The following is a 245,360-nucleotide window of genomic DNA, read 5'->3' as shown; positions in this document are numbered from 1 at the left end:
TGCATGCATGATGGCAATAAAAAGGTTAAAAATGAAGGAATGACTTTGAATAAACTAATAAAAAAGCACATTCTTGGTCATACTGGACCCTTACCTTCTCAAACAATCTTTTTTTTTTTTCTGATACAAGACTTTTATTTTGAAAGACGTGCAAGAACGCTGTTGACTCTTCTGTCAGACGCAGTTTAAGAAAAGTCCATATATATAAATTTTTTCATGTCATGGTGGGTCTTAAATCTTATGACTGAGTGGGAAAAAAAGTTTTAAATATTATGGAACCTAAAAAATTCCCTTCATATGTATCCGTGGAACTATGGATTTTAAACATGATCTTGGCTCTGTAGTGTCTGTGTTGCCGATCACAGACTTGGTGACGATCTAAATCGACCAATTACATCCATTCATCCCTTGTTCATCGTTCTGTTTGTCTGTCGAATGTTTGCTGACGGATCAGAGCCATGGATCCATTCCAGCGCTTTTCCACATGATTAGATGGAACTAATTATTCTCACATCTCACGCTCAGTCTGGAATAAACTAATTACCCATCTCTTAATGAAGGGAGAAAGGATTCCTGCAAGAACTCCTGCAAACGCCTTTCTGTGCCACTCTCATTTACAAATATGTAGTTGGAAGTTAATTGGATGTCCAGAAGATTGAAAAAAAAAACCTGCAATAACAGAAAACAAAGCAAAAGCATGTATGTTAAAAAATGTGGTGTGTAACATTTGTTTTACCGTAGGGAGCAGCACATTGCTTTTAATTGCTCGCTTGATTAATAGATCTGATTAAACGAGAGCAGTGATTAACGTATGTGACCAGAGGAGAGGAAGCTGATGTAATTATAACACAAATCATTAATGTAAATATGAAAACAGGATTATGTCGGTTATCTAATGGGCAGGGATTGACCTGCCCACAACAAATAGTATGTGTATAACAATCTAGGACCCTTAATCAGTTTCTCACTTTCATTCAGAAATAGCCATTTTTACATTTGCAAAGGCAACAAAAATGCAAATAAATGCATTAAAATATATTTAACAACAATAATAATGCATATTCAACATTTAAAATTATTAAACATTTAAAAAAAAAAATGTAACACACACACACACATTGTGTTTTCATGTTTTATGGGGACTTTCCATAGACATTTTTGACATAGACATTTTGTCCCCATTATGTGGGTTTACCAGACCATACACATTTTTTATTAAAATAAATATTTTTATTTGACATTTAAAATATAATCAATATAATATCATAAATCAGACTTTAGTTGACAAACCCTGTACTCCCTGTGGCCAGTCCATTAGGGAGCAAATAAGCCCTGTCTAGTCTTTAGATAAGCCATCAAAGATCTGGGGATGTTCTTTCGGGCTGACAAGGGCATGCTGGTGATTAGGTCACAGGTCGTAGGGGCCAAATATATAGCTACTTTTGCCTGGACATATGTGTCATCCTTTACTCACCACAAATACATAACCATGAGCCACAGTCCAGGTTTTCCTCTCATTACCGTGATGCATTTGTTTCCTGAAGCATTTGAAACCACCTTTAGCAAATACAAACAGACGTTTTCCATGAGAGGTATCCGGGGACAATCGTTTTCCTCTTTCCATGTATTTTTTTTATTTATTTTTTTAACAGTTGCGTTCAGGGCACAATGGGGAGATGAAAGAGAGGATGCAGTGCAGAAGTTCACAGACAGGACTAATACAGAGCAAGAGAGACAGAAACTCGAGGGAAGTGTTCAGAAAACAATAACATGCAAAGTACGCAGGACTACAAAGGGCACACAGCGAATTTTAATCAAAACAAAAACGCTCTGATAATTGCTGCCGAGTGAATTGTGCGGCTCTGTGTGAATGCGCCTGTTGTCTTCGCAAGGATGGTTTTGCTCTCTGCCGCTGCTCGACATTGTTAATGAAATGCAAAGATGTGAATGCTCAAATGTGTCAATCCTTTGCTAGTCAATAAACCTTTGAGCTGAACAACAACCCGGGGGAATGGTGATTAAGCAAGAAATTCTCTAAAACATCTTTTTCCTTGAAGAAATGAAAATTCTGTCACCATTCACTCACCCTCATGAAGTTCTAAACCTGAATGACGTCATTCCTTCTTCTGTGGAACACAGACGTATTATATTCATGAATTAAATATTAACATTGGTATTCAAGCTAAACAGTGTCCTTGCTTATACTGTATACTTTTCTAAATGCAGCAACAGACTAAGCTAACAACTAAAAAATGGTGGCATTTTGCTATTATGCATTGGCAGTATCCCAGAAAATCCCATAATTAATCTCTTACCAGTTCGGCGGAAACTCCGCCCCGCAGCCGATTCTAAAGGTTTCATTGGTCGTAAATCACAGGGCTGATGGCCTACACCAAACACTAATTTCTAACCCTACCCTTCAGCCTAACCTTAACCAATGAAATTAGCTGTAGGGCGGGATTTCCGCTGAACTGGTTTGGGGGGCAAAAAAAAAAAAAAAAAAAAAAATCACGCGTTAGTGGTATTTACACGACACCGTTTTCAACTTTATGTGACAACAGCGTTTTAGAAAACTATACCATTATCATCTATTTACATCTCTGTGTAAACTACAAAAATGTGAATTTGTGAAAACGGTGATGTCATGCGTATGCGTATTACGAGTTCAGTCTATAGTCGCGCTTCTTTACAAAGTGACATCGCCATCTACTGGCCTGGCAGAGTGTTTTGACAACGTTATCTTCTGTACGCAAAAAACGCGAAGTAAAAACTTTTCTGTTTTTAGTACATCGTTGTGTAAACGTACCATCAAACGGCCAGAGGACAGTTCCTCAAGGCTATGACATCAACGAGGGAAATTAACATATGTGAAGCCGGAAAACAAGCATCAAGAAAGGGCTTCAAAATACAGGCCAAAAAACCATGTCCAAATATAATGACATTACATTTTACCATTAGATTTATTTTTCTCTCTTCTTACACACTCGTTTATTCCCCAAATTTGCTATTTGAACATTGTTGTTGAGTACTGAATGAAAAATTGCTTGTTTTTCATAATATGTAAGCCGCTTTGAATAAAGCATAGGCCTATGCTAAATTATTAAATACAAATGAGATGAAATGCTAATTTTTTGCCTAGTGATAAATTGTTGGTAAACACTGATACATGTATAATAAACATATTGCTAAATTAAATATCAAAATTGGAAAAAACACACAAAAAAAGCACATAAATCTCTTTTTGACATCATTTCTAACAGATGTTCCTTCTCTCCTCTTAAATATTTCAATTAAATTCATTAAAAACAGTCAAGCACAAGTGAAAGGAGTAGAGCTTTGCCCGCATGTATTTGTCTCTGAGCACAGCACTGGAAAACAGCACTGCTGTGCTCACGGATGAACACAATGAGGCAGCCAGTGAAATGTATTCACACTGCAACATGCACTACGTCCAGCTGCTTTAGATCAACTAATAACATTTCGTGTGCCTTTTCTCTACCCTTACAAAAAAGAAGTTTATTCAAGTGTTCTATTAGTATACTTCTTTTAATCTAAAAATAAGAAAGTATACTCTGTCTACATTTTATATACTTCTCAAAAATATACTTTATTTACTTCTCAGAAATATACTTAAAATTACACTTAAGTGTACTTGACTTATACTGAGAGAAAAGTCCAAGTATATGTGGCCTGTTCTTTAACTCAATCTTTTGATCGAGATATACTAATTAAGTAATTAATTATTCAAAGTATACTTGGCTTGTAGTTGTGTTAACTCTTTTGATCAAGTAGCCTATTAATTTTTTTACATAGTTTTTCATATACAGTCTTATGAAACTTACAGTGTTTGAAAATATTGATTAGAATATTGATATAAAACAGATATGTTTCTAATTCTGCGTATCTGAATTTTTGTGTAGGCTAGTCCACTGGTAGTGTATAGGAATTTACTCTTAATTCTACTTTTCCCCGCCGTTGACTGAATTTTCCAGCAATCCATGTTTTCAATGTTATACGGTAGGGGGCGCTATATGACACATCTTCTAGTACAGAATCTCCTTGATCAAAACACAGGAGAAAAAGAAGCTGAAACAAATGATAGATTGCTCACTCAAATGTAAAATAACGTGATCATCAAACATTAAACAGCGTGTAAAACAAAACTGCCTAATATTACCAAATGAAATGAAGCGCAACCCATGAAGAGAAAACGACTGTGAAGCTTTGAGGGTGTTGGACTCGATCGACTCCATCTGTGTTTTGATCATCGTTTTGAATCTGATCAAGGTGTAGTCTTTGACAAAAATGTGATTTTCTCAACTTTTTTGTTTAAAATGTTGCCTTTCTTTCTGAAATTTACCGACATTCAAGTGTTGATTAAAAAAGGATGCATGAAGCAAATAAAATGTTTTTAAAATTAAAGTACAGTTAAAGGTATTTTTCAAGTATAAAAAATAACATCTACATTTTAACATAGTAGTATACTGCAAGTGCAAAATAATATATAAATAGTAAACTGTAAGTATAATATTATGTTCACTTAAAGAAAACTCGCAAGTATACTTGCAGTAAAACTACTAAACTAGTAGTTTACTGAGAGTACACTTCAGTGTGTACTTTCATAAACTAAAAAATTTACTACTTGTATTAAAATAGTAAACTAAGTAGTTTACTACTCTTACACTTATAGTACACTTAAACATATACTTTTATATACTAAAAGTGGGCCAATTTAGTCCCAAGCAGTATTGAAATAGTACACTTACAAGTTTACTACAAGTACACATTGATATTAGTATACTTACTACATAAAGTATACTTTACAAGAACATTACTTAAGTATACTTCATAAAATTAACTTGAAGTATACTTCTTTTTCGTAAGGGTATTCACTCATTTCTAATTCTGTCTAATAACTCAAAACAACAGGTGGAGCCTTTCACACACTAAATACTGAATCAATCATCCACACACAGCAGGCTAATGTTGTTTTGATAAGCACTAATACACACCCAAATATGTTTTTCCAAAGATTAAAGCTGAAGTATGTCATTTAAAATACAGTGTTGCAGTCATCAATATATTTTACATGTCATTTTAACACAAGACACCTTTGTGAAAGAAAAGTAAGGAGACAACAGAGAAAAGACAATGATAGTTTATTTGTAACCTTATCTTGTGTATGAACTACAAACTCTGATTTCTATAATCGAACTCCATCTTTTTTTTTTTTTTTAAAGGTCATGAAATAATGTTTACATGAAAATCAATCCAGTCGTCTTTTACAGCATATCTCGCTCTCTTTTTTCTTTTTTTTTTTGTTAAATCTTTTAGAACAGGTTGGCACATGTAAAATTAAAATTTAAAAAGTTTTTGTTTTGTTTTTTTTGTTTTTATTTTCAAAATGTATTTTTATAGAAATCTACCACTAGAACAGCATTCCCTCTCAGAGACGAAAAGAAAGAAGTTACGTGGAACGGAGAGAAAAGCATCTCGTTCCCTCCTTAACCGAAACCCAAACCACAGATGTTTCACATGATGGGACATAACAAACATACGAAAAAAAAGGTTTCCCAAAAATTGGCAATTTAAGACAATGATCCAAATCCTCAAAACAATCAAATAAAATGCAACTGAAAGCAAGACTCAACTCAATGACTTGGTTTACTTTTGTGCTAAACTCCATAGACAATAAGGTTCTTCTTTCGCTGTAATGAACTTATGTTCGGATTGACGTCAATTTCAGTGACAACACAAAATAAAATCAGAAAGACAAGGAAGTGAATTAAGATTCGAAAGAGCAGCATATTCAGATGAAGAACAGTCTTTTTTTTTTTTTGCACGCTTGGATATCTTGATTAGCAAATGTACCAGATGGCCTTTGCTTCTAATGGGCAGGAGGTACTCTCAAAAACTTTTTTTGTAATGAACTGAAATAGCAAAGCTGACAAGCATAATTGCATTAGATATATTAAAATCAGAGTGCATCTGGTATGTGAACAAAATATGATACTAAAATGTTCACCAAATGCCACATGGTATCAGTCGGCATCTACATTAAGAACAGAAAAGCAAGAGAAAAATCGTCCTGTCAGTCCCCTGTGCGTTTTGCATTAATTATGAATGGCCGAAATGAAACACTACGAATCTGAATAAAATGTCACAGGTTTATTGGTTTACTTCAAATTACCTATAGCCCTCTAGATTGCTTTATAGATTAAATGATGCACTTGAAATGAGTCCACTTTGGCTCTTTCACCCTGCCTCGCTCTCCAATTTGACTCTGAATGCATTTACAGTGTCAAACCAATGTCTGTCGGCTACTCACCGCCCCCACCCACCCTGATCAAGGTCATTGGTTTCTATAGTGACCATCTCAGGCCATTCTGATTTCATAAATTAATTCATAATCTCAAGTCATCCACCCCTGCAGCCAAAGGCTACAGCATGTCTAAAGCCAAAGATAAATGTATCATTCTCGATCTGTGCCGAAAAATAAATAAAAGTGATTGAATATGACTAAGAAGTTTAAAAATAATTGCATAACTGCCTATAAAAAGATTGACAGTGATAGATAGAATATGAAAAAAAAAAAAAAAAAAAAAACTAGGAAAAAATAACACAGTCGGTTTACAGAATCTATAAAGACGAACCTGTGGCATCTTTGGAAGCCTTAGATCTGAGCGGCACTGACTTTGCCCTCTTATTTCGGGTTCTATGTCTGGCTTTTAGACCATCCCAGAATTAATTAATTCAACTGTATCCATGGACAGCACCAAGAAAAAAAATGGATTGAAATGGAAATGGTGCTACGTCAGTAGCATTTCCATGCTTTCGCCACATTTCCACTCTGTCAACCTTTGAATAAAGGCCTACAGTCTTCGGCCTCCTGCCCATATAGCATTTGGCATAGAATGAGTGTGCTGCATCTGTGTATGAGTATTGGGAAACTTTAGTAGGGTATCAAGGGTGAACTGCCACAGGAACTCACAATTGCTATGATAAAGAAGATGAAGAAAATAGTTTAATAACATGAAGCTTATTTTAAGCTGGAGATACCTTAAAATGCATTTAAGAGCAAGTGGGCAGACCCCCAAATGCTAACTTAATCCATAAATCTTCTGGTCCGAGCACAGAAACAATTTGAAATTAATTGCCCTGCATGCATTAAATAGACATGTGTTCCTGACATTTGGCCCGGTTTTAAATGGGGACATGTTTCCAGGGCTCTTTGTTCTAAATTTTAGGCTAGAGAAGCCAGGTATACATCTGCATATAATTTGTAGCAGCCATCCTTGCTGAAAAATTAGCTGGTTTAAGCTCGTCTCCCAGACTGTCCAATTTAATAAGTGCCCAAACCCTTTCTAAAACCAGCCAACAGATGAGCCTGACCAGGCTGAGAGACCAACTATGACCAGCAAACCTGCTTAATCTGGTTTAAAAAGCCTATTTTTCAGCAAGAGTAACTGAATAATGTGATATTTTCAAATATCATTAATTAAGGGGAGTCAAAAAATGAACCATTTAGAATTAACGTGATCAATTTAAACAATTATAGGGTGGAACATTTTCTAATATGACAATCTATAACCTAATATTTTAAAAGTATTGACACTAAATGTGAATCTTAAAGTTTCAGACAGATGGAAAGGTTTCAGATTCAGCTGCAAATGACTTTGAATTGGGTCCTCACATACAGAACAGACTTAAACAGAGTTTAAAAGCAAATTAGTAAACCAACAACTCTTAAAATAACATTCAAAAACATGGAGAAATAATTGCTGGAAAAATAATTGCTGATTACATCTTTTCTTGATTAAACCACAATAGTTATTTTCCTTAAATAAATAACTTCTGTTATGTAAAGACACTTTTGAAACGGTTGACGTACACTCAACTCCCAATGTCCTTTTCTACCTGTCAACATCTTATTCTTATACGTCTTGCATCGGTCTACTGTCTTTGTTTCGACAATCTTCAAAATCGATATGTCACATACTGTTCCTTAATAGTTTTAGAGGTCTTTTTTTTTTCTTCGTTTAATCCCCATTATGAAAAGCAGTTCAGATCTGGGTTTCTTGTACATTGTCTTTTGAGCTGGCCCGAATTAGCAAAGGTTCGTGGGCAGAGCTGTGTATAGAATTGATGGTGGAGGTGTGATTGTACACAGTCTTGTAAGCAGTGTAATGATTCAGGTGCTCATGCTCCAGTGGGGGAAGGGCGAGGTGGCCCTCCATGTTAGGTCCACCCGTCACGCAATCCTCGTCTACGTTGATAATCTCAATGGTTCGTGTCGGCGCGTGGTGGTTTTGCTGGTGATGCTGTTTGCGCATTTTATAAAAGATGATCAGCATGACGGCTGCCATCAGCGTGATGGCCACAAAGCAACCGATGATGATCTTCGTGGTCTTCATGACCTCATCCAAGGTGTTGAGGGAGCCGTCGATCAGGGCCGTGACAGGGATGGTGTAGGTCTTATCGGTGGCCTTGGTGGACAGTGGCGTCCGTGCTGTGGTGGTGGTGGTAGTAGTGAAGGAAGGTGGTAAAGTCTCCCAAATTCCAGAAGAAGGAGTTGGGGCGCCTTTCTGCTGTACTGTTGGGTGGCCCTCATCATGTGACGATTCTGTGGTCTCGACGGTAACTGTAGTGAAATAACTGAAGCTGCTGTTCTCTGTCGAAGACACATTAAGAGTAGCGGAGGCTGTTGTGTTGCCTGCGGAGTTGCTCACCATACAAGTGTATGTTCCAGTGTCCTGCATCGTGACATTGGTAAAGTTTAACGTCCCATCGTTGAGCACGGAAATGCGTATCTTGTATGCCCCGTGTGTCATGATGGACCCATTGGGCGTGATCCAGCTGACTGAGGTCAAAGAATTCGCTCGACATTTCAGTTCTGCTGCCATTCCCTCAGTCACATTCAGGTCCGCTGGAGGCTCCACGATCACCGGTGCATAACAATGGAAATAGTTCTGGTCGAGTTCGCCAATGTAGCGCCCTTTGTGGCTGGTAGGTGACGCACAGCGGGCACAGCAACTGGTATTGGCTGGCACCATTTCCTTTAGCCACCAACTGAGCCAGAGGATGTCACAGTTGCAGTTCCAGGGGTTGTGGTGCAAATGTACCCTCTCCACGTGGTGTAGTGGGGTGAAGAGGTCATGAGGCAGGAGGGTAAGGTTATTGTGGGCCAAATTGAGCTCCACAAGGGACTGAAGATCATCAAAGGCATTTCTCTCAATAGTCTGGATCTGTGCATGCATCATCCACAGTTTCTGTAAGTGGACAAGGCCTTTGAAAGACCCTGGTCTAATAATAGAGAGCTGGTTTCCTGACATCTCCAACTCATCCAAACGAACAAGAGGAATAAGGTTGGGGATCTCCTTCAAGTTGCACATGCCCAGGTTCAGGTATCGCAGGTTGCTGAGGCCTTCAAAGGCACCTTCTGAAATATAAGTGAGCCTTTTCAGCTCGCCCAAGTCCAGCCTTCGCAGTGATGGTACACGGTTGAAGGCATAAGAGGGTATACTCTCAATAGGATTATTCCTCAACCAAAGCTCCTTAAGTTTGGACAGGTACTCGAAAGCCCCATTGGGGATTGTGGTTAAACGATTATCGAAGAGCTCCAGAGTGTTGAGGTTGGCCAGCCCGTTAAAAGCTCCGATTTCAATGGTGCGGATATGGTTTTTGCTGAGCTGCAGGATCTCCAGGTGCCTCAGATGCTTGAAGCTGTCAACCCTAATCACCTGGATGAGGTTCTCCTGAAGGTTCAGGTACCTTGTGTTGGTGGAAATACCATCAGGTACATCTCGAAGGGAACGTCGTGTACAGATGACCTTGCTGAACTGGTTGCTACAAGAGCAGACGGAGGGGCAGGTCTGTGCTCGCACCAGGCCAGCCACCACCAGAAGCTGCAGGGCCAGTGACAGCACGAACAATGGGTCGGACAGGGCCCGGTTCCACCTAGGACCTCTCATCGTCTGCTGCATCAGGGAGGAGGTCATCTTGTTTATCATTCATAATTCGCTGACAGGTTCTCCACTCTTTGGGAAGTGTTATATTAGGCCAAACTGCAAAAAAAAAAAGAGAGAGAGACAGAGAAAAAATCATGTAAGGTTTGGAATAATAACTGACTGACACAAATCAATGCTAATACAGATATATACAACAGATAAAACATACTAAAATGTCATAATTTTATTGGGTTTCGGTTGCTTATTTGCACATACTTTTTAGTGCCTGATTCACAAAATTAGCCAAAAACACTGCCATAAAAGCTGTGCTGCAATCAATTTACATGGCGCAAATCTCCACTATAAGGGCTTAACTCTCTAATAAATAAGTAAATTGGAAAAACTAGGGAAAAAATAAATAGCACTGCAATCTTGAGAACATTCTTTGCCACATTAACACACAAGCACAGACAAACGTACAGAGGAATAGCCAGTCACTGTACTCTAGCAATGAAAACAACATCTCTTGTATAGCCACACAAGCCCATTTTGCCCAGTGGAAGTGAATAACAGACATTTTTCACACACACATGCATCGCAGGTGACCTTCAAGAGTGTTTCATATCTATTTCTTTCTTTCTTTTTTTTTGTTCTATTTTTTTTTTTTGTGCGTGTGGTGTCTGAGTTCATGTCTTTGCACGCACACCACTTTCAATCTAAGTCACATAAAGCTGCACCACAATATTGGGTCTGCTTTCTCTGTTTCCCCCTCTCCTCAGTCAGGGAGATATGAGCTGCCTTGTCTGTCTGTGTCACTTTATTTATTCTTGCAGAGGAGGCATAAATAAAAGCATGGCTTCCCACCTACCGATCCTTCAGTCAACCCTACGTATCTAAAGCGAACACGCACTTAAAGACATGCGTGTGACCGGACTGAGAATGAAAAGTGTGTGGACAGACGCATGTTGCACCCTCTTGTTCCCTCAGCTGAGTATGTGACTCACTTTAGTGTCTATTCTGAAAGGAATTGGTCAGGTCAGCTAGTTTATTAGTCATCAACCAGCTGACTAGAGTCTAGTTTTTTTCCTCACATTTGTTTTAGCTTTAGAATTTTATATTTATATTTGTATTTATGCATTTAGATGCACTCAAGATATTACAGGGATATATAATCTTACAGTTCATACACTCCCTGATAACCAAAGCCATGGCATTAGCATTGCTAGTGGCATGCTAGTTTAAAAACACAATTTCTCTAACGTTAGCATGTGTTTGTTTTGAAAACCTGTATTGAAACCCTGGAACTTTTTTTACTATGTTTATTAGCAGCAACATTTCATAATCAATTAGCCAGTGGGTTGTCTTGAAGAAGCATTATATAATTAGTTGGATTTAGGGTCATGTGTAACTAGGCGAGACTTTTGTAGGGGTGTTTAGATTAGACTCATTCTTGTATTATGTCTGTAGACACTTTGAGCACTAGAAAATCTGCTCACAGTCGGTTTTGTAGGACCTTAAGAAGAACCGTTGAACATGGATGTTCTTCCCTCTGGGCATTACAACACGATGCAGAAAGCATTGCAAAACTGTTTGTACCACTTTTCACTCTCTTGCTCGTCTTTCCTCTTCCTCTCGGCAGGGTGCTGGTCTTAACCTAATAATGACTGCCATAACAATCAATTCTTTCATCGCAAATCTACTTGTACTGCTGCCCTGAAGTCTTAGACTGCTGGTGATGATTACACATGAAACTCAACCATGTTATCACTAAACGTTTTGAAGGAGAATGACTTTCAGTAACAATATGCCCATTTTTACTCCATTTAATCGAATTTCATGCACAGATAATTGTAATATATATCTTGTATGTAAATGCTCAATTACAACAAAAGATAAAGCTTTAACATCACAAATCTTAAAAAAAAAAGAAAAAAGAAAAAGAAAAGAAGCCCTGCTGGATTCAAGTGCGGGGTCCGGTTTATCTTCCCTGATTTGATTTTACACTAATAAAATTGCATAACACAATCTAGGTTGCTCCAAGTCGAGAGAGAGAGAGAGAGAGAGAGAGAAAGAGAGGGGGGCAAACAAAAAAGCACTCCACAAAAATCCTGCTGCTTCTCAAACAATGAGCCTGGCAAAATTGGATTTCGTGTGGGAAGGGAATTAGATGAAAAAATGATAAACAAAAAATAAGATTATGAAATGAATACATTTTTAAACTTCTGGCCCAGTAAGAGATGATGAAGCAGGCGGCAAACGCTTCAGCGGGGAGGGAGGTAAAGAAGAGGATCAAGCGGCGGAAGCCTTGAAAGGTGTGAGGTGTAACGAAGTGAATTAATTTTTTTCAAATAACATGAAAGTGAATGCCATTGCTGCTGACAACAATGCGGCTGTGTGCTTCTTTACACAGCGCGGGTTAGAAAAGCTTCTGTACTTTCCTTCACACGGCAGGGTGAGCAGGTTGAGGTGAGAACAATTATGGCAATCATACAGTTCCGCACAAAATAATCAAATGTCAAGAGCCGTTTTGGATTAATATGGTGTTCATCTTCGAGAGGAGGAGAGAGGTAAGGGAAAGATAAGGGTGGAAGAAGAGAAGAGGAGGTGGTGGTGGAAGGAGAAGAGTGGGGGAAGAAGGAATGAAAGAGTAAGAGATGGAAGAAGAAATATGATGAGGAAGGTGAAATGAAGATGAAAGAGTAGGGAAAAGGGGAAGGTGAAATAAAAAGGAAGTAGAAAGGAAGAGGTGGAAGAAGAAGGATAGACGAAAAGGAATTAGATCGGCATGAGGAAGTGAAGTAGAAGGAGAGGGAAGGGGAGAAGAAAATAAAAGGTAAATGAAGATGAAGTAGTAGTAGAATGGAAAGGGGAAGAAAACTATGAAAAGTGAAAGCCAGGAAGAAGAAAAAGGAAAGAGGAAATAAAAGTGAAGAGGAATGTGAGGAAATTGAAGAAGGACAGAAAAGAAAAAGGAGGAAGAGGGAGTAAAGTGGGAGAAAGATGGAAGGAGAGAAGAAAAGGAAGTAGAAGAGAGAGAATGGAAGAGGAAATAAGTGCACAGGAAGGTTGGGGCAAGGAGAAGAGAAAAGGAGGAGGAGGAAGAAGAGGAAGATAAAGTCAAAGGGAAGATGAAAAAGTAAGTAGGAGGGAAAAAGAAGGAAAAGAAATATAGGATAAGAGTAAGCAGACAGGAAGAGGAAGAATGGAAGAGATGAATAGGAGGGATAGGGCAAAAAAGAAAAGAGAAGAGAACAGGAGGAAGCAGAGAGGAAGATGAAGTAAAAGGGAAGAGGAAACTGAGAAAAGGAGTAAGGAGAGAATAAGAGGAAGTAGAACGGAAGAGGGAGAATGCAGGGGGAAATTGAAGCGTAGAGGAAGGTGAGGGCAAGAAAAGAGGAAAGAAGACAATGAGGGAGACAAAGTAAAAGGGAAGAGGAAAAGGATGAATGGAAGTTGGAAAGATAAGGAAGGAAAATAGAACAAGAAGAGAAGACGAGAAAGGAAAGAGGAAGAAAATGTACATGAGAACAGAAAAGAAAGGGAAAATTAGGAGGAAGACCAAGGAGAGGGGAAAAGGAAGTACAAAAAGAATAGAAGAGGAGGATCTTTTTGACAAAACAAAGAAAGAAAACATCCACATGTGCATTGCATCGTCATTTGGCAACACACCCAAGCCACAGATGAGGGTAAAGCTGAGCTACGAGTAATGCTGTCGTATAACAAACATGTCATATCAAAACTGCTCGATTCAAAACCCCAAGGTATTGAGAAAATTAAAGATTTCCTTTAGATTTTTCAATCGCAGTCAGAGAGAGGCCCTGAGCCAGGTTTCATTTATCTGCAGGCCTGCTAGAGCACAATTCATAGGTATGCTGGATAGCATCAATAAACTGTGATAGTTCAGCCATTGCTTTACAAGACTGGGAATTGCATCATATAAATGAAAGCTGGAGTGGAAGTTCTCCATAGGGTCATCCATCTACAGACGGATGAACAGCTGATGGACTGTAGAATCACCAGTTACCTGAAGCAGCAGTGGTAACCTTCAGATGTTATGATAAGGCGCGTACAACAGCACACAGCAACAATATTGAAGTAACACCAAACAAGCAAGAATGCTGTCATCAATATCGGGTTACATTTTAGACAAGTCACTGTGTCTATTTTAACTTTGCCAATGAAAATATTTCTAAATATACAGAGTAGAATTGGATGTTTACATGACATCTAAATTTAATTTTTAAATGAATCTCTTATAAATAGTAATATTAATTTCTCGCCGATTCAATGTTTTGAAGGAATCGATTGAGAATGATTCAATGACTCACTCAGATGGTCACTTGTTTCATTCCTGAATGAATCAGTGTTCTGTAAGAATTGGATGAGTGAATGCTTCAGTGACTCACTCATAAGTAGTAATTAACTTAATTCCGGAATTAAACAATGCTTTGAAATAACTTGTTGAATAATTATATGCATAACTCAGAGATCACTAGTTTATTCCTGAATGAATCTGTGCTTTTGAATGAATCAGTTGTGAATGTTTCAGTGACTCACTCATAAGGATGGTTGTTTAATTCCTAAATGAATCCATGTTTTTAACAAATTGGACGAATTAATGCTTTGGCCACTCACTCATAATGAGCAATTAGGTGTGTTTGGCTTGAAGTGGCACTACGCAGATTGATCGGTGTATGACATAAAAAAAAAAAAAAAGTGAAAGCATGCGTAGCCGTCTTTTATGAATTGGATTAATGTTTTGAAGTAATTGATTGAGAAAGATTCAATGACTCACTCAAAGACAGCCACTTTCTTATTCCGGAATATATCAGTGTTTTGAACAAATTAGATGATTGAATGCTTCTATTCACTCATAAAGAGTAATTTGCTTCATTCCTGAGAGAATCAGTGCTTTGACTGAATAATTTTTGTGAATAATTCTCTTGAAACGCTTGCAAAAACAGGCACTTTATTGCCACCTACTGGCATAATGATGCAATTTCAAACACAAGCAGAGTGACGTAAACAGTGTAGTCCACTGCTGTCGGACTGTTATGTGCTCTTGAAAAAGATTCATGGACCAGACTGACTGCTGTATAATTTAAAACACATTCCAGTTAATGTAAACAATAAGCATTTGGTAGAAGATAATTTCAAGCTCCCCATAAGGCCATGCACCATGCAAAGAGAGTTTCTCCCTCTCAGTAATCCTGTGAATTCTGCAGCAAGGAGGATCTTGGTTCCACAAAAAAAAAAAAAAAAAAAAAAGAGGGATGAAAAGGATGAGTCATGACAAATCAGTAAAGAGCAACAGTGTTTCATTTATAGGGCATTGCGGAACTGCAGCTCCTTCAAGAACGGGGGAGAAAGACAAAAAAGCGGGAGGGGGGATAACGGCACCCATCACTGTACGCTCATACTCAGGAATGGTACGGAACAAAGTATGTGGGCTCCGTCAGACAGTCGCAACTGGAGGTTACAGCAAGGAAATGGGTTTTGGCAACCGTGGAAACAAAAGCAGACTATCTGTTAGCACCGCGCAAGTCCAGACCCCCGTGGCGGTGGCAGGTGGAAACGCACTGGCAGGGAGAGTGGTGGAAAGGCCCCTACAGAGAAAGACGAGGCAAGCGCTGGCAGGAAAAACTCGCCTGATGAGAAGAAATGGAAAGAGGTGTCTGGATGTACACAATGACAAGATGGCAATACATGAAGGCTGATAGATAAGGGTTATATAAATACTGGTGCTCTTTGAAGAGTTCTACAGACCGACGATCTAATGACATGCGGGATACAAGCAGGTCAGCTGCATTTTGTACAGCAGGGAAATTAAGGGGAGATCAGGGTGCAATAAAATGGTGGAGATTCCAATAAGGCAAATTCTCTCTCTCTCTCTCTCTCTCTCTCTCTCTCTCTCTCTCTCTCTCTCTCTCTCTCTCTCTCTCTCTCTCTCTCTCTCTCTCTCTCTCTCTCTCTCTCATATCATTCCCAACCAGAGGACATTCAGTGCCGCAGCTGGATAAAGCGCATCACATGAAACTGAATGGATTCTTCTAGATGTTATGAATGTGTATTCATTCAATAACAGCCATGTCTAAGACCAGATGATGAATGATTTCATCTAGAGCTTTTTCCACTATGAAGAATCACTTTTATTCTGTATTGTGAAAAGTGGTCAATTAACTTAAAGTGAGGAAACCCGTTGCCTTAAAATTAAGTAATAAACTTCATGCGTAATTGAAAAAAATAAGTTATGTGGAATTGTCAAGTTCACATAACTTAATTTTTTCAATTCCACATGAAGTTTATTACTTGAGTTTAAGGCAATGGGTTTCCTTACTTTTTTACGTCAATTGATCACTTTTCACAGTGCAGAATAAAAATGATTCTTTATTATGGAAAAAGCTCTGGATGTAATCATTCATCATCTGGTCTTAGACGTGGCGGTTATTGAATGAATACACATTCATAACATCTAGAAATCCATTTAGTTTCATGTGATGCAATTTATCCAGCTGCGGCACTGAATGTCCTGTGTAAAGCAGGAGTGTCGTGCATGAAAGCATCATAAATAAATATTTGGACTGACCAAATTTATGCATGCACAATTGTGCAGCTTAATAATGAATCCCAACACGGTCAATTAGGAAACGTTCAGTCATGGGCAGTCCTGGCCTAATGGTTAAAAAGTCGGACTTGTAACCCGAAGGTTGCGGGATAGATTCTCAATACCAGCAGGAAATTACTGAGGTGCCTTGAGCAAGGCACATAACCCCGGGCGCCACAGCAAAAATGACTGCCCACTGCTCCGGGTGTGTGTGCCCACGGTTTGCAGTGTGTGTTCACTACTGCACTAAACTTGGATGGGTTAAATGCAGAGGGCAAATTCCGAGAATGATTTGCCATAGGCTACTTGGCCTTCACGTCATGTCAGTTCAATTATGTCAATTCTGACTTTCTTGGATCAACATTTCATTGGTCCTGGAACCACATTATAATCAAGCAATCAGATTTTGAGTAAAGTTTAGGGTTTGGCCAAATGTTGTTGCAGGACCAAGAAATGATATCGACCCATAATAATGTCATATTTGGGTAAATCATGTTGCAGAACCTGCATATAAAAGAGTCGGCACCCATACTCAATTGACCTTACTTAGTCAACATAACACATCTGACTATTTTTGCCTCAATGGCTCCAGCTACAAAACCCACTAATTTAATTAAGAACCCATTTTCTATTTTGGATGAGTTAGATTGAAGCATCGTAATTCTGCAACAGAATAGGCACTTCCAAAGTAACAAGTGGCCATCTGGCGTATTCTGTATTCCAGAACTCTTTTCAGAGACAGCACTGTTTATGCAAATGAGTTGTCTTCTCATTAGCATCTCTGCAAATATATCACTTCCCTCGACACACCCCAGTTCAACTTGCCCTGCCACCCTCCCGGACCCCAGATATCCCTCCAGGACCTCAGATATCCCTCCCACCTTGTTGTCAATGGGCGCAGCAAAGTTTCTGCTCGATGTCTCCTTGGCGACCACTTTTCCAGCTGACACTGATTTACTTCCTGTCCTTGGTTGCCATGCCAACCCCCCTGCAAGGAGGCATGATGGAGACAAATTGTGAACAGAATCGTCCCAATCAACACCAAAGCCTTCTTTTTCAACTACTTATCTTTCGTAAAGAAGTGTCAAAGGACATGTGTGCTTCACCAACATCATGTTGTTGACATGAAACAGTGACTCTACACGAATCTCATATATAATTTAATGCAGAAATAAAGACATTGAGCTTAACACATGTCAGCTACGTCAGATCTATGAATAGAAACTCTTCACTGATTTTTCTTGCTACTCAGACGGAAATACACTTCCCTACATTTTTGGATAATTTTCCTATCCAAACTTATTCTATTCCTGACAAGGAACGAAACCATTCACGCCACTAGAGTGTTGCATTGTTAATGCCTTCACAATAAGACTCTCTCCACTAGACTTGATTAAAATGTCAATAAGAGAACCAATCTTCTCTCTGCCAATCCAACAAACAGACAAAGCTCAGCGTCTTGTGGCAATTTATCCATTTCTATTCATATTCAAAAACCCTAGTGGATTCCCAAGTTTGGTGAAATGTATGTTATCTAGTGGAATGAACCAATGCCTGGTGATTGAAATACATTAAATAAACAGATAAAGTGCAAATCCCGCATGACCTTTCCTGTTAGTGGCTGTGTTTTTTTTTTTTTTTTTTTAAAGACATTACTGTCAGTCTTTTTTGAAACTGAAATGGCTGAAGGATATTTGGGGGATGATTTTCTGTGCTTGTTGGAGCAATAAAGAGAGAGAGAGAGAGAGAGAGAGAGAGAGAGAGAGAGAGCGAGAGAGAGAGAGCGAGAGAGCGAGAGAGAGAGAGAGAGAGAGAGAGAGAGAGAGAGAGAGAGAGAGAGAGAGAGAGAGATGGCACACACACACAGTGAGATTGTGTGATGTAAGCTGTTCTTATGTAAAATGCTCCCTAAAAGTCCATTCATGTAAATTGGCTGGTGGAGAGCGGCACATCAGGCTTGATTTGCACAGACGTTCATCCATTTGCAGGAATTATCGTGATTATACAAAGGGCAGGTCTGAGGGGAGACATTGCTCAGGGACTAAATCTAAAGTAACTCCAACGGACCCATTTATTAGACCAGTTAACTTGCCATCTGAATAATTGTGGCCTAGGCGTTTACATCTAATCAAGTCATGCTTTGCAGTAAAACTATTTTTTTAAACATACTTAAAACAAGATACATTTACTCTAGAGGTGAAGTAAGATATCAAGCCTTGCTTTCAGAGAAAATATCTTAATAATACATTTGACAAAGTAATTTCAACAATTTAATGAGGTTCAAGCTTTGGAAAAAAAATGAAAATGGTGTGAGAAATATTATAGCTAATTATAAACGATAAAAATAAATGATAAAAAATGTAACGCAATATAAAAAATATATTTTCTGAAAACAAAAATGTAGTAATATTTCACAACATTTCACTAGATAAAGTACATTTATCTTGTTTTAAGTATTACATATTTTTACAGCAAAATAAATTTTTCATGTTATTCATTATTAATTATACAAATTATATAAAAATACAAATGTTTGCATATTTAACAAAAGGAAATTATAACATAACATAATCATAACAGTATATATATATATATCGTACTGTATATACAGCATTTACTGTACAGCATTATTATTATGGTGCTATATTTTGCAATAGGTCACATCTGTACATGATACGCTGTGAATCACCCCTGACCCTTTGACCAAAACATGAAAACTGGTCTGGGAGTAGATGTGTGCATTAATCATGAGTGACTGACCAATACATCCACAGGGCACCGCATTCACCAAACAATTGAGTCTAAATCATTTCCACGGGCCGGTCGGAGGATGGAGAGGGGTGTGAGGCCTGGCCTAAGGCAACACATTTTACAGACAAATGAGCCGTGCAAATTCCAACCCCACTGTCGCATTGGGAACGTGCTTTGGACCAATGGTCTGAAGCTGCAAGCTCGCACGTGGAGTTACATATGATTTGGGGACAAAATAGGGCTATTTTACGTTTTGATTCAATTGTGTATAGTTGTGTAATCCAATTAAACAATAAGTCATGAAGAGATGTTAAAATCAACATGAAATAACCCATTTCACAACCCTCACTCTTGAAGAGAATCAAATTAAGTACAGGACTTCAAATGACTTTTACTAAAAAAAGCTGCTTTTTTATTTTCTTAAATTACTTCCTAGAAAGTCTGCAATACATTACTAGCCTTAAATAATTCATTTAATATAGATATTGTTATTATTATTATTATTATGTTTAATTATAATTATACACATATACTCTATATACATATACATATATATATATACATATATATATATATATATATATATATGTATATATGTATATATATATATATATATATATATATATATATATATATATATATGTTTGTATATATTTATATATATATATATATATATATACACACACACACATATATACATATACATACATACATACATACATTCATGTACATGCAGATATGTTTGTGTGTGTGTTTTTGTGTTTAGTGATTATATAAATTTTAATTACATATTTAATGATTATCTTTTCATGATATATGAAGATAACATATTTTCCTGGAACGTGTATAACATACAACAGGATGTGCAAATGTGTTTGTGCAAAAACAGTGTCAATTTTGACTTTAACAACCACATCTGACATCGCATCCAGCAGTCACACTGGAAGTGGTAAATGAAGACGAGCACATTGCATCATGGGATACGGTCTCCCCCGCTGACGTCCTCCTCTCTCTCTATCTAAAACAATTACACATTCGGATCCACATATACACCATCAAAAACACAGAAAACATGACAGGAAATCATTACCGCAGATAATCTCCTCACGCATACATACAGACGTGACGTTATCTCCTACATCGCTGCCACCTGGTTTGATGTATTAGTGTAATTAGGCAGAATTGTGTCTGACACACAGATGCCGTATCGATCGGATCTGCCCGCGGGGGGATCGGACCCCGCTGAGGAGATCAGCTCTTACAATCAACGTCTAGACACTATTATATGTGTTCGGATGCTTCTTTTGCGAGAAAGTTTGTCGTCATGTAATCCAATCAAACAATACGTCACGAAGAGATGTTACATATAAACACAACACATTTCACTTCCATAACATGTTATATTACGTTATGGATTGATTCTCCAAATAGTATCTGTAGCCTTGGGAAGAAGGTTGTCTTATTGAGGAAGTATTGATGTATGATGAAGTTTCACTTCTGGTGAAGGCATCTGTGCGTTCACAACCGATGTTCCTTTCACAGCTGCGTCTGTTCGGCACCAAGGACGGCGGCCCGCTGCCAACACATGGCTTGGAGGTACGGGCACGCCTGGTGGCGTATCGCGAAGCACAGCTGGAGACCGTCAGAGCTCATCAGGAAGAAAGTTGCCTGCACGGCACTTAAGGGAATTCACAAAAGGCGAATGCTGTTGGCTCCCGCCGTCATTTCAAAGACACCTAAAACAAGACCACGGCTGCGTCCGAAAACTGATAAATGCTGCCTTCGGAGGAACGCATTCAAAGGTCGGAAGGCATCAAGGCACGTCCGAATGCAATGTTAGTTTCACTTCCTGTCTCCCGAGATACCTTCATCTGATGGATTTTTAAAAGCAACATAGATGTATCCTTCGCTGCTTTTGATATCCCACAATCCTGTGCTTTCCTATCTGTGACAGTTGAGCTAAAAACCAAAGATGGCGTCTGAAAGTTGCGTCTGGTCGTCAGTTTGTATGTAAATGTACATTTTTGATCAATGTTTTCCACTTATGTCATTTCTAGCAAGAAATTACTATTGTAGTCATTAAATATTCACTTAGTTTTCACCCAAGCTCTCTCTGTTTTGCTGTAGATTATTAAACGGTTACGCTGCCTCAGAAGTCTGTCTGAAATCAGTTTTGTGAGGCACCTTCGTGAGCAAAGTCATTGGGCCCTATTTTAACGATCTAAGCGCATGGTCTAAAGCGCACGACGCAAGTGCACTTAGTGCGTGTCCGAATCCCTTTTTGCTATTTTAACGACGGGAAAAATGGTCGGCGCACCCGGCGCATGGTCTAAAAGGATTGTCCCTATTCTCTTAATGAGTAATGGGTGTGTTTTGGGTGTAACGTGCAATAAACCAATCAGATTGTCATTTCCAATTCCCTTTAAAAGCCTGTTGCGCTCGCGCCATGGTGGATTCATTTATATGGCAGAATTTGCAAGCGGAAAGACTGACGGCTTCTCTAGCGAGGAAACGGATCTGCTCGTGCGCGATGTTAAAACGTGCGAGCAGACCATTTACGGGACAAGGCGGATTTATGTACAATAATAATATTTTACATTGTAATCCTTTTATTTTTAATATTTGGCATGATTGTGTGCCCTGTGTGTGTAATAAGCACAGTGTACACGCATTGTGCACCCGCATACTACTAATGCGCCCTTTAAATAACAAAATAAATATTGCGCCATTGACTTATGACCAGGTTTCAGTTGGTCAATGGCGCAGTCTATTTCAGTTGACCGTGTCAACAATGCGCCTGAACACACCTCGTTTTCAGACCAGCACGCCCATAGGCGAATAGATGGATGCATTTGCTATTTAAACAACGTGGCGCAGGATGTGAAAATGATAACTGCGTTGGGCTGAAACTAGCAAAAAACACTTGCGCCAGTCCACGCCGCGTGTATGTATGATAAGGTCGCGTGTATGATAAGAGACAACAAGTTACGTTTTCGGACGCAGCCCACGTCACCCGAAGAGTTTTACGTCATTCCGACAACGTGTTTTGCACCTTCAATAATAATAATCGCCTGTTTTTCACTAACCATACTACGTTTGTCTTTGTCCCTTGTCGTGCTCCAAGGTTGTCAAGGGGGCGTGGAAGGACTGATACCTCTTTCAGGATCATAAAGTCAAGTGGCAATTCTGAGCCTCTCAAGTCAGTCATCTCCAATACACTCGCGTCTGAGAACAAATCCATCCGTATTATGTGGACACCTCAGCGTCTATACTGACATTCAGTCTTCTAATTAAAAACCCCCCAAAAAAGTCCCTGTTTGGATTTAAATTAAATCCAAACTAATAGTAAAAATTTCTAGAATGTCATAAGATCAACACATTGCTGTTTGCATATGAAAATTTGTCAGCTACAACAGAGTGAGACTTCTCCTGTCTGAATAAGCGTCTTAGTACAACGCGCGACAACAATAAGAAGTGAAAAGAATCATAAAAATTAAGGTTGGTTGCATTATACATCTTAAAGTATCTCTTTTCTACTGCATCAAAAGAAGGAACTCTAATTCTTGCACTAAAAACCTCAGGTAGGAGGAGATCGCAGGCGAAATCCCTGCAGGAGTGCAGCGACAAGACATTCTCATGTTACACTACATTTGTTGAATTAATAACAGATAATTTAGCTGCAGGTGCAGGAACACACTGTGCTCCGTGCGTTAAACTCAGCATCCAGGGTTGCTTTCTTCTCTGATCTGAAATCAGTCTTTGAACGGCTCAGGTTTGCAGAACAAACTCCTGGTTCAGAATAATAACGCCGCTTCTACACAATCTGTTACCGCTGAGCATCACGACTGAAAACAGCACATCAGTTTGTCCTCGACAGGCATCTGTACTTCGAGTCCCTGTAAACGAGTAGGTCTTATTTACTGACAGCTTTGTACTTTGCCCTACATAGTGCCCCTATGACAATATATAATATATAATATATATATATATATATTTTTTTTTTTTACATCTTTACTAAAGGGATAGTGACCCAAAAATCAAAACACTTTCTTTTTGCAGTCGAACACTGAAGATGATGTTTTGCGGAATGTCCCAGTTGCCTTTCCATACAATGAAAGTGAATGGGGATGAAGGCTGCAGGTGTTATTTTAGTTTTTATTAATAGTTTGCATTTATTTTTAATATTTTTAGTTTTCATGTTAATTTTAGTTTAATAATTAATTATATTAGTTTAATAAATGATGAATCATTTTAGTATTTTTTTTATTGGTTTTTGTCAGTTTAATATATATATATATATATATATATATATATATATATATATATATATATATATATATATATATATATATATATATATATATTTTTTTTTTTTTATATTGCTATTTATGTTTCATTTATTTTTTATTTCAGTTTTAGTTTGTTTTAATTTATTTCCAATTAATCATTTTAAACTTATTTTAGTTTATTTCCAAGGAAACATTTCTAAAAAAAAAAAAATATATATATATATATATATATATATATATATATATATATATATATATATATATATATATATATATATATATAATTTTTAAATAATTTTGATATATCGTGCAGCCGTACTGTTGTATTCAAACCCCTTTGTACTTTGGACCAGCTTTTATCATTCATACAATCCGTCAAAACGAACCTAATGTATGTTATGTAAGCATCTGTCACACGTACAAACGAGCAGACTCAACCATTCAAATTTGTCCTGATCAAATGTCAATATGCATGAGTCAGGACAGACTTTCTGAAGGAGGCAGCGTTGTGTTTGATGCTTCGGATGTTGTGGGCCCTAATCACTGTGGTGTTTAATTTAACAAAGCCACAGAAAAGGCTGAGACAACTAAGGCGAGGGAGCAGTTGCTTTCCAATGTCACCATCTGTTATTTATACAGTTACCGCCTCCTGCGGGAGACGGCAAAAGGCCACATATTGCAGAAAAAAACATAAATCTATCACTTCAACTCATTATCTTTTTAATCAGCTGACCCAGGCTCCCCTCTCAGGGGAACAGCACAGCCGGGGTACATTTAGGACAGACCCATAACTCACCCACAGCTCCCCCATCCAAAGAAAAAATAATATTACAGAAGGGTGAACATGAGTGTGCATAGATGTGTGAGGTTTGACTACACATACTGTGCGTCCATCTACGTCCAAAAGGTTTTTAGATCTATTTATTCTGTTATTTACTTTGAAATAAATTTTTCACTTTAAATTATGTTTTTGATGGTAAAATGTTAAGTTAGTAAATCCTATATAAAAAAAAAAAAAAAAAATGTTAAAACACTAATGTTACTGAGACACTGGACTCTGCAGGGGTGCAAAAGTACACACACACACACACACACACGCACGCATGCACGCACGCACGCACACACACACACACACACACGCACGCACACACTACTGGGGTCGGTAAGATTTTGTTATGTTTTGTTTATGACTTATGTTCAATGGCTGCATTTATATGAGCAAACAATACCGTGCAAACAGTAAAATTGTGAAATATTCTTACAATTTACAATATATGATTTCTATATTAATATATTTTAAAATGTACTTTATTCCTGTGATGCAAAGCTGAATTTTCAGCATCATTACTCCAGTCTTCAGTGTCACATGATCCTTCAGAAATCATTCGAATATGATGATTTGCTGCTCAAGAAACACTTCTTCTTTATCAATTTTGAAAACAGTTGTGCGACATAATATTTTTGTGGAAACCGTGCAACGTTTCTTTTTCCAGGATTCTTTGATGAATAGAAAGTCCACAAGAACAGCACTCATTTGAAATAGAAATGATATAGAAAGCATTCACTTTTCCTCAGTTTAATGCATCCTTTCTGAATAAAAGTTTTTTAAATTAAAAAAAATAATAATAATAAAAAAATCATACTGACCCCAAACTGTTGACCAGTAGGGTATTGTCATAATTTTTTTTTTTTTTTAAAGAAAATATAATATTTATTTCAAATAGAAAATATTTGATATTAATGCAGAATTGCATGCATATAATTACTAAAGGAAATCTCAAATGTTTTGTTGACAGTGTTTTCAAAAATATCTCTCACCAAACCTTTTTTTTTTTTTTTTTTTTCATGTGTTGTTGATTTGCTCTGTTCTGCAAGCCCTTACAATCTATTGCATAGGAAAATCTGCTTAAATATTCCACAAAAACAATTCCACCGGATACGAGCAATTTCACTGCTGATTACGTTCTGAAACGATGCTGGTGAAAACGGCGTAGCTTCGCAATCTACAGTGGTCTAATTTGGTGATTTCAGCACACGATTGGTAAAACAAAAAATCAGACTGCGTTGAGTACTAAAAAAAGTTTGTCAAATCAAAATGTGCTGTAGCAAATGTTTACAAAATGAATAAATGTAAATGTGTGAAAGGCCTGTTAAACTACAACATATTGGCCTGGTTTCACAAACCGGGTTTAGATTAAGCCAGGATTAGGCCTTAGTTCAATTAGGGCATTTAAGTAGCTTTTATAATTGTGACTTTATAAAAACAGTACTAGTGTGCATCTTGAGACAAAACAATGGCACTGACATATTTTAAGAAATGTCGGTGCAAGTTGCTTTCAGTTAAAACAGCTCAAATATGTATTTTAGTCTGGGACTAGGCTTAAAGGTACAGTTCACTTAAAAATGACAATTCTGTCATCATTTGTTCACCCTCAAGTTGTTTCAAACCTGTATGAATTTCTTTCTTCTGCTGAACACAAAAGAAGATATTTTGAAGAATGTCGGTAACCAAACAGTTGATGGACCCCATTGACTTCCATAGTATGTTTGTTTTTTTTCCTACCATGGAAGTCAATGGGGTCCATCAACTGTTTGGTTACCGACATTCTTAAAAATATCTTCCTTTATGTTCAACAGAAGAAAGAAATTCATACAGGTTTGAAACACCTTGAGGGTGAGTAAATGATGACAGAATTTCCATTTTTAAGTGAACTATTCCTTTAAGCCTCGTCTGTGAAACTGGGGCTTTACGATTAGCTGGAGGATTCATTAAAAATATTCTGTTTGTCTGGGAGAATTAAAAAAATAAACGACAGACACATGAACTAACTGTAAAACAGTCTTGTTTGTTCTCTTCCATCTTCCTCTCCAACGAGACAGTGCTCGCAGTTCCTCCATCAGCTTGTGTATGTCACACAAGATCCCATCTTCAGACAAGGCTCAGTGCCTGATCTCAAATCAGCCAAAGTGTGTTCCTCACAACCTGTTCCTGTACACTCACCTGCCAAGTCTTCCACAGTGCCAGCAGTTTCTGGACATCTTCACACTCGGTTTCGCTAGCTGGCTTCGCCCTGCGCACACAAAAGAGAAGAACAGCCACGTTACAATTACAAACCACTTGGATGCTGTCGGTTTCTCAGGCTCCAAATGTTCGAAAAGGGAACTGCGGGAAGACAAAGCCTTAGTTTAAAAACATATGAAACAGGAGGCTCTTCAAAATAAAGTGCTTTACTGGCATTGATGGATCCATGAAGAACCTTTTTGAATCCATGGAACCTTTCCAACACACAAAAGGTTCTTTATAATATTCTTTAGATTATTAAAATGGCCTTTTTTGAAGAAGAAGAAGAAGAAGAAGAACCAAAAACCCTTTTGGACCGCTTATTTTTACGAGTGTACCTGTTTTCTTCGGACTTAATTCACACGGTTCAGAATACTAGATGTGCTTTTTATGAATACTGACATCAGATATTCTCACTTGGTTTCGTTCACAATGACCAGCTAAAATGTTTTCACAGTTTCCTGAACAGAGGAGATGACTCAGACGCCACAGTTGCTAAACAAGCAGAAGCATTTTTGTTTGATCCTCAAGTTTCTCATGTCTAAGTGGTTATGGTAAGTGGATAGTGTGTGTACTTTTTTATTTTCCTGTATAGTTTGCAGAGTTATTTTGCTGACCTGATGTTTAGCTCTCATTTACAATGTGGGAAACCCACTGAAAAGCGCATTTGCTACCGCAAATTAAAGGGACGGTTCATCTAAAAATGATCATTCTGTTAAATGGAGTGTGCAGGGATGATGTCAAGACCTGGAAGACTAATTCACCACTGGTTCCCTTGAGATTTTCCCATGGGTTTTTATGGTGAGGTTTTTCAATTTATGAGCAAACAAAAGTTGGGGAATACCTACATTGCATATAAATATGAAATGGTATGAAATTGTACATTTACAAAGACAAAAGCCTTCCAAAGACAGTGATACGTGGTTAAATGTAGTGTTGGGTGTAATTAATTACATTGTTATTATTGATGTAATTGCATTAAATACTGTATAGACTATACAACATTTCTATGTAAAACAATAGTGGATTTGATCTGTGCTGCAAACCCTGCAAATGACTGCATTGGATATAAATGCACAAAAATATTTATTTTACAGTCCATGAAAAGCAGCATAAAAGTATAATAAAAGCACCATAAAAGTACAATAAAAGCACCATAACAGTACAATTTGTTTGCTTAACCATTTGTGTTGTTAGTTTCTGAATTCTGAAACATTTGGCGCATTATGTCAGTTTACATAGTTTACATCACTTTAAAATGTCCAGAAACTATCATTTTAATAAAATGTAACCGCTCCAAATAAATGATTGTAGTTAAACCCAGCAGCAGTGCATATTCAAGCAAACTCAAATTGACTGCACATCAGTATGATCAATATGATAATTATATTTAAAATCCTTCGATCAATATGAATTACAGGCAATTGAGCGTCTGGCCTCAAACACACACACAAACGACTACTATGATTATTAATATGCTAACAAACGTAAATGAAAATAAATATAATGCATGATGCTCTCCTGCATACTCTTCTCCAAATATATGCAGGCTTTTTTGTCTGTGCAATACAATACAAAACAATACAATACAATATGTACTCATCTGCACTAATGTTCGTTTCCTTCTGTCCCAGAAAATGAGGGGGCGTGACATGAGCTATACAACATGCTTTTCAGGAAGTCTTATATAATACAGAGAGACTTTGACTAATAATATGGAGAAAAGAGACGCATGATACAAAATTGCACACATAAGAACTGCGAGGCTGAATCTCCCATGAGAACTGCATCTATCTGCAGTCTTCAGAGAGCAGTTCCTCGTATTAATAAACACAAAAGATTGTTGAATTGGTTTAACTATAAGCCTCAGATGTTCAGAGACAATCTACAATCCAACCATTGACAATCTAATGCATATAAATAATAAATACAGAATCCACTTTCTCAAACTTGCAAGCTCTAATTTGATTGGATGGAATAATGCCATTTCCAGGAGTCAGAGTGAATTGGTTTTTACCAGTCTGCCTGAAAATAAAGTTCCTGAAAATGAGATATTTCAAATTTAAACTTTAAACGTGGCAGTCAAACAATCTCTCCCTGGCCAAACAGATTTTAGTCAGAGATTTCAATTTCATTTCAACTGTCCAGATCCTCCAAGCCAACTGATACCATAAGCATGCATGTAAACAAAGCAGCTCGAGTCTGTTATATATTTTGTGAGCATGTCTGTTGCGTTTGTTTGATCGACTCCAGACTTCACATGTTTTGCAGCCTTTGATGCTAAAAAAGTGACTCCATATTAAAGCTCCTGTTAATGCTTAGACTCTTAATCGCCATCATCAGCGCCACAGTCCAATCACCAATCTCTGTCTCCCCTGACAGTGCTCTAGATCATCTTTTTAGTTTTTTTCCACCTCGTGTGAGGTAGCCACATGTCTTCCTGGCAGGAGGAAAATATATGCTAGCTATAATTAGTATAGCTGGCATACATATTTAAATATGCATACATTAGACAAGGATGTTGCGGGGGAAAAATGAAAACCCAAACAGCCTTGTGATCATTTAAAAGCCAAGAAAAGCTTGGGCTAAGTATTTCAAGAACTCAACTTTTTGTTTTTTAAACATTTGTGTTCACTTATTAGGATGGATGGATGGATGGATAGATATATAGATAGATAGACACAGGTTGATGGATGGATGGATGGATGGATGGATGGATGGATGGATGGATGGATGGATGGATGGATGGACGGACAGACACAGGCCGATAGATAGATAGACACAGGTAGATAGATAGATAGATAGATAGATAGATAGATAGATAGATAGATAGATAGATAGATAGACACATGGATGGATGGATGGATGGATGGATGGATGGATGGATGGATGGACGGACGGACGGACGGACGGACAGACAGACACAGGCCGATAGATAGACACAGGTTGATGGATGGATGGATGGATGGATGGATGGATGGATGGATGGATGGATGGATGGATGGATGGATGGATGGACGGACGGACAGACAGACACAGGCCGATAGATAGACACAGGTTGATGGATGGATGGATGGATGGATGGACGGTTGGACAGACACAGGTTGATGGATGGATGGATGAATGGATGGATGGATGGATGGATGGATGGATGGATGGACGGACGGACGGACGGACGGACAGACACAGGCCGATACATAGATAGATAGACAGACAATATACATAGATAGATAGACAGACAATATACATATATGCACATTCTGAACTTTAAATGAGTTTTATGTTCTTAAAGCTACAGTAGCCTATTATTCATAGCACAATGAACTCTTTAATCTAAGAAGATCAGACCCTTTAACACCAACTCTGAATAAAAGATAAACATATGCTCCATGTTGAAGGAATCAAAACAAATATGCAGGAGTTGTGAAGCACAGATTGCCAGTCTGTATCCCACAATCCACCTTCCCTGCCCACACATCCTTTGCCTGCTACCGGCAGCATCAACCCTGACCAAACATTCTATAAATATGTTTCCCATCATGCTCCTGAGGCTGGTTTTGATGCACTCCACTTTGGAGCCCTTTTATCTTTAAACTGCTGCTGTGAGTAGATCAAAACACAACAGTGTTTTGTGAGAGTGCAAATTCAGCAGCGTATTTGCGTTGCTTCCAGCGTAGCGCTACGGTCAACTTGTTTGATCACCTCTGTTGTCTTGTTTTCCTTCTCTTTCTTTCGCGCTTTGTTGTTCAGTGCAAGCAAGGTCCATCCTTTAGTCCCTGGGGTGCATCTCTGCTTTGATTTGAACCCGTAGGGTCAGGATGCATCACCCTCGATAAAAAAAGAAAAAAAAAGAAGCATAAATGCAAATGGCCTAAATCAATGGCCCAGCGGACACACTGGAAACAAATGCAGAGAGAAGCTGAAACCAGCAAGGTTGTCTGGTCCATTTGTCTTCTTTGAATGGTAAATCTATCCATGTCTGAGCAGAAGGTCCCACAACGAGGAAAAATAACGATGACCCTACGGGAGACATAATGAGGCATCATGTAAAGGTAGAGGAGAGAGAGTGTGAGATTGAGAGGGAAGAAGGAAGTAAGGCCAACCATTAATCATATTTCAGCTCAGTGGGCACCTTGACTTCCATTTTAAGATGCTGTATGATGTCTATTTTTGTATAATAAAGCTTGAAAACAACTTTACTTTCTTAATCTGATGCATTTCTGAGTGAAACTGGATATTTGATGAGGGGAAAAAAGTAGGGCGGGACTATTTCATCCATCACTGTATAATAAAAAGTGGGTGTTACTTTCCAGAACGGAGACAGATGGTTGAAGGGGCGGGGCTGAAAAGTAAGAGGGATCGGTGATGTCACCAAAAAAGAAAAGTCGTTTCAGAGGCAGAACAAATTGTTATATTTTGATGAAAGATTGAAAAGACAACCTCTCTGGGCCCTATTTTAACGATCTAAGCAAGTGCACTTATCCACTTTTGCAAGTTTTTGATTAGCTTGTCCGGGGGTTTTATTAGGGAAAGTGGACCTCGAGGGGGAGAGTTGAGAACCCCTGGTCTAGACCATGACCATGAATTACATTTTGGAATGGTTTTCCACCCTGTCTTTCTTTTATCCTGAGCTAAATTGATATCATTAGATTTTGGCACACATTCGGCTGTTAATGTACTGATAGAACACGCTGATCATTAAAGAATATTAAAAAAGAATTACAAGAAAGCACCCCAGACGTTTTCAATTTGGTCCAATCACATTCACGCAGTGAGGGTTTGAGACTGTAATTAATCTACATTCAGATTTATTTTATTAAGGGTGCAGTAACTGTAATTAATAGAATATCACGCATGCTGTCCTAAATGCTAACTAGAAGTGCTCTAAATTGCTAATTACATGGCAGTTTGTAGATTTGCAAGTGTGTGTGCCAAAAGACCAGTGTGGGCTGTTGTAAAATGAGGAACGTTAAGAAATATATACAACTATGAAGAACTTTGAAAAGTTTTAATGCTTTCATTCAGTGAGGACACATTAAATTGATCAAGCGTGACAGTAAAAACGTTTATATGGTTACAAAAAATTCTAATTCATATTTCTACTGCCCTTGTTTTGAGTAAATCGTGCATACAATACAATCATTTTGTCCCCACGTTTTCCTAAATCGTATTGTGCGCACAATAAAATAATTTGTTCCCTCCTTTTTACTAAATCGTGCGCACAACATCATTTGTTCACTAGCTTTACTAAATAGTGTGCACAATATAATTCGCACCCTCGTTTTACTAAACCGCGCGCACAATTTAATAATTCGCTCCCTCGTTTTCGAAATAGTGTGCACAATATATTATTTATACTGATATACAATCTGTTATTAATAAAACAACTTCCTTCAGCACCTCCACATAAGAAATCACAAAAGTTTCCAAATCAGCATGAAAAAAAGGGGCTTTTTCCAAAGACATATCATCACGTTAATGGCCGTGACAGATGGTGTGTGAATACACTGATCAATACCATTCCAGACCTCTTAACCTTCAGTAGTGCAAAGCAAGACCTGGAGAAAATGAGGCTATTGATCAGGGCAGTAGAGCGGAGTGAACGATGCGCACGGCATGCTAGCAACAGGCTAACTGCTGTATGTGTGCTTACACACTACATATTAGCCTGCAGTCACAACCAGTGTTTATCACTGCAAATTTTGCATAGTTTTGTAAATTACTTACTGCAAAATTAGAGCTGCATGATATATCACAATAAAATCGATATCATGATATGGCTTATATGTGCTATAGGTTTCAGAGCTTGTAGTTCACTTCCACACGTGAAGTGTCTCAGAACAGCTTGGCTCATTTACTGTGAAACCATCAACGCAAATGTTTATTAGCTGGCAACCCTTCAAAATAAAAGCTTGATGGGTTACCATTTGAAAATCAATTAATTAAGATGTAAATATTGGTATTGTAATTTTAAAGTAAAATAAAATAATTTTACTCACAATTATTTTACAATACAATAGTGTTATTACAATATTTCTCATTTTGTTTAATATTTTTTATTTAATAAAAATCACAATAAAATCACAATTATTATTTTAAAATCGTTTTGTTACTACAAATACAGGTAAAAACCACCTGTAAAAAATAAATACGGAAAATTCCGTTGAATTAATACAGTACATTGTGCCCTGTTTTTACTGATCTTTTATTTTTTAGAGTATGCTGGTGCTTTTGATTGATTTTAAACAGAAAAACTGCCCTTAAAGGGGGGGGTACAATGGTGTTTCATGTATTCAGAGTTGTTTACACTGTTAAAGAGATGGATTCTCATGCTAAACATGGGCAAAGTTTAAAAAAAATATTTTTGACGAATAACGGAGAATTTCTGTGCCGAAAATCTTACTTCCGGGTTGGTGCAAGTTTCGGCTGGTTTTTTTTCGATCGTGGATCTAATGACGTAGATCAGAGTGGAACTCCTTATATGAGCATTTCTCTCGGAAAAGCTCGCCCGCGCGCACGTCGACTAGAGGAGAGCGAGACCGCGCACATCAACGCGCTTCAACAGGAAATCATCGGCGCCAGCGCTGCATAGGATTTGTTCAAGAATGTCTCCAAAAAAGTGTGTATTTGGATGTGAGGGAAAGCTTACCGTGTTCAGCTTTCCAAAGAACCCAGTGTTACAGGAACAGTGGATGCAGTTTGTTTTTCCGGGGCAGCAACGGAGTGTAGGAAGTGCGGTTATGTGTTCTGGTCATTTGAGTGACGAATGTTTTATTAACAAGGCCTCGACGCTGGATTTGCAAATCGTTTGCTATTAAAACGTGGAGCGGTCCCAGTGATAAAAGACCCCAGTCATGTAAGTACAACTGGATCAGATTTCTGTCTTTTGCTGGAAATCAGCGCTACCGCTTGACTCTATAGCTCCGCCTCCAGGACTTCGGCTTTTCCCGGAGAGAATTGGAAAGCTGTTTTTTCTTTTCAAATTATAATAAAACTAAACACTTTTTGGAGATATTAAGGATGCACTACTACTCTATAGGTACTCAAGATTAACATGAGATTAGGTGAAACTGTGCATGTTATGTACCCTTTAACTGATGGTTTAGGATCAGATTTCTCCAAAATAATAGCGTATATGCGAAAATTATGACGAAACGGCAAGTAACACATTGAATTAATTATGAAATTGAGTAAAAAGACTTGAGCAGTATTTTCTTGTAAAACGTACTCTTGTAAATATTTCAACCAATTTCAATATTTCAACCAATATTTGTATTACAGTGAAGCTTTTCCTAAATGGCTCAGCCCTGAAATCAATATGCCATTGTAAAACATATTTTTCAACATTTTTTTATAATTATTATTTTTATTTTCTAATCGCATACACTCCCCCAACAAAATCACCCCACTCACTCTAGAATGATTCATTCTTTCCAAATATATACAGTAGCAATTCAAGTCATCAAGTACAAATTCCTGTATTTCACAATATATTGCAGAAAAAAATAAATATAGCGATTTCATTTTTTTCTTTTTTTTTTTCAATATTGTGCAGCCCTATGCAAAAGAACAACTAGTGCTATTTAGAGATATTTCATTAGCGCCTTTTCAGCAGTGTCTTTGTGCTTGACCCCCAAAAAAGTGTTAAACTGCAACTATCTTTGTGTTTACTCTACCCTTAAGACCTGTCCTTGATCTACTAGCAAAAAGTGTCTGGATCTCGACTTCCCGCTGCTTTGAGAGCCGATCAGTGCCGTAGCCGGAGAGATTAACAGCTCCTAGAGCATGTAAGCTTCTGTAACCGTACAACTGATGCAGAAGAGCAAACACTGGAGTGAGTTCCTCCACAGGCTCGATCAAGGTATTGCACAAAGTCAGAAAGTTGGCACCTCCGATGAAGAGAGCATTCTGTGTACGCGCGAAACTGACGCTGCAACTCATTTTCTTAAGAGGATTTGGGATATCAGCTAAAAGCAGAGCGCTCATACAGGTATCTGTAGAGTTGATGGCTGAGTTAAGTCGAGGCGTGCTGATGTTGTGCCAAGTAGCAAAATCTACACACTACAATGTTACACAAGTAAAGCTGTTTGGCTGAATCAAATGTGTTAAGTGTCAGATAAATGTTTGCGCTTGCAAATCTCACAAATGCAATGCTAGCTTGATGATAGATCATAGCAAGCGTTTTATTTGGTGTTGCTCTTATATTCAGATTTGAAACGAGTTTAGCTGCTTTATATATTGGAAAGTGAGATGAGATAGTATGAGATCAGAATGAGAATGAGAATCAGAATTTAAAGCAATATTTCACTTTCATTTTAAAATTCTGTCATCGTTTACTCATCCTCATGTCGTTGTCATGTCATGTCAACATTTAGGACTTTCTGTTTTCTGTGGAAAAATGGAAAAAAAAACACAATACAAATAACCTAAAATGATCCATCTGACTTAATTAAAATGAAATATTACAAATAATTGTTTGTTAATTGAAATAAAGCTGAAATAGAAATTAGAAGGGAAACTTAAACTTTAAAAATTTGAAGTACTTAAATGACTAAACCTAAAACTGAAATAAAGCTAAATTGAAATATGAAAAAACACTAATAAACGCACGTAACAAAATTACCAAAACTATATTTTTTATTTCTTGTATATCTTGTATTTCTTTGAGAGAGTGATAAAGTTTAAGTTAAGCTGATCATCACAGAAATTTGCATATATGCAAATAAGGTGCGTAAAAAAACATGCCACAGATCTGATGCAAATTACGCCGAAATCACATTGGTTCTCATATGTCATCATAACCAATTCCAATGCACCAAATTATAATTATTATTCATATGCATGTTATTATGCGCATATTCAGATCCCCTAAAATAAGAGTTGAGCACTATGGAAAAGGAGATGATTTTCAGTGAATGTCGACCTGAATGAATAGAGGGAAAATGCATGATGACAGAATTTTCATTTCTGGGTGAACTATCCCTTTAAGCAAATTTAGGAATCAGCAAGAAACAACAACATTTATCCAAAGAACAGTCGGAGGGAGAGGGCGATGTGCACTGCGCTAGTGAGGGTAGCATTTCACATCGGCAAAGCTGAACAATTGCTCATTCGCATTAAATTAACTTGTCAGTTCCTCTACATCATGACTGATACCAGTAACTCACACCATCCGGCTAATTTGTAACACAGATGAAGATAATCATCATCTCTTGTGGTAATGCTGATGAAAATGACAATAATTACGCCGAGAGGAGGTGGGGGGGGGGGGGGGGGGTATTACCATCAGCAGAACGAAAAAAGGTAAATACACCCCAAAAAATGTGATGACACATCAGAGTGCTCTATAAATCACACACTTCCCTTCTTTATTCTGTTTCCTCTAGAAGGAAAGAGGGGGAAAGTGCCAGGCGATGAGGGGGTGAACACGGCACGCTTCAGTGGCCATGACTGCACTCCCTGGGAAGAAAAGCAGTCTGTCAGGACCATTATTCACGATAAAATGCCTTTTCTGATCTAGGACCAGCTGAACCTATTCTTAAAGGAACAGCCCCAGCTGACATTAAGTGCTATCGTAAGCTAAAACCAAAAAGTAGAACACAACTAGAAAATTTATAATAATAATAATTATTATTTAACTGGGAATAACCTATATTAATATATATTTTCATGACTCCAAAGTAAAAAATGAAATGAAAATATCAGCAAATTCCTTTTAGCTTTGCATACATGATATAATCAAAATTAATGAATAAATAAAACTGTACAACCCTAATGCATTAAACATGGAAATCCTAGATATCAAAAATATTAAGAGTGTTAAAAATAAATAAATCATCAAAACTAGAACACAGTAAAAATAAATAAATAAAAATAGGAATGGAAACTGCAAATATAAAATAAATTAAACAAACAAAACAAAGAAACAATAAATAAAAAGTAAATAAAAAAAATGTAATTAATGGAATGGAATCTAAAACTAGAACTAGAATATATAATAGGAATGGAAATCAAATCTAAAGCTAGAAAAATAAATAGTATAAGAAAATCTCATGGAATGGAAACTAAATCTAAAACTAGAAAGCTGTAAAAATAAATAAATTAAACAAAAAAAAACTTAAATACAAAGAAAGAAACAAAGAAACCAACAAACAAATAGGAATAGATTGAAAAGTAATGAAAACAAAAACTAAATTGAAAATAAAATATAAATAAAAAATAAAACAATTAAAAATATAAAATCCCTGCCAGTTCTCCCATTATTCCTGTATAACCATCACAGCATGGGCTGTAAAGTCATCATCAATTTTTAAATATAAAGTAATTTGACTTAAATGTATTATTTATACTGGTTCTCTTTAACAATGTCTATAAACTAGATAAACTGACGTTATGCCACTTTCCTATGGAAGACTTCAGAGCCAGCCTAGCCTGAATTACCCTGTCCGCTAGCTCCCAGCATTCTCCCAGAGCGTCCAATCACAAACCCATCAGAGCAGTAAAGCTTCATGACAACGCAGACACCATCCCCTCCGCCTGTAAACAGTCCAAGTTCACTATCATCTGCACGCGTTCACACACAAGCCGCGGGGCGCACTCCGGGTGATAAAAGAGCAGCAAGAAGATGCTGCGGAATTCTGAGATGGTTCCTGATGGAGACAAAATGAGAGGGTCAGTCTATTCAAGTTAAATTCACTGGGTCCTTCAGCGTTTGCCGGGGAGTTAATCTGATATATGGACATAGGCTGAATCTATTTGCGTAAGAGCCTCTGCCCTTGGCTCATAGATCAGTCAAGCGGCCCTCGCTTGCTCTGTACCTTCTGTAATGGATGACTGCAGAAAGGAGCACTGCAGGTGCACCTTAAGAAACCCTAAACTGGGGAACAAGCCACAGCAGAGAAGTTAGGCCGTGAGGCAGGTTATAAATATTGGCCGAGGCCGTTCTTCTTCCAGTATCAAAGAGCATCTCCAGCAGGGATGAGGAGAAACGGGATACATGTAACTGTAAAATATGAAATAGCCGGTAACACTTTATTTTACAGTGTCCTTGCTACATGTACTAACTATAACAGTAAATTACGCATTATTCCATGCAACTAACCCTAAACCGATCCCTTAACCTAACTCTATAGTAAGTACTATGTTAATCATATTGCTCAGTACTTAAAAGATAAGCAATTTCAGAGAGGCTAGCAATAGCGAGCTAGCTTTGAAAGCGTGATATCCACCTTCCCGTCAAAGCGTCTCCAAAGCCAAACCTTCAAAACACATGAGCACGTACAGCAGAGTCTGCAAAGCATCACGAGAGACGGGGTTAAATTACCTTAGGCCTCAAAGCACATAACATTACAATTATAATGAACCAATCAGTGCATTCGGTCCGAATGCATTGATTGGACAAACTTTTTTTTTTTTGGTCCTGAGACTTCCACAGAAAATGTAAGTCATTTTTTTTATTTTATTTTTTTTATTTTATTAAATCTTCTATTATTGATTGCTTTCAGGATGTGAAGAGTGTTTCAACCAGAATAATATATATATTTATATATATATATATATATATCGTGAGCTTAGAATTATAAGGTTCTATCTCCGTTTAGGGTAGTTCCGAGATATTGAGCATCAAAGTTTTTACATCCCAGCTGGCACAACTGAGATGGAACCTTTTTATTTTATTAATAACTACTAACAAAATATTTTTTTACAAAAATAACACCACACAGGCATTAATAAACACCTAATGGATCAGATTATGTCAAAAACTCAATTTCGACCAAAAGTGGAGATAGAACCTTATAATTCTAAGCTCACGATATATATATATATATTATTCTGGTTGAAACACTCTTCACATCCTGAAAGCAATCAATTTTAATTTAATTAAGACTTAAATTAAATGTGATATTATAAAAAAAAAAAATATATATATATATATATATATATATATATATATTTTTTTTTTTTTATAATATCACATTTAATTTAAGTCTTAATTAAATTAAAATTGGCAAAGTAAATCAACATGACATAATGAAATATTGATAAAAATTTAATGGATTTTTTTTATTTAAAATTTAAAAATTTACAGCAACTGAATTGCTGTCTGCTTCAAAAGATTCCATTTTTATTCAAAAGTTCAATCAAATAAGAAGTTAATATGGAGAAACTTACACTACAAATGATTTTTTAAAAATGTTTTTTTAAAGAAGTTTCCTAAAAATACAGTTAAAACAGTAATATTGTGAAATTTGTTTACAATTTAAAATAGCTGTTTTCTCTTTTAACATGTTTTTAAATATAATGTATTCCTGTGATGGTAAAGCTGAATTTTCAGCATCATTACAACAATCTTCAGTGTCACATGATTCTTCAGAAATCATTCTAATATGCTGATTTGCTGCATATTGTAATATTGTCAATGTTGAAAATATGTGTGCTACTTAATATTTTTGTGGGGGAAATATTGATCCATTTATTACAGGATTCTTAGAGCAGCATTTCCTTGAAATAGAAATATTTTTTGACATTAGAAAGGTCATTACTGTCAATTTAAAGGATGGTAGTCCAAACTTTTGAATGGTAGTCTACATTAAACTAAATTTGGCCAGTTGGTTCATATATTTCCTCTCCACCACTGAAAATAGTTCTAAGAGAAGCCAAAGAATCAACCTTGTGTGGTCGCCAATCAGCTCTTGACTCCGGATCACTCACATAATCTGGTCTGAAATGTCCCAAACACAGTGATACAAACATTGCTGAATTTTACATCCTGTACTGGAATACATTTCAAAACCAGCCCTCCCAATCCTGACCAGGATGTGTCTGAGAAAGAAAGATGGGTTGCGTGTGAGCGACTCTGGGTGAGAGTGAGCGAGCAGGGATGAAACAGATAGAGAGTGATAGTGGTGTTCAGGAAAGAAGGGTGGCGGAGACCTACTGAAAGAGAGCAGGACTTTTTCTGAGCTGGCTTTCTATGCGAGAGGTTCTGTCTGAAGAGGTTTATTTATTTTTCATCTAGAAATGGAAAGTGAAGAGTGATCTGGAGAGCCCCGGCGGAATTACACTGGAAACTGTTGAGTCGACGGAGTCTCCCGGGATTATTCGTTCCCACTCTCGGTCGTCTTGATCTCAAGGAGGGAACTGTTGCTCGATGTCTCTCATCCTAAATAGTTGCGCTTTCTTAAAGCCTCCTCAATAGGTGTCCTCCTTCTCATCTCAAACTCAATTATCGCACCAAGTGAAAGCCCTGGTTCTCCATAATCAATCCACAGTCCCATCAGGCCTCAGGAACATGCGCTCCATGGGACGGCTCATTATGGGCCCCCTAGTACACTTCGCCTTATTATGGAAAAACCTAGATCTTGTTGCCTCCCGCATGGCTCAAAATCTAGTACTTTTCCTGGTTAGTGGCATTAGCTACTGCTAATTCTGTTAGCATGCAGCCGAATTACTGTGCATTCTTTCAGCTATGGGGACTTTTATGTCCCACAGGCTGATTCTTCTTACAGATTGAGTTCTTTATACTTTATAGGCAACTCTTTATTTCGATGGTCCACTTTAAGCAGCACAACTGTTTTTAACATTGATAATAATATTAAATGTTTCAAATCAGCATATTAGAATGATTTCTGAAAGATCATGTGACAATGAAGACTGGAGTAATGATGCTTTGCCATCACAGGAATACATTACATTTTAACATATTTAAAATTGTAATAATATTACATGATATAATTTTTAAACATACATGCAGCCTTGGTGAACACAATATACTAGATTTTACTGAACCCAAGCTTTTAGTGTAAACTTTTGGACAAACTCAAACTAGTCAGAGTGTTAAAAGCGGTTTTGAATGACTTGATGTTCTACAACTGGCCAGAGTTGAAGAAGATACTCCCAAAAAACAAATGGAAAGTCCATTGAGCGACACCAAGGGGCTTAACTAACTTGGCGTCTTTACTCGCTGCCACTTTTAATGAGCAAAAATGTCAAATTCTTTCACAGGAAAGATCTCATCTGGGAGGTTCTGGAGAGTAGCGGAAAAAGTAATATGCTAAAAATAAGTGGCGCAGTCCAACCCAGCACAGAGGAACTTTCCCTGTAGTAATCAAGCAAGTTCTGAGCTTACGTTTACCGAGGGAGAATAATTAAGGTGACACCGGTGCTGCTTTGGCACATCCTCTTGCAAACTCTCACCTGATGATGGTGTTGGGTCCTTTGCTTTCTGACGGCGCTCGTGGCGACTACGTGTCGACACTCAGGTCCCCTTGCACGTAGCCGCCGGAGCCGAGGGGACTGGGATATGTAACATGGCCTCATTTTGCTGGTTCGGCAGTGGATGCGTGGTGCTACACCATGAGGAGCACAGAGCAGGCGGCCTTGATTATTTCCTCAAATAGAAACACGTCCACTGGCTGCTAATCTGCTCGCCAGTGCCAGATAGGGTGCAGGCATTCAGCGCGCAACAATGGAAGTGGGCAAAATCAAAATGTTCACACCTCAATCCCTCCTTTCAAGTTCCTCTTCGAGGAATATTCTGGGGGTAAGTACAAGTTAAGCTTAATAGACAACACTTATTTATTATATACACATAAATAAATGATAAATATACATAAATATATAAATATATAAATAAATACATAAATGACAACTCTGGGTGAAAGTGAAGCGCTTGCAATGCGCCAATTTGTTATTTTAGTATTATTTATATTGTACTATTAACATTTTGAAATAGCTACTAGTTTTATATTTTCAGTTTCTTTTTAATTTAAGTTTTAGTCATTTTGTAGTGTGCTTTAGTCATTTTTATTAATATTATTACTTTTAAATATATTTTATTTATCTTTTTTTTTTCAAGTTTAATTCTTAAACTTCCATATCAGTTAGTGACCAAGGCAACATTTCTAATTTCTAAGGTTTTTTTTTTATCTTATATGTTTTTTTTTTTTTGTATAATATATTTACCTATATTTCATTTAGCTTTATTTCAATTTATTAAAACACATTTAAATAGTTTTAGTTAACAATACCAACACTGTTTCAAACGTTAAAATTAGTGTTGTCAAATCAATTAATCGCATATAACAAAAGTCTGTATATATATATATATATATATATATATATATATATATATACATATATATATATATATATATATATATATATATACATATATATATATATATATATATATATATATATATATATATACACATATATATATATATATACACATATATATATATATATATATATATATATATATATATATATATACACATATATATATATATATATATATATATATATATATATATACACATATATATGTGTGAAAAAATATTGAAACGGTGAGTATCTAGGTATGTAAAATCGATTAATCGCAATTAATCGATTTGACATACCTAGATACTCACCGTTCAACACAGTCTCACCCCCAAACGTCACATACTGACGCGTCTTGACCAAACGGCAATATACGACGAAAAGGGTACCCCTAAAACGTCCGTATGTGACTATTCGGGTTATGGGTAGGTTTAGGTATGCGTTAGGGTACCGCTAAGAGGCGCTGCTGGTGCGCTTATGTCTGCGTCTCATATTGACGTTTTAGGGGTACCCTTTTCGTCGTATATTGCCGTTTGGTCAAGACGCGTCAGTATGTGACGTTTTGGGGTGAGACCGGGCTGCACCGTTTCAATATTTTTTTCACAAGACATAAAAATATGCATGTTGACACAATTTTAGTGTGATACAATCGCTTACTAGCCTTTTCTGTGTATTGTTTTATGCAATGCTTTTGCATAATGCTTTAAATATTTTATATTTGTATATGTAATATTATTTGAAATAGTATAATGTATTAGTTTAATATTCCTTTAATTATTTCGAATATTCCCTCCACCTGCCGCCACCCTTCTCCATCCACTCGGCAGAGGGGAACTGCTGAAGAAGCAGTCCATGGCAATTAGGCCTTAGAGTGCACTTTATTTTGGTCCTCACTGCCAAATTAGGTTATATAATAAATGAGAAAGAAAGGCCGAGAGAGAGAAACAGGAAAAACGGCATATACAGAACAGATGAAGTCTAAATTTAAACCCCACTCAACTTGAGTCACTGCCCCCATTGCTTCGGGCTAGCCGGGGTCTCGCTGTAGTCTTAAAGTTGTTGCAGTGAATGCGCTCTCGTAGACATACACCATAAGTCACACGATGCGCCATCTCACCCTAGACCACCTCTAAGAAAGGATGGGAATTCAGAATGGCCAATAGCTAGCTTCAATGTCATCTTTTTCCAGCCGACAGACACACTATGAGCTCACACAACACATCTCAAAAGGTGCAGAAAAGCCTAGAGTAATTAACAGCAGCATTAACTGAAACCTTCAAAGGTGTGAGCTAAATGCCACAAGCGCAACAATAGAGTGTAATACAAGTAAGAAAGGCTTGACTATATAAACAAAGCTACGAGAAGTATGGTGCAAAAATTGAATGAATGTATTGAAATAAATAATGAAAATAATATACTGTGCAATAAACAAGAAGTTAATATTAGTGACATTTCGCCAATGTAAATAGTTAGAAACAAGCCACAGCACTGTTTTGCGTCTCTGAGCGACACACAGCGGTGTTTCGTTACCGAATGAATAAACTTTTTGAAGGAATCGATTGAATGAATGATTCAATAAGACTAATTAATGCTTCATTCCTGAATGAACTAGCCATTTGAATGAATCAGTTGAATCTCAATGACTCACTTATTAAAACTGCCACCTATCAATATTCAACGTTTTATGTTTAAAACAATAAAACATTATTTATGCAGTTGTAACTGCAGGTTAAATGCATTCATGAGCGGCATTAAACAGTCAGTGTAAATACATCTAAATTTCACTTCAGATGCAGCTTCTGTGTTTCCTCTGCATTGCAAATATGAATTTTGTTTATACTGATTTCATTTGAGCCATATTGTGTTTTATTATTCTGAATTTAATTTATTGATTAAATGTTAGAATTTTGACACAAAAGCATACATTTAATTAGGTTAGAAAAGAATGGCTTTATAAAGGTAAAATGTCCATAAAAGGTAAACATTTTTAACGTATTGGAAAAGATAATTTCTGCCACAGCTGAGAACTGCACAGAATATGAAGAATATCAAAAACTTCAGGAGTCAGCTGTCCACGGCAGTCCAAGATACCAGCACAAAAACACACTCTGCAAAATATTGTCTAATTATCAGCATCAATAAAACATTGAGATATAATTTTGCGTCAATATCGCACACCCCTACCCAAGATAATCATGTTAAAGCATGCTGTAGTCTGCCTGCAGCTGTTTATGTGTAAAACGCAAAAGCATAAAGACAGGATTCAGCTTTGAGAAAATACTTCCGAAGCATAGAGATGCTGGCCATTGTATCACTTGTGTGGTCAGCAACTCAGCAGAGCCAATCTCGAATTGGATTTGAATAGATTTTGTGTCCGCTTCCCAGAACGGGAGCATTTTCGGTCTCTCTCGCATTTCCCTTCCACCTCTCTATCTCCGTCTCGCAAAGGTATGGCCTCTCCACCATGGTTTGGATATTTTATATAAGTCAATAACTGTTACCCCAACACACCTCACCCTAGAAAGCACTCGCTTTTACATAACTGTTTTAATAATGGAGCAAACGCTCTTGTGCTTTGCCTCTCCAATCGCCCTGTCAGTCCTGCGTGTGACATCGAAACAATAATAAGCAGGTTTGCAGGGTTATTTTTAGAAATCGGGGGAAGTGGGAGACGAGATAAAAACGCAAATGAGTCAGAGACACACACTGCCTCTCCACATGCTTGCATTCAAGAATGGCATGGCCTAAATCCCAGTCATAGTCTTATCGGAAGTTCGCGTTTGAATCTCGTACAGACTAATGAAATGGAAAGGCAGATCTAACTGAGTGTTCTGATCTCCACTAACGAATACACCATCTGAAACAGAATATCACTCTTCAAATTTTGCTCTTGAAACGCAAGTAATCCTCAGCATCAGAGAAGCTAATCCGAGTACTTTTTGTCAGCTAATTAGACAGGAAGAAATAGGCATTGCACTTCAGGGCAAAGAACTCTCACATGTTAGGAAGAATAAAAGAGCTAGACATGTTGTACATGTTTGGAATCTGTTAGTCTCTATCCTGGTCAACAGCCGAGAAGCCTTGGCAGAAACATACGATACACAAGCAAGCAAGTTCATGTGTGTATCCCAATACGTTGAATCACAATGGATATGTTTGCATGCACACCTTTTGTCCTTCTGATTGATTAATCCAAAAGTATAGTGTTTACATGAACAATAAATAAAGTGATTGGGTTGATGTGAACATTTATATGTAAATATATGGATTTTTTTACAAATATACAGAAATTTCTGCTGTTTGTGCATACTATTATTCTCATAAACTGCTTCTTTGTTTTAAAGAGGAGATTTCCCAGCGAGCAATAGCCGCCATTTCACCGTCTAGGTTAACTATAGACCTGACATAATCCGGCTACGAGTAACCCACTTCTAGCCAAAATAACTTGCGAGATGTATGATATTCAATCTTGTAAGCAAAGTCAACAGTCATTCCAAGGTGTTTGGTTTCATTTCTTTGACATGTTCTATTCGTAGCCTGTGCGTCTATTCTTGGGCTATGGTTAGACGTCTATTACATTTTCACTGACAGCCCACATTTTGCCTTGTTTTAGCTTAGACGTCAGGGCTGTGTTTAGACGGCTATTAGATGTCTTTTAAACGCAAAATTGATTGCGTTGATTGGTTGATATTGATCTATTTCGGGTGCTGATCAGGAGACGACGAGCTCATGAACCGTTGTGCCGTGCTGCTTCTATTTATCAAACCAAATAGTGTCTGTGGATGAGAGTATGAAGTGAGGACTGACGGGACGTTGTTCTGTTCCACTTGACAGACGATGAGTGGTAGGAGAATTTTAGAGTCATTTATGAAATTTTATTTAACCACCGTAGCTCGTTCCGCGCGTCATAAGTCATTACGCCATTGCTACGTGATTGCACATGTGCAGTCCTTTCCAGTTTCGGTTTTCAATCTGATCAAGCGTTTACATGTTCTCTCGATTGGATTAGAAAAGGAATAAACCATCACTTTCAATCCGATCGAAATTTCATTCGGATCGAGCTCAATCCGATCGATTAAAGTGTTTACATGAAGGCTTTTCAGTTCAATTGAGGGGTCAATCCGATTACTAATGGATTATTTAGTTGCATGTGAACATAGCCAATGTTATCCATAATGCATTATGCGTCATAACAAATCTGCTGTGTTGAAACCCAACGATGGTTGGCAGTTCTGATTGGAAAACAATACTAATTGTCACTAATAAAATGCAGCTAAGCATATAATTATGTCTAGTTAGGATAGCGAAATAAATAGGCTTATCAAAATGTAAACGCTTTCCATATCTTTGGTTGTTAATGTCAAAAACAAGCACAGGTGAAATCACCTTTACCACTGTTTGACGTATTTTCACACCAATTTTAATTGATTTAGGCTATATATATATATATATATATATATATATATATATATATATATATATATATATATATAAATTAATATTTTTTTACAACAAAAATTAAACATCACTGAACTGGACTATGACGCTATTTTCTTCTAAATCTGCTGTGCAGCAGAAACAAACTTATATTCCTGTTATCACTGTAAATCTGCTTTGAAACAATCTATATTGTAAAAAGCGCTATATAAATAAAGATGACTGACTAATATGAATACATTTCATTCCACTTGATTTCCAATGGAAAATATGAGACTTGAAGCAAAACCAGTTGTGAACCACTGACTGATCTATACAAATACACACAAATATAACAAAAATCATGACAGTTTTGCAGACTTAAGGTCGATTCACACTGAACTGACAGACGCAGACTGTCCTTAAAGGCCCATTTACACCAAGAACGATAACTATAACGACAACTAAATTAGCATCCACGCAGAGGATGATATCGTTCAGTTTATTTAAGCTTTTGAGCTAAGTTGCTTTGAATGCTCAAACTCTTTAAAGCAGGACAGATTCTGATTGGCTGTTAATGCTTCCATTGTTCAACAGCTGAAAAAAAAAAAAAAATCTGAAAGTGATTCCAAAGATAACCTTCCTCTGCTTCGTAATCGTTATAGCTGTGGTGTGGACTCTGCTATTCTTTTACATTTGGAACGATTTTTAGAACTATATCATTATCATTATAGTCATCGTCCTTGGTGTGAACAGGCCTTTACGGTGTACCTGTAATACTAGCTTTTCAAAAATAAAAATCTATATACAAGCAAGGAGAAAAAACGTCAACATGTTCTATTTCTGGCCTGAGAGAGTGCACTGATCCATGACGTCTCTCCTCCATCAGGCAGTCTGTTTGAAAACTAAAAGCACAGCGCCTCCATTTTCCCAAATAAAACCTTTCTCAAATGTTCTCAAACACTGCTACCCACCTCCCATGCTTGTTTTTATTGTCTTATAAGCATCCGTTTGCTGGTTTTCTCCGTCTGTTGAAGCTGTGGTCCTCTGAGGCAAACGCCACCTCAACACAAGAGTCGCCCGCAGGAGCTGCGACCAGCGAGCGAGGCATCCATCAACGCCGGGCCAATTCCCCATATGCATGCGTATAAATTACAGTATACACGCTGCCTCCCTGCTTGGCCTGCAGCTCTGCGGGAGGCATGAGGACGGAGGAGAGAGACAGACAGAGAGAGAGAGAGAGAGAGAGAGAGAGAGAGAGAGAGAGTGCTTATCTTAATGAAAATGGTGGAACACTGCCCTGATTATAGTTGCACCGAGTGGCCTGAGAAAGACAGAGGGAAGGAGACAGGATCATTGCACAGGAGGCTCTTGGTCATCTTGTCAGTGGTTTTGTGAAAGGGGTGCTTTGATCATATTCGAATATTTTATCTTTTGAATTAAACTGTTGAAGCCATTCAAAAGGGTCTGAATCATGTGTCCATGGATCGGACTGTATCTGTCCGAGCGACAACAACAAGGATGGCACGTCGGTTCAGAGAGAGTTTTGAGATGGCTAACGGAACAATTAATGGAACAAGTAATCTTCAACATGCAGTCAATTTTTTTTATGGCTTGCAAATGTAAACGTTATATTGTTTTAATGAGAAATCAGCATCTGCGACAACAATGTTATCGAGCTGGCTAACATAGATGACATTTTGTCAAAACTGCAAGAATTATGTTATAAATAATACAAATACACTACTGTTGGACAAATACACTACCTTCTACAAGTAAGCATTAAATTGATCAAAAGTGACTGTAAAAACATTTATAATGTTAAAGAGATTTTCATTTAAATAAATGCTGTTCTATTGAACTCTATTCATCAAAGAATGTGGAACAAAAAAGTATTGCGGTTTTCACAAAAATATTTAGCACCACAACATAGTAATATAATAAGAAGAAATATTAAGTAATGGCTGCTGAAAATTCAGCTTTGCCATCACAGGAATAAAAAAAAAAAAAAAATTAGGGATGCACCGATATGAAAATTTTGGCCGATACCGATAATTCTTTATATTTGAAAGCCGATAACCGATATATTGGCCAATAACTATAAATCCGAATTTTTTTATCATTTTAAAGAGCCTAATTACAAAAACACAAGTCTCACCATTAAAAGACATGTCCCAAGCACACAATTTTATGTAGCCTAAATGCACTTGCATTGCACTTAACTATATTTTCTTTTTTAAGTTATTCCAATCATATTTCAAACCATTCAAAACCATCATGGTGAGCAGTGCACGTCTGAAGTGTGTCAGCTGAAGGAAATAATCCATTAATTATCGGCTTTAATATATCGGCCAGATTTTCTTATCGGGCTGATAACGATATGTTGGCCGATATATAATTGTAAGTACTATTTTTGCCATTTTTTGGATCAAATTAAAGCAGCCTTGACGAGCATAATATACTTCTTCCTAAAATAATATACTTCTTCCATAATATACTTCTTCCTATATATATGAGTGAGAGAGAGAGAGAGAGAGAGAGAGTGAGAGTAACTTTATTACATTTTATTGCATTTGGAATAAACTGACGATCTAACTGTTTATAGGCCACAAATATTGTTTGTCTGTAGAAGTCGTTGTGACTATGTTTATGATAATTCTATGGTTCTTTTGCATCATATTTAAAGTACTAATTATCATTAATTATAAAGAGCAACCAGCACAGTCTTCAAAATGTTCTATTTTATGTTCTATGGAAGAAAGTAAGTTAAGCAAAGTTTAGAAAGTAATGAAGTTGAGTAATATTAACAGAATTTTCATTTTTAGCAAATTTTTAAAAGCTTGCCATTTTGATTCCTACAATGCAATTTGTAGTATATATATATATATATATATATATATAATTTTTTTCCCAAAAAAATTAAAACATTTTTTTTTCATAATATGGCAACACCCTACAATCCAGGGTTAAAAAGACGGCATTCTGTTGTGCCCTGACAGCGCACAGCTGCGAGGAGATTCTTCGTTGTTGGGCTGGAGTCCTAGAGGACTGATTAGCCCAAAAGATCTTTATATAGACAGAGAAGGAGGGCGGTACATGGAGAACGAGTGAGAGAGAGAGAGAGAGAGAGATGGAAGAGGCAGGGAGGGGTCTTCATTTCAGTCCACAGAGACACTTTACCTCACCGCATCCGAGGAGCGAGCGAGCATTTAGCAATCTGTCTCATAATTAATCATGCGCCCTAATCAGTCATGGCTGCCGGATCTGCGCGTGATAGATTTTCCACCCGAGTCCCTCGTCACTGCCTCTGAAAAAAACTGCCATCCTCGTTCAACCGGCCTCTTCTTTTCCATGTTATTATGTCTAACAGTTGGGAACCTGATCCTGGATACCATCTTTGGGGACGCTGGTCTAATCCGATTAAAAGTAGGGAGATTAAAACCTGCAATATGTTTGCCGCTGCTTTAAAGATGTCCATGATGATTCAGAGTAAAAATGTATTACACAGAAATACAGCGGGAAAGAGATGACGAGAATGAGATCCATTCCCTGGAGTCAGTATTGAGAATCTGCTGTGATTTGGTCCTATAAGGTACTTATCAGGTCCAAAGTAAAGTATGAAGTGCACTACTGTACGAATCCGATTAGCTATCTGGAATGGGGATGAGAATGAGGACCCTATACTTGAAAGAAACAGCATGTGAACACAATAATTGCATTACTTAAAGTCATCATGAAACGGAAGTTGTGATAGTCTTCTTCCCTATTGTGACATATCTGAGTAAATTGGCTTCTCGAATGAGAAAAAAAAAAATGTAGGGCTGGATTTGACTTTATCCATTGGGAATTGATTGGATGGTTGGATGATTGTGGTTTGCTATTGGCCAATCTCATGTGAGTGAAAGGTTGTCTCGCACCGGTAAACATCATCAGAGAAGAGAAGTCGCTGCAAGAGGGAGGGGAAGTTATTTTGATAAAAGAATATGAGGGCATAAGAATTTTCCAGAAAAAGGTTATACTTTATTATTTTAAGGTGACGTATTTACATTGTACTAAAATAAGTACGGGGTAATATTAATTAAATACATGAACTTACTATAGAGTTACACAAAAACAAATTAATATGAGGCTTCTTTGTATGACACAATCACTTTTTATGATGAACAGATCAAACTTTATATTTACTATCAAATCAGAAAAGTTGTGACGTTTGAGGTTTTGGGCCAGATTTACTAACCGCTTGCGACAAAAACTACTATCAGAATTGACTAAAGACACACACAGTGAAGAATCAGCACTGAACAGGCATGGACACAGTACGGCTGACCTTATTGCATATACATTTAAGAGTTTTCCTTTCAAACACAACATTTATGGTAGGAGAGTATTTGAAAACACTTTAGTTTAAGGTCCAATTCTCACTATTAACTAGTTGCTTATTGGCATGCACATTTCAAGGATACTGGATGTTTATTAGTACTTATAAAGCACATATTAATGCTTTATTCTGCATGACCTTATTCTACACTCCTAATCCCAATACCTAAACTTAACAACTGCCTTACTAACTATTAATAAGCAGTAATTAGGAGTTTATTGAGGTAAAAGTCACTGTTAATAGTTAGTTAAAGGGTTAGTTCACCCAAAAATGAAAATTCTGTCAGTAATTACTCACCCTCATGTTGTTCCAACCCCGTAAGACCTTCGTTCATCTTCGGAACACAAATTAAGATATGTTTGATTAAATCTGAGAGCTGTCTCACTCCTCCATAGGCTTCTAAGACATTATAACTTGCTGGCCCAGAAAATGCATTAAAGACATCGTTAATATAGTCCAAGTGACTACAGTGGCTCAATCTTAAGTTTATAAAGCGACGAGAATACTTTCTGTGCGCAAAAAAAACAAAAATAACGACTTTATTCCACTTTTCATTTCCTTCTCTCTGGGCCTCGAGTGCTTTTCACGTAGTAAAACTGCGCAGCGCATCTGTGTTGTACGTCACACGTAGGCTCACTATTGGCCGACGCTGGTCATGTGTGTGATGCGTGTGACGTAAAACACAGAAGCGATGCACAGTTTTACTACGTGAAAAAGCTCGAGGCCCAGAGAGAAGGAAATGAATAGTGGAATAAAGTCGTAATTTTTTTATTTTTTTGCGCACAGAAAGTATTCTCGTCGCTTTATAAACTTAAGATTGAGCCACTGGAGTCACTTGGACTATATTAACGATGTCTTTAATACATTTTCAGGGCCAGCAAGTTATAATGTCTTAGAAGGCTATGGAGGAGTGAGACAGCTCTCAGATTTAATCAAAAATATCTTAATTTATGTTCCGAAGTTGAACGAAGGTCTTACGGGGTTGGAACAACATGAGGGTGAGTGATTACTGACAGAATTTTCATTTTTGGGTGAACTAACCCTTTAATATTGTGAACTGGATATTCCCATCAAATGTGCACTTCAGAATCTCGGAGGAAGTAGAAGGTAAACCCGGGACTTTTCGCTTTTGTTTTTCGAGTGCTATGTATTGGGACTTACTACTCTTTTGGGGTGCTTGTTTTTTGCATACTATATAGTAGGGAAACAACATCACTTCTGAGTCAAAAACAGAGATGAACAGAAGCACTTAACGTTTATTTTTCACTGGGAAGATCAAAGATCTTCAGATAATTCAAATGATAATTCAAGATGAACCATCTGAATGAACAAATTCACTAAAATAAATCAGACATCCCAACACTAAACATATGAGGAAAAAGAGGATAGAAGAGCATGTAAAACAACAACAGAGTTGTTCACATTACTCAGCCTCTTGTAAAATGTAGCTTGTTACTGGAAAAGCTACACTTTTATGATACTAACGAGTTACTGTCACACTACTAAAATAATGTAGGTATCTTCACTACATTTAGTAACTAACTCTTGAAACATTTGAGCGTATATCTGTCTCTCTGTATACATGTCTTTGTTTTTGCATATTAATGTGTGTCAGTCAATATGCAGCTTTCCTCTCATGTCACTGTGCCTGAGGGACAGTGTGGAATAAACTGAGCGGAATGTGACTTTAATTGAACAGGAACTGTGCTGAGCAAAAGGACCGCCTCAGTGGGGGCAGAATGATGTGAGAGAAAAACAGCCAATTACATGACATCCAGCACAAGACATACAGATTAGACACAATAATACAGCACTGAAAGGGGTGAAAACAGAATAAAAATAGACAATGTGATCTGGAAAATGTTATAAGAGAGAAAAACAGACAGAAAGAAAGAAAGAGAGACATGAACCACAAAAGGAACTAGAATGGCATACATACATTCATATATATCTATAAAATGCATAATAAAATTATTTGTAATGCATAAATTATGCATTGTAATGCACCTCATTGTATGCTCTGATGAAAAAGTGTTACCGAAACAAGTATGCAAATTTCAGGTATGCATGGAATACCAAGATGACAACATAGATACTAGATAACACTGGCTGTGTTCCAAATCACTCATTCACTATTCCCCACATTTGACCACTAAAATATTCCACTTGAAGAAAACGAAAGTGTGCCGGAAAGGCTGCCACTTCTGCATAGTCTGTGCTTGCTGTTTAATAATCTTTCGAAACTTAGCAAAATGGCAGCTTCAGTAGTAATGAAAATATGTATATTTAACATTTTGAAATATATTTTTTCCTTACCCCTCTAATTTTTCTCCACCACCATGTCCCTTTATGGGCTCTGTAATATCCCACAATGCAATGCACATGACTTATTACACATGTGACATATGAACCATGACATGTGAACCGGAGGCAAACTCATCAGGTTATCATTGCCCTGGCATATTAACGACATGTAGTAAGTATACTGTATGTGAGAACACTGTAGCACACTACTATCTGAATAATAAACTGTAACTGTGTACAGCATACGGTTTCACATGTAATACAACTCACATATAATACATGGTGCTGTAAGCAGTATGCTACTATTCCATTCCATACCCAGAGAGAAAGTGAGGGTGGAAAGCAATAGAAGGAGAGAAAATTCTGAAGTCTGGAGTCGAGGAAAGAACAGAGATCCTTTTCTTGGCCTGGTCTGAGGCGGCCCAGCATGAAGACGTGTGTTTGCCTGAGTCTAGCAGAGACCCTGAGGTGAGCGTTCCCCCGCTCGTCCTCTCAGACCCGCAGTCGTCCCCCACAGGGAGGTCTTTGAATAGAAAACCTGCCGTTTCCCTCAGTACAAGGGGCTCTTTGATAATGGCACTACGGAAGCCTATAGTGGCCCAAAGGACAAATAGAAACACATGCCAATTATGCTCGTTCATTGACTACAAATGAGACCGGTCAGACTACACTCTGTACTCGTGTATTCAGATTCGCGAAAAAGAGAAGACTCCCCAAAGGTGGAAAGCCACGCATGAGAGAAGCTAAACATGCTGCTTTTGCAATAGCGTTTCCTGAAAAACTTCATGTGCCTTTTGAAAACGAATGATGAAAACAGCAACAAAGAGCCTTAGGGACGTGCAATGTTGTAGCGTTATTGATGCGGAGAAAAACCGGGAGGCTTAGCATCAGATAAAGGACACTGCTGTGTACAGTACTGAGCAAGGTTCACTGTGTGGTCTTATTATGCGCGTATAAGTGTTTATGTGTATGTGTGTGTGTGTGTGTCAGAGAGACCCAGCACAGGTCTGTCGACTCAGCGTCTCTGAGGGCAAAGGGCTGTATGGTTCTGGCTTTAACCTCAACCTCCAGGAAAACAACACAACTTTCCAGCTGACGCATCAGGATGTGGCCCTGCTGTTATGCCACTGTAAATCGATATTCGATAGAGCTGCATGATTTCTATGCATCACAATTTGAATGATGAATATTTAAGAGATTTTAATGAGCAAGGTTCACCCACCTCACCCTTCACCATCAATAAGTTAAGTTGTGCATTTGTTTTCCAACTGGTCCTAGTTTTATCATTTTAGCAAATTAATTTGCTTTTTGTCAAATGGCTATACCTAGGTGAGATACACATTATTAAAAAGATTAAAACGAGGAGTTAACCTTGACTACAAAACATGTTTAACAAAGACAACAAAGAAAATTTTGCATCATGATAATGAAAGTCTTCATTAAAATAGATGACAACAATAACACTGCATAATAACAATCCACTGACAAAAAATTCAGAAGAAAAATATGGCAATATTACAACTTGCAACTGCACAAAATAACTTGAAGCGACCTTGAATTAAGTTACTTATAGCCAGAGTGTGTAAATGAACTTTTTTTTATAAAATGCGTCTAAAAACATGGATAATTAATATCTAAAAAGCAAAAAAAAAAAAAAAAAAAAAAGAATATAATGAATATAAAATGTTTGAATATGTCTTTCATTTTGCACACTTTTTTCATAAACTAAATATTATTTTTGCAGAATAGAATTGGATGCAATTTTAGTTGAAATTCATATTCAATACATTTAAATGACTTTTTTGATAAAAGCTATGACTAAAACAAAAAAGGTTAAAAAAGTTGAAACATTTAAGTGAAACAAGCAGAAATGAATATAATCTAATATATGTGAAATGTTTGAATATTGGGTTCAATTTTGCAAATAAATCTACACTGTAATGCAAACATAAATGTAAACTAAATGTTATTTTAGAATGTGAAAAAATAAGAAATTAATAAATGAGATGCCATTTTAGTCCAAATGAAAAAGTAACGAGTATGATAAAATATTGAGTAAAACAAAAAATGAAGGCTGAAAATGTTAAAGTTTTAACGTTTAATCGGCCACACACTCGCAATCGGCTGTGACTACGACCAAATTCAGTGTGACAGCACTCTTGCTCATTTGAGTCCTTAATTGTTGAAACGTTCACCCTTTTTATAGGTAGAAATCGGCATTCTGTAAGCCATATTCTTAGCTTGCTAAGTGAAACCAACACCTCCAGCTGAATGTCTGTGCACTGTGGGGGCTGCTGGGAAGATTTTCGGCTCAGAATAAATGACAGTTGCCTCTGGAAGGTTCGGTCACCAGCACACAAGGAGGAAAAAAGAGCAAGAGTGACTTTAGGGGAGAAAACACTTGTCCCTACGGCAATCAATTAGGGTCAATTTGCATTTCCAACACTTATAGGTAACGCTTCACACTATTAGAGTAATTTATACAACTTATACGGCTCATTGGCAGATTGATAGCTGCCATTCCTTCACCGTGCATAATGAACGTCTCATCAAAGGGGCTAAAGTCACTGCGCTGGATCTGATGGCGAAGTACCGGCCCACTTTCCGTCTTCATCAAGACTTAATTTGCACTCGCCAAGTCACAGCCCCCAGATAGCTTCTCCTGCCTGATTAAATGCATCATTTGCTTCTCTTGGAGATAAAACAGTTTGGGTTAGTCACCAAACTGGGAAAAGCGGAAGCAACTGAGCAAACCGGGATTACAGAACAGCAGGGGCGAAGTGAGTTGGCTTGTGTTAAAAACAGCTCTGGGATCAGTGAGCCAGATGTTAGCGCTCTATTTGAATATGTTTTGTTTAATGGTTTACAGAGGACCATTTTGCAGCCTAGCTTCAGACAGGTGCTAAGGCCTTTTTTCCTTTTCAAGATGTGATTATGCATAATTGATCAGCAGGTCCCATGGCATGAACATTTCACTTTATGAGGTTTTTTAACATTAATATGAGTTCCCCAAGCCTGCCTATGGTCCCCCAGTGGCTAGAAATTGTGATAGCTGTAAACCAAGCCCTGGGTATCCTGCTTCGCCTTTGAGAAAATTAAAGCTCAGATGGGCGAATCTGGAATCTTCCCCTTATGTCGTCATAAGGGGAAAGGTTACCTCCCCTTTCCCTGCTTTGCCCGCAAAGAGAATTTGGCCGCCCATGAGAAAATGAGCTACGCGAGCACGATATTGTTTTTTCCTTGAGAGACATCATGGCTTGCAAACGAGCGAAGCATGGCAGTTGCTCAGTGTTTGGATGTACAAATGAACACAAAAGTATTTTTTTTAGTTCCTTCATCCGAGCCTCTGAAGAAACAGTGGGTTACGTGAATTTCTGATGTGTAATTGTTCAAGTTCAGACAGATAATCTTTCTTTCAAAATCTTTCAATACTATTTATGCATCAGTAAATCAAGCCAGTGACTAAACGATCAACTTCACATCGTTTCTCTTAGTAGGATGAAAACAATCTTAGTTAAACTGTGATTAAAATATATACAGAAAGCGATCAAAGAACAATCCCTTTCCAATCGCCCAAGCTGTCAATCACACAGTGCGAGTTTATCTGGACACTTGCCAAAACTCGTTATGAAATCAATGACGCTGTTACACTGCACAACGAAGCTCTTACTGTATTTACATCGTGTTTGCATTGGTGAAAGCATTAGTGAGAGTGCAGAAACTGCGTTGCAATGATAAGATCTTTTTTCACGCGATCAACAGACTGTCATCAATGCTCATCACTGCAACCTTTTATGTGATGGGAATAGATCTAAATACTTAAAAAACTTCTCACGATTCGTTAATCTCTATAGCTGTAATAGTAAAAACGTGCAATAGCTGTAATTGTAAAAGTTTTCGAGAGAGTTCCACATGTAATGCCAGATATTTCATATGCAAGCATGTTAGCCAATCACAGCAGTGGGCGTTTACACTAAAGTCTCACAGCAGACACGCCCCTTCAAACAGAGCGTTCAAATCAGGGGCTAAAATCAGGCTAGGAAAAAATGACGACAATTTTTTATCTAAAAAACATACTAACATTATAAGGGCACCCCAGGAAACATTGTAAAAGAATAAAATAATCCATGCCATGGGACCTTTAAATAATTTTGCTTCAAGACCCAGATTTTACTTTGGGCATCAAGTGTCTTTATAAATGGGGAGGTTCATCCAAAAATGAAAATTCTGTCATCATTTACTCACCCTAATGTTTTTTTTCCTTCTGCGTAACACACAATAATACATTTTGCAGATTGTTTTCAAACTGTTTTTGCCCATATAATGAAAGTCAATGGGGTCCAAAACAACAATGATTGGACCCCATTGACTTCTACTGAATGGATTAAAAATACAATAAAAATTAAATAAAAAACTACTCACACTAAAAAAAACTACTAGCCCACAGAAGAAACAATATAAGTCATACAGGTCTGGAATGACATGAGGGTGAACTTTTCTTTTAAAAATCAAACCAAATAATTGTATTATTTGCACTGTATTACTATAACCCTTTTTTTCTGTAATAGATTTATTTTATGTGCATTATTACTTTTCAAATTAAGTAGTCATTCTAAGAATGCCTTGTTAGTTCTGTCTCTCCTGACCCAGGAAAAATCCAGCCATAAATAGATTTCTCTATTCTTATTAATATTTCATCTCAAAATAACTGTCACTCATAACTCATTATAGTCTATGGGTATGGCCTACATTCAGGACGAGTATGAGATCTGGCACTGATCATAGACTGCGCTCACATCAAAATCAAATTGGGGTCATTTGCCTATAAAGGACATGAATCTAGGAATTGCTCTTTATGCACAAATGGCTCCTTAGCCTCTGTCTTCCCACTTGCACATTTGTTTTCTCACACTGTACAAATCCCAGAGACTGATACACTCAAAATCAACGAGGCATTAAGCTCAGCACACACTGCAAGTCGCTCTTTCCTCTTTTAATTCTGTGAAACAAAAAAGAAAAAAACAGACACAGTGGAAGAACTGACACTCTTTTAGCGCAGATGCTATGACACATTTCAAACTTGTTTAAAATCTGGCTAACCAGTTTTCAGGTTTGCATCGTTTCCGACAAGCAAAAGACCAATTAAATTGTGAAAGGAAAGAGATCAAATGGAGGGCCAGGTAGTGGAACCAAAAAAACTAAACAAAAAAACACCAAAATGCTAGCTAGCTACAAGCACACGTCCCTCCAACCACCATCTCACTCATATTTTATAGCTCTTTTTCCCGCTGTACTGTCAAAGAGAACCATAGTTAGGTGAGGTTGACTAGTTTGAGATATTTCTATTTTTAATTCTGATACTTTTAGCAATGTAGCTTTTGTTAGCATGCTAATCGTTTGCAGTGGTTTGCACAATAAAATCCTCTCAGAAAAGTTGCATTGGCATCTTTTAGCTTCCTTACGATAAGTCGACTAGTTGTTCCAGTAATCCACTGACTATAGTCATTGTGTACGTTGTGCATCATGACGTTAACAACATGACAGAAAACAGAAAACTGTTAGTCAATAAATACACCAGACTGAGCATGTTTCTTGTAGTGTGCACTCCAAAGTCTCTCTCCCTCTCTCTCTCTCTCTCTCTCTCTCTCTCTCTCTCTCTCTCTCTCTCTCTCTCTCTCTCTCTCTCTGGTAAAGATTTGGGTACAATTAACTGTTTTATCATCTTATACATGTATTTTGTAGACAATTCATGTGTAACTGTAACTATATACTGTTATTAACTCATTTTAATGATGAATTATGTATTAACATTGAAGTGCAAGCTATTCTAATACAATGTAGTCACACTATAGCAATGCTCTCCCACATATTTTGCTATTCTAACTGTGCTTATTTCCGTCGTTGTTATAAGAAGCAGTGGGTGGTACAGTAATAGACAAGTGATGTACAGTTTTACAGTTTCTTTAGTCATTTGGCAATCTTGCAGCCTGAACCACTGTAGTGAAACCACCCATACAAACAACACATTTGTATGTTTAAATTCTGTGATGTTGGTTAATGGGCACATGACTTTAAAGTAAACAAATAAAATTAGATTTTCTTAGTAAGTATTGTATTTTGATTTTAAAATGATTCATTTACAGTATAAGTTACGGTCCACAACACATTCACAATGATGCTTTTAATCAATTTAATTATATAATAATAATTAGACTAATACGAATTTTATTTTACACTACAAGTTCCAATACTAATATTAATGAAATGACATAACAACAACAGTATCATAAATTTAAATTTGCTGAAATGATGCTAAAATGTCCAGCTAATGAGCACTTATAATGTTTCTAATATAATTTTTATATGTAGGATTTGTGATATCATGCCAAACAATGGTGTCCCCCTGTGGAGAAAGGTCTGGCACACAACACGGGGCACCAACATATGCTTCCGCCCCGGCATCATCCACCCCCTTCACACTCCTTCGTTCATTCAGCAAAGATAGGAGGTATGATGGTGGACAGTGGTAGAAAATGAAACAGAGTCATTGTGGGACAGAAAGAGATATGTGCCAACAAGGAATCGCAGGACAGTCGAAAACAAAAGGATGCAGAGTAGCGATGAAGAGGGAAACATGATGAGCGATGACAGGCCAAACCAGGCGAAAGGGAGGAGAGGAAGTGTGAAACAGGAAAGGAGAGAGAGTGTCAAGGTGAGAAGGAAAGAGAATTGGACACAGTGGAGGGTGTCCACAGTTGTAACGCATCATATCTCACTCTACATCTCAACAGCTTCCTAAGGCCCAAGGGTACTAAGCCAAAGAGGTATGGTGGTTTTCGGTAAAGAGAGAGAGCGAGCAAGAAAGATACGGGACGTCGTACCATGGAGCGGTCAACAGTTAGCATAGCAAGAAGAGATATCACTGATTATTTTCAACCTAATACCTAGTAATATCAAGTCCAATTGCACAGAATTGCAAAATTAGTACATACTGTTATCAAACAGGTTTCTTGTACATCATCCTGCCTGCCATTGGTCAAACAAACAAATAGCCCCACCCCAAACTCACGCTATTGGTTGAGTCAGTGCTGCTACTGTATGTTTGAATGCTTGGGATTTGCTCTAACAGTAGCAATAAAATATATAGCTTATTTTCTTTTGAATATAATACCAAGTAAAATAAAGTTCAATTTCACGGATATTGATAACTCCAAAATTGAAAATTGAAATAAAGTTGGTAATAGATATTTTATTCATCCAAGAATTCATCCAAGCTGTCAAGAAGTTTAAGCTTACCTAAAAAAAAAATAAAAAAAAAGCTTTCTGCGAAATTAGCATCATCATACGAATTGCTAGATTGTTTTCAAACTCCAGCTGCCAGTCATTGGTTACACAAACAGATAGCCCCACCCCAAACTCATGCTATTGGTTGAGCCAGTGCAGCTATGTTGGACTACACAAACTAATATTAGTAATAAGAGATACCACTTACCTTATTTTCAAACTTATACCAATTAATAGTGCTAACTCTAAAAATGGAACATATCATTTCTAAAATAAAGTGGGTTATTATAGATATTTTACTAATTATATCTCATTACATTATATGAAAGCCATAATTTTAACATTTACAGGTAAAAAAATTATGAATAACAATTCCAAAATCAGGCATCAAACAACTTTTAATGTAAATATACAACATCACACATACCCATTATAATAATTGTATATTATTATTATTCACATTTACCTTGAGTGATTGCAGTCTTTCAGCATTTGTTTTACTTTAAACCTTATTTTTATCCTAATATATATGACATCTGAGATGGAATTGTGCAAAACGACAGTATGTTTCTATTCAAGACTCTGACTTTCCGAGTCTATGATGGCATTTAGAAATAAACTAGACCATGTGACAGAATATGAATAATGTCCGGTCTAATCTTCACATGCATACATGCACACACTCACACTTCACCGCAAAACCCTTCTCTCTCTGCACGACCACCAGGAGAACAAGACTCTAGAGAAGCAGAAATTAAATTAGATTAAATTAGACGGCTATCTATTAAACTGGCACAAATAGATCTCCTCAATGCTATTATAAAAGCCCTGACTTATGTATGCTAGCCCGCTAGCGCAATCATTACATCATAATCCTGCATACACAGTACACACATCTGACTGGGTCTTTTTAGATCAATTTTATGCTTTGCTTACGAGTTTATCTGATGCATATTAATCAGTCAGGAGAGCAGATTTTGGCAACAGACTCTGTTTTCCCTTTCAAATTTCTACTTGGAAACTTTTGCCTATTAGCATTCACATGTGAGCATCTAATTCAGCCTGGAGCAGATGATGTATGCTAGGCTAATGTTAACGTCTGAATATCCAAACGCGCTTCGCTGTGCTGGAGTGATGGAGCACTGTGGCTAAGGGGCTCGCTGTTTTTCCAACTCTATAAAATGCGAAGGGAATCGTCCTTTCCGGGTCTAAATGACACCAGCTGTGCTTTAATGGACCTGAATGGACACATCTCAGGTGCGGTGGGATGCTGTTATTGCCTGGAGCTCTGTTTCTGGCTGGATGGATGCCTTTATCTTTAAGCCCATATAAAAACATCGGGGGTAGATGGTAATCGTATTGCAGCATCAGGAGGATAGCCTGAAAGTTTAAGTCAATGTAATTCAATCAAAATGTCATGAACCTTCCGTACTGTATATCTCAAAAGAGGTGAGGAAATGCAATAAACCCTTTCACAAAGGACTAGCGGTCGACCGATATGTTTTTTTTCAATGGCGATACGAGTATATGGAGACCCAGGAGGCTTATTCTATTGTTTACATTTTTCTAATTTAGTAAAAATTGTAGCCTAACACTGAATGTGAAAAGTTAAGGTGAACAATTAAACTTGTACAATTTACAAAAGAGTTTTTGGATGGGAAACTTGTTTATTAATTATCCGAGTGGAAACGGTTATTGGCTGAAGTGATCATTTCACAAATCACGGTCAGTACTCCAAAAAGTCTCCTGTGTAGGCCTACATTTACAAATACACACATCTGCAAACTTTAAAACCGAAGTCTCAGGGCAAGCGGGGATTTGTCGAGACCTGATGTGAACTCGCTTGACTCACCCAGTTGATAGAGAATAACTGTTGTCATCATGGCCTGAGTTGCCTTCTCGCTGCTTTCATCTCTGTTTACTACACAAACTATTCTCTGAACTCAACCAAACAAATTGTGGGCAGAAACATACAGCAGCTTTTCTGAGTCTTGAAGTCTTCAGGAATAACACTGGCTGCTCTGAATAATTCCCTGCTCATATTGCCAGCGATTTTAGGTTGCTCGGTCAGTGAACTTTTAGTTACTAGTCGGCGTTCTTGCTGCTGAGAGTCCTGACATTACTGTTGGGCTGCGTAACTGGATTTAGCTGAAATATTACATGTAATTCTATCTATCCATCTGCCAAATCTTCTTTCTATCCATCTTTTAATGTCTATTTGTTTTGTGTATCTATTTACGTCTATCTACCCATCAATGTGTCTATCTCTCCATCCATCCATCCATCCATCCGTCCATCTATCCTTCATCTGTTTGTCTGTATATCCATCTATGTATCATTCAATTCTTACATCTAATCATATGTCTCTCTACCCATCTATCTGTCTATCCATCAATCCATCCATCCATGATTTCTGCCTGTAAAGTCTATAAACCTTCTCAGAACTTTCAAATAAGGCTTTGTCAAGCAAACATGCAAAGTTTTCTAATTAAAAGTACAGTCATATGAAATTAACTTCCTAACATCCCAATTCACAATTCTGCTTCATGTTTAGTAAGCCAACTCAGATTCAGGAATCGAATTGGAAATCAAAAGCCATTCTCAGTTCAATTCTGTTTCAGGTCAACCTGTCGCTACAAATATCTTTGAATGTCCTTTAACTTTTGGTACTGGTTCGGGAAGAGCCTGACGCTTACACCACTCTATTAAGAATCCTCAGTCGATCAGTTTCACAGCCACACCTTAAAGAGCTACGACAACCGTTTACGGCTCTCATGCGGAATGATGTACTCACGTTTAAAGTGTATCAAAACCAAGACAGGCTTGGCGGTGTCCGTAAGAGCCTCTCTATATGTAAATAACCAAAGCCGGCGTCGGTGCACGGCAGAAAAAAAAAACTTGTCTTATTCAGCGGCAGAGGGCTGCACAAGCTGATCCAGTCATTATTTGAGGCAGAGAGCTTTTCTGCACAAGCCCTTTGTGAGAGGAAATTGCATTAATGAACTCTGATAAGAACAATCAACTCCAGCGGCTCTTATTTTATTCTGCTCGCTCAAATAACCTATTAAATGTAGATTCTCCCAGGCTTCATTCATTAACAATCCCCTCTCTCCCTCTTTCTCTCCTATGACGGGAGGACAACTGAACCTCACCTCAGTTAAACAGGTGCTTTAGTAGCAGAGGAACCAGGTGAGCAGCAATCCGTCACCTCTGCTGCTGGCTTTAACCTTTCAATTTAGCAGCAGAATTAATATGGCCAGTTCCGCACCGCCTTGAACAGATGCCTCACAGGTGCAACCCAGAAAGGGAGACTGTCCCAGGCACAGTTTGAGCACTCACATTCATGGACACACACCTGTAGTGCACGCCGTTGGCCACAGGTACGGCTCGTCTCTGCCCAGCTGCAGGGCTCCACAGAGGTCGCCGACGTCAGCACGGACGTGACTCAAGTTACAGGCTGATTCAGGTCATTTTCTTTTAGCTGAGCTTAGATTTGGGTTGGGTGGGGGAGTTCACCACTCATTATTGAGTCATGAGGCCTGCTTTAGCTATGTTTTTTAAGGACATGGTGCCTTTGCCACAGTTCTGAGGACGGCTGACTGGAGCAGGGGTTTTGGATGCCATGAACTCCCAAACAAGATGATTTTATCTATGAAGGAGTCTCCAATTTTCTGAAATAATAAGGCAGCTATATATTTTCATGTGTAAAGACTAGTGCTGTCAAATTGATCAATCGTGATTAATCGATTACAAAATAAAAGTTTGTGTTTATAAAGGCCTAATGTGTGTGTGTATGTTATATATATATATTAATATATATATATTTATTAATTCATAGCCTAATGCAACAATTACATAAGTAAACTCTCAAAACATTATAATTATGATATTACATATTTTAATTTTCATGTAACAGAGAAAAGCCAAATAAACAGCCGTTCTTGCCTTTCATTTCAGACGCAATGTCCGCTTTTAGAGAGTTGTATTTGTGGCCAATTATTTTTCAAAGTGTAGCATTTAAGTGTAACTGGGTTGAAAATTCCCCTGAATTCCTCTCCTGAAACTGCAGAGAGCGGTCTTATATCCTTCACTATAAAATCCACAAGTAAACCTGTTATTACCTGTCTTCTCCTTTCTGTAATCGGGCTTTTACAGAATTCATCAATGTTTGTTTGATTCGTGGTGTGCATCTGACTAACATTTGCCTTTGTTGTTGGATGTTTCAATTGTAGGTGGTTGTGCATAGCTGTCGTACTGCTGTTGTATTTTAAAGTAGTCTTACAGAGGTGGCAAATTACAATATTTTTGTCATCCTTGATGAAATACTTCCACACATCTGACGTGTGGTATCTGTTGGTGACGTTCGCCATTTTGAATTAATTTATGGTTATTGCACACTCGAGTAGTTGATTGTTTCCGACAGCGCCGTGGTTGAAGTAGTCGATCTCTCGACTAGTCTATGCAAGTCCTAATATATATATATATATATTAGGACTTGCATAGACTAGTCGAGTACTCAAGAGATCGACTACTTCAACCACGGCAATATATATATATATATATATATATATATATATATATATATATATATATATATATATATATATATATATATATATATACACACACACATTTATATATATATATATATATATATATATATATATACACACATATGTACACATATATTATATTAACACAAACTTTTATTAAAAGCGATTAATCGCGATTAATTGATTTGACAGCACTAGTAAAGTTTACATTTTACATTGTAAAAAATGAAAATAGGTTTAAATATATGTCAATTATTTATTATAAAATTAGATGTACCTTAATAACTCTAATAACTATATGTTAGTTGTCAAATATAAATATATATATATATATATTTTTTTTTTCATTAGAATAATTTTACATAGAATATAAAAATTGTAGTATGTATATATATATATATATATATATATATATATATATATATATATATATATACTTTTTTTGAACCCATCCACATTACCCAGGCTGTGTGTGGGGGGGTAACGGTGTCTATCCAACACGTCAACATGGCTGTTTTATGATGTCGGGCAGATTATTCCAGAAGACTGATGGGGCGAGGCAGATTGCTGATTGATTAGGGCATGGACTGGGGGAATGTGCTGCGCTCATCCCGTAGGAGGGGCTGTGGATGAGACACCACTCGAGAAAAACACACACGCTCACACTTCAAGACACTCAGGTCAAAGAGAAGGAGATTAATGGAAGGTCAATGTAACTGTGCGAAAGGGGCTGGGGTGAAACGTACATGCAGCAAAAATGTACAGAACACATCTGCTAAAGGGCTCACCCAAAAATGAAAAGTCTGTCATCATTTACTCACCTCATGTCGTCCCAATCTTTCCAATTACTTATTTCCTTCCGTGGAACACAAAGGGAGATATTTTAAATCCTGATTTTCATGCAATTACTTTCAGTTTCAAACTTCAAAAGGGGCACAAGAGCATTATTAAAGTTGTCTAAATGACTCACTCTTATGAAGCCCTACGATTGCTAAGTGTGGTACAGTAAACAGACTGAACATCTTGAGATCCGCTTCGCTTTCCGTGCTCTGTTTCTGAGGAAAGTAGTGCTGTCTAATTGGTGAACTAATCATTCTTTTGAGTCAGATCTTTTCAATGAATCAGTTGATCCATTTGAATGATTCATTCACAAATCACACCGATCTGGACTTAAAGTGATAGTTCACTCAAAAAATGTAATTTTGTCAACACTTACTCACCCTTAAGTTGTTCCAAAACTGTATGAGTTTCTTCTGTTGAACACAAAAGAAGATATTTTGAAGAATGTTGGTAACCGGACAGTTGACAGTAGCCATTAACTTCCTAAGGAACACAACGGGGACTGGTTGTCAACATTCTTCAAAATATCTTCTTCTTGTTCAACAGAACAAAGAAACTCATACAGGTTTGGAACAACATGACAGTGAGTAAATGATGGCAGAATTGTTATTTTGCTGTGAACCATCCCTTTAAGGATAACCTCTAAAATGCAGCTGAACTCAAAATCCTGAAGCGAGAGTTTTAGAAGACTTGAAATGATTGTTTAAAAGCTCTTAGATGTGTTATTGTGTTATATATGGTCATATCCTCTCTCTGAAGCAAGGTCGACCGGCCCATTTGCTTGCACCAGTGCAGTGAATACAAAATACACAACATTTGCTGACGGCTGAATTCCGACATAGAAAACCCACTTGCTTTAAGACAGGAAAAAAAAAAAAAACAGACAAAAACATCAATTCAATGTCATCCTCGCCACAACTCCAGCCCATCAATCAATACACACTACCTACATAACCTCCCGTACGTGGCCTTGGAGTTTGACTCCCGGGAAAGAAATCTCTATGCTGTGACATGGAAGATTTAGACAATGGAGAGCAAGGTAGCGCATCAAGCAGGGTTCTCTCGTCATTTAATCTGCCTTTCACACTAAACCAAATCCCCCTGGGAGAAATTGTACCTCAGGATGCAAAAAAAGAATTTGATAGATGGGTTGGATTATTGATAGCAGTCTCCAGCAGTTTAAGAAATGAATACTAATTCACGCCCAAGCTGGGTTTTACACTAATCTCTCTGATTTCAAAGTGTATCGCAAACGGTGCGAATCGCAGAACTGACGGATAAAGCTTGGGAATCACGGGGTGTTAGGGAAATGCTGTACACATTTGGGGTTGGGCAAAATTCACAATCGAAGAACTGGCTCCCTTGCAGTTCACGAGTTTGAATTTGAACTGAATTTGCCACATTTCAGAGGAAGTTGATTTGGAATTTGAATTGGAATGACAGGAAGAAACATTTACTGAACTATAACTCAAAGAAACATATATATTATATATAATATATATAGAGAGAAAATTAAAATTTCCTGATAATTTATTCACCCCCATGTCATCCAAGATGTTCATGTCTTTCTCTCTTCAGTCGAAAAATAAATTAAGGTTTTTGAAGAAAACATTCAATGATTTTTCTCCATATAGTGAACTTCAACGGGAACCAACAGGTCGAAGGTCCAAATTGCAGTTTCAATGCAGCTTCAAAGGGCTCTACACGATCCGAGGCCGAGGAATAAGGGTCTTATCTAGCGAAAAAATTGGTCATTTTCAGTGTTTTTTTTAACCACAAATGCTCGTCTTGCACTGTCTCTGCGATACGCGTCCACGACTTAATGGATTACGTAATCATGCTGGAAAGGTCACGTGGAAAACGTAGGCAGAAAAGGTAGGGTAAGGCGAAAAACCCGTCCAATTGCGAAATTGTACGACATCATTGTTTTAACTTTTTTTTTGTAAAGGGCGTTTGACTTAGTCTTTGCACGTTTGCTTTGTAAACACTGACATTTCCAACGTGATTACGTAATGAGTGAAGTTGTGGAAATGCATCGCAGAGTTAGTGCAAAAAGAGCATTTGTGGTTAAAAAGTTAAAATATGTGGTTAAAAAAAGTTTTAAAAATGTTTATTTTATTTATTTTTTTTTTATTTTTTTTTATGACCGATCGCTTGGCCAGATCAGACCCTTATTCCTCGGCTGGGATCGCCTTTGAAGCTCCATTGAAACTGCAATTTGGACCTTCAACCCGTTGTTCCCCTTTGAAGTCCTGGAATGTTTTCCTCAAAAAACATAATTTCTTTTCGACTGAAGAAAGAAAGACATGAGCATCTTGGATGACATGGGGGCGAGTAAATAATCATGAAATTTTAAATCTGGAGTGAACTAATCCTTTAAATTGATCAAAAGTTTCTATCCCTCACTTTTTGTGCTTTTCTAGTTGAAAATTAGTTATATGAACCTCTTTGAATTTAAAATCCTTTCAAAATTCCATTCAGATTCTTATTACCATTCAACTGCATTCGAATTCTATTTAGATTCAGAAATACAAAAAGCATTTTCAATTCAGTTTTGAATTACACCCAATCCTGGAACACATAATGTATGTTACATCTCTAGAGCTTTACTTATTTATTTATTTTTATTCTGAAGTTTTGTTCATTAAATCTTCCTACAAAGGTGATTCTCAATGGAAAAGGACAAAGAGAGAGACTAGATTTACATCTCAAGGAAGTGGCTTTATTTTAACCACGATTAATCCCTGTTCATGCATCACTTTGTAGAAGCCACCCAAGAGACTCATGGGATATTACGACTGTCACACTCGAACAGTAAAATAAACAAGCCCTGAGTTGCACGCGTCTCCAGAAATCCATCAGCGCACCCCATAAATACTACGGATATGAAACCCAGATTTCTTTTGGGGCTTGAAAAACAATGTCATTCATCAATTACGTGACAACATAACCGGTTAAATAAATCTCAAAAATCTCTGCCGAGGCAATTCCACAAATCATTTACAATGCGAAGCTCGATCTTAATGCTGGACAATAAATGTATTGACATCTGCATTTTATGACTGACCTAAAATAATAATGATAAAAACTCGATAAACGGATGTTCTACCTTTCTCGGCGGTTCCCATGCCGGGATGAGCGAGTAGAAAAGTTTGGAAGATGTACAGAGTGAGGAATGGAGCGTCTCCGCAGAAACATGAATCACGATGCATCATTCACCAACAAACAAATGTCATCTCTCCACCCAACCCGGCAGCTTCATCATGCTAAAGCTCCTGACAGCAAAGGAACATAAAATGAGCGGCCCAATTCGTCTCCCCAAGGCAACATCACTCCATCATTCCTCTACTACTTTTTTTTTTTCTCCCTCCATCAAGTGCCTGGAAGAGAGCGAAGAAAAAGACAAAAAAAAAATCCTTTGTTCACCTCAGGGAATAGGGGCAGGTACCTGAAGGTGCGAATGCGACGAAGGCTTTGTTTATATTCGGTTGTTAACAAGACAAACATTGGCGTTGTTTACGGCAACTTACTATTCTTACTTCCTGTGTCATTATTTGGTTTGACACTCTGGATCTGGAATAATCTAAATATAGTTCTGCACGTTCATTTTCAACACCATTTCTCCTACTCATGATCCGATTCACACGTACATGAAAATCCTGTCAAAATGTACTCTCCTTCATGTTATTCCAAACCTGTATGACTTACTTATGTGGAATTTAAGAAAATAAAATATTTTTTAATAAGATATATTGAAGAATACTGCAACTGTTTATTTTACAGCAGCGCTCCCAATGTACATACTATGTACTTATTATAGTAATTGCAATAACTAGGTAATAACTAGGTACTAACCCTGAACCTACTAACCTTAACCCATATAGTTACCTTATATTACCCAGTGTTTTCTTATAATACACTGTAAGTGCACGTACTGTAAAATAAAGTGCAATCCTGTTGTCTATACAATGAAAGTCAATGGGGTCCAAACAGCGTATGGACCAAAAAAAAAAAAAAAAAAGTTTGAAGTTTAGTACAATTTTTTTATGCATTTGAAAGAAGTCTCTTATGACAACCAAGGCTGCATTTTTTTTTTTTTTTTTTTTGATAAAAAACAGTAATAATGTGAAATATTATTACTATTTAAAAGAGCTGATTTCTATTTAAATTTATGTTAAATTTAAATGTATTTCTGTAATTGCAATTTGGTGATTTGGTGCTCAAGAAACATTTCTTATTATTATTAATATTATGTTGAAAACAGTTGTGCTGCTTAATATTTTTGTGGAAACCATGTTTTTTTTTTCTCTCTCCTCAGGATTCTTTGATGAACAGAAAGTTCAAAGGAACAAAATTTATTTAAAATAGAAATATTTTGGTACAAAGTAAAAGTCTTTACTGTCACTGTTTTGATCAATTTAAGGCATCCTTACTAAATTAGTTTCCTTAAAAAAATACAAAAATGGTCTTTTCATAGAAACATAACATCATACAGGTTTGGAATGACATAAAGGTGAGTAAATGATGATATTTTGTACAAGTCTACAACCTCCTGTATACATAACATTTATGTATATAACAGCTCAGCTAAAGGGTCTTGTGTTAACGCAGGCCTCTAAGCTTCGGATTGGGCGTCCGGCCAACAGGAAGCTCTCCCAAAGGGTGACGGTGAGTGGGCGGCCATGCACTGCTTGCTTCGAAGGGACAAAATGGAGTTCGTCAGACAGATGGATATAATTCAGTCATTACATGCACGGCCTCCAATTCATTCCACTTGGCTTTCAGAAAAACGTTGAACTTCACCTCGTGACCTACAACATCAAGCAGAGCTAGAGCTTCACATTCTTGATCTTAAAAAGGGAAAGGAAAGATGAAAGTCTAGTCTGTATACATCGAGCTTGAGAGGAGATTTGGTTCATGAGAAGAAACATAAGAAGAAGACTGCAGTTTGAAGATGCTCTATGCACTATATGAGCTAGTGTCTTCAGAACAAGTAAGCACAGATTGCCAGACTTCTGCTTTCAAGGTCAACCTGGTCAGCTCCTTCAGATCATATATTCACAAAGCATATGTTGGCTGTAGCCTCATTTATCACTTCCTTTTCAACCCAATACACATCATCTGGGAAGCAAAACATCCTGAACTGATCTGAATTAAGACATTGCTCTGGCTATTCATTACAAATTAAAAAGTAGATCTTCTCTGCCAAGATTTTATTGACTTGTTACACATGATAATGAAGTCAAAAAGAAAACCGCCGGTACCTGTGGTACAAGGCACAGATAATCGTTTTCCTCGGGTAGAGAGGACAGTTAATTATGAATGACAGCTATGACCTCAGAATATGCCGCATGGCTAATCTAGGCACGTTTGTTCAAGTCTATCCGCTTAAAATGGATCTCCTCGATATTATCCTGATGTAGATGCTTTCCTTTCCAGCAAATATGTAATCCACACATCAATACGGTTGGCTTGTATGGTTGATTATATATATATATATATATATATATATATATATATATATATATATATATAGTGATTGTGATTTTTTCGCAAGGCAGAGCAACATAAGGCAGTAGGAAGCAGAGAAACACAAACAGTAGAGCGGTTATGCGGTTTTCTGGCAGAGATTTCAGCACCACGGACAGCTCCCAGAGAAAGGCCAAACTCTTCAGCCCTGAATCATATCATGTCTATTCTATGGCCTGTTCATAAAGCACTGTAGATGCACATATACAAGCTATACGAGTGAATGGCATTTATAGACATTTAATTTGTTTTAATCTATACTAAACAATGTTACCATTAGCATAACTTGTCAATTATATATATATATATATATATATATATATACATATATAAGGCTACAGTAAAACTTGCTCAGACTATATACAATAGAATATTACAAAAAGGGTTTTTCATAAGTAAAAAGTATGAATTTAATCCCTGTAATTTAAAGAGAAAATCTGCTAGACAATGTGTATACTTTTACAGTCCAATATTAAAATACAATAAAAAAAATATAACAACAAAAAACTCATAAAAGTATTTTTTTTTGTTGTTATATTGTTTTTATTGTATTTAAACTGTTACAGGTGACGTAGTTACATTGTACTTACTCATAAGTACCGAGTAATATTAATTAACTAGTACTGTACTTACCACAGAGTTGCGGTTAGGGTTTGGTTTAGGGTAGGTTACTTGCAATTATGCATAATTTACTGTTATTAGCCTACTATAGTAAGTACACGTAGTAGTAACGTCTAACTACGTCACCTTAAAATAAAGTGTTACCTTATATATAAAATATATATATGCACAAACGAGTCGGACCAATCAGCAAGCAAAGCAGCAACAGCCCGCATTTCTGCCTCCAGTGCCCGACAGTGCTTTCTGCACTATAACCCTCATTCTGACCGAGTCTAAGCTGATAACCATCTGAATAACTGCTCATTTTGATTCGTAGCCTACATCAATAATTGTAAATAATAAAATGAACCAAATCATTCCTAAAAACGGATGTGGCATCACATTCAGACTGAATGAATGGAAGAATTAATGAATGAAAGAAAGATTCGACCGCAAAGGTGGAACACTGTGCAGTTGTCAATAGCGCACACATTTATCACACACTCACGCACGAGCGCGCGCGCGCGCACACACACACACACACACACATACACACACGAGAGATATCAAGAGAGTGTGGGGGGGACCTCACAGCCGGTGAGAGAACGCTTCTGTGGATACATGTATGAATATATACTGAAATACTGTTCAAATTACCTTTTTTAATCACCACACTGTCCGTTGTATGTTAAGTGCCCTTAAATGTTAAGCCTACTGTAGGCTACATAAGGACGCTATTGTTTTAAAAACACGTTTATGGCAACCAGAAACATTTGGTGTCAGAAAGACGTCAAAGTGTCCAGTGATGCAAATATCAAAACATGAATGACTTACTTTCTCAATCGGTGAGGTTCAAATCACCGTTCCGTTCGCGTCCAAAGCACGAAAATCAATCCGCAATTCTCAAGGAACGTAGCGCGGTGCGAATGAAATGTTCTTCAGCGTGTACTTTGGACTATCCAAGCTATCCAAGAGCAGTTTTACAAGCTTCTATGAGAAGAAATTCGCTCCAGTATATCCATTCGGTCTTCCTGTCAATGCCATCATATGGTCGAGTGCCTCTAGAGCAAATATCTCGATGCTTTCTTGCCCTGCATCATCAAAATCCGGTGTACCAAGTCTTTTCCTGCTGATAAATCAGTTAATTCGTCGTCTCCCTGGTTCTGCGTGTCATTCTTGGCGTTCAGCACCACAGATTTGGGGTTTCACATTCAGCCAATACGCATAGATGGGTTTTATCCCTGAGATGGACCATTCCCTGCATCTTCTTCATCTCAATCTTCAGCAGCCCATAAACGCAGACAGCTGATGTTCTTATTCCACAGTCATGGTTTTAAAACGGAACTTTTCTTCCCCTTTTACGCACCCGATCTGATTAGATTTCTACTCACAGCCCAGTGCGGATTTCAAGATGCTTATTTCCTTGAAATGTGATTATGTCTTGCGAGAGAAAGCCTCGTGCTATATTCGTGCATCACATCATATCCAAGAAACTCAGGATCATCTGGAAAGGAAAAAAAAAGGACACAATCTTCCGAGTTTCTTTTTCTCTTCAGAAAAGTGGATGAAAATGCGCCAAATGTGAGTCAAATCATCCCTTTCTTAGTTAGTTGATCGGTTAATATAGCCTGCAGTCGTAGTTCCTTTTCAGATGCGCATAAACTTGTCAGAGACGAGGTATTCATCAAAAGCTACATCCCACCAGATACTCAATACAGTTCAACTCCGACGAAAAGCAATCCACTGACGCGACGAAAATCCACGCGAATGGTGCTGCGCTCCGCGCCGAGCCGTATTACGATCGGAGAACAGCTACAAGTGAGTCACTCCGCGAGCAGGAACATCTAAAGAGGTGAGACTCGTCGAATACGTCGAGATCTCTTCGGTGAATGAAGTTCTAGTGTGAAGTACTAGTGTGCTACCCAGACGTGTCCAATGACGCGCGGCTCTCGGTGGGCATCGGCTCAGCGCACTCCGCTGGTGACACCAAGAATCTTTCTAACGCGTATTGATGTAGCCCTCAGCACAAAGTCTCACTCTTCTGACTGTCCTCACTGGCGTCTTCTTGGATGCGTAAAAGTCAATGGTCCTATAATCTTTTTCCATCTTACGAATGATTGGTCGAGTGCAATAACCCTGAACGCTATAGATTATATGATAAGGGGGTGTGCGCGCGTTCGGACAGGTCTGTATAGAGCCTGTTTGACGCACACATGTGCGTGTGTGATTGTGTATAGCCTGGGTACTAAGTGTGAGTGTTTGATGCGCTGCTTCTTCCTGTCTAGTGCAGAAGGGACACGACTGCCATCTACCGACTCTCCGTCCCCTGTCTAGACGCTGCACTCTGCCTTACGACCACTTGAGCATAAAGAAAAAAAAAAAAAAGAAAAAAGGAAACCTGGTGCGTGAAAGCAAGCATGTAATTTTCAAACCGCAGATCATAGGCGCGTTCTAGTGACCAGCACACGCCTCCGACGGTTATGAAGTCAGTAATATATGCGGTATACGCATGGCAAACCATATAGAAGGATTTCCAATCTCAAAAATAGCTAAAGAAGAAGAACATTAATTTGGACATAGGTGGGAGTGCATTGTAAGAAAGAAAGAAAGAAATGTAATATTTTATTTTTTTTAGTAACATCAAAGTGCATCCAAAGTGACAGCCAGCGCTTTTCGACCCCTTTGAATTCATTTATTTTTGGAGAAAAAGAAGTATAGCTCTCAAAACTCATTAAACAGGGTAGAAATGACAGAAACAATGGTCTCAAGTTAAATGGATGGGAAATAAGATGTTATAATGGCAAAAGATAATATATATATATATATATATATATATATGAAGGGAAATATATATGAAGGGAATATATATATATATGAAGGGAAATTATTGAAATTAAATATATGGCACTTAGAGGCTTTTGCATCTGAACTCTTCATTTATATATATATATATATATATATATATATATATATATATATATATATATATATATATATATATACATACATACATACATACATACATCTTCCGCTTATTCGGATATTTTTTTTCCATAAAAAACAAACAAACAAACAAATATATATATATACACATACATACATCTTCCGCTATATACATATATTTGTTTGTTTTTTTTTGAAAAAAAAAATATTTATGAATTTATTTATTTTATTTTTTTCTCTTTTTTTTTTCATTATAACAAAATAGCAATTTTTAAGACCCTAAAGGATCTTAAAAGATAAAAATAACAAAAGAAAATGAGTTAAGAAAGGGGGGGTGAAATGCTCATTTTCACTCAATCTCATGTTAATCTTGAGTACCTATAGAGTAGTATTGCATCCTTCATATCTCCAAAAAGTCTTTAGTTTTATTATATTTATAAAAGAAAGATAGGCTGTACCGAGTCTTTCCGGAAAAAACCGAGCGGCTGGAGGCGGGCCGTGTGGGCGAAGCTTAGCTGTGCTTACGCGCCAAGCTAACAACACACAGAGACATTTGAAGTAGTTTTACTCACCGCCCGGATCCAACGCACGACCGCAAACCTTTATCATTGTGACTGCTCGATCCTTAAGCATTAGACGATCTGCAAATCCGTCGATCTGGGCTTTGTTTATAAAACAATCATCGTCGAAATGCAGGGAACAAACAGTCTTGCACAACTCCATTGATGCTCAGAAAAAACAAACTCCATCCACTGGTCCCTTAACGCTGGGTTCTTTGGGAATCTGTGCAGGGTTGTCTTGCCCTGGCAACCAAAAACCCACTTCTTTGGTGACATTGACTTCCCAAAAGCCGAGCAGAGCGCTTTGATGAGGTACTGCTTTCGCTCTCCTCTCTCTCTGGTCTACGAGTGCGCGCGCGCCCGCGACGCCCTTAGGACCCATATAAGGAAATTCCACCACATCTGACGTCACACATGCCCATACTCGAAAAAAACTTTCCAAAACTTGTGACAAACCGGAAGGAGTATTTTTGGAACAAAAATACTCCTTCAAACGTACAACTTAATTTTGGAAACTTTGTCCATGTTTAGCATGGGAATCCAACTCTTTAACAATGTAAAAAACTCAGTATGCATGAAATAGCATTTCACCCCCCCTTTAATAATTCGAATCTAAAATCATTGTAACGGTCACCAGCTGGAGTGCCCTTGAGAGCCACCGGAGGGCACTCCACATCAGACTATTGTAATTCCCTCACAAACTACATTTCGTAACTCACTGCCCAGACTCTTCATCCATTATATTCACCTGTTTCTCATTATCTTGTTTAGCTCACCCCATATAAGCCTGGTTTTCTCATTCATTATCTGCGAAGTCTTGCTTAGTGTGCAATTCCAAACATTCTCCTGGTTTTCGATGGTCTGTCTGGTTTTCTTGGTTTCCTCTGTTTTTGCCTGTGCCCCTTTGACCCTGTTATTGTTTGGACTGATTACCCGGTGTTTATGACCTTTGCCTGTTTTCGACTGCGATTGTGGATTACCCTTTCAATAAAACTGCATTTGGATCCTCAACCTTCGTGTCTCGGAGCAGTTCGTGACAATCATATTGAGATATATTTAAAACATCTTGAATCAGAAGCACGCAAACTTTGGAAAAATAATAATTTTGGCACGTAGGTATATTCTATGCAATTGTTTTGATGAAGGGAAAGGTTTATTTGTTCTTCAGACTTCCTCTTTAAAAGAAAAAAATATCAGCTGTGTGCAAAGTGACTGACATTTGTTTTTTGACCTCAGAAAATATGTACAAATTACTCATGGAGCCACAATGAGATCCCATATCTTTGGAATTGAATCGTCTTAAAAATAATGACGGACAAAAGGAAAGTTTGTTAAGAACCAGAATATAAAAGGATAGATAATACTCTTGAGTTACAGTCATGCAAACTTGGGGGATTTTTTTTTTTTTTTTTTTTGAAAAGTTTAATAAAATAATACAAAATCAATCTTTTTTTCTCTTTTGTTTAAGATCAAAAACTGCAATGTAGTGATTCGTCTTAAAAATGGCTGTGCTAGTGAAAGGCTTAGTTCTCATTAGTAATGGTTTTCTTTAAATCCCTATGAAGAAAAATAATGGGGAAAATGCTTCCATTAAAAATGTCCGTTGTGCTCTTTTGCTAGTTGGCATCATACTACTGTAAAATACATTTTATAGGACACACCAAAATTTGAATACACCCCAATGAATATTTTGGTCTGTTCCCCCAGAAGAGAAAGAAAGTCAATTTTAAATGCATATATCTGCTTTTAGGACGTCAAAGCGAATAATCTAAAACTTATATTTGTAAGTTATTTTCAAATATATATCAGCCTCAGACCATAGGCTGAACGTCTAAGCATCAGGCACACAAAATGGGAAACACTTCAGGAGAGGTGTGTGTCGCGTTTTTAACGGTCCGCCTGGAAACAAAGCCATAATGAAGCCAAACCCCCTCATGGAAAAATAAACTGTTAGACAATGAGCGCTTATCAGGATCAATATGAAGTTCACAGGACCATTGTTGCAGAAAAATTGCACAACACTCAAATGAATTGCACGTCGGTCTGATATTGTGGGGACATCGACTTTCAATTTTCACACCCCTAAACTGTGACTGGTTGCTTCCGTCGGTCTGAAGGTCTGGCTACGCAAGACTAGAGTACATCATGATTTGCATGTAAATAAAAAAAGACTTCCTTCCAAACTTTTTGTGAGTGAAATTTTAAGATCTGTTTTCTCATTCCTTAAGCGGAACATGCTTGTCAGCATCCCGTCACATCCTCACGCTTCACGGACATCTCGCCTGTCCACCTGTCCGTCAAACGCAGCCAAATCAGCTAAATATGGGTGAAGATCAGCTCCTCCTCTCCTGCTGTCTGATTGAGTCATTCTAATTGTTTGACATTAAAGGGCGGGTGCGTTCCTTTGACTGACAGTCCGGTTTCCATCGCTAGCCACACAAGCAAACGCATATGAGGCCCACTTAACAATGGCTTTAACATCATCTAACATTTCTCAATGCATCTCTGAAACATAAATACATTATCTGACAGTTCCTGGTTGAATTATATGCCCACAGCAACATGATGGCAAGGTAGCCTTGTTATGACAGCCTTATCTAATGGTCCAGATTTAAAGCTTTCATTTTACAGCCCTCCGATGATTCTCCTGCGACCACTACGTTTCACTTAGGATGTTATTTGCTCTGTGGGAACCATCTGAATGACCATAACATCTATCTTAATGCAACCATTCATTTTTCCACAGGGACACCAGAGGAAGAGGTGATTGACGGAACATTTCTATAGCAAAGTGCTTTCAATTTACTCAGGTTGAGCTTAGAGAAGAAGCTGAATTAAATTAAAGCATGCCGTTACTTCTCACTGGATGTAATGGTAAAGAAGACGGGATGTCAATGCTCGTCCTTTATGCATGTTAACACACAACAAGACCTTAGGTATGTTGCATCCACTATCACATAAAACATAGATTTTCTGGAGGAAAAAAATAAATAGTGGTTCTGTTTGCTAGCACATTGCTACACAGTTTCTGGAGTTTTTAAGGTGGTTGATGGTTGCAGTAAAACTATTCTGCATAGAATATTTTACAAAAAGGTGTTCAATTCCAGTGCCAATATCACTGGGAATGCAATCTAATAATTAAAATAAAATAAAAATGTGGTAAGGTATTAAATCCATTCATTTAACATTCACAATAATACTACAACATTTACAATGTGTATTTTTAGCTAGCCTACACATTGTCAGATGGACAATTAGTCCACAAAAGTACTTGAATCACTAAAAAGAATTGGTTCATAAGAGTCATTAATTTGGGAAACAATCAGACTACACTGGTCGCACTGTTTGTCGGTAGAATCGGCACCTAAGAGTCATTTGTTTGGGAATCGAACTAAACACTCTGTACTTTGTTTTGCACTTTAGATTCACTTGCTGTGTTGCTGAATATTAGTAGTTTTAGTGCTGTTTTGATCATGCACTAACAAGTAATGTAACCGAATATCATGGATCTTTTTCAGAGAGAATGATGCTGCATTTTCTCAATCATTAAAGTGTGGTCAGTGTCACATTTACCTTTGCTCGGTGGAATCTTGTGGGTGAAATTCGGTCATTTCAATAGGAATTGACAAGATTGGGAGTTTCGCAAAAAAGCTCCCCATGTAGACTCCGCTCCTTGTTCAAGTTAGTCACACAAATTTGATGAACAGAAAGCGATGCTACATACAACTGATGATTTTTTATTCCCTGTGAAATTTTGCTGAAATTTTAATGTGAACATGACCGCACCTTTAAGCAGCATCTTTTATTATCATTATTAAGGTAACACTTTACAATAAGGTTTCATTTGTTAACAATATTAACTACTAGTTTGCATGGGCTAAGAATGAACAATACTTTTACAGCATTTATTAATCTTGGATAATGTTAATTTCAACATTTATATAACATATTTGTTAACATTAGTTAATGCACTGTGAACATGTACAAACAGTAGTATTTTTAACTAATGTTATCAAGGATTAATAAATGAGTTCAGATGCAAAAGCCTCTAAATGCCATCTGAAATTTTCTTCTAAAATGATCATTTTTATCAAGCTCGTATATTTAAGTTCTATAATTTCACTTAAATGGCAATGCAAATTACCTATTAATTGTCATTTAAGTGAAATTACTGAACTTAAATATACATGCTTTATAAAAATTATCATTCTAGAAGGAAATTTCAGATGGCACTTTGCATCTGAACTCTTCAAATACTTTAACAAATGTATTGCTCATGGTTAAAATAATGTTAGTTAATACATTAACTAATGTTAACAAATGAGACCTTATTGTAAAGTTTCACCTTCTTTTTTATGTATATGTAAATCTCTAGACTTTTTGTTATATTACCCTGTCAAAAACGACCGCTGCAATATTTGCTACAGTCCTCCATGTACCTCTTAAGAAGTTAGAAGTTAGAACTTACCATGTTATTCTACATTTTAAATGAACCTGTTCTCAGTTCAAATCCCTAAGTCGGAGCAACTCACAAAAAAACAACAAAATGATTGCAAAAACAACTCATCGTGAGTTTAATGCGAAGAGAAAACCTCCAAATAAAACACACCCTGAGACTTCCAGCAACGCAGCCTGCTAAAAAAACACAACAAACTTTCTATTTGTCCTGGCTGATGTTGCTGCGTCCTTCAGGAAAAGACCAAAGAGTACAGTTGACTCTGGACGTGAGAGAATAAATCTTTGTCGCCCTTCAGTCCTTGCGTCCTCTCCATCTTATGGGACTTTACAACTAAAGGAGGGTCAAACATCACGGCAAAACAATCACTATGCAGCATAACACATCGAGCACAGGGTAGGGGGTCAATATCACAGACCCTGCAGGACACCTCATTGTTAGGACCTTGTCATTGCCTGACCGTTGAAACATCTGGTTGCGTTTTACATGCAGCAGACTAATCTTTTGTACTTACACCACAAACAGAAAACACAGATACGATCTAACAGAGTTTGAAGAGGAGAGCAGCTGTGTTTTTTTCTGTCCTGGGGTGAAAACGCGGCTAGCAGCTGAATTAAACATGTGAGGGAAGTGGGATAATGCAATATCCATGTTGCATGCGTCAAAACGGATACATTTCCTTTATATTGCAAGCACCACTGATACGAGGCTACTGTCATCATTCTCGAAGGTTGTAAGAACACATCATCATGAGACTTGCCAAAGCAGACAGCTTAATTCGGCATAAAAGCATCACCATATTAGCCTGGTTAAAACCAGACCATTCTCAGTAGTAACTGAGTTATGGTCTGGCAAAGCTCCATAGACAAATCATTTCCAAAGGGGCGTCACCAACGGACGTCGCTCAAATGCCTCTGGGCGCAGTTGGATAGACCTAAAATTCCTAAAACCAATCAGAGCGATCGTCATCGTGTAAAGCCATATGCTGCGTCCCAATTCGCCTAAGTTACACTACGCCATAAAAGTATGTACTCTTTTTGTGAAGAAAAGGTATTTACTTTTGAATGTGTAGCAAAAAAGTAGGCAAGCTTTGGGACATACTACTTCGTCATCTTTATCGGACGGATCTGTCGCGTGCGTCACTTAAACCGCCCTGTCAATCATCGTGTCACAGTTAAAATCCTCTATTAAATCTAATTTAATTTCCTACCGTTTCGGAGAGAAATGTAGTAGCACGTTCATCTGCCAGTGGGTCTTTCATGGAGACTGTCCTCATGTGCTTGCAATTTGAATATAATAATGCATTTAAAAGTTGGTGCGCTTCACCAACGGACGTCACTAAAATGCCTCTGGGCGCAATTGGATAGACCTAAAACCAATCAGAGCGATCGTTATCGTGTAAAGCCCGCCTCAACGTTTCTGATTGGTGCCACGATTTCTAGGCCATGGAAATGGGCTTGAATGAGCTCTTTGCCAGACTACTTCTCGAGCAAATCTGAATTTGCCGGAAGTTGTCTGGGTTTTCCCAGGCTATAACCATATAGAATCTGCTACAGAATTCCATAGAATTCCAATGCACATCATTCCACATGCTATTCCACACATCCTTGTGTGTTTATATTATATTTCGAAATATTCTATTCTTTTCAAACTTCATCCAATGCACAACATCAGCAGTTACTTAAAGGATAATTCCGGTATTTAGCACTTTGAGTCTCTTTTCTGGTTTGTTTTGGATGAACTAGAGTGGTGGACACAGAAATTTTGACGATGGGTCCTGTCTGGACTTTTTGACTCGTTTAGAATCGCCTTTGACCGCTTCAGAGTGGCTGGCTACGGGCATGCACGAACATGTCCTTAAAACAACCCTTAACGTTCGTTTTCAAAACTGTGCAACTCACCGAGTGGTTAGTGGTGTTCGTTGATGATTAAAAACAAATATATCGGCGCAATGTATGATTTCAATCCGTGTTATTTGCTATAGTGGAACTATTTTTTCAGATACCTCACAACCGCGTATAAACTTCCGCTCGGTATTTGAGTCTGAAGCGCACTAATATCAACGAGCAATGAGTCCTCCAACAGAAATCAATGGGATTTTACAAAATGCCAAATAAAACACGACAGAAACTGTATTTCGCTACGCTACTTGTTTTGGAACATCAACGAACACCACTAACCACTCTTGAGGTGAGTTGCACAGTTTTGAAAATGAACGTTAAGGGTTGTTTTAAGGACATGTTCGTGCATGCCCGTAGCCTGCCATTCTGAAGCGGTCAAAGGCGATTCTAAACGAGTCAAAAAGTCCAGACAGGACCCATCGTCAAAATGTCTGTGTCCACCACTCTAGTTCATCCAAAACAAACCAGAAAAGAGACTCAAAGTGCTAAATACCGGAATTATCCTTTAAAACAATTACCTGCTCTTTCAAGGGTGCATGAATATGCAATATGAGAGAAAAGCATCTTAGACTTTACAAAAAGTATTTTATTTGATTCAACAGAATTTATTACACAAACTTTTAGCCTTTTATTTACTGAAGCTGCATCTGAATTGGTATTTAGATATATTTACAGACCGTTTATTGCAGTTCAGAGGTGGCATGAATGCATTTACACTGATTACCATTAAATAATGACACGATTTTAACGGGTTTAAATGGGTATTAAAGGGATAGTTCCCCCAAAAATGAAAATTCTGTCATCATTTACTCGCCCTCATTTCGTTTCAAACTTGTATGAATTTCTTTCTTCTGTGAAACATAAAAGAAGATAATTTGAGAAATGTCTCAGTATTTTTTTGTTCATACACCAAATACTGTTCATACAGTAAATGGTAACCAAAACAGTTTGGTTACCAACATTCTTCAAAATAACTTTTTTTTTATGTTCCACAAAAGAAAGAAAGTCATACAAGTTTGAAACAACGTGAGGTTGAGTAAATGATGACAAAATTTCCACTTTTGGGTGAACTAACCCTTTAATGGTTTTATATTTTAATGTCTCGGTTAATGCCTTGTTTCCTTTCTGTCAGTCGTGTTCAAAGTATGACCCCTAATGCCATCACTCAACATAACGTCGAACTTGACTGACAGAAAGGGAACATCTCGGTTACTTATGTAACCCTCTTTCTCTGATGGAGGGAACGGAGACGCTATGTTGAGTGACGACATTAGGGGTCAAACTTGGGAGCCCCAATGTCGACATAACGTTAGTCGTGACTGACAAAAAGGGAACGAAATGATACTCTACAATACATCTAAAAAACTTAAATTGCCAGTAGGTGGTGTTAAATGTCTAAATAGGTAAGTCATTGAGTCATTCATTCATTTATTCGATCAAATGGCTGATTCATTCAGGAATTAAGTAAATGGCTCTCTTTATGAATAGGCCATTGAATCATTGGTTCACCCATTTTGTTGAAAACGAAATTATGCTATTAATAATGCTATTAGGGACAAAACAGCACTTGTGGGATTCTGCACTAATTACTCGTGTGATATTAGTTAATCACATGATAGAAATATGAGACAAAAACTCATACAGGGTCATTTTTGCCACTGACCGCATTCTATAGACTCCATCATGCAGTGAGTTGTTCATGTTCGTCAACAATTGACTATATGAAATGTAAGATGACCTATAGGTCTGTGCTGGGGCGGGTGCTTTAAATGCGTTAAATCATTTAACACAATACTTTTTAATTTGACATCCCTAACACACACACACTCACTGATATAAACTGCACTGAAAATGTATAAATAGTCAGTGGATTCTGTTTGGGCCTGTTCATTACCAGCAAGGCTTTTTTTGATCAAAGTATTGAAGATGCACTGCCATCACAGCTGTGAAACGACACATTACTAATCACAGTTATTAATCACTCCAAAAAGCGTGACTCACGAAAGCATGTGTCACAAATAATAATTCACCAATTTCCCTAATTAAGATGAGTCTTCTTGCACCTCTCACCTCTTCTGCGTGATTTTGGGTTTGGCACAGTCAATAGATTTCCTGGAAAATAATGGAATGATATGAACACCTCAGCGGCATCCATGATATTTGCACCAATTCAGCAAATTTCACAGACTTGCTAATTAGAAGCATCGATGTGTTTGCTGCCCTGTTTAATCTCCACTTTGATCCAGTCTAATCTCTCATCGTACTCATTATCCAAGGGTTCTTCTGGCCCGGAGGGTCTGCAATCGAAGAGCGCACTCCTGATTTTCAACACAGACTGGATGTGGACTTTATTTCTTTATTACAGCCCTTCATCAGGGTACATCTGAATAATTAGCAGGCTCCGCCTCTTATCGGTGTCTCTGTACTAGACTGGGGCCACTAGGGTGAAGAGATTGATAAGGACATTACTGAGAGCTTTCACCCAAAAATAGTTAATCCCAAAATTAAAATTCTTCCATATAAGACACACATAGTTTGGACCACTTTTAAGTTTTTTTTTTTTTTTTGGTGTTTCAATAGGGGCTTTCGCACCAGAGGAACCTTTTCATAGTTCCTAGAACTATTGGCGGAAGTACCCGTTTTTTGGAGTGTTCGCACCGCAGGAACTCCTTTTGGAGGAACTAATTTAGCTCCTACTTCAGAGTAGGTTCTAAACCAGCACTATAGAAGCTACCAGTGGCGTTAGTGTACACTGATTGGCTGAACACACGCAAAACACCAGTACCTGCCATTTAAAAAAAAAAAAAAAGATGTGTAAACACACAGATTATAGCCTATATATTTAATCCAGAAACTAACTCCACGAACATGGAAAACAGTGATAGATGGGCGTCTTACGCTAAGGAAGATATCCAACGCAACTTTAAGGGGACCAAGAAAATACATGATTATGTATTTCTGCTCAGCTAGCATCACGCTAACACCTTTTCATATACAGTCTACTTTCTATGTATAACAGCTCTATCTAATAACGTATTAGACAGGACTGTTAGACAGATCGTAAACGAATGAACACAGAGAATGCGAGCACTGTGTACTCAGGTTCTGGCTGGCATTCTCAGTGCCGTCAAAATAAAAGTCTGCCACGCCATCAAAATAAAAGTCACAACAATCAGCGTGGCTTACGTCACTTCAGAGTTCCTAATGGCGGTGCAAATGCAACCAGGAAAATGTTCCTAGGGGAACCATTAGTTCTCGGGGAACCACCCTGGTGGCTAGTTCCTAGAATTACCCGATGCGAAAGATCCTTTTAACACCATCAACAGAAGTTGTAGCATAATGAAGAAAACAAAAAGTCTGGTCTGGCTATGCGAGACTAGAGTTCGTTTGGAAGCTGACCGGGACTCAACTTTTCAGGGGTCTTGGTCCACTTGTTTGGTGCGCACCATGGTTCAAATGGCGTTCACACTTATTCAAATGAATCGCACTAACAGAGCAATCACACCTGAGTTTATTTAAATCGAAACCAAATCTGCCTAGTGTGAACACATCCTAAGATTTTTTTTTTTAAACAAACAACTAAGGTCCATTTCAGACTGAAATATCCCTTTAAAACAGCACATCAATGTACAGATCTGGCAAGGGAAGACTCTGCATTAGCGTTAAAGGTTCTCTCCTGCTGGGCCGATGACATTCTAAGTTGCATCTTAATTAGTGTTATGAACCTGCACAGTAGTACGCACAGCAGATAAATGAAAAGGTAACACAACATGCCTCTTTGAATCTTGTCACTGCAAAGGATCTCGACGATGAAGGAGGGCTTTTTTCTACTTAAGTTTGGAGTAGGGGCGTCGTTTTCTGACATAAAAAAACATATAATGGACTAAAAGAGCTTCCAGGCGTATTTTAAACTACCTAATGGTTGCATATCACTGTTTACTACCGCCTGATTATGGAATAAATAACCACAAATACAGGCGCACTCTGCATTTCAAAGGCTGGTGAATGGAAACATGGAAAGAAAAATACCAATGTTTCCCACTCTTAAACGTTCAAAAGTGTCTCTTTAAAATGACGAAGATGAATACAAATTAAACATTCAGTTTTTTAATGGTGTGAATCTCAATGGCTTTAGATTATACCAATAAAAAAAAAAAAATAGATAGTAAATAGATGCAATAATTGTAGGATCAAAAGTATCATGCACTTGCAATGAACACTAGTTCTTTCTCACAAAACAAAACGCCTTGTTGATGCCAGAGGTCAGAGGAGAATGGCCAGACTGGTTGGAGCCAAGAGAAAGGTAACAGTAACTCAAATAAGCACTCATTACAACCGAGGTCTGCAGAAGAGCATTTCTGAACGCACAACACATCAAATCTTGAAGCAGATGAGCTACAGCAGCAGAAGACACACCGGATGACACTCCTGTCAGCTAAGAACAGGAAACTAAGGCTACAATTCACACGGGATCACCAAATTGGACAACAGATTGGAAAAACATTGCTTGGTCTGCTGAGTCTCGATTTCTGCTGAGACGTTCAGATGGTAGGGTCAGAATTTGGCGTGAACAGCATGAAAGCATGGATCCATCTGGCCTTGTATCAGTGGTTCAGGCTGCTGGTGGTGTAATGGTGTGGGGGGAATTTTCTTGGCACACTTTGGGTCCCTTAGTACCAATTGAGCATTGTTTAAACATCTGAGTATTGTTGCGGACCATTGTTGTTGTCCATCCCTTTATGACCACAGTGCATCATCTTCTGAGCAGGATAACACACCATGTCACAAAGCTCAAATCATCAAAAAACTGGTTTCTTGAAAATGACAATGAGTTCACTATACTCAAATATCCTCCATTGTCACCAGATCTCAATCCATTAGAGCAGCTTTGGGATGTGGTGAAATTAAGGATTCGATGTGCAGCCGACAAACCTGTAGCAACTGTGTGATACTATCATGTCAATATGGACCAAAATCTGGAATGCGGAATGAGGAATGTTTCAAGCACCTCGCTGAATCTATGCCATGAAGAATTAAGGCAGTTCTGAAGGCATAAGTGGGGTCCAACATGGAACAAGCAAGGTGTACCTAATAAAGTGGCCAGTGAGTATATATATATATATGTATCATCCTTGTTTTCCAAATAGAGTAAACTTGACATTATTGATCAGCACAACACATTTTACAGAAATAAAAGACTACAAGGTGTAATTACTGTCCGCAGATGAAGAGCCATTATGACTAACCCCAGACAACATCAGCATTAGACAGGAGCTTGTTTTTATCCATCATCAAAGTGTTTAAATAACCCTTAGATGTAATTCGCTGAGGAATGAATCTACCAAGCCTGCAATTATTGTTCATCTTATTCTGTTTTATTTAAAAAAAAGCACCATCCGTACTGCACATTCACAATTTTGTTTCATAAATTTGACTTAATATCTCATAATTACACACTGCCTTAAAAGACCATGTAATGCAGATTTAATTGACTACAGTGAGGCAGAGAACATTTCAATCCGAGATGAAAAAAAAAAAAAAAAAAGGATAAGATGTGATTGTGCTCTTCCGAGAGTGACCTATACTCTTGCCAAAAAGCACAACCTTGGTAACCCAAATGCAGACTTTAAATGGTATAATAGACTTTATGGTATTTAAGATCATGGGGGAGGTCAGGGGTCGTGCACTATGATTCGTGAGTGTCTTTCCAAATAAAATGTGATGGAAGAACCATAATAAATGTTTAATCATACATCAAGACTTTTGACCCCTTCATAATGTTCTCTCACCAACACCACCCCCCCACCACCAACACCACCACCACCCACCCACACCCTGCTGTTTCTTGTAACATCTTTATTTGCCTCTGCAGGTGCCTTAAACATAAAAAAAATAATAAATGTTCGACCTCCCTCAAGAAACAGCTTGCACGTGGAGATAACAAATTGCTAGCTGGATCAGTTGCAGTTCACACAAAGCAGACAGATATCAATTCGGTACATCAAAATCAGCTCCCAGATACAAATATGGATTCAAGTTTGAGTTGATAGTTAAATTCAGTGAGATTTAAATGCTTTACATTTTAAATAAATGCGCTTTTTTCGGAGTCAACACTTGGAGATAATTTCAAATGGAAGCACAATTTAAATGCACAAGTATCAGCTTGATTCTTCAAAATATGATTTTAAATGCTTTTTTTTCTCCTTTAACACATAATTGTCGAGGTTTAATTGAGAGGTCGTATCAAATTTGGCACTCGTTTTTTTCGTCACCTCTGAGGTAATGTGCTGAAAATAAGATTTAAATTACGAACAGCACTGGCAGATTCTCTTGAAGACATCATATTGCCACCAAGCAGCAAACAAGACAGGTTTTATGTGAAAGATGACTGTTGTCATGGTAAACTAAATAAGGCAACACAAAGGTCAGGAAAGAGTATAGTCGTTGGTTACTCACTGTCTTTAGTCACGTATCTACCATAAGTTAAACAAGCAATAGAAACATTTAAGACTGTAAAATACTTGGGTTCCCAAAAACTATAGTGTAAAAAATAAATACATAGTCGGCAAGTAGCTGTATTATTGTAAATTATTATTAGTATTTATTGGTATCAAATCAAATATCAAGAAACAAAAGAACAAACTAACTCAACTGTCATAAATGTGTTCCATATGTTCAATACGTTCAATATCCCAGGTGTTTTGAAATCATTCAATAAATTCACACCATTTAAATAAGCCTAAGTCAGTTCACTCTGCGGCCATTTATTTTCACTTATTTAGAATTCTCCAAATTTGTTAAAGTGCCCCTCTTATGCTTTTTCGAATATTTTCTTTCATTCAGTGTGTAATATGGCTGTTTGTGAAACGTCTGCAAAGTTTTAAAGATCAAAGTGCACGATAAATCAAGTTATCGTCTCCTAAAAAAAAAAAAAGAATCGATTCTGAACTGCCGAAACGAGTCGTCAGCAATTCTAGTCTCACTTCCTATTACACACCTATGTAACAAATTTGCATAACGCCAGCCAACAGTCTTCATTGGCTGCCTGTAAACGATGTCTATTGTCCCGCCCTCAAACACTGTAGTTGTAGCTGAGGCCTGGAGTTTGGTTCGTGTTATCAACATGTCGAGAAGACTCTGTTTACAGTGCTGTAAATCCACTTTTCATGCACTCCCAAAGGATGAGGACTCGAGCTTGTATTGATAGGGAAAAATCACACCATTGTTCGTATCACTGTGTATCAAGCGCTGAGGAAGCATCTAAAGCTGAAATTCCAAAGCTGAAATGGTAATAGGTGCTTCATTTCCGACACGCGCTAAAAGTGGTAGACCAATCACGACTGGGCTGTCTGACCAATCAGAGCAGAGGAAGCTCTCAGAAAGGAGGGGTTTAGAGAGACTGAATCTTCGAACGACTCTTTAAATTGAGGTGATGTGCAATGTATATTATGAGAAAATTAACTCTTTCCCCGCCAGCGTTTTTGGAAAAAGTTGCCAGCCATCGCCGGCATTTGCGCCAGCAAAGTTTCATGTTTCAAGTTTTCATGTTTCATGTTTCACATAACAGTGAAAACACGGAAAGCTGGAAATTTCCGCCAATGAGGGGGAAAGAGTTAAAGTGTTTTTTTGACTTTGGATGCATGTAAACCTATTGTAGGAGACCTCCAAAACAAAATTAGGAAGCTTTAAAAAAGACTAACAGAGGCACTTTAACATTAGAACAAGGTTAGGAACAAGTTCATGTGCTATTAGTAAATTATGCTGAAATTTTTCACGAGAAGTTCTCCAGTGCATCCAAATATGAAATAATTGTTCACTGTTTGAAATACAGCATTATTATATGGTAAATTATTTATAAATTATTTGCGGTGTGGATTTAAGCAAGCATCAGACCACTGCAATTAACTCTATGTAACAAGCAATAACCTGGTGAGTATAAAGGCCTCAAGGTAATAGCCTAAGCAATCCATCTAGTGAGCAAATCCAAGCCACAGCCTCTATCCACATAATGAGCGAATAATGCCGCCATCGTTTTGACAACACCGGAAAGCAAATTGAAGAAGGCAAAGGAGGGCATTTTGGCATACAGAAAAAAAGGCCAGGCGGGTGGCTAGATGAATTGCTTGTTAAATAAGAAATTCCACAGAGTGACATCGGTTTAAAAGGCTCATAACAGCCTCGCAGTATTATCCGCCAGAAGCTTGTGAAAAACAATCTTCGCAGGACACACTCCAATTGTGATGGCTCTCTGTATGGCATCGTTTCTTGAGCCAAGGTTTCTTAAATCATAAAAGAATTGTTTTACTCTTCGCTTTCCCATCAAGGACTCTCCTCTCCCTGTATCCTTTTGCAATTAAATTGCGAGTGGGACTTTTATCGATCCAGTCCCATGGCAGGGCCATATATTGTTGTGTAAAGACTGAAGTTGTGCCGGAACAGAAAGACATGACAGCCGTGGAGGGACGCTCGAATTTTTGGCAAGTGAAAAACATGCATATATTACAATGCACAAACCGAGCCATCGCAAGGGAAACCAGCCGAATTCTTCACGTTAACATCAGCTAGTGTGGCAGAATGCAACAGTATCTATACAAACACATGAAATCCTGTTTGAAAAATACAGTAGAGCAACAATTACACAAGGGACTGGCATTCATGTGCAGAGAGGAAGGGTTGGAAACGCAGAAATAGCTGGAAGGCATATTCTCTATTTGAGTCAGCGTAAGAGGTTCCTTCTCTGCACTATGAGAATATAAATAACAGCAGAGAGGAAATACACAAAGAAACCTGCTGGCAAAAAGGCACTTGATCTCTGCCAGTGCATATAAATACAAAAACGCAAAAAAATAAATAAAAAATGTAGCTATAAGAATCTGATTTTCAGTGCTCAAAGGCCGTTTTGCTCAATGGAAGAGGAGATGTGGTCAGACCGACTGAGAAAAAAAAAAAAAAAACCCTGTGAAAATGCATTTCGTGGAAGAACAGAGTGAAAAATCGAGCTGGTGGGGAGGAGAGAAGGTGAAACGACCCTGTTGACCATCAAGCAGTTTTAGCCGCATTTGCGGTCCGGTGTGATTTAAAGCAACGGTTGCGCCAGCTGCTGCCGTTGGTCTCTTAAAAACACCAGCGTGCCATTCATGCCAGCGTTGAGTGGAGACAAATGAGTAAATGATGATGCAGTTAACCTTGATTTGGGTGTAAACATACCAGATTTGGAATACAGGACATTCCCAGAAACACTTGCCTTGTGTGGTTGAAATCAACAATCTATTATGGATTTGCTCCTGAAAAGACAAATGCTGAGGGGTTGACTGTGAGTTTTACAATCAGGGATTCATTTTTGGTTACACTTTATTTCGATAGTCCACTTTAAGCAGCATTTCCACAGCAGGAACGGTCCCCAGGAACTAGGAACTTTGGGGTAGTACTCTGTGTGTTTCGACCACAAATTTGTTTTTTTGTTTTTTTTATTTCCCCCTCAAGTTCAGGAACCTTCGGTGGGTGGTACTTGGGCGCTGAACACTGATTGGTTGAGTTCACACAGCATTTCGATTGGTTGACTCCACATGGCATTTTATTTCAACCACCATTTTTAAAAGTCTGCTGCGGTGCATGCAGTAAGAGTTGTCATCAACAATGGAAAAATCCAACCAACGATGAGGTTCAGGCTTTATTAAGCTTAAATTTAAGAGGATAAAATCCAGCGGGAACTGGAAAGTAGCGCACAGTCCTACGTCAACGGACTCATTTGCCTAATCTTCACGGTAATTTACTGTAAGTGAACATCCCGAGGCTGCCCACACTGCTGGTGAAATGGTGAAATTACACACTTTTCCTTTGGTTCTTTCCCGCACATAGTCTACAAGCTTATAATAAAGTATATAGCATACATATAGCAGTACATGACTAATGTCTACTGCTGAGATACTGAAGTAATTGAAATTCTGCACTTCCAACTAAAATTTTCCAGTCAATCACACTGTACATCACTGAAAAAAAAAATTTAATTAGATAATACGGCAGCAGGTTGCAGTTACTTCCTAACAGCTGCCATTGAGATGAATGGGAAGCAAAATAGCGTTCTCCAGAAATGAGACCTTTTTGGATGAAACTTTAATTCAGAGTCAAACAAGAAGACACCATTTTAAGATGTTTGTGCGATACTGACTAGAAAAGTCACTAGGTTCATCATCGTTATGTCATGTAGCAAAGTCTGCTAAATTAGCTGAAATGTCCCTAAAAGCTATAAAATTTGATAGACTCCTTCTTTAGACACATGTAGTGATTTATGTGCTCTTAATGTACTGATGCAGAAAAGGTGCTCACTGGCATTTTTAGAATGGCAGGAAAGATTAATCTGCGAGCCGAGCACCTCCTCAGGATGTGCGCGCATTAATTCGCAAACAGACTCTGTAAAATGAGTCAGAAATCCATGTTATTTTGGTGGGGACATTGTTTAGCTAATTGATCTACGTCTTTATTCCTTTCTTTAACTGCACTAGAAGAAGGTCAAGCGGCATAATAAGGCTAAAACAACCCTGGTGCCTTTTGTTCCGCAGTACAATGTGGCTCATTGCGAATGTTGGTTTCTTGGGAGTGATTCTATCAGAGTGAAACTGAATGAGACTTGGAGGCGTTCTATCTCAGCAGAATGAGATCAAGAATGTGGAGACAGGAAGGGTGTCCGCGGCAGAGTGTGGGAATCTGAACATTTGCTGTCGTGTTCCAGACATTTCATTGTGACATCTAGTTGGACACATTGTAGAATAACATTACAAAAGTTTTACATTTAAAATACACTTATGTCGCATTGTTGCTCTGGCTTCCACTGTCCTCTGGACAAAGTAATGTAACACACGGCTACAAAACTGTCACACAAGAAACCTAATTAATGGGTCATTCTATGAAATGGATGTCTATTCTGGCTAGGAAATACAAAACTAGAATCAATCAATCAATCAATCAATAATGTCCTTAATTTGTTCTTAGCGAGTTTAGTTCATGTAAGGATAATCATGCCACTGTGAAATAATAATACACACACACACATACATACATATATACATTATATATATATATATATATATATATATATATATATATATATATATATATATACATTAATTCTGCAATCATATGGTGCACATTACAGAAAAAATAAGATAATATGATTATATAACTATATTATGATTATGATACATAAACAAAGCAAAAACAGTTAACTTTTTCTGAAAGGATAATGATGGCAATATGACAAAGTCAGTTTTTATAATAAATGATATTGTCAATACAGTTTTATATACACAGTTATATATTAGTGAGACTGAAATAGAATATGACCAGATGTGTGTTGATTGTCAGGAAATACATCTAGGATATATTAACCAACATGAATGGGACAGGGAGATGATTTATTTGGTGCTGACACATTTAGTTCACAATAGCTATATTTCCATCCACCTATTTTTATGCAAATTTTGGGATAGCACATGGAAAAAACACTGGATGGAAACACCAAGGTGCGCATCAATTCTAAAAATGCACATTAAAAACGAATGTGTTCATTTGAGATGGATCATTTTTCATCCGGTAAGAAGACATGCACATACATTACGATAAAAACACATTTACCGAATAAATCCCGTGACTTTATAAAAGCACGTGACTTTGCCTCAACAGAGGATGTGATTGGATAACTGGACAGACCAGTGGACCAATTTCATCGCACAGCATCTCAAATGTTGATTTGGTCAATCTGAAATGCCTGAGCCATGAAAATAATCTGTTATAATTACCTTCCAGAACTGTCTTTGGATGGCAACATAGCTTGTGTTTATTGCATTTTTGCTATAAACAGTAAGATTTTTCACCTCACATAAGCCCACAAGCAAATGGCATGAAGTAACTGCATCAGACAGAGAGCTGACGTCTTACATCAGAACGTCCGAATCTTACTCAAACTGTCAATGCTCACACATCAGATCAATACAGAAGTTCTCCAGCAATGTTGCAACTCTTTAATCTCATCTGATTTGCCACCATTTCTTTTCACACATGATTCACACCTAAAACAAGGTTGTTTGTGCAAGTGTGCCTATTGCGGCACATACTGTAGCTTCCAGGAACCCATACAACTTTACAGACTTCATAAATTCCATGCAAACTTCAGCAAGCAGTTGGCTTAAATATAAAACCTAATTAACCTGCTTAAGCCTCGTCTACAGCACCTGATGTTGAAGCTCTAGCTCTTGGTTTTTGATAATCCTCCCTGGTTCCCTCAGAGTCCGGAGTGGCATGCTGAGCCGTATCCGTTTTACCCAGCAGGAATCATCACACTTTATCCACTTTACTCTCAATGTGGACCCAGTAGGAAACCAACTTACATCAACCTCTTGCAGATGAACGGCTTAAGACATCAAGCTTCCATCTGTTTCTCGTAATGTGCTGAAAACAGGCAAAATATATCAGTTCGCTCAGTATGCTGTACCTCTAGAAACTAAAGAACTTTCTGACAAACTTTCCAGCCTATATGCAGAGAAAAATGATTTCACATAGAGCGCAGAAACTTTTGATTTATAGCCTTTTGTTGAATTGCAATTGAATCTTTCGTTTATTGTACTTTCCCTTCTTGCATTTCTCTCAAATTGACACTGGGGTCTGGAAATTGCAAGATATGTCTACGTTGTCTGCTTGCCACAAAGAGCAAAGTACACAGATAAAAACAAAGTTCATGGGAAGCTCTTAGATTTTCTAGCACTCAGGAGAACAACTTGGAGATTTTTCACCTCTTTTAACTGAATTCCAAATTGCGGATTTACCTGCGGTTGCCGGCTTCGTGTTATATTCTTTCAAGGTTTGCTTCGAAACAGTCTCCTTTGTTTTTTTTCCAGCTCTGTTTCTCTTTAAGTAAAAGTCTGTAGCGGGATCTCAGAGTGATGTGATCATTCTCTAGCCCTAGAGGCCTAGCGTACCACCAGCAGGGTCAACGTTTTTGCTCTAAAAAAGGTTTTGACTGGTTGTCGTAGCAAGTCAATCCTGATGTGTGTTTTTTTTGTTCTTTGCTCTGGTTTTGATAGGATAGAGAGATAAATAAACCATGAAATTAATCACCCGTGTCTGCTACCCCTACAGCAAGATCCCACACGTCCGCCTACTCATTCTGAGGGCTTATGAGTACTGAATACCACCTACAATTATATATATATATATATATATATATATATATATATATATATATATATATATATATATATATAAGGGGGGAAAAGGGATACTGCCTCCGCTATCTCATCCTGTTAAAATCACCCACTTTACTACATGGTTCATCACTCTTGGAGAAAGTTGCTGATCTGTGATGATGAGCAGTGAACGTTCACACAGTGTTTTTGGGTTGGAATAAATGGACAAATTTTGTAAAGTGTTGCACGTTGTATTTTATCTGAAGAAATCACTGCATAATATAGGCTACAACAAAAATGTTGAATGCTAATAATTGCAATCAAAAGCAAAACAGCAAATTCTCACTATGAACAGATATATCATAAATAGTAGGCACTAGCACACGAACAAGTGTTGTCAGGCAAGTCACAGGTAAACACAGCTGTGCTGTCACAATTGTTTAATATTTTATAAAAAAAAATGTTTTAATTAATTAATCATTTTTTTTTTTTAAACGTACATTATAGATTCATTCCTGATTATTATTGCATTCTCTGCCGATGAAAATTGTCTCCAAGCTTTGTTTTGTACAAATCGGTTGAAATTCACTCATGAATCCATTTATCGCCACCTACTGGCATCTGAAAAATGTAAACATTTTGCGTACTTATCATACCATTTATTTAAGATGTATGCCGTATAACGAATGTCCATATGTGTTTTTAAAAATATGTTGGAAAAAGTCACTCGTCATTGTCATAGTTTCAGTCAGAGTGAACTAAAGCAAGCGATTCACTAATAGCCAGCTATCAATTTTTGGTTCCCAGAACGTTCTTTTATTAGGTTTGTTTTTGATTAGCCATGTTTTCTTAACAGAAATAATGATTTTTTTGTTTTTTAGAACGTTATTATAACTTTACTTTACTTTCCCCTAACGTTATTCTAACATTATTTTAACGTTGCTCAAGCATTATTTTAACGTTGCTGTAACGTTATTCTAACGTTCCCAGAACGTTTCAACCACTTTACTCTGATATCATTGTCCTGCTGTTAAGCGGTATGGAAGATGGATGTATGGACAGTTTGGACACCTATAATCATTATTAGTATTAAAACCATATCTTGTGTTTATTTATTGTTTAATTAATACAAAATAACGCACATCAGCCATCATAATTATGGAAGACAGCGCATGCTAGAGAAGCATGTGCAGATCAGAGGTGATTTCTGTGCTTTTCACTTAACCCTGGCTTAATATTTTAGCTATAAAGTTGTATTTATCTGATCATTATAACGCGTTTTGATTGATCTAATTTCAACATAAATGCTGTATTAAACTAATTACAGAGTTATATGGGTCATTACATAAACACATCTGCACAATTTTTTATTTTTTTATTAAATAATAACCTAAAGATAACATTTAAAGAATGTAATGAAGTATTAAAGAACGTTTCCAAATGGTTATTTTTTGGTTATTTAAAAATAACCATCCTGCAAAGTTCTGGGAACGTTATTTTATGGTTAATAAATAACCAAAAAATAACCATTAGGATACGTTCTTTATCAGTTATTTTTAGGTTATTTAAAAATAACTTGCAACATTCTGGGAACGTTATTTTATGGTTGCAAAAAAATAAAACCTAAAAATAACATTCTTAGAACGTTATTATTTGGTTCTCAAAACGGGAACCAAATACTAATGTTAGGGGAACATTCTGTGTTTGCTGGGTAAAATCTCTCACAGTGAGTTTCAGACGTGAACAAAGTTTAAACTTCTCTCGGTTTGTCATTTAAAACTCCGCTATTTAGCACACTAAACACAAACCACAAATGTGTTTCGTGTCATTTTGGTTTATGGCATAGCTATAACCTGCTGTTTTGTAGTCTTTGGAGACGCAACAAAAGCACCATAATTGATTTTCATAAACCTCTCAAACACTAACCTCAAAACGAACAGATTTCAGAGAACAGATTATCTCAAACAATAAACTATGCGAAATAGGTGAACTCAATCCTCAACGTAAAGTGCAGAAAACCGTTTTACTGTTTATGCCACATTAATCAGGGCAAGTATTATTCGAGAATTTAATGATTATCCACATTGTTGTTGTTCTTTTTTTAACAGACCTTTAATTGCCATAATAAACACCCCCACATGTACAGTAGTCCTCTGGGTTAAATGTTTTACCCAAAGGCCTGCTGTGGGCAATAGAAATGCAGGGCCAGGACAGATATAACTTTTAAGTTAACATCACAGGTGGCCTGCTGGGCTTTGAACCCACAACCCTGCAGATGCCAACTAGGAGGCATTGCCAAAGGCAACATGACAGTTTTATTTGAGACAGGGTCTGATTAAAAGTACTTAAATTAGTATAATGATTTAATGGTTTGATGATAGTAAGCACATTTTCAAATTAAAATTTTAAAGAAATATTACACCAAAAAATAAAATTCTGCCATCGTTTACTGACCCTTATGTCCTTCCAAGACTGTTTTGATAGGACTAAATCTATCATAAAAGTGGTTCTGTACTGACAACTCCCTGAGTGTTTGGCATGGTTATGCATATGACAATGTTGATGTTTTTGGTCTTGGCAATAGATCTGCTATGCTTCTGCTATTATTGCTGCTGCTTTTATTGCTGCTGCTGTACAATATAGCATACATGAATTACCCGTAGCAGATCTATGCAGGTGGAGCTGGGGAAGGTGGAGGGTTTCTAAAAGCGCGCTGCACTGCTAAGGCAAATGCTAACCAAGTATTTGAAGGTTGAGCATGCGAGCTCATTGGCTACTGATACAGCAGGAACCAATCAGCTGTGCCCTATAGAGAATGATCTGATTGAGTTAAGGACCTATTAGCCTGTGCCATCTAGAATTGAATTACAGAACTTTGCATTTAAGCTTAAACAAATGTTGCTGGTGAACTATGGCTATATATTAGCCTGGAAATCCAGACCCAAATCCGAAAGATTAAGGGTCTGGCATTGAGTAATGAAAATCGCCCAACTCGAAGGGCGGCACCAAGCATGCATTTGAAAATCTCACTGCACACAATTGTATAACATTACGACCAATCACAACAAGCCCCATACGCTTAGCTAGCAGCGGAGCTAACTGGTAGATTAGACTCTTGCCGTTTCCGGTCGGCAAAACAGCAAAACCGTCCTTCTTGCAAAGGAACGATTCGTGCGCCGTCTTCTGTTCCTCTTTTAGATAAAAAGCCACGTCTATCATCGTTCATTGTAGCGGCCAAAGCTGTTACAAACAACTGGTGTTCATCCAGAGCCATCTTGCAATGTTTACTAATGACTCTGACGTCGCAGCGCTGTCGTCATCTGTTTAGCTCGCCTCTGGCCCACCTATTTCAGATACACCGATGTGATTGGAGCAGCTCGGCTACAAGGGCATCATTACTCAACGCCAGAGCAACTCGCTGAGCAAATTCAAATTGTGCTTTCACGAGAACTCTGGATTTCCAGGGTTGTTCTGCTAGCCAAACCAGGACTAAACAACAACCATCCGTGAAAATGCATGCTGGTCTAAGCTGGTAGAGAGTTAAAGCTATTTGAGAGAAACAAGAGATCTTATAATAGCACCTGGAAAGCTGTCTGAGAAATCAAAGGAGTGAATGGATAGCAGCGCTGAGCTTGATTAAAATGCCCAGGGTGAACCGTGGCAACCATTGCTCAGAATCTGTCACGATTTAGAAGGTGTGAAGGAAGTGTGAGGTGCACTCTGAGGAGTCATCGCTGGCCTGTATGACACTCTGATAACCTAGCGGAGAGGGATCGGTCATGGGCCATGGGTCCTTATCAAACGTAGCATAAATATCAGGCTTGAGAATCCTAAAAACCTCTTTGAGATGAAAGGAGCTCAAGGTCACACATCTTTTCCCTCTGCACTGCAGTAGCCATTCAACCAGGCATCCCAAGATACAACCCGACAGATACCCCATTGAGTGAGTAACAGTTCTGATACTGATATTACCTTGATTCTTGACTCTGGTTTTTACATGTTAATCTATTCAATAATAATAATAATAAATCGAACATATATATATATATATATATATGTAAGGGATAATGTTGGATAATATATATATATATATATATATATATATATATATATGTAAGGGATAATATATATGTAAGGGATAATGTAGAGCGAGGCGGCTGTTATAGCGATTCTAATATGCTATTTGGAGCTATTGTAAAAGATTACATGATGTTATGATTAAATTAAAACCTAAAATTTTACAAATGAATTATCCATAATTATGCATAAGCCTTTCAAATTAAACTAAAGCATATAGTACTAAAAAAGGTATTTGACTTGGACATAATGGCAAAAGGCTAAGAGTTGAGACTTCACTTGGGCTCTGCATCAGAGATTTATAAACATGTCTTGGTGAAAGGTACCCATTCTCCATCATAGCCTTGGGAGCCGAATAATGAAAAGAACTGAAATAACATGTAGGATTCCTATCTGCCCATTTCTGCATACTAAAATCCTTTGTGAAATTTAAGGAGAAACAGAAATTGGTCTGAAAACCTCCGTACCGGTCTTATACTGTATCATTATTTTAGACCCTTCCTTCCCTTTAGAGTATATTAACTAATCAAATATGTTGTTGTGATGGCACATTTGATTCACACGGTCTAAACATCCACCTACACACATGTGAATATGGGGTTTTGTGTTTTTTTTTTCAATTTATTTCGCTTCTCGTAGTTTCCTGTTTACGCTGAGGGGAAAGGGGAATGATGATTCCAACAGATAATGACTTAATGGCCTGAGGCATTCTCACAAAACTGGCGCAAAGTGTGTGGATGTGTATGCACGTGCATGTTTGTGTGTGTCAAGTCTGGCCACACAAATCAATACCGTCAAATGGCACCCTGCAGATCTCTGATAATTACAGAGCAGGATGTGGGAAAGGAGAGCTTAAGGGGATAGTTCAGCCAAAAAATGAAAATTCTGCTTTACAAACCTATGGAAACTTGTTTCCGTCAAGGAATAGAAAATAAAAAATGGTAATTGCGACATTTATTTTACAATTCATACTCTTTTTCTCACAGTTGCAAGGTTATATCACACAATTCTGAGGGAGGGGGGGAGGGGGGAGGGGGGGGGGGGGGTCGGACTTGCAACTGTGAGAAATAAAGTCCGAATTATGTAATAAAAAGTCACAATTACCTTTTTATTTTTATTCTGGATTGGCAGAAACAAGCTTCCATGCAAACATGTACAATTTTTCTTCTGCCTTGAAGCTCAAAAAGGGAATTTATGAAGAAAAATGACAACATTAAAATAATAAAAAATGTGCAAATTTCCAAATCATCTGAAGTCATATGATTTCTTTGTGCGATTATAGTATAAAATAAGTTTATATTGACTATTTGTCAGCACAGCATGAAAATAATATTGACTTATAATATGGATAGACAGATTTGACTGAAATTGATCAATATCAATATTGAAGTCAATATCAATTTTTTTTATCATGTTGTGCTGATAAATAGTCAATATTAAACTTACTTAATGCTATTTTGTCTAAATAAATAAAAAATAATAATAATAAACAACACTAAAAAATAAAATCAATGATTTACAAGTGATCTACAAGTGAATTTCGGTATCACAAAATGAACAGCATGAAAAATGGATATTCATTTTGAGATTTTCTAAAGATTAAATTTAATAGTCATTGAATTATTAGTGTAATTAAAGATTAACTTTAAGTGAGCATTGACAACAAAGGTAATCTAAATGTAGAGTAAATGAGCATGAATAAATAAATAATGGCAATACTTATACATTTACAAACATCTTTAATATGGTATATGGTAATATGGTACCGATATATTTCGCTATTCATTATTTACTGAAGATTGTGACATCAGCCCTGCATAGCCTGCAATGTCCAATTCATGAACGAATCACTCTTTTGAATAAAATCGTATCAAATAAATCAATTCCACAAAGTCAGTCTGAATGATTTGTTCACTAAACAGACTTATCTGATAATTGAGTTCAAGGACTCACTGACTCAATCGCACTATAGTTAACAGCTCACCTAAGTAATTCTTATTTCTTTTATTTTATTTTTTTTCAATCTGGCATTGATTTCGGTGCTTGACAGCCAACTCTCATTCACTTTTATTATACTAAAAAAAATGTTAGATATATATGAGACACTCTTTAAAAATGTATCTTTTGTGTTCCATTGAAGAAAGAAAGTCATACAGGTTTGGAACGACATGAGGGTGAGTACTGAGTAAATGACAGAATTTTCATTGTTTGAGTGAACCATCCCTTTAAAGGTACAGCGCTACTGTATGTTTCTCTTCAGCACACTTCTGTTGTTGCCAGAATCCATCATCTACTCCTCGCCCTTTTAAAACTGACATATCCAGTTCACGTCAATGCTGTGGTGGGTGAGAAACACTTCTTTACTGGATTCTTCTTTACTGTAATACCTGCAAACAGCTACTCCCTCCTCGACTCCATGGAGTGAATTTCTTTCCAGTGAGTGAACACACTCATCTTTGAAATACTAAAGTTTATCTGGGGTGAGACACAACAACACGTTCGTACTTGTTTCTTTCCCGCCCTTCCCCTGTGTTTGCTGCGCTGTCTGCGCTCGACTCCATTTCAACTGTTACTTTCTCCCAAGTTTTGAAGGAGTAAGCCTGAATTATAAATAATTACAGACACAAAAGTGGATACAATGAAATGCAGTTTTGCGCACAAAAGCACCTCAGGAATCGATTGAATCAATCGTGTCTTTAGTCTGAACACTCACAGATCATACAGATCAGTAATGCTCGATACTGTGGCGCCGAACGGCGGGTTTTTCTTAAAATATCTAGTCAGAAGTACGATTCAAACGTCAATAAACGTGGAAATGCTGTGACTAGTCTTTCAACTATAGGAAATAAAGCAAAGGGATTATTTTTGCTAGCTTCGATTGGGGGAAAAAAAACTGAACGAGAGAAAGAAATAGAGAAAAAGCGAGAGGGAGATGAAAGCGTATCTTGCATTTGTAACACTTTCATCTATTCTCACAATAATGCCCTTTAGAGTAAATGAGCTCCATGTTTCAAATGTGACAAGCCTCTCTTGAACTGATGAACAGTTAGATTATACTTTCATTCTGCCAGCAGTGACTGCAAATGTATGAACACACACACATTTGATGTAGAGCCAATATATGTTTATCGTAGTCTATATATACACGCATGACTGTCCAAAAGCACAAATAAAAAGTTAAAAAGTGAGAGACAGAGGTGGGATGGCTTTGGAATACGACAAGCGACATTCAAACCAGCACACAATTGCACATACTGTACTTGCCATGAGCAAATTGTGCCACAGCTGTGACAAAATTGCCCTATTTTTATTCATTCTCTGTCTTGCAGGTCCAGAATCTGTACAATGGCTCAGGTCTGGTCATTGTTAGGTCTATACATGTGTGTTTGCGACTGTTAATAGGATATTTTCTGATCTATGCCAAAAACAGCTCTCCCTAGAGCACAGAAATCAACTCTTATCCAATATAATGTGCACAGCTTATATAAAATAGGACTGTGCGGTGTGTGCACTGCACCTGATTTCCCAGGTTACTCAGACCCTCAAAAAAAGTTTTAATGAAGGAAATGTTAATAACAATGAGAAAGTAGAATATATCAGCGTTTGTAGTCTTTTTTGGAAGTGGAAGAATAGAGCAAGAGAGAGAGAGAGAGAGAGAGCCATTAGAGCTGGCCTGCGAGATCTCATTAATGCGGCCGTTTATAAAGGTCCTCGGCCAGTCCTAACCCGGCTGTGGTTCTGCAGTAATGCTCCCCACAGGACAGAGATACTCTTATTACTGCATCAGACTGGTAATGAGTCCTCTTCTTTTACTGCACACACTGTCTCTTTAATCACAGACACTTGTCATGACACACACACACACACTGAGGTCAGCAAGAAGACAATCACATGCTCAGATTCAGGAGATCTGGATGTGGGACTCTTGAACATGACTGTGAACTGGCCTCTATCTGTCTATCTATTCAACTGTCCATCTTTCAATTTCTTGTCTATCAAACCATCTATCTATCTATCCATCTGTCAATTTGTCTATCTATCCATTCATGTTTGTCCATCCAATTTATTTAAAGTCTATTCAACTTTCTATCCATATTAAAAATGTTCCATCCATCCATCCATCCATCCATCCATCCGTCCGTCCGTCCGTCCATCTATGCAATTTGTACATTTATCCATTCGTCTATCTACCTTTCAATTTGTCCATCTATCCATTTGCCTTCCTTCCATCCATCCATCCATCCATCCATCCATCCATCCATCCATCCATCCATCCATCCATCCATCTCTCAGATTCTCCATCTATCCATTCAGATGTTAGTCTATGTATTCATCTGTCAATTAACCTTTCTGTTCATCTTTTAATTCGTCTGTCCATTTTGTATATCTATCCATGTCCATCCTTCTGTCTACCCATCTGTCTGTGCATCTATCTATTCATCAATCCATCAGTCGCAGATACAGCATTACATGTTCACATTTTATTTTCACATTGTGTGAGTGTGTGTGTGTGTGTTCCGTTCACTCACTGGCTTCAAATCAACCCAATAAGGTCATGTTGACCATTTACGCGTGATAAATGTGACTGCGATATAAGCCAGAACTGTGCTAAAAACAACCAAAGGCAACAGGTTACAACAAACTAGACAGCTCTCGGTTTCTGATTCAGTCATTAAATCATTCTTCGGAGGCTGGTAGAACTCATGGGATGTGTCCCAGACATTCACAGGCCTGGTGGGACACTTTTTTAGAGTTGTTTGTGTCTGTTTTCACCATGGCTTTGACAAGCAATTAAGGTAATCTTTCTAAAGATTATATAAAACATATTACTCAACTCTACCCTCTGTCATGGTTACTTTAAAAAAAAACAAAAAAAAACAGAACATTTAATGCAGTCATTGTCATAGACGAGATTTATCGATTGCAAAAACAGTGTCTTGTCTTACTGCAATATAGCCACTTTGGCAGGTAAGAGTATTAAAATTCATGGCTGTCAAAAACCGCTCTAACTTTCTCTCAGCGACTTTTCATCTCTGGCTCTGCAGTCGCTGTCCAGCTGCGTGATAAACTCTTAATCAATGTAAAACGTCCTCGCCGTGTTTAGTGATTGGCTTACGAGAACGAGCCTGTCCGCTGTCACTTCTCATTCCTGGATTGGAATCCTCTCGAGTTGTCTGACGAAAGGCGGATTTGATTCGTGCAACGACCAGTCAGCGGCTGTCACTTTCCACGAGGAATGAACAACGCCAGTGTGAATAAGTGTCCTCAGTGGTTTCTGATTTCTGATTATCAGGGCAATACAGGAAGCCACTATTTTTTGTATTTGATTTGTACATTTCGTTGTTGTGCAATTATCAAGAATTTTTATATTAAACAATGATTAAGCCAACATACTGTACATTCACAGTCAATTTTACTGCTGGAATTTAACATATTTCTGATTGAAACAGGATATTCAGTAAAAAAATGGATTCGTGAAGTTAACATTTCAATAGCAGACAGAATTAAAGTAAAAAGGTGCCTTGAATAGTTAATCTTATTGAGTTCAGTTTCTCACAAGCGACTTTGTTTGATATTCTTTAAGTGGCAGGATTTTGTGTTCTGCAAACGTCGCTTTTGCACTTTTTTTGTAGCCCTACATGTCAGACTGACGAGCAAATCGAGGTCTCCTTCAGCCCCTGATGGTAATTGGTGTGACATCTCCAGGGGTTTCTTCCTGCAAGTCTCTCGGCTTGTAAAGACACCTTATATCATCACGGCCCTTGATCAGCTCTCCCCATTAGAAGCTTAAGAATTATAAAAGATGAAAGGCTATGAATTATGGCTATGTAATGACTTTGATCAAAGCAATATGTGTAATGCAAACCACTAATGATTTACGCCCCCTAAACGCAATTCCACTTACACAGAGACACATTATGAGTTTATTTGTATGTATTAATGTGCCAAACAATCCATAACCTATATGTATATTAATAAAGGCAGTGGTAAACGTGTCGTGCAGCCTTGAGTAACTTATTGACTATATAAACCAGTGGCAACAGCAATATGACAAAGTCCAAACAATATTCAATTAAATTGTTAACATAATAATCACAATAAACGATGTTTCCTCAAAGCAATATAGTTTTATTACTATTACTGTCATTTCTAAGAGAACAAATCCTAAAGGGACCCCATACAATGAATGGTATTCTAAAGAATTGCAACAATTTAGGGAGGGTTCTCTTCTCTTCCAGCATGACAATGTCTCTGCACACAAAGTGAGATACATATAGAAATGATTTACTGAGTCTGGTGTAGAAGAGCTACTTCTTTGTGCACAGCAGTATTGTCATTTTGGAACAGAAAAGACGCATCCCAAACTGTTGATATAAAGTTGGAAGCACAGAACTTTCTAGAATGTCATTGTATGGTATAGAACTAAGATTTGTTTGACCTTTTATTGGCCTTATAGAGCATATTTCCTCGTTCCATAACATCTTTGGATGTTGCAGTCAGAAATATTTAAAGCAGGGGACATCAGGAATGACTGTAACATGGGACTTTATTTAGTTATTAAGTTCTAAGTAGCCTATCAAGTGCATTTTTTTTAATTCATAACACCTACTATAGCAAAAAGCAACAGAATAAATACATATTTATCTTAGATAAATATATAAATTTATAGATAAATACATACAGACAAACATATTGGATGGATGGATGGATGGATGGATGGATGGATGGATGGATGGATGGATGGATGGATGGATGGATGGATGGATGGATGGATGGATGGATGGATGGATGGATGGATGGATGGATGGATGGATGGATGGATGGATGGATGGATGGATGGATGGATGGATGGACGGACGGACGGACGGACGGACGGACGGACGGATGGATGGATGGACGGACAGAGAGAGACAGACAGACAGACAGACAGACAGACAGACAGACAGACAGACAGACAGACAGATAGATAGATAGATAGATAGATAGATAGATAGATAGATAGATAGATAGATAGATAGATAGATAGATTGATAGATTGATAGATTGATAGATAGATAGACAGATAGATCCCATCACAATTATCTATCTATCTATCAACATCTTGACAGGTTTGACATTTTGCCTATTAAATTATTTTCCTGTTTGTTTCTTTAATCTGGATGGTAAGAGAAGCATAGAGGAGCAGATGGCATCTCAAAGAAACACAGTCTCATCAGGAGGTTTTAAAATCCACAGGAAAAAACGGGGGAAAGGGGAAAAAACCCACGAGTTTTGGCAGAGGGACACGCACTGACCTTCTGTCCTGTCTGCCTGCCCGCAGAGAAGCACGAGCACCAGCCGTGGAGGAAGATAACAAGACGCGAGACTTCCCAGATCTCCCCGGCCTATTACTGCACTATTATCCTCCGTTATTACGTTTCTCAGGCCTGTTTGACTGATGGCTGAATGAAACGGGGGTCAATTTATTAGGGGAGTCTGTTCTAAGGAAGAGAAGAATCAAGGACAATGGTCAATTTCTCATCTTTTATATGCCACCACTGGTGCATTCAAGAAGTCGCTGCCATTTAAATTGGGGGCAAAACAGCACGATCACTATGGCAGCCTCAATGAAGTCAATCCAATAAACCATCAAGGAACATGATCAGCTCAGTGTTTAATTGCACTACATTTCGATTTGGAGAGTTGAAAAAAAAAGAAATAAATTACCAACAAATACGACATAAAATAAAAAACATCTACAAAATGTTTCATCAAAATGAAAAAAACCTTGCGTCGACTCCGAAACAGCAATTCACTCTGAAGTAAATCACGAAAATTTGTTGCGAAATTTCTGCCTAGGTGAGTACAGTAAGAAGCATATCTGCCGGCATAGTAGCAGAAACCTCTTTTCTTTCTTTACGAAGAAGATGCATTAATGCAAAGACGAATGTATGGAAGTAAAATAATGACAAACGTTTTTGAAAAAAAAAAGCTTGTTGAATTGCACTACTTGAAAAAAATATGCATTGCATTAACCCTGCTTGCATTTTAATGGGCTGAAATGCAACATGGTTGTATATTTAAGCTGTGTTCACACACGTTTTCATTAATAAATATTCAATAATCTATATTCACCTTTCAGATTTCACTTCGAAAATATTCATTCTGTTTAAAAATACAACCTATAATTTTCGGTCCATTTTAATTCGCTTTACTAATTCGCTTCCACAAATTCAGTGGTTCAAATGTGACAGAAAATTCAAGATTTGACATCCGGGAACGGCAGGAATATCAGTAGATTGCCGATTGATAATCTCTATAGCTGTTAGTCGACCTGACCAGCAGGGGGTGCAAGCGGCTGTTGACGAAGAAAACTATAGAGCAACGGGTGAGAGAGTCATTCATTCATAAAAACGGATTTACAAGATGATGATCAGGGCCAGAACATGGAAAAGCTGATAAAGACACAAAAGCTGTGTTTACATTTAAGTCTTCACAGTTAGTTTTGCACATGTAAGCAGCTTTCTCTACCGTGAATGAGATTATAATGTTATTCCCCGATGCTGATGTAGGCCTATAGATAAAACATTAAATCTGAGGTAGTAGACATATATTTCTCTCGGTTGTTTAGTTTTCTTTATATTGCAGTGATGTGCTGCAGTACTTGTGTTTCCCTCAATATGTCATTCTCCATGATTCCCCTGCGGTCAGGACACTTAACGCTTAATGGACTAATACAGTAATAAAAAAGACCAAACTCGCACCTTATTGGGGATGTAGGCTATAGCAGATATAGGAACAGGCAAGCAGACTCCGAATATGAACGTATCGCACCAAGCTGAGCGATTCCCAGTCAAATACTGGCATAAAGTTGGCTTGACACTGGATATTCAACATTCACATATTTAGGGACAGTCTCTAAAGTTACATATGACATTGCTACACATGTCTCTAACTTCAATAGCATTAGAAGAGAATGACTTACAGTACAGTCATAAACCAACTGTAAATTGTTCATGTAGGTGCATGCCAGGCATGATGCAATGTTTGATATTTAATAAAATAAACTATCAAAATCATGTGTAAATATTGCTATTTTTTCAGTAGGCCTACCGCATGACCTCATATTTATTTTAAAATCAACTAGGCCTATCTAAAAAGTATGCATCATGCCTGACACCTACATGCATAATTTACAGTTGGTTTAACTGTAAGTCATTCTCTTCAAATGCTAGATGTTAGAAACCTGTGTACCAATGTCGTATATCTAACTTTAGAGACGGTCCCTAAATGTGCGAATGTCGAATATCCAGTGTCAAGCCAACTTTATGCCAGTATTTGACTGGGAATCGCTTAGCGTGAAACTTTGAGCGTTACGTTCATATTCTGAGTCCGCTTGCCTGTTCCAGTATCTACAGTACATCCGCAATAAGGTGCGAGTTTGGTCTTTTTTATTACTGTATTTGACAAAATAGGGTTTAGTAAATCAAGCCATTGGTTTACTGTATAATTTAACTGTATGTGTAAAAAAAATGGTATGTTCTTAATCTGATCATGTATATTAAGGCAAAACACATTGCTTTTCACAATCAAACATAACCGCTTGCGTTCCTCGCTGTAACATTTGCACATTTCTGCCCCACATTTTTGGATAATTTCTATCAAACCGTGTACCTCAAGCCCCCTTTCTCTTTTCACACGGTCTCTCTTTCTCTCTCTCACACAGACGAACACACCGGGGCTGCAGCAACAGATGGGGATCATTAACAGGCCCCCCAGACGATTGTGTGTGATTGGCTTGCCCTGACAGCTCACACCTTTGACTGTCCGCTCGCTCGCCTCTTCACTGTCCCACTTTGAACTCCTCAGCGGTGAGAGAAGCAACTACTAAGAAGACTCATTTGGATATGAAAGAAATCCTGATGGTTTCACCGGGATGAGAATAACCGAGATTAAAGGACAAACGACAGCGGTGGCGAGGCGATTAATCATATGCACAGAAATGTTACACAATGAAAGTGAATGAGGACTGGGGCAATCAAGCTGTAAAATGACACACACAAAAAAGTATCATCAAATTGGTTCTTACGGATTTTGCACTATTTCATATATTCCAAAGGGATTGTGTCGGAAGACTCGGAACAGAATAATAAATATTTTTGAAAGTTGCTAAAAAGCTACTTTTGGAAGTAAAATATACAAATGAACATGAAATTACCACCAGTACAAATCACAACAAAAGTATTGATTATCAATGAAAATGACAATGATAACAAAAGTTTTTGATTGTCAATGATAATGAAGATAAAAAAAAAATAAAAAAAATATCGAAAAAAAAAAATCCAATCATAATCAATAATGTCTGGGAGTGCCCCACTTTATATTAAAATTTAATATTAATATACCAAAAAAAAAAAAAAAAAAAAAAAAAAACTATTTTATTAATGAATATTATATAAAAAAATATTGTTATAATGACAACAATATTTTTTTGAACTAAAATTAACATTAATAATAAATATATGCAATATTTCTTTAAAGAAGAAAAATTGAGAAAAAAGAATTCAATCATAGGCAAACAATATCTGGATTGCCTCCCTTTATTATTTATATATGAAAAATTATCCAGATATCAATTATATTAATGAATATTAATATAAAAGTATTGTTAGTCTCATGAATATTGACATTAACATCAATATAAATGATTAAATAAATGAATATATATATATATATATATATATAATTTATTTATTTATAATGATATAATGATATTTATAACATTATTCATTTTAAAAATAATATATCCAAATTAATCCATATAATAGTGCATTTAATTAATAAGGTTTTATTTTTCACTGTAAATGTAAAATGTAAATGTAAAATAAACTAAAAATAATATGACAAAGTGTATAGTTAGTTGATTAAACAACTTGAATTAAAAAAGATTGTTGCCAAAACCCTTTTTGATAAAAATGCAGACTAGATGATGCATTACTATCAACAATAACACACAAGACAAACTCTAACCATCAGTGTAGTCCTATACAGCAAACCGACCTGGTCTTCATTTCCTCATCATGTAGTCAGTACTGCGGGACCCTTTGGGCCTCCTGTCTCCTGCCAAAGGGAGGTTTGACTGAAGAGGGTTCAGGCCCCAGGGCTAGCCAAAGGCGACCGAGATATGGAGTCCCACTGCCCTCAGATAAACTTATCAGCAGCCTTGAAGGGACGCCTATGTTAAAGCTCAGGTGCCGTCAGCCCGGGCTGGGGAAACAAGTTTAGTGGGCCTGAAAGAAAACCAGAAGCCCCTGAAAAACCCTAAGCGGTAGCCTGCGGACAGGGGTCTGCTAAAAGACAGAAAACATATGTTCATCCACAGGTTGAGGTAAAATCTGGTGCCGGTGCACTTTTAAGGTGCTGGATTTACCATCGATGACTTTAATTGTAAATAATTCAAGGTAAATAAGATTTTGTGACTATAATTAATGCTCTAAGTAATTAAATTGTAATTAATTATTCTTGAAAGTGGTCGAGGGAAAGGATGCGGCTGCATCTGCTTCATAGAGCCAGACACTAATTGCATTAGCCCATTGATTCATTCGCATGCACAAAATCTATTAATTCATCCTGTACCCTTACGTGAGACCATCTTACAGGCCCGCTGAGTACATGTATAGACTGCTACGCAGCATGTATTGAATACTGATGCCGGTCCTAATAGCACTGCCGATGGAAGCAATTGCGCACTGCTTTTATGGTGCTACTGCAACACGCAGCATGCATTTGTATATTTATTAGAGCACATAAGCAGAAAGGAAGAGATAGACGAGGCCAGGTTCAGGGTAATGACATTCACGGATTTACATTTTGCTCCATTTAGATGTGAACCGATTAGAATGAGATTTCAAAAAGGCAAAACTTAAGTATCACATGTTGTAGTTAGTCACAGTATAGAATGATACAATTATCACATGATACATTTTATAAAAAACTTTTCCATGTTTTACTTTTGGCATATTGCATTACGTATAATGTGCTGACATGGCAAAAATATATTCACAACGCAACATTATACATTCTTACTAGCATGTAGCTTAGTTTTAGATGCATCTTCTTTGTACATTGTTAATGTCTTGCAGTCTTTTTTGAGTAATTTCCGTAATCTTTTAATAAAAACAAATCCAGCAAGGGCACAATTGATCAAAAACAACCGTAAAGTAAACAGTAAAGACTAAGGGTGAAATGATACCCTCATGTCACAATTCGATACATATCACTATACTGAACTCACAATATGATATTATTGAGATACTCCAAGACATACTGTAAGGTAAAAGGCTAACAAAAAATGAACTGTTTTTTAAAATGCTAAATTTGGTGTTACACTGGGTCTGTAAATAGGCTTGGACTTGGTGCAGGTAACCTAATGCACAGGACAATGGTGCACTGAAAAAAAAAAAAAAAAATTCATAATTCTGATGATCTCAGAAAATTAGAAGATTGAAAATTGAACTGCTTCAATGACCATGGTATCACTGTGTAATTACTGTGTGATTTCATGTAATATTCTAATTTTCTGAGATTTTGATTTTGTGGTTTTCATAAGCTGTAAGCCATAATCATCAAAATTATAACAAATAAAGGCTTGAGATATCTCACTTTGCATGTAATGAGTCTATATAATATACAAGTTTCACTTTTTTAACGGAATTACTGAAATAAATCAACTTTTTGATGATATTCTAATTTTATGACCAGCACCTGTATATATATATGAAAAAAAATCTGTAAAAACTAACATAAAAACTACTTCAGAACTCAAAAAATGACACATAAACGTTGAAAGAGGCGAAGGAAATGACAGAAGATCTGAGCTGCATTTCTCAACGCACTGCCTTATGGCGACTAAAGCACCTGCACATATGCTAACACCAGGTAGCCTCGGGAACCATGATCCATAGCAGGTAATACCGAAGTTAATGAAAGCTGAGGATGAAAACACACTGGCTGCCTGCCACCTTCACGCAGCTTTGAGTCTCAGCGTATCCATGGGAGACGACCTAACCCATCACATTGTTCTTCTCTCTCCAGCTGAGCCTATATAACCCTCATCTCTGACTCTCTTTCTTCTCATCCTTCCCTCTCTTGTTGTCGTATGGCCCACGCTGAGTGCTAGTTAGCTTCCTTCACAGTTCCCCTCCAGCATACACTCCATTTCCCTATTTAGAATGAGATTACGCCATCCTAGTTACATTTATTGTCCTTGTGAATGGGCCTTATAAGTTTAACTACAGTATGAAAAATAATTGTTGAAGGTCTTAAAGGTAGGGTAGGCAATTTTCGGAGAGGCTAGCAATAGCGAGCTAGCTTTGAAAGCATAAGATCCCACCCTCCCTTCAAAGCATCTCCAAAGCCAAACCTTCAAAACACATGAACATGTACAGCAGATTCTGCAAAGCATCACAAGAGACGGCATTATTTACCTCATGTCTCAAAGCACATAACATTACAATAATAATGAACATAAACAACTTAAATTCATTTCGGCATTGATAGTGTTGCTATTGAAATGCATTTTTGAGTCACAAACCGCTAGTACAACGTAACGGATTTGCATCTCTTCCAATTTACACGGTTTATAATGTTATAATAGATTTCCATTTCAAATAAATGTTGTTCTTTTGAACTTTCTATTCATCAAAGAACCTTGGGTGATTTTTATAATATATGCAAATTCATATGTACACTAATGTCTTTTGAAATATGGTTAAAGTGTACTGCCGAATGTACTGACAAGCATTTATGGTATCCACAAGGGTACTCCTTATTTAAAGTAGTAAAACTTTAGTCAAGGTTACTAACAAAATGTAGCTGCTATTAAAGCACAAGTGTGATGATAAAACAACAATATAGCACTTTGCTAACACACACAAAAGCTAACTGTTAGTAAAAAAGTAGTTTGTTCCTGGAAAAACTACACTAATTTGAAGACGCTACTGAAAAATGTGATAAATTAGCATACTAGTTTGTTTTCTTTCATTCCCCAAAACTAGTAACTTTTGGTTTTGCTAACTGCACTAAAAAAAAAACCATATTTTTAGCTGAATATTTTGCTAGCTTCCGCTTCGCATGGCTGCTGTGAACAAAATCAGTCTCTGAAGTGTCATTGTGTCATTCCATGATGTGACAGAAAAACAAAATGATTCTGTCGAATACAAAATATTAATTCCATGTTTCGCTATGAGGGAAAAAAAGTTGCTGTGAACATGGCACAGAACACGATTGTTCTTTAACTTTGTCATACATTATACCTCAAATGGTTCTAGCAAAAGCAACTTTCTCATGCATAATATCTAAAATGGGTTTGAAATGCAACTTTCTCATGCATAATACCTCAAGAGGGACACTTTCAGTGTTTTTTTCGAGTAGCTTTATTGTACAGATGCACATCACCCACCGAGTATAACACATATCTGTGCGGATAAAAAGATTTGCCCCCTCATAGAGAATCATCTATTACTGTATGCTACGTCTTATGATGTGTCTCCACGTCAGTAAGAAATTATCTTGAACTGGGGCCCTTTATGCTTGCGTGATCAGGAGGAAAACAGGGTTGCTTTACTCACATTGGTGATTCAATCAGAGCTTCCCGTGACAGTTGGAGTTTGACAACCATAGGGATGATGTATGAATTATACAGGCATCATTTCAACTCAATAAAACAGCACAGCCGAAGTGGGGACTGTCCCCTCCCTGCATGAGCTGTAAATGTGCTTTCATCGCTAAAATAAGTAAAAATGCATCACATCCGGAAACTGTTGAGGGGGCACATGTTCCTCGCAAACGCCTGATGTGAATGATCTGACAGTGAGCAGTTAAATGTGAACAGCAGAGTTAGCATGAACATATTATTAATAATACAACTGGTTAAAAATAAACACTCACGCATATTGGATCTATGGTTAGCATATGTGATTAAACATTGAGCAATGCAAGTTTGAATCTGTCAGATTATTTCAAATCATGAACGTTTGGGGTCAGAAAGATTATTTTTTGTTGTTGTTGTTGAAATAGGTTAATCTTTTAATCAGCAAGGACGCCTTAAATTGATCAAAAGTGACAATAAATACATTTGTAATGTTATTTGTAAAAGCTTTCTATTTCAAATAAAAACTTTCTCATCAAAGAATTTATATATATATATATATATATATATATATATATTAGGGGTGTAACGATACGCGTATTCGTATCGAACCGTTCGGTACGAGGCTTTCGGTTCGGTATTCGGTACGCATTTTGGCTTTCGGTTCGGTTTTCGGTACGCATTTTCAAACCGAACGGTTCGTTGGACCATTTTTCCTGCCGACCAAAATTTGCTTATTTCAAATGTAGGCGCGCATGGCAAGCGCGCTCATAATGTAAGAGACGCCGGCGCGACCACAACATTGTCCAACATCAAATGGCAAACGTAATGTAAAAGGAACGAAACTGCTCATTATTGCGTGGTTGAAGGACCGTTTATCAGTTTGGACCAGTGCAGCGCGAGCATACTGTCTATGAGCGCGAGCCGATCATGATCAAGCGACACTGTTACTTACTACACACCGCTAATAAGAGATCCGGTAAAGAAAGCATTTTAATTCTCCACAGAAGTAATAACATTGCTGCATGATCAAGTAAACATTTACATTTCTCCATTATTAACGGATCAAACAGCGCTGACGTGGAAACCAGGAAGAAACATTGTGCCTTGAATGAACTTGTTCACAGATCAGCAACATTCACCATGGATGGATATCTGAACTAAAATAAAGCTTTGTTTATAACTACTACAATATTACATTTCATTTTTTCCACGGAGCTGTTTGTTTTATATGCTCCTAAGAAGAGTCAATCATAGCTCCAGAATTGCTCAAAGTAATAATAAAAAAAACATACTTTATGATGTTAGTTTTAATAAAAAAAAATAAAAAAATTAAATCAAGGAAATTTCTCTGGCATTTCTTTCTTTTTGCTGTATCAAAAACGTACCGAACCGAACCGTGACACAAGTGTATCGTATCGAACCGAACCGTGAATTTTGTGAACCGTTACACCCCTAATATATATATATATATATATATATATATATATATATATATATATATATATATATATATATATATATATATATATATATGAAGAGTTCAGATGCAAAAGCCTCTAAGTGCCATCTGAAATTTTCTTCTAGAATGATAATTTTTATCAAGCTTGTATATTTAAGTTCAGTAATTTCACTTAATTGGCAATGACAATTACCTATTAATAGTCATTTAAGTGAAATTACTAAACTTAAATATATGAGCTTGATAAAAATGATCATTCTAGAAGAAAATTTCAGATAGAAACTTCAGAACGAACACTTCATGTGTCATGTGACACTTTTGCCATTACAGCATTACTTTTTTTTCCCCTTCAAAATATTAAAATATAATACATTTATTTTAAATTGTAATATTATTTCACAATATTACCATTTTTACTGTATTTTGATCAAATAAATGCAGGCTTGGAGAACATGCATAACTTCTTTCAAACACACACACACACACACACACACACACACACACACACACACACACACACACACACACACACACACACACACACACACACACACACACACAAAAACTAATTTGATGATTACACAGAACAAAAAAAAAAAGAGATATAATACAGAGGATTAAATGATGAAAAAATAGCCAATATCCCTTTAATTTTATATTCCTTTAATGAGAACCATTTAGTTTTATATAAAGGCTGTCAATACTGCAGTTGTGAGCATAATTGCAGCTTGGGAACTTAAAAGGCCTGCATGGCAATTAGAATTAAGTTGTGGGTCACTCAGAGGAGGAGAAAGTGAGAGAGGAAAAGGAAAATGAACAGCTGTCCAGCTTCAGCTCTCTCTCTCTCTCTCTCTCTCTCTCTCTCTCTCTCTGTACGCTGAGCATCAACGTCTGTCTGTCTGTCTGTCTGTCAGAGAAGTGCATTTCCAATAATAGCAGTGCCGACATACGGACAACATACCCATAAACATCTGTTGTGTTCTTCCTCTGTCACAAAACACCCCATTAGATCTGAGCCCACGCTTCCGGAGGGTAAAAACAGGTAAAAATATGCGCACTTAGAGTCTAATCCAAGACCTAAAACCCGGTTGTGCGTGGTAATAACTTTCCGGGGGCAGGATGGAGAGCGCTTTTGCTGACCGCATTCAACTTCTTTTATTATATATTTAGTTGCATGTCAAGCCATTGCCAGCCTGTCGTTACAGCTTGACAGCGGCAGCATTTGGAGCGTGACAAGTCAAATTTAAATAGATGCGGGGAGGGACGTAAAAAGCAGGGCAATTTCCATGTCTGCACAGATGTAATCGAATGGTGTCAGCTGCATAAACAAATGTGTTACAGTGGCATTTTTTTTTTTTTTTTTTAGATATGATAAAGTGTGTGTGTGCATTCAGGCCCTAGCACACTTGTCACTCAGCGTTTTCAAATGAGACAGCGGGGCCATTTTGCGATTATGGAGAACATTTGGCCACATGGGACTCGTTTATGTTTGGTTTGTCTGAGCCTGCTTGCCTGAAGTATAGGTTTAGTATTGAAAATAAAACAGCATTCCCAAAGGATTACTGCTGAGTGCGGTTTGACAACCCGACCTATAGAAAAAATAGCTTTTATAAACTAATTTAAAACATGGTATGGCCTAGGATTAGATCAACTCTAATGGACAATGTCCATTATAAACCAGTATACTTTATGGAAAATGCTAAAAAACGCTAAATTCCCTGCAGCTTTGAGCCATGAATGGCAATTCTTAAGTACCGTGGCCTGACTGGATGTGCACTTTGTTAAACTATAACCTCAGGCTTGCTATATAAAGTGGTGCATGCTTTTTCAGTATAGCATTCCACATCAGTGTACTATGCTAAAGCGTAATGATGAGCAGAACTAAGCAACTGGACTGATTTTTGAGTGTCTGCCAGGGAACTTCATCACGGCTATATGTTGACTGAGGATTGACAAGTCAAGAGTACTAGCAAACAAGTGCAAATGGCTCAATCTGATTGGCCTCTGCTGATCCTGCAGCCAATGAGAATGCTTGCTCAACGATTAAATAGTCTGGTTCATTGTTTGCTGTAAGCTGGTCCTGGAGCATGCCATCAGATTTACTCTGAACCCCTCCACCTCCCCCAGCTCCACATGTCTAGATCTGCTACTTGATTTATGCATGTCTATTTATACAGCATCAGTTTATCTTGCATGCTCACAGCAGCGAGTCATTGGGCAACAAATGAATCGGTTAAATAAATGATTCAATGACTTGCTTATAAAGAGTGAATTTGCACATCTCACATGACATATGTACTGTACGTCCAAATTACACTCATACTACACCCATTCATACTATATAGAATATACCTTTTAATGGTTGCATAGTAAATACTTATTCAAAACAAGTGCCCAATCATAAAATAGGAGATTTTGGATGCAGTAGTCACTCATTTAGTTCCTGAATTCATTTTTCTTTTCTTTTTTATGAGGTTTGACCGACAGCTTGAAGATTTACTAGGAGTTCCTAGGTTTAGTCACAAGCTATTATTAATACTTTTCATTGGGTAAATATTTTCTAAATCCACAGACAAACATAAAGGGTGGCCAATAGTAATCATTTATGAAAAAAATAAAATGAGGGCGATACAAGGTTTCTGCTTGGCAATGATGATATTTTACATTTTATTAATTTATAAAGTAACTGTCTTACAGATTTTTAGCATTAGAGTGAAATAATTATAATCATTTAAAAATATATATATATTATTTCTCCTCATTGTAATCTAGAAAGTCACTTATCATGCTGAATGTAGCAGTTCACTGAAAATCCTCACCAGTATGCACATTTTGTGCAATACAGAAAAGTGGAATGATACAAAAGATGAAAAGTCAAAGCACATTCGGATTGCCTTGGAACACTGCTATTTGAATTAGATAGCTTTTTACTTTATATTTCAAATATCATGGCAAAACTAGAAACTGCTGTATTGCCCTTAAACGACAAAAAAGACGACTCTGACCACTAAACTTCTTTCAAATAAGATCTCTGCATAGGGTTGCACAGCTACCCGGCATTAATCATGTAATGCACATCAGGGGAATAATTTATTTTTGAAACAAATCCAGGACAAGCAGCATCCAGCAATGATTCCTGCATAATTGCTCCCTATGTGAGAGCAGCAAGTGCTCAGTAAAGAGAATTTACGGTTTATATAATCAGATGTGATGTTGCTCTCAGCAAACTGCAGTTGACAAATAGCGAGTGAATTTCACAAATAGCAAGCGCTGTGTCGATAGCATACTGTACATCAAAGATGCAAACCCAGAATTGAATGCTTATCAGTTTTAGAAATCAATACAAACACATAATCACTCAAAATCAATTGTATTTTTGCAGTTTACACAATTTACTTAATTCAAATTAGCTAATGCAACACTTTTATTTATTTTTTTGTTTTTTTTCATTGCTTGCAATCAATTTAAATTTGTAAAACTGAAGTTTACTTAGGCTAATCCATTTCTGCTTGGACGACATCTCCATCTGGACAGGGTACTTGCAGTTCCCAGCATGCTTTGCATGGGATTGGATGGGGAGAAAGAGTAAATCTGAATTCAGAATAGCATGCTAACATAATACTCTTACTATTTTTGCCATATAAAGATGATAAGTAATGATATTCATGCTATCGACACTGTGCAGATAGCAGATATACACTGCTATCGACACTGTGGGGTGGTGATGGCGCAGTGGATAAGACACAAGCCTTTGGTGTGAGAGACCCGGGTTCGAATCCACTGTGAGACACCAATGTGTCCCTGAGCAAGACACTTAACCCCTAGTTGCTCCAGAGGCGTGCGACCTCTGACATGTATAGCAATTGTAAGTCGCTTTGGATAAAAGCGTCAGCTAAATGAATAAATGTAAATGTAAATGTAAATTCATGCATGAATTAATCATTCTTTTGATTCAGATCTTTTAAATGAATTGGTTCATCCAGTTCACAAATTATTCAATAAAAAATCTGACTGATCTGACTCTCAAATTCAACTCACAGTTCACAAGATTAACTGTAAATAATGACTTTTTTTATTATAATGTAATATGAAATAATATAATAAATATAATATAATATAAGATAAAAAAACTGCTTTTCACAAACAAAACACACTGAACTCAATTTTTTTAAGCGAATTGTAATGAAATTGTTTTTGAATTATTCAAAAACTAACCAAACAGCTCATGTGAACAAGCAACTGGACTGATTTTGAGTGTCTGCCAGGGAACTTGATGGCTATTTGTAGATTGAGGACTGACTAGTCAAGTGTACAAACAAGTGCACTACGATATAACAGTGCATTGAGGTGATGCATACTAATGGATTCACATCAAAAAAGGTGTAAAAATATTTATATTTTTAAATATTTATATATACACACGCACGCACACACACACACACAATAAATAACTAAAACACAAACAGCTTTTCTGAAAAAAAGATATAGGGATGGACTAAAATTGGTCAAAAGTCTCATAAGCAGCTACAGAAAATGTTTGGTGGAGGTTTTTCTGCTGAAGGAGGATCTTTAAATTACTAAATTCAATGTTTCACTTACTTTCCCCACTCTGCAATGTGAATCATTACTCAATGTATTTAATAAAATGTGGAAAGTTTAAGTTTATTGTTAAAAAAACAATTATTTGTGTGTAATTAGTTTAGTCAGATTGTAAAGAGAAGGGTGTTTTTTACATTTTCAGTGCAGAAATCCAGATATTTTCAAAGGGTTCACTAATGTAAACTTGCCACTGTGTGTGTGAGTGTGTGTGTGTGCACGCCCTACTCTGAGGACAAAATGACATTTTTTTGGTCCCCATGAGGAAAACAACTTATAAATCATTCTAAGATAAAAATATAAAAATGCAGGAAGTTTTCTGTGATAGGTTGGTTTAGGAGTAGGGTTAGTGTAAAGGGATAGAATATACAGTTTGTACGGTATAAAAATCATTATGTCTATGGAAAAGTCCCCATAAAACATGAAAACACAACATGTGTGTAAAGTAACTGGTAAATATACAAAATTTTTGTCGTTTGCGAGAGAAACAGTGTTCACACAAATGTTTCCTGCTGTTTTTACAAGCCTCATAGGAATTCAGGTCTGAAGTGGGGGGCCTGTCTCCGTGATTAAACGGAGCCGCGAGCCAATCTGCCAGGCCGCGGCGCGAGACCGGTTTTGGGCTCGCGTTCAATAACGTACAATGCAGCTGACAAACATTCATGGTTGCGCTGTCAGTGACACGCATGACCAAACGTTACTGCAAGCGGTGCTTCTGTTCGGGAAAAGAGCCTCTCACAGTGCAGCCTGACAGAGCTGAGAGGCAATCATCCGCCATGGAGTTTAAGCACATCAGTGTATACATATTCATTACACCATCAAGCCCTGTCATGGAATACAATAGGAACCAGGAACAGAGATGGAGAGAGAGGAAGAGCTTCAGATGCAAACGGCCCACCAGGGACTACTTTATTTACGCCCACTAGGGACTACTTTATTTACGCCCACCAGGGACTACTTTTTTTAATTTAATAGCTTTATTTAATGTATTGTTTTATTTCCCTTTCCTATAATTACAGTTGAGTTGATATATAAAATATTGAGTTGAGTATAAAAATGCATACAATTAACTAATTTTACTTCCATAGTGTGACCTAATTACTATAGTGAAACACAAATAAAACGACATATCAACGTATTTTGCATCCCTTAAGTTAGCATTTTTCAGTAATCCATGCGGCTTATGTGACATCAGCGGATCAGGAAATTTCTGCTAAGGTCGGAAATTCAATTCAATCTAAACCAAATAGAGAAAACTGGTATCAGGATGACTGCAAAGCTTTTCATCACATCTACACGTCATATCAAACAAGTACTGAACGCATGTATGGTTTACTTATCAAATCAACCCTCTTTTCAAAGTTACCGTCACTGTTGACCAATCAGAACTGACTTTAAAGCGTGTACAAATCTGCCTCGAAGTCACTGTCTCTTTCTTTTTCAGTCAAAGACTCTTGACTTCGCATTTCGAGAGTTTCAGGTGTCTGCGGGCGAAGGTAGTAAACGCATCACACACTCCAAAAGTGGTGTGATGGGCAGGGATCACAAAGCAGTTTATTGTCTCAACCCTGCAGGATTTGCCCATTCAAGACCTCCAGAAACATTTAATGAGACACATCCTGTGATTTTTTTCCTCTCGCGACTTGACAGGCCTCACTTTTCCGTTGACATTTTTAGCGTCAGTCTCTTCCAATTACCCCGAACTCAACCGGAGACAAGAGTCAACACCAGAATGAAATGTGACAGGGTGACAACATCAAAACTAGGCTCTTTTCCCTTACTTTTTTCCTCGCTTTATCCATTGCTTCCACCTTCCCAGGGTGCTCCGTTCTCTTGCGTTTTTTATACTCGAGATGAAACCGCAAAACGGGGATTGAAACCTGTAATCAAACACAGATGTGGTGTTCTCCATACAGATGAATGCCACCATGAGCGACACTTCACTGAGGTAATTCCAGCAAACAGGCAATTTGAGCACCCGCAACAGCAACTTAACAGTGTGAGTCCACATTCATCTCTGAAGAGACACTCAGGCGAACCAAGTTTATAGGCTCTAATTATCCCTCGATAACGGCGGAGGACTGTGAAAACACGTTAACTCGATTTTAGCTCTCGATGCGTGCCAGAGCACTGGCAAACCTGACTTTTAGAGATGAGGGGAATGAAAGTCCTATCTTGTTACCAAGCGACACTTTACCTTGCCTGTTTATAAGAGGAAGAAAGTCCTCTGATCATGACGCTCGCTTAGATTCCTCAACTCCCGCTGGTCTCCGTATGGCGAGGAAATAAGGAAGAAAGGCCACGGCCTGCTGATTTGAGCACACACCCAAACCAGAAGTCCGCTTTTGGCCAGCCGTCCAACTGTGCCAAGTGTGTATCCTTGTCTATTTCTGTAAAAGCAACTTGCTGGAACATTTTCCACCATGCATACTCTTAAATAATTGACCAGCGCTTTGATACTCGTTCTCTTCAGTAAAAATTTCTTGTTTCTTTGATAAGGGAATCGTCTGATGTCAATCCCGATGCCTGTGTGAGATCTAGGCTCTTTAGGAGTCTCTTTTATGTCCAAGAATGATGTTCTTATGGCCCCTGCAAATTACATTGTGGGGGAATTCACTGAATGAATTGCGCTAGATGTGATAGGATTGTTTATTTCCATGCACGGCATTGTTTTTGTTTCTTATTCACTGCAAAGGTTTATGCAAATCCAACCCAATCTCACGGGAAAACGTAACTATTTTACAAAGTGTCGATTTCGTATGAATTCGTATGGTGTGAATTGTTCGAAAATGTAAATTTTTTTGAAAAAAGTAAGCACAAATTTTTACGCATTGTTTTGGCATCTTATTCACTTCAAGGATTTATGCAAATCTAACCCAATCTCACAGGAAAACGTAACTATTTTACGAAGTGGTGATATTGTATGAATTCGTATGGTGTGAATTGTACGAAAAATGTTACGATTTTTAGAAAAAAAGCAAACACTAATTTTTACGGATTGTTTTGGCATCTTATTCACTTCAAGGATTTATGCAAATCTAACCAAATCTCACAGGAAAACGTAACTATTTTACGAAGTGGTGATATTGTATGAATTCGTATGGTGTGAATTGTTTAAAAAATTAAGATTTTTAGGGGAAAAAAAGCTAAAACATTTACGCATTGTTTTTGTATCTTATTCACTTCAAGGATTTATGCAAATCCAACCCAATCTCACAGGAAAACTTAACTATTTTATGAAGTGGCGATATTGTATGAATTCGTATGGTGTGAATTGTACGAAAAATGTTACGATTTTTAGAAAAAAAGCAAGCACTAATTTTTACGCATTGTTTTGACATCTTATTCACTTCAAGGATTTATGCAAATCTAACCAAATCTCACAGGAAAACGTAACTATTTTACGAAGTGGTGATATTGTATGAATTAGTATGGTGTGAATTGTTTAAAAAATTAAGATTTTTAGGGGAAAAAAAGCTAAAACATTTATGCATTGTTTTTGTATCTTATTCACTTCAAGGATTTATGCAAATCCAACCCAATCTCACAAGAAAACGTAACTATTTTATGAAGTGGCGATATTGTATGAATTCGTATGGTGTGAATTGTACGAAAAATGTTACGATTTTTAGAAAAAAAGCAAGCACTAATTTTTACGCATTGTTTTGGCATCTTATTCACTTCAAGGATTTATGCAAATCTAACCCAATCTCACAGGAAAACGTAACTATTTTACGAAGTGGTGATATTGTATGAATTCGTATGGTGTGAATTGAACGAAAATGTTACAATTTTTAGAAAAAAGCAAGCACAAATTTGTTTTTATATCTTATTCAGTGCAATGATTTGTGCAAATCCAACCCAATTTCATGGAAAAACATAACTTTTTTACGAGGTGGCGATTTAATATGAAAACAAATTAAAAATAAAACAATACAATAATAGTTTTAAATGCTACAAGTGAATTTAGGCATCACAGCATGGAAAATGTCCAGTATGAAAATTTGTTAATAAATTGGTATATTAGTGCATTGTGTATGCTGCAAGTGTTTCACAAAAACTTCCACCACAAAGCCCATCAATTGTGAGACACCTGACATAAAACTTCTGTATTGAAACGCTCCGCCTGCCGTACTGTATTTCATTTGCAAACCTGAAAAGCTTGTACTATAAGGTTGAGATATGAGCGGATTTAAAACAATTTTTCAACCATTGGGCAATACTGAGAAAAATTAAGCTGGGTAATAAATGTATGATTTTTTTAATCCTCGTCTGCAGAGTAAATTGAATCCCAGACTGAGAGTTCCAGCAGAGGAGAAGCAGAAGAAGTGGTAATAGATTTTCTTTGAAGAATGCAGTACAGCAGGGGCAGCGGCTGCTCCCTTTAATGAGTCCATATCTCCACAAAAACAACCCCTCTCCTTCTTTGAAGAAACAACCAGCGGTGGCCTGCTAAATTGTACGGAATGTGAATAAGCCTTTTGTTAATACTAAGACTGAAAATCTTTGATAATCATTCAATTATTAGCAGAGCAGTTTCTTAAATATTCCGGTTTTAGCCTAAACTGTCACAACGGCAAATGAGGTAATTGCAGATGCATATTCTAGTATGCACTCCTTTCCAAGTGTGTAATGTATTTACTACTTCACTTTAAAGACTTAATGACCAGATGCAACAAACACTCAGGATTTTGGTTTGCCTGGAAATTTGCGTGACTTATTCATTCTCTTTTGCCATGCGAAATAGCATACAGCATACTTGTACTAATTCTGCAGTGCTGTTTATAGTAGGCATATTGGTTAGCATAATACAATTAGCCCCTGCTATTTTGTAACTGCATGATTATTTGAATATAATAATGCAATACTTTTTGAGCAAGATGCATTTTAGTAACAAGCTTGTATTGTATTCCGATCATAGCTTTCTTTCATTCATTCATTGTATTCTGCGATTGTTGGGTTTCTCGGCTCTATTGCTTTCCTGCCGTGACTCTCAAACACCTGGACCCATGTGAGAACCCTGCCGGCTTTGATCCAGGCCCAAGAGATCCCGTTTCCCACCCCTGAATTATGCCTCAGCACAAACATGAAGAGCAACTATAAATCAAATGAGGAATACATTGTGACTGGCAGTAGAAATGAAGCGGAGAAGAAGAAAAAAGGACAAAAGTGCAGGGTGATGATGTGAGAAACGTGAGAGCCTGAGAATCTCAGTGTCACTTAGCATGGTGCTAAGTAATCACAATCTTAATGGGCAAATGTTACCCAGAAACAATTCCTTGAGCGTTTTCAACTGCTGCTTCACTTTATGATCCAAACAAACAGAAACAGAGCTAAATGTGTCTTTGCTGTTAAATCTGTATTTCAATTAGGAAAATGAATGTGTTAAGGACTTCTGCTTCTTGGGATCTGTGATTGACCAAACCGGCGACTGCACACCTGAAATAAAGCTCAACATTTCATTAGGACGTGATGCAATGAGCATGCACCAAATCTGGAGGAGCAAAGACATCAACCTCTCAACCAAATTCAGGCTAGTCCAGGCAACTGTGTTTCAACATACGGATGTAAAAGCTGGACTATGAAAAAAACGATGGAAGGATTGATGCCTTTGAGTTGTGGTGTTGGAGAAGGCTCTTAAGGATACCATGGACAGCGACGGTTACCAACAGAGAGGTCTTGGGAGAAATGAGAATTGACCAAATGGTGCCTCATCTACTTCGGTCATGTGATGCAAACAGCTTCATTGGAAAATCCAATGATGCTTGGCCAAGTTAGCAGAGGAAGGAAAAGTGGCCGCCCAAAAACGCGGTGACTCGACACCATCAATGACACAGGTGAAAGCTGAAAAAGAAACCAGAAGACCGGAAAGCATGGTGAGAGACGACTCGTAGGATCGGACACTGCTAATCATCATTATCATCATTTCAATTGATGATGTTTAAACATTTAAGTTTAACTTAGTTAATAACAATGATTGAATTTGAAAAACTGGACGAGCAATTTATTGATTTACAGATCAATTAAAGGAAATTCAACCATTTTTGGTTTAACATTTTTATTTAAACAAGTTAAAATACATAAAAAATTTGATACAATATACAAATTATTTTTTTTGTTCCGAGGTTGTAAATAAAACAAAGATTATTTGAGTACGTTTTACAAGGAAATGCAATTTCAGTCTTTCTGATTTAAAGTTTTGTGTTTAATTCAATGTGTTACTTTGTTATTTGTGAAATTTGCAAGCAGATTTTGTGAAAATTGCTTGAGAGTAAATCTTACACCATTTTTGTCATATTAAGGATGTAAAATTAATTATTGAATATGAATTATTGAAAATGATGGGGTTGCGGGGTTTCTGTATGAAATATGATAATAAAAAATATATTATAAATGTATTATTAAAACTGGAATTTCATTCCATTTTAACTACATATATGAACTACAATTCTATAAGACAAAATATGATTGGGGTTTGAGATGTTGTATGAAATTTGATAAATAAAATGTATTATTAAAAACTGGAATTTAATTCAATTTTACATATGATTACATGTGATCCCATGTATATATGTATATATGTATGTATGTGATGGGATCATATATCATATGTAAAATTGAATTAAATTCCAGTTTTTAACAATACATTTTATTTATCAAATTTCAAATTTATAAAATGTAAATAAAATTGCATTGCAACTATTTTTATACATAACAAATAGGACATGTGCTCAGTCCAGAAGTTCTTTCTCACTGAAACCGAATAGGACGAGCACAGAATGAACTGAGTGCATGTTTGTTTTCATGCTAATGTGTGAATCTGAAGGGAATGTGTGCCTGAGATCCAGTCCAGGCTTTTTTCACCTCATATGACTCCAGGGACAAGTGGTCCTCTTCTCTCTTGTCAATGTGTGGATGGTTGAAACTCCCCCAGGTCATCCAGACCTCCCCCTCACTAGCAATCCTTCAATCTACTCACCCCTCTCTCTCTCTCTCTCTCTCTCCCTCTCTCTCTCTCTCTCTCTGCTCTCCACTAATGGAAGTTGAAGGACTGTCACTCTGGCCTGCATTACAACTTCAAGGGCTTGAACTCCTTTTCCTTCTGTTCTCCAGCAGAACTCCGGGTGGACTCCTGTGGATTCTCTGGGAGTGAGTCTGTCCGCCTGTAGAAAGACATTCCTGCCTGAGCTTTTAAGGATACTGATGGGCTGTGTTGGGGATCCAGCTTTGTAACTTGAAAAGCTACAGTTTCAAAGCTACTGTACAAGTGGCTCTTTTGAAAACACAAGCCTCACTACAATCTAATAAACAAAAAATAAAGATAACTGCCTGCCTTGCAATTAATGAGTTGTAATTTGAATCAAGTTGGCCACATGCGCAGTGTGTCTATATATCAGTGTTAAGGAAAGTTACTTTTAAAAGTAATGTGTTTGCATTACTCCTTAAAAAAAAGTAAATAATTGCGTTACTTTGTTTTTTGTGTGAAAAGTAACCAGTTATGCTTTAACTTACGAGTTAACTTGCGCTACTGTGTATATGTATATATAGATAGATAGATCGATAGATAGATAGATAGATGATAGATAGATGGATAGATAGATAGATAGATAGATAGATAGATAGATAGATAGATAGATAGATAGATAGATAGATAGATAGATAGATAGATAGATAGATAGATAGATAGATAGATAGATAGATAGATAGATATAGATTTTTACATCTATTTGGCTTTCAGTTATTCATCTATTTAACTTCACTTTTTAAAAAAAGCTTTATTAAAATTTAATAATATAATATATATTTAAAGGAGCTGTATGTAAGATTGTGGCCAAAACTGGTACTGCAATCACTTTCAAATTACTTTAGAGCGGTGTATCCCCTCCCCTTCCCCCCTGACTCGAGGTTGCCAGATAGGCTGCAGGATCCAGCACAAACGTTTATAGCTTGGTAACTAGAGCTGAGCTGGCAACCCGGATGCCGAAACACAACTGACTTCGTGATTGGTAGATAGGTGGAGGGTGGGGCATCAGGCCAAAACACAACATGACAACATCAACATCAGTTGAGGGCTGCAACTTCACTTTTAAATGACAATATCCTGGCCGTACTACTGTTGTCAGTGATATAAGTATTTGAAATGAACATGATTTCTTAACGTCTAGTGACATATCAGGGCCATTTTATGATTAATTGAAATACATTTCTTACATACAGCTCCTTTAATATATATATATATATTTAAATATAAATGTAGGTGGCATTTTAAACATGAATTATTAATATTAATTATGTAACAAGAACTTGAATAAGTGAAAATGAATAAATATCTTGTGATTGACAAGTTTATGTATGAAATATGATAAAAAATAATATAAATATACATAATATATAAAATGTATTATTAAAACTGGAATTTCATTCCATTTTATTTGCAGATATGAAAAAAAATTCTACATATGAACTACAATTTTGCACCCTTATTTTTATGAATAGCAACATTTAATTTATATTTCTTAAAAACAATCATATGCAAGAACACAAATCAGTAAACAAACCAATTTACAAGAATTAATCAGAATTTCCAGCACAAAAATGTCACAAGACATTAAAATGTAACATCTTATTGCATTACTGTTACGCTACTGAAAAATGTAGTCAGTAAAGTCACTGCTTTTAGTTTCTACTATATACTGTTGGCCAATAACATAATCACAGTAGACCAATTTCTTTTAGCAAAGCACTTAATCCCAGGTTGCTTCAGGGGATTGTCAATGTAATAACTGTATTAAGTCGCTTTGGATAAAATTATCTGCTAAAAGGCTTCTTACATCTATGTCCTGTAGGAAAGCCGTATAAGATCTTAGACAAGGATACCGCAGGGATTATAGTATGTGAGGTGAGTTTCAAAGAAAAGCCACTTAAACGTATAAGATAGAGAGAGAATGAGACATCACACATCCAGGTCATGCAGGGCACTAAGTGAAGCATGACACCTTTGCTAGCATCAGTGGTTTTGTGCTTGCTGCCGCCATCTACAACATGCATTGCTGCACAGCAGGCATGCAGTGTGTTTGTGGCCCTGAGAGGAACTGACTTCATACATCCACTGAAAATCACCATGATGCCAGCTGGTAAAAAAGTAACTGAGGAAATAGTACAGAAAAGTTAGTTCTGCACAGTGTAATCCGTTATGATTATGAATATAAATGCATAAATAGGTGGAGAAAACATGACTGAATATCAGCTCTAGCTAGACAGATAGACAGATAGATAGATAGATAGATAGATAGATAGATAGATAGATAGATAGATAGATAGATAGATAGATAGATAGATAGATAGATAGATAGATAGATAGATAGATAGATAGATAGATAGATAGATAGATAGATAGAGCCATGAGGCAGGTATGCATGCTAAAGAAATTTTTAATTAAAACATAGTTAGTTTCATATAAATAAATGTCAATAAATAAATTCAGGAATGTACAACTATTTGCCAAACACCTATCCGAAGTGACTTATATCGCACTAAAGTATGAATTTTATCAGTTCTTGCATTCACTGCATCGAACCGATGTTACTGCAATGTGAACTCATTGTGACCTCAATGGCATCCTCAATTAAATTCTGAATGCTGCACAACCCTGCATAAGTAAGGGATAATGTACATCCAGCCTTGTACATTGTACATAATGTACATTCGCTTCACGTCGGGGTCCTCATCACCCTGTCGGGGTTTATTCTGAGATAACAACCGGCCGGATGTACATTATCCTGCTTATTACACGGCTACTTGCCACATAAGTAAATAATTAGACACGAATTATTGATCTGAGTTGAAATATTTTATTAGGTCTTTAAAGAGAGAGCAGTTGCTAGCGCGGCAAGTTCATACTACACGGACATTTAAGAGATATGGTATACAGTCATACCACTTATTACACAGCATTTCGCAACATAAATAATTATGGAGATAAGATATATTGATTGCAGATTAAACCGTTTTAAAATCATACCTGTTTGTATCTTATAATCCAACAGTGTACTAAACAATAGTCACAAAATGGCAGCAGCTGCGTTTGCATGCAAGTCCACGATACCGGATGGCATAATTAAATAACTGTACACAAAATATTGATTTGCCTGAGTTTTAATATTTCATTAGCTCACCAAATGCAAAACTTTCACAAAGAAAAAACGTTCCTAGCAAGTGTATAGCGCTGCTGACTTCAGTAGCCTGGATGAGCCTGTGTTATCTGTTTTCAGCAGTTGTTATCTGGGAAGAACCGCTGGATGGCACGATTGACCCATCAGAATCAAGTATTCCACAGAGCCGTGTGATAAAACAAATTAACACACCTTGTTTGACCCAAGAACATCCCTCCCACCCTCAACCGCCATCAGTAGGGTCTCACAGTTATGAAAAAGCTCTTGTCTCCAAAAGCCAAAACAACAGAGCCCCAAATCCCACAGGAAAACAGGGCAAGTGTCTTCCCGAACCCAGTGAACATCAACTGAAAAGGTCTTTTCACTTCAGGGAGTTCATTCAACCAAACACCTCCATACTCTATGGTGAGCATGCTAAATGTCACCAGCAAATAAATAAAAAAAATAAGAAAAGCATATATGTTTCATATCTACACAACTTTCCTTGATCATAATGAAATGTGAGCATAAAATAAAGTGTTTTAAAGTGCACGTTATACCATTTTAAACGCTCCTATTTTTATTTTTGGAGGTCTCCTACAATCAGTTTACATGCATCCAATGTTTCTCAAAATATACTTTACATTGCAGAATCACCTCTTTTCTCACAGTGCCTGAAATGGTTCGATTGAGTATTCGTTCTCTCTAAATCCCTCCTTTGCTCTGATTGGTCAGAAGGCCCAGTATGTTGTGATTGGTCGACCTCTTACAGCACTTGTTGGAAATAAAACGACTATCACCATATTTGAATTTCAGCTCAGGAGGCTTTCTTAGCACTTGTATACACGGCGATATGAACAGTAATAATGGCAGTTTTTTTCGTTTTACCATATCAATTCGAGTCCTCATTCTTTAGAAGTGCATGCAATGTGGATTTGCTTTCGCAGTGCAGAAAACAGCGTCTTCTTGAAATGTTAACAATATGAACCAAACTCTTCAGGCCTCACCTACAATTGCAGTGTTTGAGGGCTGATCAAAGTAGGCGTTGTTCGCGAGCAGCCGATCATAGGCGGGCATTATGCAAATCCGTCTGTGCAGGAGGTAACGCTGGAATTGCTGACTTTTTTTCAAGCAGAATCTGTTCTTTCTTTTGGGAAACATTAACATTTATCTTGCACTTTGATCTTTGAAACTTTGCAGACCTTTTACATTCACAAACAACTGTATTACACACTACATGAAAGGCGATATCCGTAAAAGCATAATAGGGGCACTTTAATGGGCATATGACCTAAGAAAAAAACAGCGTTTTGCCAAGATGAAGCAATCTGGCAGTCCTCCGCTTTGTCTCTTACATCCCGTTTAAAGAAAAGAGAGGTGAAAGTTTAAAGCTTAAAAGGCGCCATAAGTCTTAATGTGGGAAGAAAGAAAGAAGTTTGGAGAGAAAAAGTGCAAGACATTGTACAATTTTAATAAGGTTGTCCCCTCACTTTCTCATTTCCCCCTTTAATGAATATTAAATGCCCAACCCCCGTTTAAAAATATATGTGTATGTGTAAAACCCCAAGCTGAGAATAAAGGCCTATCACGTCTACAGCGCTCAATGGGAGCCATCAAAAAGGCAGGAAAGGGGCCTTGGAGAGAGAGAGAGAGAGAGAGAGAGAGAGAGAGGGGGGGGGGGGGGGGGGAGAGGGAGAGAGGGAGAGAGGGAGGGGGGGGGGGGGGGGGTTTGCAACCCGGCATGCCTCTCACGTACTGCCCTAATTTCAGTTGGGTATGAGGAGGAGAATTGTGGGGCAGACCGCATCAAACACCCTCCTTGAGATTTGAGCCATCAATGCCAGTTAAATCGTACCGCCGTGCACTGTCAAATAAATACAACCATAGCCAACTGGGTGGTACTGAGAGTCAAGAGTGTTTTAACAGACATTTGCTAGGTGCAAAGCAATGACTTTCACAGGTTTATCATACTAAAAACACTACTGAGTTTGTGCAGTGCTGATTTATTTGATGCAATGTACTGCACTTTTAACATTATACTGTGGAAAAATGGAATCTTTTGATTCATACTGTAAAACAAATTACTCTTATAAGCATGTTCTTTTTAGTGACTCAAAAACATACAGTGCAACAAATGTAGTCCAATTCTCAAACAAATGACCATTTTGAGCCAATTATTTTATTTTTAGTGACTCAGAAAAATTCAGCACACAAACAAACAAATATTGAGCCAGTTATTTTAAGCAAATCAAAAGCGTACAGTATAACCAATGTAGAATGATTCACAAAAATATTATTGTTATTAGCCAATTCTACACATCCATTGTAGTCTGATTCATGAACGGATTCTTTTAAATTAATCAAAAACATACAGTGCAGCCAATGTAGTTGAATTCTCAAACAAATGACTCTTTTGAGCAGATTCTTTTCTATTCTTTTTAGTTACTCACAAACATTCAGTTCTTTTTAGAGAATAAAAACAAAAAAAAACAAAAAACAAAAAAACAATGCACCCAGTGCAGACTGATTCACAAACAGAAGGCCTGTTCACATTAAGAATAACTATAATGATAAACTAAAAAACTACAACACAGTAACAACACAGAGAAAATAAACAAATGACTGTATTTTTAATGAATGAATCATAAAGTTTAATTAATCAAAAGCATATGATGCAAAGGGTGTAGTGCAGTTCAGAAACAATTACACTAATGAGTTTTATTTTTTATTTTTTATGAATTATTCGAAAAGATTCACAAACTCATAGGACCGAATCAATGCTACTGCATGACTTTAGAAGAAATGGAATATAACACAAAATGATTATAGATTAAGTTTAATGGTTATTTTAGGGTGTGGATACACGCGTTTCACTGAAAAAAAAAAAAGAAAATGACATGAGGGTGAATGCCAAATTGTTATTTTTCAGTGCGCTTTCCCTTTTAAATAGTTGTTTATTCATTCAAATAGCAGATCAAACAATATATGTGCTCTTTTGAGCTTGGCTGACATACTAAAGCTGCTTATTCAGAGACGCTTATGAACGGTTAAACAAACATAGCTGAAAGAGACGAACGCAAAAAGAATTCAGCTGTCAAATAACCTTTTGAAGGGCACTTCTATCAGACTCACGTCAGGCTTGAACACATGCCACTACAAAACAGTGTAATCAAAGGCAACAACTTCACTTAATAGCTAAAGATGTTCTGTGTGGGACTATCATAGCAATATCCAATCAAATCCAATTAACTTCTTGGAGCCTCCCCTCCAGAAAAGTGCATTACAGCAGGATTAAGCCGCTATCTGTACTGGACTTGATTAATGACCATGTTAATTAATGCTGAAGGGGCTCGTTGGAGCGGTTCCTCACATACAGTCGCTGAGTGATCCAGCAGCGATGTGGGGACCGGGAAAATAGAACCATCACGAGAACAGACAGCCTTGTCCCACAAACACTTGTATACTTCAAAAGAGTCTTAGCTGAGGAAGAGCTAAAGTTTGGCCGCCAAAGTACTTCTAAACTCCAACGTATGCTTTCAGGGCCTGCTGGGACATAATGTTTAAGGGGGACTTGCTGAATACTCTATAGCCCCTTTCACACAGAGATTCGGGAAAATACACGGATAAAGTGACCCGGGATTTGACCCGGGTTCATTTGATTTTGGTTCATTCACACTGCCAGTGATTTTCCGGAATCAGAGAGTGCGTTCACACACAACCCGTAAAAATCCCGTAAAGACATGTGACATTGATGTGACTTGTAATGTCTCAGCAGCGTCTTAAGTTTGCTTATGAGCTGCGATTTCTCTCTTGAGAAACCACGCTTGTGCATTTTTTTCTCTGATTCGATCATAAACTTGCGCATTGCGTACCGTTTCACAGCTGGCGAACGATGGCTTCAGTGTCATCACTACGACACGGCATTCTTAAGGCTTTTGTTCACACAGCGCGCGTTCCGGGACTGAACACGGCAATGTTACTAGGTCCCCATCCCGGCATCGATGCCGGCATCAATCCCGGGTCGTGTTTGCGTTCACACAGAAGGCGTTCTGGCAATTTCCCGGCAATTTGCCGGGATCATCGCGCTGTGTGAATGGGGCTTATATGAGGTTATTGAGCCCCATGCCGACTTTTTGGGACTTTAGCTTATTTACCATATCCCCCAGAGTTAGATAAGTCCATACATACCCTTTTTATCTCCGTGCGTGCCGTAACTCTGTCTGACGCACCCACCGCTAGCCTAGCTTAGCACAAAGACTGGAGGTAAACAGCTCCAGCTAGCATACTGCTCCCAATAAGTGACAAAATAACGCCAGCATTTTCCTATTTGCATGTTGTGATTTCTATAGTCACAGCGTGAACAAATAATAAGGTCACATGAGACACAGCCATCTTCTAACCGTATACATACTGGGAACTATATTCTCAGGAGGCGAAGCACTGCTACTTCTGCGGAGTGATTTACTCCAACTCTGAGCGAACTCTCTGCTCCTCACCACGGGGCTTCTCAAGTGCTGCGAGCAAATCACTCCGCCCAAGTAGCAGTGCTTCACCTCCTGAGAATATAGTTCTCAGGGGATGAAAAGGGTATGTATGGACTTATCTAACTCTGGGGGATACGGTGAATAAGCTAAAGTCCCAAAAAGTCAGCGTGTTCCTTTAATGTCAAGTAGCCTATAGGCCTTATGTAGCCCCACCCATTTTCAGTTCGGTCTTCCGGTTTGTGTTTCCACAGCATGAAAGTAAGATCTTACGGATTTATGAATTAACCGCTCTTTTTAAAATCTTTCCGTTCTACTGACATTTGTTATGACATCTGCTTCAAACATTACAATGTTCATGATAAGTTTCGTTAACTCAATATTAAGTAAATCCACTTCACCAACTAATTACTCATCGACGGTGATGCCATAGAAATATACAGAGCTACCGCAAAAACGGAAGTTCAAACACAAAATTCTAAAGATGGCTGTGCGCTTGTTTCTCTGCCGCATTGGGTCTATATAGTAACAGTATATATGCAAAATAGTTATTTTAGCAGGACATTAAATGAAGAAGAAAAAACTTTATATTGTGAAAACCATGGGATACAACATTTGGAATGAATGATGTGAACTAAATACACAGACTGAATTAAATAATTCTCAAGCTCCTGATGTGCGATAAAACTAAAACTAATACAAATCGTTCTCATTATTTAATATAAAGCTCATTTAATAAAAAATAATGTGAAGTGTTGTCTTTTCAACTAAATGAAATAAAATAAGTTTAGGTTGAAGTACTAAAATTACTAAAACTGAAATAAAAAATTAATTAAAGTCTATTTTTTTTTTTTTAATTGACAAAAGCACATAACAAAATTACTAAAACTTAAACTATAATTAAAATGAAAACCGAAAATATAAAAATAAAATACAAATATGAATAAATACTAAAATAGCAGAAAAACAACAACAACAAGAACACATACACAAACTAAAAGATCATTCATAAATTCTAGCTTATTAATCAATTTAAACGCTACAAGTAAATTTGGGCATCACAACACTATAATTTTCAGTATAAAATATAAATCCATAAATAGGGGGAGCAAACATGACTGGATGGATGGATGGATGGATGGGATAGGATGGAATGACTGCAAACAAATAAACTCAAATAAGCATTAAACCCTTTATAAACAAGTCTTTCTTGTCTTGACTCATTTGGTACACATCCTGTTCTGTATTTTCTTTATCACTCTTACATGTAAATAGCATAATGTATTATGTCCTGCCCAGAAATTTCAATGCAAATATATCAAACAGTTTAGCAAAATCACTACCTGTGAAGCCCAATATCTCAAAAGCTATTACAGACTCTACAGAGAGATTGAAATACAGCCTCAGTGTTTTCTAGATTAGAATCAAACATGAACATTCAAAATATTCAAATCGCCAAACACCACCCTTTGTTCACAGCAGTGCCTGTCAACATAGACTCAAGGTAAAGCGGTTCCAACTCATCGAAAAACCATGCGAACAAATTTAACCGAATGCAATCTTGAGACAATAGTTCATCATGTTGTTTAATCAAGCTCTAAAGAGACTCACAGACCATCCAAGATTGTGTAATCTCCATTACCTAACAGAATATGAAAACGATCCCTCAGATGAAACGACTTTTGTCATTAATTAATATGAAAAGCTCGTCCGGGATAGGCCCACTGAAGCCGTTTGGTGCTAGAAACAGCTGTTAGCTCCACAGGTACGGTAGTGCCTATCTGCAATAGCCGCTGATGGATGTAATTACAGTTATCCAACACGTTCTCATTTGTCTTGTTAAGAAAATTGCAGATAGGGTTGCGAGACACACTCTGCTGGAAACCTAAGGGTTGGGAAGGTGATCTGATCATTTGCAGTCCTATTGAATCAAAATGACACAATAGAATCCACCTGTGAAATACGTTATATAGTGCTGGAAAATCCATTTTAAGATGTTAGAGTGTTTTGAAACACAGCTAACATGCTAACTGGTTTCTTACCTGGTGCAAACTGGGTTCCCAGACTTTCTGTTACTTTTCCAGTCAGTTTCGTTGCTTTTTAACATTTTGTAGAGATCAAACTCACAAGGAGTAATGAAATGTTTAGCATAAACTGAAAAATGAATGTTCACTATAAAAATTTACTTGATTTGTTTTCAACATTTTACTGTTGATGGCTAAGCTTAAGTTGAATTTTCCAACTGGATGGTCAATGGCAATATACACAACATTTTGCCGTAATAAAAAAGTAAGAAACCTTTGTACTTACCTGTACAACGACAGTTCAAACAAGTCTCGATTAAAATCCAAATAAATCTCCAACCTCCGTATTAGAAATCCACACCCATCCAGCTCATACCTGGAGCAAAAATACAGATTTAGAATTCAGGGAGAAGATAAATGAGATTACATTTCTGATATTATCAAGCTTCCTTCATATCTCTATATGAATGTCATTTATTGCTTTGAGATAAACTTTTAGATTGAAGCTCTCTCAGATCCCAGATTTCAATGCTTAAAAGAATTCAAAGTTGAAAAACGGTGTTTGGGAAGCTTCATTGAAACTGTAGTTTCCTAATCTACAAGTTACACATTTACATGAATGCACAAAGTCCACAAAAACGATTATCTTAATTAAGGTGACAGCATTAAAGTTAACAGATAATTTCAAACTTAATACAACTAATAAAACTTCCAATTTCGATATGTTGAAAACACAGAAAGCAGCATTCAATAAAAAGAGGAGGATTCAAATGAACTAGTGAATTGTTCTTTGTTTTTCATTTAAATCAAGCACCTGAACAAACTGATTCACTAAAATGAATCATGCGTCTCAACAATCTTGCTCACTAAAATGAATCGTGCTTCCCAACAATCTTGTTCACTAAAATGAATCGTGCTTCCCAACAATATGATTCACTTAAATGAATCATGTTTCTCAAACATCTGGTTCGCTAAAATGATAAATTAATCATCCTTCCCAACAATCTGGTTCACTAAAATTAATTATGTTTCCCAGCAATCTGGTTCACTAAAATTAATCAGCTTCCTAACAATCTGGTACACTGAAATGAATCATGCTTCCCAACAGTTTGGTTCACTAAAATGAATCGTGCTTCCCAACAATCTGGATCACTAAAATGAATCATGCTTCCCGACAGTCTGGTTCACAAAAATGAATCGTGCTTCCCAATAATATGGTTCACTTAAATGAATCATGTTTCCCAACAATCCGGTTCACTAAATTGAATTATTTCTCCTACTTACTCAACACTAATACAGAAAGACTCTAAACTAAACAAGACAGATGCGGTGTCATTTACATGCTGTTCTCAGACATTAAAAATTACTATGTATTTAGGAGAAAAAAATTCAGATCCATCCCAGTTCATAAATAATAGAAGATCCTTAGTCTTTCAATATTTATTGATCCTTTTTTGTTCCCAAGGAAGAAATATCTGTCTTTTCTTAGAATCTGTCTTGCTTGTTCAGGCTCAAAATTACTTAATACCGCCTTTGGAAATTCATCAGTGTCATCAGGAATGGCATATTTCTTGAATATTGAAATTTATTTGATAAAGACTGCAAATTCTGATTAACGTCAAACATAAGAGCCATGCCTCATGTTCAAAATGTTCAGCCAGTCAGAAGAAAAAAGATGGAATGGGTAATTTACAGGCCATTACAAATTTGACTAAGATGACATTCAAAACTCAACTAATAAGAGAAGTCTATTATTTTCCATGTTATGTCCCAAGATAATGATTTCCATTTCTTACTTTCCACTTTTCATTTGCCTTTTTCATTCTTAGCACAGATAATTCCCATAACCAATTTCAGTGCACAGCCAGTTCTGAAAGGCCAGGATTATTTTATATCATTCTTTGAATTCACACACTTTTTTAAACCATTAATATGGTCAAACTACTCATCAATAAAAATATAAATTTAGTCAGCATGCATAAATAATAATAATAAAAAAAAACAAAAATAGAAAAAAAAAACATGTACAGTAAATTATGTCAAATGAATATGACATTTTTATTTTTAAATGTATATAACATTTAATCCACTATTTCTAGGTTACTAATCAAATAAAATAGAGTGACATTAAAAATATATATATATACAATCTGAGATTTCCAATTCAAAATGATGTCAATGATTTACAGGAACTAGTTTCTAATGGTCTCGAACTTTAGGACCCACTGTAGATTTTTTGCACGCTAATAAATAAAGCAGCATTGATTCATTTGTAACATCTAAAGGGCTCACTTGAGACCCTGTAATATCTTGAGCTTTCTACATACTCTGTACTGTGAAGTATAGCAGCTCACACAAGCCCACGCCTGTTCAACACCACTGCTCTTTGTCTTTGAATCCCAGTTCCTTTTAATTGAAATTCCATTGATAGACCAACGCTACTTTTGCGTCATCGAAGGGCAACGCCCCTTTTTGGGGGAAAACAAACGGATTCCCCTGTGAACAGAACTCGCTCTAGATCTGCAAAGTTTGAAGTTTCTTGATAGCAAAAACATACACACAAAAACATGGCACAAACATACACACACTCTTTGCCGACCGAGGACCGCGAGCGGTATTTAAAGAAGCTACTGGATACGGGGTTAAAGATGTGTCCCTTTGAAATGGTCGAAAACTGGATTAATGACCCCACGCAGTGGCCAAATGTGGACTACTCAGACGTCTACCACTATCTCGTGGAATCACCAAGTAAGTAGCCTATTTTTCTGTCATTAACACACTCACAGTATGACAAACTAGACGATGAGGCCATGTCAAGAGGAGTCGGTGGTTTACTTGGATCATATTTCACTTGATTTAAGCTATTGACATAGTTAGCTGCTAGCAGATAAGTTACGTGATTAGCTCTCACTATGCTTGGCTGTTAACTGATTTTACTGTTGAAATAGTGGCAGGCTAGGACTAAAGTGGACTTAGCTGGTTTCTGCTTGTGTCTAGAAAGTGCTAAGACTTTGAAAGTTGTAAAAAGGTTTACCTAGTACGGTAAAATATATATGGGACCAATGTATGTTATGTATGTATAGGGCTGTCAAATTGGATTTTGTGACATTACGCTAGCTAGACTATCTAGCCTAGAAGGCTTGATCTACTGCCGTTCGTGTTGTTACATATAACGTTAGCCCAGAGCAGTGGTCGTCGAAAAGTCATATAGGCCTAGTGCTAATCTTGATAGAGCAGACACCACTATAGTCAGAAATGATAAACAATGTAGGCTATGTAACTGTTTGTGTCTGACAGGCCTGTACACATCGGAAACAATGAAAAACAAAAGGTCCCTGGAGGCCCATAAGTTTTTCGTCAGTGGTTGGGTCCAGGCTGTTTTACACATAAAAACAGACAAGTGCTTTGTTTTCAAAAGCAGTGTTAAACCTTCTTGGAGGGTGACTAACAAGCCCCACAACACCTGGGTAGCTGTGGAAAATAGTGGCAAAGTTAGAGCAGCTCACTGCGACTGCATGGCAGGGTAAGAGATCCATACCCTACAAAGCAAAAAGGCAGTAACTACGCAGAGTGCAGAACTGAGAAAAATTACTTTAAAGTTATCCTGTCATCCAGCTTAAGTAGTTGTAGGTAGATTATTGGACATGTGGCTGTTTTGTTACTTTATATTAGCTTATTCTTTGTATATATCAATCCTCATATTTAATTTGATATTTTACCCCTATTTTGCAGTTACTGTATTCTTGCTTTGTATTACTTACCAAAAACGTGGCACCATACCAAGGAAAAAGGCAGTAACTACAGATTCTCCTAAAACTATTACCATTTTCTCCAAAACGACACACATTTGAGATAAGATGTTTTGTCACATAACAAAGGATGCCTTGAATGTCATGAAAATGATAATTCATTTTTGACCAAAAATACAGTTACTGCCTTTTTGTTTTGTAGGGTAGGAAAAAAAAAGTGGTTGACTTGTGCTCATGTTTTCGTGGAATTGACACTGTCTTTTTTGTTTTTTACCCAAGACTAGGGGAAAGCTGTTCCCATGTGGGTGCAGTTCTGTATAAATTGGAAGCTTCAGTCCGCCTGGGCATCACCACCACTGTAAGTACCAGTATAGCCTGTCAATGGAACGCTGTTTCTACAAAAAAGGTTGAGCCATCAGAAATCCGCTCAATAGATTTTGGAGGCAGTGGCAGGAGAGTCATAGGCAAGGTCAAAAGACCCATCCCCAAAGCCTCAGCAAGCCAACAGGCACAATTTTTACAAATGCTAGACGAGACAGGTGAATGTCCTGTGGTGCTGAGTACTTTCAGTAAATATGCAGGCTCCACACCACACCACTCCTCGTGGTTTGAAACACTAACCTTTACCAAGGAAGAGGCAGACAGAGTGGAGGCAGAGACTGTAATGCAGGCAGCCTGTAAGGCCTGGCGCAGGCACCGAGTAGGAAGAATCACCAGCTCATTTGCTCACACTGTTCTTCACACTAACCAAGAGAAACCCTCAAACACTGTAATCAGAACAATCATGTCAGAGGCTAAAAACATAAATAGTCCTTACCTTAAGTGGGGAAGAGACAATGAAAAACATGCCCTAGAGACCTACAAATATGCACTGGGCATTGGCCCAGCCACTGACCAATTATCTACCAACATATTGACAACTGAAGATGTATGCAAAGTGCATGAAGGATTAAGAGTGGACAGATCAGGCTTTAGAATCAGCCATGAAAGACCATACTTTGGTGTATCATGTGACGCCTATGTGTCATGTGATTGTTGCGGCAAGGGAGTGGTGGAGGCAAAGTGTCCGTATAAGTGGGCAGGTCAGCAGTCAGTTAGCTGGACAGATGATGAGAAAGGGCACCTTTCCACATTGTTTTCTTTGAAGCCCAACCATGCTTACTACACTCAGGTACAGTTTACTCTGCAAAGGCAAAGCTATACACAAAGAAATCAGTAGCTGTCAACAGAATTGTGACATTCTTTAACAAATACTGTAGGCACATTTTAATAATACTTCCTTTCCCTCTTCCTCCTTGCAAAAGGTTCAGCTGCAAATGTTTGTGTGTGCAGCACAGTATGCAGACTTTGTTACTTGGACCCCACAGCAGACCACCATCTTTAGAATCTTAAAAGATGATGAATTCATTCACGGAATGGTGGACGTGATCAGCAGATTTTGGGCAAAACACATCCACCCACGATTGATGACAACAGTGCTACAAAGTGAGGTGAGAAAAATAATAATCTTTTTTAAATAATCTATAAAAAAATAGAGACACTATTGAACATATTTTAGTATTTATTGAATAATACTTTGTGACATGTTTACAAGTGCTGCACAATCTCTGTACGAATAATAGTATTTGTTCTTGAAATAAAAATATATATATACAAAAGAAGTGTGATAAACCAATTTTACCCTCACAAGGGTTTGAAAACCAGACATAACAAAAATGTACAAATAACAATAAATACTACTTTAAAGGGATTGTTCACTCAAAAATGAAAATTCTGTCATCGTTTACCCACCCTAAAGTTGTTCCAAACTTGTATGAGTTTCTTTGTTCTGCTGAACACAAAGGAAGATATTTGGAAGAATGTTTGTAACCAAACAGATCTTGGTTCCCATTGACTTCCATAGTAGGAAAAAATGTATACTATGGTAGTCAATGGGGACCGAGATCTGTTTGGTTACAAACATTCTTCCAAATATCTTCCTTTGTGTTCAGCAGAACAAAGAAACTCATACAAGTTTGGAACAACTTGAGGGTGAATAAACGATGACAGAATTTTCATTTTTGGGTGAACTATCCCTTTAAGTATATATATATATATATATATATATATATATATATATATAAAAACACAAGTGCTGCACAAACATTTACACGTTTGTTAACTGTTGCTTGCCCTTGGTTTTTGTCCCGTGCAGACTGAACCAGAACATATTTTAGTATTTATTTAATAATACTTTGTGCCATGTTTACAAGTGCTGCACAAACATTTACAAGTTTGTCAACTGTTGCTTGCCCTTGGTTTTTGTCCCGTGCAGACTGAACCAGACAGCGAGGGAGTGGACCGTCAAGGATGTGAAAGCGACCTTTCAGCACACCAATCACCCGCTCTGTAAGGACGACAACAACAAAAAAAGGAGCGCTTTTGTAAATTGACTTTTCAAATAAAACGGCATTACAATAATAAAATAATAATTTACTTACCAATATGAATCCGGATGTTTGACTTCCTACGAGACATTTCCACCTCTCTCCCAGGTAACTGCTTCCTCCCTTTTGTGAATGATGGTGTTATCAGCTCGACACCGAGTAGGGCAAAGTCATCCTGGAGTGTAAACCCCCTGTCTGCCAATATCTAGAGATAAAAAAAAATCCACCATAATATTGCATTGTATTTACTTTGTTCTGCTTTCTCACCAGAGGGTGGTGACATGACACCCTAATCAAATGACATGCATGTGGTTAGTTGAGATACACGTAATTCCAAGTTTACCTGATCACCTGGAGAATGGTACACTGAGGACAGGAATCCTGACTGTCGAACAATATGCACATCAGAGGCCCTTCCTCCCCATCCATTTGACAAAAATGTAATGCTGCCAGATGGACTGCATGCTATTAAATATTTCACTGTTGTCCATTTCTTGTAGTTAGAGTATGATTTTGCTCTAAGAAAGGATACATAATAGCAATGACATAGCCTTTTATTTCAATATGGGATGTGAGAGTGTGTAAAGACATTTCTTGTGACACTCACCTAGCTTTAAGGTTGCTGGGGTACTCTGTCCTGATTTCAAAACAATCTATGATTGCTGTGAGTCGTGGGAACTGGGCCTTCATTTCTGGAGGTATCATTGAAAAACATTCCCTATCAGGCCAGTGAACTAAAAAGGAAATTTTCCCATACATCAGGTCAAGCCATCGGATAAAAATTTGCCTGACAGTTGTTTGAGGCATTTTCAGAACGTGACTTAAGAAAAAAAAGGATGGGTTTTGACGTAGTTTTATCAGTGTAATAAACAGCTGGTCCCGTGGTGGAAGGGAGATGGAGCCTCGTCTCTTCACGAACTGATTAAGAAATGTAAATAGGCTCAAAAACATCGTCCAGCTGAGTCCAGTCATCTGTCGGCACTTTCCATCATTTCCCTCCACAGAATAAGATGACAGGCAGTTCCTTGACTCACGCATCTCATCAGGGACATCGTCAGCATCATCATAATCGTTGTCAGCTGGGCAATGGCCTTCATCGAGAACTAATGAGAAGAAGTTGCTTTAGCCCGCACATCTAACCCCAATCCAGCTTTAGCCTGACCATCTTAATAAAATCTCAACGAGTGCATGTCATTAAACTTACTTGTAGGTAGATCTGGGCTCACAGCAGTCGTTTTTGCCACCTTGCGTTTGAGAAGGGGTGACGTCTGCTCACGTTTCCTGGCGTGTTTATACCTATTTAATTTCTGGTTTGGGTCTGCCACAGTACGGTGAGGAAATATTGTGGGCACAAAATCCGGGTGCAGGGATTCTTTAACATGGCTTCCTGGAATTGGTTCAACATTGTAAAATACCGTTTCAATACATTCAATACACAGCATGCATATGAAAACTAGGCGGTATCCTAGCTGCCTAGCCATAACTAGATGCTATCTAGCACTAACTGGCTTAGCAGCTAGTTGATATGGAAACGAAATTAAAGCCAGTAACGTTAACTAGCAAGTAAGTTACACTACTTCATGTTAGTTTTGAGGGGATGAATTAAATAATCGGCTTACCTGTTATGAAATGTTTCCCACATACATATGTGTAAGGGGACTTTGGGTCCCATAACCCTCCATCTGGTGCTTCCCTCTTTATCGCCTGAAGCCATAACATTCTTCTTTCCGCTTGTTTTATTCGGCATGGTAAAGGTGTAAATTTTAAACCAGGGTTTTTACAAACATTTGAGGTGCAGCTCACCACGCAACAACTTTTGGGCATGTTATTTTTGTTCTTCAGTTACCGGAGTAAACAGATTTCAAATGTCTGTTGAGCGAGTTCTGTTCTCAGGGGAATCCGTTAATCCGTTTGTTTTCCCCCAAAAAGGGGCGTTGCCCTTCGATGACGCAAAAGTAGCGTTGGTCTATATGTACTCCACTGTGGGCAGTTTAAACCTTGAAGTAATCCAAGTGATAATAGTTCTGCCAGAAAGACTCGGGAGGCAAAATAACGTAACAAGCATACATTTATTAACAGCCCAGCAAGCAAGTATTGTGATTTAAAGTTCTTTGGCGTAGGCCCCGTCCGTAGCTCGCAATCCGAGGGTAACGGAATCTGCATTTCCTAAAGACGAAGGCAGGGGCGCAGTCGACCCCCCGGGAGGTGTGGGAAGGGGAAGGGTGGCATCAGCATCTGCAAACTCAAACATGTGTAAGTACCGAGCTTTTATACTACAAGTATTAGAACACGACTGGTTAGATGAGAAGGTAATAAGCGACATAACTATTGAGTCTTCCCAGCAGAGCTTACGCTAAAGCTTTCATTTTCATTGTTACTGTGGTTGGAAATGGGCTGTAATGGGGAATTCTGAAGCCAAGCCGTTGTTATTATTGACAGCTGGGCCTCTGGGGCGAATCAATTGATATTTCCCCCCCCCCAGACTCTGATTTCTAGGCCTGCCAGGTACCCGGCTGTCATAATTAAGGCCTTCCAGACAGATATTTGAACACAGTTGGAATATTAATGACGTTAGTCACACACACAAACACACATGCATAGGCATTCAGAGCACTTCTAATCCACAATCTGAAAGACGCAGCAATTATGATTTCATTTTTATGTTAGCGAGTGTGAGGACCTGGCATAAATATTACACGATATATTCAAAGCAATTCTCTGTACCATAACATTAATAGCACTCAATTTGAGTCAAGTCTTTGGAGGTGATAAGGGGAAATTGAGACAACAGGGTAAACATGGGGTGAGAGGAATTCTTGGATTGGTTATGAATACTAAGCAGCTACTTTATGGAGTTGATAGATATGGCTTACATGATGGTTCTATATGCTTCATTAAAGGGATAGTTCACCCAAAAAAAAAAAAAAAAAGTGTCATCATTTACTCACCCTCATGTTGTTCCAAACCTGTTTCTTTCTTCTGCTGAATACAAAAGATATTTTGAAGGATGTTTGTAACTAAACCATTGTGGGGAACCATTGACTTTCATAATATGGAAAAACACTACTATGGAAGTCAATGGGATCCTGAAACTGTCTGGTTACCAACATTCTTCAAAATATGTGTTTTGCAGAAGAAAGAAATTCATACAGCTTTGGACCAACTTGAGGGTGAGTAAATGATGACAGAATTTTCATTTGTGGGTGAAGTGTCCCTTTAAAGTCTGTGTTTTCTTAAAGGGAAAGTGCTTTGTGAAAGTGCTTAAAGGGCAAAGACTAAAAATATAAAAATACAAGCGAACTCAAAATTTTAATAAACACTATTAAAGTATTTAAATTATAGTAAAACAACAATAGGAACAACACATTGGTGAATAAATAATGCAGAGCTTTAATTTTTGGTTGGACCATTCCTTTAAGATGATAAATATAAACATTCTTATGCTTTGCATGCTGACATCATAAATTATACATTTGTCTCTCCATTAGTATGCGGCTTACATTTACGGTGTCTTCAAAAACAAAATTTAGATTTCAGATATTTAAATCTTCTTAGTGATGGACATGACATCATTGAAATGCACTTTGGTTGCCATGGGAGACCTCCTCATGCAAAATTATGGAGCGTGAATCAAAGAGCGGGAGATAGTGTGAAATTCCTTTACTTCAAAGGCTAGTCTAGTCCTTCTTGTTCTTTAATGTTGGCATCTCTTTTTCTTGGCCTATAACTGCAGTGTCAGAGCCTTTGGCTTCAAAGTGAGGCGATCTGTCGTCTGGCACAGCTCCTCTGTGACAGACGTGGCAAGTGTCTTGCGCTCAGGGGTCCTTCCTATAAGAGGGGCGCCCATGTACAAGCTGAAAGAGTGAATTTGGGGCCTCCAGGGCCACCTGGGGACTTCAGTTGACCTATGGCTCCTACCAGATAGCAACCAGAATAAGGGCTATTTCACACAGAACGCGTTTTTGCTTTGAAAAACGTGAGGCGTGGGCAGCTGAACGGGGAAAAACCGCAAGGTCTCGAGGCGTTAATTTTAACTTGAGAGCTGTGTTTTTAGAATGGCGTATCACGCAGCAGACGCTGCAAAAGGTGCAAGACATGAGCACAACAGCCAAGCATGTCCGTCTAGCGCGTTTACATAGAAAAATAATGGAAAAGTAGTGCAGTGGAATGGAAAAACGTGTTGTGTGTGAACGGAATGGAGCTCTCGCTAGTTCACCTAGTCCCCCTGTGGTGAAAATCAAGCTTTTAAGTTGTTTATATGTCTATGTGGTGTTTTTAATATGCTTAATATAAGACAAACCATGTAGAAATGCATAAATCAACACCATTGCTGAGTATTTTCTTCTTAAAACTTCAGTGAACCAAAGACAGTCTCAAAAACCCCTGGTGTTTCTGACATCACAAACTACCTTGTAACCAACCACGTCAACACAGTTTTAATGAGAAAATACTCAGCAATGGTGTTGACTTATGAATTTGCACATGGTTTTTGGTACCATTTTGGTACCAGACAGTTTCTGGTACCATTGACTTCCATAGTAGGAAAAAAAATATACTATGGAAGTCAATGGTACCAGAAACTGTCTGGTTACTGACATTCTTCTAAATATCTTCCTTTCTGTTCAGCAGAAGAAAGAAATTCATACAGGTTTGAAACAACATGAGGGTGAGTATATGATGACAGAATTTTCATTTTAAAGTGGAGTATCCCTTTAAAACAACATTAAAAAGCTTGATTTTCACCACAGGGACTTAACATAGATCTGTTTGACCTTTCCCCACATTGGGGTTGTATACATTACTGCTTCTGTGAGTGAGTCAGAAAAAGAAATATATAGAAAAAAAGAAATCCCTCAGTATGGCAGCAAGGTATGTGAGCTATATTGCATCACATCCATGAAAAATAGTGTCTTAGATTATTCTGCGTGCTTTTATTTTCAGGGCTCGATTGTGCATCGACGCAAGCGTGTTTGAATAATGCATTGAGGTTCAGTCCCCACTTCAATAGATTTGTGCAATCCACTTTTATCAAATTAATGTCGGCTCTGCAAAATATGGCTGTTTTTATCCCCTGCCTGCATGAAGTACTAGGAAGTAACAGATTTGCATGATAATCAAGATGGCAGAGACAAACTTGAATACATGAACGTATGTGACTCCAATTGAGCATCTGCCTCTAACATGGATTCGAGCACGCAGAGAATAGAGCGTGAATAATAGTCCGAGAGAGAGAGAGACAGAGGGAGGGAAATGGAGATAAATAACGGTATCACTTGTTTCACTATCACAATAGCAGCACTGATTAATATCGCAAGATTTAAATGCCTCTCTAACCGACAGGACGGTACGACTGGCGTCATTTAAACTGGCCGCGCCACCTCCAGCCTGTTCTTTAGTTGGCATCTGACACCTGGCAGCTCTTAAACCCACTGATCTGAGGCCAGCTGGATAGACTCAACAGCCTGTCCGTCCCACTCACGCTCAGATCCTAATACAGACTGACCCAAATGAGATTCACACCGCCTGCCATTGCCACGCTCATGCTAAGAAACTGAGGATTGTCCAGCATGCTGAAAGTAAAGCTTTTTGTTAGTTTTAACAAATCATAAAATGTGTTTTGGTTCATAATGTTAGATACTGTACATTGGTAATCAAAAGTTTGGAATAAAATATTTTTTTACCGCATATGTAATGTAATATAATACAATATGATTGACAGGTACCCCAATGTAACATCCTACAAGCAAAAAAAATCGCCCCTATATCCTCATATCAATATCAAATTTATTTCTAGAACACAGTTCCAGTAGTGGGATTGCGGATTTTCACGACCCATCTTCAATGCTCTTACTGAGGGAAGGAGGTTGTTGGCCAAGATCTCACAATACATGGCCCCATCCATCCTCCCCTCAATACGGTGCAGTCGTCCTGTCCCCTTTGCAAAAAAGCATCCCCAAAGAATGATGTTTCCACCTCCATGCTTCACGGTTGGGATGGTGTTCTTGGGGTTGTACTCATCCTTCTTTCTCCAAACACAGTGAGTGGAGTTTAGACCAAAAAGGTTTTTTTTGTCTCATCAGACCACATGACCGTCTCCCATTCCTCCTCTGGATCATCCAGATGGTCATTGGCAAACTTCAGACGGGCCTGGACATGCGCTGGCTTGAGCAAGGGGACCTTGTGTGCGCTGCAGGATTTTAATCCATGATGGCGTAGTGTGTTACTAATGGTTTTCTTTGAGACTGTGGTCCCAGCTCTCTTCAGGTCATTGACCAGGTCCTGCCGTGTAGTTCTGAGCTGATCCCTCACCTTCCTCATGATCATTGATGCCCCACGTAGTGAGATCTTACATGGTGCCCCAGACCGAGGGAGATTGACCGTCATCTTGAACTTCATCCATTTTCTAATAATTGCGCCAACAGTTGTTGCCTTCTGCTGCTTGCCTAGCTGCTTGCCTATTGTCTATTGTCCTTGTGGAGAGGTTGGAGTCTGTTTGATTGAGCGTGTGGACAGGTGTCTTTTATACAGGTAACAAGTTCAAACAGGTGCAGTTAATACAGGTAATGAGTGGAGAACAGGAGGGCTTCTTAAAGAAAAACTAACAGGTCTGTGAGAGCCGGAATTCTTACTGGTTGGTAGGCGATCAAATACTTATGTCATGTAATAAAATGCTAATTAATTATTTAAAAATCATACAATGTGATTTTCTGGATTTTTGTTTTAGATTCCGTCTCTCACAGTTGAAGAGTACCTATGATAAAAATTACAGACCTCTACATGCTTTGTAAGAAGGAAAACCTGCAAAATCGGCAGTGTATCAAATACTTGTTATATATCATAATTAAAACTAGAAATCAATTCATAGGATTAATAGGATATTCAAGTGTTGTGTATATATATATATATATATATATATATATATATATATATATATATATATATATATATATATATATATATATACACACACACACACAACACTTGAATATCCTATGAATCCTATAAATTGGTTTCTAGTTTTAATTATGATATAGACATGTATTTCTTGCTGTTTACAGGTTGTCTTTTTTGGTAAAAATTACCATTGTTACATTCATTTGTCATGCAACAGATTAATTTTCTATTCTCATCATCATCTCGAACACTAATTACTAATTAGCAAATAAATGAACTCATTGCCTTGGAAACAGATGGGAAAGCTGGGAAAATAATCAAGATGGAGAGAATTTAACACCAAACAAACACACGCAAATAACACCCAGGTAAACACACGAATGCTCTCCTGGCTCCAGGACAGAGTGCATTAACCTGAAACCCCTTCAAATGAAAGCGCCTCTGATATTCCAAACACACACGATGGCTTCACTGGCACTGCCGAGCACCTTAAAACAGCAGCGGATGAAAATAGGACAGACACTCGGTGAAGTAAATTGCAGCGGATCAATTGAAAATGTCACCTTCACGGACAGATTGATTAAACGCAAAGTGCTGAACGCTCCTTATCCCCCACAACCGCGGCCATAAGTCTGGGATGCAAAGCAGTCTGGGAATGCAGCGATGGCTGATGAGGTGTAACTTGAAAATTACAGCACGCAGCCTATTCTGTTCCTGTAACCACTGAAATGCACGCACAGACATTCATATTTGTGTCTTTTTGTGTGTGTGTGTGTGTGTAATACCAGCGTTAGAAGGTGCTTAGATGAATTTGCGCATTCCCTGTCATTTCTCATCACGGTACATTGTGTCGCCAAAGAAACCGAGGCACTTGAATATCCTATGAATTGGTTTCTAGTGAATGTTCATCGAGAAGGTTATTTGGCCTCAGTCACTTCAAATGATTTATCCTCAGAAAATGAGTGCCGTTTCTCATATGACCTTTTACATACTTACAAGGGCTCCAGGAAGTACTTCTAGACTTTTATTATAATAAACTTGTTTGCTTCTCGGAGTCATAACTTAGCAGCTTACACAGATGCTACAAAAAGGAAACATGCATTGCTCAGTTGCTTTGTCAAGAAAGACACCTATACTTACAAAAAAAACCAAAAAAAACAGCAGTTGACTAACACCATGTTTTTCACAGAAATTACACAGTTCATCTTTAAAGTTGGCATGAAGTTTAAATAGTCTTTTCTACCATATTATGACATATATCTGAGTGAAACGGCTTCTCAAACAAGAAAAAAATGTAGGACAGGACTTGATTTTGTCCAATGGGAATTGAATGGATGGTTGTGGTTTGCTATTGGTGGATCTCATGTGAGTGACAGGTTGCCCAGCCCTCGTGCCAGTAAACATCATCAGAGAAGAGATGAGCTGTAAGAGGGCGGGGGAAGTTATTTTGAATCAAGATTACGAGGCACGTGAATTAAAAAATAAATAATTTATATTCACCCAAAAAATTGAATAATCATCATTTTAGAAAAAGGAGATTTTGAAACAAGACATTTTGAAGACAAACAACAACAGTAGAGCATATTGACATCCATTGTATGGGCCAAAAAAACAAACAAAACATTTTTTAAAATATAATTTCTGTCATGACATCTCTTGGAGTGTTTAGCATGGTTATGCATATGGCAATGTTGATATGTTTGGACTTGGCGGAACAGATCTGCTATGCTGCTGCTATTGGTTATTGTTGCTGTGCGGGACTTGCTACTGCCAATACATACACAACACACTGTAGCTTATAGAGCATACAACTACCAGTAGCAGATCTATACAGGTGGAGCTGGGGATGGTGGAGGGTTTCTGAAAGCGCTACAACTGCAACAGAAAATGCTGACCAATATTTTATTTGGGCAGCGAGCTCATTGGCTACTGATACAGCAGGAACCAATCAACTGTGCCCTATAGAGAATGATGTGATTGCAAGCAGATTGAGTTAAGGACCTATTAGCCAGCGCCATCTAGAGTTTCATGACAGAACTATGTATTTTATCACAGAAGAAAGTAAGCCATTTAGTTTTGAAGGGACATGAGGGTGAGTAAATGACCGGATTTTCATATTAAGTCAATAATTCACAGTAAATAGATTTCTTTGTTGGCCTTTCTGACACTTTCATTTATAGAACGGGTGATATTTGAAAAAGAGTGGGAGAGAGATTTTGCAGTGTTTGCCTGGATGTTGAAATCCCTAACAACGGGGGCGACTCGATCCCTCACAATTTTTACATGATTCCTCAGATCATCGGGCATATGTTTCTCCTGAATACAGCACTTTCCAAGCAGGTAGTACACACTCTCTCTCTCTCTCTCTCTCTGCCACTCCCTTTCCCTCTCTCCGTCTCCAGCAGTCTTGAAGTCCTTGCCATCTTTCTCTGAAGGACAGGGCCATTTATAACGGCCACCGGATTTTGGCTGCTGTATTTGTCGGCCTCCAAACAGCTGCCAAGACCTGAACTGATACACTCCCGGCTCGCCCTGCCTTCGCAGTGGGTGCTGCAGTTTATGAGTCCCTGTAATGATTAGCGCATTATTAAAAATGATCATCGGGTTCACAGATCAGCTGGAAATGGCTCATAAAAAACTATTTTTAAAAGCTGGGATCCTATTTTGAGATTTGAAAGATGTCGGCATGCTACGAATCATTAATCTACGAGTGAGTGATGGAAGAGGAGCTGCGGAAAAACATTTGAAGGTTCCAAGGTCTTTCATTTCAGAAGTACAAGCACATTCTTTCTTAGGACTTAAACTGTGCAGAGTTGCATCTTACATGCGTGTCATTTTCAGTTGCATCTCGCATAAGACAGAAATAAGATCCCTGATCATTTTTTTTTTGAAGGGGATACAGAATCTGAAGAGTTTACAGATAGTAATGAGCCTAAGAAAACCACCAAAAAATTGATACCGAGAACCCAAACGATGAGGAAGGCGCTATCATAAATCAAGTCCTGAGCAGGTACATTGGAGGTAAACAAGACCATTCAAAACTACACAATGCAACATGTTTAGTGAGTAAAGAGTCATTTATCTGTGAGATAAGAGCCTCAACCAGACCTCAGTGTGTATGAGAAGATTAATCTTCTTTACTCTGCATGGTTTGCCCTGTTGCAACAAATTAAACAGATACTAACAGGTAGGCCCACTTGCGACCTGCGCTATATAAAAGAACTGGAGCTGAGAGATACGGAGAGAAGAGAGAGAGACATACATTAGGACTGGGTGGTATGATGGTAAAAATAGATTTTAGATCTGCTTTATGGAAGAAACGTACGTGAAAATACAAAGCGGAATGTGTCCAAATCAGACTATGAGGGAGAACTTGTTGTCAATGGATGCGCAAAATTAAGCAGTTTAGTTGTCCGTGGTTGCCTAGATGGAATTCAATAGTGTGCACCTGTGCAAATTTTTCAGTGGCCTTGGTTATGAAAGTAATTTCACAAAAGGTCTTCGTTAAAAAAAAAAATCTAAAAAATTACAAGCTATGATTCAAACCAACCAGCCACAAGATGAATTACAACTATCACAACACTGCAAAATAAAAAGTATTTGAAATTTGGATAAAAAGATAAAGGTACAAGACTGTGTACTTAAATGGATAGGTCACTCAAAAAAAAAAAAAAAAAAAAAAAAAAAACTAAATTCTGTCATCATTTACTCACCCTCAAGTTGATCCAAACGTTTATGAATTTATTTTATTCTGCTGAAAACAAAAGAACATATTTGAAAGAATGTCGGTAACCAAACAGTTGATGAACTCCATTGACTTCCATAGTATTTTTTCCCCATAATAGTTTTGCTTCTGTAAATATCTTGTTTCAATCAATTTTAGATATTTTAACTGGGGAAAACATTAAGTGATAACACTTTACAATAAGGTTCGTAAGTTAACATTAGTTAATAGTTAACATGAACTAATAATGAACTGCACGTATACAGCATTTATTCATCTTTGTTAATGTTAATTTCAACATTTACTAGTACTTTATAAAAATTTTGTTAACATTAGTTAATGTTAACAAGTGAACTAACATGAACTAACAACGAACAGCTGCATTTTTATTAACTAATGTTAACAAAGATTAACAAATATAGTAACAAATGGATGGCTCATGGTTAGTTCATGTTAGTTAATACATTAACTAATGTTAACTAATGAACCTTGTTGTAAAGTGTTACCAATTAAGCTATTTTAATTTGGTAAGCCAACATGTAATAAGATGAACAAGTCAGTCTGTGTATTATACCGCATAATAAATTGAATAATGATTCAATTTTCGGTGATAATGACTGTTTGACTAAACATTGTACCATACATATAAAGTTACCGTGATCTAAAATGACCTTTACCATGATATAATTGTTTGGTCATACAGCCCAACCCATGTGTGCAAATTTTGAAAAGTAAGCTGAAGGCGGCGGCAAGCAGGAAGAAAGAGCGATGTCAAAGCAACAAAAGGATAATAAATATAGAGGACAAGAGTTCACCGGGGACAGAGGGAGAGGACACACAGGGAGAACAGAGAACAGAAGCTTTGTGAGAGTGAATTAATATCAGCGTGTCTTGCGCAGAATATTTTTAGAGGCAGAGCGCAAGCGAGCATCCATCAGTTGGACCCAGTGGCCGTACAGACGCCGAATCAGAGCTCGGCGGGGAGGGCGGGACGGGGGCGAAGAGGGGAGTGGTTTGAACCATTACCGGAGCCATGTGCTCGTGCCAAGGCGAATCTAATCTCATCTCCAGGCGTAAATCTAGTCAGCTTTGTTTTCCCCACTGGCGGGAAAAGCCAGGCCTGAGAGACAGGGCAGATAAATCAGATCGGAGTCAGGCTTTCCGGGCCGGAGAGGAAGGTGGGACGGGAGTGGAATTGCTACATGGACCCCTGCCTTTAATGACATACACTGGGACTGCAGAGAAGTGTAAATCTGGTCCCTCTCTCCTCCTCCTCCTTCCTGGTGCAAAGTCACCTCTCGCTCTGAAAGCAAACTGAACGTCAACGTCGAGTAATGTGGAATCACAGTCAGCTGTGATAATAATTGCAGTTCTAAGTGTTCTCATTGTTCTAATTCTAGAACTCCAGATGGAGTTGAGCTTCGCTTCTTCTCAACCCAATTTATGTCAGTGGTTCCTTGGAAGAGACGAAACCCACAGGAAAGACAAATCACAAATTACATTTCTTTAATATCTCCACTGCTTCTCCTAGATAGGTCTTATCATGAGGAATCAAATCGTCCTTGATCTTTTGAGATTAAAAAAAAAACTTCATCTGAATATGAAAATGTGCTTTCATAAGAATTTAAAACACTGAACATTGAAATGGTGCTACACGAAATGACTCATTTTGAACTCTCCTCTCTTTGAAATCAGACTTTAGGTTTAAATATCGAGTGATCAGCACCCAATCATAGGCTGCATCTAAAATCACATACTTCACTACTATATAGTAGGCAAAAAAAAGTGTGTAAAATGAGTATTTCAAAATCAGAGTACTCATAAAACACTAACAGTGGATGAAAAGTACCCGGATGACCTACTACTGTACTTCCGGCGAGATTCTGAAGTGCACATTTACTTTCCCATGAGGCCACGTGAAAGGATTTGGGATTGGCAGTGAAGCGGCATAACTGACACTGGTAGCTCATGACAACGACAGCATGGCGAATGAAGCAGGTCAGGATTACATTCATACTACTCACATAGAACATTCTTTTTAGTGGTGGCAAAGTAATTACTTATTCAAAAGAATTACCAACACTTCTTTAAAAGTTTAGTGGCATGTTACAGTTCATGTTACAGGCTATGCAAATAAGGCGATATTTTTGGATTGTGAAATTGTAAGGGTCGAAGAGATTGTGGAAAATGTAATTATGTGTTTTAGGCACTAAAACTTTACTAATATTGTAAGTGGACCTCTGGGAAAAATGAAATCATAATAATAATACAATGTATGATGTGATCCCTTTAAGTCTCCTGCTTCTCAGATTTTTCCCATTAATATCACATATGCCATCGCTGACATTTTAGGAAAGATCTCATTGAGCATTAATTAACTCAGATTTGGCAAGACGGTAAAATCTGCAATAACAAGTCAGAGGTCTCAATATGAACTCAAACTTCTTATCAAATTCTTCCAAAATTTAAGAGCAATGCTTTCCAATTTAATTTAATTTTATTGTCTTATTTCTTAAGACTATTAGTTCAAAATGAACAGACCCCACGAAGTCTCTTGAGCTATAGAAGAGTAAACTTGCAGCAATATTATTCCTTAAACTAAAAAAGTTAGATCGTAAACACATTGTGAGTTCAAAGAGTCTGAGAACAGTGGTGAAAAATATTTTGCATTCTTTTAGAATTTCATATAAGAGAAATGATCCTTTTGTACAAAATTGTCATGGTCAGTGTCACAAACTTGCTTGCATGTCAACCTTATTTTGCCAACAGCATAAAAACTTTTCCACTATATACTTTTTTCAGGTCTACAAATGTTCAAAATGTTATCAGTCCCCACTGTTTATAATGTCAAATTGGCAGAAAAAAAAAAGAAAAAAGAAACAGTCTTAAGGCCAAACATTACAAAAGACACAACTCCACGGTCAAGATTTAATCAAAGCTCTCGGGTCACATGTGTATGTCAATAATTCAATCTCACAAGGAAGACTGCAGCAAATCTTTTTAATTGAAAAGACCTGGCTGCATTGATCTGTCAGAACATGCCCAGAGAGGGTGATGTGTGGTTCAAACACAGATCAGGGGAGCTCTAGTGGTGTTTGGCTCCTGGGTATACTTGATTGCTCCATTGAAACCTCAGGCGGAAAAACATTTCTGGCAATAAACTTAAACAACATGACTCTGGTGCCATACCGAGAGCTACATTCAGACACTAACCAAAGGGTTTGAGACACATTTTAGCCCCCAAAAACGTTCCAGGCTCTTTAGTAGAAGATAATTTGCCTGTAAACATCAAAACTGGATACCAAACTGAAAGATTGTGTACACATTTTTTTGAGCTAGGTTTTATTCCGAAAGCAACAATTTTTGGTGCATCTTGAATTTTGGTGTAAGTCCATGATATAATTCCTGCATTGCATCACCAGAACGCTTCTGTAGGATGAAATATTAATGCATGCACAGATACACAGTTGACCTGAATGCCTAGGGATGTTCCACCTCTAGATGGAATGAGAGACATGGGAATCTAATGGCAAAGCTATGTTCAAGCTCTGGAGAAGGGATGTTTGGCTGATGTCAGGATGATACACTTTGCGCTTTCATCCAGCACAGAGGGAAGATTCAGAGAGCGATCACTCCATACAAAGGACAGTCTGAGAGCCGACTGGGATTGAATGGGCGGAACTGGTGTGTGTGAGAATTGCGCCTCTCATATGGAGTGAGTGAAGTTTATCAACTTTTGAATGCTTTTTTTGTGCCTTATAGTTGAAGAAGGTGAGGAAATATTGATATGGCAGAGAAAGAAAATGATCTGAAATGGGAAAGATGAAGGGGAAATTTAGAAGGGTACAAGTGGAAAACAGCATAAATGAATGGGGCATGAAATGACAGGCAGAACATACTGAGGTAGATTCTAAAGAGTTTGAGATTGTAAAAATATTGTTTATTCTTTCACAACATTACAACATTTGAGTCGAAGTAAAATTAGTACTTGAAAAGACTTTTATGATGCAATGTTCGCAAAATATTCAAACATACACCAATATACGAGCACTTTGATATCACGTCATGCCTCAGAGCTCATAAGTCTATATAGGTTTTACAAATATTTCTTGCATTCCTGCAACAAAATATTGTTTTAAATGAGAAATGTTGCTTAAAACAAGAAGAAAACCAATATTTGCTAATGGGTAAAAAATATATTTTTTAAAAAGAAACCAGGATATTTTCTATGAAAATAAGTATTTTTCTCTTTATATATTTTTTATTCTGCAAAATGTTTTATTCAGAAAAAAATACTGATTAAAAAAAATAGTGAACATAAGGCCTAGAAATGGAATTGTGCCATGACAGCAGGCATCTCCAGACACACAACACCTGCTATTACTACCTGCGAGGAAGGCTATTTCTAACACCGTTATATGTTGTTGATGTGACATCAGTCACATCAGAGAGCCTAATGTAACAAACCCTCTCATTAAAATTCTTTTTAGAGTGTATTCAATGATAATAAAACAGCTGCCAATGCACCCTGATCACTGATACAAGGCCATACAATTTCAGTCTAAAGCAACATGATTTCGGTTTTGATGAATTGGAGCCATTAATTTTAGTGGCAGAGGATTTTTTTCAAATGGGAATACCACAAGGGTCTCTTATAGGTCCATTTGATTTATGCTTCCTCTTGGACTTTTGATTATTGGAGTGCCAGAAATGTTGCGTGAACCATTTATTTCACACACTTTCACACAGATGAATTATGCCCATTCAAACTGGCAAATGCCCTCTCAGAGTCAAGCTGATCTTAAATAAATAAATGAATGAATGAATGAATGATTAATTAATATACAGTACTAAGTGAGTCAGGCCTACCACTAGTTCCTCAAAGGCAGTCGTGGCGTAATGGTTTGAGAGACGGACTTGTAATCTGAAGGTAATGGGTTCGATTCTCAATACCGGCAGGAAACGACTGAGGTGTCCTCGAGCAAGGGGACCTAACCCCCAATTGCTCCCCGGGCGCCACAATGAATGGCTACCCACTGCTCCGAGGGTGTGTGTGTCCACAGTTTGCAGTGTGTGTGTTCACTACTCACTGGCCCCAATGTGTGTGCACTAACTTAGATGGGTTAAATGCAGAGGACAAATTCAAAATTGCCATACTTGGCCTTCACGTCAAGTCACTTCACTTCATAAATAAATAAATACATACTGTGTATAAATTTTAAGTGAGTCAGGACTGCCACTAGTTCCTCCTTATAAATAAAGCACACAAAATATAGAAAGTTTTTTGTCATGTCCAGTTGAGAACCAGTTATATTGGGAGTGAGATTCTCCAGAGTGGCTGTTGACCTCAGTAACACTGTTGAAAATGAACGAGCTGTGCTATTTGACAGTGTGGCAAGTGTGATATTGAGTGTTTTCATTGCTCACTTTCTAAACAACATCAGCACACAAAATAAACTTGAAAACAGACATGCCTTTTACCTTCTCGTATACAAAAACCACTGGTGCGCAATTGACATTAGTTGATAGGGCCAAGGATGACATCAGGTGGTTCACACTGTTAGCAGCATTGATTTGGTATTGCTGTGAGTCGCTGGCGTCTTGTTGATAAAAAAGTTGCTTTAATAACCTTCTTTCTCAATTACACTCATGAACTCTGATGTCTGCACAACATTTTAACACTGACTTGAAATTTGCTGTATTTTATAAAACATTTAGACAGGTTTTGGGTGATATAGGCTAAACTTAGCCACGGGAAGGTCCCTAATACTCCCTATACTTGGTCAACCTTATATCTATATGAAAAAGAAATGCATGGAAAATAGAAATTTACATCTGCATTTCCAATTATGGCTAATGCAAACGAATAATGCACTCTACATTATAAGGAATTTGCCTTACAATCCACTTTAGCCACCGCGTGCCTTGCCATGTTGACACAGGAGCAAAACCAGAACACGTCGTCCAGAGAAAAGGCCTGTATCAGCAAGCTTTTAATCATCCCAGTATTTTCCTCCAGCAAACATGGATCAATATGTAGTCTAAGAGAGATTTCATTACTGCCCAGCCAACAAGCTCTTTTAATTACTGTTGAAGTGCTGTTCAACTTTTCTAAACTAATTTCATGGCATGACGCCCTGCATGCAGTCCGGCAGTATATTTCTGAAAGTCTCTCTCATATATTTACACCGTTCTCAAATTCCAATAGATCAATGAAAAAATGTTAACTGCGCCAAACAGAGGGTGCATAAAAAACTAAAAACGCCTTACAGACCGTATAAAACTGTAATTAATCTGTTCATCTGGAATATGTCCCTTTTTTCGTCAAATTTCCCCAACACTAGTGATGTAGATAATATTGTATCAATGTGGATGCATATACACATTTATGTTTAAGCTGCAGTTACATAGCTCTCCTGACAAATGTGATATTTTTGTCCCTCACTGGTGCGTTCAACTATCGCTGTAGCAAACAGCTGGTGTATGCAGAGATATATGAAAGGCGGTTATTTTGGCTAGGCGAGATAGCATTGCTCACTTGCTGAGCTGTTTGACTGTCACACTGCCCTAGGCAGACACCGAACTGAACAGCCATAGAGAAACAGGCATAAACAGTATAAACTTGCTGAAACATTCTAAAAGGCAAAACACTGCAAGCATTTCACAGCCCATCCAAGTGAGAGCTTGTTTTAAATATCTTTAAAAGAAACAAATGACTACTTAAAGTAGCTTTGAAATTCCAAATGGAGTTTTTTTAAAGCATTTTCGCCCCTTAATAAGTCCAGAAATAATCAATTACAGACAGCCTCAGATCTTGATGAGCCTCAGACTTCCTCCGAGCCGAGTCAACATCAACCAATCAATAAGTCGACAGCCTCGACTCTCACTTCAGGCCTGAACGTGGGTGTCACTACATAGCTGAGCTTCTACTAAAAAGTTCCCTATTAATTTTTCAGTCTTTATACAATATTGAGGGAACCGTAAGGTGGGGGGAAGACATGTGGAAGCGTTACCGTGAGATTTCAACCTGAGAAGTATAGCTACAGGATTACTAGCTTAAGCACTTGAGGCAGAAAAATTGTGTGTGTTATGGGTGGAAAAGATGGATGAATACAGAGACAGAGAGCAAGGCCGACAGGCAGCTGTACATGGACACACGCTTACATATGTTTTGCTTTATAAAAACCAGTCTTCTCGACCCCGTCTCTGCACGGTTCAAGTACTGAGGAGAGAGATGCGAGCGAGGCAAATGAAGGGGGTCGTGCTGACACGTGCTAGTCGAGGACCGGCTCTGGGCGATTGCTCATCTCCGACTGCTGATACGTTACGCTACTGTCACACCCCATTAAAATAATTACACAAAAACTAAGCTGACAGGCCGGAAATGAAAGGAGAGACACGCAGCTCTCATCAGTTATATCCACATCAGCATTTCTGGGCGGCACAGGAAATATAGAAGGGCGAAAGAGAGAAAGCGAGGGCAGAGAGGAGTTAGAAAATGTGGTTATGATTTGCTCACCCTCCAAACATGAACGACTGTTTGTGAAACACAACAGGTGCATTTCTATGGAAGCTTGTTTCCACCACAGAATAAAAAAAGTAAAAAAAGGTAATAGCGACTTTTTTTCTCACTTTGCGAGTTTAGATCTCGCAATGCATACTTTTTTAGCTCACAATTGCGTGATATAAAATTGCAATTGCGAGAAATAAACTCGCATTTCGCACTTTTTCTTTATAACACGCAATTGCGAGAAAAAAGTCAGAATTGCGAGTTTATTGACTTTATAACATGCAATTGTGACTTTATATCTCGCGATTGTGACATCTAATTCTGAGGCGTAAACTCGCAATTGTGAGATAAAAAGTCGCAATTATCTTTTAAAATGTTTTATTCTATGGAGGAAAGAAGCTTCCATACATTTTTGATAAATGCCCTGGCCACTATTTTTATATATAATGATGATGAATGGAGACTGAGGCTGTCCATAAAATGCTGCTCCAAAATAATAATAATAATAATAATAATAAAAACACCATATAAGTCTCATGCACTGTGATCTAACGGTTTTGAAGTAACATGAAAAGTAAACTAAAAAAAAAAAAAAAAAAGTTATTTATGAAAATATCATTATTACTAATAATAAATGTATTTCAATAGATCAGTATAATAATATAAAGCAATGAACATGCAAAGTCTCACAATTAAAGCAGGAGCTGATATTGTGCAGCAGACAAGGAAAAATATCAAAATAATATCCAAAATATTAAAACAATTGCAACAAAAAAAGAGATATTAATTAACTTAATGAGTTAATAATATAATATAATGATGACAGAAGGGTAACACTTTATTTCGATAGTCCACTTTAGACATTCTACTAACTATAAGTAACTTTGCAACTACATGCCAACCATCAGTCATTAGAGTATTATCAGACTGTTTGCTTAATATCTGCTAACACTTTATTATGCTGGTCCCCCAACAGACATTCTACTGACTATAAGTAACTACAAGTCAACTTATTCTCCCAACCCTACCCTAACCTAACAGTCTGCTAATACTCTAATGAGAGTTAGTTGACATGTAGTTGAAAAGTTACTTATAGTTAGAATGTCTAAAGTGGACTATCGAAATAAAGTGTAACCGACAGGGTATCCCTTTAAAAGTGTTATTGTATACTTGAACACATATCCTGTCTAAATGTTTCACACCACCGCATTGCAGACAACTGATGAACCAAGCTAATTATCATGGGAATTTTGTTACTGCATACGGTTATTTTGCATGATTTGTGTGTGTGTGTGTGTGTGAGTTTAGTCCCATGCAGCATTAAAAAGTGTTTAAAGTTCGCTACTTTTAAAAGGCATGATTCCACCAGGGGTTATACGCTTGATATCCTTCATGTACTTATTAGCTGTTAATTAGAGATTGGGTGCAATTATATTAGCATATAATTAGAGCACTAATCGACATGTATTACATTAACAAAGAGATGCAAAGAACAGATAATGACAATAAGCAAAACACGTCTGTCTATAAATAAAATTCACTGGTTTATGCAGTGAGGTTCAGCACAATACACACCACAGGCATAAATAGGACGCTCAGAAACTGTTTGTGAGGCAAAGCTCTTATACAGAAGTAGGTTAAGTCCCATCTGGATGAGATGGTCCTCTGCCCTTTATTGTGACACTAAAACCTGAATTTCTCCAGGGGCTGACTGGCCTCAGCGTGCAAACCATAATGTGCCTGGGCCACTAAACACAAGTGTGGCCAGTATTTTAAAATGCCAGGTTTCTATATGGAATCTTTAAACGGAACTGAACAACTTATGATGCTTTACCTAATGTTTTCTGCAATATAGTCATGTAACGTAAGCAATGACGTACATCCGATGGAATGAGACGGAGTTAAAAGGTTAGTTCGCCCAAAAATGAAACATTTTTCACCCTCAAGCCATAGGTGTATATGACTTTGTTCTTCCAGCCAAACACAATCCTGGCTCTTCCAAGCTTTATAATGGGAGTGAATAGTAACTGAGATTTTGAAGCCCAAAAAAGCGCATCCATCCATCATAAAAGTAATTAATACGACCCCAGGGGGTTAATAAAGGCCTTCTAAAGTGAAGCAATGCGTTTTTGCAAGAAAAATATCCATAATTATAACTTTATAAACTGTAATCACGGTGACGTCCGTCCACGCGTTCAGGAGAAAATCGAGTTCCGACGCATGATGTAGGATGTATGAGTAGCGTAAGCTTAGTTGAGAGTAGACGCCTCTCGCTGTTCAAACAAATAGGGCAACAAACTCAAGCTCATCCAACACTTATCTTTAAAAATTCTCGTTTAAGACTTCTAATTCATAACCGGTGTTTTGTTTTGCTCTATCCTCTGCGCTTCCAAGTTTGTCAACACATCATGCGTCGGGTCAGAGGTCACTCTTCCGCCGGAACTCCATTACTGGAAGCCAGTGATTATAGTTTATAAAGTTATAAATATGGATATTTTTCTTACAAAAATGCATCTCTTCGCTTCAGAAAGCCTTTATTAACCCCCTGGAGCTGTATGGATTCCTTTTATGATGGATGGATTCGCTTTTTTATGCTTCAAAATCTCAGTTACTATTCCACTCCCATTATAAAGCTTGGAAGAGCCAGGATATTTTTAATATAACTCTGACTGTGTTTGGCTGAAAAAAGAAAGTCATATACACCTAGGATTGCTTGAGGGTGAGTATATTATGGGATAATTTATTTTTGGGTGAACTAGCCCTTTAAACGCAGCCATCGTTTACACATATTCTCTCAAACGAATAAAACATTGTGTTATTCATGCCAGGCCAGTAGATGGCGATGTCACTTTGTAAAGAAACTCCGCACCTATAGACCTTATGTAGCCCCGCCCCTTTTCAGCGCTGTGCTCGTTGTCTTTTGACTTCCGGTCTGTATTTTCACAGCGATCTTGCGTATTTATGAATGAACGGCTCGTTTTAAAATCTTCCCGGTCTACTGACATTTGTTAAAACATCTGCTTTAAACATTACAGTCCTCATGATAACTTTCATTAACTTTACATGAATTAAATCCACTTCAAAAGCTAATTACTCCTGGACAGCAATGCCATAGAAATATACAGAGCGACTGCAAAAACGAAGATGGCGGCGCCCTCGTTTCTCTGGCGCATAAGATCTATAAACTGAACACATGATATGCATGCGCATGACGTCACCGTTTTCACAAATTCACGTTTTTGTAGTTTACACGGAAATGATAACAGCATCATTTTCAAAAACTTTTATGTTGTATGGTTTTAAAGTTTATGTTTTCAGGTCCCCAAAACTTCTTTGTTCTGTAAATGTACGGCCAAAACGCATACAAAGTTCTCAGGTTTTTTGTAAACAGACCCTAAGTCGCTTAAAGGTGTCTGATACATCTAATTTTGAATGCTGTCAATAAACAAAGATGCTTTTCAGAAGAAATTAAGAGAATGTCCAGTCATTATCAGAAAAAGCAGGACTTTCAACATGAAGCTAATAGGTCTGGAATAACCCGAAAATAGTTTATTTTGTAATAATAGCACAGTACAGTAATAATTACAGCACATTTTACAGCCACCTGCTATATGAATAATTAAACTGACATGAAATATACAGTTTATTCATTATGCAACATTATTTGACTGCAGAATGAAACACGAAAATTAGAATCACGTATAATAATCAACAATAGTTTACTTCCCATCATTCAGATGCACTCTGAAACACTTTACCTCATATTTCAGAGGTCGCAAATGACATTTAACACTGTTTTAAAAACCATTTAAGGGCTTTATGACAGTACTGACGTGCTCCGGATGTTTCCCAGATGAAGAGCTGAGAATCCATCACAGCAGAGCAAAGACTGGGGCATAATATACTCTCTGTGAGCAGGGGCAATTTTACACCAGCTCTGACCCTAATGGAAAGTTCAGTGAACTGAGCCTTCTTCGAGGTAGCATTCCACATTCTGCAGTCCATCGGAACGCCGAGCCACTGTCAGCTTTACTTATTCTCAGGGTGGCTGCACAATACACTGAGAGATATGTGGTAAAATACAGTCGTATAATATAAATCTCACAAAACTAGATTCTGGTGAGGCTGAACCGCAGTAGTGCATGGGACTCGCTGACAAATGCAGTTTGATTTTTTTCTCACTCACTCCTGAGAAACAGAAATATATCAAAGCCGAAATAGACAAAACTTGTTTGTGTTATGGTCATAAGGAAGGCCACTTTAGGTCTCCCTGGGGCGAATGCACTCCTCAAGGCTTAGCTTATTAATATTAATTAGTGTGCATGTAGGTTAAACAACATCATAACTAACGAATAAGTGAACTTATAAGTGGATTTTTTATTTTGTATTATTACATTTTTCCATGACAATAAACCACATTTTGTCTCCCTGTTGTCTGATTTATTAACATTCCTCGATTATTATAATTGTTTTTTTTACGGGTCCAGTCTGAATTGGATTTTTCCACACAAACAATGTTTTTTTTTTTTTTATATTATTATTATTAATTATTATTAATTATTATTATTGCAGCAGTAATTTGAATTTAGGATGGAAATGTAAAAATGCAAAATGACTTCTGGTTTTATTTTTATTTTAACCTTACTAACTAATATTTGCACACACACACAGTTAAGACTGTTTTCATTAGCCCATTATTTCCATGACAATAAGACACCATTTGTCCTCCAATTGTCAGAATACCATTCATGCAGAAATTTTTTAATTATTAAACATTCTTTTTTTTTTTCTTCTTCTTTTTTTTTTTTTTTGTGGCTGTACAAAATGGGATTTTTTTTGGAAATGTGCTCAAATGCAAAAAAAAAAAAAAAAAAAAAAAAAGATGGCTAAAATTTAATTATTACGCTTAAATTTTAGTTTTCATGAAACATATGATTTTTGCTTTTAGTTTGTGGTGAAATATGACTAAGGTCACATGACCATACAATCCATGTAGGTTCTGGAACATCATGACAAACTAATAAGTGCTTTAACAACATTTTGTCCCTAAATTGTCAGAATATAATAATATAATGCTGGTTTATAGGCTATATTTTCAATAACATATATATATACTATTATATATATATGTTAAAAAAATAAAAAAAATAAAACATTATTATATATATATATAATTTTTTTTTTTTTTTTTTTTTATGTGTCTGGACAAAATTAGTTTTTTGGGGGGGATGGAAATGTGCTCAATGTCCCAAGGCAAAAAAAAAAAAAAAAAAAAAAACATATATATATAGATAGATAAGATAGATAGATAGATATAGATGCAAAATATGATTTCTGGTTTTGTTTTGGGTGAAATATGACCTAGATATTTCTTTGTGAGATTCAACCTATTTCCTAGACCTCGGTGTAAAAACTGAGTTTATGTGGGAGTTTTCACCGCACGGCGCTCGAAATGTCCCAGCTCCTCATGGGACTGTCTTAACGATATAGCGTCGTGAGAGAAGCACTATTCTGTGCTTTAGGGGACATAAAACACATTTGGTCATCAAATACACATTTGAAAATATTTCCTAATGCTGATATTTATTTAAAAAATGTTCTTCAAACAAAGTAATTTCCAGTACACTAATTGTAGGGATAATCCCACTGGAGAAACCTGCCAGTGTCTTGCTCAAGGGCAGGATTGTAGTTTTAGTAATTCCCAACTCCACAGGGATGCCTGTACTCAGGACTAACCAGCGGCCTTTGTGTTGAACAACCAAGATACTTAATCATTAGACTGGAAGAACCCTTCCGACACCCTTATAGCATCCATCTCACTTTATTAAAAGCAAAACCGCTTGAGTTAATGAAGTTTGAGTTAACAAAGTGGAATGCATTTGGGTAAAATGGATATTGGAATCAAGACATTAGCATCCATTTTCTAGGTCTTTCATTCTAATTTAGCTTGAACTCAACAACAATTCACAAGTGTGATTTCCCAAACCGTTTTGGAGGCTTTTGAAATAAGGGGGAATTTATCCTCTACTTGGCGGCTCGTAAACTCGATACACTTTCAGACTGATGTAGTAGATTTTCCCATTTCCTAAGGGGTGTGTGTAGCTAGCCATAGCACTCTGCCTTAGCCCTTTCCATCCAAACAGCTGTTATCTCTCCATTCCCTCCAAGGGAAAAGCTCCAACATAGTCTGAGAAGCTCCATTTGTTATTTCTGTCATCCACTGGCCAGTGGCTGTTAAAAGTGGGGGGTGGAAATCTGCATCTTTGCTCCATCTATAATATAATTGGAGCGTAACAGACTACATTAAGGTCCAAATGGTTATGCGGGAATTATGCAAGCGCCGTTCGCAAGACCCCGAGCACGCCGGCTCAGTGTGGTCAAAACGTTTGCGAACTCTGTGTGAATGCGGTGGCACAAGCTCTGCAAGCCGAGCAGTGGCCGATTCATCTGAAATGAAGTGACAGATTGGGAGGACAATATCACAGGACAGACGCTCAGAGTGGATGCGCCGCAGGCCGTGACAGGCTGAAAAGCATCAGCATGCGATGCTGAGAGATATAGACGGAAGATTGGTGATTCAGACATAAAACGAGCCCCAGGAGTCAAAGTTTAAGTTGTACCAATGCAGGGAAAAAAAGTTGTGGCATAAACAAGACTTCACAGAGAAGCATAGCCCACTTAAGTACATAGATGATTTGTTCTTCTACAGTAAACAAACACAGAGCGAAGAACTCAAACATTGTTTTACAACATCCCAGTGTGCAAATCCCAGAGGCCTTTTTTTAATGCAAGCATATTGTAAAATACTATGTGCTACAGACAGAAATTTCAATGAGGAAAGCTGTGCCAATTTTTTCCTAAACATTTAGACTTTGGTTAGTGAACGCTAAAATGTCAACAACAAAAAAACTTTACATTGAATAGAGTCGACTTTTGACTATAGTAACACTCTAACAACCGCATAGTAAGGCTGTGTGTCCACCAAAGTGTTTTTTTCCCCGAGGCTAACGTATTTTTTACCAACTGTTTTCAATGGGAGTGTCAAAACAGCAGCAGCGTTATGAGGTGCTAAGCGTCTATTTCACTATGAGCGCTCTGCATTTTTTAACTGGTCCCCAAGAGTTGAAGAATGTTCAACTTTGGGTAAAACGCAGCGCTCATCAGGGTCAGCCGTCCAATCACAGTGGAGGAGGGGCGGGACAAATACATCACAGACTAACCGTCACATTCTGCTTGTACACCGATAACAAACAACAACACAACAGTTTTTCACAGAATGCCACAGCAAGGCATTCTTTCAGCTAAAAGCGCTTTGGTGGACACATGGCCTAAGGCATGGCCTCAAAACACCCTAGCAAACACATAGCAACCACACAGAATACCCTAGCAACCCCATAGCAAGATCCTAACAACCACTCAGAACATTGTAGCAACTACACAGCAGCACGCTAACAGCCACTCAGCAAAGCAACATGCCAATAACCATTCAAAACACATTAGCAACCACATGGTAACAACCATTCAGGGATGTGTTTCCCACAAGCATAGTTTCATGTAATTGTAACTTTGTTTAAAAAAAAATAAATAAATGATTGGAATAAGCAATTAAACCCGTTTTGGAAAATTCTGATATTAGAACTACCTGTTGTTTAGGTAGCAACTTCGTTTTGAAACAACACCAATGTCTATATCGTAACATTCTAAACTTTACAGTTCGAATAATACAAATTTTGACAAAATTTTATTAAATAATAAACCTCCAATTTTCTCCAAATAAATTATTAATTATGTTATATATAATTAGTCTGAACAAAAATGACAGACAGGTTGAACGAGAATGCAAATTCACTCTCTAACAGTAGGTGGCGCTTATAGAAAAGCAGAAATATCGTGGTTACCGTAGACAAAGCAATGCTGTGCCTACAAACACTACTTCAGCGAAAGATGAAAAGAAAATGCCATCAAAACTCTTCTGATGTCCTTTCCCTTCAGATGTACATTTATAACGTGATTTAAAAGAAAATGAATAGCTTTCGGTTGTTTGTTGTTAAATGAACTATAATAATGACATTGTGATCTCGAATCACTTAATTTGCAGAAGTTCTTACTGCACCACCTGTGTGTGACATCATTAACAACAATCCTATATTGTTGAAACAACATGGTTCAATCGATGGAGGAGCGACCATGTTACTACTCAGGAAAAACTTAACTTTAATTTCTCCAACAATGCATCATAGTACGGTGAACAAACAGCGATTTACATTGTTGTACAGGGAATTCACCCCAGAATATGTTAGCAACCTTGCAGCAATGCTCTGGCAACCATCTAGAACATCTAGATCTATAGATCTATTTACACTGAAACGTTTGGCTCTTAATTCTTACAGTTTGTGGGTTTCCTGAAGCTAATTACCCTGAAAGGAACTTAAAAATTAGCCTCTATGCAGGTCTCCAAATAGCTCGCTATTAGGATCAATAAATAATACCTGCTGTTCAAAATAATGTCCACACCTGCTTAAAGGGATAGTTCGGCCAAAAATGATATTTAACCCATGATTTACTCACCCTCAAGCCGTTCGAGATGCATATGTCAATCATTTTTCAGACGAACACATTTTCAGTTATTTTAGAAAATGTCTTAGATCTTTCAGTGGTTATAATGTGAAGCTATGGGGTCCACCTCCTTCAAGTCCCAAAATGTGCATGCATCCTTCACAAAAGTAATCCATCCGGCTCCAGGGGGATAAACGAAGGCCTTCTGAGGGTAATGTGTGCGGTTTTGTCGTAAAAATATACATATTTAAAACTTTATAAATGAAAATATCTTGCTTCCGGCAACGGTCGACGCACATTCACGGGACATTCATGCACATTTTGGGACTTGAAGGAGTAGACCCCATAACTTGACATTATAACCACTGAAAGATCTAAGACATTTTCTAAAATAACTGAAAATGTGTTCGTCTGAAAAAAGATTGACATATGCATCTCGAACGGCTTGAGTGTGAGTAAATCATGGGTTAAATATCATTTTTGGCCGAACTATCCCTTTAATGCTACTAAAGAGCTTTTGGAATGTCCTGAAAAACCATTTCAGTTTAGTCCTAAAGACCGGTCAGAATTGTTCTCCGCATGCTACCAGTTTCAGCAGCTTTAAAAGCTCTTCAAACAAGAGTCGAACACATCTGGGTGTGAGATCTGCTCGCAGTTCCGTTGTTAAAAGCAGATCAAAAGAGAGTTTGCTTCAAGACTGTTCTGAAAGATTCATGCGGCGGCCCTGAGAGGATGACACACAAACATCATTTAAAGTAACACGGCTTTTTTTTTTTTTACAGCAGATGGAGGACAAGCGTAGTACTTTGACGTATGAATGTTACAATGGGATCTCACTTAGTGCTTGACTGCTGAAAGCTCATACATACTATAGTCTTAAAAGTTTGACATGGCCGATGTGCACGGTCAATTACGGCTTGTCTTGATACCACTGAAGACCTAAGAATCTCGAGGATCCAAAGCTCATGCTTTATTCTTATCTCTAGCTAAACACATCTGGGCTACTTTTTTTTTTTTTTTTTTAGTTTGGCAGGTTTGGATTCCGTGAGCAACCTTCCCTTCTTGTCCAACTTTGTTCAGCGAGCAAATTCAACCTTGAGGGTGTATTTCCTGATAAATCATAGTAGAAGAACACAGCACCATATAGCCAATTAAGTTCACTCAAGGCTGGGAAGGGACTGTGAGAATTGACACACATGTTCACTGCCAGCAAAGATGCCCGGGCATAGTTTGTTTTGTTTAGAGGGCTCAGGAGACTCGGGGCACTCGGGTGGAGACACAACGCAATATGGTTGACACTATGTTCCACTTGGGCGGCTACTTCAGGAACAGAAAACGGTCAACAGCATCATAAACAGGCTACTTGTTAGTTTTCAACCTTTTACTTGCACAAATAGTGCTGAAAGGTCTTAAAGGTGAAGTCTGCGCCGCTACCAAATGGAAACGCAAAAATAAGGAAGTTTTAAAGAGTTTTCCTAGACACACACTGCCATTGGTCGCTTAACAAATGACCCGCTTTAAGGTCACACCATTAGTTGAGCCAACATATTATTATTGTTATTTATAAAAAAATATATATATATTTTAATTGCATGTATTACCTTTTAAAATCCAATTCATTGAATACTACTACTACTAGCCTACTATTACTACTAGAAATATACTGTATAGAGAAAATATTTAAAAACGAATATAAACTACTAATAACTACGTATACATTTAGGATTCCAGTTTTGTTATTATTAACTAAAACAATTAAAATTTTAATTGAAATAAAGCTGAAATAAAATCAAGTAAATATATATATATTAGAAGAAAATTTAAAGGTATAGCGGAGGATTTTCCCGAATTTTAGAAAAGAACCGCCCTCTCCACTTTTTGAAAAAATGCACATGCGCAACACTCTACCTGCTCCCGAGAGGGAACGCCTATTAAACGTGTGCACATATCCTGACTTTTACTAGCAGTGATTTTAAATGGATTTCTCCAAATAGCATGCCAAACTTTACCTGTCAAGTAGAAAAGTTGTGTGCATGAGCACGTACGACGGCCTTACGTAAACATATCACCAGAATGATTGACACTTAGGAGGACCAATAGTCTTGATGATCCACCCGGAAAAAGAAAATCCTCCGCTATACCTTTAAACTTAGAAAATTCTGCCATGGAAACTAACTAAAATAAAATAAGTTGAAGCTAAAGTACTAAAGCTATAAAATTAATTTACACAAAATTACTAAAATATTCAAATGAAACCTGATAATATGAAAATAAAAGCTCATTTAAAATAGTATTAAATATAAATAATACTAAAATAACAAAATATGATTCACATTAAACTCATGGCCAAATGATTTGGCAGTGTGAATAATCCTTTCTGTTTTTAATACAAAGTGAAGAATAAAACTGTTCTTGTCATTCGTTAACATTATCATTTCCACTTCTTGGTTATGTTCCAGATATGAAAATGTAGTAAATTAGAAATATCTTGGAATGAAATGACCCGGTGAACTTTGTCTTTTAGATGAAGAGATTACATTATCTCAGGGAAGAATAAAAGAGAGAAAACTAAGCTCTAAATTTGGCACAAAAAACAACATTGAAAACAAAGAAGATTCAGAGAGAGGGAAAACGGAGCATCTGGGTTGAACCCAGGAGAGCTCATGCATATTTCATTATCAAGGAAAACAGTCACATCCTCTAAGAAGTTAAGAATAAATCACACATCTGAAAAAAAATCTTTGGATGCATATCCTGCATTTAATAATAATGAATATGGAAGCAGCTTCAGACTGAAAGAGATACAGGCATCACTGTACTGACTTCTGAGTTCACAGTTTTATGTCAAAGTCAATTATTTAAAATGGTCAGGAGACAATACATCAATGTATTTTAAATGGCCTAAGGGGCCGTTTACATGATAGTTTTCCGCCATTGTCGTATAAACATCCTAATATAACTTCTCTGAATGACGAAAAACATGGAAACATATTTATACTATAAATATAAAACTATAAGGTAGAAATATTGGCCTGTCATATCGTTATTAAAATATTTTTGAGCTCTAAATGCTAATCACGGCACCAGAGTGAGGTTTTGGGACGATTTAAAAGACACTACAGTGTAGTTTCTTTAGTGTGTTGTTTTCTCCAAGGCAAACTTCCTCGATTTCTTCCGTTTTTGCTTCAAATAGCCTTCGACTTGTGGCTACTGGGTCAAAAAACTGTTAGCTGCAACTGAGCTCATCAAAAATTAAACGTGAAAAATCCATACTTTTTGTTTTTCCACAAAGTCAGACAAAGAAAGAAACTCAGGCCACAAACTGTCAAGTTCATTGCCACATTGTCATCACTAATGACAAATACAGCTTTACACTGTAATCGCACACTAACGCACCAACACACACACACACGTCAAACGAAATCCACGTATCACAATACTGTCAGCCGTCTAAGGGTTACCGTACAGTTAATTCTCCAGCTCTTATCAGTCTCAGTTTAGCTTCATGTCCTGTGCTGTCAAACACAGCCGCTGTTTTTAAAGTTTAATCCCGTTGTCTGCATTTGCTCTGTGAGTCAGCAAGAACACCAGACAACAGTAATTAAAGGCCCAGATGTGCGGCCATCCTCGCTGATTAGCGATTTAATACACCACCCACCTGAGTAAGCGGTCAATTGTGAAGTAAACATGCCAGTGCAAACAACATCTAAATATAAACTTACAAACATTAGCACAGTAAACAAATAGCTAAGTCCCAGTTTGTGCTAGTTAATCAGTATCTCTTGGCAAACGCTGTAACTCTTTCTTCATTATGAGAAATCACAATTATATCGGCTGCTCTATTGTTCAAATGTTTGGGGGAGGAATTAATTTTTTCATGTTTTTGAAAGAAGTCTCCAAAGCTGCATTTATTTGAGCATAATACATAAAAACAGCGATTCAAATTTAAATATTCAAATATTAAAATTTATAACTGCTTTCTATTTTAATATATTTTAAAATGTATATACTTTATTCCTGTGATGGCATGGATATTCAGCATCTTTACTCCAGTCTTCAGTGTCACATGATCCTTCAGAAATCATTAATATTCCCATTTGGGGGTCAGCACTATGTTCCCACAGCCCTATGTTCCCACATTTCTAAGATTTTTTTTTTTTTTTACGATTTGTCTAAACCCCAGTTACAGGTAGGTTTAGGGGTGGGGTCAGGGGTAGGCCATTTGTGGGAACATTGTCTAAACCCCAGTTACGGGTAGGTTTAGGGGTGGGGTCAGGGGTAGGCCATTTGTGGGAACATAGGGCTGTGGGAACATAGACATGCTCCCTTGATTTGCTGCTCAAGAAACATTTGTCATCATCAATGTTGAAAAGATCTAAGATTTTTGTGGAAACCGTCATAGCCTACAATTTATTTCAGCATTTATTTAAAAAAATAAATCTTGTAACATTATCAATGTTACTCTCATTGTTGGTCAAATTAATGTGTCATTGCTGTATAAAAGTAAGATTATTAATTAATCATTTTTTTAGCCTCACTGACGTCAAACTTTTCAATAAAAGTGTAAGTCTTATCAAATGTCTGTAGAGGAGCGCTTCCAGGACTCAAAAGTGTTAGCTTGAGGTGCTCTTTGGATGGGAAAATCATATGTAGAAAAACAACAGGAAACTCCAAGGCACTCTCTAGCAAAGTTAAAAAGCCTTTATTTTTATGGCTTGGTCATTATAACCTCCCTGACGAAGGCTTGTATGCCGAAACGCGTCAGAGTATTTTAAAGGATTATAATGACCAAGCCAAAAAAGTTTAAGTCTTGTTGCTTCTTAACTCAAAGTTTAAAATAAAGCCCTTGTTAACAGTGTCAGAACATATTACTCTCATTTCAACACAATAAGAAGTTAATACAACACAAGGAAAAAAAGATGAAGTCACTTTGGGTCATGTAGCCTACAATAACAGATCTTTTCGGTCACGAACAGACAGTAAAACTCTCATTCATTAATATTTGTTCATAACTTCAGAGTTTATTGAGGTGTAAGAATCCTAAAACCTGACCTCCGTGGGCACAGGAAGCTTCTCAACAGGCCGGGGCATCTATTTATACCACCACATGCTAATTAGCTGGCATGCTAGAGAGGACAGCCGGAGAGCAACCAAACCAAAGAAACTCCCTGCCAGACTGAAGCCATGATTCAAACAAGCAAATCTCCGTAAAACTACCAGCAAATACATCACATTCTTGCACTTTCATCCTTGGTGGCAGAAAGTTGAATCGACTTCGGTTTTCTAAATACGCTGAGAAAATACAATGAAACCATGTTGAGTACTCACATATTCATACTGCATCTTCTTAATGAGGCCCTATAATAATCCCAAAATGGCAGTAATGCAACTGATGCTGCTGATTTTCATGCATTTGCATATAACCAAAGACCCGTAAGGCTAGCAAGTTCACTTGGCGGCCATCTTGGAAACACCTGCAAGCTGCTGTTTACTATGTAGGTAACATGGTCATGAATGGGAAAAAAATGATGGTTTTCAAAATGGTTTTCAAGATATTTAGATACACATACATACACGCAACTTGTATATGTTGTACACACAATATAATATATAGGCTATCTGATATATAAAGGAGTTATTTAAATGCACAATATATTTGAATTGTATATGTATTTTTAATATTAAAATATATGTTGTAACCTTTACAAACAACAAAACTTAACATAATCAATACATGTTGGGAAACAAACCTGCACAAACCCTAAGAGAGTTACATTTTTAACTCTTATTTCTTGTTCCCTCTTGTTCTGTTTTACCCCCATCCTAACAAACTTGTACAGTACAGTATGTTTATAAAATTGAGACAAAAAGAAACTGATGTCTCAGAGACATGGCTAACAGAAGAAACGACAGGCCCAGTGTGAGCGACAGTAGGGGAAATCTAACATATATTTGCGGTAGCCTGCGGTGTCTTGTCAAGGGGGATGGAAGCGTACATCGGATATGCGTGTTCAGGAGACATTTGGGCCAGCCGGCTCCGGGATTTCATTTTGAAGGCCGACGGATTTGATTCCACATGCCACCCTCTCTGACAGCCGGCACCATGGGGCCTAGATGCTTTAATCCGAGGATAAGCAAGAAGAAGGTGGGATTTTACCTGCTCACACACACACACACAGACACACCAAGCGAATACAAGCATTTGCTGTACCTCAGGCCAATCTCTCTCGTGCAGCCGAGACCTCTAAAGTCACCACCAAACAGATGCTCCTGGCAAAGAAGGCTTTCAACAGGTCTTTGGGGAAAAAAACAGTCAAGTGTGAAGAGTGCACATACCCAGAAATGCATTCTAAAGGGTATATGCATTCAAAAATGGAGGCAAAGACCTCCTCTGTTCAAAGGGTAGAAGTAGGTCACACTTTCAGGTGTCTGGCGCTATGTGTGCTGCATTAACAAAACACAAAATGGAAAAGTAACTGAGCTGTAGTTTTGAGCTCACACTTTTAGCTGACTTTGTCACACTGAGCGTGTAAAGGTTGTTTTAATGAGCAAGGGAATCTACCCAGCTAACAGGGAACATTCTCAGAACTTTTGCTAACGTTCAGGCAAGCTTCTTTCAAAGTTATGAACAAACATTGTTCCAGTAACGTTTGTAGAATGTTCATTCAAAGTTATCTGGTCTTTAATAATGTTCTCAAGACATTTGCACAAAAACCTTTATATAGTTTACGGAGTGTAGTTTGTTTAATTTTACTACGTGTTTCAGAATGTTCAGAGAACATTCAAACGTAACATTCCCATTATGTTTGAAGAATGATACAATTCTTAATGTTCGCATAACCAAGAAAAGCATTTTAAAAAGAGGACATTTTAAACGTTATAAAAAAATAACGTTTTCATCACTTCATGGGAACGTTAGCAAAACATTGTTTGAACTTATGTTTTTAGCTGGGTATTCTCATTTATCCAGAGGTGGACAAAGTACACAACTTCCTTAATTGAGTAAAAGTAGATACTACTGGTACAAATATTACAAGTAAAAACAAAATCATAAAATCAGCCATAATCAAGCCATAATCTTTTTTTGTATTATTATTTAAAGGAGACATATCATGCTTTTAAATTGTTCCTTTTTACATATAAATCATACATTTGTGGTCTATATAAAGCGGAACTGCAATGCTTGGGTCTGAATTCCTCATTATTATAGCTCCACGGGCCCCTTTTTTACCCCTTTTCTGATGTGCGTCTGAGAGCAACTCGTTTTGGTGCGGTCTCTTTAAATACAATTGAGACACTTCATACCCCGCCCCCTCTCCAGGTTGCAGAGGTTCAACTCCACCCCGTTCGGCCATTTTTGTAGTCTGATAGCAGAGATAGGATTATCTAGCGGCACAGAAACTTTTTATTCACACGGTATTAACAAAATGTCAACAACGGAAGACTTGTCCAGCCAGCCTTACATGTTCGAGCCAGAGTCGGAGCCGGAGCGAGATGAAAATGAAGACGACGAACCTGCAGAACAACGTCTTCATATGGATGTATCGCAATGGTGTGTTACTGTATTTACACATTAAACTTTGGTCTTCCGACCTTTTACCACCGTGTCGATTTATTTTGATTAATATGTGCGAGGGAGAGAGAGCAAGACAGCGTCTAGTTTGGAGACGGTGATGTCTTGTTTACACTTTCGCCTGGCTCCGAAGAGAGAGAGAGTGTGCGCGCGCGCGAGACCGGGTCTCTCTCTCTCTGCTCGTTCTTTCAGTTAAACATGCGCCACAAGCGCGGCAGTTCATCTACATTAGACGGTGTAATGAAGCGTGTGGGTTACTACATCCAACAACCGAACATTTGAACTTACCCTCTCGTAACTTCTGCATCCTTTAGCTTGGACTACAAAATTGCAGCGAGAAATAATAATGGCGGATCGCTCGAAGTGTTGGGCCGGAAGTCAATGTCCTTATTTGGCAGTTCCGCTGCAAATACTGTGACGTGATAGTTCACAAAACGTCATAGATAACAGAAAAATCGGAACAGGTTGAAAAATATGACCAAAACAGAATATAAAGATATCAACGAAGCACCTGAAGAGAATAATTTCATCTTTTCTGTACTTCTAAACACTCCAAATATACAACAAAATGCATTTAAGGGATAAAAAAGTGCATTTAGCATGATGGGTCCCATTTAACACTCCTACCACCAAAAGAAGTACACATCTGTGTATCCATCCATGCACCTTTGAATCAAGTGGTCTATAAAAATCCAACCTGGTTTAAAACAGCTACACAACCATTAGCTGTAACTGCCCAACAGAAACACTGCTTTAACAAACAGCAAAACAGAAAGACCTATTTGCCATGGATGCGTGCACTGCGCCGAGGATCTGTCTTCGTCCATTTTGCCACCAGTTGATTAGTGTTCAAAGAAAATGATAGGAAATCTCTGAACTTCACGACATGTGACCCAACAAGAATGATACTGACAGGCTGTTTGTCACCTGCAAAAATTCAATCACATTTTAGAGATGAAAAAAAAAAAAAAAAAAAAAAAAAATCAACCCCTGACTGATGTTACTACTTTCTACTCAAGGACCTTGACAGAAATGTAGTTGAGTAAAACGTATTATATTTGTCTTTCAAATGTTGTGAAGTTAAAGTAAAAAGTTTCCAGAAAAAATAATACTCAAGTAAAGTACATATACTCAAAAAGTGTACTAAGTACAGTACTCAAGTAAATCAAGTACTTTGTTACTGTCCACCTCTGCATTTATCATTAGCAAAGCATGCCACGAAAACAAACTAGCTTAGCCATCACAATACTGTTCAGATATGAATTTTCAATATGATGCTGGTGTTTCAGGTGTGAATGAATCTTTAAGTGAATTAATCATGTTTACTGAAGTCACTCTCTTGTGTTTTGATGCAAACAAATAGCATTTAAAGTGTCAAATCATTGCTTGGTCCGACTAAACGAACATGTCCTTTCACTGAACTAGTCAATTTTGAGTCTGAATGACTGACACTGAAAGAGACATCTTGTTCGTGAACACACCAAATGAACTATTACATCTTTTTTGTGAATGCTTTGACTGAACGAAAGGCTCAAAATAAACTCATTTATTTTGGCTAATCAATAAATTTGACAATAAGGACATTTGTATTGATTCAAAAATGGAAGATTCTGGACATTGTTAGGCAAGCTTTTCTGTTCATTGCTAGTTTTCTTGTGCAGCGCTAAGCTCATCACAGAAAGCCAGTGGACTTTGCTGTCTTCCCTTTCTCTCTTTCACTCCCCACACATAAACACAAACATAAACATACTGCAGATTGAGATGAGGAACCATATCAAGGTCACTCTCTTATCTTCAGGCCACATGACCCACCCTGGACCCTCAGGGCAGCTTGTGTCCCTCTGTGACCCATAATCATGCACTGGGCTGAGCCTTTGAGTCATGATCCCCCTCTCATTTCACATATCCCTGAAGCTGAAGCAAGCGTGCATCCAAAGCACTGCTGGTACAAAACGCTTTATGCCTTTTTATATCAGAACTAGTAGCTTTTTAGTGGCTTGGAATTGAAAACAGGGAAGGAAATTACATAAGTTCTTCCTAAAAGTGATATGTAAAAGGAGAATACACAGTAGAAAACACTTTGTGTGACAAACAAACCAATTTAGAGGAGACATTGCTATTGCACATCCACACCAGAGAGATATTAAACACTGAAAACAGATTATAGAGTCACTTATTTGAACTGAATTGGGTTACTGAGTTGAACTGAATCGATTCAGTCAAATTTGTGAACGAATCATTTAGACCAGTTTAATAAAAATATTACAAATTATTTTCAGTTAGGGAAACGCACCCCAGTTGGGTAAAGACACTTTTGGGAAAAGCACCCCTGAACATGATCAAGACCACAAAAATGGGTCCTTACAAGGAAACCGTCTCTTGAAGAAAAGAGAGTTGAAAGCGATGCAATTAAGAGCGATCAAACTGCAGAAGTGAATACGACAGAAGCAATTTAGGCTCCAGCGAACCCCACGGCTGTGCACTTGATCTCTCGTGACTACAATATGAGTAGAGTTTGTTTGGTTCCATTCTGCATCTGTCCCATTTATTACAATTCCATTCCGTTTACTTTTCCAAGCTATCGCAACAATTCGGCATAGACAGACCCAATGTCAAAGGTCACATTTTCAGTGAGACTCAAAAATTAGATGGATAACATTGGATAACAAGTAGACGAGGGAGACACATACCCGTTTACTCCTGGTGTTTTAATCCGTCTATTTTGTCCACTTTCAGCCACTGCTGTCCTCATTTCTTCGAGGGGATTGTCTATTGGCGGGTAAACATATGTTGTTTTTTTCCAGATCTTTCGATGTAATGGACAAAATAAGCTTGTGCAATTTACATATGAACGCACACAGAGGCGACGGAAAAACATACGAAGAGCATCAGCTTTCGTTTCTGCTCTGACAGCCGCAAGAACACGCGGAACACTGTGAGTGTGTGTTGGAAATCAGGAATGGTGAGAGAACATTGTGCTTGGGACGTTTTTCATCTTCAAACCAAACTTGGGTCTTCAGCCGACAAAGCTTAAAGGGGGGGTGAAATGCTCATTTTCACTCAATCTCCTGTTAATCTTGAGTACCTATAGAGTAGTATTGCATCCTTCATATCTCCAAAAAGTCTTTAGTTTTATTATATTTATAAAAGAAAGATAAGCTGTACCGAGTCTTTCCGGAAAAAACCGAGCGTCTGGAGGCGGGCCGTGTGGGCGAAGCCAGAGCCATAGAGAGAATCCGTCGATCTGGGCTTTGTTTATAAAACATTCATCGTTGCATCCACTGTTCCTAACACTGGGTTCTTTGGGAAGCTGAACATGGTAAGCTTTCCCTCACATCCAAAAACACACTTTGGAGACACTATGCAGCGCTGCCGATGATTTCCTGTTGAAGCGCGTTGATGTGCGCGGTCTCGCTCTCCTCTGGTCGACGTGTGCGCGGGCGCGCTTTTCCGGGAGAAATGCTCATATAAAGAGTTCCACTCTGGTCTACGTCATTAGATCCACGGTCGAAAAAAACCCAGCCGAAACTTGTACCAACCCGGAAGTAAGATTTTCGGCACAGAAATTCTCCGTTATTCGTCCAAAATATTTTTAAAAAACTTTGGCCATGTTAAGCATGAGAATCCATCTCTTTAACACTGTAAACAACTCTGAATACATGAAACACCATTGTACCCCCCCTTTAAATCCCGTATGGCTAGCGTGCTCGCCATTATGTTGACAGCTATGGTCAGTAGGCGGAGAGTAGGCAGTCTTTTACGGAAGTGGACAAGCTCAAAACGTTTTAGACCCCGTTTAGTTTACACCTGCATTTAGTGTCATCCTCTTGTGATCCGATCAACCAAAAAAACATCTTAATACTAGGCGTAAACAGGGCAAATATCTAAACCCTCCTGTCCTACTCACCCCAATCCGAACATGACTCGAATCGGAGTCTCCAACATGGGAGGCGGACATGCTAACAAGGATGCTAGTGTGCCTCTTGAGATTGGTGGAGTGAGGTTTACTCTCACAGCTCTTACTAGCTGGCCTCCATTATGTAGGGCAGCATAAAAAGGCAAATGTTTGACCATTAGGTCACTGGAAATGGAACTTTTCAAAAGAAGCACAAAGTGAGAACTGTTTATGGAATATTTTCGCTATTTGACTGCATTTTAAATGATCAATCCTCTCAGTGCCGTTCCATTCCTCAGAATTCAACAGACTGTCCTCTGGAATCAATGCTGGAAATACATAAAAAAGTCTGTCAGAGTCTGGTGATGAGTAAATGCCCCTCACACACATACATACAGAAAACCTGCACCCTGACTAACCATCTCTTTAGCGCCTAGCGCGTAAAGAAACCGATTTTTAGGAAGCGTTCAGACTATCTGCTTTCATTCGCCCTCCCATTTTCAGACACGGCAGACACATATTAACTTCCAAATTGAGTTCGGAAACAGCTTAGGCATTATAATGCTTCACAAAAGGGGTCTTTTCAGGCATTCACATGGATTGAATCTTGGGGCCTCAGCTTATTTCAATTTCATTCAAGAATTGAACTCTTCATGGACAATTTAACATGGCCGTGCTCTATTTTTTATTCTCCCCCAGATCTTCAGGCCGGAGCCGCATGCTTTCTGCAGGGCGGAAGCCGAGACAAGCGTTAGACAGTTTGCTCGCTGTTTGGGGAATAAGGCAGCAATATCCATTCGAAATGTCAGCAACAGGCAACAATATAATACTCCCACATATCAACTTCAATCCCTGCGGGCGTTGTAAAAGGGAAGCGACATTTACAAAACAATGCCAGCAAATACCATGCGACCAAAGATGGAAAGCAAACTCAGAAAGCACCTCGTTTTAGTGTCATCGGGAAAATTGGTGCATATGCTAACAAGGGTGATTTCATTTTTTAAATTCCACATGATGTCTTAGTTGAAAAGAGCCCAGTTCTTTCCCTGTCTGTTGCGTGGTCCACGGGGATTGGCTGTTTTTGTGCTCCTGTCTGGTCATAATGAGGCCCACAAAGGCACTGTGAAGACAGACGAATATTTCCCTTGACGTTGATGAATAGCTAGCATGAAACCATGGTTAGCAACATAGAGTGCAGATAACATTAACATGCTACCAGAAAGAAGTAGTGAGCCATATAATTACCTATTTATATCAAACATTTCTCATAAAATTTCTAGGACAAATAAATATGCATAAATATTAATGTGCATTTTTATATATTTCATATTTACACATAATATTTACGCTTTTTTTCATTACATTCCCAGCATAAATAAATATTATGTGTAAATATTAAAGTCCCCCTGTGGTGAAAATCAAGTTTTTGATGTTGTTTATATGTCTATGTGATGTTTTTAATATGTGCAAATTCATAAGTCAACACCATTGCTGAGTATTTTCTCTTTAAAACTGTGTGTGATCTAAAGACAGTCTCAAAAAGGCGGTTTGAAATCGCTGGTGTTTCTGATGTCACAAACTACCTTGTAACCAATCACATCAACGTGCAGCGGGCTTTAGCATCTCATTAACAGCGAACTAGCAGGGGAGTTTCGAGAGATACCAGGTTATCCCGGTATATTTTTCTGTTGATATGAAAAATCGGGTAGATTTAGCAATATAGTGGGTGTATGATGTATAATAAGATTGTTATGATGACCTATATGTCTTTCTCCACTAACTTTCTGTGTTGTTCAATGCGTTTCTAATTATTGTTAGAGGTCAGCTGCCTGACTCTGAGATGGCGAAGGGGAACATGGTTTGTGTAACATTAGCTACACATTATTAGCTGTTTGACAACGTAGTCAAGCAAAAGGCTAATCATATTAATTACCGTTATGTTTGTGCTTTTGTAAAGAGCGACACCATTGTGTAGCGTTTACCTCAGTAAGTTGGCCGAGTGAATCTGTGAGCTGGCATGAGTGGAGACGGGGCTAATTAGCATATTCATGGTTCCGCATATACAGTACTAAATGAAGCAAGTGTGTATAGTTGCATTCAAGCTATTTTAAGGCATGAAGTACTGGAAAAAACATTGAAATATGTCATTTTGGTAATCAAAGAGTAGTTTTAAGGGATACAATTATTGCTTTAATCATTGATATGAAATGTCAAATAAAAACAATGTTTTACATTTTAAATAATCTTGTTGAAATAAAATGCTACAAGTGAAAATCGTCTCAGGTTACGTATGTAACCATGGTTCCCTGAGAGGGAACGAGACGCTGCGTCAAGCGCTGCGGGAACGCCCTGAGTGATTGCGTCGTGAAGCACATGTGTAATCAGCCCAATGGAAAGATGAGACGTCATAGGCAGGTGACATCATCGACCAGGAAACTATAAAGCACCCCTGGAAACAGACCGCGACAGCTTCTGAAAAGCCGAAGCAAGTCGATCACAGGCATGCAGGGAGTATGGCAAGGCGACGCAGCGTCTCATTCCCTCTCAGGGAACCATGGTTACATACGTAACCTGAGACATTCCCTTTCAAGGGAACTCGCGCTGCGTCAAGCGCTGCGGGAACCCTATACCCACGACGCCATATGACAAATGCCTGTTCTGTATGAAGACCATGCGCACACTAGGAAACAAACACCCTAGACCCTGGAGTGGAGCCTACGTCCAAGTCATAAAATCGAACAAATGTATGCGGTGAGGACCAGCCTGCCGCATTACAGATGTCATAGAGTGAAACTCCTGATAATAAAGCCTTAAAGGCAGCCATACTTCTGGTAGAATGGGCCGGGACAGCCAAAGGTGAAGGCTGTCCGGCCGCTTAATAAGCAAGTGAGATCAACTACTCACTTGCTCACTATCTGTTTAGATGCAGGGCAACCTAACTTGGGTAACCCGAAGCAGGCAAATAATTGCTCTTATATACATATATATACCACAGGGCAGCTTTGTGGACATAAGCATCCAAAGCCCGGAAAGGGGCATAACAGATTAAGTTTTTCCTGATCTGGGGTATTAAGGTGGAGGACAGAAGGCCTGCAGCACAAATGACCCGCAAATTTAGTAGGGACCTAGGAATACAACCCGGCAAGGGGTGAACAAAGACTATCACCATACCAGGTGCAAATCCAAGTATGTGCAGGCCTCAGCCTCACGTACCACGGAGAAGATGAAATAAGGATCTCTCCTCAGAGATAACCCAGCAAAGAAACATTCATTGCAGAAATCAAGTACTGTACCATAGGGCAGATAGCAAGATTCAGAAGGAGTTCTCCGCACCAGGCAGAGAACAGTTTCCATTCCAATGCATATTCAGTCTTCTCGTGGAGGAAGCTCTAGACTGGAGTATGGTCTCCACGACCTCAGTCGAGAGACCTGAACCTATGAGCTGGGCCCCCTCAGAGGCCGAGCCCACAGTATCCATAACTCCGGATGAGAGTAACTCTCAGGAGCAAAGATATCGAGAAATGCGTACAGGTGTATCCTCAACCACACCTAATACGTTGCATTGGGCTGATTACACATGTGCTTCACGACGCAATCACGCAGGGCGTTCCCGCAGTGCTTGACGCAGCGCGAGTTCCCTTGAAAGGGAAATTTTATTACTTTTATTATAAAAAATTTTATTACTTTTTTATTTTATTAAGAGCTTGATAGGATTATCCGTGACAGATGACAAGTCTGACATCATTGCAAACTTTCACATTATTATACACTTTCACACAGAAGACTTAAAATAGTTAAAAAATAGCATTGTTAAAATAAAATAGTTTTTAACAATGCTAAAACATATCTATTGTGTACAATACAAAACAAATTTTTAATAAATAGTTTTAAACCTAATATGTAACTACATTTTTGACTTATTAATTAAACAACATAGATAGATAGATAGATAGATAGATAGATAGATAGATAGATAGATAGATAGATAGATAGCATTTTTGCATTTCTCAGTTGATTTGACAGGCAGCTCAGAAAGATGCGCAGTCACAACTGAACTGATGCAGAGGGGCCGCTATGATGGGAATAGCCTACGCGAACGTGTGCGCGTGAGTGTGTGTGCACCCACTTCCTGACATGAATGTGTAGGAACACACCCATTATTCTAAAGCAAAGCTGTGTGACGGCACGCGGCCTCCGAGCGGCGTGGCGTCATGATCGATGGCGGCCATTAATCACGCCAGCGCCGCAGCCGGAGATTGATGTGCAGAAATTCAAATCTTCAAGCAGCGTTTTGAAAATTAAAGCAGCGAGGCAAGGTTAGGAACCTTTCCGGTGACGCTGAATGAGAGGGCTGGGAGCAATGAGCTCCCTGGGGTAAAGGAATCTCACGCAGAGGCTCGGAGAGCTCCTTTTAACCTTTGAACCGCCAGCTGTCACTGAGTGCTGGCTGAAGAGTGGAAGAAATAAACCCCACAGTCAACTTCGACCAATAAATGAGTTAAGTATTTATTTGATTATTTGAATCACAAAATGACCTTGATAAGAATATTTATTTACACATTTTTTAGGTTTCTGCTATTTGCACTGTGCAAATAGCGATAGATGGCCTACTAGCAACAAAAAATATTTTTAGTAATAGCCTAGTTGAGTTTTAGTAATAGCCTAGTAAATAAATGTTTGATGCAATTTATACTTTTTGTGCACATACTATTCTGCCACTCAGTGTATTGTATGATAAGACGTTCATATTCAGTGTACTGTATGTGTCACGGGTAGTTGTACTGAACAAAGCGCATGACAGGAAAAAATCAGTAAACAGTCATTAATTCAAAGACACTCAAGGAAACGGTGATCAACAACAGGTGAACTGATTTATTAAATTAGAATGACAAACTGAAATATAGGTCATAGGGCAAAGCAGGGAAACAACTAAGACACAACATTTGTTACAGTGTGATTAGGCTATATCTATTAAAGTCATAAATGGATGCAGCCTTATTGGGATATTACTGTCCCTTTCCCTGAAGCCCTCCCCTACACCTACCTGACCATTAAACACTTTATTCCACCTATTCTATACACGTTAGGCACTTCATATCCACTTTTCGAATATGGACATTGGTCGTAGACATTAAACGTCATCACGTAAAACTGGTAAGCTCAGTCCACTTTTATAGCTTATAATCATGCTCTTACAAACAATTCTAACTCAAACTTTTAGGGAAAATGTTTTTTAGATAAAATCAAAGAGTTGTTGGAAGCTTTGTGATGCTGAAATCGTGGGACCATGGTGTAGTTCATTTATAGCCTACCTTTAGCTTTTTACTTCTGGCGACTACATTTACGCTTCAAAATTCATAAGAGTTGTGTTCATCTGTGAAAATAATCTTGATGGATAAAACCTGTAAGTATCATAAACTTTTGTTGATCACAAAGCTTATTTTTTGCCACTATCCAGAAGCCTATGGAAAAATCCTCTTGTTTTTTTGTCGAGGGAACCACCCAGACAGCAACATAGTGTCGGCTCAGATCTGGCCCACATCTGGTACAGTGGAATCCACACGTACCAGATGTGGGTCGGATCTGGGCCGACACTATGTTGCTGTCTGGGCAGTGTGATGCTAACTTCCGAGTTGGCCTTCAAATTTACGTCAGCACGCTATAAACACTCTGTTTTTGGCAATTAGTGACGTAAAAGTATACTCCGCAACATATTTCTTATTTACATAATCTCTTTTATTTCTACCCTTATCCACATAAGGTAGACTGTTCCAAATCAATCACTTTGGTTTCATTTCAATCAGGATGCTGCCTATGTAGGCATCAATTCAGCTTACATAGTTTCTGGATTTAGCGTCAGAGATGGGTCATGGCTTAGTTCAGCAAGACAACACGAATGCATTTCTGCAAGCTCAATAATTCAGACTCCTACTTTTCCAGGTCATAGAGACATTTACGGTTATTTGCGCCACCAGTTTGTCAGGAGGCGCAGGTTCAAAACCTCGCCATTGAGAGGAATGTTTTACAGTGGGACATAAAGCGGAGAAGCAGATGGGAGGATTTAGTTCCAAAATGGCTGCATGACAAAGAAAAACTAAACTCACTTGAACAAAAAAAATGTACACGCTCTTGTGATCTCCTCTTTTCAATTGCGTGTTAGGAGTGAAACGCTAAACTCATCAGAGGTGATGATATTGCTCATTTCGCCGAGGGCCCAAGGCATTGATTCCAGTCCTGCCTTAACATAAAGTGCCTAGTTCCAGAGGGCCCTATAAATTCAGTCAGTCGCTATGGGAAAGGGCAGTGTCGCACGCTGTTAATTTAATAAAGGAATTGGGACCTAGATTCCTCCCACCCCGCAAAAAAACATCTTGAATTTTCCTAATGGCTTATTATAGTCATGTTTTGTTACATTTTCTGTTCTTTCCTTTTTGAAAATTTCATATGTGGCTCCTAAGAAGCTGTTAAGGGTGGATTTACTTCTTTGGACTGAGAAAAAAAAAACATTTAATCATTTGCAGAGGCCTCTAAAATGTTATGCCTGAAGCAGTGTTAATAGTCTAAAACAAGCCTTTTATATCAAATTGGTTTCGCAAGCCTCAAAGAGGAACATACGTTCCCCTTATTAGGACGTGGCCTCGCGCTTTGTATGGATTATTCCCCTTTTAGTGCAGGTACATAGTGCTTCACTCAGCCTCTTTCTGAAGGGCTTAAGGGCAGCCATATTATTTTCTGATGGCAGGGACATTAGTGTATATGAAAATGAACATGTTAATTTTCCACAAAGCATGCGAATTTTACCATATTAATATTAGCAGTATTTATAATGTATATGTTCTTTTCTCTATTTGACATTCAGTATTTCAATTAGAGATGAGCTGTGTGCTTCAAAAATGAATAATCTTAATCAAGAAAACTCATTTGATTAATTAATCTTTAGCTGCATTCTTATTCTGATTTGCAAGACTAATTACAGTCCTTTACATAGATGAGCATGGATGCATATATTGTTATCCTTTTATTTATTAAGGTGCATAAATGCAATCACTGTCAATAAAAGGTCATTGTTTTTGGTCACTGATGCAAAATATAGCAGTGAATTGAAGGAGGAGCTGTTTCTGAGCTAGCTGTGGCCATGTGGGGAAACTATCGTATACCCAGACCGAGTGAAGAGCTTTCTATATTATTATACATTGTTTCTGGGACAATAGGAGCCTTTAGCCACTATAAACACATCCATTCCTGCTGCATCCTTGGCTGGTCCCTCTGGAAAACTGTATCAAAGGAGGTGAAAACCAGTCAAAAAAATAAATAAAAAAATACACAGAAAAAGGCCGATTTTCCCAAATATGCTTAACATGCTATCCCCAACACTCCTATCAAAAGTCAACTTCTCAGTCTTTTTCAATCCAATGGAAATGAATAGAATATGCAGCTATTTACATTGTTATATCAGGTGTCGCATATACGAAGACAATCGCAGCCATACCACAATAAAACCACAAATAACATAAAATAAACAAAGCCCCTCATGTGCAAAATATACAGCCAGTTATGACATGCAGAGAGAAATACACCTGCATATCATCTGCGTAGAAGTGAAAAGAGATTCCATGCTTATGAAAAATTTACCCTAGGGTCAGCATACAAAGAAAACAAAATCGGCCTAAGAATGGAGCCCTGGGGAACCCCGCTAAACAATGAGACCGATTATTCCTAATGACAAAGATTCAGCCTTGTCTATTAAAAAAAAAAAAAATTGTCATTGAATCATTCATTCAAGAGATTTCTTCAAAAACACAGATTTAGCCAGTATTGGAAGTCTTTATGAGCGAGTCATTAAATCAATCATTTTAAACCAATTATATATATATATATATATATATATATATATATATATATATATATATATATATATATATATATATATATTAGGGCTGTCAAACGATTAATCGCGATTAATCGCATCCAAAATAAAAGTTTGTTTTTACATAATATATGTGTGTGTACGGTGCATAATTATTTTCTATATATAAATACACACACATGCATGTATATATTTAAGAAATATTTGCATGTATATACTGTGTATATATATTTATATTATATATAATTTATATTATATCTAAATATTTTATATATAAATAACACATTTTTCTTAAATATATATGCATGTGTGTGGTGTGTATTTATATATAGAAAATAATTATACTCCATACACACACATATATTATGTAAACACAAACTTTTATTTTGGATGCGATTAATCGTTTGACAGCCCTAATATATATATATATATATATTAGGGCTGTCAAACGATTAATCGTGATTAATCGCATCCAAAATAAAAGTTTGTGTTTACATAATTTATTATGTATATATAATAATAATTCTAAATAATTATTTTTTTATTTCAATTTTAAATAGACTGCAACAATTAATATTTTGTCAGAACCTCTAGTTATTATGACATGTTTAGAATTGTGGGAGAATTGTGATCTCTATTTTTCCAGAATCATGCAGCTCTATAGGTATGTAATGCATTTTTATTGATCACAAATTAATGTGATGATTACATTCGTGATGATTACATTCATGATGACAAAAAAAAGTTTTGATGTTATGTTATATTCCTCTGTGAGTAATTAAAATAGCATATAACCAATCAAGGACCCAACATAATGCCAGTGGCTTTGTGTTGTTTCTTAATGATGCATATTTTATGTCATTAAAACCTTAGTTGTGTGTTTACTGTGAAATTATTTCCCCAGTCGTTTTACATAACACAATAACAACTAATTTCTCTAAGCAGACATGATGAATGTCATCGGAAATCTTTGGGGACTGACATGTAAGCGGAGATGCGCTAGTGGAGATCAGGAACATCCCAGGGGCCGAATCCCCTACAGCTTGGCAGGTTGAAAAGCCGGCAAGAAATAAAGACTACTGCCAGGCAAAGCGGTGCCCATGGGAAAGAGCGTTTTATTAAAAGATAAGATAGGCTGGAGACGAGCCACTATGAAGAACAGAACTGAAAAACCAGTTGGGATTTCTGTGAGGAGCCAATTGGATATTATGGCATACTTGCAAAATAAAAGGCTTTTATCAACATAAACACATATTCTGGGTTTGTCAAAATAAAATTGGCACTTCAGTGTGAATTAAACAGTAAGGGGGTCAGTTTTGGGATAGTGGGTATGGTGTTCGGTTGGAGCACCTACACCTCTGTCCATGCTTATATTTTTCTTAATATATAACTATTAATGGATTTCATACTGGTCATTTTCAGGACGCGGGAGGTTTGTCTCGCGCATCGGCAAGTGTTGGATTTTTAATCTAACTTTTGTGGATACATGACAGGCGCTAAGGGGCTTTTTCACGATGCTAACCCAAGTGCAAGGCAATATTTAATTTGAATAAATTAATATTAAAAAAAATTGTACCTTACTTATTTGTCAAGTGATAATATTTTTGTTTAGAACCTCTGCTCCAATTTAAACATAATGCGCTTACTCATAAAACTTTTCACAAAAGTGCATGAGTTATGATTGGCTGTTTGATTGCTGAACAGCCAATCAAAACTCTTAAAGAGTAATGGGATACTACAGTACTTTTAATGGGGTGTTCACAGTGTAATTATGGGAGTCATACCCCTTGTAATTCACACTTTTTCTGTTATCCATCATTTGCTTCCCACTTCCCACAAAAAAAAAAAAAAAAAGTAGCTTGGACGAGGGCATTCTTGAATTCTAATTGATTTCATCATCCCCTCTCACTCTGCACTCAGACAAGACCATCCGCAGTCCCACAGCACTGCTATAATTTATGTGGAGAATATTAAACACTCAGCTCTATTGATCCCCACCGCTCTTTATGTGACGTCTTCCTGCTGGGAATAACGGCTGAGGCCTTGTTAGGCACTCGTGAGGAGAAAAAGAGATCCTGTCAAGAGCACTGATTTCTTCTCCCATAGCAACTTAAACATGGAGGCTCAATCATTTTTGCTGTGTCAAAGGCTTTTTATTGCTTCATCTCTTGAATGTACCACAAGCCAAAATGGACAGTAAAGTTTTATTTGTGTCTTTTTAAAATGACTAAGTTGTTAACACATCTTGGCCCTCTGGTCTTTTCACAGTTTGTATCACTCTGTTTTTGTCAGTGTAGTCAGTGCTAGGAATTTTTCAGTTATTCTTTCTGAAGGTTACATTAGTTGCATCCCAAATGAAGCACTATATACTATGCACTTATACACGATGTACTTATGCACTATGTACTCAACCGTGTAGTGTAGGAACTTCATAAGGTTATTTAGTCATTCAACATTGGAGTCTGATTGCCCCTCTTCTGCTATACCATTAAAGCTGTGACAGTGAAGTGTCCAACATTCCACACTTCATTTTTTTTCGGTTAATTAAGTCCGTCATCCGGATATTGAAAGTGCATTTTTTCATTTTTTCAACACACTCACACTATTTATACTACAAAACAGCATGGAATAGTGCATAAGCCATTCACTCCAGTGATTTGTACAAAAATTATTTCAGCAACTAAATAAGTAGCTTCATACTGTACTTACTGTACCTACTATATAGCAGGTGTAAAACAGCAGCTTTGAGAAAAGATTAGATGACCTACAACTTCTGCAAGATTCTAAAATGTGCATCCAATGGGAATTTTACAATCCCATTAGTCCACGGGAGATGATTTGCAAATGGCAGTGAAGTTACACAACTAACACTGGTACTGCAGGTCACATGACAATGAAAACAAAAACATACACATTCTACATAGAATATACTTTTTTTTAAAAGTTTGCTAATTCATTACTTATTCAAAAGAAGTTCCTACTCACACGATTTTGGACGCTGCTGCTTTCTTTATGGCAAGTTATTGAATCATTTACTCATCTGGTTTGTTAACTGATTTAGTAAGAAGTAAGAAACAAATCAAAAGTAAACAAATCATTTAAATATTCATTCAATTGATTTGTTCAAAACACTGATTCATTAAGAAATCAAAAGTGAGCAAATCAGTTAACTACTCATCCATTTTTAAAACAATTTAAAAGATAATTGCGAGATAAAGTCAGCATTTTTTTTCTCACAATTGCGAGTTTATACATAATATATATGTATATATAAAAGTTAAATATTAACATTTACATAAAAAATGGTTACATTTTCCTCTGAGCTTGTGTGATTGAGTGGGGGAGGGGCTAATTTGCATATTCATAGAACCGCATATACTAAATGAGGCAAGTAGAGTTACTCAAGTTATTTTAAAGGAGAACTCCGGTCAATTTTAACATTGAGCTAATTTTTTTTGTACATTTGGAGTGCTGTCAGTACAGAGAACAACGACAAAAATCGGTGTTGCCTACACAGTGTTATCCTCTTTTTAAAATTTGCACCCTGTTGACTTCAATGGGGCAAGTTTTAAACCTGCTTTTAGCCGATTGTCTCGATTGTCGAGTTCACGCGCGTGATCATAGGTAACTAAACCTATGCTCGTGAACTCGACAATCGATTACTATGGACTTCGACCGAAAACAGGATGTAAATACAGGTATGTGCGCTGGCTGAATAAACATCATTTTTATTCATATCTTTCACATCTACTGCAGTCAGATTCACCCGTGTTCACTCCGAAGGAATCACTCACATGACCTGTGCACTTGTAATGACACATCAAGGATGTTAAGAGGCTAAAAGCAGGTTTAAAACTTGCCCCATTGAAGTCAACAGGGTGCAAATTTTAAAAAGAGGATAACACGGTGTAGGCAACACCGATTTTTGTCGTTGTTCTCTCTACTGACAGCACTCCAAATGTACAAAAAAAAAAAAAAATAGCTCAATGTTAAAATTGACCAGAGTTCTCCTTTAAGGCATGAGGTTTTTTTTTTTTTTTTAAAGGTCCCGTTATATGCCCCTTTTCACAAGATGTAAAATAAGTCTCTGATGTCCCCAGAGTGTGTATGTGAAGTTTGAGCTCAAAATACCCAACAGATCATGTTTTACAGCATGTTTAAATTGTCATTTTTTGGGGCTCAGAAAAACGAGCTGTTTCAGTGTGTGCCCTTTAAATGCAAATGAGGTGCTGCTGGACGACACAGGGGGCGGAGCTTCATGAGCTCGCGCTCAGTCTGTCAGGACAATTTCATCTCACGGAATGATGATAATATCAGAAACTCTCAGTAACGGTGTTCATTTCGAGTCGGACAATAACACCTACAGAGTCAGAGTGCTGTATAGAGATGAAACAGGTATGGTTTAGTAGTTTAATTACGGTTATTATAACGTATTTGTCATCTGCTTGTAGGCTATGTATCCATTATTTATTAATAGCCTACAAGTCTGCTGTCTGAATGATGATCAAACATATACTGATGAGTTTAATAAAGTTTATTGTACATCACACAAAAGATGAAGCGTCAGTTTTACTTCAGAAAATCACCGTAAGAGCTGAGTAAACACAGTAGGCTAAGTTATAAGAAGTGCACAAGTAGCCAGTAGAGTTGAGGGAGCATTTCTGTGGGCGGAGGTTAGTCAAGAAAGGGTTCTAGTGACATCACTAAAGAAGGAAGTAGAGGGATGTAGTCCAATCGAGCCGTTTTTTGTAGTCAACTTCTGTTAAAGGAGCTGTATGTAAGATTGTGGCCAAAACTGGTACTGCAATCACTTTCAAATTACTGTATAGAGCGGTGTATCCCCTCCCCCTCCCCCTGACTCGAGGTTGCCAGATAGGCTGCAGGATCCAGCAGGAACGTAGGCTGCAGTTTGTAGCTGCAGCTGTGGTAACTAGAGCAGAGCTGGCAACCCGGATGCAGAAACACTACTGACTTCGTGATTGGTAGATAGATGGAGGGCGGCGCTTCAGGCCAAAACACAAGATGACAACATCAACATCAGTTGAGGGCTGCAACTTCACTTTTTAAATGACAATATCCTGGCCGTACTACTTTTGTCAGTGATATAAGTATTTGAAATGAACATGATTTCTTAATGTCTAGTGACATATCAGGGCCATTTTATGATTAATTGAAATACATTTCTTACATACAGCTCCTTTAAATAAAATATCTCGCTTGGCATTGAACTTTGAGCTTTATAATTTTACAGATATTATTTATGCTCTAACAGCAACATTACACACTAACTAAAGTTTGAAACATGGGATCACGCAGAACGGGACCTTTAAGGAAAAAACATTTAAATATGTCATTTTGGTGATTTTGATTTTGGCTTAGAAAAAGACAAGGTAACAGCAAATATTGTGTTTAAAATGTAAGTTAGTCAATATTAAACCCCTTACCTGACAGGGATCACTGGTGATCCCAGATTATTTTAGTTCAAAATATGTTTGAGCTTATATATCTCAATATTAATAACAGTCTGGTTAATTTTGAGTCTTGAACTATAAACTCTCAAGGGTTGGCTTTCTAAATGTATGTGTGTTATGTTTCTATTCAGAATTACTTATGAGCAGTAACCTTTTTATTTTGGGCATTTCATGTATGCAGCACTTGCCAAAATTGGGGGTGATGAGCAAGGGGTTAAATTAATCTGACACTAATTTCACACATTTGAAAAAAAATCTATATCGCCCTCGCAATGGTTAAATCTTTGCGAATAGGATTACATTCAGAAGATGTCAATCTAACAAACCAGCACTTATATGCATTTTTATGCACTTATTTCATTAGGAGGGAGGTCAAGAGGATGCAGTTTAGTTAAAAGAAGCTGTAAGATAACCAAAGGCTGCAAGAAGCACTCCATGTCCTTTTCTTATTAGTCCTACCTTTCATTCAGCGCAGTGGGATGCCATTTCTGGCTCACAGAACTCAAACTTCCCTAAGGACACCCTGCTCTGCAAATTCGGTGCGGAAATGGGTACAGATTAGAGCATTATTAGTCAAGCCTTTAACTTCATCTTGTGAGCACACACATACACATGCGCGTTTGCCCTTCAATAATCTCCACAGCTCAGTAGGAGTGAGAAGTGGCAGGTACCTGGCGATACCATATTAATTATGTTTTAGTGATACATCAACTATTCCAATTCAGTACTGTCATGTTGCAATTATTCATTCACTTTTCTCTCAGGACTGCAGTAGAAGAAATTAGACGAACAGCAACTCTTAAATATGCTTAGTTGACAGGTATCTCGAATACATTTCACTTTAGTGGAGATAAATATATTTTTTTACATTTCAGTTCCTCCCAGAATAGCCTTTGAAAACTATATTTTAATAAGTGTCATCATTTCAGAGTCAAATTGAACACAGCTTGGCATTTTTTTAAATAGGTTTAAATGTAATATTTTTAGTCTAATTGAGCTACTAATAATATTTTTTAATGAAAATATGAACATGCTTACAGAATTCAACTCCTGCATTTCCACTAGGATCAAGAAGTTTTCAAACCCAGCGACTCTGTACAGACTATTCTTTTCCAAGCCAATGTCGGACTGCTTCCTTAAATCCTGATGGATGGACCTTTTGATCGCTTTCACCACTGAAGAGTCACCAGGATGTCTTGATGGAACTAGACAGGAAATGAAGTGGTGACAGCTGATGTGGAATTCGTCTGTTCAGACACTGGATTAAAAGCTTTGACCAACTCTTCAGCATTTGTGATGTCCATCTTGTTCAGTCTCCGGACAGTATCGCAATATCCCTTTTAAAATTGTCCATTGAAAGCTCCAATATCTTCTGGCTTCTTTCAAATCAAGTCTGATGCTCCAGTGTAGCTCCTAGGTGACTCTTGTGGGATTCGGAGAACAAAGGTATTACATTTAAATTCCCCCTGTGGTGATCTAGTTTTTAATGTTGTTTGTATGTCTATGTGGTGTTTTTAATATGCTTTAAGACAAACCATGTGCAAATTCATAAGTCAACACCATTGCTGAGTATTTTCTCCTTAAAACTGCAGTGAACCAAAGACAGTCTCAAAAACGCGGTTTGAAATCCCTTGTGTTTCTGATATCACAAAATACCTAGTAACCAATCACATCAACATGTGATCAATAACAAGTGGATCTCTGAGCTTATGTGAGTGAGTGGGGGAGGGGCTAATTTGCATATTCATAGAACCGCATATACTAAATGAGGCAAGTAGAGTTACTCCAGTTATTTTAAGGCATGAGTTTTGTTTTTTTAAAGGAAAAAACATTTAAATATGTCATTTTGGTGATCAAAGGTGAGTTTAAAGGGATAAAACGATTGACTACAGGGGGACTTAAAATAATTGTTAACCAAGTGTTGGTATAAAAACAATTAAGAAGCATGTTTATCGTACGTCAAAACCTTGTTTTCAACTACACTTTAGCCAGAGCTGAAGTTTTCTTGCTTCAATATTTCTCACCGCTAGCACTAGTAAACACACGTCTTATGCTTCAGGAAGTAAACACAAGGTTGCTTGTTCCCGATTGCCCGAGAGAGAGTATTTCACGGCCTTGTACGAAATATCACTTAAGTTTCCATGGTATCCATTTTTACGGTTCGTTCAGTATGATGTCTGAAATTTCTTTCCACGCTTGGTCTGGCTTTTGCTGCTAATCTAATGGCAGATTTGTTGCTGACCTTGCTAACAATCTCTAAGGTGTTGTAAGTTTACAAACTGTTATGTGAACACGATTTGTGGGCTTTGCACTGCCGGTCTGCACACCTTGTAATACTTTGCTACAACGTAGTTGCAGAGGAAGCCTTGCTGCTTGGATTCATGGTTCAACAGAGAGTAGAACGTACAGACTGATGGTGCTAAAAGATGAGGATTAGGAAGCTATGATTGATAAAGGCCATTGGGGAACATAAGCAACAGGGTCACAATGTGACTCTAGAAACACCCCAGAGACTTTTAGTCAATACAAGTTGAGTCGACATGAAATGGAAGTCATAATAGTCTTTTCTCTTCCCAATTGTGACGTATGTGTTCGAGTTAAACGGCTTCTCAAATGTGGAAAAATAAAGTAGGGCGGGACTTGAATTGTTTGTAGGGAATTGATTGGATGGTTGTGGTTTGCCATTGCTGTGACCTCATGTTGTCCCGAATCAATGTAAGTGCTTTCTATAAAATTATAAGCCTCATTTTTTTTTTTTTTTAAATCCTACAAAAATTGGCCCTTCGCTGTGACCTCGACCACCCATCCAAACCCTGCTTAGCTTTCAGAAACAGTCACAAACGTAATGGTGACGCAAACACTGATTTCCATTAGAAATACCAATATCAAGACAAGAGCTAAATGCTTTATTGATTAGCCAATTGAAATTACACGACTATAGTTACATTGATTTGGACTTTTACATTGACATTACATAGACTGTGAGTTTCGCTGAACTTGACGAGTAACTTAAAGCAGCTTTGCTTTATTCGTCTCTAATTAATCAGCATCAATGAGCAGGAGTTTAATACTTTACGACTTGTTGACGTGCCATAAAACGTTTATTGTTCGGGAGTTTTAAAGGATACAATGTTTATGCTTTCATAAAAGCTTTTCGGAAATCAAAATGACAACAGAGAAATACTTGGTTTGTCAAGGGCTGCTGGTCTGAATTTAAAGATGAAAAAGGCAAGTTTTTCGGGCTCACTTAGCAGGGAATGCTCGCTCATGTAGCCTGACATGAATAATTCTCTCTGAAGGGGGGTGAGCGTTTTCTCGTATCTCTGCAGATGCACGGCCTTAACAACTTCCCGTGTAACGTCAATGCATTTCGCTTTGCAGCGTTTTTGTGCTCGCAATAACAACCAACAGTTTGCTTATTTATTCACTTTCAAGAAATAAACAAATAATGAATCAAGCCCGCTGCGTCTAAAAGGATATCTCTTATGAAAGCAGAACATGGAAAAAAAAAAAAAAACTTGGCTAAGCACAGATAGAGTTATCCCGAGCCGTAATTGGCACAGACTCTGTAAACAATAACAGATATAATTAGACGTGGCATAGGGCAATTGCTCACGGCCTCAAAATCTTGACGCATAATCTCCCATTTGTCAAATTTAATTGTTTTGTTTAATTGATGCATTGTAAATTCTTAATTATTTCATTGCATTTTCTAAGGTAATTATGAATTTTAACAAATTAACTCATAAGACAACCTTTACCGGATGCTGATAGCAGGACCTCCGTATAATTGAGACACTGTAGGGCCGCTTGCTTCCTCTCCAACTGTTATTGTTCTCCTGTTTTTGTTTTGGAATCTCAGGGGTCAGCAGTATTTTGTCCAGGTCATTGATTGCATGAGGTTTGGAGTGAGTCCTATCGATTGAAACCTCTGCCACTTTAGAGGGTTTTAACCACACACTCTGAAACCAAGCGCGGTCCGCAAAGGCCAAAGCCTCTGTCCCTGTGCAGATAAAAAGCAAGTGAACATGAAAAAAGGCCCGTATGCTATCTAAAGCCAATATATTTATATATATATACTTTTTTTTTTCCATGAGGAAGTGAAGCCTCATCATAAAGATAGGCAGTGTCATTTTGGAGAGAGAAAACTTTCAATCTTTCAAGGGCTGTGGTGTGATTTCTTTTCAAGGTGGAAAGTGCCGGGGTTTTTTTCCACAGACTATTCAATTATTGCCTGAAAGGTCTCCCGGAGACTGCCGAGACAGTTCAAATATTTATTCATTTACGGTTGCATTCAATTCTGATTTATTTATTTAATTCTTCACTGATTTATTTGTTTGTTTTGTGCTCCACCTCACAAGAGCAAACTATTTTATATGCCATTGTTTTTAAAGGTAACTTAGACATTTACAATGGGTAAACATTGTATACGATGTGACTGTATTATAAGACACGATGTACAAATACTGTAGATTTTAGGGAAAAGGACAGTGATTTTAACACACACAAACATTTGAGGTCATGCTTAACAGTTATTTTACCATGTTTAAAAAAGTGTACAACATAAAGCAAGTGCATGTCACTGTAATGCGCAGCCTCTAGTGGCATATTGTTTTTATAAAATGGCTATATAATAAAAAATGTTAATGTTCAATAAATGGCTTAATTTGATAATATTAGATACAATTAATAATAATTATTATTCTACAAGGTGATATAGTTGGAAGTAAAATATAAATACAAAATATGATAATATAAAATATTAATGTTTCAAAAAATGCTGTTGCCGGACAGAAACGTCATATTTTCATATTTTGTCTTTTTTGTTGTTGTCTTAAATCATTATTATTGGTCACTATTTACGTCTGTCTGTGGGTATAGAGTGCGACGGTCTGGTTCCAGAAGTAAAAACTCCATTCATTTTCTCCACAGGGAAATTGATATTTAATGAACACTATCTTTAATGATAACTAACCTTTAAAGACAGCCTTACCTTACCTTACTGTGAGGTGAGCTACGAGGTGGTTAATCGATAGTACTTGCTTCTGTTTAATCCATTAACCCGCATTATTTAACTTAGTATAAAAATCATCATGTTGAATAGTGTAATGTGGGGAAAAACTACATTACCCATGATGCTGTACAGAAAATTACACCAATCAGAGTCTAAATAAGCAAATTGTGGCAAAAGATCTCTTTCGCTCCGCCCACTCCCATTAAGCACCACAAATGAAACAAGTCGTATACTGTATTTAGATGGCACATCCAACCGCTTCAGACATTTTGGTGCTCCCACAATCTTGGAACAGTGTAAGAATCAATGATGCCACAACACTGCACAGATTCTGGTTGTGAAACCACTGAAGAAATGGGATAACCTTGTGAGGATGTGTTGGTTTGTATTATTATATCACAGTTTTTTTTACTATGTTATTTTTTAATGGTGTGATGTTAATGCCTTTGTCTTATTGTGTTAGTTTAGCAAAGTCCTAAAATAGATATGCATACATGCATCTAATTACGGTTGCAGAGACTCTCTCGAATGTTCACGGACTGGTGTCATGACAAATCGGCTTTGACTGTTCCAATATGGCGGACGGCTTATGTATAGCGGCCCATAGAAACAGCCGCTAATGAGGCTTATGAGTCTCTGCTTGTCTTTGATGCAAAGGTAAATAAAGAACTGGTTGTTTGAATAAGTACAGCTCAGATGTGGCCGATCTAATGTTGGATTAAACACATATATGTCCGACATTTGCTGGTCAAAAACATAACTCCTTTTGAGCTTGATTTTTTTTTTAGTCACATTTTAATAATATAATGACTTGTAAATGTCTGAAAGCCACAACATCAACTTTGACAACACAGTGTTTAAGTTCCCACTTTTAAAGGGATAGTTCACTTTGAAATACAATTTTGGTATGTTTTAGCTTACCTCAAGGGCATCCAAGATGTAGGTGTCTTTATTTCCGCAGTAGTTTCAATTTTGATATTTTTAAGTCAAACCGTTCTTGTCTGTCAGTCATATAATGCAGGTCTATGGTCACCACTTCAAAGAGCATGCACAGAGAAGTCCAAATTAAACAATTCCCCATCGTAAGTGCACATTGATGGCCTAAGACATGAAACGAGCGGTTTGTGTGAGAAAACGAACAGTATTTATATCGTTTTTACCTCTTGTACACTTAACGGCGCTTGCGCAGACTAAGCCAGAACGTGCGCACGCGCCCTCAGATCACTTGGACGTGGTTGTGTAGAGGTAAAAACGATATAAATACTGTTCGTTTTCTCACACAAACCGCTCGTTTCGTGTCTTAGGCCATCAATGTGTACTTACGATGGGGAATTGTTTAATTTGGACTTCTCTGTGCATGCTCTTTGAGGTGGTGACCACAGACCTGCATTATATGACTGACAGACAAGAACGGTTTGACTTAAAAATATAAAAATTGAAACTACTGCGGAAACAAAGACACCTACATCTTGGATGCCCTTGAGGTAAGCTAAAACATACCAAAATTTAATTTCAAAGTGAACTATCCCTTTAAAGAAAGTATTTCCCACATTGCTTTTGCTTATTAGCTGTGGGCATTAGTGTCAATTTACAATTTAGTCTTGGCCATATTGCAAAAGACCATTTATACTATCGTCCCCTCGAATAATTAAATGCAAGCAATTTAAAGATGGACACACTCACACACACACACACATGCAGGCATGATCCCGATCCGAGGGGAAGATCTGACCTCAACAGTCTAAGGCCTGACACTGGGGGATCAAGCCCGTGTTCGGCATTATCTTCTTCCTCTATTTATAGTTTACACAATTAACCAGAGGAGACCTTCATTAGCCCGTGTTCAATCTGCAAGACCTGCCCTGGCTTGCTGAACAGGTGTTCCTTAATAATCGCACCCCTGTCTGCCAGATAAACCAGCGCTGAGAGTTTTTCCTTCTCTGTTTCAATCTGTTCCAACTCTTTATGCTGCGTTGCATCATGGCATAACAGATGTACCGGAAACAGAGTTTGTCAAGATTGTCATGTTAGTCAGTTTTCTAGGTTTTTAAACAAAATTACAGCATCCTAATGCACTGACTATCAGTTTACGCAACACTGCCCATGACAGAGATAGAAAACCTTTAGGAAAATCACTGATATAACATTTTTACCTTATATTTTTACAACATTGTTTGCACGTCTTTGCAACATTTTGTGAACCTCATTATCAACTCGGTAGTAAAGGTCATCATCAAATAACATAAAATAGTATTAATTCTGAGAAAGAGAGGCTCAGATATGTCATGTCTTTTTTTTTCTTCATAATAATTTGTAAATCTGATGATCTCCAGTCAGACCTGTTCAATATACTTGAATGTATTTTAGTACAGAGGGCAAATGGAGAGTAACGGTTATATGTAAAATTGACCTTTTTTGTCCTTCACTCTCTCAAATAATATTGGTACAACAATAAATGCTATTTTTAGTATGAAAGAAAAAAAAAGAATGTAGTGAAAACATTAGTCTCTATAATGTAAAATAACATTAGAATAATATACAATAAACAACTATATATCTAAACAAATATATAAATATATAGATAATACAATTATATATAATTTATGTATATAATTTTGTGTGTGTATACATACAGTATGTATATTTATTTACACACTCAAAATAATACAAATATACTTTATGTATTTAATCTCACTTTATTAACCAATGTCTTTGCTGCTGACCTTCGATGATCTAATTAAACCATACTAATAAACAAAAATGACTTTAGATTTATCATATTTGTTTCTTTTCATATGTGTTGAATTTTCTTTTCCTGTGTCCTATTCTTCTGCGATCTAGAAAAGCAGCACAGCTGACAGGTTTGACGTGTGAAGTTGCATTTCCTTTAGCTTGAGACTTATTCATTTCACTATTGGTGTAAAAGGGCCTTTACATTTGCCAAAAATATAACTTTTCTTGTTATTTAAAAACAAACAAGCAAGCCCAGCCCAGGTGAGAAAAAGTAATGCAATACATTACTTCCCATAAAAAGTACTGTTACTGTTTTAGGGAATAACACAATACTGTAATGCATTACTTCAACACTGCAAGTTATCTAAAATGCCTAGCTATGTAATGTATTCAATTCAAGATGTTTTTCTCATTGTTTAGATTAACTTGCACCAATGAATAATTCACAATAAAATAAAGAATGTACATTATGAAAGTAAATAGGGTCACTTTTCATTTCATGTTACTTTAAGTCCAAAGTCATTTTTATTTCATTGCACTAGAGCTTGGCTCTGACACTGATCTATTTTTCATCATAAATCTATGATGACTAATACTTCTAAAGTCTTGGTCACCGCTTGCCCCAAAGGAATCCATTTAATTTCTAATCAAAACACAAACTGCCCCTCTCTGAAGATGGAAAATGTGCTGTTTACAGTAGTGATATCTAAAGCATAACCATGCATGATAATCTGAACTATTACTGTAGGGAAGCAACACAAACTATGTTAACATCGTCCCTCTGGCTAATAATACACAAGGCCTGGACAGAGAGATGTGGTGTTAATGGGCGTGAAAGCGACAGGCTTCAGCGCACCAGTGTGTGAATCTCCCTACAGTCCCAGAAATGCAGAATCATCACTTTCCCGCGAGTTCTGTGATCTGATATGAGGAACCGCGAGGTTGCATTAGCCCATACGGCAGTGCTGAGGAAGCTCTCTGTTTATCATATTATGTAATTGTATGAAATCTGTTAGCACAATACATTTACGGCTTCACATTACGGTGACATTCGACATGGCTGCTGCCAAGATGCTCCTGATAACAGCCTAAAGTCTCGTAAAATACAATGACCAGATTTTTTGAATCTCAAAAAAAAAAAAAAAAAAATCTGTCAAAAAAAAAAAAAAAAAAAAAAAATCAAAATCAAACAGACATGTTTTATACATTTTAATATGGAAACCTAAAGACAAAAATAAGGCCTTAAACTCTTAGTCAATATATTTTGGGGAAAATACTGTATGCTACCATTTAATTACCATATAATTAAAAAATATATATATATGTTTTTGAAAGAAGTGTCTTATTCTCACCATGGCTGTATTTATTTGATCAAAAATACAGTAAAAACAGCAATATTGTGAAATAATTATTACAATTTAAAAATAACTGTTTTCTATCTTAATATATTTTATATATATATTTAATTTATCAGAATTTTCAGTAATCAGTAATCATTCAATATTCTAATTTAGTGCTCAAGAAACATTTCACATTATTATCAATGTTGAAAGACAACTGTCCTGCTTTAATATCTTAAAATGTTAGCAACACCAAATTATAAAATATTCATTTTAAAAATGTAATGTTTGTATGCGAACTTGTTAAACTTTTGGACATATGTAAATAAATTTAATAAAATTTAAATATGCCAAAATCAGTAACATTTTTGCAAGTTTCGGCGTTGCAAATTCAGCCTAAATTAAGTTGGCTTATATACTGGTGGGGGAAAAATGGTGTATAAACATATAACATATATATACATATAGTTATTTTTTACAGTGATTTAGTTAAAGAAAATAGAATGAAATAATTTGCTTGTTGTCTTGCCGTGCTTCAGAAATGGTCCAAATGATGTTATTTCTCCATCATTAAAATTAGTTAATCATTTTTCATCTTGTTCCCTCTTCATAAAAAAACAAACGCAAGTTCAAAGACATTGCAGTTTGACCTGAGAAAGATTTGAGCACAACCTACAATAAAAGTACAGTTATTGGAACTGATCTCGGTAAAAGTGTTAAAAACACGCTGATCATTCATCAAAGGGCAATAAGGGTCGGAGAGGGCTGGTAAAGAACTGCAAACAGAGCAGGATGGAGTGAACAACATTGAAAAATTTTAATCAGTTCCAATTAGGAGACGTGAGGCGCCCATGTCTCAGACCTTTGAGGAAGAGAGATACTCTCAGCAAAAGACCATGTTTTGATGTCATTACTTTAAAAGTCAGATCTCAAAGGCATCAGCGAGGGAAGTTTATGAAGTAGCCTGGAGGCGTTCTTTAATCTGACCCCCCTGGGCATCTCCAATTGCATGGAAAAACAATTATTTTCATCCCTTCCTGCCGGGAGTTTGGATTTGCTTTAATTATAAGCCGTATAGTTGATTATTTCTTGCTAGTGTTTTAACTGATTTGTTTGAAAGCGGCGTGCAACGAAAAGCCAATACACATTGCTAATATTTCATTTTCATTTGCAGCATGTATTGAATAATGGTTGGTTTTAGATTAACGTCAACTTTTAAGGAGCTGCTTATAAATCATACTCTAAGTTATTACTCGCTCAGTGTTTTGCCACTCCTCTCAACTTCTTGGCTGTACAAAGATATGCAACATTTCTTAGTAACAAATGATCAATGAACTCATGGGGAAAAATCACTAAATAGACCACTTTAATATAACAATAGTTTCTCCTAGATCGAATGGACAACAAATTGACACATCGGATTAGAAAATAACTCCAGAAACCAAAATGTTCATTTGTAAATCAAAACTTCAAAATTAAAATTCTGCAGTTTCAAACCCATGATGTGGATCACAAAATAAGTTTTGTTTTTGTTGTTGTTTTTTGGTCCATACGAGAAAGTCTGTGCATGTTGTTTTGGACCCCATTGACTTTCACTGTAGGGACAAAAACAAGTAAAATGTTCTTTAAATTACAAGTGGTTAAATGATGACAGCATTTTCATGGGTGAACTTGATATAAAGCAATATTTGAGCAATAAATGATAAACCACAGCAAGTTTTGGAGAAAGTAAAGAAATGACTCCACCATCCCCAAAATGTACCAATGACAGACTCAATCAGCCAATATGGCGGGTTTGGAAATAGAGCTGTCATCATTTGACAGGGATATGGTTATGTTGAGACACTAATAAGACAAGTGTGCATTACGCACACACACACACACACACACACACACACACACACACACACACACACACATAAACATATAAGCTACAGATGGTCTCACAGGAACACACGTTGCCCTAGAAAGGACAAATATTCTCTCCAGGAAGATTTTATTTAAAAGGCCAGTGTGACTGACTGATGTTTTACCTTACTTAAAGGAATTTCTGTCATTATTTACTCAAGTGTATGTTGTTCTAAACCTTTATGACTTTTTTTCTGTGAAACACAAAAAGTCATTTATTTAAGAATATCATGCTTGTTTCCGGCAAATTTAGATTTGCTCTGCAAGTCAGTCTGGCCAAGAGCCCATTCAAGACCATTTCCAGTCTTTCCAAATCTTGGCACCAATCACAAACGGTGAGGCGGGCTTTACACGATGACGATCGCTCTGATTGGTTTTAGGTCTATCCAATTGCGCCTAGAGGCATCCTTTGGAAATGGGAAGTGAATGAACCTTCCCCAGACCCACTCTCAGTTACGACTGAGAAGGGTCTGGTGTCAACCAGGCTACCCACTTGGTGCATTCATAAAAGAAGTAGCATTGTCTGACTCGTTCAAGAATCGTCTTTGAATGAATCAATTGTTCCAGTTCACAAAAAATGTTCAAGTTCCAACCCGCTATATGCAACACCTAATGGCCAAAAATATCACAATATGAGATATTACATCTGACGACTTCCTGTCTGAGATCTACGACAGACACAGAGGAGCAGGAGTTTACCTCCACATTCATTTTCATAACAATGTCAGTTATTATGCTGTCAATCACAGTGGTGTCATGGGTTTTGTGATACACTGAGCTGTGCAGCGCACTGAACATCATAACTCACAGAGAAGGCTGTCACATCCCTAATTGCATTAAGACGGGATGAGCACTTCTACTAACAACATAATCAAGACAACTGTCTCCCTGGTCCTCTGAGGACCACCGGGGGAAGAGGAGATCATCAGCTCTGTCTTTGGGTGAAACTGTTAAACCTCGTCTGAGAGCAAGAAATGTGGTTTAACAGCACTAGAAATGCCTAGTTTGCCATCGTCAATGCTTGTCGCCCATTTTATTACAAATAAAAAGGATTCGCGAGGGCACGAGTGGAAAACTGTGCATTTGAAAGAACTAAAACTTCAGGCAAAGAATAAATCGCAAATGAAAAAGCTTATTCATATCTTGCTTGCTTTTGACAGCAATACGATTAAATACAGATGAAAATGGAACCCTTGTTCTCCTGAGATGCAATTAATCTCACAAATGTCTCCTCTAGAGTTTCATAAGATCTCAAAAACATGTCCAAATGTGTTCGGATTTGTCAAAAGTCACATTTCACATCAAATTCTTCCAAAACGAATCGATGTATCACATGGTTTGACGTCAATAATGTTGTCAAACCATTTAAATGTGAGATTTGAGATCAGTGTCAAAGGGGGAAAAAGACATAAAAAATATTTAATTCTATACATTTTTATGTAAGACATGTGAACCCAGATTTAATGTCAAAAATGTTATATTTAAACGCATGAATGAGATTTGAAATCTGAACAAGAAATATCTGAGACACTATACCAGGTTTAAAATCAGTATGTCCTATTTAAACTCAATGAGATTTGAAATCTGCATCAGAGGGAGAATATTTAGTACATACAATATTAAATAAAATCACTATAAAAATATATATATATTATTTAAAATAAATAAATATTTTAAGGTAGCTACTTTGGGTTGGCCTGAACATTTGGAAGTTGATTTTGCAGTGTGTTTTGGCAGGTAAGGCTCAAGAGATTCACTTCTCTCTGATGTCTGAACACAAGTCTCGCTTTTGAAGCCGTTAAAAGTGCATTTTTGAGATTATGTGAATTAGTGCCTGAGGCTAATCTGCAGAATATTAGAAGCTTCATGAAACCTGAAGACCAAACGAATGCAGAGTTTGCCGAGTTTTATTCCCACTTGGCCATTTGTGTCCCAATCACCACAGGAAGCAACTCATCACACACAAGTTCAGCAGTCACACTTTCAGAGGGAAGCCATGTAATGATGGAGACATCCGTCCCATATCAGCTGCCACATATTGGGAAGTTACTTGCCCTGGACCTCAAACAAAGACCTTGGGTTAAGTTAATTCCAAGGAAATGCATTGATAAAATGTATTACTTGAATGCAATATTGTTTTGGATAAAACAGTCCAAGCAGAAAGCATTACAGATAGGCAGCACATGTTTGTTACATGAAGTGTCTGTTAAAATGAGCAGATCGCTGTCCTTCCTCCTCCTCCTCCTCCTCCTCCTCCTCCTCCTCCTCAAAAAAAAAAAAAGGAACTTTGAGGACAAACTTAAATCTTACTTATTTAGTAGATTCTTTGATACGTCACCACTTCCATTAATTCCCCCAAAATGCCTTCAGGGATCAGCGAGATAAGTAATATAAGACAAACATGGAGTCTAACCAATACTGTCACAGAAATTATGATCTTATAAAGGAGACAAACACTTTTAATCGTCTATGTTCTAATGCTATTGAAAGTGTTTCTGTTCTTGGTAGCAAATGGTGCCAGCAACACCAAGGTCATGGGTTTGATACCAAATGGAAACACATACTGTGTCTTGAATAGACAGTAAATCACTTTGGATAAAACTGTCTGCCAAATACATTAAAGGGATAGTTCGCAGACTGAATTTCGGCTTTTATTCACATATAAACATTCATTGCACAAATCAGCTGTGGTAAACAGAAGCTCACGCATGTTTGCGTGATGTGCGAGAACCAAAGAGGTTCATTCTCGTGTTACGCAGCAGTTTGAGCTTCAGCAAGAACCAATAAGATTCATTCTCATGTGTAACGCAGCATGTTTGAGCTTCCGCAGTAACCAATTAGGTTTGTTCTTGCGTGCCAAGCAGGTTCGGTCGAGCTTGTGTTTATGTTCGCTGATCAATGTTTATATGTGAATAAAAGCCTAAATTCAATCAGTTCATCATATAAAGCGATCAAGTCTCTTCAGAAAATTTGGACTAAACCGTTCAATGATTAGTTTCACAATCTCTTTATGAACTTTTTGAAGCGTCAAAGTGGTAGTTGCGTAGCTGTCAATGGAGGGACAGAAATCTCTCAGATTTCATCAAAAAATCTTCATTTGTGTTCCAAATATGAATGAAACTCGAAGGGTTTGCAACAACATGAGGGTGAGTAATTAATGACAGACTTTTCATTTTTGAGTGAACTGTCCATTTAATGTAATCTAAATGTAGAATTTTTTTTCTTCTTTACTTCTTCTAAAAAAACCCGACCTAAATAAATAAATGAATAAAATGACCAGCTATAATAAATAATAATTAGACATAATTAGACAATAATTAAAATAACTAAAAATTAAAATAATAAAATGAATAGAACAATAAATTAATTGCTCACAAATGAGCCAAAATAACTATAAGAAAAACAACCACAATAATTTAAATATGCCATAAAAGTCATTCAGGAAGGTACTCACCACTGATGAAGTCAGTGTGACGACTTGCTGGATTTAGAGTTGCTTCATTCGGCGAAACACGAAATTGCCTGTTTGACCTTGCAAGTTCCCGGGACATTATCACAAAAGTATCTTCATTTTAGTGCACAGATACAAAAAAAAAATGCAGCTTCCAAATTCCGTGTTTGGTTAAAAAACACCATCCTTTATTCAAACCCCGATGTAATTTGAACTTTTCTTTCAGCCTTAAGAGGGCAGAAGTTCAGGGGCGCATCATCTCTCAACGTAATGACTCACTCGATTCTCCTCCCTCACCTGTGGAACGAATCACAGATGCCGCATGTTGTTTGGCGCGAGTCTTTCGTTGAAGTGCTGCTGACTGACAAGACCTTGACTACTGGTTTGGAAGTGAAACCGTACGTCCGTACACCAAAGCGCTGACTTAAGATGCCATGCGTTGCTTCCCCCCTCTCTCCTTCTTTCTGCGAACATGTGTTAGTGTGTGTATGTGCGAGGCAGCGTGTGAGTGTGCACTTGCCAGTGTTCCCTCGTCAACTAAAGCTTGTTCTGTTACAGCATTCTGCTGCATCACATTTAGGCTCATCTCTCTCTTTCTTTCTCTCCTTACCTCCCTCCTCACTATCATCACTCTCAGCCTCCCTTCCTCGTTCAGTCACACGTGAGGAAGCGCGCAGTATGACAGGAATACAAATAAGCTGTTTAGTCTGAAACCCTTAAAGACACAATTGTCTTCCTTTGCCTCTGACAATTTTAGATGCTGCCCTGGGCAAAATGGATGCCCCTCTCTCTCTCTCTCTCTCTCTCTCTCTCTCTCTCTCTCTCTCTCTCTCTCTCTCTCTCTCTCTCTCTCTCTCTCTCTCTCTTTTCTCGGTCACCCTCACCTGGTCTGCCATGCCAGTCAACGGGTTTTCAAATGAGGTAATTTTGTACACCACTGCGTACAGACCATTGGGTGCTGGTAGGTGAGCAGAATCTTTGCAGTCACAGTCTTTTCAAAAGGTTGAAGAAGAGATTTTTGTCTCTGAGATTACAGGTTTATCATAATGTGTAACGGTATTGAACCTCTGAAGGTTTAAATATGTGTGGTAAAGTCACAATTGCAAGATATAAAGTCACAGATGTTAGGTGTAAAGTTACAATTGCAATACATAAAGTCACAATTGTAAAGTAGTCATATGAGGTATAAAGTCAAGGTTGTGCAACGCTATCTTACGACCAATTCTTATGAATTTTTGTTGGCTAAACCCCAGTGATGGGTAGGTTTAGGGGCTGGTCAGGGGTAGGCCATTCATTCGAATTCATACGAACTGGGAAACTCATTAAATATGTACGATTTTGCAAATTAGCCACCTCATAAAATACGTACGAATTGCCGTCAAATCGGGTTGGGTTGTGAGGTATAAAGTCACAATTATTAGCTATAAAGTCGCAATAGTGTATAAAATTACAACTGTGAGGAATAAAGTCACAATTGTGGAATATAAAGTCACAGTTGTGAGATATAGTCACAAATGTCACAGTTGTGAGGTATAACGTCTTAGTTGTGAGGTATAAAGTCATAGTTGTGAGGTAAAAAGTCACAATTATGAGGTATAAAGTCACAGTTGTGAGGTATAAAGTCACAATTGTAAGGTATAAAGTCACAGTTGTGAGGTATAAAGTCACAATTGTAAGGTATAAAGTCACAGTTGTGAGGTATAAAGTCACATATGTGGTGTAAAGTCACAGTTCTGAGGTATATAGTCAGTTGTGAGGTATAAAGTCACAATTGCAAGAAACAAAGTCATAATTGTGAGATTTAGTCATCTGGCAACATGCCTGTTTTTTCACATTCTGCGCAAAAAACTAAAATCTGTTTGCTTACAGCAGAAAAGTAATACCACACCTCTTTTAATAAGCTGGATAAACTGAGTTAGCATTTCTGTTTGTAGCATACACACATTACTTTCCAAAGGTTAGCAAGAACTACTAAAAATGATAAATGCTATAAGCACAAAACTTACTGGTTGATAAACAATACAATTAAAGATATGTCATCACAGTGTGAAACATTTACAAAGCTTTTATACAGTCAACTCCAAAAATGTGCCTGAAATGTGTCTTACTTTTTAAGATAGAATAGAATAAAAGAGTGTTAGGGAAAAAAAATCACACTGTTTGCCCTGCAGAAAAAAAATAAATAAATTCTATTATGACATAATGAAAATGTATATGTGCTTGCAAATACATTTTAGTCAGAATACATGGCCTTTTAGAAAACAATTTATATATCATTTATAAACACTGAACAATATTATAAATGCAACACTTTTGTTTTTGCCCCCATTTTCATGAGCTGAACTCAAAGATCTAAGACTTTTTCTATGTACACAAAAGGCCTATTTCTCTCAAATATTGTTCACAAATCTGTCTAAATCTGTGTTCGTGAGCACTTCTTCTCTGCCGAGATAATCCATCCACCTCACAGGTGTGGCATATCAAGATGCTGATTAGACAGCATGATTATTGCACAGCTGTCCGGGTGGCTGGTCTCAGATGATCTTGGAGGTGAAGATGCTGGATGTGGAGGTCCTGGGCTGGTGTGGTTACACGTGATCTGCGGTTGTGAGCCGGTTGGATGTACTGCCAAATTCTCTGAAACGCCTTTGGAGACGGCTTATGGTAGAGAAATGAACATTCAATTCACGGGCAACAGCTCTGGTGGACATTCCTGCAGTCAGCATGAATGAATGTGTTTGGGATGCTCTGGATCAGCGTATACAATGGCGTGTTCCAGGTCCTGCCAATATCCAGCAATTTCGCACAGCCATTGAAGAGGAGTGGACCAACATTCCACAGGCCACATTCAACAACCTTTTTTTGGAACCCCCCAATACAGTAAAACTGCACATTTTAGAGTGGCCTTTTATTGTGGCCAGCCTAAGGCACACCTGTGCAATAATCATGCTGTCTAATCAGCATCTTGATATGCCACACCTGTGAGGTGGATGGATTATCTCGGCAATTTTATATATAATTATATATATATATAATTTTTTTTTTCTTTTTTTTTTCGCTTGCATATTTCTGGGTTCTGATTGCGAGAAAATCTTAACTGTGCAAGAGAGATGTGAAAAAAGAAGATTGTGGATTACATAGTTTGCGACCTGCGGGCAAGGTCGAGAAACCCACCGCTGACCTTGTTTTCCACCTTATTTAATTTCTCATATCCTCAAGGTTCAGATGAATCAGCCATCAGCAGCCATTCCTTCAGAGATTGTCTTATCGCGTAAGCATGACGGCCAGGCTCCGAAGACGTAGCCTTCTCTTATCGCTGGGATTCCACATGTTGTCATCCTGGAAATGTTATAAAAAAATAACAAAAATAAAAGATATCTCTCTCTCTCTCTCTCTCTCTCTCTCTCTCTCTCTCTCTCTCTCTCTCTCTCTCTCTCTCTCTCTCTCTCTCTCTCTCTCTCTCTCTCTCTCTCTCTCTCTCTCTCTCTCTCTCTCTCTCTCTCTCTCTCTCTCTCAATGTCTCTCTTTCTCTCATTCTTGCTGCCTGTCTCTTTTCGAACAGAAAATCTTTAAGCCGACATGGACTGCTAAGTTGTTGATAAGGTTATCGGTATTGGAGTCATGATAAAACGCTTTGAGTCTTCTTTACTTGATAGGTCATCCTACTCAATCTGTTTTCTCTTCTGAACATCTGGCTGCCATGTTCCTCGATCATTCCTATTAACTATGACCAAACATGTCAAGCTATTACATTGTGTGGTTATGAAGCCTTTCTTCTATTTTATTTTTTATTTTTTTATTATTATGTCTTTGTAAGGTTCATCACACAATTGGCATTAATGACAACATGAAACGGCATGTGCAATGCACTGAACATCCACAATGGGATACATACATTCAAGTAAAACTGAATGTATAGTAAAGAGCTTGAATTTATTCACCAGGATTTCAATCATTCTCATGGTATTCTCTATATATGTGTTTGCTTATTTATTATTGATGAATATTAATTCTCCGTAATGTCAGGGGAAAGGTTGTATCTGAAATGGAAAATGGAGTATGATTATTTTTTTTATTTATTTTTTTTGACAATAGCATGAATCACAAACACACACAATAATGCTGCATTCCATTGAAAAACAATCAACTTGTGGGATAGATATTTCTACTTCTATTTCAACTCCACTATATCTTCACTATATTTAAATTAATTGTTTTATTCAGGGTTGCATTAAATTTATCAAAAGACACAGTAAAGACAAAAAATCTATTAAATGCTATTTGAACTTTCTATTTCTAAAATAATCTTGACAAAATTTTGATCCAAATTCCCACAAAAAAATATTAAGCAGCACAGCTGTTTTCAACATTGATATTAATAAGAAATGTTTCTTGAGCAGAAAATTAGCAGATTATAAAGATTTCTGATGGATCATGTGACACTGAAGACTGGAGTAATGATGCTGAAAATTCAGCTTTGTCATCACAGGAATAAACGAGATTTATTATTACAATTTATTTACACTTATTACAATTTATATGTTTTCTTATTGAATTTATTCTAAAATGTCGTTTATTCCTGTGATGGCAAAGCTGAATTTTCAGCTTCACCTTCGACCACTTCCATAGGTAGTTGAAAACTAGGGGTGTAACGATTCGTTTTAACAACGATTCGATTCGTATCGCAATTCGTGGTTGTCGATACGATTCAAGGACGATATTGGTTCATTTAGAACGATACGATCCGAAACGATTCAGTGACTTGAAATCGATTCAGTGACTTTTTAGCCAAAAATTCTTGAAAGGGAATCAGGTATCAATTAATAATGCTCGTGCAATTAAAGAGTGCACGCTATGAGCACAGTATAACGATGACAGGACATGAGATTTCGTTTTTCTGAGGTGAGAGATTTTATTTCGTTACAAGTTATGAAAATAATGATAGAATAATGACACGGACATATAGCCTGACAACATCATCTGACCGCAGATACTGAATCTGGACAACACATTTTTTTCTAATTTAAAACGTAACGACATTGCATGCTTGTTTATTTTGTGCTTTATAGGCTAGTGAAACGATATAAGCCTGCAGCGCGCGCCGCCGCATTTGCGCGTGCAATTTAAGAGTGCGCGCTACTGCAGTCTAGCGGGTGAGAGGACAGGAAAGTCCGTTTTTCTGAGGTGAGAGATTTTGCGCTGCTTGTTGTCTTTGCGCTGCTGCTGGCGCGTCACGCATGGCGATCACGTCACAGATAGGCAGACTGAATTGAGTAACGTTTAACGCCTTTATCATTAAAAGTACTAAGAAAAAAACATCCTTATAAAGTCTGACGTGCTTAAATCCAATGCGTTATAGTATCGATACAATCGATTCATTACCTTTTAAAACAATGTTAGATCGATATATTTCTAGATCGATATAACTTGCCCCGAGCACAGATCGATGTAGTTGGATCATTAAGAATATAAATCGATACATCGATGTAGTTGATGAATCGTTACACCCCTATTGAAAACGCATTCGACCGGATTGCTTTCATAGTGTAAACGCTCATGTGTTTGAACAGCCGCAAAAGACTGCCTACTCTTCACCTACTGACTTAATGAGTCAACATTATGGGAAACGCACTAGCCAGACGGGATTTAAACTGTCTGCCAGAGACCCAAGTTTGGTGTGAAGACGAAAAACGTACCAAGCACAATGTTCTCTCACCATTCCTGATTTCTCTCACACACTCACAGAGTTCCGCGTGTTCTTGCGGCTGTCAGAGCAGAAACGAAAGCTGTTGCTCTCCATATGTTTTTCTGTCGCCTCTGTGTGCGTTCATATGTAAATTGCGCGAGTTTATTTCGTCCATTAGATTGAAAGATCTGAAAAAACCCTCCCCTCGAAGAAATCAGGACAGAAGTGGTTGAAAGTGGACAAAATAGACAGATTAAAACACCAGGTGTAAACGGGAACGTGTCTCCATTGTCTACTTGTGATCCGATCAACCAAAACGCATCGATAACACTTTATTTTGATGCTCCCTTTTTAAAATTATGTTTACTATAAGTAACTTTGCCCCTACACGTCAGCCATCGTTTGATTATTAGTAGACTGTCTGCTTTCTGCTAACTGTTTATTATGATGGTCCTCCAAAAGACATTCTACTGACTATCAGTAACTTTGCAAGTACGTGTCAACTTATTCTAACCTTAACTCTACCAGTCTACTAATAGTTTACTAACACTCTAATGAGAGTTAGTAGACAGCAACGTTACTTATAGCCACCAGAATGTGTTAAAAGACCATCATAATAAAGTGAAACGCATCTTAAAGGGGACATATCATGCTAAATGCACTTTTTTAGCCCTTAAATGCATTTTGTTGTATATTTGGAGTGTTTAGAAGTACAGAAAAGATGAAATTATTCTCTTCAGGTGCTTCGTTGATATCTTTATATTCTGTTTTGGTCTTATTTTTCAACCGGTTCAGATTTTTCTGTTATCTATGACGTTTTTTGAACTATCACGTCACAGTATTTGCAGCGGAACTGCCAAATAAGGACATTGACTTCCGGCCCAACACTTCGAGCAATCCGCCATTATTATTTCTCGCTGCAATTTTGTAGTCCAAGCTAAAGGATGCAGAAGTTACAAGAGGGTAAGTTAAAATGTTCGGTTGTTGGATGTAGTAACCCACACGCTTCATTACACAGTCTAATGTAGATGAACTGCCATATCCACATGTTTAACTGAAAGAACGAGCAGAGACCAGAGACCCGGTCGCGCTCGCACTCTCTCTCTCTCTCGGAGCCCGGCGAAAGTGTAAACAAGATTCACCGTCTCCAAACTAGACGCTGTCTTGCTCTCTCTCCCTCGCACATATTAATCAAAATAAATCGACATGGTGGTAAAAGGTCGGAAGACCAAAGTTTCATGTATAAATACAGTAACACACCATTGCGATACATCCATATGAAGACGTTGTTCTGCAGGTTCGTCGTCTTCATTTTCATCTCGCTCCGGCTCCGAGTCTGGCTCGAACATGTAAGGCTGGCTGGACAAGTCTTCCGTTGTTGACATTTTGTTAATAACGTGTGCATAAAAAGTTTCTGTGCCGCTAGATAATCCTATCTCTGCTATCAGACTACAAAAATGGCCGAACGGGGTGGAGTTGAACCTCTGCAGACTGGAGAGGGGGCGGGGTATGAAGTGTCTCAATTGTATTTAAAGAGACCGCACCAAAACGAGTTGCTGTCAGAAGCACATCAGAAAAGGGGTAAAAAGGGGGCCTGTGGAGCTATAATAATGAGGAATTCAGACCCAAGCATTGCAGTTCCGCTTTATATAGACTACAAATGTATGATTTATATGTAAAAAGGAACAATTTAAAAGCATGATATGTCTCCTTTAATACCAGAAATGGGGCGTGAGTCACAACCACAATAATAAAGTAAAAAATTTCGATTTCAAATGGTCATGGATAGTTCACCCAAAAAAATGAAAATTCTATCATTATTTATTCACCGTCATGGTTCTTTTCTCTGAATGTTTCAACTGATTTTGTCCATATAATGAACTGCATTGAGGTCCAAAACAACACTGAACCTCGCACTGACTTTCATTTTATGGACAAAAAACACTGATATATCTTCTCTTGTGTTCTGCAGAAGAATTAAAGTCATATGATATGAATGACATAGGATAAGTATGAGACCATTTTAATGTTTGGTTGAACTATTCCTTTAATGTACTCTTCAATAGCCACTTGCACAAATGTCCCCTGTCCGTCACTTTATCACTAATCAGTATTGTATGTTTGAGAGATCCCTTTCCTGGCAGGTTCGGATTTGCCACATTTTAAAGTCTTAAATGAAACGCACATGAATGCGAGCCAAAGCAAAGCCTGCCACCTGCCAAGGACGCATGTTCAGGATCCTGCACCAATGGATTTTTGGCATTGTGATGCAACAACTGATGTGCTCAGAACTTTTGTCAGTCGAAAACAAGCTGGCGAGCGACCAAATGGATTGCATGTCTTTCCAAAAGTCCCGCAAGATTGATTTTTCCATCATTCTTCTTATTTTTTTTTTCTTTTAATCACTCAGCATTGATTTAAAAGATTTAGTCAGTCATTTGTTTGTTTAGTAGAGAATTGTGGATTTTGTTATAGACTGTGCTAACAGATTTATCTTTGGGATTATATAAAAAAGAGGCATTTTAGCTTGTGTCAAGTCCACTCAGGGGATGAGTTGTGCTTAGTGTGGCTCAGGAGAGGACATAATCCAAACTCCCTAATTTCCCAGCATTTTCACATAGAAATCCACTTATCTGTCGTGCATTAGACCTCATTGCGGCAACAGTTTCTTAGCAACGGTCATGCCTAGTCGGGTAAGGGTAATCAGAAGTGCCAAGGTGTGAATATACAGTAGATATTGTCTAGAACAGCATTTCTAAGTTAAGATACATGGTTTATTTAGTTTTATATATTACGTGCAGGAATGCACAGCTTTTTTCAATAGTTATTCAGGCGAGATAAAGCTCGGAGATGAAATGAAAAACACTAGATAGTCGCAGAACTGCATTATCAAATATTGATCAAAGTAAAAAATAAAAAAATAGGCCTGCAGGGACAATATTACACTTGTTGAAAAGATTTTTTGGAAATTTTTGTAAGATAACTAGGAAAAAAACATTAGATTGGTTGTTGCAAACCTGTGAACAATGATGCCGACGAAGATACGATCACAGTTTATGTTATGTTTTTCTCTGTAGAGGACATTATATTTTAGCAATTTTTTTAAGACCATATAAACCACAGTTTTAAGTCTGGATGTCAAGTAAAGAGAACAGTCTGTGCTTTTTAGAGATACCAAATGTTTGGAGGTTCCACCATGATAATTCCCTCACCTTGGACTTTAAATATGACTGACATTGACTAAATGACTAAATTCGACACTGACTAATAGGGGTGTAACATGTCAAATTCGATACATATCACGATACTGAACTCACTATATGATATTATTGCACTACTCCAAGACATATGATAAAAGGTTAACAAAAAATGTACTGTTGATTAAAATGCTAAATTTGATATTACATTGTGGGTGTAAATGAATAGGCTTGGACTTTGTGCAGGTAACCCAATGCACAGGACAATAGTGACACCAGAATAAAAATATTCATGATTCTGAAGCTGAAAATACAGAATTATTTTATACGAATATGCTTGCACTCTGTCACTGACTATATATTTAATATAATGGTTTCCTGGTAACATAAGACATTTGTCATTATCAAGACCCACAAATATTCATTCCCCCATTGCATTATTATATATTATATTCAACAGTAGTTTAATGTAGTACTGACACTAAAACTCTGAAAAGTTGAATTTCATTTCTCACACAGTAATTTTTATTTTGGGTGAAATATACACAATATACTGTATAGTGTCACTATCCACGATACATATTGTTGCATTTTTGTATTGCAATATATTGTGAATTTTCATATTGTTTGTCGAAAATTAACATCAGAAGACAACTTTAGTGCGGTTTCAAATCTGAATATGACTTTCTGTTATGAGACATGCATCAGTTTCATACAAGTCCACTGTAAAGGACACCAGGACATCGGGCATTTTTAGGGAGACGTAATAAATGAATAGGGGAGAAATTTTATATTAATATTTCTATGAAATATGAGATATTATGAAAAAGTTCTTACTCTCACTATTATATTACTATTGCACAAATAACACATTATTATGCAAATTAGAGACAATGAATCGAAACATTGTATATAATGATAACACCCATTTTTGGCCATGTTTACACACATATTGTGTACAGTAACATAGTATCATAGTTAATAATCTTTGTGCATAGTTTCTTCAGGTTGAAGTTTCCCGGTGATGTCGAAGTCCTGCAAACCCTGATTTACATTAAATGCCTAAATACTAGAATGCATACAAAATGCAAAATATAAATATTTTCTAAACATCCTTACCCAACATTATTCTCATATCTATTTTACAGTGGACAAGTTATACAAAACATGCCAGGAACCAAAAAATAATAATAATGGTATGCTGAATATAAAAACGTAATATAAAAAAAAACATTGTTTTGGTTACATTGTCTTATTAACTGAGACCTGGTGTCCTCTATATAGAACATGTCATAAATTATTATTTTTAAAAAAATCTGATTACCCCCCCCCCCACACACACACACACACACACACCCTTTGTTTCTTATACTCTGTCCAAACAATTCAGGAATTCTAATTCTAATTCTATATAAATCTACAAAAATAATCTTCAGATTGAATCTTTTTGCATGCAATGGACTGATCTTTTATTACATATTGACAAACTGGTTTCGGAAAAGTGCTATTAAGTTGTTTTTACCAAAAATAAAACCAAATGGGGCTTTTACCCCACAGGGGGCCTTAAACGGTACCCTAACCATGACTTTTGTCAAATCATTTTCATCAGTTTTTATCAAATCGGTTTTAATTCATTCAGTTATTCTAATTCCTCTCGTAGTTTGACTTTAAAAACACTTAAACAGATGAATGTGCATGAGATAGCATGTGCCTGAAGGCAACACATTTCAATTTTCTTTACTTCGAGCCCTCCAATCAGACGTGGCAGTGGGCTTGCGGTGGGCTTGCGGTGCCACCTGCTGCAGGAGTGTCTGGGCGGAGGAAGTAATTAAACCATGTCTCTGCGTGATCGCCCCGTCTCTGTTCAGCACCAAGCAGCCTCAATCTCTACATCTGTTCTACTCTTCCTCCCTCCAACCTCTCAAAGTGGGCGGGATGTATAGTACGGTAATCCCGTAGGTTACGCGTGGGCCACTCGGAATTCCAGCTGGGCTGAGAGCATCCGAGTCCTGTGTCCTCCACTGACTGGTGCTTACCTGTCACAGGCGTTCACAGGTGTCCCCTGTGGGTTCCAGGGAGGGCCCGGGGTGAGAGGTTATTTAAACAGCAGATGGTGTTGCTGGCCACAGTGGGACTGTGCAGTGGTACAAAATCATTTTCTCACAGCTTCCATTTGCATTTCACTCTGGAAAATCAGGACTGGGCTTGCATAGCCCTTTACCATAGTATGGAAGCATATGGGTAGTAATAAAATGTAATATGCAAAATGACAATGCATTTCTGTCTTTAAATGTACATTTTCCATTACATTTGTGCAACGTTTGGTGCAAAATTAAATGAAAATTCAATTATATAATTTACATTTGCCATTTTATACACTAGTTTTAATATGTAAATTGAATACATATTTTAACGCTTTATAAGTTGCAAAATAAAAATGAAAATGTATTACAGAAATTATTAGATATGTTTAACATGTTCAGGATGGGACAGGACAGGACGTGATCGGCTCAGAATGCATTTTCAAATTGCACATTGAATTTTGCTTCATTCATTGCGGGACACTTAATGGAAATGCAATTGCAAGTGTCTTAACTGTGAGTGTAAATGCAATTAAGAAAAATAACATTTAAATGATCATTTTGCTACAGTTTTTGCTTGAACATGTTAAACATATCTAATAATTTCTGTAATATACATTTTTATTTAAATTTTGTAACTTATAAAGCATTAAAATATGTATTCAATTTACATATTAAAACTAGTGTATGAAATGGCAAATGTAAATGAGATAATTTAATTTAATTTTCTTTTTTTATATTTTTGTTTTTGTTTTTTGTTTTTCCAAAAAACAGAACAAAACAAATAATCACTATCAATGTAAAATACTAAGATAATTACAAAAAAGATTGAATCCCTTGGAACCAAGGAATATATTCTTATACATTTGAAGAATAGATCATATGCATTCCCTATATGAAAATAAGAAGGCAAAATAAAATCAAACAAAAATTATTAAAGAACACCCAACCTACATACAAACAAGCCCACTGCAAAACATTATTGACCCTATTCTTGTGAAATGTCTGCCCTAAGTCACTAAATCGTGACTGTCTTTATTTTATTCAGTTAAACAAAATCCGTTCTTATATAGAGGATATGTTCTCAATCCAATCTCTCCATAGTACTGAAAACAACTGTGACTTAAGTCTGAAAGCATAGGTTAGCCTCTCCATTGTAATTCCATCATGTATATGTTCATCCAGTCTTCGAGAGTATAGGCAAAGTTGGTTGCAGCAACTTTCTTGTAATTGCTTTCTTACTTGCTATTGTTAGGATTCTGAACAGGTATTTGTTTGGAAAATCACTGGGAATCAAACCCAAGTACATCACCTCAAAACTGAAAGGAATTTGAATCTTAAGAAAAATTTCTAAACAAGCATGTATCTCATACCAATATTGATTAATAGAAAGACAGCTCCAGAAAAAGTGGAAGTGGTTTGCCTTGTCGACCCCGCACCTTCGCCAACAATTGGATCTATATGACTGTTGCTTGATCTGAGCAGGTGTGGAGAAAAACCTAGAAACACCCTTCCACACAAACTCCCTCCAGAGCAAAGAATGTGTAGTTTTCCGTTGTGATTCACATACGCTTTCCCACTCCTCAACCTCTAAGACTCAGGTTACCTTCCCGCTCCCATCTCTCCTTTATGTATAATGTGTCTACCCGCTTAGCTTGTTGTAGCCCACTATACAACTTTGAGATTACCCTATATTTGTACAGACATCTAACTGATAGGATAGAAAAAAAAAAGAAAAGAAAAAAAAAAACTTTAATAATCCCCTTAAATTATATAGCATGCTCTAAATAGTGGCACAATTGTAGATACCTATAAAAGTCTTGGTGCTCTAGCCTATGATTTCCTTTAAGCATATGAAAGCTCTGAAGATCCCCCTTATTCATAAATGTCCAATAGGCAGTTAAGCCTTTAGTCGTCCATCTTTTAAACCTGTTATCTGTTTTGTTGGGAACGAACTCAGTATCATAGGCAAACCAAATCTTTCACTATTTTCTTCCAAATGTTTAAGGATACATTTAACCAAGGATGATCTATAGTTAATAACATATTTATCAGTCCAATATCTCCCAATGCTGCCTGAACTGGGACATCCTGAGATATGACACTTTCTATTTCCTTCCATCTAGATTGATATTCCGGATTACATAAACACAACAAAGGTTTAATCTGGACAGCATAATAATACTCTCGCAAACAAGGTAGTGTCATTCCTCCATTTCCCTTCAGTAGCTGAGGTGTTTTAAATCTAATTCTGGGTTTCCTCCCTTGACAGATAAATCTTGAAAATAATTTATCCCATTCTACAAACTGCTGCATTGGTATATTCACTGGCAGAGACTGAAATAAATATAATAGTCTCGGTAGAATGTTCATCTTGACTGATTCGACCCTTGAGCTCATGCTTAAAAACGGGATAAGATTCCATCTTGATATCTCAGCTTTAATTTTTGTAATTAGAGGAGCATAATTAGCTTGAAATAATTGTGATGTATCTTTTGATAAAATTACCCCCAGATATTTCATTGAAACTGATTCCCAGTTGAGACAAAAATTTCCAGTAATGAAACCAGGTGGCCTATAATTAAAAGTGAGAACCTGGGTTTTCTGTATGTTCACCTTATAACCTGAAAATGATCCATGTGTCTCAAGAAGTGACATCAATTCTGGAAAAGACTGGGTTGGCTGTTCTGGGTTGGCTACCTTATGCACTCCTGTCCCTATTTCTATACCTATAATTTTGTCATTTAGCCTAATCCACTGGTTAAGGGGTTCTATGAAAAGGGCAAATAAAATAGGGCTATTTGGGCAGCCCTGACCTGTTCCTCATTCTTGAGTAATCTGGTTAGAAAGATCACCATTCACCTTAATTCTCGCTATAGGTTTATCAAATACTGCTTGAATAACATTAATAATAGATTTGTGAAACCCAAATCGTTGTATAATTGAATTTTCATTTTGCACCAAGCGTTGCACAAATGTAATGGAAAATTAAAATTGAAATACAGAAATGCATTGCCATTTTACATATTGCATTGTCATTTTGCATATTACATTTCAAATTGAATATTGCTACCCATATGCTTCCATATTAAAACCCTTACATGTTCAATATTTAATTTTTAATAAGCTTATCCCCCCATGTCCGGACAGTTAGCTGCGTGCCGTAATGAATGTAAAACACACACATTTTACGGGTCATTGACACAACAGAATTTTCATTTAAAAACTGAACCTAAATGTATGCTTATTTTAAGGTACTGCCACAAAACTAGAGATATATAATTCACAATATGTGTCTTTTTCCTTTTTTCTTTCTTTTTTTTTTTCTCATTCACTTATGAAATAGGTTTGAGCGTTCCGGCAAGCCGCCACATCAATTATCTGCAGAGAGAGAAATAATGATTTCTAGTTGGTTGTGCATTTGAGTGTGTACAGAACACCTTTTTACCTCTTCAGAGAATATTCTTTTCACCACGTTTTTTTCAAATTTTTTTTATGGTATCTGCATCTGCCTAGCTGAAAACAGGTGAACAATCGGGAACATTTGACTCCACGAGCAGCAGAACGAAATTACTTTCTGTCATTCTCAAATACAGAGGCGCTCAATTGAATGTTAAAAGATTAAAATGCAATTAATTTGCTCTCAAATTAATAAGCGGTTGATCCACGTACGTTTTTAATGCCAGGTGGGACTTTTTGACGTACAGAAACATTAAGCGTTATCTCATTATCATTTGAGTGAAGATTTTAAAGACAGATTGTTAATTGAAGTGCGGAATGCTGCATGAACATGCAAATCATTTTTAAATTAAAGGAATGTTATGAGTTCAACACAAGCTAAGCTTGATCAACAGCATCCATGGCATCCCATCCATTACAAATGAAAATAATTAAACCTCATCCCTCAGTTTGTAAAAACAAGCAAATGTTGTGTGTAACGCACAAAAGAAGTCTATGGAGCAAAGCATTGGGTTAGGCCTTATACGCTTTAGTTAACACTTTATTTGACAGTGTCATTGTTACATGTGTTACAGTTACTATGCATACTTACATGCTAACCCTAAAATCTAACCCTAAATCCTAACCCTAGTAATTACATGTAGTTACTTAATATTACCCAGTACTTAAATGTATTTTTAAAGTGTAACAAAGACACCTTACAATAAAGTGTAACCCTTTATTTTAAGGTGTCATTGTTACAGTGTAATTATACAATTAAATCCTGAAAAATACCAATTAACAACATGTACTGTACGTATTATAGGGTTAGGATTAAAAGTAGGGTTTGGTTTAGGGTTATTTTCTTGTTATTATTAAGTATATTTGACTGTTATTAGTAAGTAACGTGTAACAAAGACACAAAAGTGTAACACTGCAATGCATTAATATAAAACATACAGCCACGAGACCTCAACATTTAACAGCATGAAAATTAGGTTATACAATCACTAAACAACGATGTCTGTGCAAAGTTCCTTTCAAATTATATCTAGTAAACTTTAACATGATATGCTAAACACCAGAAGCGCCTGTTAAAGTATGATATAAACAACTTAACTAATCAAATTATTTTTTTATTTTTTTGCTTTTAAAACCTCCAGATTGTCTTGCCTTATTGAAGTGCATTACTGTAAGCACGCTGCCTCAAATGCTGTCGATAGAGATTAACTGGTATTGAACCTGCACATTCCTTTAATGCGATTATAACACCCGCTGTAGTCATTAAACATTTTGAACTGTGCAGCCTGACCACACATGAATACAACACTGCTAAACAATAAATCAACAGCACTGAGCCATCGTACGTGCTTTACATCATGACCATCCTTTCTGAGAGTACCATTGCTTTAATCTACAGTTTAGTATCATTCTACTGCACTTAGTCCATTTACAAAGTTAGCCTAGGGTTCTTGTTTCAAAAATAGACGTAATTTAGTTTTTCATGACTATTTACACCATCTTTCTGACTCTATTAAACAGCAGAGTTGTTATTGTTAACTAAAATTAAAACTATTAACTCTTTCTCTGCCATTGACAGAATTTTCCGGACTTCTGTGTTTTCACTGTCACGGTAGGGGGCGCTATTGCACATCTTCTGAAAGAGGAATGAATCTCCTGATCAAAACACAGGTGAAAAAGAAGCAAAAATAACCGATGGAAGCATTGCTTATGCACAATGTGATCATCAAATATTAAACAGCATAACTTGGCATCAAACTGAAATGAAATAAATTAAAGCTAAATAAAAATATTTAAAAAAAACAAAAACTATTAAAATTACTAAAACTTGAAATGAAAACTGAAAATATAAAAATAAAAGCTAATTGAAAAAATATGAATAAATACTATAATGGTTTATAAATGATAATAAAATAGCACTCTTTCCGTAGTGTTATTGTAAGACTAACCAAATTATACTGACAGTTCACACTATCATTCATCAAAAATGAAATAGAATAAAATAAAAAAATAAAAAAATATTATGCATGCATTTTTCTTAAAATATTAATAGATTTATGCTTGAAAAACGGAATAAGAAAAATACTCTTAATTTAAGAAGAAGAAAAAAAGCTACCTTTTTAAATTACTGGGGAAAAGTACTTGAAAAAGTAATTGAACTGAAAAATCCTCATTTCCAATTAAAACATGCCTTATGCTGTTTGCTAAATGCACCACATGTACAAACTTTCCCAAAGATCCCAAACTTCAAATCCTGGCATATTAATGTTGCTCAAAACCCTCAAGCACCATATTTTTCTCATTTATTCAAAAGTACCTATAATCCTCCTGTAATGCATAAAGGTTCTGTTGGGAATTTCAGAAGCAGCATTCATTGCCGCAGACCCGAACAGATTGTTGGCAACACCGAAAAACATCCACGATGGGATGTCCAATCCAAGATTATACACGCCCATATGCAGGCCTTCTCTCTCCGGTGGGACGGCAGTGATAGACGACGCTCCACCTCAGTCTTTCTCTGCCACTGAAAAGTAAAAAGTGAAAATGGCTACCTCATCTATTAAACACGAGTATGGAAGGTTGGGAGAGAGATGAGGGAGAGGAACAGAGAGAAAGCAAGACAGTTGAGAAGAGAAAGGCTGGGGGAAGTGAGAGATAGAAATGTAGAAGAAGCCATGAAAAAAAAAAAAGATATATTGAGAGGTGGAGAGAGAAATATCAGTGCGAATGGAGGCAGGTTGGCCAGTCTGTGACAGCGGTGATGGATGATGTGTTGAGTATGGCCTTTTCAAACTAAAGGTACAGGGCTACTCTCTCTGAAGCTACTGGTCTAAATCATCCGGCACTTCCTGTTACTCTCACCTGCACACACTCTCGTGGGTCTGGTGTGTGTGTGTGTGGCCTGGTACATTATGGGGACAAAATGTCCCCAAAAAGGCAATATCGGAAATCTTTATCCTTGTGGGGAAATGTTTTGGTCCCCATGAGGAAAACAGCTTGTAAATCACACTAAGTGATTTATTTATTTATTTTTATTTTTTAATTAAATTAAATTAAATAGCAAAACAAACAAGAAACGTCGCACTGGCATCAAACTGAAAAAAAAAAAAAAAAAAAAGAAAACAAATCCCCCAAACTATTTAAATTACTAAAACTTTAAATGAAAACTGAAAATATAAAAATATTTATGCATAGGTTTAGAGGTAGGATTAGTGTAAGGGGATAGAATATCCAGTTTGTACAGTATAAAAATCATTACAGTACATCTATGGAAAGTACACTGTGTGAGAGTGTGTATGTCTGTGTGTGCGTGTGTTTAAACGCATTAAGAATGAATTGTGGCCAATGACAGTGTTGCTCATTTGCACACGGTGTTATTTTAGCAGTCAGTCACTAAAGGAATTATTCTAAATCAGGCAAATACACCCCAAAATAAAGGCTATTTAAGGAAACGTGGGAAGATAAAGCAATCTATTTCTGATTAGACGAAAGTTCTTTTAATATCACATTGAAAAAGTGTGCTTAGAAAGCAGGAGGAAATGTTCAGTCGAATAGGAGGGATTGGCTGCTTTTCTGCAGAGAGCTCGGTGCTCTTTCCTGTGAAAAGCTTACAGGACATTACAGTGCTATTGAGGCCATTTGTGAGAAATCCTTGCTGAGGTGGCTTTTCGGAAGCATTAGAAGTAGCGCTGGCGCCTCATTTTGTGTCTAAAGGCTACAAACCTCCCTGTGTGAAATCTTTTGCAGGACTGGATTCCAAGCATCAAGCATGCTGTTGCATAGGATTCTACATCTGGACTATTTTATGTTTTGATATGTTTATGTGTGTGCGGCAGTCGTCGATGAGGGGCTGCCGCTTTTACTTCCTTTTGTGTTTATTTAAGATTTAAGTGTTTGAACATTCATCGGTTCCCGCCTCCTTCTTCCCTGAAATACTAACCGCGTTATCTGTGACCCGGGTCACTAAACAATAACTTAGCAATATCTCAAAAATCTGCCTTTCCCAAAAGCATTTTTAGCCAACTATAGTTGCAAGTTCCGTCATTATCAGCATAGTTCAACAAGTCGGTGTTTCCTGAAACCATAGTTCTAACAAACATTCGCAAGCAGAATCGCAAAGTTGTGTGGTTGGATCGACAGTTTTCGACCTGTGGTTTGAAGCATAATTTCTTGTTTGCATGATATGTGGACTCAATAAATTCTTATCTTGAGCCAAATACAGTGTACAGTCTATATCTTTTATTTAGAACACATTCAAATGTCATTTACGTCTTTTAGTTTGTCAAGAGATGTGAAGTGAACGTGATGATTGAATCTGGAAATAAAGCAAAATAACTGAGGAAAATTAGAAATAGTCCTCATATGCCATGTCTGTGATGAATAGCAAAACACCTTGCATTAATTACGGTGTCAGGAAACAGTCGTGACTAGATAGGTTATTTCTTCAACGATGTGTCGTTGTATGGTAGTTAAGCAGCGAGTTGCGTCGTATTACGGGATTTTTTTTTTTTTTTTTTTTTGGACCTGTGTCAGAAAGCAACCATGCAATTATCCATAACACCCAGGCAATCTTTAAAAATAACTCTCAGAACACATTAGCAATCTGCATAGTAACACCCTGACAAATACCCACAACATTCTAGCACCATGGCAGTGACTTGAATGGCAGTGCAGAAACGAGCACCCATTTTCTTCAGAAAATACAAAAAGCTAGTTATTCTTTGCCTGTCACATATTTTGTCTTAATCTTTTTGAAAATAGATAAATACATACTAGAATGTTTACGGCCATGAATGTGTCTACTTGTGTGGTGTTTGTGTGTACTTTGTGAGTCTAGCGAGCTTATCAACATTCCAGTGTGACCGGGGTTTAACAGGGTATGAACGTCTATGTAATTGGCATGCCTCGCTGATGTGTAATTGTGCTTGTCAAGGAGATTGACATTTATTAAATTTAGCTAACACTCCAACCGTTCTTCTTTTCTTGGGGAACTCAAGAGTGGCAGGCCGAAGACGAGCAAATAACCAAAGCTCCAGCATAACACTTATTGACCAGATAAAAAAATAATAATAATAATTGAATTTAAAATTAATATTCATAAACTAACACAAAACCAACCAACATATATTTTTTAGTGACTAACGGGAAGTAATGAGACACAAGGTACGTTTAAATGGACACCTTTTGTTTCAACCGGAAAGACTTTTTTCTGAATACAATACAGGAAAGTTGCAGTAAGAATGCATGTGCAATTTATTAAACATAAACGTGAATAAAATACAAAATAAACAAAGACCTGACTTGAATCTTGATTTGTAATATGAAATAAACATGAATTAAACAAACTCAACAATAGAGATTACACAAACAAAGCTAAAAAGGGAATAATGGAAACATGAAGGCTATACAAGGACTAATGACTAAGGAACACATGTGAATAATCAATGAACCAATGAGAACATAGGACATGACTAGACCAACCAATAAGAACATGACACATGGACAAGGGGGACACTTTAGAGAGTTAAACCTATTTACGCTCCACACTCCAAACCAGTAGGTGGTGGAAATGCACCTTTTAAGTTGGTTTGACAAACCGCCAATCAACTTGAAGAAGAGAAGGAAGAAGAAGAAGAAGAAGAAGAAGAAGAAGAAGAAGAAGAGGGCAAAATTACAAAATAAGACATGAAAATATAAACATGAAACAAAACCCAAAGCAACGTGACACCATGTAAGCACAGCTAATGTTTGCTGGAACTCTTTTAACTGATTTTGTTTGCAAGATTCACTCTGCTGCAAAATCCTGCGTTGCATTACATTACATCTTTCTACTGATCAGGGGAATTTCGCAGTCAATGGTTCATGAATGCTCTTCAAAATGACTTTTGAATCAACAACTATCCCATATTATATTTGTCATCTTAATGCCTTTTATTTATGGTGCATTTAACTTATAATTGCAACAGCTTGATGAGAAAATTGCTAAATGTGTAAAACGAATAACTGCAATAGCTAAAAATTTGATTATACTTACCCATCCTAATAACAGTGGGAGCTTGAGAAAAATATAAATTATGCATCTTGGGAATAGTATTGAGCATGAAGAGAGCCAGATTATCTCTCTAGCAGTTATGTCAGTTATTTCCAGAACTTTGCAAAGGGAGTTGAGAAGAAATATGAGGGGAAAAAAAAGGAATAATCTCAGAATATAATGAAAAAAAGACACAGAAAGAGAGAATCACAATATAAACCCTCAAACTTGTTTTTTATTGAAGTATGCCATTAGTAGTTAAAAAATAATTCATTCATTTGTTACTTTGCCTCTTTGCGGGCATCTATACTGTATCTACGTTTATAGATTTGTTTGGTGACATCATGACATTTGGTTTTACCGTATCTGGAGATTCTTTATTTAAAGGAAAAGTTCACCCAAAATTAAAACGATCATTATTTATACCCTTATGTTGTCCCATTTTTTTTTTTTTTTTTTTCTGTAGATTCTTCACACAGCTCTGAAGGCCTATTTCCACCTCAGAGTAAAAAAAAAAAAAAAAAGGAGAATATGAGATAAACTTCAAAATAAGAAATACATTCACATTTTCAAGATATAAAGTAGTCTCAAGATATTGCAGTTGTGAGATAAAGTCACATTGTGAGATATGAAGTCACTATTATGAGATAAAAAGTCAGTTATGAGAAAAAAGTCACAAGCCAAAAAGCTTTCAATTGTGTCCACCACTTTTTGTGCTGGCAATTTTGAGATATAAAGTCACATTGTGAGATATAAAGTCTCAGTTATTAGAAAAAAAAGTCACAACCTGGAAATTGGTAAATAACGCTTTCAATTTCGGTCTGTTCTTCAACTTCAAAGGACTTGAAATATAGTTCACCACTTTTTTTTATAATTGGAGCTTAACATGGTAACTATAAACTGTCCTTATACAGAAGAGAATTGAGAATATTTATAAAAAAAACAACAACTCCTTTTTGTGTTGCACAGGAAAAAATAACTGGAATGACACGAGGGTGAGTAAATAATGTCAGGATTTCCATTTTTGCGTAAACTATCCCCTTAAGATTCTCTAGTGTAATTGAATAACACCCTGATAATGAACTCCACTAGCAACACACTGAACATAAAGTAACCCAAGGCCACCATCTCATCATGCCAGAGTCTGGGCTATGTTCAAGAACCGCAAATCAATGTGAAGCCTGAACACACACACAGGTGATTCACCTCGGCTCGAGCTGCATAATGCATGAGTCACCTGAGGAATCCATTCACTATTTTGTCTCATTGCAGCATGAATAAGCATGACGCCGATACAACAGGCAAATAACGTTTCATTCATTATGCAAACACCTGGGGATGCCGCTGCTGATTCTGCGCCTCTCTCAAAGGAGCGCCGGTGACTCCAGTTCCCGTTCGGCTGTGTTTTGTCAAAGTTGCTGATGAACTTTAATGGATCCGGAGCAGGATCCCTGGGGTATTCTGCACTCATTTTGTTGTTGTTTGCTCTACCTGCTTAATTAAATATGCAGTGGCTGCCAACTTCAACAGTGGAAAGTAAGGGACATTCTCTATTTTTTATACCACATATGCCACATGTGCCATTTGAGATTTAAATCAACCAGGGGACTAAATATATATATAGTCCCTGGTTGACTTAAATCTCAAATGTATAGATAAGGTTTTATCTTTATATATATATATATATATATATATATATATATATATATATATATATATATATATATATATATATATATATATATATATGTTAACTTGTCCCTCCACATAGAAATATTAAAATTTAGAGTACAAATATGTGATCATTTAGGCCTGAAAATGTAAAGTATACTGACCGCATTGAAAATGAAAACAAAATGCAACATTTATGCCTGCAGCTATGAAAAGATAGTGGTTGATTCAATTAAGTGGTAAAATTCATTCGAAATGAAATCAGTTTTATTTTGGCACACTGACATGTGACTTCATTGCATCTGTTGTAAAGATAAATGGTTTTTAATGTCATACTAAACCGTCACACACCACTGCACACATATTTTAGCTTTTACCTAGGCAAATTATGACTCTAGACAATGTGACTACATATTTCAAATTGATGCCTTTATGTGCTTTGCATTTTAGACTATTTAATTACCATAGAAACAAACCCAGGGGGAAAATGCACATCAATGAAATGCACCAAAAAAAAATAAAAAATAATTGTCTTCTGATTGTCTTCATATTTCACTATTTGCATTTAATTTATGATGAACAGTACAACCAAAAATGCAAAATGGGTCAATATTATTTTTGAACGTAATTATCTTATGTTCACCAAGACTGCATTTATTTGATCAGAAATACAGTAATATTGTGAAAAAAATATTACAATTTAAAATAAATGTTTTCTATTTGAATATAAGTCTTCAGTGTCACATGATCCTTCAGAAATCATTCTAATATGCTGATTTTATACTCAAGAAACATTTCTTATAATTATGAATGTTGAAAACTGCTTAATATTTTTGTGGAAACTGATACATTTGTTTTCAGGAATCTTTGATTCATGAATATTTATTTGAAAAAAAAAATATCAATGCTGTCACTTTTGATGAATTTCGTCCTTGCTGAAAAAATGTATAATTTTTTCCAAAAAAATCTTACTTTCCAAAACATTTTTAATGGTAGTGTAAAATATAAATAGACATATATTTAAGGATTCATAAAGATTCGTATTCTTCAAAAGCTGTGCATGTGTAAAGACTACTAAATTTTAGATCCAGTCAGTATGTTGATATTGAATGTTTGTTTCCATATCCAAACGTACAAATGTTACATGTGCACTGCATATAGTTAAAAATTGCTAATGAGATTGCAATTAAAAATTCAAATTGCAATTATCAATGCTGATGCATTTGATAGAAAAAATAGCACTAAAATACTGGCACAAAACACTTTTCATTTAGTTATGCTTGGCAATCCTGGGTGGAAGTGTAGTTTGTTCTCTCAATGGGTTTGGGAGGAATTCTGCAGAAAATAGCTTCTTGCTCCAAAGCCAAACACCATTCTTCGCTTTTCTTTGTTCCGTGCGCCGAATCCCAGACTTTGAGGTAGAAAACACATCTGCTTTTGGACCTCAACTGCGCTTTTGTGAAACTACACGTAGGGGAAAAAACAAAGAAAAGTGTAAGAGAGTGTTAGAGAGACAGAGCGAGAGAAATCATTTAAACAAATAAATAAAACACACAGCTGAAAATATAGGGCAATGAATATTCATGCCCTTGTGTGCTCTGACAAGCAAACTAAAATGGCTTTTCTGTGTCTGCAGACATGCACCCTGTTCCTTTTGTCTGCTAAAAGTATTTGCCCGATTGCGTTTTCCGTTTGCGAATGGTTTGTTTGCTAAGAGCCTGGCACCCATTTAAAGACACTGCTTAATCCTCCATCATGAAGAAGAGAAGAAAGCGAAACAATGAGCATGGTAATGTGGTACTGGGTAAATCAGCCGTTCGCTCTCAATAGACCTTCTAACATGGGATGTTTGTCTGCTGTAATCTTCTGGATTTGTTTCAAAAGTAGAAACTAGAACGGGCTTCGCTTGAAGTTGTAAATCGTAAAAGGCAACACGCTGTGCCGCAGACACCGGAATAAAGCTCTTCATTTGAAGAAAAGAAAAATGACACGAGTTGTTTTATTTTCGAGGATATCTCTGATTCCGTGTCACGCGTTAAGAAATAATTTATCAAGGAGCAGTGGAATACAGCACATGCTGTCTGTTTCCGTTTCATGTGTTCATTGCTGCCTTTTGGAAGCTATATGTTGTAATACAAAAACATTATTCTCAGGTTTCATAGATAAGACTTAATCCTGGCTTAATCTAAGCTCTGTCTGTGAAACCGGGTCTATGGATGATTTACACAGGGGCTAATTGTCACATTCTTTTTGAGTCAAAAGTGCAATTACACAAATGTGTCAAAAGTCTGATTGAGTTTTGTTAGTAATGGCAGATTCCCACTGTGACAATTTACCTTATATAGTGTGACAACATGCCCTGCAATTTACACTACCAGATTTAAAAAATAAAACAACCACCTTGTCAAGAATCTTTGACAACCCCTTACAAATAATTCTACATTTATTTAAAATTCGATGTCAAATTGATTAATCGCATCTAACATACATGAACATACACTCACCTAAAGGATTATTAGGAACACCATACTAATACTGTGTTTGACCCCCTTTCGCCTTCAGAACTGCCTTAATTCTACGTGGCTTTGATTCAACAAGGTGCTGAAAGCATTCTTTAGAAATGTTGGCCCATATTGATAGGATAGCATCTTGCAGTTGATGGAGATTTGTGGGATGCACATCCAGGGCACGAAGCTCCCGTTCCACCACATCCCAAAGATGCTCTATTGGGTTGAGATCTGGTGACTGTGGGGGCCATTTTAGTACAGTGAACTCATTGTCATGTTCAAGAAACCAATTTGAAATGATTCGAGCTTTGTGACATGGTGCATTATCCTGCTGGAAGTAGCCATCAGAGGATGGGTACATGGTGGTCATAAAGGGATGGGCATGGTCAGAAACAATGATCAGGTAGGCCGTGGCATTTAAACGATGCCCAATTGGCACTAAGGGGCCTAAAGTGTGCCAAGAAAACATCCCCCACACCATTACACCACCACCACCAGCCTGCACAGTGGTAACAAGGCATGATGGATCCATGTTCTCATTCTGTTTACGCCAAATTCTGACTCTACCATCTGAATGTCTCAACAGAAATCGAGACTCATCAGACCAGGCAACATTTTTCCAGTCTTCAACTGTCCAATTTTGGTGAGCTCGTGCAAATTGTAGCCTCTTTTTCCTATTTGTAGTGGAGATGAGTGGTACCCGGTGGGGTCTTCTGCTGTTGTAGCCCGTCCACCTCAAGGTTGTGCGTTTTGTGGCTTCACAAATGCTTTGCTGCATACCTCGGTTGTAACGAGTGGTTATTTCAGTCAAAGTTGCTCTTCTATCAGCTTGAATCAGTCGGCCCATTCTCCTCTGACCTCTAGCATCAACAAGGCATTTTCGCCCACAGGACTGCCGCATACTGGATGTTTTTCCCTTTTCACACCATTCTTTGAAATGGTTGTGTGTGAAAATCCCAGTAACTGAGCAGACTGTGAAATACTCAGACCGGCCCGTCTGGCACCAACAACCATGCCATGCTCAAAATTGCTTAAATCACCTTTCTTTCCCATTCTGACATTCAGTTTGGAGTTCAGGAGATTGTCTTGACCAGGACCACACCCCTAAATGCATTGAAGCAACTGCCATGTGATTGGTTGCATTAATGAGAAATTGAACAGGTGTTCCTAATAATCCTTTAGGTGAGTGTAGATATACAATATAATTATACACAAACTTCTATAATAGATGTGATTAATCGATTTAACAGCACTAAAATGTTATATATATATATATATATATATATATATATATATATATATATATATATATATATATATATATATATATATATAATACATAGACACATATTATATAAATCAACTTTTATGTTAGATGCGATTAATCACGATTAATCGTTTTGTAATCGATATTTATGTATATGTGATACAATTATTTTGTCTAATCAAGTGTAAACAGTGTCTCTGTGTTTTTTTTTATTTTTTTTTTTTTAAATGAACTCAAATCTTACCTTTTCCTTTTTAGATGTGTTACAACTATAAATTTCTATAGCCGTGCCCTTGACTTTCACATCTCGGTTGTGTTTTACCTCAAAGATGTATCCTCATCCTCTTGGGCATCCATTCTCAGGCTTTCAACAGAAATTCTGAATTTCTCTATAGGTGAACAGATCAAAGGAAAAAGAGATGAGAGAAGGTGAGAGAAAGTGCAAGAGTGAGAAAATGAATTTCACGTACAACCGTAAATAAAATTTTTGTTCTCTTTGTTTGCACGATTGTGCCTTCCTTTTCTTGGGAACTCAAATATTTATTTAACACCCAATCCATGTTTAGTCACCTTGAATCATCAAAAACAAATGCATTGTACTAAAAAAAAAGAATACATTTCTTCCCCTTTACAACTTTAGTGTTTCACATCCAGATGAATATTTAACATCTTGAGCAATACCAGCTCCCGAACAATGTATAAAAACATCTGGAAGAGACAACGGCGTGTTCAAATCATTAGAGCAAGAGCATAGTGGAGACAAAAAATCATCAAATCCATTTTGCCCACTCAGGCAGCAAGATGGGACTGGAGCGCCCATATCCTTATGAAAGTAAATGATTTCTTCCATCTCCCCTTCAAGGTTATCAGAACAGAACACAGTTCTCTACGGGGCTTCTGTTTTCAGGGCATTGTGTGGAGGAAATGAAAGAGATACTATCAGCCTCGAACGCTCATAACGTTTCTGTCAGCCGTCCAGCGTGGCTCCGGTTCTCTTATGAATCATTTAGACTTATGTATGTCCCCAAACATGTAAACAAAGCCTGGGCTGAAACAGCAAGTTTTTGGGTGACGCGCTCTTTAGCGTAGCTGGGTCTCTGTGGTGGATAACCGTTTGCAAATTTGTTATGCCAATTGAACTTTCAATGATGAGTGAGGAAGGAACTAAAAGAGATGTTTTCTTTGAATACATTTGTGGTTCATGTCTGACAGTTGTCAAGTCTAAAGTTTGCTTTGTTTATGCCTTGTTTTTTTGCTGCTAATTTTCTTTAGGATTCCAATTTTTGAAGCTGTCTGAATCAACTGCACTATGTTTTTTTTGGGGGGGGGGGGGGGGGGGGGGGGGGGGGTCCACTAGGTAGCAACACTTATAGTAGGGCCATTTCTTTCAAAAAGTCAAAGAAGATAAAACTCTCAACCACAGATTTCACAATTGTCTATGAGAAACCATTTATGCATAACAACATTAATAAATAAATATATATATATATATTTTAAAATCATAAAACATTAAAAACACCATTATAAAATACACCAATATAAAACAAAATGAGTCTAAAGTACCCCTAAATACGTTATAAATAATAAACTAGTATATAAACTACCATTCAAAAGTCTATTTTTTTTTTTGGACTTTTTTTTTTTTTTTTGGTAATTTAAACTTATTCAGCAAGGATCTTTTAAATTGCTAAAAAGTTATTTTCGTTTATATATAAACGAATATATGAATATGAATATATATATATTGTATTATGTATGTAAAATGAAAAAATATATATATAATTAAAAGTATCCATTTATATTTCATTATATTTTTATGCACAGCATATATATATATATATATATATATATATATATATATATATATATATATATATATATATATATATACAAACACAATGCAAACCAATCTAGGATCATCACATATTGCTGATTGCATCAGTTTCAACAACAAGCATGTAAGTCCGGTACGCGGGTAAAGAAACAGATGGCTGGATTGCAAGGGCCAGGAACAGTTGGACCTAATTAACCTTTCTTTCAATGGAGGCAATGATGTCAGAGGAGTGATGTCACCAGAGATTGAGAGCTCAAAAGCAGAGCAGGCCAGGTGGAGGGTAACTGTAATGAGATATAAGTGTGTGTGTGTGTGTCTGTGAGAGAGAAAGAAAGAGTCCTCAGATGGCCACACCAACTTACAGACCTTTCGGCTTGAAAGATGAAATGGCAAAGCCGAGGTCAATGTAGCTGTCAAAACGACAAGTGCATTCAGCTTGAGGTTCAACGCACTGCAGTCCATCGGCGGTTCATCTCAGGCTTCTCTGTGAAAAGCAGGAAAGAAAAGAGTACAAAGTTCAAACAGAACAAGAGAAATATGAGGAATGACCACCTATAGTGTCTTTTCCATACAGAAGACCACTTGAGGCATAACATGACAAACTGGGATGTTATATAACAAAATGAAGGAAGCGTCAAACCAGACCATCCTTTTGTAACGTGATGGATGGCTGGCCACTGTTGTTCCTGCACTAGAGACTCAAGCAGCTGCAGGAAACACCTTCCAACGCTTAAAACTCATTACCGCACCATTATAAGGATCCACCTTAACACCTGCAAAAACAGGTGCGGTTCTACAATCCACTAAGAGAGTATATTATCTGCTCTGCTGGGGGGAAAAAACACAACAAAGGAAAAAAATGTCACACTGGTTTGTCCATCAACGAGATGTGATCCGCCGAGGTAGAAATATTTCAAAGTGATAGCATAAAACCAGGAGCATGAGGTCTTTCATTACGAGTAAACCCAGCAGGCCCCCTTTTAAGCTTTTTATACATAGAGAGGTATTAGCTAAAGCAGTCGATTTCCCATGATGCACTACGGTCCTGATTAATTGCTAATTCTTGGTATTGCTTTGTGTATTTCACAGCTTCTGGATTTTTGTCCTTGTTCGTATTATTTGTTACAGTGTTTTTGACACTGTTTTGTTTCTTACCATTGATGAGAACCTGTTTTGATGGCTTAAGGACTGAATAGAATAGATAAAGATTAATAAACTGAATAGATAAAGCTCATCATGGACTCTTGTCTTGCCACGCTATATTTTCTGATACTTGGAAAAAAAAAAAAAACATTAAATCACAACATTCTCCTACTTAATACTGTAAACAGGATTTTAAAACTGGAATTCAAAATCGAGCGAGCGTCTGATTTAAGAGCCAATTTGTTCAAAAAAGGTACATATTTTAAATGCATATGGAAGATTAATTACTTTGAAAAATAATTAAGTGTATCTATTTTCTCCTCCAGATAGCAACATTCCTCCAAGTATTTCAAAAATTGACATCAGTTCTGCTTCTCACATGTTTGGGCTTCAGAGAAATACACAATTCTGACTAATTAGATGTTTTGCTCAGTCTGTTTTTTTTTTTTTTTTTTTTTTTTTTTGGTACTTGATGTAAGAGAGCTCAATGATTTTGTGATGAGTAAATTAACAAAACTTGAGGATTAACTTTCAGAACTTTGCATAAATCATGGGTATGATAAAAAAAAAAAAAAAAACATATACTTCTACAATCTAATATCAATAAAGCAAAAGAAATGTGGCAAAAAAAATAAAACAGTGACAGCATGGTCAAAAGTTTCCAATACAGTTTCAATGTGACCTTCATACAACGAAAAATAAATAAATAAATAGTTGAAATCTATTATTTTTAATAAAAATCCACCCTTGGGACAGAAAAGTGCCCGAATAGAAAACCACATAAATCCTTCAAGATCTGTTTTGGTTATAGAGAAATTGATTTTGCAGAAGAAAGGCAAAGAGCTCAGCCAGTTTCTTTTAATGCATTTGAAATGTACCAACGATTAAAATTTAACTTGAGTGTAATTATAAGAATATGTCTTTTTTTTTTCTAAGTAATTTCAACTCAATTTAAATTGATCTCATTCAAAGTGTCCGCTAAGTTTATTCAAGCGACGAGAGGTGGCTTGAGGACAGAGAGTAGCACAACATGTCACGTGACTGAGCCGAGATCGATGCCAACCTTTGCTCCGTGCTTTGTTCGACTTGTGACGGCAGCCTTTGAATAATTTGTTACCCTTCCGATCAATATCTACACTTATAAGGATACCAGTTGTACGCTGCTGGGATTAATCTGAAATCTTTTCTAGTAAGTATTCCTCCCCTTTATCTCTCAAACTATGGGATGGTGCCTGTTGATTCCCAGGTCCCGGTAAAATCAATGGGACTCTTGTGCAGGGTGATCAAACAGCCCCGAATCAGTGACTAATGATGTTTGCATGGCGGCCGGACCCTCCGGCTATTGACTCGCTGATGTTACTGTGATATCGAGAACAGTGAATCAAACTTGACCTGTTCCACGCCGCTCTTAACCTACATTTCGGGCATCTGCATGTTGTTGATGTTTGTTCGGAGAGGCACAAAAGTGTCATTCACTAGTTTATCTTTGCTTTTCCGACTCCTATTTGCTCTGTTTTTTAAATTAAACGAATAAGCACAAGCACTTCAACCGCTCTTAATAGCTTTGTAGGTGGCAATCCGCTAGGACACACACACTTTAAAAATGTCTTTGAATGTGTTTGCAAAGCACTTAAGCTTAAAACACTAGTGATTATAAAGCCATTTGTTTTACTGTTTGTGTGCCGTTTAAGTTCAAAAATGAGTCTATTCTCATAACAGAGTCTGTGATTTGGTTTCAAGCTGGAATCCCATAGTGCAGCATTTAGTTCACAGAGCAAAGAACATCAAATACATACTGCTGCAAAACTGCATTAAAATTCTGCAACTGTGCTGCTCTCCTAAGTGCTTTCTTGGCAGATGAAATCTTTGATGAATTACAAAAGACCCTGGATGGAGTGTTATGTTTCAGTGCGCGAGCATGGCTCTATGGCATGTATATTAGTGAGGTCGGAGACTTTGGTGCGGTTGACAAAGTTTCTCAAACAAAGTCAAGGCAAGTTTTAGGTTTTTGATAGCACACGCTTTGTGCTACACCATGTCTAGATGGTGTCTACATTGTAAACCTCTTTTACAGTAAAATAAAGGTTCCAAAAGGGGGTTTTCACAGTGATGCCATAGAAGAACCATTTTTGGTTCCCACCTTCCAGTGAACAGTTTTTAAAATAACAATTTTTTCTTTTCCATGGATCGTAAAGATTCCATGGATCTTTAATGTTCTTCATGGAACTATCAATGCCAATAAAGTACCTTTATTTTTAAGAGTGTAGCAAAATAGTTTTGTAATACATAAGCCTTCATTTTTTCACATTTTGTAATATTGCAGCCTTATGCTAAACTGCTTTAAATTCAATCTACACTGCATACACCAAAATGAGAATGCAAAAAAAAAAAACCTGAAATAATTACATTGCATTAAGCAAGTCATAACTTTTTTCAATTTCGCTTGATCATCTGTGAGATGTTTCTACACTTTGATTGTTAAATTAACAAGATTACATATTACAGAACCACAGATTAACTCCAATAGAAGTGTAGATCCTTTCTTTCTTTATCATTTTGGAATGTGGAGTCTAAATTGATGTGAAAAATAATTGAATTTAAAACAGTTTAGCATAAGGCCTCAAAATTACAAAATGTTTCACAAGAACTAAGTTTTATTTATATAGCGCCTTTCCAGGGCTCAAAGACGCTTTACAATTAACAAGCAACAATAATGGCAATGGACAATGAAAACAAGCAAAACAACAGTAGGTAGATGAGAGTAAAAGTACAGTAAAGGAGAATTATGTAGTTGGGGCAGCATAGCAGAATACAATCAGACACAACAAAATGTAATACAACTTAAATATGGTAACATTCAGAAAATAAGTGAGTTTTGAGCATAGTTTAAAATTCAGAAATAGTATTAACACAACAGAGTGATCGGGGGAGAGAGTTCCATAGTTTGGCTGCAACAACACTGAATGATCTGCCCCCCATTGAAGCGATGCCGAGGGACAACGAGAAGGCTAGAGTCAGAGGATCGTAGAGAGCGAGTCGGGGTGGAGGGGTGGAGCAGGTTACAAAGATAGGGGGGAGCCAAGCTGTGCAGAGATTTAAAAGTGAGCAGGAGGATTTTGAATTTAATACGGTAAGCCACTGGAAGCCAGTGAAGATCGTACAAAATTGGGGTGACATGGGCAGAACGCTTGGTGTGGGTAAGTATTCTAGCAGCAGAGGTTTGAATGTATTGCAATTTGGAAATGGAGCTAGCAGATAGACCAATGAAAAGGGCATTACGATAATGAAGACGTGATGTGACAAATGCATGGATGACATTTTCAGCGTCTTTGATACTGATGAAGGGACGGAGCTGGGCAATGCGACGTAGATGAAAGAATGCTGATTTGGTGATAGAATTAATATGAGACTGGAAAGAGAGAGATGAGTCAAAGATTACACCAAGATTTTTAACAGTACTAAATGGTTTGATGTGAGAGTCAGCAATCACACAGGTGAAATTGGTAGGGATTTTGCTAGTGAGTGACGGAGGTCCAGTAAAAATAATCTCAGTTTTGTCCATGTTAAGTTTTAGAAATTTTGAATGAAGCCAATCTTTTATTTCATGCACACAAGCAGGGATTTTGTCGGTTGTGACAGACAGAGCAGGTGTGCAGATGGTATATAATTGGATGTCATCAGCGTAAAAATTATAATTAAAATGATGATGGTGGAAGATCTGACCAAGAGGTATTATGTAAATTATGAATAATAATGGCCCGAGAACGGATCCCTGGGGGACACCTTGCTTCAGGGGGACAGTAGATGAGCGAAAATCTTGTACTGAAAATTAGAGTTGTCTGTCAGAGAGATAGGAAGAGAACCAAGAAAGAGCAGCACCAGAAATACCCACATCCGAAAGGCGAGAAATGAGTAGTTCATGGGAGACAGTATCAAAGGCAGAGCTGAGATCGAGCAGCAGGAGTATAGACAGAGAACCAGAGTCATCAGAAAGAAGCAGATCATTCAGTACCTTGACAAGTGCAGTTTCAATACTATGAAGTGGGTGAAAACCAGATTGAAAGGGATCAAAGAGATTATTTTCGACTAGAAAAGACTGAAGCTGGGAGGTAACAGTACTTTCCAGTAATTTTGCTATGAAGGGTAGATTTGAAATAGGATGGTAATTAGATAAAACTGAGGGATCAAGGTTGGGTTTCTTGAGAACAGGGTTAACAGCAGCAGTTTTGAGTGGCAGAGGGAATGAATCAGAGGTAAGAGTTGCATTGATGAAGTGAGAGATAGGTGCAGAGATAACTGAATGGCAGAGTCAAGACAACAAGATGAAGGGTTGGATTTCAAAATAAACTCAGAGACAGAAGATGGAGTAGTCCGAGAAAAGAAAGTCATGGACTGACCAGATTGATTCGGCAAATATTTAAAATCGTAGCATCATTAGAGAAGCACTGGTGGACAGCATCTGTCTTTTCTAGCAAGTGATTAAGAATAAACAGCAAGGTTCATCTGAAGCTAGAGCAACCTGAGATAGAGGTTTGGTAAGTTTATTTATTGTGTTACACTGTAAAAAAAATAATCCTGTAAAAAACGGTAAACTACTGGCAGCTGTGGTTGCCAGCATCATACCGTAAAAATACGGTGTGTTATGGTTTTTGAAATTAACAGCTAAATACCGTTTTGTCAGCTACAGCTATATGCTGTTAAATTACAGTTTTATACTGTAGCTGACAAAACAGTATTTAACTGTTAATTTCAAAAACAGTAACACACTGTATTTTTACAGTATGATGCTGGCAACCACAGCTGCCAGTAGTTTACCGTTTTTTTACAGGATTATTTTTTACAGTGTAAATTATGCTTTTGGTCTGTTGCTTGATTTGTTAATTGTGGCAGATACAAAACTAGAACGAACCAGGGCCGATTTGTAATTTTTGACATGTTCAATAAAAGCTAAATAATAAACAGTCAGGCCAATTTTCCTGTAGTGATGTTCAAGCCGTCTACCTGTGGCCTTTAGGATACGAAGCTCAGGAGTGTACCAAGGAGAAGAATGGGCGGAAGGGACGCTTTTGGTCTTAACAGGAGCATGCTGTTGTAAGATTTCAGAAATTATGGAGTGATAGTTAGATAATATCAGGGAGGGAGAAGAGATATCAAAGACATCAGAGAGATTAGAAGAAGCAATGGAGGTACAAAATGATGCAGTATCAACAGCTTTGAGATTGCGGTTGGATATAACAGTCGTTGAACATTTTTTACGCATAGGCAAGCTTAAGCTAAAATCAAGAAGTTTATGATCAGAGATACCGGTGTCAGAAGAAGAGATGGAAGAGATATTAGCCCTCGATGTACAGATCAAATCAAGGGTAAGACCATGCACTGTAAATATATATTCATGTAAGTTATATGAATGAGACTTCCTTAGAAAACATTATGTGTTTTTTGGTTCAAGACTACTTCTTTTTATCTCCATTGCGCTTTCTCCACCTAAGAACAGCTCCAACTTTGTGTGTCTTCCACAGAAAGTTCACCATTTTATTTCTTGGCACAAGAAATCCTAAAATCAATAGCTATCTCTTAAATTTTAGGCACCACAAAGTAGGCTATAACAGATTGATTAGGCTATCTCATCTCCCACAGTTTGGTAACTACCTTACGGCTCTGTTGTGCTCGGTAAGCTTACCTTATGCCAACATCGCAGAGCAAATAACGGCAATAATGGCGGTAAACACTTATTTGATGAGCTGGCTGATCAACAAATTACAGCAAGGCTCTGACATCTTAAAAGCGATCAGGCAGCGAGCGCACAAACAGGGCCTGGACAGACGCCTCGGGCTCCAGGAGGAGTTGTGCAGCACCTTTCTGTCAATGTGATGGATGACCTTGTTCGCCGGACAGAATAACAACAACAAGGGAAGGAAAAACGGGAAGTAAGGTGGCTTGACAGTGATTTGTATGTACAGCGCAGGTGATGCAAGGGTCCGTGTTGGGCCAGGACTGGGACTGTGCATGCATCCTCACGGGTTAATTGGAGAGGACACAGACTCTCGAACCGTGGGACGGCAAGTCAGGAGGGTGTGTGCGAGCGTGATCCGATTTACAGCGCCTACAAACTGATGGTTGGTCGTCACGTGGCCTTCTGAAAATTAAATCTGCACTGAAATGAGACTTTTATGTGTTGAAAATTAGGTTTGACTGACAGTCAGGATCTATTATTGTTTAGGACATTAACTGGCCATTCTTCACGTCTCGTCTTTCCAGACTCCTGGACTTGCACAATACAGCCTGTTATGCATTGAGATCTTTGTTTTGTTATTTCATGTCATGACAACTTCAACTCTGAATTATTCTCATTTCTTTCTTGTGTTTCCCATTTCATTTCCTGTCGCCTTTCAGGTCGTCTGAACGAGTAGTTGGGTAATTGTTCGTAAGGAAGGTCTGAAGCAATAGGCTGTTTCGTTAATCTGACCCCATAGAGTGCTGCATGGATGACATATTTTTGTAGGCCAAAAACTCAGAAACCATTTAGCATTTTAACACTTCTCGTTCCATCGTCCTGAAGTCAATGGGTTTTTGGTTTAATGCTGAAAAAAGGGCTTAAATACACAAGACTAATGACTAGACAAGGGACACCTGTGAACAATGAAACAATGAACCAATGACAGCATGACAACATAAAACACATGGCAGGATCACATGACTAGAACAGGGGATCACATGACAGACATGAAACAAGATCATGAAACAAAACCAAAACAAGACAAGACGTTACACTTTGGCTACACCCAATGAATAAGTTATGACAACATGTTTATATAATGCTTTTTTTATACTATGACACACAGTAAAAAAAAAAAAAAAAAAGATATATATATATATATATATATATATATATATATATATATATATATATATATATATATATATATATTGAACTATCCCTTTAAATAAAGCTGTGGTTAGATCCTTTGCTCTCACCCTCTCCCTTCATCATATTATCAAATCACTGGGTAATGTGGTACATCATTTTAAAAATAAACTCTCATTTAAAAATATTACCTTCATAATTTCAGAACAAACATCCGCCTAGTCATTTCATGAAGTCTGTTTCTCATTTTGCATGCATTAAGGGAATTATGGGCCATTGGAAGATGAAGAGGGCGACCGTGGTGCTAGGCGAACATGGGAAGTTCATATTTCATTCACTTACGCAGTTACTTGTGGGTCAGTGTGACAACATTAATGAGCTGTCATTAAAGGAAGAGAGAGCGATTGTGAGAGAGACAGAGAGAAGGCTAGTTCTAAGCTGATGAGGTGTAATAGATAAAAGAAAAGACCATTACTAATGGCTAACTGAGTCTAAAGAGACCATCATCCGTGAGGACGAAAGTTATGGCCCCTAATCTTTGAGGCTCGATGCTCTGAAAAAAGGCACTTTTTAATGTCAGTCGTCTTCACTGCATATAATCGACCTTGAACGGTACAACTGTCCACCTCGCTAATTAAGTAGATGATATAGAGACACCGTGATTTTATTCCTAGTGACAGGGAACCATTTTTTTTTTTAGTCTGCATGAAGAAGAGAGGACACTAAATGACAGCGGTAAAATGCTGGGCTTGCCATGCAAATACCGCACGTTATTAGATTCAGTCGCCGCCACATGGATGATGGATTCGTGTTAATAAACGTGCAAGCTATATGACTGCAGATGCACCAAGGAAATAACACATCATAAGCAAGCTCAGAGTGACTAGATGTCCCATTTTTCCCAGAGCAAGCCTGCTTTTTAGATCTTTTTCACCTGATTTTATTTGAAATTCGTCCAGTTCATCAGAACATTTAGGGGAAAATTAACTAGTGTCTGCATAATAAAGTTCATTAGCAATTCTGCATTCTTTTAGCACCTGATTCGCTATGCAGTGCAGGTAACACTGCAAACATGACCAAAATTCTGTGCTCATTCTGTCTCAATTCCTCATTTTTCAATCTACGTGAGTTTTGTTCATGTTTGGAGTTTGTTTTTGATCTCTTTTTCTGTTCGGTTCATGTCTGAGTTTTATTGTTAATCTCCTAGTTTGTTTATTAGTTCAGTTCTCTTTAAAGAATATTAATTTTTGCACTGTATATTACAATACTATTTTTGAATTTATTTCTAATATATTTATACAATATATTATAGCAATAATTGTATTATTAATTAGTATTCATTTTATATTAATATTAATATCTGGCAATTATTGGTTATAGGCCATAGGC

At 37.3% G+C, this 245,360-nt stretch overlaps 3 protein-coding genes across 4 annotated transcripts; 1 reads left to right on the top strand and 2 right to left on the bottom strand.

The window, feature by feature from the left end:
- Window positions 1-6,817: 6,817 nt before the first annotated feature.
- Window positions 6,818-208,891, bottom strand: lrrc4ca (leucine rich repeat containing 4C-a). 2 transcript variants are annotated; one of them, XM_079858755.1, is made up of 4 exons: window positions 208,234-208,891; window positions 136,406-136,495; window positions 26,593-26,662; window positions 6,818-10,064 (listed from the first exon to the last, which is right to left on the bottom strand). In XM_079858755.1, the coding sequence occupies exon 4, from the start codon at window positions 10,008-10,010 to the stop codon at window positions 8,064-8,066; it is 1,947 nt and encodes a 648-aa protein (XP_079714881.1). In that variant the 5' UTR covers window positions 10,011-10,064; window positions 26,593-26,662; window positions 136,406-136,495; window positions 208,234-208,891; the 3' UTR covers window positions 6,818-8,063. The 2 variants fall into 2 exon arrangements, with proteins under 2 accessions (XP_079714881.1, XP_079714880.1); XM_079858754.1 differs by lacking the exons at window positions 136,406-136,495; window positions 208,234-208,891 and adding an exon at window positions 72,496-74,167.
- Window positions 138,572-142,355, top strand: LOC307151591 (uncharacterized protein). The gene is made up of 5 exons (XM_079859685.1): window positions 138,572-138,867; window positions 139,417-139,642; window positions 140,148-140,226; window positions 141,173-141,358; window positions 142,183-142,355. Exons 1-5 carry the CDS (start codon window positions 138,687-138,689, stop codon window positions 142,258-142,260), a joined length of 750 nt encoding a protein of 249 aa, XP_079715811.1. The 5' UTR covers window positions 138,572-138,686; the 3' UTR covers window positions 142,261-142,355.
- LOC307151589 (uncharacterized protein) lies at window positions 142,432-144,019 on the bottom strand. Its single transcript, XM_079859683.1, has 5 exons — window positions 143,914-144,019; window positions 143,499-143,681; window positions 142,902-143,397; window positions 142,646-142,812; window positions 142,432-142,499 (listed from the first exon to the last, which is right to left on the bottom strand). The coding sequence occupies exons 1-5, from the start codon at window positions 144,011-144,013 to the stop codon at window positions 142,465-142,467; spliced, it is 981 nt and encodes a 326-aa protein (XP_079715809.1). The 5' UTR covers window positions 144,014-144,019; the 3' UTR covers window positions 142,432-142,464.
- Window positions 208,892-245,360: the final 36,469 nt, after the last annotated feature.

Source organism: Squalius cephalus (genome assembly GCF_949319135.1).
Source record: "Squalius cephalus genome assembly, chromosome: 23".
Classification (NCBI taxonomy): domain Eukaryota; kingdom Metazoa; phylum Chordata; class Actinopteri; order Cypriniformes; family Leuciscidae; genus Squalius; species Squalius cephalus.
The sequence above is the reverse complement of the archived record's forward strand: the minus strand, read 5'-3'. Positions and strand labels throughout refer to the sequence as shown.

What these genes read in the sequence shown, in the direction of transcription:
- lrrc4ca (XM_079858755.1), bottom strand. Translation starts at nt 10,010, where the DNA reads ATGATAAACAAGATGACCTCCTCCCTGATGCAGCAGACGATGAGAGGT.
- LOC307151591 (XM_079859685.1), top strand. Translation starts at nt 138,687, where the DNA reads ATGGCACAAACATACACACACTCTTTGCCGACCGAGGACCGCGAGCGG. An exon ending in GCCTGGGCATCACCACCACT is followed by an intron (nt 140,227 to 141,172) that starts GTAAGTACCAGT and finishes TCCTTGCAAAAG; the next exon opens with GTTCAGCTGCAAATGTTTGT. An exon ending in CAACAGTGCTACAAAGTGAG is followed by an intron (nt 141,359 to 142,182) that starts GTGAGAAAAATA and finishes TGTCCCGTGCAG; the next exon opens with ACTGAACCAGACAGCGAGGG.
- LOC307151589 (XM_079859683.1), bottom strand. Translation starts at nt 144,013, where the DNA reads ATGTTATGGCTTCAGGCGATAAAGAGGGAAGCACCAGATGGAGGGTTA. An exon ending in GAGCCCAGATCTACCTACAA is followed by an intron (nt 143,398 to 143,498) that starts GTAAGTTTAATG and finishes TCTTCTCATTAG; the next exon opens with TTCTCGATGAAGGCCATTGC. An exon ending in CTCAGTGTACCATTCTCCAG is followed by an intron (nt 142,500 to 142,645) that starts GTGATCAGGTAA and finishes TTTTATCTCTAG; the next exon opens with ATATTGGCAGACAGGGGGTT.